This window comes from Melozone crissalis, unplaced genomic scaffold (genome assembly GCF_028551555.1).
Source record: "Melozone crissalis strain CALT ecotype California unplaced genomic scaffold, PUWL_Pcris_2 ptg000042l_1, whole genome shotgun sequence".
Taxonomy (NCBI): domain Eukaryota; kingdom Metazoa; phylum Chordata; class Aves; order Passeriformes; family Passerellidae; genus Melozone; species Melozone crissalis.
In genome coordinates, this window is record NW_026535820.1 from 6,097,667 (window position 1) to 6,341,459 (window position 243,793).

The window sequence follows — 243,793 nt, forward strand, 5'->3', positions numbered from 1 at the left end:
GCTGCACTGACTGACCTGGGAATGCCAGCATGGACAAGGATCTGTTAAAGCAGGTGCTGCAGAGATAAAATCCCCACAATAGTTTACAATGTTAAAAACATACTACTCTACAAGACCAGTGCCACAACATGGACAGCACTAAAATCCCTCACTCCAGAGAAGATGAAAGAGCCAAGAGGGGCCAACATCCTTTCTCTGCACAAACTCTGAAGCGGCCTACAAAGGACAGAAGCTGCAAACCCACGCAGTAAACAAGCCTGTAAACAAGTTGGAGAAAGAGAGGGAGAGATATTCCTGACAGCTTTTTTTGCTGCGCTACAGAAATAGTGGGCTATAGAAGTGTCATGCCCATTTTGCTCAAGGTAGTAAATGGCTGATGCTATTTTGGTCCTACGTGGTTGACTTAGTGTGGCTAAGCTTCCTTGTCTTTTATCACTGCCCCATCTTCAAATAGGATTCATACAGCTGGAAGTCAATTTTGTGTGAATTTTTTCCTAAAATGGTGTTTTTAGAAATTTCTATTTTGTAACTTCTGGCCAAAATATTTTTCCCCCCATCTTTCTTTCAGGCTGCTGTATTGCTCTTCCAGATAACTGAGTCAACTCAATGCTCCCCAGCTCAAGGTAAAGGCAAATGTCTGCCTGGACACAAGCACCAGGCAGTAACTCTTGCTGCTAAAGAACCCAAAACTTGTCAAGGGGAAAAATATTTATAAGCTCAAGTGAAGGGAGATGTTGTGGGGCGGTTGCTGTGGTGATTAGACTCACTGTGATGACCATTTCTTACATATCTTACAGCTGCTTCATCCAGTGCAGATATCCTGCAGCCAGGAATATAGTCTTAATGGAGAAGTCTCTGGGTCTGGAAAAGTAAAATATTGGACTAGAGAAGGGGTCATTTCTAGAGGACAGAAGAAGAGGGAAGAGGTAGACAATGTAGCTAAAAGAATATAATAGACATATAAACAAAAAATGATTGCAGGAGTTGACACAAAGGTAGACAATTTTAGAGAGGGCTGTTTCATTCAGAGATCTTGCTCTGCATCTCAGTTATAACCTTATCAAGCCATGCAACCTGTTGAGAACGTTTTGATTTGGCACAATCTTCACAATCCTCCAAATTCCTGCTACAGACTCTTCACTCTCCACTTTCCAGCCCAGTGGGAGCTCACTTTTGTTTTCATTAGGAAAGACAAAAGATCCTTCTGACAGTTTTCTGTCCCTTGAAACACTGATGTACTACTATCTATTTATTATCAGACCTGGGCAGATATGCATGGACTTTTCTAGGGCTCAGGTATTCTACTTTTTCTAGGGTTCAGGCATTGTAATTTTTCCATTCAGTTCCAACCAGAATGCATTATTTTGTTGATGATGTGCCACAGAAAAACCCTGTCCTGCCTTTTGGCAGTGATGACTACATAGTTAATGTATGTAGTCATGTTTTAGACTACAAAAAGCAGCCTATAAGAGTTTTGCTAATCCAACCTTTGAATTCTGCCTCTTCAGAAACTTACATGCCTACCTCGGCACTCTGGGGACTTTCACTGCACAAAGGTACAGTGGACCAAGAACACTTTTATTTAAAACAATTACTGAAAGCAGAATTGGAAGTTTAGAGTGTTTTGGTTTGGGGCTCCCTCCTTCCCTCTCACATCTACAATATATTCCTGGGCAATAAAAAGAACTATCCAGTGCTTCCCTTTGTTTCCAGTTCTCTTTGTTTGCCATGTCCATGCAATCACTGAAAATTTATAGGAACAGAGTAAGAGGCCCATAATCTTACAGCCTAAGGGGGCAAAACTGATGGAGGAGAAGACCTTCTTAATGCATTCTGCCCTGTGACCAATTTCATGTAGAATATGTGAACCATTTGGTATGACCCTCCCTTCTTCATAGACTCTGTCCTCTGTCATGATCGCTAGATTAGAAAGTAATACTTGCTGGCTTACTTTCCAGCTTTATTTATGGCATTCTAAGAATAAAAATTATGAAAGTATCTCTCCCATGATCCTGCTCTGGGGGTGCAGCTTCTGAGGTGGATAGGTTTGAGTCCCATTTAATAAAGAAGGGAATCGAATATTGGATACACATCTCATTTCCAACCTTTGCTAGATGAACCCTCTGAGAATAGCTTGATTATTGTGATGAAGGAGAACCAGCACCTGAGCAGGGGATAATACTTCTCTGTGGTGCTATTTTAGTTGGTTTCATTTGGGAATTCTCTGTCAGGAGCCAGAATGAAAAATGGAGCTCCATACAAATCAAATGGACACACGTTAACCCTACTCCTGGGTTAATGCCCCTTGTGCCAAATATTTGAATACAACTGCTATTTGTCAGACAATGTTAGATTGACACACACAGTCTGTATTTGTCTCATCAGAAGTAAATTCTAAGTTGTAATAAATGTGCAAACTCATAGCCATGGTAGATATTTTTTGTCTTCATCATGTGAGTGATCACATGATGTTATTTGTCTCAATAACCTAAGCATCATACTTAGGAGATGAACTACATTCATGTTATCTGTGAGCACCATGTCCTTGCTCCCTACTTTCCTACTCCCAATTTATTTGGAGAATAATAAACAGGCTTTTTAACACAGAGTGAATAATCTCTTCACTATTTATTCTCATTAAAAGTAGATGCTTTTTTCTTTCCATGAATATTTTTCAAATAACAATGCCTTCAGCTGGTTTGCTTATAATAGAGGCTGCAAACACTACTAAAAGAATTGGCAGATTTTATTCACAAGAGAGTTTTCTCTGGAAAGGAAGAAAACTGTTTGGTGATTCCTGTTTCTTGCTTACCCCCAGCAGTTATCACTGCATATAAAGAGGTTGGATGAGCCCTGAAGGAAGCTGGAATGTTTGTCCCTATAGGAGCATGTTAGAAACGCCAAGTTAGTGTGACTAATGAGTCAGACATTGGATGAGACAGAAAGCAAAGCCGGTGATCTAAGATGAATAGAAGCATTAGAGGGAAAACCAGAAATGCAAATCTCACTTTGTTAGGAACACAGACCTTGTGTCTGCTCCAGAGTTTTGTTTCATCAATTCTTATAGCTCATGGGCTCCTTCACTGCATAGAGCAACTGTAAATCCTACAAAAACTGGGAGAGGTAGAGCCTGTAGAAGCTGATGTTTGTATTTGACGTTGCTTGATGGAAGCTGCTAAGTGATACTGAAAATGCTGGCAGGAATCCCAGAGTTCGGAGGGAATTTCCATGTGCTGACTCAGACACAAATTTAAGCTTGCTGGAGTGCTACACCTGATCCTACTGAGGTTATGAAATCTGGAAGCAAGACTGAATTTGAAGTGAGCTACTGAAATTCTTAACAGCACCTGTAGAGGACAGAAAAAGGAAGAGTTTTGGATGCAAACACATAGTATATAGCTCCCTATCATATAAAGCACTCCCTGAGGAAAAATTAGAAAGACACTCACTGAACATGAAGTCAAGAAATATCATCTGGGAACAGGAGTAGCAAAATTCTTGTCCTCCCAAATTGACAAAACAGATTAACAGCTGTTTAATCAGCCACAGAGAATCAGCTGTGATCAAAATATGCTGGTGCTGGAAATATCTTAAATTCATAAGTGAGTCCTGGGTGCTTTAAGTCTTGCCATTTCCTGAACAGTCTTATTTAAATAGTGCTTTTAGCAAAACAAACTTCTCTACTTATATGCCAATATGGAAGTTAAATCTTTAAAAAAAAGCTAAAAAAACCTAAAAAAGCTGAAAAACCTTCTCATTGTCAGGAAAGAGCTGCTTGCTGGTCATACCTTTATTATGCAGTAATGCTTCAAAACATTTTAATGTCTCTGTTTATATGGGAAATATAATTTCCATTTTTCCAAAATCTTTGAAAACTTACCACCAATCACAAGATCAATTTTTCAGACTCTGGTTGGTACTGTTCATGTCTAGAGCTAATGAAACAATTCAGAAAAATTCACTTGATAAACTTCATCTGTCTGCTGTGGTTCATCAAATGCATCATGGCTTTCTCAAATTTCTTGTTGATTTGAAATTTTTGTGAAAAAGACCTTACACAGAGTTCTTAATGTTTCAATCATTTCTCAGCAATCTCTTGCGAACCCTCAGTGTTTCAGCATCAAGCTTATGATTGGATGTAAACCAGGAAGGTTGCTGAGACTGAAGACTGATTACAACATCCTCCCAGTCTAACCCTTGAAATTAAAAATTGGAAATGTTGTGGCTGTACAGGTTTTTTTTTCTTTCTTTCTTTTTTTTCTGCTTCAAATAAGCAGTTGATTCTGGACATGTCTGGATAAAAGGATATTGCTCTTATAGGAAAGATTTTCAGAAGGAAAATAAAGTTTTAATCTGTTGTCAGAATTCTCTTTGGACCCAGTGGCAGTGGGATTTTAAACACCATCAAGTACTTTCCAGAACCAATGAATTTACTTAGGAAGAGGAAAAATGATTTCACAAGTGGTAGCAGCTTTCAAAAAAATCTTTAGAAAGTGTTGTTGTGTGCCCTGCACACTGTAAAGGCAAAAATCTATTTTTATCTGAAATTGCACTTATTTTATACATAATAATAGCTAGTTTAAAAACAAAAGGAAACTGCATTGAAATATATAGCTTTTTGTCATTTATTTATTTCAACTTCTCTGCCCCTTAGCTTCAATGTCACTTGATTTTCATTGAGCTGGTTAAATTTTATTAGGTTTCTTTTAACATGGTGCTAAAATATTTGTGTTGACATAATTAGATCTTATGGTCATGGAATAACATTTATTCAGCTAAATATTCAGCATTTATTCAGTACATGTCCTTTCTCATTAACAAATGCTAACCTACAGCTCTTTTTCTGTAACAGAAAGCAGAGCTCATGAAATTTGCAGTCCATTTTCTGTGAATGAAATTCATCAAAAACATTAGATTTTTTTTGTTGTTGTTGGAAACTGTATGCTTTGAGGGGAAAGGAATTTTTCAATTTTGGGTGGTAGCTATAGATTTTTGCTTATAAGCAGTAATGTTTTTTGTTTTAGTTAAAATCCACAACAGAATTTCTTCCTAGAAATAGAGACACATTGCATTATTTTCACACAAGGCTGTGGCTATGTTCCAGCAGGTTCATACAACTTCTAGCAGTGACATCAGGCTTGTGTGCTAAACACAATATTCCAGGGGATAAATAGTCCTGTGTGGATGTGGCACTGGTGTGAGCCACGAGGATCTGCCCCATCATGAACAGAATGCAAAAAAAGCATTTCTGCAAAGTACTTTTAAAAATGACTCCTTGTGAAGGAGTTGCTTACTCATGAGTCACCTCCTCGTGTGGTGTAGGCGACCTACTGTAACAAGCTAACTTGTACCCAGACCCTTTTTTAGCTCTCTCACCTCCTTTCAATCTGTCTAACAGCTTTCAAGAGGCAGACGCGTCCCTGTGTGTGTCAGGAAAGGAAAGCAGCAGCTCATATGAGCTGAGTGGGTATTTGTCGATTTGGGGAGATGGAGGAGACAATACTTGTATGAATATAAGCACAGGAAGAATTCAGTCTCCAGAGGGCAACTTGTGTAAGTTCTGGTGTAGGTTTGTTCAGATTAACAGGGGTTGCTGGTTTTTGGCTCAGAGATTTATCTCTTTAAAGGTCTGTAAAAGGAAGAAAGAGAAACTGTGATATAGAATAAGCTTCTGGTTTAACAAAGTACAAATCGCAGGGTGAAAACTCACTTTGTTCCTCTAAGATGAACAAAACCCTAAAATTAATTGGAAAGGAAAAAACAATAGTAGAGGCAACATAGCTTAACTGAGTTGTGAGACTGTGGTAGGGTACATGTACAGAGTAATATTTCAGGCAGATTTGATCTCCCTCTTCTCTGAGCCAACTGCAAAACCCAAATCTCTGTATTGGCAGACACGTAGCTGTAGTCCTCACAACACTCATTCTAAACTAGTAAGTCTGGCAGAGAGAGAGAGTATATTAGCTCATTCTTAGTTCCAGCAGCTACCCAGAAGGCATTACAGCACACTTGAGATATATCTCATACAAACTGCTGCTGTGCCCACACTGCACAGAAGTGACTGCAGCGAGCTGTAGGGACAGCTCGGGCACCAGGAGCTGTGACAGCTCAGAGTGAGGTATTGTACCTTACATCCCAGGCAGACTATTGCTGAGTCAAAGCTGGTTTAGCTGTAACTCCTGTGGCTGAATCTATGAAAAGAGTCCAGTTTCTTCCAAAAATAATAATAAAAAAATCAGTATTCTCAGGGCAGCATGTGTTTCCAGTTTGTGAGCTCAACAAACAGTATTTTAGCCTCAGGTACCTCTGAACATTTCCTGGGTGTAGAATCTGTGTAATATAACTTCTTAAATGTGCCCTGCTTACAGTCTGCTAGTTCAGGAAAAACACTGTAGAGGTGGGATGAATTAGGAGAAAGTATAATATGGTCAGAGGAAAGAAATTGCCACTTTCTTGTCCCTGCATTAAGCTAAAGAAGCACAACTTAGAAGAAAATAAGCATTTTTAATTTTTTTTCTGGACTCCAGGTAGCATATTTGGAGCTATCAGCTGAATTCAGGGCAGAGCTCAGGACTACTGGCTGAGAAACAGGGCCACCAGTGCTTTGCTTACTCTTTGCAGAGATAGGAGCTGCAGGTGCTTGGGTGGGAGATGATTTCTGCTGGGAGCCTGCTGTGTGCCTGTGCAGCCAGCAAGGCCAACAACAGCATCCAGGGCTGGATGAAGAGCAATGTGGCCTGTACATCAAGGGATGTGATCATAGCCCATTTTGCACCACTGCCTAGAGGGCAGCTAGAGTCCTGTATCCATTTTCAGACCCTGGTACAAGAAAGACATGGATTGAGTGGGAAAAATTCAGTGGAAGCACACCAAGATGGTCAGGGGCTGGGGCACGTGCCCTACAGAGTGGAGGCTGAGGGACCTGGACTTGTTTGTCCTTGAGAAAGGAAAGCTCTGGGGGGCCTAAAGCAGGGCCTTCTAGGACCATGAGGAGGACTCAGTCCTTTGTCACTGCTTAGTTCTCCAAATGCATTTTCCTTCTCTTAAAAGTTTTTTTTTCCTTTATTTCTAAGCCCCATTTTATGTAGATAAAACTTCTTTTACTGAAATTCCTTGTAGCAGACTGATTCAAAAATACACACAAGGGCAGGAATTGGGGGCATACCAAACACCATCTGATCTCCAGCAACAGATTACAAACTCTCAGCCCATTGCAAACTTTTCAAGAAGCCTATTAGCTTATGTTTCTTACATTTCTGGGGGAACTGAAGTTTCACACTTCCAATGAACAAGAGAATGTGCACTGGTGTTCAGCAGATAAGCAGTAAAGACTTAGGGCAGAACTTCTTGGTTTGTGTTTCTGGACTCCTTTCATTTGCATAACTGTAAGACACTAAACAGGCAAATATGATATACATTCAATTGGGAATAAAGAAAGAAAATTCCTCCTGATATTAGTGTCTTCTTTGGTAAGGACATTTGATAGAATCAGCCTTATTAATTGCAATATTTATATACTTAAAATGTATCTAACTTCATTTATCATGACATGCTACTTTCATGCATAATATCCTCGTGTGTATTGTACAACATTAGCATAAACTGGGTGTCAAGGCTTTGAATATTCCATGTACAAGCTGTTTTGAGCATTCAATTGTGTTAAAACTGTGAATGATTAAAGAACAAAAAGAGTAGGTGAAGCAGTGAGTAGGGAACTGACTTAAGAAATGCTATGAGAAGTTGACTATAAAATTGTGCCTTATTTTAAAAAAGTATGAATCGTTAACCTCTCACAACATAAGACTGGAAGAAAACCCCCAGATGCTTCACCTGGCCATCCTTCTTTCCTTAAGTCTACTCTAACATTTTCTCTTGTACTGTCTAAAATATAGTGAAGTACTTCCCCAGCACAGTTCTGGTTACCTGCAGTTGGGTACAAATCGGATTTGTTCACACCACTTTTCCTTAGTATATATCAAAACTGTCTCTAGAACTTGAAATTAGTATTTTCAAAGTAAATTACAGGATTTAGGCATCTACAGCCCTTGGATTTTTTTTGAAATAACAGTATTTTTTGGGGGATTATTTTTTTTATTTTGAGAATTTTAGCCTGAAATCTTCAACTCCCACAATACAGCTATGGTCAAAAATAAGCTTTTTTTTGTTGCTGTTGTTGCATAACAGTGAGTCATCATTACATTCAATTTCTATGAAATGGACATGCATCATGAAATGAAGTTTTTCTTCAAGTTCTCAATTAAATCCACAGGTACAGCCATTTGTCCTTGGACAGAGTTGTTGGTTTAAATTCTTCTGCCTTCATGAATTTATTTAGACATTTCTCATTTATCATGAGTCATTCCCATGCCTCTAGGTAACTAGCTAAGTGTTGTTGAAATAAAATTACCACTTGAATTAATGTCTTGATGTAGTGTACTGGCATAACTGCAAGGCTACATAACACTGACTCTTTAGTCAGCTGGTCATCTGTTCTTTCTTGTACTTTGATTTGGATGCAATGAACTGAATTTTATAAGCAGGAAATTAAGTCCAAAGACTACTCATGGGCTGCTTGTAAGAAGAGCTTAGCATAGGAATGTCACCTGCCTAGGCTGCAACTTAATATTTTATAGCGTTGCTTGCATGTAATCATGTCAATAGCTTGAATATGTGGCCATAAGGTTGAAGTTGTAAAGTAGTGCTACTTCTGGATGATACCTTCAGTCCTTGTTTGAGTACTGCTGACAGAAAGCACTCAAAAAGGCAACAAAATAGATGGAAATCTCCCTAAATGAAAGGGACTACCTTAGAAAGAGTTAAAGAAATCAACATTAATTTACTTTTACTTTCAATCACTGATAAATTTAGCTATTACCAGCTGCTGAGTGAGTTTCCTAACTGCCTACCTTTATAGCTCACAGTTTATAGCAGCCCATGGGCTGTTTTAACCTGTGACAGCCTGATTTTCTTTGGCTTCTACTCAGCCCTCCCCACTGATTAGCTTAGGCAGACCTTCACTGGTCTTACAGACTTACAGACATACTGTTCTGAAAAGTTTAATTGTTCCCACTTGTAGAAGGCTAAGTTGTCTAATTTGGAGCTGTTAATCTAAAGATGTTGAAGATGTCGAGATGAATGAAACCTGGATGATTTAAATATTGTCGTATGTTTAGCTGTCATTACTCTTTGGCTGCAGGTTACCACTCTATGGCAAAGATACCTGAGTGCATCCTCTGAGCACTTCTCAGAGGGTCAGTTTGAAACCAGGTGGACTCCCCCATGTTTTAACTACATCCCTCAGTAGGTCAGTGCTTAAGAGATCTACATCTGTCCTACTTTGTCTACAGTCAGTCAGGGTTTGTCTTAGTCTAAAGGTCTTGTCATGAGATCTGAGATCTTGCATGGACAAACCAAGAGGTGGAGATAGCAAAGGAACTGTCACCTGGGTTCAGTACAGGAATTTTGCAAAGTCACCCTTACAGAAAACAAGGAGTAAGTAGGATAGGAAGACTCTTCCTGACAGTGGACTAAAAGTTTTTTGTTAGGGTATTTTAAATTAGACAGACTAAGTCAAACAGAGGCTTACCTCACATAAATATTCAAAATGAGAAACAAGACGTTGTGTTGTGCTGCCTTCAGACTGATGGAGCAGTAAGGTATTCAGTGAAGTAAGTCTCAGAGTACCAAACAAACAGGAAGGTACCTGAGAAGGCCACGGATCAGAGGTTTGATTCTTGCTGGAGAATCTGTCTTTCAAGCTGCTTATCTGCGCTAAAAATTGGTTTGAGCACTTCAAATTGCAAGTGCCCAATCTGCACAAAGTGGAAGTAATATGCTGACGAAGTTCTGTGCAGGTAGCAATCAACATTAGCCTGGATGAGCTACAATATTACTAAGATGTTTTAAGGAGGACCTGCCAGAGAAGCATTACAGTAATTAACCCTGATTGTCAGAACGTTGGGCAGGCCTGAGTCTCAGAAGTTGAAGCATTCAAGTAAATAAATAAATAAGTACTTGATGTGCATCACTGCTTAGGAATGACAAGTCTGAAACCAGCACCCTGAGTCCATAAAGATAATAGCTTGCTCACAGTTGATGTGAATGGATGACAAGAGGAACCTTTAGAGGTGATTTGCAAAGGCAAAAAAAAAAAAAAAAAGTGAGGGGAGGTTGTACCATTTTCACTTTTTATGTGACGACTGCAGAAGTCTGGAAAGCCTCTGCCCCTCCTCACATTTCACATCTTATGTGATCTGTTTTCCTGGATGATTCTACAACAGAGTAGAGGGAAAGTATAATTACGATGCCATATCATACCATGGAAATTATAGTGAGTTAGGAGAGAAAAGGACAATTTTTTTTTTTTTAATTAAAACCATTGAGCTCTTTGTGTTTTTTTAAATGCATAGTTTTGGGAGCAGCTATATAATTCCAAACTCCTTTCTTAGAGGTTTTACTTCTATCTCTATCAAGATTCAGTACTTCCAGTTCTACAAACAAATGCAGAAAAAAAATGCTAATCCATTTCTTTGTGTACTCCACAGATATCTCCCAGGAAATAAAATGAAACCTGATATTACCAGTATGTTTAGTCAAAAAAAAAAAAAAATAGAGTATAAAATAAGTGTGAAGCTGCCACTCTGTTTTGTCACACAGCAAAACAAGGAATGATGGTAAGTGACATAATGCCATTCTCTCTGCCATCTTTGAATCTGTAAATGCTGCAACATTAAAAGATGTGTGTTTAAGCTCTTAAATGAGATATCGTGTAAATAGCATCAATATCTGACACATTAGCATGCAGAAGTTGCTACAGCAGCCTATTTAGCATGAGTAAGTCAACAGGATTGAAAGAAACTTGGAGATAAAAAACATGTTCCAGGGGAAAAAAATGGTACACTGCAAAAAAATGCATAGGACTGGGTTTTTCTGGCAAATTGCATTCTCTTCTGTTATCTCACAAATCAAGATTGGTTTGGGAATGCCCTTTTGTGACTAAAGTTATTGCTCAGCAACAGCATTTATTGCCAGAGAGGGAGAAGGAATAATCAAAGCTGACCCAAACAGTGTAAGCAGATATTCCACATGGGGTAAAATTTTGAATGATTTATGATAAACAAAGCATTCATTAAATCTCTCTGAAAATAAGCATAGATAAGGCAACAGTCACAGATGGCCAAAAGATCAATCATAAAATAACCCACAGGAAGCTTAGTGCCAAACGTAATTGACATAATTATCAAATCAATTTCTAGTGATACAAACACTTCTGCATTCAGTCTGATTCCCTGTGCTGTAGATCATTTGTTATGTCATTCTGATCACTGTTGCTCACTATAAGCTTGTAGCAGTTTTGGGAAGCTCAGGTACTTTCTGGAGTTTAGTTTCCACATGATCAAAAGATGCCAGGTGGGGCCAGGTTACTATTACTGGTAAGTAAGCGCTTATAACATATTTACTTTTGAGATGTAGCATTATCCCCAGTTGTTGTTCATTTTTGTATAAAAGTAGAGAGCCTTGGGACACTGTGGGCCTTTATTCAAGATGTTCCCTCACAGTGATTACAAGGGAAGAAGTGCACAGACCTGGTTGTTGATGAGGGTTTCAGGCTAAGCCTTTATGTCATTAGTCAGAGCAATAGCAATGCCTTCCACAGTTCAAAGATTACTGCACAAAGTCATAATGGAGTCCACTTTTCAGAAAAAAAAATATTATTTCAGTATAACTAAAGCATTTTTCAAAATGTGAGAGATTTAAAAGTAAAAATGGGGTATATTGCCACATCTACCAGAGTAAAGGAGAGAGAAAGGAATTCTATGTGGAGATATACACACTAAGGAACTGAATCAGAGTTTAATGTTTCTCTCAGGCAGTAGATTGCCAGCTGTGAGTAGGAGCATATTTTGTTTGCTGGTATGATCAGTAGAAATCATATGTTAGTAATTTAGAGCTGCCTACCTGCCTATAAAGTGCTTATCTGTGTACTACCCAGAATTTTAAAGTTGTTTGGAAGCATAATAGTCAGAAAGTGTTTGAGGCATTGATGGATATTTATATCTGCTCAGCTAAGGAAAGGAGTCCACTGAGTACAAAACTACAATGTTATTTGTGTGCTTGTGCAATATAAGGAACATGCTCAGTGTCTTAATTGTGGTGCATCATTCAGAAATACTTTATCAATCTAAGAATCTGATATGCTTTGTAACTAGTGAACATTTCTTAGACTTCCACAGAAAAGAGAGTATCATTTGGAAATGCCTAAAGGAATAAAGCAAGAAGTATGTCAAAGGGGACTTTGGGGTTTTGTTTTTTCTTAAAATTCAGATCCCTTATTGGAGTAAAGAAATTATACAATGGATATGATGCATCCGGGCAAAGCAGCAACGCAGTAAATAATATATAACTCTGGTCTAGATCCAATTTTTGTGATTTCACATCTTATTTTAAGCACAGACTGTTCAATGATGAGTACTGACTTTTGCTGTACAAGATGAAATGCTGTAATTATTCAGTGTCTGGAAAATCTGAGCTGCTACTCTTTCCTGATTTCATCCATCCTCAGCCCTTCAGCCACTTTCCTGATTTCTTTTGAACACAAGTCAGTAGTTTCTTCCCACATCTCTCTATCTGCCTGTAAAGGCCTCCCTTTACAATCACCTGTTGCTGAGGGGATATCTCAGTTCACAGACTCCTCAGAACAGCTCCCTCAGAGCTACTGCACTCTTATTATGTCAGTATTGCTTCCTGACGTAGTAAATATGAAAACTACATTTCTAACAAGGAATTAGATTGTACAGTGTCCTTGCTAGGTTAGTGAATGAACTAACTCCCTCCTCTATAACTAGTAATAGATAGTAATAAAACCTTTTGCTGACATTTTAAAGAACAGTGCAGAATGCAGGTAAAACACTGCAGAATTGATTTTGCACTTATCAGACAAGAAGAAATGTAATTATATTGCATTTCCCCAAGGACTGCTTTCCTCTATCTAGCTCTTTATTTAAAACAAGACAAAACAAAACAAAACAAAACAAAAAACCATGTAAGAATTCAGTAGCCTTCTATGGATGGCAGAAGGCTTCTAAGCTATTGCAATTCCTGGGCTTTTTACAGAGAGGCCTGTGCTATGTACCACTGTGGTTCTCTCTATTTGTAGGCTATTATTTAAGCAAAATTCTGATTGGACCAAATTTTTCTGTGGAACTATGGGTTCTAAAGTGAGGCCCTTAGATCTCCTTTTACAGCCTGCTGCTCTGCAGAGCATTGTGTCACTCTGCTAAAACAAAATTAAGCAGATTTCTTCCTCTTTGGTTCTTGCCACTGATCTGGTAATTCCTTTCACTATTTTTTGGACCACATGCATACAGGAATGCACCTGTGGTTTATATTTTGGTAGAAGATGTTGTTTTATCTTACTCATTCTTTTAACTGCATTTTCTTCCTGGAATGAATGAGACCGTAGGGGATGAACCACTCACTGATACGACGTAATAGAAGAAAAAGAGAAAAATTTTTTGTTCCTATTGTTAAACGTAATTTCTCTTATTCCTCAATTTTGCCCATGTATATACTATCAGATAATGGTTAACAAGGCATCGTGATGCTCAGAAAAAGGTCTGTACCTGTGAAATGGTGTTGGACTAGAAAACCAGAAAATATTTTTTATCTAAATAAAGGTGAGGATAGCTAACCTCTTGGAAATATAGACCACTTCCAGGCTCTTCTTGGTGACGCCAATCAATAGGGCAGGAGGCAATGGACAGAAACTGATGCCCAGAAAGTTCCACCTGAGCATGAAGAACCTGGTGACTGGTGACTGAGCCTGGTGGGTAGGTTGCCCAGAGAAATTATGGAGTCTCCTTCACTGGACATATTCCAGAGCCATCTGGACGCAATCCTGTGCTATGTGCTCCAGGAAGACTCTGCTTGGAGAGGGACATTGAAACAGGTGACCCACTGTGGTTCTTTTAAACTTTACCCATTCTGTGATTCTAAAGCTGGTTGGAAAGATAACCATTGACCTAAGTGCATGCTTGCTCTAGCCTGAGGAACATCCAAATAAACTTTGATGCTATAAGATTTCAAATAATAAATTCAAATGCCAACCATGATTTAAAAGCTAAACTATTTCAACCTAGTTATCCCTTTTAGTACTACTCTGCAGTTTCTGCAGCATCACAGAGATGGTCCAATGAGTGGAATTAGAAAATAATAGATAATTTTAAAAGTCTTAAAAAAAAGCATTTAATTACTTTTCATTTCTCCTACTTGCACTTGATAAATGAACATATTAAACTGTGAAGACTCAGGAGCCTCCAAAAGCCTTTGAAGTGTATTAGAATTATCTAATAATTAACCTCAGGATTCACCAGCATGACTCATTGAGGTGAAGTGAAACAGTGCTTATGATGAAGGGAATTCCAGATCTGCCAGCCCTGAGGAACCAAGCCGGCTTCATTCTCCTACACTTTGTCATTGGGAGCTCTGAGCCCCCTGATCCTCCTCTTGTTGAGTTTCATTCTTGATGAGAGGCTCTTTTTCAGTGCAGCTTTTTATTAAACAGCTGCGTGCATCATTTTTAGAAGTCAATATTGAGAAATAACCTTTGGTTTACCTAATATATATGCAAAAATAAGATGTATTTTCTCTGGACTGGATTTTTCCCCATACCTGATATTAGAGAGCACTGTTCAGCCTGGGGTATCTATTAAGTGCTTTATATTGATGTGGTTACCTGAACTAAGAGTGAGCACTCTCTTTAAAGTGAGAAAGCCTATGGTCACAACTTCCCCTGTGTCTATTACAGCATGGCCACCAGTCTAACCTCTGCTCTGGAGAAGGATAGTACTTCAGCTCCTACAAGTACCATTGAAGACGTGATGGTTTTGTGTTAATAAATTGCTCCCCTTGCCTTTAAATGCAAGCATAACGATTCATAATAATGCAACTTCTTATTTGTACCAGGGTCAGAAGTGGTCACTGGTTTTATCTACTCAGATTAAGTAAGTACTTTCATCCTGAATTTGTAGTGTACTGGAAAGCGTCAATGCCAATTGGACTGAATGGTTAATGAGGACATCAGCAACTCCCTGAAAATGAGCACTCAAAACCAGGAATTGATTAAAGAGTGGACATTTAAAAACCTGGGCAGCAGTTTCTCTTGTCTGTGATGCTCTGAGTGCTTTTATAATGTGCTGTGGGGAGCCAAGGTAGCCTTAGGCCACCTTGGTTCCCCACAGGTAGTCACCAGCCAGGGTCACTGTATTATTTTCATTCACAGTAGGGTTCAGGAGGGAGGGTGTTGACTGAAATGTCTACAGATTTGAGCAGTGGCAATACTAAGAAAAAATTACACAAGGCAAGGCTTTAATCTGCTGTTTAAAGGCTACCTCTCAGTTAGCATACACTGTCTTAGAGCTGCATTTCCAGAGCCCCTTCCAGAGGAAATCAAAACATTCTCTAGAACAAGACTCAACAATACTATTTAGCTTCCTGTTTCACAGGTTTTACCTAAGTCTTTGGAGGGATTTCTAGGAAAAGATAGGGTGAGGAAGGACTGGTCTTGCTGAACCAAGAACTCACCAAGGAGGTAAAGCCTTTTGAGATGCCCTAACATTGCCTCGTACCTTGAAACACTAAGTAGTAATTTCTCAATGTTAACAAAGATTGTCTTCAACCTAAAGTCACAATGTTGTATCAGGAAAGGGGCAATATATGTAGCAATATATTATCATAGAATCACAGAATTTTTTGGGTTGGAAGAGACCCAAAAGCTTACATGGTTCCAACCCTCTGCCATGGGCAGAGACACTTTTTGCTAGACCAGATTAGTCAAAGACCCATCCAGACTGGCCATGTATGCTTCCAGGGATGGGAAATCCACAATTTCTCTGGGCAACCTGTTCCAGTGCCTGGATTGCTCACAGACATTTATGTGGCTTCCCCAGCAGACATCTGGGTGGTTAAAATGCCCCCTCAGGTTGAGAGCTTGCAAGCAGAATGCCTCCTGTATCTGCAGTAAGAAGGCTTTGTTGGCAACTCCCCCTGGTCAGGTGCCTGTAGCAGACCTCAGCAACAAGGTACATTTTGTTGCTTCTGCCTTTGATTTTTACCCTCAAGTTCCCAAACTGTTTGCAGCTGGTTTGTGCTCGTAACCTTTCTTCTCAGTCAAGGGTTCACCAACAGTGACCAGCATTTTCATTTGCAAAAAACTAATGAATTTCATTTTGCCTTGAACTGAGAGTCAAAGTGTTGCAAAATCTTCTGGAAGTACCTCTCAAGAAAGAGGAAGCATGCTCTCTCTCTGATAGACTACATGACATATATCTTCACTGTGCATTCACTCCTCGCAGGGCACTTCCAAGTCCAGATTTTCAACATCACTCACACAAAAAATTAATCCATGTGTTTTTCCAACACTTACAGGCCTAAAAGCATTTATGTCTTTTAAAAGCACTGCAGCATATCCAGTCTAAAGCTGGTATGTTTCTTCTGCTGAAGTGAAGCAGCAGATGTATTGAAAATATTACTTGTACTAGTGCAACCTGAGATACAACTGCCTGGGTGAAATTTCCTTCCATCTGTAGCAAGTCTGACTGAGTCATACTGAAACTGAAGTTATAATTTATTTATTGCTGTCAAAGGAGCTCCCTTTCCTTTTAGTACTTGAATGCAGTGAAAAGTCTCAGATGAACTGTAGTTAATAATAGTTTGTGGTCAACCTGGGGAGGCACTTCAAGCAGTCTAATTTGCTTTTGACCACGTTCTGTTCAATACTCTCACTGCTGATGTGGCCAGTGGAGCAGGGAGAGCACCTACATTAATTAAGAGGTTCAGCATTTGAAAGACTACATAGAACTTCAAAGCCAGGTTAGCATCTGCAGTTTGAAAGCAGAAAAACAGAGATTTGTAAAGGACAAGTGGAGCCTTGGAACTGGGGATGAGGATTTAAAATGGTCTGGTAGCAATTGGGTGGAAAAATAATTTCAAGTTTGCAATGTGCCACAATTGCACATGAGGCTGCTTCAAAAGAACAAATAGCATTCTGGGATGTTTTAAGAACACTGCTGGCTGTAAGACAGAGGAATGAAATTATTCTGCTCTACTTGCCACTGAAGAAGCCTCAGTTGAAGTACTGTATGCAATTTAGGGTGTTGCACTTAAAAACAGATATATACCAAGTGGAGGTAGAAGAAAGCAGCAGGAACAATCAGCCAAGGAGGCAAGGCTGAATGAAGTAGCCTTATTTCTTTGATAAAATGGAAAAGCAAGAAAGAAGGCTGGTAATGACCTCCAATCTTGTAAAAGTTTGGGTTTTTTTTGTAAAAAAGGAGGTGGTCCATCATCCCTTGAGTCCAAAGAGAGAGGCCCAGAAAAAATAAGGTTGCTTCTCAACATATTATATTTAAATTATATGTAATGGAGAACAATCTAGTCACAAGATTTATGAACATATTACAGCAAGATAACAAGATACAGGTCAGATTTCAATTAGTGAAGATTTTTTAAGAATAACTTAGGCTTAGGTGTGGGGGGTTAGGTGTAACTGAACCTTGTTCTTTGAAGGGCTATGAAGAAGCTGACCTCTAAATGTCCCTTCCAACACTGAAACTTCAAAAGGGTGAATTCCACCTTCCCAGTTCTATGTGCAGTGCTGTAAAATGGGGGTTCAAAGGTGGTGCAAGTAAAGACAGACATTTAACTTTAAATAAAATGATCTTTTGCCATGCATGCCTCAAACATGCTGGCTCTTTTCATGGCATCATAAAGATTGACAAGAAATTTGAACCAGCACAACAAATGCTGCAAGGTTAAGAGCTGGAAGAGATTTATAATCCATATCCCTAGAATCAGAGAGTCTGAATTCCTCCTGGTTGCCTTTTCTATCTAAAACAATAATTAAAAATATATCCTGATGCTGTGATGTTGCCTTTTACTGTTCTCAATAGGAAAAAAAAAATAACGTCAGTTGTTTGTGAGAGGATTGGGGCACGAATTGCACGAACTTTTCACATTTCACACTGTAATCTAAGACTTCTTCCCCTCACTCCTCCTCCCAACCCTCCCCCCTCCCCCCAAACAGTTCTTATGGAATTATTGAATTGGAAAACTTTGCCATGAGATTAAATCATATTATCATGCAAAAAACCCCCCAAAACCAAACAATCTAAGGTGGCCAAACCAGCCAGCTAAAATTTACAGCATGACTTTCTACAGCAGGGATCTGCCACAAGAAAATCTCCACATTTCATAGGCTACACAGCCATGTGACTACGAAAAGAAAAACTTGAAAATGTTTCCCTTCTTATTATTCAGCAGACAAACATGGAATCTCTGACTCAGCACAATAAAGCCTTTTTCCAATCAACACAAACTAATGATTAGGAAGGCTTGGAAAGAGTTATGTAGGATTATTCTGAAAATTGCTGTCTGAGGATGCCTTAATGGGGATATGACTGGTTTTGAATAAGTATGTATAAGTCGCTATCAATTTTCATCAAGGTGGCTCAGGCCTGTTTATCCTCTTGCTGTATGTGATGACACACATTTCAGCCTAGGTGAAAATGTCCTGTCCATCTCCTAGAAAAGCTTAATAATTTATTTGTAGCCCAGCTCATTCTAGACTTGTGCACAGTGCTCATTCTCTGCACTGCACAGCTGTCTCTTAAAGCAGCAGTAGAGCATGCCTCAAACAGCTTTGCCTGACACCCTCCTGTTTTTCATTATATTCTTGTGTTATGTTTCCAAAACAAAACAAAATGAAGAATCGATACTGAGGATGTTTGGCAGAGATATCACGACCTTGGTTATAGCTGGTACAATTCAGCAACCAATTCAAGCTGCAAAGGCAATTTCACCCCCCTACCACCAAGGTAAGGACACAGAGGAAAAAGTTGCTCATGGCATAACTGTCCTATAGGGTGTTAGGCCAAATTTATATAAGGTGCTGCTAAACTAGCAGCATCTCATTAGCTTTCTTCTCTTTTGCTGCTTGGAAACAGTCATTGCTGACTGACTGATAATGCATATAGTGCTGACTGGTAATGCATATAGCACAGGAAAATGTTTCCCTTTTTTCTCTGTTAAGGAGTTTATGGCTTTACTTTACATGACCAGGGTGATTCTGCCCTCCACCAAGAAATGGCTCATGTCACACCTGAAATCACAGTGGGCTGAATGAGGTGAAGCCATGTAGTAGTACTCCTCAGGCTTTTCTGTCCTCTTGCTTGCTTTTCTACCTGAGCAGGCAGTGCTGTACTCAGCTTCAGACTGTAATCATCAGCTCTGCATCCAGATTTTTGAGCTATTAGGGTGCAGCTGGTTTGTGACTCAGCAGTTCTGCTTGCAGTAGGTTTGCAGGATCAGTTCCACTGTAGCTGAAGCTGTCTTGTTTGTGCTATTTCCAGCAGCATCCAGCTGCTGTGCTGCCAGGGATGCCATCACATGCATGCTACACTGCTGTTAATCAGAAGCCTCCTGAAATCTGAATTACCTCTGTCTTCATCCCCACTGTTGCTTTTAAAGCATAGTATACATTATTGGGAAGTACCACTCTTCCTCCTGAAGAGAGCAGCTGCTGAGGACCCAGGAATCAGAAGCAGGTGAGCATATCTGAACTAGGCAGGATAGTTTGGGACTGCAAAACTCAGCTGCAGGGAGGCACGGACAGTCTCACGTCCAAACATCAAATGAAATTGCTAAATAAAGAAAAAAAATACAGACTGGCAGCTTTGATAACTATATGGGGATGAACAACTCCAACTATACAAGCAGAATGCCTTTTTCACATTGTTAAGTTCCCACTCTGAAATCTGTGAGTTTCTCATCCTCTGCCTCAGATTCTTTGCACCAAACTACTGTTCTGCAGATCATCTGGGCACTTTCCCATCCAAGGTCTCCCTTTCTATGGCACACTGGGATTTTTAAGGTTTTGTTCTTCTGTACCAAAGGACCTGACATTCTGTAATCTTTTAGGAAGAATGTAGTGGCTTGGTATGGCCAGGACCATGTGATTAAATGTAGACTGTAGGTTTTGTCTGTGCATTATGAGATTGGATTAAGTGGCAATTCCTAGACTCCATGAAGTTGCTTCTCAACCCACATTACCCCTCACTCTCCCTCTCAGTGTTTTGAAAAGTTAATAGTTATCAGAATCATACACTTTATGCCAATTTCTGGACTGATCAATGGTGTCTTCTACAATATTAGAGATCAAGCAATATGCATGTACCGTTTTACAACCATGGTAATAGGTTGTAAAATTCAGAGAATACAGATAACCCTTTTTTTCCCTATGAGTTTGACTGTTCTTTCAGATCCAGGCCCAGACTATGTTCCTTCTGTTAAGATAGAAAAGGCCAGGACATTTTTCTCTTTCCCTTAGTAGCCAGGCAAAAAAACCCCCAGAAAACCCTGTATATTTTCTTACACTCCAAAATAGCCTTAGATTGTCACATGGGAATCATCTCTGGCCTGTGCTACCTCCCAGCTGTGTCCAGCATTACTGGTGAGAGAACCTGGCCAAAAGAGCAGTGGGATCTGTCAGTGACTCGACCGTATGGACACACACATGGCCACATCATGTGTCTGTCTGCTTTATTAGGACAAATGTAGCCTGGGGGAGCCAGAGATGGCTGATCCTGAGATATGCAGATACCAGGAGGCCAGCAAGAGAGAGGAACCCACAGATCTTGAGGAAAGGGTGCAGGTCTATATGAAAATGTAGGCATGCATCAGTTACACAGTGGACGAGGAGTGGTAGCAATGGGCACACAGTGGCATGAGCATTAGCTTTGCTAAAAGCCAGAGGAGATACTGAGAGGGTCTTCAGCAACAATAGGTTCTGATTAGCATTTTGTAGAGCCAGTGCTGCTGTGCCCTCAGTGCTCTTTGTACGTATACCAGTCTTGGCAGCCAAGCAGAATATACTTTCTCATGCTCTAATTGAGCCCTCATTTTGCTGCACAGGCAGCAAAATGCTGGAATACCTACAGTGCAAGCAGGAGCTGCCTCATAAGAACATGTTGGCTCAAACTAGAGGTCCCTTTAGTCCATTTCACTGTCTCCTGTAACCCCCCATAGCAGATGCTCAGGGAGTAGCAAGGCATGCATCATATATCCCAAAGACAGCAGCTGAGCACATCTGGGACAAGAAAGACTTGAATAAAAAAGTATGTTCATCATTTTTAGAGCATGGGCTTCATCCATGTGCTCTGGCAAAGGAAAAGAATTTTCTGTTTATGTGCATCAAATCACTCCTGCTGTAAAAGCAAATGGCTCCTTCTGGCTTGTTGCAATGAAGAGAAGAAATGGTACCATCCAAAGCAAACTCTGCTATATAGACCCCCCCAGTTCTGCCTCTAAAAACCTGGCACAACACAGCTCCTCACAAGCCACTGAAACAAGAGAGAGGCCTTGGTTTTTGATTGTTTTGTGACAAGACCTATAAGAGTACTCAGGTCTTGTGGCACCTTCAAATCTGGGGATCACCCAGCCCACGTGAGGCTGGATGGAGAGCATCCTCCTCCAGTGTGCTTTACCTCCAGCACAGCCCAAATAAGAAGCACCCTGTTCACACAGACATCTCTTGCTCAATGTGTGGGTGTCACACATCTCCGTGTGGCCCTGGAAAACCTTGCAGATCTCGGCTCCTCTGCAACAACCCTGTGATACAGTCCTGCTACCACCTTATAGGCCCCAGTTTTCTCATTATTCTGAGGAGCTAATGGCAGATGTCCCATCAAAAATAGAAGAGTTACCTGGGGGTGGTCCATCTATTTTGAAATATTCTGGGGTGTTTTTTTTCAGAAATGAGGAGAAAGCAGAGCAGGCCAAAAAGGCTTACCTGAATATACAAGAGCTCCTGCTGCTACTGAGCTTCTGAGCCCACCCTTGAGAAGAACATTCAACTAACAGAGGAGAAAGTAGGACAGAAAGTGGATGAAGAAAAGAAGAAAGAAGGTGCCAATGGAATAAATCATTTTCCTAGGAACTAATGGCGACAGTGCATTTACACAGCTAAACATGATCTTTGAGTATCCCCCTGTAACATGTCAGCCACCCAAAAGAGCATCAGCAGTTTAACAGACAATTTACTCTTTGTCTCACTTTTCCTCTCTTTTTCATATAAGTGATCCTCAAGTTTGCCAATAATGTGGTAAAAGAGAGCCACATCCCAGAGCCACATCCTGCACAGAAGTAGCTCTTGCTCAAATATAAATGTGCAGAAAGTGTGCATTTCAAAAGTGTATCTATGTGTGCATTTCTGCTGTGGTTGCTCACTGGAATATTTGTGCTATAACAGCACAATTTTGAGCTTTATCTCAGCTTCAGAAAGTGAAATGCTGCAAGCCTTCAAAAGCACCATAGGTTTGAAAGTGCCTCTGCCCCTTCCAGACAGTTTCACTATCCCCCAACACAACACTTGCAAAATCACATAGTGGTAGGACAAAAAGGTATGGCTTCAAACTAAAAGACAGAAGTTCTAGTTTAGACATCAGGAAAAAATAATTTATTGTAAGGGTGGTGAGGCACTGGAACAAGTTGCCCAGATAAATTGTGAATGCTCCATGCCTTTAAGTTCTTAAGTTCATGTTAGATGGGGCTCTGATCAACCTGGTCTAATGAAAGTTGTCCTTGCCCATGGCTGGGAAGTGGGAACTAGATGAACTTTGAGGTCTTTTCCTACCCAGACCACTCTGCAATTCTATGAACATTCCTACAGCTCACATCATACACACAGCCAGTACTAATTCTCTTGCTATAACAAGACAGGCAAAACTAGCATTGAAGAAAACAGCAAAAACTGCAGAAGATAGCACTGGAGTCTGCCAGGTGCAGCCCTGTGGCTGTGAGGGTGGCCCAGTTTGTGCTGGAGGCTTGCAAGCCCCGAGTGTGTGCCACATCATTCTGCCCAGACTTAGAGCAGAGAGCCAGGAGCACTTGTTTGTCCTCATTGTTATTCAAAATGGGATAGTTTGATACAACCATGCTGCTGATGCTTTTTTGTCAGAAGGCTTATGTCTTGTGTATGCCCCACAGCTCCTGTTACACGTGTGACTTCCACCTCTGAGCACGGGCTGTGTTTGAGAAGGGACAGCCTTTTGTGCACCATTTCCTGCCATCCTGGCCCCTCAGCACAAAGTCATTATGCCTGCACTTTTTTCACTCCATCCCCTGGTGGGCTCAGACTTCTTCCTCTGAAAGAGGAAGGATTCCAGGACCAATGACAAGAAGGATGGGCACCTGCTCACCATCAGTGCTTGGCTGTGAGTGCCCCCTGCGCTGTCAGCATCATTCAGTGAGATTTGCCTCCCTGCAGCCAGCACCTCTGTGCTGTGCTGAGCCCTTAGCTCCAGGCATCTTTAGTCTTCCCAATCCCCTGTGCTCTTTATGCTCTCAGCTGTCTTGTCTTTCTCTTTTCTTTCCCTGCCTCTCCCCATTTCTTTTTCCTTTGGGACGTCTCTTGCCTCTCCCCTTCAGGCTTCCTGTCTCCCCTCCGAGCTGGCACTTCCGACAGCAGGAATTTCGAGATATGGTGCTGCTCATGCATTTTGTATTAGCTCTAGGGGCTCTCAAGCCTTCTGACATCACGGGGTCGCACAAACTAGCAAGCACTGGAGTCCAGGAAAGCACCTGGAAGTAAGAGAAAAGGAGGGGGGGAAATTAAATGCTTGGCAACAGAAATGCCACACTTTTGAAGTATTAACTAGCTGTTCATTCAGTCGCAAAGGGTTATTGCATTAAGAACTCACATTAGAATTAAGCAGGGGAGAAAAAACACTTGCTGGCTAAAGGCTGAGGATAAACCCAGCTTTTCTTTATCACTGCCTAGGGTAAAGAAAAACCTTAATTACAATACTTGTCTTTGAATAATATTTCAGTCATAACAGCACATTTCTCAGATTCTGCATGATAAGTGCATTAATATTTATTAATTTTCTATGACCTTTAGATAATTCCTAAGGGTCTTATTTTGCTAGCATTGATGTTTACTTGTTTTTTTTATGCTTCTTCTTTACAATGGTACAAAGCTTCATCACCATATATCAGCATCTTTCTTGTCTTTGGACACCTATTCGTGTGAAGAGGGAGGAAAAAAATGTGGTGCTGATTTTGTCCTCAAACCTAATATTTAGGAGTAGAGACCTCCTGTGCTCCTGTGCTAGACCCTGGTGGACCTCAGACTTAGTATAGAGACTTATAGAGTACAGAAATTTATTCCTGTAGAAACTGTTGCGACTGGGAAAGACTTGCAGTCACTCTTTTTTCTCTAGTTTTCTTTTCAGTCTCAAATGTTTGTTGTTCATTGGTGTGTAGCTCCTTTGTCAACTTGAATACACATCCAGCTTGCCCTACAAAGGAGGGCTGCTTTGGAGACTACAGGAGTGAGAATATGTCCTGTGATTTCACTATTTAAAAACATGTGCTTTGCACTTCTAACACCTTAGAAATGCTTTCTACACTCTAAAAACTTAAAATACTTAGAATTTGCCTTATTCACCCACTGACATTCAGACTGAAGGGGGTTTGGTGAATTTTCACTTAAAATATGACCAGGTGAACATCCTTTTTCAGTGTTCAGGCCATCCTCCTTTCAAAACATTTGTTTTCTATGAAAAAGTTAATATTTCAAATTATATAAAACCCTGTTGATTTCCAGTTATAAAAATAGGGTATTAAAGACTCAATATTCACTCACTGGCACTGGGCCAGAGGATTTTGCTGAACTCATTTACATGTTGCATTTTGAACAAAAATACTCTTGTAGGAAGAAGTATGAGCTAGATATGATCACCCTCTTCTGAACAGTTTACAGGCAAAGGAAAATCTGTAGCTCTTCATCTAATGTCTGAGTGCATACTCACGAAAAAAGGAGCACTCTAAATTTCTGGAAGTACATTTGAATGAGACTGTGTCTCTGCTTTTTGGTATGCCAAATACTGAACTCCTAATCATACTGTTCAGTCTTTGGGGATAAAAATGCAATTCTGAGAAGAGTGTAAATGCCCTTTATGCAAAGAAAAGTCTCTTATCTGCAGTAATTTGGTGAATGGGCTCTGTGATGATATCTGAAGTGCCGTGCTTCACCCACAGAAACTGTGCCTTCCACCTTTAGTTTTTTGGATCAGTAATTTCCAGAATTGGAGAGATAGCTAGGCAGAGAAAGGCTAGGGTGGGACATTTACTCGTATATCAGTGGATCACTGATATACAAGTCTCTTTTTCAACTAAACAATTTAGAAAAACAAAAGACACTATCTTTCTGGATGGTTGTATTTCTTTCATAAGCAACGTCAGTAGATAAGGGTGTATTTCTGTTCTCAGCTAAGGAGCATTTTATCATGCAAAGGCATCAAAACACTATCTAGTCATGCACTTGTCCCAGTGGAAAAAAAGATTTTCAAAAGCTGAAAGAGAAAATTGCAAAAGCCTTAGTATTGAAAAATCTTCTATTGACAGTACAGGACAATAGTGACATGTTAAAAATAAATGCTGGCTTTGGGTCTTTTGTAAATACAGAAGATGCAAATCTTAGAATCCAAATTAATTTCACCTACATTTACAAACCAAGAAGCCAGACTAGTTGTGAAGATTTCAATGAGGAGCATTCAAAGAGGCAAGAAGAAATGCCTTTTGCTTAATGCAGGCAGTAGTGTAAAGGCTAATTTGTACTTTGTACATGTCCTTGGATTTATGATCTGATTTTCAGCTATTCTTAATATTCACAGGAGCTGGAGAATTTTCTTTAGAAACTGGAGTGGTCACTATTCCCACATCTTAGGCACTATATCCATCAAACCCATTTCCAAGACAGCAGTCCCAAATCCCTCCCAGAGTTTGGAGCCCAGATGCCTCAGAGCACTGAAATGATGGATCTCTTCCTGGGAACAGACTACTGGAGCATAAACACTGTGAATGCCTCCCTAGCAGTGCACCAATCACTGATGCTGTATCTGGAAATGCATTTAATATATTTGGTTGTTTCAGAGCATCTTATTTTAAAGACAAGCACAAGACTGCTCTCCCCAGTGTGTGAGATAGAATATTCTGGCTGACACAACTAAACATGTTACGCCTATCATGGGTACAAATATCACAGTATTTGTCTCACTAGGAATAGCCATGCCCAGGATCCCAGGCAGGAGTACCCTGATGAGAACCTACCTCAGTGACCAGCCAAGTATGATAGAGCATTTGGGACAGAGCAGACATGTTTCACATGTAGTTCAGCATGCAGCACAACCTTCCTTTTAATCATACAGAAATCTAAATTCACAGCCACTGTGAACATTAAAGGGAGGTGAAAATCCATCATTAACCCATGCACCGGCTTTCTCCTGGCTATACTGAGGAAGGATAAACACAGCAACCTTGTCTAATATTTTATTTTAATTAGAGTAAAAGTAAACTGCAATAAGCACACAACACAGGGAATTAACAGAAAATTAAACAAGTTCTATGTGTAAACCTGTAAAAACACTCTGAGGCAATTTGAATTCTTCATCAGGCTGGGGACTGTACACATATTTCCTTCTTAATTTATTTTATTGAGTGCTCATGTTTCATTCCTTAGCAGGTCTGCCTGTATTGATTCGATCTCATGTTCAGTGAAGTGTGTGTGTGCAAATGTCTAATGGGAGCAAAGACCTGAAAGATAAAATGGTCTTTTTTTGGCCAGACCACACACCCTTGGAGATTTGCCTGGTCCAAAGAGGATGTTATTGCACAAACCGCACAACCTCTTTTTGAAGCCTAGAGGGGAACTCATGAAACAACATTTGTGCATTGCAGCTGAGAAAAGCTCTAATTTGTACTGCTTATCTCTGATCCATGCACAACAGATCTGAGAGGAGGATTTTGCCCTTAATTTGTTCCCTGGTGTCTACACATTTTGAGTGTGTTAGATCAATGAATGATGCTACGTTCCATATGTGCCACAACACGTAAGCCAAGCTAGGTACACTGAAGATGAAGAGGCAGCATCAACTTTGAACCTCCTGTTTGTAAAACAACTTTAAACGTTAGGCAGATGAGTTTGCAAAAAGAATTAATTAGCAATAAAGACCAAAGGCATATTCTGTGTGAATAAACAACATAGATTTAGATCTTAGTTAAAACTTGGTGAATGTCAACTAATAAGGAGGTCTGTAGAGTCTGTCAGGCTTTGCAAATCCTGCTTTTCTGAAAGGAAAAGTATTACTGCTCACAGGAGAAAATGCCTATATAAGGTTTGAATCTGTGTGGTGGAGTGAGACCTGCAGCTCAAAGATTGTGTCTTCAGCTTTCTATGAGAAAGATCTTTTTATAGCTGTTTTTTATTTAGCTAGGGTTTTCTCCTGGGAGGGCAGGAGGGCATTAGCTCAAGAGTTCACTTGATAGATTTCAGATCAGCAGCTAATCTGTCACTTCAAGAGGTGACAATGACAGGAGGGAAAGACTTCCTAATTTATTCATAAAATACTTTATCTGTCGATTCCATTTATTTAGTTCATTCTTCATAGGTAAAAGTATTGAAAAAAGGAAATTAATCCTGACCTTGGAGGTGAGAAGTGGAATGCTGATAACTCCAGCTCTGGGGGCATGAGTAGGCCAGGACTTTTCTCACCCAAGAGTGTAAAAAACATGATAGACTGATATTATCTCATACATTTTACCCCTTGAATTCTTATTGATACCACAATACCACAGAGGTTTACTGACTTATTAACAACAATACTGGAAGCTCATATTCAGTATAGCGATTCACAGCCTTGTTTGCAATTTTGGCATAGCACAAAAATGCCTGTGGTACATTTTTTCTGCCATTGTGCCCTCACTGCCAATGAAAAGATTACATCATGTCAGAAATGCCAGAATTTTCTGAAGGAATTCTTTATAAAGTGTAAGAATTCATATATATTTTTCAGTGAGCTGCAGCTTATTCTTAAGTTCATCACAGTCTGGAAAGAATTATTGTGTGATTTGCTGGGCAAAGAGTCTGAGCAGCAAGAATTCATTGGCCAAATCCCAATATAATTTTCTTCTTTGATAAGTGTTGGAAAAGCACTTAGAATTTAATTTCGCTAGGACTCCCATGTCCTTAAATCTTAGGTGATGCAGCACACTATTTATGGAGGTCACTATGATCCTGTGCAATTACACTTTGATTTCACAATGGTAATATGGTAGAGGTTTTTGTTGCTAGAAGTTAATCCTTCATAACAGAATAGAGTCTACTTATTTAGCCACTTTGAGTTACTATAATTTCTGTTTTAATTGAAGACTTTTTCATCACCAACCTCAGATGCAATCCTTACTAGACAAATATCACAGTATTTGTGCAAAATGAGGTATGAAGGTTCAAGAACTCTCTTTCAGCTAATGGAGCAAGTTTGACCAGGAGTTGAACACCTTATTTACTGATCTAAACTATTTTCTGATGTGGTATTTGGGCCACCCCGAGAAAAATTCAAGGTCAGGTGGATGGGTCTCTGAGGAACCTAGCTGAAGACGTCCCTGCTCACTGCAGGAGAAAGTGCAGGAGACATTCTTTAAAAGTCCCTTCTCAATGAAACTGTGTAATGCTACGAGTCTGTGCTTCACTTAATATGGTCTTTAGAGATATTCCCAGCCTTTCTCTGCCATATTTCATTCTTCAAAATTCAGATGATTTGCAATGATGCAGCATATATAGTTTGGATCATATGTAGGTTTTTTTACAGGTACTCCAAAACTTATTAAAGAGGAAATCTTCAAAAATGATCTTTAAAGAGGCTGTGAGGTATGCTTTTCAAAGGCATGTGATTTTTCCAGGTCTGAGTTTGTTTTTATGGGGTCTTTTAGGAGATCTGTAGGAAGTTCATCTTGACATGACAATGCTTTCTTGCCAGGTGTCACTTTACTTGAAAGCATGGATATGTTAATGTTTCTCAAAATATGAGAAAAAAATATGTAATGATATTTCTTTCCTTAATTTCAGTTTTGGAATGGCAAATCGGTTGTTAACTAAAATATATTAAAAAAAAGGACGTTATCTAGAGGCACGTATTTTTTATGAAAAACATAGGTTGTTTTTTTAAAAACAGCAAAAGAACATTGCACCAGCAAGCAGAGAGCTACTGTGAAAAGAAAGCATGTCACCATGTGAATTTCAGACAAATTCTTCAATTGTTGAGTTTTTTCTTTATAAAACATCTCTCCTTAGACATGCAAGAATGGAAAGCAACAGTATTTTATGTAGCTGGTACTGCTCAGCAGCATTGGGGACAAGAGTTTTCTGTGAAACTTTCACATTTTTGTTGTGTGGCCTTCGGTTTTCCTCTTTCAGGAGAGCTGAACAGAGAGAGCAGTGCGCAAGTTAGAGGCATCCCCGTACCCACCTGGACTGCAGCTGAAGTGCAGAGCAGGACCTTTGAGCTGAGATCTGTTCCCTGATCACACAGTTTAGACATGAAAAGAAAGTCTTATTCCCCTTCATAATTAGACCTCAGCCTCTTGATCCACGATGTTTTCTTCATCCACCATTTCTCAAATTGAGTTTTCCAACTGTTTCCTCAATCTAATATTTTTCCCTAATTATTTGGTGTGATATTTCTGAAATACCAGAAATTGCTAGATAGTCTCCAGCTCAAATATTTGTCAGGCCCAGGACTCCATACTATATAAAACACATGGGAGCAAATGCTGCCAATATGACTTATGTTCAGCAAGTTCAGCACACACTGACAACCAAGATAATACATTATGATGACATTTATATCAAGGTTAAAAAAAAAAAATCAGCTTTAAAGAGGATACAAAGAAATGTGTATTTAAATGTAAGTCATGACTTAGTTATTGATTTCTCCACTGGGTTATGCATGAATATGTCATTAGGAGATGTCAGACCAGAACATCAGTGAAAGTTTCATTCTTTGAACTAAGCTAATGGTCACATTGACAGTGAATATATAATGTGTGAATTCATATATATATATATATATAAATGCTGACTCTTCCATGCATGCATGTATGATTAGAGATCATATGTATGTAAATATGCTTGTAAGCACATTTTTAGATAATGGTACATATATACATGGAAAGCTAATGAAAGAGAAGCAAAGCAGCTGAAATGACTTCTACAACTCTATTCACAGGTCTACATGTGTCAGAAAGGGCCACCAGCACTGGCCTCATTGCAAAAGCTACTCCACAAGTGGCCTGAGCTCCAAGAGTCCTTGTGTCACTGGAAACCAGAATTTTGGAGGAACTTTCTGAGACATGCAGGAATCTAGTTTCTATTAATCTGTGAGATATTTGAGCAGGTAATGACCATTACTGTTAATGCAAATTATCCATGTAGGGTCCTGCTAGACTCTGTGGGGAGCCGTACCATAAAGGCAATGTATTTGCAGGTGTAATGATCACATATTAATTTAATTAAGTCATTAAATTAATAAAATGGGGCATCATAACTCTTCTGCATGGGAAAACTAATACTATCATCCTAAAATTGGGGCAAAACTCAGCAAACGTCTGGAGACAGAAAGGAAAAATACTAGGGATAGAGAGTGGACTTTTGCAGTACCAAAGTCACATTTGAGTCACTTTTTCAGGGCTTTTGTCCTCTGGGTTCTTCAAAACAAATGGTTGAGAGTTCTAGCTCTACCCCCTTTCTTCTACACCTCCTCTTTGCAAAGCATATTACAGTAGAGAGCTCCTTCATCTGAGCAATTGTCAGCTTCCCATCCATGTGGGACACCAGGCAGAGCTGTACAAACAGTTATGACTTATCTATTTTTAAGCCATTCAGCAGCACCACTGTGCATTGTACCTGGGTGAGATGGAGTTCATCTCCCCCCCAGCAGCCCTCACAGTGCTGTTCTTTGCATTGGTAGCTGGAAAGGTGCTGATAACACATCAGTGTTTTGGCTACTGCTGAGCAGCTGGCACAGCATCAGCACTGTTTGCTCACCCTTCTGCACCCCACCAGCAGCTCAGGGTTGGACAAGATCCTGGGTGGGGACACAACTGGGCCAAATTAGCCAAAGGGATGGACCATGCTAAATGACATCAATTCAAACAAAACAGCTAAAGGGAAAGGAGGAGCTGCCAGGAGTGCTGAAGCCCTGCCTCGGGAAGTGGCCATGCATCATTTGCTGGTGGAAAGTGGAGAATAAAATTATTCGTTTTTGTCTTTACTTGTGTGCGTGCAAACTTTAGCTTTTGCTTTAGTAAACTGCCCCATCTCAACTTTAAAAAATTTAATCTTATTTTTTCTCTGCTGGAAGGAGGAAGAGGGAAAGACAGAGTGGGTTGGGGGTACCTGCTGTCTAAACATGGTCAGCCCACCACACATAAATAGCACACAGATCTAGTAACAGCTCTCTCTAGACTGCTGCCAGACTTTGCCAGAGTGAAGGAAAAAATCATTGCCTGTGCTTTCTAGGACTTTTTCCTTGACATTCCTGTTCCTCTTGGGTGACTGGAGCTGTGTGATGGCCTGAGAAAAGAGGAGCACAGATCAGAAAATAAAAGCAAGAGATAATGGGTATAATTTGTAATTTCAGATTTACCAAAAGATGTAATGGAAAAGAAGTGTCAGTATCTGCTTTGTCCCCACCTACAGGTCTTTGGCCCTAAGGCAATTCAGAGAACAAAGTTTCTGGGAGTGGGGAGGACACTCAGATTACATGCAGAAGATAGGTGAGCCTCAGAATGTAGCATGGATCCAAAATCAGGGTGATTTCTAGTTATTGAGGAGCAACATTAGATGTCCCACTTTGCTTTCTAAAATTCTTTGTTCCTGCTTGCAAACAGAAACTTAATTTATAAAAAGACTGGTTAATCCAAATCACATTTGGAGTCATAGAATAATTTTATTCTTTTTTTTTTTTCTACTGTGTCATCTTAAGGTTGATTGCTTTATGCTGGCTGAAGAGTGTTGTTCTTGGACCATTTTAGAAATACACTACTAACCTTACCGTGCTGAAAAATGCAAAATACTCACCATAATATGGAAGTAGGCCTAAGAAACTGAATGATAAATTCTATAATGAGATATACAAGTGAGGCAGGTCATTTGGTTAAACACAGAAATGATGCATCATACTGGATTTTTGTTTTCTTTGTTTGGGAACTGCATGATTGTGCAAAAATAAACTTTATTTATTTTTAAATTAGATACAGAAAACCTCATTCAAGTCTACTTTCAAAATAAGAGTATTTTATCAGTTGTATTTATATTCATTGAATTCCAGGGTTACATTTCAGAAACAGTAGGGTACTCGCTTTGATGCTGAGATTAGAAAAATGTCCACTCTTATTTTTTCCAGCACTGAATTGAACATAAAATGCTTTCTGAAGATTCAGTTGGGCTTTTTCAGCCAAATTTACTTAAGCATGCCTGTTCATTGTGGAGCTGAGGAAATGAGGAGAGGATGAAGAGTGCTGAGGATTGTTTTCTTCTATGTCTGCAAAGCTTTTTTTATCATTTTCCTTTGAAGTCTCTGGAAGTTATCTGGTGTTTGTATTAAATTTTTATATGAAAAGAGAAACTGATTTGTCTTTCTAGGGACCATTTTAAACATCAGAGATTGTGAAGAGCAGGAATGAAATCCACCTGACTAAACAAAGCCTTGCACAATAAATGCAGACAGTGGAAGGGTTTGGTTTCAATCTGACTTCACTCTTGCAATAGTGCTATCTAAATTTACCTCCTAAATAAATGAACACTGCAGCTCCCACTCCAATGAGAGAAGTTTCTCTGTGCATGCCTCGAGGTTCCTTTTGACTTATAATGGTTGGATTTCAGAGCAGCACCCGTGGGGTAAAATAACAAAAAAAGTGCAGAAAATCCAGGTATAGCATCTTTCATGATGACTAGTTAGGAATAGAATGAATTTCACTACCTGTTAATGGGTTTTATGAAACTGCAGCAAGGTCTGCATCTGTTTCTCTGATTGATCCCGCAAGGGAACACAATGCTCAAATTAGTTTTGTTTTCAGTGAAAGTTATTCCTTCTCTTATTTCAGCCTTAACACAGGGCACACCAACAAGTTTATTTTAGACTCTCTTAGATTTGCTTGGCCCTAAAAAACAGGAGAAAAATAATTGAGTGAATGGGATTTAGTCTTTGTAACTCAAATGTCACAGAAAGTCATAAAAGTCATGACCTTCTGTGCTTGATTTCCTGATGATACATGACACATATGTCTGCCTAATTTAGTGCTCATTAAATGAATAATGTTAATGGTTAAGGAGTATGAAGCCTTAATTAGATTTTGCAAGCAGCTAACTACTGTAGCAAAAAGAGCTCTTTATTTGGTATTTATTGCAAACATATCAGAATGTCATCAATATAATCTCAGAAGACTACAGCCAGTAGAGAAGCTGCAACTTTTGTTAAAAACTTTTGTTGGGTTGCGTGTCATTTTTAAAAATTGATTTGATTTTGATGTTATTCACAGGTGGAGATTTATTTTTTATTGAGTCTTGAAAAGGAATAATTATGGGAGACTTTAGACCTAAAAGAACAAACTAAGAAGGACAGTCAGCAATTTATTTAGAAGCACTTCCAGCTTGAGCTTCTCTAGATCTTTTAAAGAGGTTGCATTAGTTTATGTATCTACTTCAGAGTTAGAGTTAGATGCAAGAAATACGCTTGCAATTCAGTCACAAATGACTGACCATAGATTTACCGCTACTCTTACCACCATAACAGAAGGTATTTCCAAATATTTGTTGCCCAATACTCAGAGTATTCAAATCACGGTCTGTGATTCCATAATATTGTCCAAATTTGTACCTGGAATGCATTGTTCATTACTCACAGTTCATTTGTTAGTCATAACTCATTATCTTTTGTTAAAGTTTCAGTCAGCTAATCAAGAAGCAGAAAATATACTGTAGGACCAACATCATCCCACAAATAATAATTAATCAAAATGAGCAGTTCCTGAAGAGCAGAGTGACTAAAAATCATTCAGCTAAACCAGTTATCAAAGACATAAAATGCTCATTTATTGACACCAATCAAGAGGGGTTTGTGAATGAGTCATGAACCAAGAGCCAATTTAATTTGGGTGTCCTAATAGCAGTAGTAAATTAGTGTTTTGACATAAAACACCATATCTAAGTGTCATAATTCCCTTTCTTTAAATATTACTTCTGCATGCCTTACCAGAATGAACTGGGCAATCTACAGTTAGCTGTAGAATTGCCAATGTCTTTTGTGGGATAAGGATTAGCACCTCTATGTGTTTTATTAAAACCACATTTTAGGTAATGCTTCCTTGACTTGTTTTATCTGTAAAAAACTGTAACTTCTTGTTTCCATAGCCTCATCTTGGGTTTCACTCACCATTTGGCATTTTCGTACACAGTTTTAGCAGAAACTCCATTTTGTTGATTGAATGATGACATTTCTAGGTGGAGAACATGACCCCCGATATCATTGTTCTAGTTACACATTTAAATTTACCATTTTTGTCTGAATTCAGATTAAGAAGAGTTTTTCCATCCTTTAACTATATTTCAGCACTCTATGCATCATCATTTTGGAAGACCAGAATTCCCTGCATTAAGGTAGTTCCATTATACAATGCATTAATATATTGAAGGGTTTATCTACTCCAAATCAGGCTTCAGTAAGTCATGGCCAAATTATATACTGCATCTGAAAAGAAAGTGGTTAAATTTAAAGATGTTCTGAAAAGACTGAGCAAAATATAAAGATACACAATTTACCTTGAAGCTCTCCAAGACCTTACCATCATCTCCGAATTATGTGATTTTTCGAGCCCCAATTTGAATTAGATGCAATTTGAGTAAATAAAAATGACAGTGGAAGATATGGTTTCAACCAGTTATATTTAATTATTTTAATGAGAAAGCTGATCATAATGCATTGTGTAGTTCCTTTTCTAGAACAGGTACATTGAGATGTTCTGAGATTCCTCTTCCAACTGATAAATCCAGACATGACATTTTGCATGAGCCAGGAGATCTAGTTAACTCAGAATTGTTGGAATAAGAAAACCCAAGAGCTTTTAGCATTACCTAAACAGATATTGACATTATTTACTGAGAAAGAGAAATCTTTTTTTTTTTTTGGTCACATCTGGAGATCTCTAGGTATGAGAGGCCATAAATGTCATCAAACTTATGGCCAGGGGAGGACAACACCTGCTGTTATTATTGCATGATATCTACTAATATCCTGGTAAAAAACCTTTTGCTTTATATGTGAATATACAGCATTATTGTTATACATTATGTGAACACCCAATGATTTATTAAATATGTTTTTCAGAAAAATACTGATATTTTAAGTTGTTTTTTGAGCATCAAAGAACAAACTAAAAGCAGAATTATTTTTTCAGCTATAAACGACATATATTGCTTGCTACGTTGCATTTACAATGTAATAAGTGTTTTTAAAGAAAAAACAAGGAGAGTAATACTAAGTGAAGTCTTGCAAATTATAAACAATTCACCTAAATATGAAGGGAAAAAAATATCCTTAGCATGGATATACACTTTTCAGACCCAGTGAGAATAGTTGGTCTAATGAACAACTCTTTTTCATAGGGCTGGAAAAGATGTTGGCTCTGCAGTGTAATTCTCGTCAATTTTCCCCCCTCTCTGAGCTATACTGCCATCATACAGAGCTATTTGTTGGAGAAATTGCCAATTTTTCCCATTAAAGGAAACTGCTTATCGTTCTAGCTTTCCTAATTTCATGTAGCAGATGATACTATGCATTTAAGAGAGCTCAGAGTGACCTTTCATGCATGATTTTGATGCTTTTTATTGAAAAATGCTTCATACACATACATCCTTTAAAGCAGAACAAATGTTCATATATATACAAGAAAAAACTCTTAGAAGCTACAACGTGTTGTTGATGTTTTTCATTCTTTAATTCATATGGCAATAGGTTTTGAAGATTATCTACAAATGTCCTACTTTTGATATTTTGCATGTCTTTTGTTTTGCTAAGTGTTTTCATCCATGTTTTCACATGAAAATAGTGTAACAAGACTGGAAAAAAGCCGTGAAATAGGATGAATTTTTTTAACATAATATTAACAGACTCTACTACTTAATTGTTTAACAATGGAGAGGTGAATACAAAGAAGAAGAGAGGAAATGATAGTACACAGTTTATGATGAGAAAATCCATGACCACTGGCTTGCAGAGGAAATAAGTACCTAATCATCATAGATGGGAACACTTACTCATTATATGCTAAAACATAAATTGTAAGGATGTATAAAAAACACTCTTTCAATTGTCTAGCCTCATATTTATGCTCCAAGCAAAATTTGAAATGCTATGACTTCATATGGCCTAACTATGCCTGAAGGGATAAACTCAGATGTTTAGAATAAGAATTTTCCCAATAAATACTGGTACAATCTGGTGAGTTCAGAGCTTTTTCTGGCTAACTCCAGATAAGTGAGAAACTCCTTTTAATCTAATGAAATTATATCATTTATGCACCATGTCACTGTCACAGAAGTCTACAAAGTACTATTAAATATAAATAGGTCTATCTTGTCCTTAGTGCCGTTCTTATGATATTTATTTCACTGTGCTTTCTACTCACAAGTGAAGAGATCTCAGCTACTGAAGAGATTCTTGTTGCTGTTGAAATGGGTTTGTTCTTTCTCTGTTTTATCTTGTATATTAGTGGCAATACTGGAGTTTCCTGAAGCATGGCTGTCTGTACACCCAGAGCAGCAGAAGGACACCATAGGTGATTGTCTTCTTTGCTACATAAACTGTAAATATTTGTTTATGCCAGCAATGCCACATGGTGAAAGCCAATGCCTTCAGTAGCTAGGCATGTTCCAAAAGGCCAAGGAAGGCTCCTGACCTTGACCCATTCTGCATTTTTCCATGTTTCCCTAAAATGAAAAGTAAGGAAAATCACTGCTTGCATGTGAGTTTTAAGGCTCTTAGCAAGAGGACCCATGCAAATGAACTGCAAAAGCATGCCTGGAGTATGACAGTCTCTTCTCCATACAAAACACGAACAGTTTCCATTCACAAGTGAAGAAGTCCCACGTTTTTGCAGTAAAGGAGGACTAGCTTGAGGTCTGCTGTCAGTTCTAAAGCACACACTGAAGATTTGTCACTGTGGGATCTAACTGTGATCTCTGCAGAGATTTGCAGAAACTCGCATTGGTGTGACTGTGCAGAAACCTCTGTGAATCTGAAGGAGTGTCAATAAAACAGAATGTAGCAAGGAATGTATTTTGGCATTAAGATTTCCAAACATTGGTAATAAGCAATAAGCCATCATTTATGGCTCAGATGTAGAGCCAGAATTTTTTCAATTTGAATGTAACTTGTGAGTTTATCCATTTGGAAATGACTTCCCTGCCAATATATACACACATATATATAAAGACTTTCAAATATATTGGCGTGCAAGCTTTGCATCTAGGATAGAACTGAGTTCACAAAAATGTGTCCAGAAGCATAGAAATCTATAACTCATATGGATATTGACAGCAGTAGCAAAATTGTGTTTTCTCAGTTTAGAAATTAGGACCAATACATAGAACTTTTGCAATTATGTTATAAAATATTGTTGATGGCATTAAAGAACAAAATAATGAGGAGTGTAGCTATGCTGATAGTGTTAACATCTACTCACAAGCTGGATTAATTAATTTATTTGAAAAAATTTCATGTTTCTTAGCACTGATCAGAATTTTTTTATTTTCTAGGAAAGCTCATTGATGTTGAGCATACTACGCAGACAGATTTTTCAGAATAACCAATGAGAGACCATTTCAAAATCTTCATTAATATGAGCAATTTAAATATCAGTGGGAACTGATTGCAGGAAATTCTGGCATCACTGTATAAGAGCCATCTGAGTATTTACTGTATTATCCAGGACAGCTTGAAACAGCAGTATATATAATTTCTCTTGTACATTGAGCTCATAGGATAGTTGCAGCTAAATGCAGGTAAACAAAGTTTATCTATTTCTGCTTTAGATCCTTTGGAGTTCACTTATCAACCACTATTAGGCCTGTGAAACTAAACCTGTGGATTTATCCACTTATGTGCTGTGCAAGTGTATCTCCCCAGTATGATGATGTTAAGGACTGTGGCTTTCACAATATGTGACATTTGCACATCTAACATGCTAGGTGGTATATGGATCATTAAAAGTCAAGGTCAAAAATGGAGTGTCGAAAACAAAGCAAAACAAAGCAAGGTATCTGTATCCACTCTCATTACCTGGGCATTGATATTTTTTTCCTGGTCCTTCACATAAGGAAATAGTTCATATATAGAGATGCGTATTTATAGTAATATAATCCCAAATCCCAGCTCTAATGAAAATCTCTGCAGGAATTTTACCCTTCTACTGACACTTTGAAAGTAAAATATGGATTTCTAACTGTATACAGAACTTTCTGACATGGTTGTCAATGATAGACCAGATCTCTTAATATACAGAGGTTTTAGAATGTAATTCAAATATATTTTCCATTTTGAAGTTGTGATGGCTAAGTACACCTGCTTACCTAAAAATTATCTGTTAGTTTGTAGTTTTCAATGGCTTAATCATCATTTTATTTTCTCAGTTTGTATTGCAGGCAGTTCACCCGCTCTTCATTTAAACTTGAATGTTTCCTGTTTACACATCAGAAAATACAGAAAGATGATAATATTTAGAAAACAAAGAAAAAATAAAAGCTGCGTTCAAACACATTATTTATATAATTATCCTATAATTAAAGTAATTACAGTTTGTGATGAGAAATAGTCTTTATTTTTTTGAAACATTTGCAGGTTTCTTGAAGGGTGTTTACTGATCATCACAGCAAAGTGACATGAAAAATACTTGGAGCTGTTTTCATTTCTGCAAAACATTTAAGCTGCATAAGACATGTTCTTCATGAAACAACTATATGTCTTTACAGTCCATTAATTGACAGGCCTGTATGAAAGGGAGTTAGACTGATATTCAAAGACATTTGTGAGCTTTTGTAAGCTTGACTACAGCCACAGCTACTCTGCATATGAATTTTTGAATGAGTGGATTTCTAACAAATAGTATCGCAAGAAGTAAAAAACGGTGTAAATGAAGGATTTCTTGCCTTATGGTATTTTTTTGAACTTCTAGATCCTATTTGCTTTTCTTTATAGCACCTGTAAAGCTGGAAGTTTACAAAGTGAAAGCTCTGTGTCCATGAAAATACCCGAACCTAGGACCAGCAGTTTTGAAAAAAACCCGCTCACCATTCAAAAATACTGATCTGAGACTCAGAACATGAGGCTGTTACTTAGGAAGCCAAGCCAAACAGTATTTCTGCCTTTCATTGGTAGAAACCTACCACAGGCATTAAAATGAGAGAAAACAGGGCCAGGGACCATCTCAGGGCACTTCCACCACTGGAGTGTGCCTGCTCTGCAGCAGTGGCACTCAGCTGGCAGCACATAGCCCCTTCCTCACAAAGCACGCCCTACACAGACATTTTGGGGGTGACTGGGGGTCCTACTGCTCTATGGATGAGCATGGGTTTCCCGATGGAGCTATTCTGGATTTTTAATCCTGGATTCATTTTTTTTCACCTCACAAGCTATGTTTCACTCTTCACAGAACTGCACAACAAAAATCATTATGGACAGATTAATCATAGAAGCAATTCACATACTTCAAAAAACACATACATGGGACATATTCAGTAAGAAATACTAGTCAGCTACTACATTTGCTTGATTACATTCATGTAAATATCAATATGTGCACAATCAATATCTGCCAGGACTGTGGAAAATTAGGAAAACTATAACTCTCATAGCATGACATTTTTTTCTTTATTGTACAACCAAAGGAAAGTGTATATTGACTAGATCTCCAGAGAAAAACATCTATTTATTATTTGAAATGAGCCATATCAAAGACAGAATGGATTTTTCTACAATTATAATAGACAAAGTGGAACTTGTTTGAGAATTTTTTTCTTTCTTCTTTAAACATGATCTTCAGCAAAATGCAATCTTTTATTCTTTTTCCTTTCCAGCCTCATAAGCAGGGACTAAACACAGTGAGCACATACAGGTGTTAAAATAAAGTTTATAAAAAACTTCATCCATCCAACAACCCACTCTCACCTGGATATAATCTGCCTTCACAAGTTCCTTCCTGCTATCATCACAATCATCATACTTTCCCTGCAGAATGGAGAATCTCCACTAAGCACAATTTTAGGGTGCACAAGAAAATATCTCTTTCTCAGAGGGACATCTTGAAGTTGTTAAAAGCAGCCAGTGGCTCCCTACCCATCAGTCTATAAGGCATAGATAAACTGTTTTTAAGTTGTGATGCCTGTCTTGTTAGATTTAATACCCCAGGATAAATTACTTGGAAGTTCATGTTTGCATGGGTAACCAGATCCACGTTGATTGAGTGTAGTTGTTTTTTTGCAAACTAACTAGGATCTCTGTAATTTTTGGGGCAGCTTTCTGAGTCTACCTTGGGAATAAATTAAATAAAATAAGAGATTTGGTTTGGCTGATTTTCTCAAAAAGTATTGAGAAAAGTTAAGAGACTTGAACGTACAGTGCTGAAAAGATCCTGGAGCTTAGCTAGGGCTGAATTCTTGAAGACTCAGTGTAGCTGCCCTACTAGTCAACTGCTCATAACACTTAGAAAAAAAAAATCCATTACCAAATAATTTTCAACTATTTCTCAATAGTTTAAATAATATAGCAATAGCTGGGGGAATTCATAGCAATAAAGATTTCAGGGATTTTTGTATTTGATACTTCTACATGTGAGAAGACTAATTTTGCTAAGCCTGTCTCTTCCTAAAAGTGTAGCCGCCTTGGGCAGTCATTTCAATTTATAACTAACCCTGCTCTTAAAATATTTCCCTAGAATTTAAAATATATCTTCTTGTCAAGACAAGCTTAACAAAAAAGTCCATAAAATAAGTCAAAATATTCTTCCAGCACTTCACAAGTACATTTTTACCACTCTACTGGCACTTAAAAATGCTTAAAAAAATATTTCTTATATTCTTAAGGGTCACAGATTATTTTTGGGGCAGAATATACATATACGTATACATATACATATACATATACATATATATATACATATACATATACATATACATATGTGTGTGTGTGTATATATATATATATATTCCATCTTTCTTATTCTTTTGAAGAGTTACTTTTATGATTAAAATTGTTAACCAGAGGAGCTGAGACTGGCAGTTGTGTCAGACTAGCAATTTACACCTTCAGCAGAGGATTTGGGTAAACTACACTGTTTTGACATGTCTTTTTCACTTTGCCTTTTTCATTTGACTTTATGTATGCTCTCCTTTGTTTTGATGCTCTGGAAGAGGTTTAAGATGTCCTTCCTTAAAATACTGATTTTTTCAAATTGTCACTAGAGGATACCAGAAAACACAGAAAGTCTGGTTACAGTCAAGGATCGCTCTTGCACTTTTCCTGTGTTCAGCACACAGCTGATGTTTATGTGCCCTTCAAAAAGAGAGGACCTACCTTTGGAGGGCAACTCTAAGTCAATAACAAGTCAAAGCCCTTTGAGAAATTGCTGCCTATAGACAGGACATAGCAGGTCTGGTGTCACAACAGGTACCAATACATAAAAAAGCACTGCCATTTGTTTTGCTCCAATTATCACTCAAATGGTAAAATATTTTGAATTTCAACTCTTTCTTAAACTAATCATACAGCACATTAATGTCTTAAGTGCACTTAGAATATGGTTAAAGAGAGAGCTTCTCTGAGGGACATTAAAACCTAGCTGATACCTCCAGAAAAGCTAAGCCCTTTGGACAGGCACAGAGAATTTTCAGACTAAAGAAGATTTAGGAAGCAGTTACAGCCAGAGTATCTGCAGGTTTGGGTCTTGTCCTGCTTAATAAAGTGGCAGTCACCTTCTGTTATAACAGTTCCTTATTAAGCTAATCTGCCATCTGCATAATAAAATCATCTGTCAACAATAATCGAGTCTGCTTTTTGTTCAGCTTGCAGTGGCATCTCCATGCTACTCCATGCTCCCAAGCTTCCCAGCTCACACTGCTGAGGTGTGTCCTAAATCACACCAGGCACTGCATGGCTCCCGAAAGCAGCCTGCATCATTGTAGAACAGCAGACGTCTCCAGTGAATGAGAATTATTCTCTCATACCAGTAAAAATCTTCTCAATAATTTATTACTACACACTGAAGACCAGAATATTATTAAGTTTAGAAAAGTAATTTTTAGGTCCCTCCAAAGTCTTTTGAATGGTACATGAAAGAAATCACGTTTTAAACAGTGGCTCAAATTATATCTCCTCTGGTATTATGCTGTGGAATTTGGGTGGCTGATTCATTTCTACTTTTCGCAGTCTAATAATTATTCAAAGACCTTGCTTCTTCAGAAAAGCACTCTTTTTAAACCATTATAGTCCTTTAACTCAAGTTCAGAGGAGTTACTTGTGATCACCATAAATTTGTGCCCAAAGAGGCAGGGTTCAGCCTGAAACTTTGAGGTATTGATATATCAAGGGGAGCTCTGACAAGATATACTGTAATTGCAGGATGTATAACCATGAAACAGCTTCTGCTTATTTGGCTGAGACCTCAGAACTGAACAGGACTGATCAGAAACCTTCTATAGTGTTTGAACCCATTTTCCCCAATTATTTTTTTTCTTCAGCTCAGCCTTTGTAAGAGTTTAAATAAACTTTTTTAAAATTGAGATTCATAAGAAAATATCTAATAATTTTTAGCTTCCCCAAAATATCTGCATTTTGTTTGGTTTTTTTTCTTTTAGGTAATCATCAGCAACATCTGCAATCATGTGTAATTCCAGAGTACCTAGTTGCCAGACAGATGTCTCAAAATTATTGAATATTTTCATTTATCATTGTAATTAGAGGCCTAATTTCAATGAATTACTCTAAGCTGCTTGCACCCTGTTTCCTCTTTTCTCATGTTTTCACCACCTCTTCAAACCTTGGATGAAACAGAAGTCACAAGAAGTTAAGGTACCAGCAAATAACCTTAAAGAATTGAGTGAAAATATAGCGAACATTTCATCTTACTTCATTACTTTCCTAAGAAGATACTCAGGAAGAATACAGAAATGAGCTAATGGTCTGAGGACCAGGAGATCTCAAGTGGTACTGACACTGATTTGCTAAATTATTTTGGGAATACTTTCTATGAGTCAGCACAATCATTTTGCTGATGGAGTGACCTAATGTTCACCAACTTGAAAAATGAAGGGTCGTGACAACCACTGTGATTTAACCAGAAAGTGTATTTCACTGCTGGAAACACTATGGTTGCAAGTTTTATCATGATATTATCATATACTTTCTTTGTACTGTTAAGGAATAGGTTTTACTTCACAGTTCCTAGAAAAAGTATTTTCTAAAGCATAAGCAAAACAGCTCTTAAGAAGGGTTATCGTTACAGTAAGTGTACATAGTGGACACGATTTTTTTTCAGATATCTAATCTGCAAAAAAAATCCCTATACTATTAAAACTAAAATAAATTAGAACAAACAAATTGTATTTTCCTCAAAAGAAGCAATTATGAATAAGCATAAATATGCAAATACTTTAAAGAAAGATGCTTTACTCTGAAAAAAAAAAATAGAAGAAATTCCTGAATGTGCAAACAAAACTGGTTTCAACTTTTAGATCTGGAACCTTGGTCAGGTTCAGGGAAATTTTCAGGTCTCACTTGAAAATTTAGGTCCTTCATTAGGAGTTATGAAGGGAGCCTGCCTACATATATTTCAAGGTATAACTGTCACTCATTAATTTTATGTATGTTCCCAATATGTCTTGGCTGTACATAACTTTAAAACAAACACATTGGATTTGTTTTTTCTCTAAAATATTAATTATCCAATGGCAACTATTTCATAGAATCAATAGAAGGGCCTGGGTTGGGAGAGACCTTAAAGATCATCTAGTTCCAACCCCCGCACCTTAGACACAGCTTCCACTAGACCAGCTTGCTCAGAGCCCCATCCAGGCTGGCCTTGTACACCCCCAGGGATGGGACATCCAGAACTTCTCTGCACAACCTGTTCCACTGCCTCAGCACCCTCGAAGTAAGAAATTTTTTTCTGATATCTAATCTGAACTTACTCTCATTCAGTTTAAACTCATTCCTCCTTGTCCTGTTATTAAATGTTTTTGCAAAGTCTCTCTGCATTTTTCTTGTAAACTCCCTTCAGGTACTGGAAAGCCTCAGTTAGGTCACCCTGAAAACTCCCAATAGGAGGGGTACTTCATCCCTCCAACCACCTTTGTAGGCTCCCCTGGTCTCATTCCAACCGGTTGATGTCCTTCCTGTGCTGGAAACTCAGTGTTCGGTTTCATCAAGGTCTTTCTGTGACGTGGTGTTTTTTTCAAGAAATAAGAGATTTGACATTCCTGTGGCAAAGGGAATGTCAAGAATTAGAAGAACAAGAAACAGAAAATGTTTAAGGATGACTCTGAAGACATAGATACTAATGATTAATTGCCTCAGCCAATTTTCTGTAGCATCTGCAGGAGTCACATAGACAGAATTTAATGCAGAATGAAAATACCTGTGGTAAGCAACCAGATTAGTAAAGTCCATCAGGTCTATCATGACAGGAAATATTTTAAGGGTTTGAAATGTTATCTGTTCCTTTTTACACATTCAGTCATGCTCCCCTATCCCACCTAGTTGAATAAGGCTACTTGTATTCTAGGAGGAAAGCATGTGTGTAAGCATATCCTGAGTTTCTTTACCCAGGGAAATTAGAAATTACTCAAGTTGATCTGTCAGTGTCCCACTTTCTTTGATGTTCATGGTGATGCATGGAGGAGTCTCATTTTCTTATGAGAGAGGAATAGAGGAGAGAACAGGAAAGGATTAGGAGACAGCGCTAGGTATCTGAAAGATCAATTCAGTAGTTATGAGTTTATCCCATCAAACATAGGTCATTGGCCGATTGAGAAGGGTCTGTATTTACAAAACGTCATCTCTGGACAAATACAGATATTGAAAATATCAAGGCTGGGTCTCTCAGTGTGGCAAACAGGAGGTGCAGAAAAATCCCATTAGCTACTAACTGGATTTGTACCCTTGTGTCTCATGCACTACTTTGAAAATTCACTCTCAGTCATCAGGAAGTAAGGTAATATTCCAGCATTCCAAATTGTGTCATTTGGATACAGACAAGAAGCCTAATTGGCTACCGTGCACAAAGAATCAGAAGCATAAAGAATTGCTTGTGGTTATATATTTTATTTAAAACCTGAGTTTTTCCACTGGACCTGTCTACATATGAGTCTTTAATTAAAACAAAACAAAACAAAACAAAACAAAACAAAACAAAACAAAAAAACATTACTGGATCTTTAGTTATTTATAACTCAGTTTTTCAGTTGGATGGAAATTGTTTCCAGTCTCAAAAAACACAAAGATATCTCAAGATGAAAGAATTTTAAAAAATTTTACTCATAAAATGGGAACAGTTCAGTTACACAAAAAACCCCAAACCAAACCAAATACATATATGCTGTGCAAACTGTTCAGTTACCCATCATGTTCCAAGTGTGTGTTATGTTTATGACAGTCCAGACAGGAATCTGTATTTTGAATCTGTACCATTAAATTCACATAATCAGATTTTTATTGTGATGGAAATTCTGTGGCTTTCTCTTAGAGGATTTTGGAATAGTTCTTATTTTCTATGTCACATCAAGAAATGAAGCTGGATACAGAGGGATGTGACAGGTGGAGACCATCATACTACACTCCATCCATGAATTCATACCAATGACTCAAGTCAAAATAATTCATGACAGAACTTCTACTAGCATAACCTTCTGCCACAAGATTTTTTAGTCAAGAAAAATGTAAGTGGGCAGCCAGGAGTACTAGCTTAATTCTTCATTAACTGTATGAAATGTGCTAAATATCTTGACTAAGAAACTTTGAAGGAAAATGATGTCCAGAAGATTCCTTAGAGCACTCTCTGTTTCCAGTGGCAAGCTCTTTTCCCCAGTAATAAAAAAAAGTCACATAGTTGGTAAATACTCAAGAGAGAAGTAGATTCTAATAATGAAAATATGTGTTTTAATTTTTAATCATAATCCTCCATATGATTGAATGTGAAGAGTTCATTGACATATACTTTAGTGAAATGAAATAATGTTTTATTGTAAATGTTATCATTTCAAATAAGATCGCTACATGCATGAAGAAGTGATGAGTAATACCTGAGGAAACCAAACCATATTTAAATGCAAGAAGGAATGTTTTTGTGTCAGGATGTTTAGCAAGGCTGTTCCGGGAGTCATTGCATACTCTGCCAAAATCGTTCATCATGCTGGAAGTCCTTCTGACAGCATTGCACTGCCTTTCCTCCTAAACAGCACCTGAAGCTGTGCTTAGCCTTTGGAAACTAGGCTGAAGCCAATATAAAAACCTCTAATGAACCCAGAAAAAAATTCTCCTGTGAAATACTGAAGTCCTGATATATTTATATTAGTGGGTTCTCCTTTTTAGAGCATAAATTTTTTCCCCTCAGAATTTTATCTCTGAAAATTAGTAGCCATATCCACAGATCAACTCTAATGCTGACGGGTTGTGTGTCTGGTTAACTAGCCACTCCTTTTATAAGGAGACTAGAAAAAAAAAAGAGGAAAAATCTAATAGCCTTCTCATGGTTTACATAAGAAAAGAGCAAGTTTTCCAGAAGTTAGCCTTTTTCCATGGTAGGTAGTTACATTTCAGAGTTCTTCACACTTAAATAAAACCTAAGTGTTACCTCCAGCCTCTCTATTTTTTTTAAAGCACCAACTGCATCAGCTTAGCTGATGTTTAGGTGTGCAACCTCATGAAGTCACTCCTAGTGAATTCACAGGAGCTGGGATTATGCTGCTTCTTGGGGATGTGGCTCTGGCTGCTAACTCAGATGGTGTATCTATCTTTCTAGTATTTGAATTCTTTCTGCCCAACAGGCATTTAAGGTCTCTAGGCAGTTCACAGGGGGACACAGAATATTAGAACAGAGCTCAAATGCCCCATAAGGCTAAGCCCAGAAGATACAATATCACATACATGTACAGACTGTGCAATGTGTGGTGCTCAAAGTCTGCCAGTTCAAATTTCTAAGCAAAAGGATATGTTTTCCCCTTATTCAGGGCTGTGGAGAAATACTTCATCTACCCTCCTGAAGGCAGGGAGATATCTGTTTTCAATCTAAAAAGTGACTTTTACAATTGCAATGCAAGATCAGGGGGGGAAGGGCTGATTTTAGCTCTTCTTTCGCAGCCCAGCCTTATGGTTCATGCCAAGTGAAGGGAAGAGAGTCAGGCTTGATCCTCCTCTTTTGCTGAAGAGTCATCGGCCAGCAGTGTTATCAGGCTAAAGAGAGCTACTGCTGGGGTAATGCTGAAGGGAGGAGAAATACTGCAGGGAAACACACTCCATCCTCTCTGCTCAGCCAAAGCTGCTCCACAGAAAATAAGGGTCACAGGGTCAGGAAACACAGGGCCTGGGAACAGGAGTCTAACCCAGGCTTCAAAGCCAGCTCCTATCTATTATGTACCACACGTGGTAAAAAATGCATTAGTAATCCTGAAAGCAGTTGTCAGACTCAAGTTTTCACCTGCTGGGTGCTCTTGCAACTATGATACCAAGTCATGCCCCATCTTTGCAGTGCATTTGAATATTCTTATCATCAGACTGAATATGGTTAGTCTTTTACATATCAAGGCCCTTTTACAGAGCCCTGGGTAGTGCAGACTTGGTTAAATGAGAACTGCCCTCAGCTGTTAGCCTTTCCAAAAAGTTTTGCAGACCACCTGAGGTATTTTAAGTGGGAATTATGTAGTCTGAATATTTCATATTACTAATTATCTCTCACAAATCCTTACTGTGTCCACAGATAGTTAGGTCTGTTGTAATTGCTCCACTGCAATTTACAGAAGGTGAGAGAGTGATTTCACCTTGTTTCAAAATCCTTTCCTATCACAAATTACTCTTTCATTCTGATAGCAATTTAGACCACTGATGGGTAAGTTTTGTTCCTTAACATTTTGAAATAACCCAGCCATTACAGGTCAGGAGCTTATGCTGAATATAACTATGCATGTATAATGATACAACTGGTGGGCTCAAATAACAAATATAATAAATATAGCAAGTAAAAAATATAACACAAAAATGTGTTTGTCATACCATAACAAAATATATGGAGTTGGAAGGGACCCACAAGGAATAGGTCTGCTTCATGTAGAGTACCACAGTTCCTTACCTTCCTTGTAGACACAGAATTGGTTCCCCTGATATGAAAACAGTTTTAGATTTTTGTTATAGAGACTTATCCAGCTTAAAAACATTTTTGCCTCTGGTTGGGATTAACAGAACATGGAATTCATAGTAAATGACCATGTTTCTACTGTCTCATCAGGGACTTCAATAATACAATAAAGAGATTTGGGCTGTTTTAAGGAGTATGCAGAGAACATGGCACTTGTATTTGGATTCTAATTTGTGAACTGCCTGGCAGTCTTCTTTTGCCATAATGTATTCATCACAAGATATATTGGTTATGCAATAAAGTATTTTTTAATTGCTAGCTTTAGAAATATTTAAGTACCCAATTATTTTCATCTAAAATACTATTATGAAAAATAAAGGAAAAGTTTAAAATGGATATGGCCATGGCTAGACAAGGATTATGAGTTCCACAGCAAGAGCCCTGAGCCTTTGATGAAGTGTATAAATAATTAGTAACACACTTTAAGACATCTTTTTCTTGGTTCATAATACCTGTGCTCATTTAATTCCAACTGAAAATATGCCTATTCATTCACAGATAGGTTGGTGACCAAGTCAGTGGGAAAAGTGATTTATGTTGAAGCACCTGAGGCCAGATACTTCCTGTACATACACAGAGCAGACACTCACTGAGAGGTTGGGCACCAACACAAATTTGTCCTGTCAAAAGATCATATGAGCGGACATGAGATAGACATGTATGTTGCAGAGTATGACCATAAATGATGGCCTGTGAGTATGTATAATAATTTAACATCTATTTTTTACCTGAATGACTTTTAGCAACCTGAACAAAAAATGAATAACAAGAAATAAAACACTAAAAATAGGCTGTCCCATTTTTGCTTTTTTTCCAAGTTACATGAATATCCAAATATCCTTTTTTGGTTCTTATTCCACTAACGTTGATGGGATGAACTTGGTCAGCACAAATGGATATGAACATCAAAATCAGTTAATATATATATTGAACTTCACTAAAATACACCTTGAAAACCTTTACAAAAGTATTTTCACATTTGAAGAAGCACTTTGACATCTAAAGATGCAAGCAGGGTGCCTAATGTAAATACAGTACCTAATGACTAAAGATAAATGTCTAAGTTCTATTAGGATCTCAAATAACGACCAAGTTCTGGTCTTAGTATATATATGTTTGTTGCAAAGAGGGACAAAGATCTCAGGAGCTATACCCAGACAACTGTTTACTCATCTCAAAGAGGACTTTGGAGAACTGCTCTGCACCAGTCCATTGATTTTCAGAATTCCCTAAAGTATTAAACAAATAACAAATAAATATGAAGACAAGGAAGATTGCTTGCTGACTCTGCTTCTTTTTCTAGTGATTTATAGACCACTTCTGCAAAGCTAGTCCCGTTAAAGTTCCTCAAATAACTAATACAAAATCAATTCCTCTTATCAGAGTATCCCCAGCTCAGTGTCACACACAGTTTTTTATACTATGTTATGTAAATCAGCATTGCTGTCAGCTCCATCTGTGACTGTTGCCTCTTAAGTGAGTTACTCCAGTTGAGATGAAGCAGCTCCACTAAGAGAAGTCTAAAAGATGTCATAGGATTGCTTCAATCTCAGCATCATTTTCTTTTATTGTAATAGTGTTTCTGCATCAACACATATAATTAAAGATCCTGTACCATGCATACCGTAAAACAGGATTACACTTTGGACATTCCCCATATTTCTCAGTTCATAATATACTACTAGTGTTCATATGCATGTCATTACAGGACTCTTTGTAATACTTTAGAATTTTTTTTAAAGTTGTAAATACACCAGAGCAGGGAGATAGAAGGGCTGACTTCTTGATAAAGGGCTATGGCAGAAATTTTTGAAGATAACTATAAAATTGACAGTCGTCAACTATGTAGTGGGGTTCTGCTTGTCAGTTGTGTTGTCACTTTTCCACAGCAAGGGGACAAAAATCCTTGACATGACTTTACTTTCCCTTTTAAATATATGTAAAGAGGAAAAGCACTGTACCATATTAATGCAGCTAGAATGGAAACACAGTGTTTTTCATAAGTGCCTGTTTATGCGAGAGCAACTGTGCTATTTGCTTTCCTTTTCTTTTGTTGTCCAAAACCTAGTAAAGACAACATAATGGGGTCTGAATAAAGAAATTTACAAAGTAAGCTGATTTTCAGGAAAAATATCCTCATATCTAGCAACAACTATAAACCTAAAAGTGCTATTTCATTATCTATTCCATGTTTCAAATTTCAGAATTTTTTATTATTCATTCATTCAAAAAAGAAAAAATATTATAAGTAGAGAGAGTTTTTATTATTTTTAATCCATTTTATTAATATTTTAATTTCATCCTGAAACAAAAAGAATTAAGAAAAAATATGGTAATTTTTTTTTACTCCCAAATCATGCATAATTGTTAATTTAATTTTGAAAAATAATACTCATAATTTTAATTTTTATGCTAGCATACAAATATAATTTTAAAAGTTTACTTTAAATTATAATTTAAATAGTTATTCATTATACATTTAGATTTATATGGTTATTTTAATAAAGGCTGTCAGCTGCCTTTAGTTTGCTTTGCTTTTACAGATAAGGAAGAGAAATAAGTGAAGTAAACTATATTAGGGCTTAAGTTTTAGGAGGTAACACCTCACCACTGGCTGATGCTCAGGGAAATACCCAAAGGGGTACATAGAATCACAGAATCACAGAATCATTAGGTTGGAAGAGACCTCCAAGAACACTGAGTCCAACCCATGACCTAAAACCTCAAGTAAACATGGCACCAAGTGTCACATCCAACCTTTTTTTAAACACATCTGGGGATGGTGACTCCACTATCTCCCCAGGCAGACCATTCCAGTACTTTATCGTTCTTTCCACAAAATACTTTTTCCTGGTATCCAACCTGTATTTTCCTTGGCCCAGCTTATGACTGTGTCCTGTGGTTCTGTCAGTGGTTGATTGGAGAAAGAGACCAACCCCCACCGGGCTACAGTCACCTTTCAGGAAGTTTCAGAGAGCAATAAGGTCACCGCTGAGTCTCCTTTTCTCCAGGCTAAACACCCCCAGCTCCCTCAGTGGTTCCTCACAGGGTTTGTGTTCCCAGCCCCTCACCAGCCTCGTTGCCTCCTCTGGATGTGCTCAAGCCTCTCAAACTCCTTCCCAAACTGAGGGGCCAGAGCTGGACACAGCACTCAAGGTGTGGCCTCACCAGTGCCCAGTACAGGGGCAGAATGACCTCCCTGCTCCTGCTGGCCACACTGTTCCTGATGCAGGCCAGGCTGCCCTTGGCCTTCTTGGCCCCCAGGGCACACTGCTGGCTCATGCTCAGTCAGCTCTTGACCAGCACCCCCAGGTCCCTTTCTGCCTGGGCACTGTCCAGCCACACCGTCCCCAGCCTATAATGCTGTAGGGGTTTTGTGGCCAAAATGCAGGACTTGTTAAACATCATGCTTGACCCTTGAAGACAGCGTGGTGTGTGATGCAATGTCATCTTTTTGTCTGGGGCTCAGAAACCCTTTGATGAAGCTATCAAAGCTTTTTGGATACTGATAAGGCTGGAATTGCTGGCTTTTGCCACTGCTCCATACAACCAGAGTGGTCCTGCTGGGTGTCTGTGACCAGGTGCCCTCAGCCTGCCTTGCTCAATGACCTTGCACACCTGAGCCCAGCTGCAGGGTAGCACACTGCCAGACACACTGCTGGTCACACAGAGTGACAGGGGTCAGTGCAGCCACCAGAGAGAGGTGACACTCCACTGATTCTGCACTTCCTGGATGTGTCCACGCGCCTCCTGAATTGTGACAGACAGGCTTGGCCTTTCCATTACATGTCATGTGCTGACCAAGCAACCCACACACTAAATGTGTTGGTCAAGCCAAGAGGAACAAAGGTCCATGTTCCCACATGACACACATAACATTCCAGCCTGAGAGGTGATGATCTTGGCTGCAGGGTCACTGTCCAGTGCCCACCAGACTCGGTAGATAAGCAGAATTCTGCACCTCCCTCACTGTCTGCCATTTGCTCTATGGGAGAAATGCAATTGTAACCTCTTGTTGGTGGCACATCTGCACACTACTGCTATACTTTTCTCTCTCATAAGGCATGTTGTGATATGGATTTACAGTTGAATTTCTGTTTGTTTTGATGCATTTTGTTTTCAGTTTTTTTATGGATTTCACTGGGCAGAAAAATATCACAACTGTTTAATTGATCTTCTTTTATGGAAGCTATATACTCTACATTTGTTTTAATTTGAACATACACATCAGTGCTTTCTATCTGAGATTGTTAGAGATTTTGGCTATACCTAATTAACAAGCTTTCAAGAGACCTCTGTATCAGTCCTAAATGCAGCCAGCCAAGCATTGTGAAATTTTTTTGTAGATGGGCCTCTGTGGCCCAAAGTTTACTGATAATTTGTGAGAAGTATCCGTGTAACCTATAATCTCTTTAATGTCTCCAAATTTCTCTGTGAATAATAAATCACTAGAATGCAGTCTGAGAAACCAAGTATAAATGTAAAATAGATACAGTGTGCAGAGAAGCTATGGATTCTAGGTGTGTTGGTCTGAAACTCCTACGTCACTGGATTTTACAGTGGATAAGGTATCTGCTTGAGGACCCGAGGCATACTTCATCTAGAGCAGGGGCAGTAAAGACCAACTTCAATGGTTCTTACCTCGTGGAATAGTCTGAGGACAAGACAATCAGTGCAAGATGGGAAACCAGTATGTCCTTGGGATAAGAGGCAGATTCAGAAAGAGACTGATGGGTGCTACTGTCCTTGAAAAGCCCCAAAGTCTGAGACATCTGGGAAAAGAAAAGCTACCAAAATGTACTCTATTTAAATATAAGATTTATTGAGAAAGAAGTTCACCTCAAGTTTGAAAAAGACATAATGGCCAGTAGAAAGGTCTTGGAAATACAGGAGGACACCATCCACTTATCAAAAGTATTCTAATATTATAAGTTATGGTCTATCAGCTTATGTTTGGAGTTTCTGAGCTTATCAGAAACACCTCAGTAGGTATTGGTCAGAGAAAGCTGCAGAGCCCAGAAAGCTCTCAAGAAAGAAGTGGGACACAAAACCACATGTAGAGAGTTGAGCTTTGTTTCTGATCATTGTTTCAAGGGACCTTCTGGCTGTGCAATGGTAGATTAAAGTGAAGCTGGCTTTTGGTTCCTCCAGTCTGTCACTCTGAGAAGTATACATCAAATGCCAACATCTAATTAAAAATCCTATTTTTATTTTTCTTGATCCAAGAAAATTTTCTGTTCTGAATTGTTTATTTAGTGTTGTTTTTTAACAATGAGTTTTAGGACATACTTTAGTCAAACAATACATTTTGTTCTTAACTAAAATAAGGATATATTTTTACACAGTCACCTGAAGACAACCCTTAATGCAGTCTAGTGCCCTGAACACAGTGTTATGTTGAACTCATAGAAGATGTGAATTTTAAAGGCAAGAATACTATGTATTCTCATTATTCATGAACCAAGAAGGTCAGACATAGATTTACCATATGTAGAAAACTTGAAGTATTTAAAGCTGTTGAGATTCAATAGATCCCAAGGGTAAAAAATAAAGGCACTACTGTTAAAGTATAGTGACTCTCAATTTCTTATATTTTTTTTAAATTATCATTTGTGGGAATGAATGCTATAGAACAAAAAATGTAAACTTTTCTAGCAGTTACCAAAAAGCCATTTATTGTTTGTATCGTTCCAGATATAACTGCATTTGGGTTAAAGAAATTTAGTTCTTTTGCATTGTGCATTCCTGCAGGGTTTTTTTTTTAAAGTATTTGAAGGGAAAAATCATCACAATGTGTTTTACCAGTTACGCACACTAAGACTATTTGCTATCTATGGAAAATTTTAAAAGGTAACTTCTGAAAGGCAAGTTATGGAAAAATTCCTTTTAAAACTTACCTTTAAAAAATGGTGACTTCATGGATTAAAAAAGATAAAGGAACACTTTTCCTTGAATCCTATTTTTATTTTGCATTTTGCCTTTATAATAAATAATATGCTCATTTATATTTCAAGTTAAAGCAGTAGTCCTACATAAGAAAAAGCATGCATTTCAGTTTGCAACTTAATGTAACACTTTAAACTGATTTTTTTTCTTTGATGATACATTTTTGTTGCATAAGGTAATGTAAAAGTGGCATAAAATTTCCCTTTATTTTTATTTAAAATATTTACAGCATTCCATAAATATATTAGCTACTATATAAGAGTTTAGTACTGAATGGATTGAATAGCTAGCTGGATACATAATTAATATCTCAAGGTCCCTTTTTAAGCTTGAGTATAGCAGCCAATGAGAAGTGACGTGGCTGCTTTGGGATGAGCAAAGCTTTCAAATGTTACCCTTCAACCCACACAGCAGTCTCCCTTTCTTCACAGAACTGTGTTCTCGTCCATGATTTTAAGGGCCTTTTTAAATGGTGTAAGCAGCAGGACCTTTGGTTGAGCAGCAGTGATTTTTTACAGTTAAATGTGTAATTCTCCAAACGGAAGGACAGATGCTTTGGAGACATCATTATTCTTCACCTATCTGTCAGAAACTACAGAGGATCTAGCTGGTTCAGTTGCAATCCTTTTATCTTCAGTCTGATTTCTACAATTTTTCAAATAGATCCACAATGCATTCATCACACCATGAGCAGGAATTTCAGCCTGAGCATCACCAGTTATATAAGTTCTGGTCTGAGTAAACTGATTTCCCCTGATTTCAGTCATGTGAAGCAGTGGGTGGAAAGGTCACCCTCATTAGTGGGGAGAGATGCTGCGGCCCTGGTGGCCAACTGGCTTTGCACCTTTTTAGTTATTGATCTGGGAGCAGGCAATGGCTGCAGGGCACAGCTCAGCTCTCTCTTCTTGAGGCTCTCCCAGGAAAGCTACCAAAGGTTTCCTTCTACATCCTGTAACTCTGCTATGGGCAATTAAGATTAGGCAAGTGAAATACCTAAAAATGAAAGATTCAGATTACTAATTCCTCCTGAAAAAAAGCTTTTTGGACAACAAATCCTGGGATAATTTTCTGGGCATATCGGAATCCCACCAGGTTAAAGTGACTCAACACTTAGTTTTCAGAAAGCAAAATCCCTCTGCATGCAAAGCCAAGGAAAATGTTTAATATCCATTATTTTCTTGTGTACTCTTTGTTCCTGACCTTGAATAGCTGATCCAGAGCCAATGTGGGATTTGGACCATAATGCCAAGAAAACTTCAGAGACAGTCAACACCATTTCTTCTAGAGGGGTCATTCTATTCCCTGAAGTCTTGCCAATGAAAATGATAGGGATAAATTAAAAAATGAAATTGAGGAACATCTTCAGCATCCAAAGAAAATTCAGTTCATGACAGAAGCAGGAGGTAAAGCATTAGCAATTGTTGAAACAGAAGTGCATACTAACAGTGTAGGGTTTTTTCTAAGATACCATAAGTTTCAGAAATGGGGATGAATTATTAAGCTGTTGAAAACATGACTGTTAGTGAGAGAAGGAGAGAGAGGGAGAGAGAAAGTAACTGATGCTACTGTTTGGGGAACATTTAGGAAATTAGTGAGTTAATGTTCTAGATCACCTGCTCAGACAGCCTGAATACTACATTCTAGTGTGGACACTCACATTCAACTTTTGCCTCTTAGGTTGGAGAAAGATGACTGATTTTTCCCCAAAGGAAGGAAAGGTATAAAGACAGCTGCTGGGGAAACTCTCCCCTTCCTGAGTGGGTTTCTCACAGGCTGCCTGAGCCCTAGTCCTGCTGACTGTCAGAGGTCACAGTACAACGCAGGGAGGAGAATCCAGCAGGAGAAAAGTGAAGACTCCCTCCAAAACAGCACATTGGTCTGTGCAACAAGCAGCCATGGGCAACCACCCTCCATGGCCAGTTTGGGGCAGGCAGGACTGCCTTGTTTTAAGGCAGGCTTGGAAAAAAATATCCTGCTCTCAATGCAGACTCTCAGGTTAGGCTCCTGCATGACAAAGCACAATGTTAAATGGTCTGTGTCCATTGTGACAGCAAGAACCACTTAAAGTAAAACAATATGGAAAGTGTCCCAAACTTCATAATATTCTGTTGGATTCAAATCTACTCTAATTTAGGTAAAAGAACCATGAGCAGGAATCTGGATACACACACAGAAGAAACAGCAGTGTGGAAACAAATTTATAACTCCTTGATCCCATGGGATGCTGGGCCATACTCACCATGTTGTAAAGTCAAATTGGCTTGCAACTTATCATGAGATGTATACAGGAACAAACTGAAAGCTAAACAGAAGGAAGTCATTGAAAACAGAGTCTTAAAATATTTTGGGGAGTCTCTGAAAGAAATTACTTGCATTTTTTCTAATATGAATACTTTAATGCTTTCTATTTTCTTAAGAATTCTTTATTATTTCCTTACCCTTTTCTTCTGTTACTTTTTCTTTCCTTTTCTTTTATTTTACCCATTGTTTATAATTGTAATAGGCCAGCTTGTGGAGGGTTAGCACAAAATGGATAAGTTAAATTTTTGTTTAAATCTTTCCTTTTATTTATTAGTGAACCAAACAGTGATTTGCATAGAAGCTTTCCAACATAGGTGCCTTGAGCTGATTAGCACTTTATTCTGCTTTCATAAAGCAGAAAGTCCACTTGTTGTTTTCCTGTCTGGGTTTCACAAACAAACAAACAAACAACAAAAAACCAATTTTTCTGTACAGAAACTTCAAGATATATAAAATTTTGTCCCAGTGAGAATTGATGATTGCTTTTAAAAGTATTTCTTAAAGGGGCTATTCTTTTTTAAGAGAAACCAGTGTCAGAGTTCTGTGAATGAAAGAATGAGCTCTCCAAAATGACTGATGGTGTTGTCTCACTTCTCCTAATTGATTGGTACTTTGTTCTGAAACCTTGGCCCACAGACCATCTGTGTCCTGCAGAGAACTTGCTAGTAGAGCCTTTAGAGAGGAGCTAGATACCATAATGATAGTTTCTCTGTATGATTACTGCTGTTAAATCATCCTAAAAGCAGTTAAATATTAATGAAACCTTTTACTAATCAGACTTCTAGGAAAGCAATTCTAAGTGGGACAATTCTTTTTGCTTCTGAAGATGTTCTCCTTTTTAATACACGCAAATAATAATTAATAACTTATTTATAAAGCCCTATTGGCATGGCTGAGGTGCTTGGGGTACTATACAACACCATCAAAACAGATTCAAAACAAAATGAGCAAAAGTTCACCCTCATTAGAGTCAAGCTAAACCCAAGAAAAATTGCATGCAAGAAAACAGGATCTGCTTCTCTAATCACACAATCTCAACATTTGTATTCTTGAAATGATGCTAGGGTTTGAAATACGTCACCATAAACCTCAAAGAAAGTAAAAATAAGGGTGAAGTCCCTTTTTTCTTCCATAAATTTTTGTTTCACATATCCTCCTATGGTATCCTCACATGTTATCCTCACTCACCTGTTTCAAACCTTATGCATAAAGCACAACCCGTAAGGTGTTCTGCATTGCCAAGGCTCTGCATGCTGCCCCCTAGAACCTTCCCCAGATAAACTGGCAGAATAAAAGGTGCCACAGGCGCTTTGCAGTAAATGTTTCAAAATGAGACCTGCTATGTACCGGGGGAAGTTATAAAGCAAGGATTTGGCCTTTGCCACCCTTGCAAATGAGAACTGTGGGGCAAAGTTCCCTACTTGTCAGCTCTGTGGGCAGGGGAAAATCATATTAGTATAAAGATCACTTTTACAGACAGCCACAAGAAGATGCATTTCAGTACCATCTGTCACAAACCTTGGAAAAAAGACCTATAAATTAACACATGGACACATACACATTTAATCATTCAAATGCACTTACAAAAGTATTTTTTAACTTCCATCTGATCCATAGTGCAGGGAAACATCAGCTAGTTTTTCTACCATATAACCAGGTACCATTTCCACAATGCAGATTTTCAGATATGTAGACTGGCTGTACAAAACAAATGAATTTGTTCTTCTCTCTTAGACACCTGCCAAACTGTCACTCTTTACACATAGGTTAAATAGGCTATGGGGGATAAATACAGGAGACAAAAACAAGAGAAAATATACAGTGAAAGTTAGGCTGTCATTAGCAGCAGCTCTTTCTGATAAAGCTCAGGTCTTAAACTATAGAAATGGGGAAAACAGATTAAAGCTGTTGCTTTGATGCCTTAATACAGTATCTATTTAATTTGAGATTACACAGTTCATAAGGAATAAATCCCCAAACAGGTCCTTCAACAGCCATCAAAAATATCACAGTGTAATTTGCAGAATTCACTCTCCGGAGGCTGATTTTAGAAATACATCAGTGCATAGATGATTTAAGAGAGCAAAAGCTGATTTTTGGGTTTGTATCTCAAGGTGCAACATTTGCTCTAGGCAATAAGTTTCAAGGAAGCTCAGCTGGAACTGAGGACAAGTATTAATGGTGGAAGTTCAAAGGCATGGGTGGGAGCAGCAAGGATGGATAGGCACAGGATTCTAATGTGCAGTGAGACTGATGAGGGATGCATGCTCCTGTCCATCTGTACCTTGAGAACATCTATCCTAATATATCACCTGACTAATTAAACAGTGTTTCATTCAGAGGAGTCCACATTAGACTGGACTTCAGTATGGAGGCCAGATCCAGTGTCCATTAAAATCTCATGAGAAAACGCCACAGAAGAGTTTTGTCTTTTACACTATTGTATCAGTGTTACACAGCACACATCACACTCAGTCCCAGCTTTATGCATGCCAGGACATAAAGACCTGTGGCAGGAGAATGCTGTTTTCCTCATCCACCTTTCTGAATTTCATTTTCTTTTCCAAGAAAAGTGATGCTGAGCATTTCACAGCATTGATATTAAAAAAAAAAAAAAAAAAAAAGGAGAGCCTTATAAAAATGAGCTTTTCAAATTTTTGTTTTGGCTGGCATTTTTGATGTAGAGTCTGACTTCTGATGCTTGGGAATTCTGTAGTTCTGAAAATATTTAATTGTATGAGAGAAAAATGCAAACTCTTGAATCATCTATTAGATTGTATAACTGCTTCTCAAAAGCAGTAGAAGCAAATATACAATAATCAGAATTCACATATAAGGAAGAAAACACTGGGTAGGAGAAATTATTCAACAACCAACTAAAACTTATGGTCAAATATTTCTTTCTCTTAAAGTCAACTCTTGTCATACTCTAGTCCATAGAATGTTCTCCATGGAAAACAAAAAGTAATAAAAAACCAGTTGTTTACTTTTTGGTTGTTTTTAACTTTTCAGAACCTTCTGCCTAAGTAAAACTTGTTTGTCATTAAAAGATGACAGCTTCAAAAATTGTCTTTGGATTAACACAAAACAAAGCAATTTTCTTTGTCCAATCATCTAACATGAGTTCAAATTTAGGAAGCCAAAGTCTGTGATTTGCATAGAGTATATTTAAACAAAGGTCTAGGGGATCCACATGTACTGTACAATCTTCAACTCCTTCTTGTGTGAAATGAGTTTATGCAACTCTGGTTCACTGAACAAGGCTATTCAGTTTTGTTAGTCCCTTGAATTAGTTTCTAGGTCAGCAAAGCACTAAGAACATTAGAACACCAAAACAAAGTAACAATGACAAAAAAGAATCTAGACAAACAAACTCCCCCGAAAACCTCTAGAGCCTAAAAGACTACATCCTTGTTGTGCAATTCTTCCTGCTCACACACTTCAAGTTAAAACACCTCCTTTGAAGAACAGAAATGGGATTGCTCAAAGTTAAATACATGAAAAACAGGAATCAAGGCTAATGACTGTTTTGCCCAGTGGAAAACTCTCCAAGTTGTATTATTTCAGCTCCTATAAATATCCTAATAGGATTTTCATGCTGCATTGGAAAATTCCACAGCAGCAACTCAGTCTGTTCTATATATAATTCATTCCCCTCTTTCTTTTATGCCTGGTCATTTTTTTATGTACAAACATGATACACAGTTTACCAAAACATTTGGTAATTGTCTGAGTGAATCAAACAGTTGTAAAACCTGCATCATGCAAAAGCTCAAGGCAACACTAAATTTTGCCCTGCTCATGATCATTTTTAATGCTGCCTGTATTTGTGTAAGTCACAGACAGCCAGCACCACATAGCAGACAAATGTAAAGTCATTTTCTCTTTTCACTGTGTTATTGAAATCAGTGAAGCATAAGGAAAAGCAAAATAAGAAAGCCCTTCCCATTTCCATAGCAGCATCAGACTACAGTTGTATGTTTATTTTTGAAAAATGAAATTAGTCTGTTCAGCTGCTTTGTTTATAAGTGCATTTCTTGTTTTTCCTAAGTTTAATACAATTTAGGAAAATCCAGAGAGATTATTTAGATGCCTTCCACTTGAAGCACCTTGGCCCTAACAAGGTATCATAAAAAAACAAAACCTGGAAGACAGTCTGGCTGTGGACTGCCTCAGCAGGGTCACCTTCATCCACCTACATCTTCATCTTCATCATACCCCCTATTTAACCAGCCACCCACCATCAATGAACAGACAACAGCAGACACAGGAGTACTTGTGAAAGTCCTGCCTCCCATTCAAAGTCAAATAATTTGCTTCCTGGTGGGACACAGACCTTTCAATTCTCTGAGGCCAGACTCCAAAGTAGACAGAAAGAATCTTAAAAAATAATTTCATTGGGCACAATGATACCTGTCTTTTGGAGCTTTTGACAGGGCTAAGGTATTTTCTAGGAAAGAAGAGTTTCAAAGTGTGCGGCTCCCACTGTAGGACAAATCCATCCTAGTCAATACTTGAGTACTGAATATCACAGTTACCTTGCAGTTTAAGTTTGCAAGTTGTTTCTCGCTGATACTGAACTGAAAGCTTTTACTGCTTCAAAAGGGTTGCCAGGCACCAGCCTGGATTTAGTTGCTTTCAGATATAATGTCTTTGTCTCCTAAGGCAGGGTCCTACATAAAGGATTTTTGAGATGTTGAGGTTCAAAACTATGGAGGACTCAAACAGATCACTGCTAAAAGTGAACCCATTTTACAAGGAGTCCTTACCTGTCCTACTTCCAACATGTAGAAAATTATAAAACTGGGATGTGTCCTTTAGCATCTCTGTGCCTTCGTTTCCCTGCAGAGGATGGCAGCCAAAATCTTCAGCCGCTGTGGTACAGCACAGATTGTGCAGCCTGTCCTTGCCAGACTTCAGGAACACTTCTCAAGGTGACTGCCCTCATTCATACATCTGGGGTTTTCACAATCAGGATCCTGGAAAGAAAGCCAACACATTACTGTCAGTGCAATAGATTAAAACGCTGATGCTGCAGAAAGAAATAAGGGTAGAAGGTTCTGGATTCACAGACTCATTCAAAAGCAATATAAAATAAGTAGGGAAAATGACTATGTGGTACTTAAGCACAGTGGTGCCCATACTGAGAAAAAAGAGCAACTGTTTCTTTCTGCTGATTTAGAGGGAGGCTGCCAAGGCACATCCAGTAAATAACTATTGTTCAGAGTCATCTGAACAAAGTTATCTAAAAGTTGAGTTTGATACACAGGAGAAACATTCAACTGACTGTTTGTTATATAATAAGAATTGACTGCAGAGGAACGGACTTCATACAGAAACGAGGGCTGTATTTTGAGTCAGGGAAAGCTTTTTATTCTGTGCATTGAAGCCCTAGGCTTTATTCTATTGGAATTTACTTTTCCAGATGGCTCAGAATGCTGCCTGTCCTTGCAGCCTGTTCAGGGGCCAGGTAATGGGCAGTGGTGCTGCAGAAACACAAAAGAACTTCAAAGTTTCCAGACAAACATGACTAAGAGGAGGACGAGAAACAGAGTCTACTCAAGAGCCAAGTCTGCAAGCAGCTAAAAATCAATCTGAAGGGGGATGCTGTGCCTGTGAAAGTGAGGAGGGAGCATGTGCAAAGCAGTTAAAACAGTTATGGGTTTTTGTTTTGTAGTTAACTTGGTGTTAAAAAACACACAGCATTATTTTTAGCTCTTAGAAAACCCCAGCAAAATGCTCCAGGCAGCTGCTATCTCTTCTGTCTTGAGTAAACATTTGGTTTTTGTCAGTTTGATGTTCAGTCATCAGAATGTGGAACTTTCCCTTTCCCTTTTAACTTTCCTTGTCCTTGTCCTTGTTCATGTTGTTTCACAACTTTCTGGAGCCTGAACTTTTTAAGAGGAGGGGATGCCCCAGAACCATTTCCCAATTCATAGGTGTCTGAGATGGTCAAATGTCTGATGCACCTGATTATCTGTCTGAAAGCCGAGTTTGATTTCTCACATAAGAAGAAAAAAAAAAAAAAAAGAGACAGGGAGAATATAGGGGAGGTCATGCATGGAGTTTTAATTTTGTTTGCCTCCTTCTCCCCACACAGATTTTCTCAGTCCTAATAGCAGCACCCATTAGGTTGCAGTAATTTCATTGTCCCTTGATGCCAAGGTGAAAAAAGAGGAAGTGTGGCTGATTTGTCTGTTGCTCACATTCATTCCCTGCTCCTTACTGGCCTATTCCAAATAATATAAAATGAGTCAGTCAATTTGGAGTAGAGCACAGATCACAAGATGTTGTTGAGGATGAGGTCACACATCCAGATTCTGGGAAATAGAGTCATCCAAGGTCCGTTCTGGATTGTTACTACAATCAAACACTGCCATGGGTTGACACTGAGGAAATTAAAGAAAGAATTTCCTTCATTGGAACTGATGAGGACTCCTTAAAAAACCTTGTAATTGTAACCTCTGCAAGTAATGGTGAGCAGAATGCAAGTGTTACTTCCTATGCCTTCCTGGGTGTCAGAAATGTGGACTGTATATTCTGATGGATTTCAGGATAATTGACATTTTAGCGTGTCACCATCTCAACAATTGAGGTACAGCTAGATTTTTCAGCCATTTATTTGCACTAAGGTTGAGTCCAGGACCTGCCACATTTCTGATACTTCTCACACCCGAGAGTTGGAAGCCTTGCTAACTCTCAGAGTGTCATATCCTGGGGGCATTCAGCATATGGCTCCAAGTAAAAATAAAATTACTTTTCTTTCTGGGGTCAGGGATGGGAGGAAGTACAGAGCACATGGTTGTGATCTGGGTGAAATTTGCAGTCTTTCCTCCATTTTTTGGTGTGCTAGAGCCAGCCAGCAGTATGTGTCTGGAACAACATGACCAGAAGGATTGCTGACCTCAGCAGCAAGGAGCAAGCTCATTAAGGCACACAAACCTCCTTTTTCTGGGATGGTACAATGTGCTGTTGACTCACATGGGCCACACAGTCTAATCCTAAATTATTACGAATGACCCAGATTCTGGCACTCTGCCTTCTGCTGATTAACATCTTACCCTGCAAGCAATTTAGTCTAGCTTAAGTGGGACTGCATCTCCAAATTAATTTTCAGTATAAGGATGAAAGCGTCATACCATTTAACTCTTAAGCATGGTTCCAACAGATCCAGATAGGAATTATAACATGCACCAGAAGGAATGAAAATACATTTGCTCTGGGTTCAGAGCAGTCTGGTAAAAAAAAGAAAAAAGAGAATGAATTCACAATCCTTGATTATATAAATAGCACCTGTTTTGACAAATTTTGTATGCTTATTTTCTGAATTAGCATGTTTCCAAAGTACCACATTTTTTCATAACATAAATGACAGCATTGACAAAAAAACCCCAAAACCACAGGCTGTTACTATATATATGTTTATAACCTATAAGCTTTGTCAGCAAGAAACTGTTGAATTCATCCAGTAATTCATCCATAACCTGTGCACACTTGCTTGGTCTTCAGCCATAGTGCAGCACACAAATATCTGCTTACTGGGTCTCAAAAGGCTGTGATCCAAAGCACGAGTTGAATATTCATATGTAGATAATGGGCCCAGTGCTGTGAGATCTTCATTAATGACCTAGACACTGACACAGATTGAACCTTCAGCAAGTTTTCAGACAATGTAAAACCAGGAGGAGTGGCTGATACCCCAGATGTCATACTGCCATCCAGAGGGACCTCAACTGCTGGAGAAATGAGATGATGAGAATTTCATGCTGTTCAGTGAGGGAAGTGCAAAGGAACAACCCCAACACCAGCACAGGCCGAGGCGCGACTCCACTGGAAAGCAGTTCAGCAGAGAAGGCCCGGGGGCCCTGTTGGACACCAGGCAGGACAGGAACAGCACTGTGCCCTTGCCACTAAGGTGGGAAGTATCCTGGGCTGCACTGGGCAGAGGAATGCCAGCTGGTGGAGGCATGTGGTTCTTCCTCTTTAGTCACTGCTGTCTGCTGTGCAAATGTGACACCGGAAATACTGGAGAATCATCCAGTGGACAAAACTTATGCACAAAACTTATTAAGGGGTTGCTGCATCTTACATACAATGAGAAAATAAGAGAACTGTGACTGGTCAGCCTGGAGAAGAGACAGTGCAGGGAGTCTTATCAGCATACATAAATATCTGATGGGAGGGAATGAGGAGTCAGAAAAATTCTTCTTATGAGTGCTCAGTGACAAGACAAAAAGCAATAAGCACAAAATGAAATACAAGGAAATCCCCCTGAAACATATGGAAAAACTATTTTACTGTGGGGATAGTCAGACACTGGCATGGATTACCCAGAGAGGATGTGGAGTCTCCATACTTGGAGATATCCAAAGTGGGCATAGACCTGAGCAACCCTCTGTAGTTGATCTTGCATGTGACAAGGGGTTCCACTAAAGAGTTTTCAGAGGTTCTTTCCAACCTCAACTCTTCTGTGATTTCACAATACTTTCCACACTACACCAGAAATATTGCAGCACTGGTTTGTATTTGCACTTCTGACGTGTCTGCAAATACCAGACACATTTTTTGCTCTTAGTGTTCAAACTAATTATTCACTAGTACTCTTTAGGATTTGGGTAGCTTTAACCATATTTAGGCATTAATGACCAAGAATCAAGATGCCACCTTCTGTGCAGGACAGCACTGAAAGACTCACACTTAGAAATGCCCCAGCAGGGTGGATTTAAACAAGCTCTTTCCCTAGTAAGACCATCACAGCCACTTACAAAATGAAGTGATTTAACTCATGGGTGTCTGGCCAGGATTTTCAAAGAGGCTTACAAATTAGACATCACACTTAGTCTGCAATTTTTAGCAAGACCTTAAGCAAAACCTGTAAGGCTCATAGGAAGCATGGTAAGCATTTTGATTGAACAGCCCTGAAAATGAACAGGGCTGAGAACCACACCTCTGTAATGTTGAAGCGTGAGGCACAGGAAAGATGGGGAACACAAGCCCATTTTTGGCACCTAGCTTGTTTTCCAAACATCTAAAAAACATTTGAAAATTGTCATGACCTACTTAGAAAAGTGAACAGGCTGGGAAAAACAAGTATAAGCAAAATATTTATAAAATTAGGACAAAACATACATAAGTAAAACTTGCAAAAATTCTTTGTAAAGCTCCTTACAACTCATTTAAAGTTTTGTTCATCCACCGAAGCCAAGACAAGAACATTACAGATTATTATTCTATTCAACCAAATCAGATGGGATTCATCCATTGCTACAATTCCAACTTCCCAAAGTATATTTGTCTCTTCTCTCTAATCCCTCTTTCTCTGACATTAATGCAAGAGTCATTGTAATGGGTAGGCTTGTTATGAACAACTCAATAGTAATAAAAAAATACAAAAATTGCTGTTCTTGTATTCCTCTTGTTGTTGAAGAATAAAATTATACTGTAAATTAAATTTGATTTTATGACATTTTGCATGCATATAGATCTTCATGTGAACTCAGGGGAGCATACTTTATTTGAGCTCTGTATTCCTTATACTTTTTAATTAATTTTTCTTTGTAATTCAGAATAAGTTTCTAATGGATTCATGGAACAATATGGGGTCACTTGGGGGTGATTTTAATACCTGCAATTCCCATGGTTATTAATCAAAGACTTTTTAGCCTTTTAGATAAATTATCTGCCTTCTGTTTAGAAGATTGAGATTAAGCATGTGAGAGAAATTGTCCCTACTGACACAAAGGAAAAAAAGTCATGAAAATACAAAATGCAACATTTTTGGTATCTCACAAAACTAGAGAATATGCTGCAGATTTTCAATTTTCTTACATCTAGCTTCATGAAAATTGCTATAAAAATAGCAATCAATCTGAAAAGAGGTGATTTTCATTTATTGCCTATATATCTCAGAAGCTGTCAGATCCAGTAAAACTTTTTTTACTTGAGGATTTACCATTTACAACTGACAGGTTTTTAAAAAAATGTTTAACTTTTTAAGCACCTAAGAAAAAAAGGTGTTCACTTGGCAAGTTTAGCTGAGTATCTAAATTTGCATACCCTTCAACAGTGGCTGTTACATTTTCATCCACTGAATGCTGAATCATACATACACAGTTTTTGTGCAATTAATTTGATTTCTCTTGACTTCATGTTGTCCAATAATTAGAAAAATCCTGGTTGATTTTCTATTGACTAAAGAAATAAAACAGTTTGTTTTCCATACTTTTTTACTTGATCTAGGCAGCATAACTGTAATGTCCTCAAGGGATACCAAACACAAAAGAGCATACATCTGAATTGATACATTTAATGTGTGTTTATACATGCAAAAATATATATATAGCCTAATATCCAATCTCACAGTTCTGCTCATCAGTTAACAATGGTTAATCTGATATCAAGAACTATCAAAACCAAAAGAATTTAAATCAGCTGTGGACTTGACTTCAACTTTCCACATACAAGTGTTGCCCTGTTCTTTTAAGTTCTTCTAAGCCTTCTGATGTTTACATTCTTGTAATGAAATTTCTCACCCACTTTTATCTAAATAATTATTATTTTACATTCTTTTCTAGAGAAGGAGAAATTTGATGGACTGTTGGTGTGTCCAGTGTCATTGGAGAAGTGGCAATTTCATCCTCCAATCCACTGTCACTTTTGAAAGTCTATAAAAGTTAGAGTCAGAAAATAAACTTCCCTTCTTTTTACCTTGGAGGTTCCAGCATGTGTGTTGTTTTATTTAATGTCCTATAGCAACATACAAGCATCATCAAGGTGTGTAAAAATCCAGTGCTTGTCTCTAGCTCAGTTCTGTCTCTCTGCCAAAATGAAATTAATCCCATTTCACAAAAGCATTTCAAGTATTTACAACAGCTCTGTTATCATAATGTCTAAGTATTTCACAAATTTTCTTCACCTGAAGAAGGACCTGATTTATCAGTTTGCTAACCTGAGACACAGCTGCCCCCAGAGGACAGTGGTTTTAGCTGTTCAGGTTATGTGGGGGATGTGAAGCAGTTTAGCTGCATCTGTGCATTGATCCAGCTGGGTGGAATCACCTGGACCCACAACACATCCATGTGACTCATCAGGTTCCATCACCTGCTCCCACTGTACTGCTTACAAACTCCAGCTGGCTCCTTCAGCCCATCCTGTGCAGCAAGATGTTTTATTCTATCCACTGCATGAAGTAAAGGGTGGGCTGGTTGTTTGAAGCCATGCAGAAGTTGGCCAGAGGACGTGGGCGCTGCTCATTTCATAAATCTGAGGTAGTTACTCATTCTGCATCCTGTCTCCTTTCTTAGCCACCCACCTCACATAACTGAGAAAGTAGCAAGGTAAGGGAAAGACAAAACAGAAAGTCAGCTAAAATTATCAGCAGGAAATAAAGAAACCTAAGAAGACTACGTGGGTAAAAAACAAAAAACAAATATGGGGCCAAAACAGACCTAAGAATAATTTTTCACTTTCATTGCTCAGTATCAATTTTCTGGGAAGAGAAAATACCTTGATGAAAGCCACATAGAGAAGTCAGAGAATAGACATGAGATGAGCAAAACAGCCCTTGAGGACAACTCTGCAGAGTGATGTACAATGTTCTCTATAGCAAGTATTCTTTCCTATGGAGACCATTGCACATCACTGCACAAGGCTGCATTTCATAAATTGGAAACCATCTTCAGAAAAATACATTTGTACACATCATAGGGTATACAATGTATGATTTGCTTCATCATTGTGATATTGTGAATGATACATGTCTTTTCTTCCTAGAAGAATACTTCAGAGATCTCAAAATTTATTCTGCCAACAAACTAGAAAGATTAGCATAAGTACAAGTTTTCTCCGTGTGGTGTAGAATATGTAGTGCACATTTTGTATGTTCATGGAAGGGAACAGTCAAAATACATATCATATATACACGTATTCATCTCTACATTAGAAATGGAAGAAGAGAAGACAGGCTTCAAGAATGAGCATATATCAGCAGATCTTATTATGGTACATGTGTTGCTTGTATTCAAAAACTGGGCTTAGCATTTTGCAGAGCCGTCTCATTCTGAAAGTGCAGCAATTCTTCATTTGCCATGATCCTTTCATGAACTTGTGGGTAACTTTATGACATTAAAGCTGGCAGGAGCATATTTGTTTAGTAATTAGAATACTAAAATGGTTATTAGGAATATCATCCCAAATTTTCTATAATTCGACTCAGCTTTTTTCAGGAGCACAAGTAGCCAAATGGCTCAACCTCAAATGTGGAAGAGAGGGAAGCAGAGTGAGTCAGACCAGATGGCTGTTGACCTTAAGGCAAGATAGGGACGGATGGGAAAAACTTCTCTCAGCTGTGCTTCTTCTAGGCACTGCTCCAGAAACTCACCTAGTCCTGGTAATGGAGAAAGTTTTACTTTTTAATATTGAAGAAGTTCAAGTTTAAAAATAATATATTTGTTTCTAATAATACAGGTACTTTTAAAATGTCCTTTAAGATACATAAATTGGATGACAATAGGAAAAAAAGCAATGTTATTTACCTTCTTGAATCACAGCATTCCAGGGTTTGAGTCCTATGAGAGCATCATCTCTTCTAAAATCATGCATTGCCAGCAATCATTACCATTCTTCTGAGCTGACCATTGGAGCAAAACTCCAAAGAAAAAGAACTTATGTTTAAGCTAAATGCATGTTTTTCTTTTGAAACCACTTGTAGTTTGAAGGTTCTCATTCTCTACTATGTGAAATGTGTTATGATAGGAAGTTGTCAAAAGCTCATACAAGACTCTGAAACAACCTGAAATTTTCATTATTATTTTCATTTTTCTTTGAGTGAATTAGGTGTCTACTGTATTTATCCTAGTTAAAAGATATCAGATTGCTAAATTTTGAAATTCTCTGTAAAATGTGAGTCACTCTATATCAAAATAAATGCAGTGTCTGATTCAAGGTTTGGGTCAAAGACTTTTGAAAACAGTGGAAGATGTTTAAGTCTGTGTATTCTAGTTTTGATCCACAAAGGCTAAATTTACAGCCTATGAGATAAAATTACATAAAGGAGTCACCTCTCTGTAACTGTATGTCTTGACCAACTCTAGTTCTTTGCTCTTCTAAAGATTTATCTGTGACCTAACAGATAAACAGAATGAAACATAATCAGAAAATCAGAGGTACGCTACAGAAATATAAAAGTAAACTCCTCCTCATTTATTTTCACACACACTGAGGAAAAAAAAAGACAGAAATTATTTCCATTTTCTTCTTGGAAATCCACTTGAAGCATTAATTAAGCATGTTAACTTGAATGTGGTGAGAAGGTCTGCAAAGTCGTCTTTACCATTTTGTAGTTTTCTGTGGTTTATCTTGCTTTTCAGGAGTTCTAATATTACCAAGATATTATTCCTGAGAGTGTAATTGTGTTGTGCAATAATGTATGTGCTGTATTCTTTTGAGTGGGTCAAATAACATTCATAGTGCATTTTTAAAGAATCAATGATGCCTAAGGAGTCTACAATATATGCTGCTGACTGGGAAATTATATTTGTATTTAATTATGCAATACTGCATGGAATTGAAAACATATTGCACAAAATGGCTTTGACTGACTGTTACATACCTTCTGCAGGTGTTATTAAACACCAGGCTAACATAGTTATCTCAGTCCTGTTTGGAAATGAAGGAGTTCAGCACTGAGGGTTATATATTTAGAGGTTGACAATTGTGTAGTTTGCTTTACTGGTCATGCAACACCTCTCATTCAGACAGACTATACAAGCTTGCAAAAAATCATATACACCCTGCAGAATTTGATATTTGGTAATGAAAGCCAGGTCTGTTAGCAGAGCTGAGAATGCCAGTGTTTTGTATTCCCCAAAATACACTTGATTTCATGGGAGCCCTACTGAGTGGCATCAAATGAGAATCAGGCTTTGTGTGCACTGTCCCACGGGAATGTCATGGGTTTGTTACATGAAACCCATAAATCACTTTGATGTTATCTGGACCTGTATTATCATAGGAACTCTACAGGCTGGTAAAATATGCTTCTGAATCATGTAGAATGCACTTATTGCTCCTGGGCATTGAGTCAGATATTGAGACTGCACCCCACTGTGCCCTGAAACACATATTTTGTGCAGCATGGGTGCATATGTGGCCAGAAGGAGGCCATTATCTGTACTTTGATTGCTCTTTCATTATATCTTTGCACAGATATACAGACAACTCTTCCTGTTTCTGTTTCAAAACACAAACAAAATCTATCGAGCGCTTTCCGTGTTTTCCCCCTTCAATATTTGAAGATTATATTGATTTGAGAAAATGAGCAAATAATGAGAAGTACTGCAGTCCAGGACAGGAAGATGGAGAACTTTTAAGTGCCAGGAGTAATAGATGGCAAATGCAATTTGTTGATGGTAAGAGCAAAATTGTGTTTTTAACAAACCGCAAAAGGAAAGAGTTATCTTCTAATCGGTAAGAAACAGAGGCATCCTGACACAATAGAGATTTATAAATTGCTGAAAAATAATATTTTTTTAGCCCTTAATTCAATGTTCAGGCACAATGATGAGTTCAACCAAGAGGTAGAGATGCATCCCCGGATAAACATGTTACAAATCAAAGCTAAAATCACAATTCCATAAGACAGTGCCAGATGCTGAGACTGTGGCATCATACCAGGCACAGTCTCCCAGGAAAGAGGGCGATGAATCTGAAGTCTGGGTATCCCACAATACCCACAAACACTGTAGAGCAAAATTAGACTGCAACAAGACAGAAAATAAAATTACCAGACAGAAGATTATAAACTAATTGCAGTAAGAAAGAATAAAATTAGGAATTCTTAATCACACCATTAGGTACCAAGAAGGTTGAAAACAAAAGCTTTAGTAAGAAAATTCCCATCAGAAATTATTTTTCTTTTAAAAACTCACTGAAGCGTGAAGCGCTCCTGAACTTGAGTGGCTACTTGATTTTCTAAACAAAGGAGACATAGGGAGCTATACGGCAAGAGAAAAGGGCAGGAGCAGAAAACAAAGGGATAGAAAGCAAGAAATAACTATAATAGTATTTTAACACCTAAAGGCAGCAGCAGAAACTGGGCAGAGATGAACCAGACAGTGAGCATATGCAGAGCAAGAGACAGACTTTTTAGCCAAGGGCATACACTTTGAATCCTGCTGCAAATCTCTAAACAAGTGACTTTACGCACAAAAGTGCATTGTGCTCTTATCAGGCTCAGAAGGTTCTGCTGAATGCTCACTGCTTTGATAACTTAGCAAAGAGAGTCAGATTAAAAAGTTACACAGAGCAGCAGATCTGCAGACGTGTCCATGCATCCAACTCTCAGTGTCTGGCTAGGAATACCTCAGCTATGTCTGGAGTCTGCCTGCTACTGAAAACATAATTTGCAGTGCTGATGCCTTATGGTGGGTCTCTAGTTCTGGTTTCTGGTTTTGGAAATTGTTGTTCCTGGCCTTACTTATAAGATGAGTGCAATATTTTTTCACAGAGATCCTCATGCATACTTAATAAAAATTACTGCCATAAAAAAATCCTATTTGACCCAATGTAAGAGATTAATACTATGTTTAAATCCAGTTTCAAACAACAGGAGAAAGATCTTAAATCTTAGGAAAACTCAGATGAAAATCTTTTGCTTATTTTTTTTTTTTCAGTAAAGAACAATTCAAAACCTGATGTAATTTTGGAAGCCAAATATTTCAAATTCTCAATTCCAGATTAAAAAAAAAACGTAGCTTAGAACTTGTCTGGACACAGGTCTAATTCAAAATCATGAAAGGCAATAGAAGACCTTCAAAGTGCTTTGTAAACAGGCAGGGCTGCTGCACTTTGGGTCCAGCAGTTTGGTTTTTCTCAATTTTTGCCTTTCTGGCCAATTAGCAATTGCACTGAAATCACTTACATATTTCCATTTTTTTCTTTTTGAACTCTGTGTTTTCCAACACATTCTGAATTAATGAATGAGAGTGCCAACTAATTTGTACTACAGAGAATAATTTTCTTAATATCTTAAAATATTTTTCGTCTTTTGGTTACACCTTTTATCTTTTTATCTTTTTTTTTTTAATGTTGCACTTAGCAGGATTGGGTTTTAGTGGAATCACACAAGATGTTAGTCAGATAACAGAACTGGTCTCCATGCTGTAAATAATTTCTTACTCTGAACTACAGTAATGATAATTATTCTTGTACTCTGACTTTTGCTGTACTCATTACCACTTACCTCCTCCTCCACTCAAGTATTTTTCAGTTTGTTAGACTTTCCTCCTTTAGGCACAATTGTCATTTATCAAAACTCTGTAGGACTTAAAAGTGCTACACAACAAACGGAAACTAATTTTACAGCTTCTGGAATAAGACTGATCTTATTAGCATGAACCTTTTGGTTTTTTGTGTTCTTTAACATAGAAAATCAAGGCTGCAAGGACTTGTCTTTCAGCGTGTATCCCAAACCATTAATTCAAATACTTCTATTCAGATAAAATGAATTAACTAAGTAGGTTTTATTAAAGTCATTACCAATTTCCTTCTGTGGATTTCATGTCTTGTTTACTCTGTTGCATAAAGAAAAATAATAGTGCTTTACTTTCCACAGAGTATAGAGATTTGATTTAGAAGTGGATTCCTGAGAAATATTTAATTTTTAGTAACTCTTCATTGCAACTATTAAAATGTCAAGTGTCAAAAATGTCCTATTCAATGTCAAAAAAATTGCTCCTTTGTATTTTCATTATATTCTGATTTTATTTTTGTTATGTATTTACAGAATCACAGAGTGGGTAAACTTTGGAAGGGACCACAGTGGGTCATCTGGTCCAATCTCCCTGCTCAGGCAGGGTCATTCCAGAGCACATGGCACAGGATTGCATCCAGATGGTTCTTAAATATCTGTAGAGAGGGAGACTCCACAACCTCTCTGGGCAATCTGTTATAGTGCAGTCAGCCACACAGTAAAGAAATTCTTCCTCATGTTTAGCTGGAACTTTCCATGCATTGTTTTCTGCCCCTTGCCTCTTGTCCTATTGCTTGGCACTACTGAAGAGAGCCTGGATACATCTTCTTGGCACTCTCCCTTGAGATATTTATACACATTCATGTGTATACACAGTTGTCCCTTCTCAGTTGTCTCTTCTTGAGGCTGAACAGGCCCAGCCCCCTCAGCCTTTTGTCATAAGAGAGATGCTCCTGTCCCTTGATCAGCTTTGCAGCTCTCTGCCAGACCTGCTCCAGGAGCTCCAGGTCTGTGCTGGAGAGCTCCACTGCAGAGCCCAGGGTTGCACACTGATGTGGCCTCACCAGGGCTGAGGAGAGGGACAAGATAATCATCAACCCACTGGCAATGCTCTTCCCAATGCACCGCAGGATACCATTGATTCTCTTGGCCACAGGGACACACTGCTGGCTCATGGACAGATGTTGCCCACCAGGACCCCCAGGTCCTTCCCTGCACAGCTGCTTTCCAGCAGGTCAATCCCCAGCCTGTGCTGGTGCTTGCAGTTGCTGCTCCCCAGGTGCAGGACACTGCACTTGCTTTTGTTGAATTTCAGATGGTACTTCTCTGTCCACCTCTCCAAACTATTATTCTTAAAATGCTTAATGTATCACTGTCTCACTAGCTTTCTTAATTAATTTTATTAATGTGGTTAATTAATTTGCTTTACATGAGAATTACTTGCTCACCTTTAAATTTTTACAGTGCCTACTCTTGGTTAACTCACAGTTAGAGTTACAGTATTGTGCATACAATTGCACATGGTGAAGAGAGTGGCAGGACAGGCAACCCCACGTGCCTGAATCCAGTAAGAGTCTATTTGAGCTAAGCAAGAGGTTAAGAGATGGGAATGACAGCAGAGCAGCTTTGCTTCTGCACACACTCAGGCTTGGCCCTCTCACATGTGGGATGTCTTCTCATTAGTGTCAATTACAAAGGGTAAAAATTTGTCTGTGTTAAAATGTATCATGAAAGTATGAGTGTATTTTACATGAGTTACTAAATAGCCTTTGCTGGTGAGAAATTTCAGTTATAACTTCCCTGAGACAAAGCATTCAGTATTTCATCCTAAGTGCTCAGGGCATGCAAAATGCCCCTGCCTTCTTCCCCCCAAAAAACCCACTTTACAGAGCAGTCTTTAAATTCTCTAATAGTGCTCTGAAAAGGGGATATAATTAGGAAAATATCTCTATTTCTCTGAAAAGAAAGAAGTCAAAAACAAAAGAGGATACACACAGCATCTACAATGGATTGTGTCCTTTGCCTGGTATCTCCTTATCTTTTTCTGAAGAGAATTCATGAGTGAAAGCTGCTTCTACTGGAAATTTCAGTAACAATGTCAGTTCATGGGATCCAACTTCAGCAGAATTTCCTTGTGGTGTTGCTGTAAATAGCTTGTGTTGATTGGGCTTGTTGTGTTTGAATTTTCTGTTGTCTGAGTTAATTACATGTTGCAAGCATAGGACAAAAAAAAGCATGTGAACTACTGAATTAGCTGGAGTTTTATTCTTCTTGAGCCACAAAGCCAGACTCTATTGTTCTTTTCATATGGAAGGATACTGCAGGGAATGCTTATTGCACACTAAACTGTGGCTCCAGCCTCACAGGGAAAAGGAGGAGAGATGCCTTGACACTTTCAAACATGGAACTTATATCTGTTGGATCATGGCAGAGGGCTTAAACTGCAGGTGTAAACTGCTATGTGCAAAGTGAGCCAGCAAATTGCAAAGCTTCTCAATTGGGAGACTGAAATATGTCCTGAAAGATAACTGGTTTTGTATAATTTTGTACTGAAAGATAACTGGTTTTTGTATAATTCATGTTATACAACAGCTTCCTTGTACGATAGTAATGTTTGGTAAAGGTACTGATTTGCTCACATATGAAAATAAGCACTGTTACCACGTAAGCACACAGGAATTTTTGCATTGACTTGGATGGTACAGGCTTATGATCTGTATGACTTGCTTCAACTTAAAGATGAAATTTCAGGCAATGGTGAAGATAAATTTATAAGCTCATATAGTCTTGTTTAAAAACTGATCCTAAGAATAAAAATACTGTTTCTAGCTAAGACCCACTGCAAACGAAAAGAAAAAAAAAAAGAAAAAAAGAAAAAAAGACTTACAAACGAGATATCAATAAGTTAAGCCATATTTATCCGTAGTGTAATATTTTTGTGGCTTCTGTCTTATCCTTTTATTTGTTTGTTTGTTTGTTGTTTTGTTTCAGCTACTCAGAAAAAGCTTATTCAAATGTGCTTCTGAGAAAAGTTTGTTTCTGAAACTTTGCTCATAACACCTACACCTTCATCTCTTTAGAAGCCCCTTATCGTCATGTTCCCCACAGTTCTGGGATGCAGCTTTTATAAGACCATGTCTCTGTGTTACCTCTAGAGCTGGGGCTTATAAACTGGGTATTGGCTCTACGCTCTCTCCTGAATGAATGCATCTCCCTGTTTGCTCAACATGTACGAGCCCACCACTCACAGGTCACACCATCTCTCTTGCTCTGTGTTACCATTTCATATAAAATATTCTGCACTTTGTGTGGAGTACACCTTTCTTCTTTAAAAGTAACCTTCTTTATTTAAAAATAAAAGTAGTGAAAACCTCTTTATTACAAACCTTCATAATTTTTCTTTACCTGTATAACTATTTGATACAAATTTATTGTACAGAACTCCAATATTTTAGGTTCTGTCTTCTGAATTACTTACTGCCTTACTGCATTTTTTTGGGGAAAGGTTTGGATTTTGGGTTGTTTTTTTTGGGGGGGGGGGTGGGGTTTGATTAGTGTGCTAATTAAGAATAACTTAAATTTGTTTGAAAAATAACATCTTTCTCTCACACAGATCTCCAGTGAAACTTAATGGTCACCTCCAAACAATTTAGTGAGTCTCTGTAATAGCTCTGGATTTATTTCCTTTTCTCTGAATTCTGCTTCAGATCCTGTTTTAATTTGTTCTGACCGTTTCTATTCCTAAGGGCATCCTAATTATTTCATCCATTTTTACATGCCAGAGATACGATCTCACAGCTTTCATCCTTAGTTTTATTCTTTCTGAAACAATCAGTTTGCTCACATTCAAGAATTTGTAACTTTTTCATAGCCAAAGAAGAAACTGTTTATGAATGTAGATGTTTCCTTTCTGGAATAATTCTTTTTTTCAACAAGGAATATTTTCCCTGCTCTATGTCCCTGGATGCAGTAGGAAAAAATAAAGAAGGTGCTTTTACTCTGCCAAATGTTTCCAAATTATTTTCCTGGTACTTCATCTCTTTGGTTTTCACTCTTATGTCTTTCTCTTTTCCTTATACCACCTCTGTGTTCTGAAACTTGGAATGCTAACACAAATTTAGCAAGAAAATTCAATTAGTATGGGGTGTATTTATTAGTGAATAAATGCAATTCAGCTATAAAGAAAGAAATAATTCTTTTGATTTCATCAGGAAAGGTGCCGGCATATATTGAAAACCATATTAAACATTAAAATTGAATTAAAATCTGATTTATACAGAATATATGTAAGGTGAAAGCATTTTGTTGGTGCTACAAATTCTTTTTGAACTATGTGTGGTTTTGGTTGTTTTTTGTTTCCTGCATGTAGTAATGAATAAAAATGAATCTACAAGCCAAACTTGATTTTGCAATTGCATGCATTACCTTTACATAAAATGGCCACATTTAAACTAACTTAACAATTTTAACTAAATATGTTGGCAAGTAGGATTCCAGCTTGATCATGGACTTGTATTGTTGTAGAAATAGATAATCAAAATGAAATCCAGCTCACATCCAAAGTAGGCTGTCTCTTTAGAAAAGAGAAATTAAATTATTAAAGTCTATTTGTGCAACAGTAGAAGGCTGATAAAAATTTCAATAATCATTGCTTTCTATTTAGCAAGAACACAATATTTCCATAAACTTAGTGTGAGCAAAAACCTCTATGTTAAATCCAGAATGAATAAACTCACTGAACTTAAAAGGTTCTGAAGTAAGAGTTATTTCAATTTAATAGCTTTATGCTGGTCTCTGAGTACTCAGGGACTTAGTACTTCGAAACAGAATTGGCATAACAATCAGTGAAGTGAATGATGTCATTTCCCAAAAGGCCAATTCAGGTTCTCCTTTTCCAGACAGATATTGTATGCTCAAACTTTGTTCTTTATTAAACAGAGATATGTAAACCTCAAGAAGATATTAATTTCAAACTTTCAAATAGAGTTAATACTTGAATTTCATACTTCTGAGGTTAAATCTTCTCTATCAGTCTGATCTGGTTGAGCAGAGAAGGTAAAAAGTACAATTAAAAAAACCCTATAATCTCCTGCCTATTCCAACATTTTTCCTTGGCTTTATTAATGTCTTCCTCACCCCTTTCATTTAAATTTCTCTTTTGTTCTGGTTATGACCATTTTAGTTTTCAGACATATTCCTGGACCCTGTAGCTGTTCTTTGGCTGAAGTGATTTGGAAAGGTAGCTTTGAAGAATTTACTTGGTAAATTTCATTATTTTCTCTTTCTCTGAAACACTGTTGACAAAGATGAGATTTAAGGTTTAACATTAGCTGATGACTCTTCTTAGCTGAGGAACAAGAACAGTAAAGATACTTCAGTTTGTGTTGTTCTGTATGTTGAATTAAATATTAAATATAGAGGTTTATAGTATATGTGTCCAAATCAAGAATTCAAAGCAGTATTTAACTGATTTAATTCTCTTTCAAAGGGTCTCAGAGCACACCAGCCAAGATCTACAGATAGATGCGAGGTTCAACAGTGTCTTTGCCTGATCTATATAAGATGCAAAATATGTGGTGAAATGAATAATTAAAAGGCTTCATCATTTCCATAATGCTTGTAATTGGTTTAATTTCTTTAATTTATTTGGTGCTAATTTGATTTCCTTTATCTTACTCTCCTTGGCCTGGATCAATTCCACTTCACATTAGTCTGTGCATCCTAAGATTTGCTCCCAAGAGCAGTAAGACGAATCATGCTTTGGAGGTAACTGCTTTTTCCTTTAGCTATTGAGGTAGTCAAGGCAAGTCACTAAACCTAGGTAAAACTCCATTTTTTTGTGTAAAAGGACCATTGCCCAGCTGTGTAATGCTATCATCTGCTGCTCAGGAAAACAAAAATTGTGTGCTGGGACCAGGTCTGTTCCTAAGCTAAGCATTCATTTCTAGGAAAATTCCTTACTAGGGTGAATGCATTTATGCATGAAAGTATCTGTACAATGTGTCCCCGGGACATGAGGTAGCCACTACAGAAGCACACCTTCCCTGCCAAAAAGTAAAGTCTTTACTGAAGTCTGGTGAGGTTTTCAGAAAGACAAGAGCCTTAGAATATTTTTCCATATTTTTCTTTGTATTTGATGAAACCACAGTGAGCGGGTCACACACAAATTCACACATGCCCACGCATCCACTCACACAGAAGGGGTGTCAGCTTTGGGGACGTTTGCACTGAATGTACAGGCTGCCAACCACTCCACTAAGCAAAATGTTCTGCAGCTGAAATTGCTTTGATTGTTTGAGCTGTGTGCATTCAAATACGGAAATACAAGAAGATGGCCATTGTTGATGCTTGCAACTATTACCTAGTGCTTAGAAACTTCATGTGGTCTTGAAATAACCAATAGTTGCAGGCCTTTTCTCTCTGTCTTTTTGCTAATTGTCACGTTGATGAATTGTTGACATGTGATTGTGAGGAAAGTGTCAGTGATTACACAACAGAAATGTGAAAATTGCAACAGTGAGCATGATAGGGCAATGCCAAGCTCTAGGAAGTCACCTTGATAGCCTTTTGTGGCACTCATTAACATTTCAATTGTCTTTTTCTTATGCATAGGTAGGACTGGCATATTGAACTAATACAAACAAAACACTTAATATAAAATTCTAGTCATTTATTACAAATGGAGAAACAGCTACTTGTGAGGTTGAGATCTGGATGGTTTTTAAAGAAAAAAGCTGGGAAGTAGAGGAAATTCAGAGGAATAATTCTATGCTGCACCTTGGCACTAGAGCAGGCTAGTGTTCAACTAGGCTGTCGCAGACATTTTTTCACAGAAATCCTTTCTTTGGGGTTGTGTATCTTCTGGGAAGCAAAAGGGCCCCAGAAGAAGAATGTAAACAATTGTTATCAGCTGCTGTGAATGCAATAGGATGCACCTGTGATTGGTTCATGTTCCCATGTTTATAATTAAGGGCCAATCACAGGAGCTAGCTGGGGACAGAGTCCCTGGACACAATTTTGTTATAGATTCTTTTCTTTCTATTCTTAGCTTAGCAGCTCTGCAACTTCTCTCTTTATTCTATTTAGTATAGTTATAATGTATTATATATCATATATCAATAAATCCAGCCTTCTGATCAAGAAACAAGATTCTCGTCCGTCTCTCTCACCCCCAGCGACCCACTCAGGTCGCTGTAATACTAGGCCATCTTAATTCTATATTGAGCCCAGTGTAAACTCCCTAACTGTGCTGATCCCCAGGTAAATGTAGATTTTGGAACATGGCAAACAGGGACGCACATGTGGAATTCTGACAGTGTGTGTTCAGGCTGCAGAGGGGTTTTTCCTCTAGCTCTGACCCCATGTAATCTCTGATCTAAAGGTAACTCTTCAGAGATAGGATGGTCCCTTCTCGCTGTTACTGGGAAAAGGCAGGTCTGAAGCCCTGGCTGAGTAGCAGCCTAACGTGAGGACAAAGGACCCAGCTCTGTAAGAATATCAGTGCTACCCATTTATGTCACCATGTTTATGGAATGACACAAGGAAATCCCACATGGCATTATCTGGTACCACCCTTGGAAGTGGATCACAAGGCAAAGACCAAACGGGAGGGTGAACATCTCACCTATTAACAATAAGCTGCCTGAAGGAGCTACAAATATACACAGTATATTGCAAAAGAGTCGGAAAGCAAACTATACTTTCCCAAGAAGCTTCCCTTTGAGCTAGTGAAATCTTTATGGAAAAATAAGAATAAGTTATGTACTACGCATGTTCTTTATAAAAGTTTTAGAATTTAGTATCTGTAAGAGGATGGTAAGGCAAACTCAATTAACTTTTAAACAGGAAAGAGATCTTTGCTCCCACATTTTAAAAACAAAAAGAAATCAAGAGATTTATTTCATTTTTATCTGAAAATTTTTTTTTTTTGCTCTGTATAACTATACAAATACAGCAAAGAGTAAAATCTTATTTTAAATCATATTTGAGTTTTATTTTTAATGGTGGTTCTCTTTATATTTTCATCTCAAGAAAAATTACTGAATAATAAACCTCCAGATCTCAGTCTAAAAATGCAACTGATCTATAGTTATTATACTGAAAGCACTGTAACTATTCTAAGTTTATTAAACCTATAGTAAATCAGTCCTAATAATAGTAAGGCTACAGTAATCATATTGAATAATAGCTGCAAGTTATTATCTCTATATTTTCTATACTATTATAATAATTATAGCTCAACTATATGGTTTTATTTAATTCAATGCCTAAATTTACCACGGCAATTTTATTCAAGTATCTGCCTATACATATTACCTAGAATACAATAAGTAAATCTTCTGGTGTGAACTAGGAAAGCTTCATATCTATTTTTTAAAACTCTCATTAAAAATATTGGTAATTAAATAATATAGTTTAAAATTAATAAATTTGAGGCTTTCATGAATGAAAATAATTGTCTTTCGTCATGGTACAAGAAATGTTTGCAACATGATAAAACTAGTTTTTGAGACTAAAAGAGAAAGTAAATTATATGTTTTAAAACATTTGATAGATTTATTTTCTTTAAAATTTTTTAAAGTGGCAGACAGGCAAAACAGTCTATTTTACTACACTGTCTTAGTAAAATAAAAGTTACAAACAGTGAAATTGGACAGAAAACTGATAGGTTCTGCATGTGTACATGTAAACAGGAGCTTGTACACTCATACAAAAATATTGAAATTCCTGTGCTTTAATGGGGATATAAGGGGGCAATTTCACTTATTTTGAGGGCTGGATGTGTCTCTGTGTCAGGCATTTCAGTGTCACACGTTCAGAGTCTCATGACTCTCTGTAAGGCCATTTGCTTTTCTCATATTTAGCTTCCATATTCTTACACTTCTTGCCAAAATCCCAGTAACACTATTTTTGTAAATTCCACACTTCCTTCTGTAATATTTCCTGCATGTCATCCATTACAGGTTATTACTCAGAGCATTTGAAACCGTAATGACCTGCTCTGTGCTCAGACAAAAACCTGTCTCCCAGTCTCTGGGTATCCCTTGAGATTTTCAAGCTGGTGATTTAGGAAATGGCAATTTCATTGGCGCCTTGCTACGTAGGATTCACAAGAATGTCCAGCCACAACCTGCTTCCTGCAGGCCTGGTGGTTAAGCTATCAGGTCAGCACAGGTCTTCCCTACCTGAGCTCAGAGAGTTAAACCTATAAAAGCAGGAAAGCTTTTAAAACTCCTGGGCTGGAATCAGACTATTAATGAGCTCTCCCTTCCTTCTGAGCTATCCCATCCTTGAAGAAGGATGGCATAAACCAGAAAATAAAGAAGGAAGAAGTGCACACCAATGACTAAGCATGGGCCATTCATAACCTATGGGATGAAGGCAAGAACCTTTCTTCAGGTAGGACACATCAGACTTAAGCCTATTTTACCTGAATGCTGTAGTTAGATCAGGAAGAATTGAGTATTTGTTAATGTCTTCTCTGTCTTCCATGTACAAAAATTACAGTGTCACTACATATCCAGCATCATAGCCTTTCTTATTGTGAAGAGGGAACTTATGCTATAATGAAAAGGAAAACAGTTTAGCATTGCCCAACACAAGAAAAGGAATTTTAAGGTTAGGCAGTTACTATATTATTTTTCAAGCTAAGACAAGCAGTGAGACAATATGGCCAGCCATATGCAATCATAATCCCAAGCACTTCCTGAACAACCTGAATCTGGTAGAAACTATAGTTCCTGAATTATCTCCAGTTTAGCAAAATGCAATAAAAATAAATTTCAGAACATCTCCTACAAAACTTTAAGGTGAAATCTATGTAAAAATAGCTTACATTAGAAAAATTTTTTTTTCTATAATTTTACAAGAAAGGAAATGCATAATTTCCTAGATATGAATTTTTTTTTTGGCTCTTAGATTTGTGGGTGTCTGGAGCTACTTGTCAACATAGAAAAATGCTAAATAAAATAATATTAACTGATAAATACAAGTAACAATGAAAATTGAAATATAATGTATTTGTATACAAATTTGCCTGTCATTCCAGTTCTATTCATTTAAATAATGAGTTAAATTTTTTTTTTACTCAGCAGTGAAAAACTAATATTTGTATTTATGAAATTATGAAAATTTTAGTCAGTAGCTATACATATGTGATAAACTAGTTAGAAATGCATGCTTATGCAAAGGTAATCAATGTCAGCAGAAAGAAGGGAAAGAAGAAGGAAAGAACAACAAGAAGTGGAGCTGTAGGGAGTTCTTGACTCACAAAGAAGCAAAATGAAAATATGGCTATGAACAGTCTGTGTGAGCCTGTGAGAAAGAGTTCACTCTGCCATGACAAAAGAAGTCACAGGGGACCATGATGCTTGCCAGCACAAAGAAATCTAGCAACAGGAAGGAGGTGAAAGTCAAGAACCAATGTGTACGAGGAGCCTAAAATAAATTTAATTCAGAAAGCGACAGAAAACTTCCCCCTAGAGGAGACCTTTGTTTTACGTTATCACAGAACAAGCAGAAACACAACTGAAGGGGTTATTGCTGTGTCTGCCAGCTGGAGGCCAGGCACTGGAGCAGACTTAATCATTAAACAGGATCCTCCACCCACTGGCAGGCTCTCATGGACCAATTTCTAAAAAAACCCCTCCTTTTGATTGTGCGTTCAACCACGGCTGCAGCTCTGCAAGATCAGCAAGCGCACAGGATAATATCATGATGAAGATGACTTATTTATTCTTTAGGCTTCAGTAGCAGGTGTAACCCTCCACCCAGACAAAAAGCCCTTTCTGCACAGCTCTCTAGAAGCACACAGGGTCTCTGGGAGGCCCTGAGGAGCACACAGCCTATAAAAAGTCATTAGCCATCAGCAGCATGGGCTAGCTCGTGGGACAGATAGAAAGGTACAGACATGAAAACAGAGATGCAGCTTTGCAAAACAAGTTTGTTAAAGAATGCTAATACGAGCAGCTGCTCTCAGCTGTGCTAAACATGTAGGACTTTCTTTCTTCCTGCGTGCCTCATTTCCCTCCCACATCTGCAGTGGCACATGTGATCAGGGTTTGACACCTGATACTCTTTGAACACTGGCAGAGCCTGTTGTTCTTCTAGGTGAGCCAAAAGCATCCAGCCCCTGCCCAAGCTAGTAGCATCAGCTTGCCTGAGCTCCTTATCAAAATGGCAATGTATGAGGAATGCTGGAGATTGCAACATATGTCCTTGAAGAGCCCAGTGGCAGGGAGTCTAGAGGCTCTATTCTGGCATTATCCTTCCAACAGAGTAAGAACAGGGCGTGAACAGTGTTCCTGCCTACCTGGTCTGCTGTGCCAAGGCACTCATACTCCGTTTTGAATTTGGGAGGGTCTTGGATAAGACAGTGAGCAGTCCAGTTTATAAAATACTTATAAAAATGTACAGCAGCCCTCTGAAAAATGGGTTGAACTGTGGAGGCCCATGAGCCTACTAATGCCTGTCCACACCATAGGCTTCAGGCATTCCCAGCAAGTTAGGGTGAGGAGCAAGGAATGATGGGAAGAGTTATGCAGATTAAGTTATTCCATATAAGGTTATGTTATGAATCCTGCTTTCTGATTGGTTAGTATTGTGTTCTATATGAGGCATGTTTTCTGTTTCTCTTTTTTTACTGGCTCCCTGCCCTCTATATAAGTTTGTGCTTGCCTCATTTCATGGCCTTTGCGAGTAGCTCCTTACAGTGTACAGGTTATGCTTTTGTTGTGCATTTATTGTTAGCGCACCTTTTGTTTCCCTTTATTAAACTTTGATTTTGGAGTACTCCAGTTTTATTTGTCTTATATCTATTTTATTTATTGCCACACTTCCGGCTGACCCAGTCCCAGGGTTGCGCTTGCCAGTGGATGTGGAACCCAACATTGAACTAAATGTGCAAGGCCTGAATTTACCTCTTATTTTACTGAACATGTTAAAAGAAGAGCAGCACTCATCCTGGCATGAAGAAAGCAAAGGAAATAGACTGGGATAACTGGAAATACCCCTGTAACTTCAACATTTCAGTTTCCAGAATATTTCCCCCAGCCAATGGCCATCCACGCAGGGTGCAAGAGGAAGGAAAAAACTGATTCTCCAGCTTCAAAGTGACAGAATGTCAGCAATAAATCATGTTCCTCTTTCGTAAAAAAAAAAAAAAAAAAAAAAAAGGAAAAAAAGGAAAAAAAAGAGAAACTAAAAAGATTTTGCAGTGCATGTTCTTATCACATTTTCTAGAAAGGTTTTGAAAATGTTTTATCGCATCAGTGTTAGCAGTCAAGTATTTTTACATGAGAATGTAACAATTGCTGTTCTGGGTTAGATGAAGGGTTTATCTAACCCAGGTATCTTGTGTTTAACAGTGGCCAATAGCAAATGCCTAGGGAGGAATATAAGAGCAAGACATGCAGTGATGCTCCCTGGGTATATGTTTTCAGCCACCAGATATCCACAGCTCAGGGACATTCCAACCCAGAGGTGTTATCTCTATGTTTAGTAGCCTTTGATAGATTTTCTTCCATGAATTTGTCTAATAGCTTTCTGAACCCCTGTCAGCTTCTGGCATTTTAGTGCCAGGAAAGCACTAAGGAAAGGGGGAAACCAGATGTGGAAACCATTTTGATAAAAGGCTCTACTTTTTGGCAGAGACAAGTACCTGAGGACTAACAGAGAGGCAGCCTTATGTTCAAAATAAGAGTTTTGAGCTTAATAGTGTGTGAGCTGCCCCAGAATCCTTGGTCACCACATGAGATTCCTGGGAACCCAAGTCTTCAGGACTGAATCAACAGATTAATCCCAGATTAATCAACAAATTAACCACTATTGTAACTGAGTCACAATCTAGATTACCAGTGAAAAAAATCCAAAAACACAGGAGGCCAAACTGATTCATTTTGAAAGTGGAGGGATTTTTTGAGAAACAGTTTCCCCTGAAATTTCATAGGGTATAGAGTGCATTTAAGATAAATATACATTTTTATGGGCATCAACTCTAATCCTAAAGTTATTATGTCTGATAACTGAGTATCTGGGTTCTTTATATACAGCAGCTGTATCACCAAAGATTTTCTCGCATTCTGAAATGAATATTTTTAAGCAAAGTACTCATTAGGGCAAAACTTGTCTTTCACAAAGGAACTACATCAAGCCAAATTCATCCTTCAAGTAAAACTTGAGCCTTCAAAAAAGAGAATTAGGAAACATTTAAATACAATTAAATACTTCTGTAGTTTCTGTGGCCTACACAGGAGTGCCCAGATGAGTCTCCTAATGCACAGGGCACGTTCTAACATGACCGTCAACACTCTGTCTCAAATAAAATGTACCTGTAGGTCTCTATAAATAGCTTTTACTTGGAGTGCTGGCATCTAAATATTTTTATAACCAATGCACGGCTACAAGCAGTTCTAAATGGCCCTGAAATGGCTAACACAGAATTGTAATTCCCTTTTTACTCATAAATCAAATAACCAAAAAAAAAAAAAAATCAACAACATTCTGTGGGAAGGTAAGAATACAATTCTTGCAATGCTGAGCAGCTGTATGTGAAGTCACTTGAAATTTGTTTGCTTTGGAAGAACAGAGTTAGAATTAGACCAGGAGGAACAGCAAACATATTTCTAAAATGTGAGTCAAGCAAAGAAAGAAATATGCCAGCAAGCCAAGGGGAGCACAGGAAACCCAAATATCCCCATATCATATCCAAAAAATAAATAATTCAGCTGAGCCCCACCATGTCATTTTCTCAGTGGATTTAGTGATCTCCCATGCAATAACATGCCATAGTACATTTTGATCTGCATCAAAATTAACAGTCAGCCACTTTATGAAATATTATCTTTGTTAGCTTTACCACTAACAAAAATACACTTTCAATTCTTCACATCCACATTCCACATCTATTAAAGCAATCTGGGAAATTAGTTTGAGATAAACTGTACAGCAATTTTATTCATAGCCTCCCTGTATCTCACACTGTTAATCTGCATCACAGCTCACTAAATAGTGCCTAATGTTTATTGCATTTAACTGAATGTATACGATTCTGAGGGTACACCAGGGACCGATTATCATAATTATACATGTTTCTATGGAAACCCACAAGTCTATCAGTTTTGATTCATTATATTGTTATACCTTCTAGCACTTTCTAATTATTAGGTGCCCATAAAAAAGTCTCAGTCTTGCTGTTACTATAGAAATGAGCTATAGACAGGCCTCAATTGTTAACCCTTACAGGACAGGAAGGGAAAGAAGGAAGAAACACAGCACTGGATAGAGGGTAGAGGTTTTAATAGGATAAAATATAAACTATTTTAATCTGCAATCTTAACTTTCTTTAATGCCTTCACGGAACTTTCTCATTTGTTTGAAGAAAAAATCCAGCTAGGAAAACAGAGAAAACTGTGGCAAACTTGACTGTTTGCCACACAGTCCTGTCTATGGGATGCTACAGCGGTGCTCTGCAAATGTCTCTCAGTGAGAATATTAGATTCTCTTGAAAGACTTAAGTGTTATTAACAGAATATGGAAAACACTGTACTGTTTGGTCATTAGAAATCTATTAAAAAAACCATTAAACTAAATGGGAATATTTGTAATCTTTTCAGTGGCCTCCAGTCTAGAACTGGCCTAACGTGCCACTGGCTGATTGAGTGGAGAGTTGGATTCAATGCTGGAATTACAACTGTGTTCAGTGGGAACTCACAGGAAGTCAAGATTTCCTCAGGTGACTTCCATAAAGGAAGAATAATCCAGGAGAAAATTAGTTATAATGAAAGTAATAAAACCACTCTATTTTGATATGGTTATTTTAGTCTAAGTTAATGCTTTTGCTTACTTTGGTGTATTATATACCCATTTCCCTCCTCATCCTGTATCTTCTATCACAGGCCCATGAAACCTAAAAGAGACTGCATGGTTTCACTGCTTCCCTAACCCTCCTTCTAGTACAGTTTTCAATTAGAACTGACTTTTAGTTTAGATCAGCAAAGCTCTCACAAAGTGGCAGCTCACCCTTCACACTGCATATCTATTTATTTTGGAAATCAACACACCATTCAATGACCCTGAGAACAGGCCTGATTTCTATGCTAATAGTATTCAAAAATATGTCAATGCCAATTGAAACAAGTAAGCTAGGATTAATTCATAAAGTCAATAAGAAAAGGGAAGGGAAACATTCACACTTTTGCTGCTTTAGCTGAATTTTACCTTGCAATCTTCTGTCTTCTCAGAGAAATGACTGCAACACAGCTCATATGAGATTTCAGCTAATAATTCAATTTTCCTGTCTGGAGCTGACTTTATGGGGTACAGCTAAAAAAAATCAGCAACAAAATAAAAACAAAGAAACCAGTAAAAAAATATCACTGCATTCATATCATTGTGCAATGGTCAGGGCATAGAACTTTTCAGCTCAAAGTTATGTACTTTTCATTCTGAATTCGGGAAAAAGCTGAGAATTTAAAATATATTCCCATGCTCTAAAAGACTCACATTGTGTAATTAGCTGTAATCTACATATTCAATTCTAAATCAGACTTCCTCAACTTCCAGTCAATTTGAGCTAAATCACATTACATACAACAATGAATGAGATGTACATTTGCATTTATATGTAAGAACTAGCATAAAAGAAAGTGAGCAGAGTGTCATTCTATATAAAGGTTTCAGATTTCTGCTATATTTTCAAGGACCCTTCTGTTCAACTCTTAGTTTTCTACTGCCATGAAGAAACCAGATTTTCTGCAAAACAAGCTAAGCAGCAAAAGAGAAAATTTAATCAGATAATTTTAAAAATCCACTAATTGGTATATTAATACGTAATTTATAAGGTTTAATATGTTCGGCTAGATTAAAATAAAAACCAGACAGCAGAGAATATGAATATTTACGCAATTTAGCATTTCCAAATAATATGACAATGCACAGGGCCAGATCCTCAGCTAAGTTCAATGGAGCTTTGCCAATTTACACAAGCTGGAGACCTTGCATAATACCTACCTTTCCAACTCGGTTGCTCATGGCTATGCTGTGTAATTGTCACACACTCCAGGTGACAGCAGCGTGAGAGTGTGTCCAGCAGTGTCCAGCAGTGTGCTGATGTGGGCAGTGAGCATGGCTCACAGCTTGAGCCACTCACACCCCCCAGCAGTCCCATATTTGTATGCTGGCTTGATCATTCCTTTCCCATCTGCTTTAAGGCGAATAACAACAGTCCTTCAAAGAAATGTACAGGACTTCAGGATCACTTCCATCTTGCAGGTGAAATCGGACCTCCCATGGTGCTCTTGGTGACATTGCCTTTGTGACAATGGGGCACCAGATTATGGTGCTGGACACACAAAGTCCCCCTGACCTTCATTTTCAGACATTTAGTACTGGAAATGAGTCTTTAAAATTAACTTGAATAAAGAAAGAAATCAATCAATCAATCAATCAATGAATTATCCAATTAATTACTAACTATCAGGCAATTCATTGTTTATAAAAACATCATTCAGCATTTATCATACATACAGTCTAGTGCTACAGGATTATATTTGTTACCCAATAGAAACCTTTTTTAGCATATCTCTAAATATTATTTCATAAGCTACTGAAAAAAGCCTGTACCAAGCTATTTTTTTTTCCATTCAAATATCAGACTCTTCTAAGAAATATAAAAGCTGGTCTCGCATTTACACAAATGAAGAATACCTAATAGCCAGTACATGTCTGGCACCAAAGGGACAATGCACATCATTGCTGCTAAAAGCAGCATTTTTGTGCCATCACAACTTAAAAGAAAATGTCTAGAATCCATGTAATAACTTCCTTTTCAGGAGAATTTCTAGATTTCAAAATATTTCCTACATAATTAAAGAGAAACACCTTAAAATTGGTACATATATGTGCAAGAACAAAGTAAAGGGAAATATCAAGGGTAGAAACAAATTGGATAGATTAGTCATAAATGTTAGATTATCACAGCCACTGAGAATTACACAGAATCTCTTGACAGCATATTTACTCTTTTTCAAAGGTGTTGAGTTTACAGACACAAAGTTTGAAGTTGTTTTTAGAAGTTAGCTGAGGCTAGCTAAAGCTACTTATCTGAAATTGCTTTAGCAAAGATTTTTTGCTCATGAATATGTATGGTGTTTTGTACAAAGTACTTTTCCAACTGCAGGAATATTAGTATGAGCATACTCCCATCACTTCAAGTCTTTAGCTTCAGTAGCTGGTTGAATTGGTTTTGTACTACAAACTCCTCAGAGCAGGAACCTTGTCTGCTGTGATGTCATGTCATAGAGACCATGGCATGACTTTCCCTCTCCTCCCTTATCAGCTATATTGAATAGAACTCTGAAGATGATACAGACCTATGAGGGGTTGTCTGGGTTGTTATTCAAAAATTGATTTGGAGAAGCCAATGTTCAAAGTACAAAGAATGTTTTTTTTCCCTTAGCTACGTGGATTCAGTCCAGCTATTATTTTACACCATTCATTATTTGAAAGGATTTCATAATTAAAGGAGGGAAAAGTTCAGCTAAAGAGAGAAGTCCTCTCCTACAAAAAGACATTCAGATAGGAAACTAATGTTCAAATTTCACCTTCTTTAAATCTTCTGCTGTGTTTGATTAAATCATTAGTAATTTTTATTTTTCTGTGGCCAGCTGCTGCCTTGACCTGCAGTTTTGGAACATGAAAATTTTCCGACTCTTGACCCTATAGCTTGGCTGAATACCTAACTGCAACTTTGATGTCTTTGTCAACAAATTCCTTCATTCTGCCAGGTTTTGGACAACTCTGAGTTCTACTTCAAATTTATATTATGGCAATACAAAGCAAAAGAAATTCAACAATTAACTACATGGACTGTGAGTGGGATTTTTAAACCTGTGATCACTGAGATTTTCCTAAACATATACATTATAAAAATACCAGTATTTATGGAAGCTTATATTAAGAGTTTTCATGGAAAGTAAATTAATTTTAATTAGAATTACCCAGTGTATTTGTTCTGGTGAAGTACAGCACTTGCACCAACATCAGTAGTGGGATAAAATTGTGAAAATCAATGAATTGCTGTAGTTTTATAATGAGACTCAGGGAAAAGGGAACAAAATTAAATTCCAAGTTTTCACTCTTATTAGAGTAACTAAATAAAGACAGGAGATTTACCCATGAGTCTTGCATCTTGCTGTAATTGGCAATTGACTCAAGTTGCACTGGCAAAGGCTGTAGTTCATTTTGTGCCAGATTTGTTTTTGTATGGGAAGGCTTCTGTGTGGGGTGATGTTTGCATGAGGCTAAAATCATCCTCCTTTTTGTGCAGTACATTAAAAAAAGATGGGTACCTCTGAACAAATTCTCCCAGTTCTGCTACAAGCAAGGAGCCACGGTCTGAGGATAGCCAAAGGGAAAGGAGGGTTCAGGATGCTCAAATGTCTCACCTTTCTATATGTGTATAGGAAGGTGAGGCAGTCTGCTTAAGTGAGATTAAACTCATGTGATGAACGAAATTTTCAGTTTTAGAGCTGTTGGACGTTATTGACCCACTGACAGTTGCCAGGCATAAAATGAGGGAGACATATTTGTCATACAACCCTTGCACTTCAGATTGGATTTCACCTCTGAGCCTTTAAAACTAAAAACATACAGTAACTTGCATAGTTAATAAGAATTATGATCATTCTCACCCTAAATTCATGTAAAACATCCAAATGAGATTCAAAACCCACCCATAAAGAAGAGACAACTACTATGAACCTAAGACTAAGGGACAGGCACTTGAGAGGCAGATAAATAGTGTTCACCAAAAATCCTTTTGGCTCTTCTTTTAAGAGGAAGATAGAAATTGCACTCTTTTGCAAGAAAACCAAAGACAGGAACTGCATACACATAGCAGAAGCCTTTGGCAGCTCTAATCTGTGCCCATATATTCATGCTGCCTCTCCAATACACATTTTCCTCTTTTGCAGTCATCACCTGCAGCTGCCCTGCTGCCTCTCTTCTTGCTCCCCCAATGCCTTTACCACATGAACATTTCCTTGTTTAAGTCTTTTTCCCTGGGCTCTTGGGACTCCCAAGGCTAACTGCTCCTTTCTAAGCCCTCTGTTGTCTGCCACATACCAAACTCCTTCTCCAGCAAGCCCTACAGATCCCTTTCTGCCTTTGTCTCTAGCTATAAGTCTACTTATCTCATTCTTCCAAGTCCCTCTCCCTCTCTCCCTCTCTCTCATGGCTTCCTTTCAGGCTGTTCTTTGCTTTAGGCCTCATTCTTGCACAGTGTGGTCTCTCTACCTAATCAGCCATGAGGCTCATTACATTCAGGAGCCCTTTGCTATCTGTTTGAGTTTTTATGAAGTCTCCTGTCACCATGGTATCTTGCTGTATTCTCACAACTGTGTCCACTTGCTGTTTTTTGTATATTAATACATACAAGCATATTATAATATTTGGTACAAACAAGGGAGAAGGTTTTGCTTGGGATGTTTGCTCTTCTAGACCCTTCCCAGTTTCTTTTGGTTGTACAGATAAAGCTTTGCCATTCATGCATGCATTTTGAATCTTCATTAATATCAGTTCTTCATTTCTATTCTCCTCATCATCAACATTCATCTGTCCTCAGCCAGGAGTTAAGAGAGCATTTTAGAATGAAAGGATTGTAAAACTATTATTATAGCAGCAGGCAGAATGGCAGCATAATTAATAAAAGTGCTCAAGCAAAATATTTAAAATAATTTTTGTTGGAAAATTCGGTCTTTGTTGTTTTGACAAAACACTCTACAGGAGTGCCACTTTACTTGGATTATTATTGCTTCTTAGGTGGATTCATTTCCTACCTACCCATCCCCTTGCCCTCCCCCATTTGATTCCTTCCTGTCTGCTCTGCAACCATGGCAACTCTTCACCCCTACTGGAAGTTGGACATTTGACCAGCAGTATTAGGTCTGCTCCACTGAGTCAGCAGTTAAAGTCAGGGAAAGGGGGAAGCTCACATCTGGACAGCCTTCCCTTCTGTGTGCATGTTCCTCTGCTTTACCAAATCCTGCCATTCCAGGAAGACCAAAAGGGAAAAGATCTTTCTCTCTTTTTTCCTTCCTTTCCTTCTCTTACTCCCTCCTCTGGACCCAGAGTATCTGGCGTGTGAAAATTCTTTAGGCTTCTTCAAAATTTAGTTGTGTATCAAGTGCCAGTCAAAAAAGAATTGCTTCTTTGGCTTGTGTCGTTTCTATGGGGAGAGAAAAGACAATCATTAGCTTAAAAAGGGTCATGTTTTTGAAAGCATCAAAACAACTTTTCACTAAAAAATCTTTAAATAATTTATATGCAATTAACTAAGTCTCACAACACTACCCCAGAACTGTACAGCTATTGTACAGATGGAGAAACTAAAGGAGATTAAGTGACTTATACATTGTTATGTAAATCTGTGACAGAGCCAGTCACAGAACCCAACAATTTTCTTTTTAGTCATGTGACATTGTATTTACATTTACAAATTTAGCATTCTTCTCCAGGAGTCCATTCATAAAGTTCAGTTTAAGGTTTTACTGCTCTTCTCATAGTAATGGTCTTCCTGTTCAGCATGGCACTTCAGCACATACTTATCTTCACGCATGAAAATTGGTCTGCTTAAGGGATTTTTGTTCTAGTTATTCTACTAAAACTTTTGGTTTAATGAAAATTGTCTATCTTAAAAAAAAAAAAAAAAAAAAAAGGACTTTTTTCCAAAATTTTGCATGGAACATTGATTTTAGTTGATTTACATTCTCAAAGTAGAAAGCAAGCACATCTTTCAGAACTTATAAGCAGATATATTGATTTTTTTTCTCAGCACAAGATAGGCCATCTACTTAACTCTATTTTTCTTACTTTGGCCTTATGAACCAATAAAGAACAAAGAGCTCCATTCTGTTCTGGTAGCCAAAGGCCAAGAGACAGTATTGTACAGCCTTACTGTGTATGAAGTGAAAGAAAAAGAAAATCACTTTAAATATGCCAAATGCTAAGTTAGTAACAACTGAGAGGATAGAACATCTTTCAGGTAAATTGTTCAGCACCCAGCAGAATTAGAAATAAACCAGCATATGATGTTGTGCTTATTTGACACATTGTACTATTTGAAGTTTATTTCCTAAGGTGCTTTGAATTTCATATTAAGTAAATTCTTGGATGTACAGTAAGGCAGCATGATACTTCTATGCATCCTTCTAAATATTTATTAAAAACGAATGCTCTTGTTCAGCTAATTAATTATCGATTATGTTTTCCACTTTACTCTCTTTAATTTGCCACTGTGTACACTAGTACAGTATTTGCTGTTTTCACTGTATCATGACTCTGGTGACTCATACTCAGTTTGTGACCCATTATGTCTCCCATGCTTTTTCTACATATCTGAAACCTAGTCTATTGCTTCCTATTTCCCATTCAGTTCATCATGTCTGAGAGCAGATTTATGTATTCCTGCTTACTGAAATGCATTCATTTCTTTCCAGCTGATTTCTTCAGATCAATTTAAGTTCTAATTCCATCTCTGGCATGCTTGCAGCCACTCCCACAGTAGTGTTCCCTGTAAATTTAATAAGCAAACTGCTATATTATGCATCTTCCAGATTAATAATGAAAATGTGGAGTAGTACCAAACTCGTAAGTAGTCAAAATAATTTTTGATCAGTTTTGCACATATATGGAATCAAAGAGTTTCATCTAGCTTCCTTATGAGATGCTTGAGACAGCATTTATTTAAGTCAAGAACAGTAATGTCTACTGTTTCTCTTATATCCAGTACACTGCCCAGGACTGTATCACAGCTAAACTTGACATGGTTCGTCTTTGAACCATGCTGACTGCACACCTTTTCATATACTTTGATGTGCCCATAAATAATTTGTTTCATTATCTGAGACCATCTCTCACAGAGAAGTGAAGCTGGGTATTGTCGTTTATTGACTCTCTTTTTACCTTGTTATCATAGTCTTTACATACGGCCTTCTCAATACTTCTGAACTATCCCTCTGAAAACACTTGTAAAGCATTGCTTCAGCTACATGTGTAGTAGGAAATTCATTGCACCCAGGCATTTGAAAATGTCTGTGTTATCTTAGTATGTTTCTAAATGGTTGTCTTAGCCTGAGATTTCATAACTTTCCTTGGTGTTAGTAGTACTAACTTCTTGTCTGGTCACAGAATTTATAATGTAGACATAAGCAGAAATTAACTATGTAAAATAGTTTTAGTTTTTCAATCTCTGTGAAGTAATGGTCTTCATTTCCCTTGTCTTGCTCCTGCTAAAACTGATTTCTTCTCACCTTTCATGTTTCTTGTGAAAAGTTTCTTTGTTTGTCCCTTGACACTTCTGAATTTGTCTCAATAACTTCTGCTATTTTTTCATATTCATCTACAGTCATTTGAACTACTTCATACTTTCTAAGTTCTTTATTTTAGATTTTTACTAAAGAGCTGATGATTTTACAAGATTGGTCTCTTAGTGTAGTTCCCACTCTTCCTCTGTACTGGAGTAATTAATACTATTTTTTTTACAGGAATTTATTTTCTTACAGATTTTTTCCTTTATCTGTATGCCTCATCTTTCTCTGCAACTATTAAGGGCTTCCTGTTTGAATTGCACTACTTTTATATTACAGGGTCATGTGTCTCCTTTCCTTAAAGATCTTGAACTCTTTCATTGCTTTGCCTCTGCCACTTTGCCTTCAGCCTCCACATTTGCAGTTAGTCCTCTCTGAATGATCAGAACCAAATCTAGAGCAGCCAATCCTCCAGAAAACTTTTTTTCCCCATAACTTTCATACAAAAAGATATGTAAAAGACACTTAGGAATTTTTGGACAACCAGAATATGGCTTGGCTTTTAAAAATGAGTATACATTTGAAGGCCACAAATTAACTCTCTCAGCTTCTCCTAAGGAAAATCCAGCTTTCCAGTCAGCTGCCACCACGGCATTGGTCCCTCAAGAGTCCTGCTACAACCTGGATTGTTGAGTTAATGAATTTTTAAGCATCTGCACTTGATGATGCAGACCGTAATGAAGATGAAATCAATATTGGCATGTCCATGGTCTACCACAGCCCCATGAAATTGGCAAGAAATGAAGATTGTATGAGGTTAGATGTAAATTAATGGGGTTTGTGCTGATAATATAGTAAATATGATACAGATTTTTGTACACAATTCAAGTAAAATAAAACAACCAATTTACAATCCAGAGGCTAGCTGTAGTTGTGGCATGCTTGGCATTCACTTTTACTCAGTGATCAACATTTCTGTGTGTAGAGGCAGTAAAATCAAGGCTTGGGTAGCTAAAAAGTAAACACCAGCAGGCTAATAAAGATCTCTGCCCCAGCCTTCTGTTCGGTACTGTTTGGTAGCATCTCAAATACCCTCAAAGTCATCTCTTTTGAGGCATTAAGTGCAGTTGATAATTTCATGGTGTCACATATCTGCATATTTACCTCAGTTTTTAAGTACCTGAGGTACTTTTCTTAAGGACTTTGCATAGCAACTTCATTTTTCATTAATAATTACATCTGCACAGTCCCATTTTCATTGCTTTTGCTTTCAAAATTAGGGACCCAAAGTGCCACTTACTGAATGAAACACCATTTTTCAGTGTTTTCTGTGACATACTGAATAGCAAATTTTATTTGTATCTGCTCTTCTAGAGGACAAAATAGGTGAGCACTGCAGTCATTCTCAAACTTTTTGTCCTAGTAGAGTAGACTTTTGGGTTTATTATAGGTTCAAGTGAAGACTAGTAATTTATTAGATTTACTTTTTGGAATTGAAAAAACAATTAAAATACTATAGTTCTGTAAGCCACTCTTTTATTCTTTCCAGCCTCACCAATAGCCCATTAGGACCTCAGTTTGGAAACCACATCTAAGATGGAAAGGGAAGATTTTCAAGGTAAGAGAAACACCTAGCTTCTGACTGAGCTACAGTTATCATGGAAAATCTCTCTTAAACTATATAATTCTATAGCTATCTTTCAATAGTGGGGAGGATTAACCCTGGGAAGAAGATCTTGCTGATGCCCCTATGAATAGTGGCAGTACATAAAGAATGGGATGTCAATGCAAGAAAATTAAAGAAAATACTGATTCTGCATTGTATGGAAATGCAGGGTACTATTCCAAGTTAAACTATAATTTATATTCCTCTCCAGAATGCCTAGCTCTTTTCCAGGGTCTGATTTCTGCTGTCTGTTAATTCTTGATAATTTTTTACCTTCTTGACAAGAAGTAGAATAGATATCAAACTCCTATGTATTATGCATCTCAGCATTTTTAAATTCAAATCCAGATAGTGTGTTCTGATTTTCCACTTTTGCTGTATAATTGGGTCATCAGGTTTTCCATTAAAATGCTTAACAGAACATTACAATTAAACTCCAAATCTATTAACTTTTGCCTGAGCATGTTTATAATGTTCTTCTTTAGTATCTTGGATGAAAACTTTTTTTTAAATAAAAGATTAATTAAAAGAATACGATACAGTATCTATAGTAATTCACTAAAATAATTTTTAAAAGCCACCAACACCATAAAATGAATTAAATTCATCCTGTTACATTTTGAGAAATATACATTAATCCAAAATGGCTATGTTTGCACCTTACTTTGAAATTGGCACCCATATATTATTGTCAGAGTATTCGAGTTTCTTCATCTAGTTTGGAGTTGACTGATCATTGCGATTAATCAGTGGTTTGCTAATTTAAATTTAAAAGCTGGTTAGAATGCCATTGCAGGGTTTAAATTATGACTAGCAGATATTTTTGTTGCGTTACAGAGATTATATGTTAGCTGCTGTTGAAAATGTAGGCTATTAAAGGCTATTATTCTTAGAAAGGAGGAATGCCTTATTAAACAGCTTTGAAATTCACTGACAAAGTCTGTTCTTTCCCACAAGAAAAGTGTGTGGACACCTCGGTAGGATTCTGCTCTGGCCCCCACTGAGTGCTCCAGAGCTGTCCTCAGAAAGGTGCTGGAAAAGGCAGAAGCAGGTGGCCAGGTGTACAATTATTTCAGCCTGGAATAGAGCATAATAATCAGCCCTCATAGGGACATCATTGAAGCTGAACTGATTTCGAGACCCTGAAACAACTTATGGAAAAACAAATTTCCATCAGTGTGGACTCCCATCTGAAAAAAACAGAGGGTTTACCAGGTGACAAAATTAAACAACAAATAATAGTAGATTACACACACCACTCAAAAAAACTTCAGAATAGAGTCAAAAACCATCCAGGTCAGAAAAGGCATGTAACCATTCTATGCATCTCTGATGACTTTAGAAAAACATGCAAGAGTTTAGCTGTTGTATTCTTACCTACAGAAGTATTGCATAAGCAGAGATGTGTGTACATGCAAACATGTATACACATATATATGTATACTATGTGCATCTGTGTCCAGGCACACGTGCACAAGTAGGTGAGGGAGAGAGGAGAGTTGTAACAGAAGAACACAGAAAGGCTCTTCACTTCGAGTTGTTTGTTCTTTGTAGAATAGCATAGAAATAAATGAGATGTCCGTAGTTTTAGCAAGATATAAAAATTGATTTTCAAATTTGTGGTAAAGAGCTGAGGCAATATTTTACAATCAGATTAAAAGACAGACACTTCATAGGCCCCAGAAGATTCCAAGGGAAGATGGACATTCACAGGCATTGCCTTAAAATGTAGATATAGAAACACCCCAGAAAAAGCTAGAAGCACCAAGCAGGACCTTTTTTGCCTGTAGGTTTTTCACATTAGGTATGCAATTATTGTTTTGTATTATATGCTGTCTGAAGTTCTACTAAAACTTTTGCTGAAAAACAAACCACTGTTTTTATGCTTAAAACCAGAATTACAAAATGTGATGTAAAAATTACTCATTTTATTTTACTTAAAGTAATAATTTTCCTCCCTATGTTAAGCCCCTGTGAATATTGTTCTATAGAGCTACAGTTTTGAAGAACTAAATAATGGGGGAAAAAACCACCTGGCATTAACTGACAGTAAATAAGCCTCACTTAGGAAAAAAATACTTTGGAAATTTAATCCCTGATGTTCTTGGTATCCCAGTTTCAAAGAGCATCTAGGAAGTACACAAAATGCATTGACCTTGAGAACAGGAAATAAAGGTGGGTGAATTTTAGGCAGTGGCATTGAATCCCTCTTGCTGTTGCAAGCCCAGCCATAATTGGAAAGCCATTCTGGCTCTTATAAACATTCAGTCAGAGAATTCTGATAAGCTTTCTTAATTTACTCAGATCAAACCGTTTTAAAAAACTGCAAACCTCAGGACAATGGTCTTGTGGAAATGCATGTTGCTCAGTGCAGCATTCTTGCCAACTTACATGCTAATTTACTTTTTCATTAACATGTGAACGAAGAAGATAAAATAAAAAAGATATGTCAAACCAGAGAGTTTGTTGAAGGAGACTGACTTTAATGACTCAAAGTTATCAGAACCAATGTCAGAACTATAGAGAGCAGTTCTAGTCGGAATCAGAGCCATAGTCATCAAAAGACATTTTCTGGACCTCAGAAACGGAAGCTATGCATCGAAAATAGAGCTCATCATACTTAAAATGTGATCCTTTTACAATATCTAATACCTGATGCTAAATCAAAATATAGACTTAATTTATCCTGTTAATGGATAACTTCATTTTACAGCAACATAATGCCATCACATAAACAAATGAACTACATTTTTAAAAATATAGTTTAAGAGGTTGTAGTAAATATCGATGGCTGTAAAGCTCTGAATCTTGTCAAACCCTGGTTTGCTCTTAAAGGATGACATGTCCAAGCACAACCAGCAGCAATAGAAAATAGAGGTGTGACAGCAGAGAGTGCTTCCATGAAATTCCTATGTTATTTGTGGTAAAAAAGTACCTTTACTTTCTCTTACTCCCCTCCACAATTTGTTACTTTATGGTAACACTCATGAGGAGAAGGTTGAAAATTCATTTCTGCATTCAGTGTTTGCAACTGTGCACTGCTGCGTCCACTCCACAAAACTACAATAGCATTTTCAAACCAAACTCTCCTTAGGCAGTAGCATTAACTATGTATTTTGTTTGCTGCCTTTTATCTTAGATTCCCACTCTTTCGTGCTCTGCAGCAGCCTGGGGAAGCACCGGTTCAGCCATCATCATTATTATGTACTTTTATTTATTAATCACATTCATGATGTGTTCGAGCTACATTCCAATCAAAATTGTGAACTTGTCCAGAAGATGCAGCAGTCATGTCATTTTGTATCAGCAGCTTCTCTTTTATTCCAATACCTCTCTGACCTTCAGCAATAGTGTCATGTGCTTCTATAATGGTTCTCATTGCCTCCTTTCTCAAGCACCACAGCTCCCTAGAGACTATCTGCATGGAAAGATAACTTTAGGAGCCTCTAGGGGTCTGCTTTCTGTTTGCTCCCACACTGGCTAAAAACCAGTAAAAATCCCATTTGTTCAAATCCATATTTTCTTTTCTTTCTTTTATTTTTATTTTTTTAATTTAAGAGCACAGAGCAACACAGCCCCTGCTTTAAGTTTCTCAGCAAAGCTACTGCCTAATTACTGCCTGCTGAGCAGTGCAGTTAAACACAATCAGTCAGAAAGCCTTAAAGATACAATATCCTTTTTCATGAACTGTCTGCTTGTCAATTTGAAGTCGCCCTCCTGCTTTAAATCAACCAACCACAGAGCTGTTGTGAACAGCAACTGATTTTCCATGCAGTGCTGCAAAACAAAATCACACCGTATCCTATTTTTAATGGCCACAGTTTTTCAACTGCATAACAAGAGGTAGCTGGCACTGCTGAGCTGAACCATATCAAAAATGGGTTCAAGTAGAAATAGCACAGAATCCTTGAAGAATACAAGTACAGACCCAATTACATGTGCATTGTGATGCTCAAAGCCAATTACAGGCAAATAACAGTGAAGCATTGATTCCACCTTCATGGCTGCATTGTAGACATTGGTTGTTTTTATTTTTTGTATCTACAGACATAAAGAAATTATTTTCAAGGCTCAAATCCTAAACATTATTTTATTAATACACTGTATATTTATGTACATTGGCTTTTAACAACACCAGCCTTTATCAAATTCACATCAGTGTGGGCAAAGTGCTATAACTTTGTATTTCTGTAGGTGTTTTTCTAATTGAACTACAGACATACAGATATTAGGAGCACATGCATGGACACAGCACATAAGCTTTTAAAGACTTGGTAGAATGGGCATTTTCTAACATGCTTGGGACATTGGATGTTTGCCAATCTGACCAGTTCTCATCCATGCAGTTAAGCAATAAACCTCTTGGTAACTAGAATTTTTTTTATTAACTTGGTAACAATTTTAAATATGGTCAGTGAGGAAAGTACAAAGTGTACCTAGATTGACAAACAACATGCCAAATCACATTTCCACTACAATTTTGACACTTAAGTCAATATCCTCAGTATTGATATTATTTTCAGCTACACTCTTGGTTTTTACTCCATTCTAGTGATATTGTATACCATAAAATGTCACAAGCATAAAAACAATTTTACACCTTTTAGCACTGGTCATCTTAAATGATCTGACTTAAAAACTTTTTTGTTTTTGTGAAGTATATTTTTGTAACCATTTACTCTCACAACACTGCCACAAGGCAGAGTAAAGAGATTGCCCCATATAATGGCAACATTTAGAGCATTATCTCCACATCTGTAGTAGTGAGTGGGCAGAGATAGGAGGAAATGGAAAGAGGAAATGTGGAACAGACATTCCACCATCAGACTGGATGGAATAAAATATGTACTGGTAGTTCCAGCATGAGCTACTGGAAGTCCTCTCTTGTACTTTACATTATTTGTCATAACTTCACAAAATCTGATTTTCTTTTAAGAAGAACCATGTCCTTCAATTTGTTAAATGTATAATGCCAGATTTAAAGATAGTAAGTATTTTCCTCTTTAAAATACTGGGGTTTTTATTCTCATATACTACAATCTCAAATTGATTTTTTTTCTCAGTCTCAACCTCAAAAAAAATTCTCAAAATACTCAGACTTGCCTACACATTAATATAATCTTTTTGCTGGATACTCCATTTGTTCAAAACTTATTATATATTTAATATAACAAGAAAGACTCACATAAAAATGTAAACCCCTCCATATTTCCAGTAATTTGTACTAGCAATAATGCATTGATTACAGATTACAGTTAAACTAGCATTAACAGGACATCTACTGATAGGAGATATAAAATCCCAGGAAATTAGGAGGAAGAGTTTCACAGAAAAAGCATACAATTTTGGTATACATTAAAATATGTACATTAATTAATTATCAAAACTAAACTTTAGAAGGACGTATATGCAATGAATCATTTAGCTTCCACAGAAGTTCTTGACTAAAGTACTTCTCATCTATCACTAAATCTAGCAAAAAGTAAGAACTTTGGATATTATTGCTGTATGATTGGTTGGAAAAGTTAATACCAATGTGCAAGCATGGAACTAATATTAAAATGTAGATACAGAAAACTACTATTTTAGAGGAAACACTAGGAAAACTAATGGGATTCCTTACACACTCACAGAAGCACACTTATAACAGCACTCTAATAAAGAGCAGCAGTAAAAAGATTTGTATAAAGGACTCATAATTATCTGATTTTGTGGTTCTGAAGTAAAATATCTTTGATTGAAATATCTATTACTTTTAGAAAACATTTCAAAGGACTGAAGGTGATATTAATATTGCACATTCTTCCGAGCAAGAATATATTAATATATTCCATATTTGTTTAAATTTTCCTCCCCTAAATTTTTAACTTTGCAGAAACTATAAAGGATGAAAGGAAAAAAACCCCAAGTAGCCGTCATGTATAAGTTTCCTAAAATTTTCCTAGGGTGGTTTTGGGCATTCACAGGCCTACAGTAAAGGAATGCAGCACAGCCAGAAGGCATTTCCCTACTACACTGAGCCAACAAAGGCATCAGGCAGAATAAAAGGATAAAATGCATTGACCAATCTGTCTCTCAGTATGCAGTTAGTCTATATCACAGATTCGTAGAATGGCTTGGTTCAGAAGGAATCTTTAAAAACCATTCAGTCCAACCCCCACACAATGAGCAGTGACATCTTTAACTAATTCTGGTTGCTCAGAAGCCCATCCAAACTGAGTTTGAATGTTTCCAGGGATGGGGCAATATGATTTCAGGTGGTGTATTTCAGAGACCAGGACAGTTATGGGAGAAGAGAATAGCTCAATAATTTGGACCATCCCTTGCTTTCTGTGTACGACACCACTTTGGAGATCCTCTACTTCTTTAGCTACTTTGGATAATCATGGGGTTCACACTCAAAGTTGGAAACAGTTCTCTATTCGTAAGTCTCAAGGGCCAATTTAACTTCCAGGAAGAACTCTCGAGATGGTCTTTCAGATTCCTTCAAACCACAGTTGTGGCAACTGTAATAAAGTCACTGTACTCCATTATCCATTTAGAAGTTATTTAAGGTTGCCAGTAGCCTACATAAGCATGACAGCTTGATAGAATAATCTTTAATTCTTTTAATTGCAAGTTGTGTTCGTAAAACAAAGCAATGGAAACATAGTCATTTCAGTAGATATGAAAACTCAAGATTTTGAATTATTTTACTGTCACTTGGGAAAAAAAAAAAACCAAGGAAAGGCTGGAACAAATGTAAAAAATTGCAAAATACCAGATTTTACACGGTTAAATAATTACCGGATTTAATTTTGAATTCACACTATACTCTTTATTAAGGATGAGGGATGCAATTCAGGGCAATGATACTCTCTTACATTTATTGAATTCTAGCTTAAAGCAAAAACTGAAAGTGTCTTTTTAAACCATGAGGGTATGCAGAGGAACCATGTGATAGAAAGGTTTCAGCAAGCACACAAAGTAATTTCTAATAAAATGTTAGTGAAAGAATATGATAAAAGAAATAGGAGCCACAGTGGTTCCCTAAAAACATACTTTAAAATTTAGAGAGAAAAGAAGATTAGCAAGCTCTTTCCTTGCCTAAAATTTACTCTTCAGTCATGCAAGACACTGAGCAATTTTTTTCTTATCTGTAAAAGCACTTAAGCTGGAGCTTAACCTGAAGCATGAGAAATACTACAGCAATCAATAACTGCTTAAGTGCTTGAAGGTAAGCAACTATTAATGTGAGTTCTTAAATAAAGCCATGGTTCTCATATTTTTTGAAAAATAAAATTTTTATGTTGTAACTGAAAAAGTCTTTCTAATGCACTGTCTTGCAGTTGTAAAACTAATGGCTCCAGATCAAAATAAATGAATACTTGTCTCTTGGTTGTCAGAGGGCTTTGCTGTCCCTTGGAAGTGCTGTCTGGTTGGCCTATGGACAGAGACTCTGAATCCTGTCATTAGGAAGATCTTGGATGAGTCCTGAGACCATGAAATATGCCTGTGAAATCATTAACCTTCAATCATGTAACGATACGTCTGTAATAAGAATGATGAGTCAGGTTTACTTTTGAAATTAGTAAAGACAATAAAAGTCTAATAGCCGAGTTCAAAGATTCAGAAGCATTATTTCTCCCTGATCTTAATTTACAGCATCTTCTAGAAATGAGATTTGAAAGGTAGCTGCTCATTTCCTCACTCATGCTATGAGCATCCTGGAGTGTGATTGTTGTTTACAACACATTTACTCATCTACATACCATGTAGGAAAAATTATGTAATATGGTGGTAATAATTAGCTTTGACTGCAGGCAAACTCCTGAATAAAAGGCTGTATTCATGGTATTAAATAAATGAGGGGAGCTGTGACCTTTTTTATAACTTTCTGGGAAAATTTTAGCCTTCACGAACAGTTATAGCTATTAAGGAAATATTTCTCATACAATCACTTTTTTCTTCTTATTGTGGGTGTTAGTGCTACTATTTAATTTCATACAGAGCAGCATATTGCTAAGCACATCAAAGAGGACAACACATATTCAGATGAGTATGATTAGTGCCATTATCTTAATGACCTGGCTACAAGATTCACAGATTTAAAATCAAAGGAATAATAAAAAAGTCAGCAATTGTGTGTTTGAGATTGGTTTAATATTTTTTTTCATTATTAAATGGGATTTTTGCTTGAAAACACTGAGAAATTAATTAATATATCTGCCAATAAATATTTTTTTTACTTTGAGATTATAAAATTAGAACTTCCTAAAATTAAGATTATTCTATTTTCTGCAGCTGGGCCATTCTTGCTAGGAATTACTTCATTTCATTTAAACTTAAAGGCTAAATATGATAATATTATGGGCTTCTTTTTTTAAACAAAAAGTTTACTTACATAGGTAAAAAAAATGTGACTTGCCATCCTGGGTCAGAATAATTTCCACCTGTTGTAGTATATGATTTGGAAACACTTAGTACTCCAGAGGGAATTTTAAAAATCCTGCAGCAGGCTCATGAAAATTATCTGCCTCATACCCTAAGTCTCTTCCTAATTAATAACAGAACCAAGACTGCTTTTATCTCAAACTGTAAGGTTTAACCCTCATTATATCACACGCCTATAGCTAATTAGGCTGACACTGGACTGGACTGCTCTACTTACAAAATTTGATTCCTTTCTTAATTTTTCTGAATTCTTGATCTTTATAATATCTAGTGGCAATGTGTTTCACAATATTCATATGGTGAAAAAAAATCTGTAACTTTAATTGTAACCTTATTGAATCTTCTCTTGTGTATTAGGAAATAGGCAATGAATTCACGTTGTACCTCCTCTACATGTTTGATATTTTAGTCACTGCTTTCATGTGTTGCAGGCTTACAAATCCATCTGTCAACATCTTTGCTACATGAGTGCCACAGGAAATTCTAGGTCTGAAACTGCAACATCTTCTTCTGTGGCATTAGTTGTTACGAATGGATATGAGAGCTTGAATATTTAGCGGTATACTCCTTGTACACATTCATTCTGGTTTTATAGTTTTAAGAACCCTTTGTAATTCATTTCCACAGATAGAGTCAAGAGTTTCTTACGCAAGGAAGCTTCCAATTGCTGTTGTTTTCAGTCCAAGAGACAAGAATACAGAAAAGCTATATAACAGAAGCAGAAAGAAAAATAAAACTACCAGAGCATTAAACTGTGGACTGCATTTATGCAGATAATCAAAACTGATATGGAAGTTCCAAGGCTGAAGATAACTCATACCCTGTTTCATGCACTACTTAGTGGTTCATATAAACAGGCCTCTTCAACTGCACTAATGTTGTTGGTTCAGAAACAACTAATAATATTGGCATCCTTTATCTTGGTCACAACCTGACAGATTAAGGTGAATATAAACCAGAAATATTCACACAGTGGCCAAAGGATGTTCACAGCGGTGGTGAATCCTTGGTCTGCTATTACTGACTTAAAGGCTGCTTTCTTTCTAGAGAACATCAGTTCCAGGGCAATAAACCCAGGCTTTCATGAGTCCAATATTCCTTAATGATTTTTTTAAAATAATGATTTGAAATTGAAAATAAAAACGGATTGTATTGAATTAATACCATAGCTACAACAGGCTATTTTCTGTGGGCAGGAGTATTAGGAAAAAAAATGAAATCTGAACCCTTTGGATCACTTCAGATGAGAATATATATAGGTAAATAAATGCATTAATAGACATGTGATTTCATACAAAAAAATTCCACTGTAGAAAACTGTTATATTTTCTCTAAACATTTCAACTCAAATAATGTTTTACGGATTTTGCATATGAACCAAAACTGGAAAACTCTTGTCAAAAGCTTTCTGGTCTTTTTACTGGCACTGCAATTGCAGTTCCAAGCCTAAAATTCAGAGTGGCTACATGGCACTGAATTTTTGATGTGCTGATTTCAGACTGGCCCTATTTTGAGAAGAACATCTTTTGTGCAACTTTTGAGATAAAACATATGCAGATAAGCCCTTTTGGAAGATGTATTCAGTGGTGGAGTGATCTGTCAACATTCCTTTTGTGGCTGGTTACGGTACTAATTTCTGCATTAAGACCAAATTCTTGTTTAAATTCAGTGTTTCAGGCAGCATTCATATACTGACTCACTGAATGTTAAATGAAAGGCTAATTTGAAAGCAAATGATAAATCTTCATAAATTCACTCTCATTCTGCATTCTCATCCTACATTTCCTACCAAATCCTTCCTGGGGTTTTATGGCTGTTTGTTTAAAAACATTTCGATACAGAATGTTGCAAATTTTTGTTGAATGGAGAAGGTCTTTAGGTCTTCATTCTTGGTGACAGTGGTAACCATCCCCTCCATGTATCACTAGGTGAGAATACAACTTTGGATTGAGAGTGTCAGGGAAAAATAAAATAATTAACTTTCAGTTTATATCCTAACACACATTGCCAGTTTATAATTCCAGTTATTTTGGTGAAGTAAAATCATCTTTCTTTTACTTCCTGAGGCTGAATATCCCCAAAACAACTGCTTAAACCCTTGTCTGAAGGATGATTTGCACAGCACCATTTATGAATCATCTTTATTATCTCTGCTTAATGGGTTTGAGGGTGCCTTGGATTCTCTTATATTGCTTTAAATCCCGTCCATTCTCTTTTTAGACTCAGCAGTGATAAACAGCTGGAGGCAATAATTGGATATTCAGTCCTTTCGTATGCCCTTCCTAACCTTCACATTCCATGGACAGTCTGCATGCACTGCAAATTGCAGCCAAGTGGATGCAGTCAAACTAACAGGCAGGAGACAGGTAACTACCCCAGCAGCACCCTGGCAAACAAGGGCTGCTCCTTCTCCCAGCAGAGAGAAGTCTCATGCAGTCTCTTTTATTTACTGTTCTTTGTTCCGTTAAAGGTCATTTCTTTTTACACATGATTTGTTATTCCCGTCTGCATGGAGTGTGTTTCCTTTGGAAATGACCTATTTCTAATCATAATAATGCATTCCACTTACATATTATTGTCCAATAACGGGATGCTTTGGGCTTTAACAGCACTGCTTCTTTCACTTCCTGTCCAACAACTATTGAGGCGTGCCGTTAGATTAAACTATAACAGATATTCCTCTTTAATATCGTGTTGTTTGACCAGCTTTAGATAAACTGCATGCATTACCTGATTGCTTATATATTCAAGGATAATCTCATGAAGTCTCTGCTGTCTCAGAGTGGAGTGCAGTATCTGCCAGGAAATATAAACCATGGAAATAATTGATTTGATAACATCCTGATTCCCAGACATTGTGATTTTAAATATTTAGATTTTCTTCTAAACAGCAACAATATTATTTGAACAGAATCCTGGGAATTTCAGCAACTGAAAAAGTGTCAGGAAAATTTGTCTTTAAAATTTTTACTGAAGAGGTGGAAAAGCATTATGGATCCAAAAAATTTCTCTAGTGAGAGGACGTGCTAGTCTGGTATCTAAAACACTAACTATTATATGAGCTAAGATAGAATATTGTGGTATTTTCATTTTCTTTTTCTTTCCTAAACCCCTTTTTTAAATTTAATATTTTCAAACAGGAGTAGAAATGAAGCCATTGCTCTTGGCAGAAAAAGGAGGAAAAGAGAAGTTATTTACAGGACTCTGAAGTGGTACTGAGAGATACTAAAGCTTCTCTGGTGTTTTTTCAGAATACGAGATTTAAACACATGAGAGTACCAAGATTGGTCACTTGGAATGAGCTGTCATTCTGTTTGTACCATCAGTTCAGAACAAGCATGTAAAAAACCCCACAGGTAAATATTTCCCCCTTTTCATCTATTTTTGAAGAGGAATCAACACATTATACAAGACTTTTATTTTTATCTTATTGAGCTAAATGTGTTATAAATTTCCAAAAGAAACAGTATTCAAATTACTAAGAAGTTTATTTGTTCATCATCTTATTGGCATATTTCTCACTAGATTTATTTCTTTCATTATCAAAATGCTTTTACCTACTGCAGACTCTTTTTATATCTAATTGTTTATGTACAAGCAGCTAAAAAACCCAAACAAACAAGCAAAAAAACAAAAATAATAGAGCTTTTGAGATGGAAAGATTTTAGGAAGATCCCACAGGAAGAACAGAACCATTAAGATATATTTTACAAAAGTATCATTTGGAATCTAACAAGGATACTTGAGAAAAAAAAATAGATGCAAAATGTTTTTAAATATTGAAGAACCTGGACTCTTCAAACTCATTTTAAGTGTTCTCTGTCCATTCTTCGAGTAATATTACAAACGGATTTTGTACCACTAATTTTAGACTACTCTGTTCTTCTGCCTCTTAAGGGTGAATACAGAGAGGACTTTAGTTTATAAAGTGTCAAGTATTTCCCTCTCCTTGAACATAAAATCCTCAAACAAGATCTTTGAGGCAAGCATAAAGCTCTCTATTCATACATCTTGTACAGCTTGTTGGCTCATGATGAAATATTTTCTGAAAATTTCCCATTTTAAATGCGCCTATGAAAACTTTTATGCTATGATGGCTCTCTTTAGAGTTGGGATATCCTCTGCATAACTAAATACATAGTTATGAGTCTTGGGCTTGCTATCTTCTCAATTCCCAACATCTAAAACCTTCACAATCTCAACTGTTACTTCCTTTTCATAAAAAATATAATCTACTCCATTCCCAGTTTTTGTGCATGTTCCCTTGTACATATTTCAAAGGCTGGTCTCTTTTGGTAACATATAGAATCACTGTTTTGCAAATTCTGCTTCCAGTTTTTATTTCCTTTACACGTTTGGATGAAGAGGCTCCATATGGCCTTATACTTCTCTTGTATGGCCCAGAAGAATGAGAATTGTTTATATTCTTGCTTCTTGATCTCCCCATAGTGAGGCTGTAGAAAGACCTGGACCTAGAGCCACACTCCATCTCTACACCCTAAATTTACACAAATGAAGAATGAGAACGGATTTGTCATTTTTATATTGAGCCTTTTTTCCTCTTCCATGTTGTCAAATCATTTGCTTCCATTTTGGGACCTGGAAAAAGACTTTCCTAGTTTGAGCTGCAATCAAAACCTGCTGCTTTCTGAATTTCTGAGGAACATATTATTATCTCAACACTTGCCTTTCTCCAAGTTGTCTCCTGGCTCTTAGACTATTCAGCATCCTTCTCTCTTTTACATTCATCTGCTTGTGAGGTGCAAAATCTGTAGTCAGAAGTTCCCACTTTCAATCTCTTTGCATTCCTCTCTCAACTATTATCCCCCCTATTTATAGAAGGTAAACTTTTTAGAATTTAAAAATCTATGCCTGAGGCCTATTTTGAAAATAAAAGTAAAGTTTAAAAAGTACTTATATTTCTCCAGAATGAGCTAACAAGATATTAATACAGAATCAGCAGTGGAACACCTGCTGCTTTTCAGAGGATATTTATCACATCACCAAAAGAAGAAGAAGAAGGAAATAAGTTCATTCCCAAAGGGAATTGATGCTTAGTGGTATTGGGAAGAAAAGAAAGTGTTTGAAAACATTAATGGTATTATTATTTTAATTTTTTTGAATTGAGGTTTCTGAACTCTAAAGACCTATTAATCTGGCTATGTGCCTTACAATGAGTTAAAAGTAAATCTCTAGAAGTTTCACACCAGAAGTTAGAAGTCTCCCAGTGCATGTTTCAGCGATAATTACAGCCCATGATATATTTATAGATTTTTATGGGACATTGGGATAGAAATCACGAGCAAGAAGGAAATGAAGGATGAAATAAATATTTTGCTATCAGTAAGACGTAATTACCTTGTATGAGGAAGGAAGACACATTGTCCCACATGATTTTCCTAAATATCAAGGAGCTCATAGAAACACTCTTCTTTCCTCTACACTTGTGATAAAATATTTTGCATTTCTAAAGTCAGAAACAGAGAAATGTATTTATAAAATTACTGAAGTGTGCAAAGGAAATTATTTTGGTCTCCGTAATTCTTGAGCATCATGACGAGAAATCAATAGAAAGTACAGATAATGCAAAACCAAACTAAAAATGCTGCCACTTCCTACAAATCTTGCTACAACTATTATTGTGCTTTGGCTTAGGCAATATACAGATAAGTTATCTGATTTTCCTCCAGAATGCATTGATTTCTCTTAAAGATGTCTTCTAAAAGATGCAGAAAACTTTCCAGCCAGTCATGCTTCAAAAACTCTTATTAAAATCTATGATTTCTATTGCACCGTTAGTTAGCCTTGTCTTCCAGAAAAGGAACAAATGCCAAAAAAGTCCACTTGCTTACTTACTTGAAGGGAAAAGGGGCTAAGGAGAAGTAAAAATACACTTGTCCCTAACCAAGGTGAAGAAAGCTAACAGCTAATTGGTCACAAATTGCTGGATGCATTTATTTACCTGATAATGGTCTTTATAATCTGTTTTGGCTCTAGAATAAAGAACAAAAAAAAATCCTGGGTAATTAGGATTTTTTGAGACAAAAGATTCATACATACTTCTTTCATTTTTTTGCTTTTTGTCTTGTTTCCATTCTCTTTGTCTGCTGACTTACCTTGTCTGGAAAAAGTCAGCAACTTCAAAAAAATGCCTAGGGAGAGCTGCACTTCTCAAGAAAGTGAAGTACCAGACCAGGATATATTATGATAAGAATCCTTTACCTTGTGCTTCCTAGACAGCAGAAATTGTAGGAAGCTAATTTTTACTCCTTTCCTCACAACCCTCAAGTTTTATTGATATTTCAATCTCTTAGAAATAAAAGCAGCATTCTAATTATTGTTCTACCTAACAGCTGAAAGAAAAGTTCCCATACCGGCTGTCAGTCGAGAGGGCATTTCTTTTGCTCTCTGAGGCAAGGAATCCTACTGATTCCACTGATAATGTAGGAAGGAATTTCACATGGAACAATTTGGAATATCCTTTTGTTTTGCAAGGAAAAACCACTCGATGATCTCAAAGGTCTTTTCCAACCTAGTTTATTCTGTGATTATTCTGTGAAAACTTTGCTACTTCTATCCCTCCTAAAAGTTTTTAAGCATACTACATGTAGGATTATATAGCTATTGCTCTGTGCAGGTACAAGACACAGTTCTACATGTTAGGTACCATTTGATACAAATGATGATGATGATGGCTTCATGCTCAGCCTTCATCACAGGTTTTAGCCAAATTGCTTCCAGTTATGTAAGTCCACTCAAAGTCAATGGGAAGGCTTCAAAAAATCAAGAAAGTCAGGAAACATACTTGTACTGCCAAAAAAATTTGTAAGACTGCAGAAATAAACCAGAAATAAACCAGACCTAACTCCTTTGTTGGCTTTTGGCACATTCATTAATTTAACAGGGCTTTGAAAGACATGCTTCTATTGCTGTTTAAACAACTAAATAGTTTTGAAACTTTTTCAGCTTCCTTATACAATCTAGGCTTCTCAACTGCTTGTCTGAGGCCCATAAGCTATTTTTAAAGCCTAATTCACTTAGAGTATTCTATATGTTAGCAGAATGATGCATATTACATTTGGAATTAATTCTGAGCTGGCAAAATAGTAAGAAAAAGTGTCTCATCAAAAAGATAATAATTGTAAGATCTTAAAGAAGAACATAAGGCTCCTTTGCAAGATTTTTAACTTCTGAACTAAAAATGCAGTTACACTTTTGTCCTATTTTTACCCTCAAATGACACTGAAAAATTTTTATTAATAAAAACTGAGAGACATAATATCACAGAGCTGTTATTTAAAAATTAACCATTTATTAAATAATAAGTTTCCTTTCAATGCTAGATATGTACATAATTAATTTATATAGGGATTTACCTGAAAAGAATAGTCTTTAAAGATAACTATTTTTTAATTGATGGTACTTTTAAAGGGATGCAGCATTTTAAATTAAATTACATTAAATGCTTTTGTGTTTACTCTGCATTAAACCCTATTTTATTTATTGTCATCTTCCCAGCATGGTCTCATCATGGTTGAAGAGGGCTGCTAATGCTATTTATATTATGCTGCACTGTCCTCTAATTGACCTTGTTTGTGCAACGGAATGGCTGCTTTTCTCAAGCTGCCAGCTCTTTATTGCTGCATTTTGACCATGCACTAGTGGCTCTTTGTGCTGCTTTTGAGTTCAAGAATCAATACTGCATTCCCCACAGCCAATAAAGGAAGCTGACAGCATGAATTAACTGAGTGTAGCCAGTTGCATGGAGGGCCATTGTCTTTAAGGAAAATCCGGACGATTACAAGCCTCCATTGCTTAGTGGAGATTTTAATGCAAAGCGCGAGGTTGCTGTAATTTAATTTTGGCCTGCTGCTCTGACACACTCCCCTTTTCTATTGCTTCATGGAGTCCAAGCTATTAATGGCTGCAGACCAAAACACATAGGGAGACAAAGGCAAATAGTCACAGTCACACAGTAACAGCAGTTTCTTCTGATTTAACAGCAATTTTTCATTTGCATTTAGTGGAATTGACAGAAACTCTTTTTTTTTCCTTCTCAGACTTTTCCCTGTTGAATTCATACATGTAAAATAAGCCAAATGGAAGCAAAACATTCAAACAACAGAACTACAATGTGGTGGCATGTCTTGAGCTGACACCTAAAGGAAGTTTGCACATGGGGCAAAACTGGAAATGTATGCAATGCCCAGGGCTCTCTGCCCTCTGGTCTTACTGAACCATCTAGTAAGGAATGCTACTTAGCCACAGCTGCTGCAAAGTGTTGCAAAGAAGTATGCACAAAAAAGGCATGGCAAGGAAATGTAAAGTTAACAGTAGGAGTTCTGCTGCTAAGAGCAGAAATGAAATCACTTTTTATTTTAAAAGGAGTAATGGCTTTTATTCAAGATGCTTTGATATTGAAAACTGTAGTTCCTTATGACAGATAGTATTGTTGATTCAAATGGATTCAAGCTCAGTTATTCAAAAGGACATGTGTTATGTACAAACCATTTAACTCAAGCTTTTAACTTGTTTTCTCTGTTGACAGTAGTATGAGAGATTGTCTGAGAGGTAATCTTTCTAAAGCAACGCCTGAAAAGTTTTACCCACTCACAACTTCTATAAAAAAAAAATCCAAAGCTCTTGATTTCTACTGCCTGTTTACTTGCCATATAAATGTCTCTGGAATTTACCTGAAATAAAAAGTTGAGGCCAAGCTTGATTTAAAGGATATTTCTTCTTGACCATGAGTCATGGAAAAAAACCACAAGGCTTTTATCTCTTCTGCCATTGGCCATCGTGGCCATCAAAGAGTTAATCACCTTTTTCCTCTACAGCCAGTGTACAGTAAGGAAGCATTTCAGGAGCATGAACCACCCTACCCCAAAGTAGCAGCTAGAGACAGCCGATGGACTATGATCAGGAGATATCTATTAGCTAAGTTAACTTTAAGGATTGCAAAACGCGGTGAGTTAAACCCCAGACTAGCTTTTTTTAAAAATTATGCAGTGTAATAAAGGGAGTGAAGAAAATAATAGTCAAGAGCTTGACAAGGTATTTCTTTATTCATACTAACACTGCTTCAAAGGTGTGTGAACAGAACTACACACTGATAATGGAGGAGTGCATAAGAGGTGTTAGGGCTTACAAAAGGCATATTTCCTGCCAAAATGCAAAACCCCAGGGGACTTCTTCCATCAGCAAAGCCAAGAGATGGGAATTTAAAACTACCTTGAAAAGAAGAAAGTTATTCTCTTCATCCTGGAGATGGGAGCCAAGAGTTGATCTTACATTTTAGGAGATACTCATGAATGCTCAGGGTAGTTTTCCCTGAACCCTCAATTTTAAGGGTCTTTTACTTACTACTCTTTAACTGTTCCATGACCTTCTCATCTTGCTGTCATGTGCCACAGCTCTTCCTCTCTGAAAACACACATAAATTTACCTTTCAAGAGATCCTTCTTGTTAGACCATATTTTGCACATACTCACAGAGCAAGGCATAAATAATAGTAAAATTTTTTCCTAATGTGGAAAACTCTGAACTCAAATTTTCCACATATAAACATCTTATATAACCTATAACAGAGATGAAAAACTATCCAAAAAACTCAAAACAACAACAAAAAAACCCACCCAAGGTAATAATAATGTGGAATGACCCACAAGTGATCATTATCCCTATGTACTGCAAAATGATGAAACTGAAAATCAATGGATCTATGAAAGAAAGGATCAATAGATACAAGGAATACTTCAGCACTGTAAGGGAAAGTACCAAGGGGACAATAAATATATTCTAGACAGACAAGCTGACTCATGGGGAGGAACTCAATTCTGTATGTAACATCAGCCTGACCCAGCTCCAGCCAGCAATAATTAAACTTATATGACTGACACCAGAAGGATCAGATGTGGACCCTAAATGAGTTTTTAAATACTTTGTTGCTCACTGAGGAGGCATGCTGAATTTCCAGCCAAGTTCAGCACTAAGGTACCCAGATATATATCCCCACAGACTAAAAACAAAGCTACTTGTATTTATTATTGGATGGCAGAACATGGCACCAGCTGTTGAAAAATATCATCAGTCACAAATTATCAAAAGCTACCCCTATTCACAGAAGATTATTTTCCCAGGCTAACTTATTAATAAACTTGAAAATATGTTTCAGACCTTGTAAAAATGTTGACAGCTAGGAAGTTTGGAATCATTAGCAAGACCCAGTTTTCAGGTAGAAACAAGGACAGAGCACACCTAGCTTAACTTTGAAAATAATATATTGTTAAGATTGCCAGAAAATGATATGGAACTGAGGTAAACTGAATTTGCATTCTTCAGTTCAAAAGAAGATTTGCCTTGATACTACTGTGGTGTATTTACATTACATACATATGTCCCTGGGAATAAATGTTTATTAAAATTTACTTCTCTCTTCTTTTTTGTTACTGTGTGCTTTTTCCCGCAGTCAGATTTTCAGTAGTGAAGATATTCCAAGTGCACTTTATGTATAAAAATACTGTTGAGATTTCAAAGGGAAAAACGAATATAGAATTTGGCAAAACAGCAATTTTATAAATGCCAGTAGTCATCACTAAATTCTGTACATTTAACAGGACAGTAATTTTTCTTTCTGCCACTAATGAGAATTGAATCAATGACTATGTTTGCATGCATCACAGAATATACAGTAACTCAAGCATTGTTCATTTTTAAACCACAAGCAAATTAAAACCTATGTTTTGCAGATGTGTTTATTTGTTATTTCTTGAAACCTTTGAAGTTAATTTTAGCTAATGAGGCTAAAAAGGTATTGCTCCTGCTATTGTTTTAACCTTTTTACCTCTCTCACAAATATTGATTTTGTTTAGTATGCTAAATACAGTACTAATAGGAAGAAACAGGTCCCACCACAGTTGCTGTGCCATTTTAGTGAGTACAAATAGTACTTACTAGAAAGGTGGAAAAGAGTATCGGTAAATATAATTACTACACAATCAAAAAATTTTTAAATTGCCAAGGATCCTTGTCTATCCCTCAAAGCAACATAATTTGTCTAATTTTTGAGAATCAGTGCAGCTCATTTTTGTGAAACCTGAAGGGAGTGTGGTGAACTTTTGGTATGCATGAAAGGGATCCTTCTCTCAATATGTATTATTATTGTTGTTGTTTTTTTTGTTGTGGATGATGATGTTGGAATCTTCTCCCAAGCAAAAGCTTTATCCCTATCAATCCATAGATAAAAGTGATTTCTTATTTAATGATTTCTCTGTCAAGGTAGATGAGAAGCACATGTTATGCATATCAAATGGGCTATTTTCTTAAAATAATTTACAGGCCGTATAAAAAGGTTACTCACTTCACTTGCTACCAAAATGGATATGCAAGGTAGCCATATGGTATGAGTAATACTTTCAGAACAGTTTTAGGAAGGGGAAAGAAGAATATCTTAACATATAAAAGCCACGGAGAACCTAGGAAGAGAGAATATGATCAACTCATTTAGAATTTGGAGAGCATATTAGGGTTAACACCTCTAATGATAACTGCCACTTGAGCTTTCATAATCAAATGCTTCAATTTGAGGTCTCATCTGAAAGGCAGATCACACAGAGAATAGTCTGAAACTCTTTAATTGCCTTGTATAACAATACACATTTTTAAGTAAGTGAATGCATTACAGCTTTGACTTTTGTTCTGATCATTTTGTGTTACAAATAGAAGCACACCCATCGTTCTTCTCATCGGTTAGAAATTTTAATGTTGGTGCATAGGATATTCACTCTGCATAATTCCTTTTACTCATAATAGGAAATGTCTGCTTATGCCTTTTACACTGAGAAGAGAACTGAAGCCATTGTCCTTGAAAAGACTGCCTTTGCTTTGGGTAAAAAAACTGTGTCAGTGTGAACTGGCATTTGCATCCTTTGCAAACTACAAAGCAAAATAACGAGTTTGAAAAAAATGTATCTCAATGACCAGTGTCCCCTTGTGACATTTTAGGTTAATAAAATGTCTTGCACACAGTTCTTATTTACACCTCGGTGAGTTGCCCCTGATGTGTTAATATCAGGAAAGTTGCTCCAGATTTACATCTGCAAAACTGAATTTGGCTCTAGGTGGGGACACATAGCTGGTGTTATGCATCAGAGGTTTTGGAGCATGTACAGAAGCAATGTGTAGAAGCAAATGAAGAGGTAGGTGGGCAAAGACTGTCCTTTTAAGACACTGGCAAGTCTAGCAAGTTGACACTAACAGAAAAGCTCCAATACTAGTGCTGTTTGTTGGCTTGTGCAGTGGAAAGCCAGCCACCTTTTTCTGGCTGTTTCCCATGTGCTAAATGAAGATACTGCCATCTACTTCTTGAGATGGTGTGAGACTTAATTAATAGTGTTCTAAAGCACCACACGAATCTTATTGCTGCTGGAATTTGTCCACTGCATACATTTGGTATTTTGAATCAGCTACAAGTATCCTGATATCCGTGTTTCCAAAGGAAATTAAAGGAAGGCATAAAATTAATAATATGTAATAAACATATTATTACAGAAAAGGGAGCAAGAAGTAACAGTTTGGGGAGTGCGTCACAGACTCCCATTGATTTATAGAGGTATCATGCGCCTTTCCATGGACTTAAAAATATCTTCTTCCTTGCACTGCTTGCATCCATCCAAATAATGATGGGAAGCATATGGCTTTACTCTTGAACACTGGCACAAATTTCAGTCATATGGGTTGTAAGTCACAGATGATATCCAGTTCTAGAAGAATGATGTCATCAGCAAACCAAGGATTCCTTTTGGAGGAGCAGAGGAGGGCGTGGGGGAGCATGGCCCTGGCTGGATCTTAGTGGGAGGAACTTTTCCAAAGGCAGTGCACAAGAAACTGTCTGAGGGAGCATGAGATATTCAAAGTATTGGGACCATCAAGGATGTTTGGGGGGACAGAAAATGTATAAGATCTTTTTATCTTGTAAGCCAGAAAAATAAAGGCCATAATCATCCCAATCCCAAAATAAAGGGATTTCTACCCCAAATAGTTCCATTCAGATCAGTCTACAACTTTGGAGAGATGGAAAGGTAGAAGTAAACTGGTGCCTGCACTTGGCCAACCAGCCTGGAGAGACACACGCTGCAAGACTCTATGGTTTTGCTTGTGCTAATCAAAGCACATAAACAATAATGGAATAATACATCAGAAACAATGTTACAAACCATTCAGGCTTATAAAATACAATATAACCTTCCCTTCTAAATGCTAATAAAAACTTAATTTCTTCAACAAATTTTTCTTTGTAAAAATGAAACCAACACTTCTATTAAAAGATTAGCTTTCCAGGCAGCAGATAAAATCTGTAATCCCAAAAGCTGATATTAACAATATGTAGTGGCTTTTTGCCTTGTCTGGTCTTCCAGAAATTATTTTTTGCATTTTAAAGAAGCCTATTGCACTTAATGATTTTGGTTTGCATTAGATCATGTGTTATTGATTTTAATTTTTTTCCTCATGACTTTGAGCCAAATTCTGTAATCTTGTCTTTTTTATTAAACACTTGTGGACATCCCTCTTGAGCTAAAACATCATGTGGTCATTTTGTTTCAGAGGTTTTTAATAATGCATTTTAAGCACAGAATATATTTGACTGGAGAATTCTTTTGTGCCACCATTTTGTTGTTGCCTTTTGAAGGCAGAAAAGACCCTATCAATATTTTATTGAATATAACGATCTCTGTGGTTTTTGTCTGTGAATATGCAAGGCAATGAACCAGAGTTGTCTGAGACAGACCAGTGTCAATGCTGTCAAAACCAATGTAGCACCTCCAAATACAGGCAGTGAAATGTACAGCAGAAAGCTCACTCAAACACTTTTTATTGAAGAGTGTGCAGTTTTCAGGCTCGCCTTAACCCCATGCTGCCTGCCAAGAGCACCTGGGAAAAAATAAAAGACATTTTCAAAAACAAAGCAGGTCTTTCTAAAAACGTTTTGAAATAAGTTTCCATGATCTGCCAAAGCTGCAGAACAATAGTAAAATCTACTGGATGGAAAGAGTCCAGTGAAATATACTGAATAAATATTTTTGTGTTGTTACTTGGGAAATAAAAAGTGAAATTTTCAAGTTTTTTAAGGCAAAGGTAGAAAAAAATCAAATTATGTTAAATATTGATTTAGAACCTTCATACTCCTCATTCAAATCCAAAAATGTGAATCTTCTTTTTTTTTAACCAGAGTGTAAGTTAGTAATTCAGGCTGTAATTCTGATTCTATGTGTTCACATTATTGCATTATATTCAACAACAAAGAACAGATAGGCTATTTACTGTGTGTATACAATGCATAACAATTCTCTGTCTTGAAAAGCTGATTATTTACAGCTTCAGTCCTTATTCATGTGCTTAATTTTACAGACTTGAAGAGCTGCACTGGTAAAAGAAATATCTACCTCCATCTTTGCCAGATAAAGGTTCAATTCTATGGATAATAACAAGGTGAGTGCTTAAGCGATAAAGGTAGGAGTTAAGAAAAGAGCAGGGATAAGAAAAGAGCAGGGCTCTAACAGGAAGGTATTGCAGCCACAGTAGGTGCATATCAAGTGTTTTATAAAATCCTAAACCCACCTAACACATGAGATGAAGTATCTTAAGAAATCAACACAAGCCTATTGCTGCACAGTCTGTGATTTTACATGTTGTACCTGAATATCTGATTGCACATCTGGATGAAAGAGAAGCAAGTGCAGTTTAAAAAGGAAATCATACACAAGGCAGGATTGAAATTATCTATGACAGAAGAAAAATATGTAACAGTGATGCAGAACTGTAATTCATGCAACATGACCTAATTATTTTAAAGGAAATGCTAGCAGCATTTTAAAAGCCTGTGGAAACACAATTGTTAAAATTTAATGCTGGTGTTTCCATGTATCAGAATTTATGGAAATTTGAGTGAAATTTTCACTTCTGTTTCATCCAGGTCAACTCTGAAACAAGACTGTGACCTCAGTAGGGTTATTCAACTTAATAAAAATTTTAAATAAAATAAATAAGTAATGCCAAGTCATAGCTCATTTGCAGGACATCAATCATACATTTGTAACGTGTGGATTAAATAAGTACAGGGAAGGAAAAATAAATCGAGGCCCAGCAGAATTCAACATCTTATATTTGTTCTATTCATTTCTTATATGAACACAGCACATTTTCTCAGTCTAACCCAGAAATGACCTGGCATTCATCCACAGGTGCAATACAATTCAATAAGAAGCATTTTTCAGGGTCCTTTTTAATCTAACAATAAATGAGTAGAAAATGTCCAGCGTATCACTTTTAGTGAGGTGTCCTCTCTGCAGAGATGTTCTTCATGGTTTGGCAAGATTCAACTCATCTGATACCAGCAAGAAACTGGTATGAAGAGCCAGCTCATCAGGCACTCTCTGACTTCTCACTGCATGCTCTGCACAGACCTGCAGGCCCTCCCTGCTCTAAGTAGGTGACCAATTTCACTGGCTGCAGTGAAAAAGGCAGCGCATTTGAGGTATCACTATCTCCCTTTCAGTTACCTGTAAACTCCTTTTTGTGACTGTAGGAGAAAATAAACTTGGTGGCTAAAGTTATTGCCAAGTTATGGGCAATGGCTCATGAATCAAGTCTTGCTTTCATAGAAATGACATCTACAGACACCTGGATCATTCTGAAGCTGCCTGGCCTGGCATAGCAGTGGGATTTGACACTGCCTTTCCACTAGAACTTGGATGAGCAGTGGGATTTGACACTGCCTTTCCACTTGAACTTGGATGATTCCTACCCAGCAAATAGAGCTAGGAAAAGAGGTTTTCAGGGAGGGAAGTATGCAAGGACATCACAATATGCAGTTTTCCTATTGACTTAATGTTTAGATGGAATAAGGTTTGGAGGAGAACTGCTTCGCATTTCAACTACTTCTGTGACATTTTGAGAGCTCTGTGTGGAACTGTTGACTGGATTTTATGCTCTCAGGTAGTTTGCATCCGTCATCTCTTATCTAGTAGCCATCTGAGATGATCATGTCTAGCACCACATGGTAAAAGGACACTGTGATGCCCATTGCCTCTGCTGATGACACACGAATGATCATGCTCTCCTCTCAACCTGAAGAGAGAATGCCCTTGCAGGATAGAAATGAATGTGACTCCTTGTGCCATGGCACCAAATAAAGTCAGTGACAAACCTTTGCTCTGCAAAGAGAGAGCAGTTAATTAGGTAGTAAACATCATTGTGACTTTCTCCTGACCCAGAATAATCCAAACACTTCAGCTGAAGCAGATCTCTTCCAAAAATTGCAACACTAATGATAGGAGCTAAATATTGACACATATATGTACAGCTTGTCCCTCTGCATACCCAACTGATGCCATTTTGGTTTTTGCCTTTTTTCCTTATATATTTTCTGCATTCTTTACACATATATTTGTAGCCTGTTGTATTAGTGGCTAGTTTCCCCAGTAATTTTCCATGCCCTTTCCCTAGGCAGAAAAACAAATCTATCTGTAGGGCCCCTACCCTGTCTTGGTTCTCCCTGGCTAACAAGGTTGATAACAACTTTTTGAGACACATTTTCATAAACAAAGTACAGATAGTACCAAGAGGGGGGTCCAGTAAAAGGGTGCAACCTGGGGGGAGAATTGCATCACCACTTGTCCTCCTAACTGGTGCTTTTTGTCAATTATGCTAATTTTCCTAACTTACAAAACTGTATTCACCCTTATGGGGGTGGGCTTTTGCGTACCCCCATGTTATTCTTTCATAACTGCCCCTGAAGCTCCAATAAAGATCCACTTTTATATTACCTCCTGTATTAATATTATGTGGAAAGTGTGTGTTGTTTCATTTCTAGGCTGAAAAAGGCATCACAACCCTTCTCTGGCACAAGAAACAGTGAATGTCATCCAAAGAGTAATGCCATGCAAGACAACACCACAAGGTTGTATCTACTCAGAGGTGGGAAACTGCTTTCAAAGCTTTTCCCTGCCCTCTCCCCCCCCCCCCAGCTTTAGTGGAAGACCTGAATTTGGCCAATAATGATAAATAAAATGGAAGAAATAAAAGGAACATGAAGACTCTTTGGCTTAGACCTCACAGGGGCATCCTTTGCTGAACTCACCTAGTAGCTGGCACTACTGCTGAAATGTACTGACTTGTCTACTTCCACTCAATATCTGTGACAACATCTTTCCATTATTCACCCTTAGGGCTGTATTTAACTAATGGAGAGAGTTTTAGTGCTCCTGACACTGAGAGACAGATACCCATGGCTATAGTCAGTCTTGGTGTAGCAACTGCCCATGAATTGTGGCTCCAGTGTATGGGTCAGTTAGCATCAGCTTACAGATTTCTGAGCTTTAATTTATTTATTGAGGCCAAATAACTTCAGTTGGAGCAGCAGATAGTCAACACTTCTCAAATCAGACAATTTTATTTAGAACCCTAGAGAAAGGAGTCAGTATCTGGGTTTTAGGCAGAGAAATTTTTGTCCATTGAGAATGAAACTGGTGGTGCAGTTTAGGCAGGCAGTTTGCTCTTGGCTCCACAGGCTTCTGTTAAACATACTTAGGTCTGACCTGTACCATGCCACAGTTGACTCAGTCTTTGGGCTTTCTTGACTTAACATTGCCAGATTAAAGCTAATTTCCACCAGCTGTGTGGTAAACATCTTTTGCAAAGGGAACCAGATTCAATCCATGCTGCACCAAGACAGTGCCTGCCATTTGCTGAATACAATGTGCCATGTTGACAGTGGCAGGGGTAGGCAGAACATCAATGGTATGGAAACCACAGGGTGTTGAATCAGCGTTCTTGTTGTTTTGCCAATGAATCAGCTTTTGAGAGGCAATATGTGGCCCATATTTCCCAAAGCATACTCTGTCTGGTGTTTGCAACTCTGGAAAAATTGTCAAGTTTAGCAATTTAGCCATGATTAACCCTGCAGGCAAATATATGCAAATCAGAACAATAAAATCATTTAGGTTGGAAAAGATGTTCAAGATGATCGAGTGCAACTGTTAACTTAATGCTGCCAAGTCCACCACTAAGCCATGTTCCTAAGTACCACATCTACAGGTCTTTTAATTACCTCCAGGGATGATGGCTTTGTCACTTCCCTGGGAAGCCTGCTTCAATTTATGGCAATTTTTCCAGTGAAGAAAATTTTCTCATATCCAACCTATCCCTCCCCTGGTGCAACCCTTTCCTCTTGTAGTTTCTTCCTATTCAGGAGAAGAGGCCCACCCCCACCTGGCCGCAACCTCTCTTCAGATAGCTGTAGTGAAGATAAGTTTTCCCTAAGCCTTCTTTTCTACAGGCTAAACAATTGTAGCTCCCTCAGCTGCTCCTTGTAAGATCTGTGATCCAGACCCCTCTCTAGATCCATTGCCCTTCTCTGGACATGCTCCATCACCCCAATGTCTTTCTGTCCAGTGAGGGGCCCAAAACTGAACACAGGATTTGAGGTGCAGCCTCAGCACTGTAGAGTACAGGGGGACAATCACTGCCTGGTCCTACTGGCCACACTATTCCTGATCCAAGTCAGGATGCCATGGGCCTTCTTGGTCCCCAAGGCACATGCTGACTCACTAGTCAGCCAGCACATCCAGGGGCTATTCCACTGGTAAATTTTCCAGCCACTCTTGTTCAAACTTCTTGTGACCCGCGTTCAGAGCCTGGAGCTTGTTGCCTTGCTGGATCTCATACAATTGGCCTTGGTCTGTCAATCCAGCCTGTCCAGATCCCTCTGCAGAGCCTTCCTGCTCTCCAGAAGATCCAGAACACTCCTACCAACCTGGTGTCATCTGCAAATTGATTTAGGGTGCACTCAATCTCATTGTCCTGATCACTGATAAAGATATTAAACAGAGCTGGGCCCAAGACTGAGCCCTGGGGAGCACTTCTCTGCCAACTCTATGCAACTCCATGTAATCACTCTCTGGGCCCAGCTATCCAGCCACTCTTTCTTTACCCAGTGAAATTTTCATCTTTCAAGCCATGACCAACCAGCTTCTCCAGCAGAGCTCTGGAAATCCATGTGAGGGGAAACCAAAATACAAAACACAAGCTCCAAACTGTAGGTTTCTTTCTCACGTCACTCCCAATGTTTTCCTGATTTTTATTTTTCCAATAAAACTGTATAGCACATAAGCCTCCATCTTCTTATTATTGCTGTTACAAAGTGAAAAAAAAACCCAACATAGATAAATCATTTTTGTATGTTTTAGTTGACCTAAAGATTCATTCATCCTTGTGGAAATTATTACATACACTTATGTGCACACACACCTCAACTAGTTTAAAAATCTTTCCAAATAAAATCTGGAGAGAAAGTACTTTCCTCTTTATACATTTAGAAACAGGCTCATTTTTCTTCCCAATTATAGCAACTACACAAAGAAGCAATAAGTCTCAGAAGATTTGTCACAAATTCTCCAAGTCCATGACACCAGTTTCAAAGAAAACCATTGGTTCCCTTCAAAGCAGTAGTCTGCAGCTGCCTGATAAAAGGCCACAACCCAGTACAAGGTAATCATTAGGCAGACATTATTATTATTTTCCTAATTAGCCAAAAATCATTGGATTTCCTGTGGCTTCTTCCTGCTGAGCAATCATTTGATCTTGCTTATGTTGACAAACATACAAGTCACCAATTGTGCCTCAATTATCATTTGACAAGGACAATGTTTTCTTCTTCTTGTGTGTAGAAGAGAAGACTAAGAACAAGAAAACAGCCAAGAAGATTCAGAGTATAACTGTCCTTTCTTTTCACTTCAGCTGATCTGGTGACAATCCCCACCAAATGAACAGGATGTGCAGAGAGCTATGAAGTCGCTGTTCAGATCCTGGGGGGGAGAGTTACTGCAAATTCTACTGCGAACCTCTCGTAAAATAGACTGAAAATATTTCTGCTACAACTGAAATGTAGAGAACTCTGTATTCCCAAAAAGAGACCCCACAGCATTCCCCCTGCAACACTGTCTAACTGTCAAAATGTGGCTAAATTTAACAGAGAGCGCTCAGGGCTGAAAAAAAAATATTTTGGGAAATGTAAAGAGTGAGATAAATTTGTACAATTCAAATCCCCAAATTTAGTTTGAAAGGCATTTCAAAACTCAGTTCCCTACATAGGGAGTGTTTTTTTAAACTAAGTGCAGGAAAATCTGGCATAAGGATGTGTATATGTGGAAGTTTATTTTTAGTTATTGCTAGTGATGGGTAAGAAATATTTTTGGTCGAGATATTTCTCTTTCAGTAAGCTGGTCCTTAGGCTGCTCAGATAATGTTAAAAAAACCCCACTAATGCAAAGTAGACTGTTATACCAGTTCCTGAATATAAAACCAAGCGCTGTATTTTTTCTAAGGGAGTTCCAGCATGTTTCTCAAAAATTCTTCTTGGTTGTTGCATACTGCAGCTCTTTTACTTGGCAGTTTAGCATATCACAGCATTTTTTTTTAAAAAATTCATTTTATGAATTAGTATTACCATCCCTCCAGGGAGGAAATAAATAATGGAATGCTGATATGGAGAGAAAATAATCACAGGAAGCATGTAGGAATAAGAAAAAGCATTTTAAAAGGTGTAAAATTGTTAATTTTCAGTATGGATAATTTAGAGGCAGACAGACAAGTATCTCACTCAGTTTCTATATATGACTTAAAATGGGTAAGGCGAGCTGCTGAATTTATGGTATTAACATCTGTGTCATCAAGAAATCTTCTATGTCAACCTTTAATGTCTTTATATTGAAGAGTTTTCATTACCTAAAAAAAATAAGTAAAAACAAGAGCAGGAAGGGATGTGTATGAAAAATAATGCATTGTACTACTTTTATGGAAAAGGACAAATATTTCATTATTAAGCCTTGTGCAAAAAAAAAACCAAAAACAACAGATTGAAGTGCATCTTCACTATTTGCTTAAACATGTATTTTTTTCTAGGGAGATAATAGTGATTGCCTTACTCTTTTATTTGTAGGCAGTTTAAATTGCCTCTCAAAAATACAGTTTATAGGTTGAATGATCTCAGATACTGTGTGAAATTACAGATGTGTTCTTTTTATTTAGGCTTACATATCCTGCAGCAACACCCTACCATCTCTTTGCAGCTTGCTGTACTGTAGCTAATAATTTAGAAACAGACATGTCAGTTTTAATTTTAAAGAGACTGTATTTTTTCCTCTGCTTTAATAAATCAATCTTGTACTGCAATGTTGGCACTCCTTTAAATAGGTCAGGAAAAAGTGTGTCCTTAATTCACCTCGTACAGCCTGATTGCTGATCACCAATAACTTGATTAGCTGCACCACAAGAAATTATTTTGTTCAATAGATGTAAACATGACCAACCACATCCAAAACATCAAAGTCAAGAGGATTCTTCCTTTTCCCTAAATTCCCTGGAGCCAGAGCAGCCTGTCGGGGGACTGTGCTCCCAGCTCAGGACACCCTGTCCCCTCTGCCTTCAGCAAATTATTTGTCACATGAAAGGATCTGGGGCTAAAATTTTTAAAGGAGCTATGACCACAATCTGACTTTAAGTACAAATACAGAAGTTGTTGCCAAACAGAATATTTAGGGCTCTGACTAAGCAGAATCTGGAGGAATCACAGAACCCAGCAAACAACCTGCACTGCCAGGACTTCCTCTTGGACTGTTTGAGATAGTGGGCACTATTAAAGAATTTGGCATTCACAAGGACATTCCTAATAGTGCTCAGACATTCAATTCAGCCATGTAAGGAATTTTTTTTCCCCCAAAATGCATTTAATTAAAGAATGTTTTAATAAAAAAAAATGAGGAAGGCTTGCTCTGTATCTTTGTTGTTTTCCTTTCTCAGGCAAAGTCTGGCTTGCAGAAATGATGACATTTAATATCCCCACTTCTCCACTAAGCATGTGTTATAAAGCAGAGCTCAATGAAACATGCAGACATGATATAGGAATATTTATAGGTGGACTGGCTTTGTTTACTCTATTCATCCTTCACATCTTCTGCCCATTTGCTTCTTGTACAGTGGGCTGCATTGACAAGCCTTGATAAAGCACTTAAGGCCTGTCCTGGTACAGATGCTCACAGAAACTTATTTTCAGCTCTGCATAGGGGAGTCTATATGTTCACTTAATTTTTAAATTTTCTTAGGCAGGCATTTGGTTTGGAATGGTTTCCTATGCTCACCCAAGGCAAACAAAAAGTATTGTGGGATGGAGCTGAACCAATAGTCAAGCAGTAAATGACAGACATTAAGTGCTCACCATGACATCAGAGAACAAAAAATCCATAATTGCTTCAGTTTAATAAAAATATGCAAAAAATTAGTTTAAGAAAACAATAGCTTGGTTATAAAGACTTTGCTATCTAATTTTTAGAATAAATTATTAATTTCAGATCATTATCCCAGAAGAGAGCAGAGATAGGGATTTTTGTTGTTAAAAGGAAAAGAAAGTCAAAGAAAATACCCTATAAATAAGTATAAAATAAAAATAACTTTTCTGACTTAAGCAAAACTAAAACCTTATGTGCTGTGCCTTACCACAAGATTATTCATTTTTTATTTTCTTCCTGGTAATGCCACAATTTCATTGTTACAAAGATAAAATTGTGACAAAATGGCTGTATCTAAGGTGTATGGTTCAGGAAAATGCACATCAATCTCCTTATGGTTTTGATTTTGCTGTGAAATTCCACATTTCTCACTTTTGTTTTTGTTTTAGAACCTTACTGAGTTTTTAAAGATTTCCTATCACTTCATGCATAGAAACTTTGACAGAGATAGTTCAGAATGTGAAGAACAGCAAGTTCCTAAAACAACAGAATTATGCATCTTAAATATGATTGAGTTTAAGAATGCCAGAAGGACATGAAAGCTCTGCTTCTCTCTTGCCTGACAAAGAATAAAATTGATAGCTTGGATGAATGCAGCATAGCCACAAAGGACAATCGGAGTAAATCTATAATGGGCTGAAATTTAGTGAGAGCAATAACAGGGTCACAGTGGTTTGAAGGAAATGAGAAAAAACTTGATTTTTTTTTTTTAACTATAATGATCTTTTTTTAAAAAAGATGCTTATGCTTGTATCACTTTCTCTGATATTACTGTAGCTGTTACACTGTCCTTCTTAATATTGCAATGACACATATTACAAGTATGTCATTGCAAACAAAAGAAAATTATTTTATATATTTATCCTCATTTTGAATAACAGTCTACATAGAAATAGAGGAATTAAAGGAATGGCAGATGGTCTTATCAAAGGACATGGTATTTACCATAGGTGGATTTTTATTCCCCACACACATTTTTTCCCCACCCACAATGAAGGCACAGGATATCTGGATGTCTCTGAGCTTGGAGTGCCACATTAGCTTTCTGAAGCAGGACAGAATTGTTGTCAGGGCCCTTGGCAGCCAGTCAACCCCCTGCAACAAGAGTTCAGTGTCAAAACTGCAGCTGTCAAAACTCCCAAAAATTTCTGCCCTGCACCCCAAGGCAGTTCTGTGGAGCCTAATTTCCCACACATATCCCTGACCTGTAACATGGTCATATACATGGGTACCTCAGTTTGTGAGCACCTTCCTCATCCTCAGGGCCCTGTCTGCACATTCCCAGGGCCATGTCTGATCCTGGTTATCCTCACTGGGCCTGATCCATACCCCAACCCACAGACCAACCACCCTGTCCCAGCCTCAGCCCATCCCCAGGGAGATGTTCAGGGCTGGGCTTCCCTGGTGCCTCCCAGTTTTCCTGCTCCTGACTGGAATGATATGGGATGGGCTTCCAGGGCCTTCCATGGCACCCCAGAGAGCCCCCACTGCTCCCCAGGGAGACCACAGTGCCCAGAGTGCCCCGGCTCACTTGCATTGCAGTAAATTTGGAGCATGTGATTCACATTGAGGGTTTCAAGGGAGGTGATTCTCCCTGTCTACTCTGCTTTGGTGACACCCCTGTGGAGAGCTGCATTCATCTCTGTACTCATTCCAACATAAGAGCGAAGTGGACATGTTGGAATGAGTCCAGAGGAAGGCTCCAAAGATGATTAGATGCCTGAAGCACCTCACCTATGAGGTATGGCTCAGGGAGTTGAGGTCTCAGCTTAGAAAAGAGAAGGGTCTTGAGTCCTTATAACAGTCCTCCAGTACCATAAGGGGCTACAAGAGACTTGGAGAGGGACTGTTTACAAGTTATGTAGTGATAGGAGAAGGGGCAATGACTTTAAACTGAAGGAGGATAGATTTGGGTTATGTATTAGGAAGAAATTTTTCCCTGAGAGGGTGGTGAGACATTGGGAGGGGTTTCCCAGAGAGGCTGAGTGTGTCCCACTCCTGTTAGTGTTCGAGGCCAGGTTGGATGGGGCCTTGGGAAACCTGGTTAGTGGAAAGTGTCCCTGCCCATGGCGGGGGTTTGGAGCTAGATAAACTTTAAGGTCCCTTCCAGCCCAAACTGCTCTATGATTCTATGAAATGTCAGCTGAAGACACAACCAGGGTGTTCATGTAATGGTAACCCAAACACTGCCAATGCTGTTGGCAGTGAGGCCTGCAAGTGCCTACAATACGAAATGTAGTTTTCACTGGGTTGGATATGAGACTTTCTATCTGCTCAGACAGACTAACTACCCTCTTTCCATTTTGAAGACAGACAACACAGACAAGGCCTTTTGGTGGACTGCCCCCCTTTCCCAGGCTCTTTTCCAGTACAGTGCCTTACTCTGCTGGCTCACTTCTGCCATCAAACTGTGCATGGCAGGGGCAGAACAGACCCTGAACCTGGGCAGCAAGGGCAGGCAGCCACCAGACTCCTTCCTTCCCCCTGAGCCACCCAAGCCAGGTCTGGGACCAAGCACGCACCAGTTCTGCACAACCGAGGCAGCAGAGCAGTGTGAGTCCCAATGAGTGTGTTGTGCTTGTGCAATCACACATTGGAAGAGCACCTGCAGTGAGACAGAGTATCAGAATACCAGTGCTCACTGCCTGCTTTTAGTCTCTTTTATAATAAGTCACTGTGCTCATACTGTGCAATGTATGTAGACAGGAAAAAAGTGGTTGTCAGGGACAACAGTTTAATACCTTGTAGAAAAATCACGAGTTGGACAAAATACAATCCATCTCTTTTCTGTTGTGTTTTCTCTGCTGATTTTTCACCAGAAGTCCAGGATTACTTTAACAGATAATGTGAGATACTGCCCATTACCCACCAGCTGGAAAGGACCAAAACATTCAGCAACTGGTACAAAAGTGTATTCAGACACAATATTCACAAATGTACATTTATTTATGTCTTGCATAGAAGACAATTATTATTTAAACAGCAGATAAGTCGCTGAAAATTTTATTTTCTTGTTTGTTTTGGTTGTCTCAAAGGGAAGCCATTGGTATGTGTGATCTTTAATCTGCACAGTTAAACTTTATCTACTTTGTAAGATGTTTGTGCTTCTGTGAAACAGCAGAGTGCCAGATGAACCTGCAGAGCGAGTGAGTTGCCATTACTTCCCCAGCTGGTCACTGCAGTCACTTCATAATGGACAAATGAATGGTCTTGAGGCCTATAGTTGAAATTATTATCATTGGGTTTTTTCTGACATTTCTGACATTTCTGACATTCTGACATCTTTAGCAATTCAAAATCAAAAGTTTGAAAATTATCCTGTATCTGTGTTAGCAATAGTATCCATCCAATTAAAACATTTGCTAGATTTCATAAGTAGCTGCAGCTGTCTCAGTTTTGATATGAAGTGACTGCACCAAAACTGGATCAGCTATAAACAGCAAAAACATGTCTTGCCAGTGTGAGGACAACGGTGGGTTCCTCATAAACTTGGATTTACCCTATAATGACCTGGGAGAAGACAAGATAATAGGAAAAATATAGCTTAGTTCAGTGGGATTGTATGCAGAAAGGTGAGCAAAGAGTCTATGGCAATTTGAATGGTGTCAGAAAAAAAAGAGCCGCAGATCTATGATATCTGGAAGATCAACAATGCCCTGAAGAAGCAATGGGCCAAATTGCTATCAAGTAAAAGGTCAGAATGAAGAAAATCACTGGAAGAAAAAAAGACAAAAACTCTTTGCTTCCATACTTGCAATTGGGTTGACTTTTAGACATTTTTTTTTAGTAGACAAAGGGGAATAGGAACAAATCATATAGATCTTTAACACAAAACAGTATACAAAATATATGGATAGTATGAAAAGGAAAGGAAGTCCATCTTGTTCTTGGTATTTTTCTAGTCATTCATCAATGTAAGTGAAGTGTCATCTGGGATCCAGGTAAGTTATGCCCTTGGCATTTTGTTTATATTTGTTCTTGTTTTGCCTTTGTCTGCGTGACTATACGGTCATGCGGTTTCATAAACTTTCTAAAATCTATCTTAAAACAATTTACTTTTGTTGCCTGGGGTATACTATTTGGAAGTCCACTAGAATATTTTTTTCCTTCCTAATCTAAATTTATTAATGATAAATGAGTGTTCAGCCTGATCTTTGAATCATACTTTTCAACCAGAAATTGGTTTTTTGGAAACACTGAGATAAGACTATAAATTAAGTTTGTTAAAGAGAAAATCTACACTGGAAAGCTCTGAGTCTGTTGCTAAAAGCAGACAGACATGCTTTCCAAATATACCAAGAGAATTGCACAACTGTTTTCAACAGAGAAGCTGTGGGATTTGAGTACATTTTTATGCTCTGAAAACTCTGAAAATGTTCTGCATCCCTCTAAGGATATACCTTCTCCCCACCACCTCTCTGAGGAATCTCGTATACATAGTGAAGGGGAAAGGTAAGGAAAAATCCACAAAAATTTTCACAAGGGATGCTTTGGGAAAGAGGCACAATTACCTGTCACCATCTCCTGGTTCTGTTTCTGAAAGAACTTCTATACTTTTTACACTTTCTATCTTTACTCTTTTACTTTCCTCATGTAAATAGGTCACAAGACTCTTGTGTCTGACTTTGGCAAAAGCCACAGAGGGAGGTCAAGCCATCTGAGCTCCAAGGTTTGGCTTGAAAGAAGTAATCTGGGTGTCTATTGGGCTGCTCTGTGCTTAAAATTGGTCCTGAGTTCAACTCCTAACGGATCAGAATGATGCATCCTAATCTTTCTTGTTGTCTCCAGGTTCTCAGTGGATTATTGCATATGACCACAAGACTACACGATAGCAAAGTTTCTAAGATCATGCCAAAAGCGCAGAAGGAGGCTGGCATCTGTTCAAGGTGATGAACGCAGAGGTCATGGCCAAACTGAGACCCCTTACTGCCAAGCTGGTTTGTGACCTACTAGTGCCATCCTACTTGGCCATCCTACTGGGAATTTCCAAAGAGCTGACTTGCAAACAGGTCTTTCCACAGGGTATTCACCTACACCACATGTCAACTCAGAGGCTGACCCAGCTCAAAGGACCTTCATTATGACACAGACCCAAATATCCTATGACAATTGCCCTAAAATAAAAAAACTGGGTCATTCCTGCAGTCATATTCATGTGAGTGACTGTTAGGCACTGAGATAAGTGTCGTCACAGGAATGGACTATTTTCACGAGCAAGTGTTTGAAACTCTCTCCTCAGGAGTGTGGGTGCATCACTTCAGCTTTTCTCTTCTCACAGGGCCTCTGTTTGGTGCAGCATTGTATACTTGAACAATAAAGGCCACCTTTCATGTGATCTATTCAGTTTTCCAACTGACTTTAAAGGAGGATCTTTGTCTAAAAACTGTAAGATATTTGAACTCTGTCAGGAATGTCCTCTGTGAGTTCAAATCACACTACCCTGCCCACTAGGCTCATTACAAAAAGCAAGATGAACCTACAGCTTTCTGAATGCACCTGAGAAGCCAAGATTGGACCACAATAAAGAAGGGCAGTGCAGTTCTCTTGATAGGCCCAGGTACAGCTCTGTTAACATCCTCAGGAGTTATTGTATCTGTAGATAGAAGGAACAATTTTCAAATGCAATCCCTGAAACTCAGGTGTCTGTATCTCTGCCAACTTTAAATACTACATTAAACATAGCTTTAGGTGTCATATGTCAAAATTTAGACACCCTAGTTTTAAAGATTAACTTATAAAGAAGGCAATACATATCGAAGAGAAGACAAAAATGCTCACTTAGAGTACTTTTAACTTCTTAGAAATACTTTTTAAATCATTATAAAAGGCCATGGAAATATTCTTCCTACTTGCATATGAATAAGACTATCTGGTAAGAATAACATTATCAGAATTTAAGGGGGTGATCTTTATTTTCTACTAATGCCAATTTAGTAAAGTGTCTTCTTGATTTACATAATATCAGGAATAGCACTTGCTGAACTATTCAAAATAGAGAACAGGATAACCAGAAAATGGCTTCAATTGCAATCATCACACAATAAAACAGTGTGCAGGCAATAGTTTAGGATTCCTCACAGTTTTGTGCATTATGTCACTCTCACCTAGACAAAAAACCTGAAAACTGCTTTCAAATCTGTGCAGTGGTACTTCACACTTTTTCTATGTGGTTGAAAATACCTCATAAAGTACTTAGCTAAATCACAGATAATTAGGCTCTGTTGTTTAATTCAGCACAACATAATGCTATTATATCACTTCAGCATAACTGGTCATCTGGTTTTGTGCAAGAGCAGAGTCACTACTTAAAAAATGCAAATGAGAAAGCAGCCTCATCATGTAGAGCCAATTCAGAGTATTTTGGTTATAATATGCAGAGTAGATGGAAAGGTTAAGAAGTGTGAGATTTTATCAGGGAACAAAGTCAATTCAAATAAATCAAATACATGTCCATCACTCCCTCTGTGGGTGTGTGTCTGGAGGGGAGGGTTGAAAGCTCCATTTTTGTTATTTCCATCTCATAAAAGGAAAGCACGAGCCAAGTACTGATCTCATCTGTATGCTCAAATCTTACTGACTCGCTCAAACTCTTCTGCAAAGTTTGCCAACAAAAAGCTGACATGCAAGACAAAACTTTGAGAAAATCAATGCCAAATAATTGCCCAAGCCATAAGAAAGAAAAAGCTTGCCAGTATGTTATGTTCTACCAACACTGTGGTGAGCTGTAAACCTAAAATCTCGGGGAACGAAACAGCTCTTATTGTGCATAGTAGGCTTTATATAACAGCAGGCAGCACAAATCATTTCTCTACTGCAGTTCAATAGCTAGTCATTCCTTCTCTTCTATATTCAATTCTGCACCAGAGCCATGACTTAAATGCTATGCTGCTGTCAGTTAGTTGGCTGTCCTTTCCTGGGCTGCCAAAGGAGATGCTTACAAATGAAGCTATTGCCCCAGTAATCAGGCATCTCCTGGTGGGACAGTATATGATAAATTTTTAAGGACATGGCTGCAGCACAAAACGTGCTGTATTTTACATCAGACATTGTCACACAAGGTTGTCCTTCTTTTTCTTCACTTTTAAGATTTAAGTATTGTTGGACAAATAAAAAGCATCAGAATTCTAGGAGACCCAAGGCATACCTTGCAATGTAACATTGCAGGATTATGGATAATATCAACTAAAAATTGCAAGGATACGGATAACTTAATTCAATTGAAGCAAGTCTAAAAGCCATACTGAGTATTGACAGAATTTGTTAATTAGACTGTACTTGCCCTAAAAACAGGGATTCCTTTTAATTCTGTTCCAGGGAAATTTTTTCATGCCTTATCCAAAGCTAAACATCTTCACATATTTAAGGACAAGCAAAAGGCTATTGCTTGACATGTTTGCATGCTTTAACTAGTTTTTCAGGTACAAACCTAACATATCAGGTAGTTGCAAGTTTCTCAAATAAAAGTGTTGAAAATCACAAGGGATAAAACTCATTTGAAAGTCCATATTTCTTTCAAAGAATATTGGTTCCAAACATGAAAGCAAGGCCCAGATACCCACTTTCTATCTCCATGGCAGCCACAGAATCTAGGTCTGGGTTCCACCAGTAACAACCTCTCCTCACAGTCTTAAAAGCAATTTTTCCATAAGCCACTTTAGAAAAAAATATTACTCACTGATTAAAAAAGATCTCTATTGTTAAGACCTTTCAAAATGAGAAATAAGAGATGATCAACTTATTAAAGTAAAATGGATCATGATGCAGAAACACAGAAGGTAGTCAGTGCCTTATATTCAGTCAGTGCTGGACAAAGCAAATAGTACCATGGATGACACCGTAAAAGTGCCACGGTATCAGCTCCTGCAAGTCAGTGGATATAACAAGGTTTGCAGGTGTTCGGTAGTGATATTTTGATTCCTTTCTTATTGCTTTGTAAAACTATATTAAAATACTTTTCCTAGTTATTTTTTTTTTCTTCAGTAATAAGTTTCCTCCCCTGCAGATAGACTGGTCACTTCTGGTGTTCTGATGTGAGATTTAACAGGAAGAGGGTAATGCCTAAAACTGAGTGCCGGTGGTCCAAACTGCACTGAAAGGCATAGAGGGAAAGAAAAAATTCTGTTGTGTAAGACAAGAGTTATAAGTACTCAATAGATGTATTTGAGATGCCAGCTCAAGCTTTCAGGACATTTAGTGCAAGACTCTTTGCTGGGAATAACCTAAAACTTACACTCATTAACATCCTGAAGTTCCTTGGGGCACGTATACAAGCATGATCGGATATGGAGAAGCAGAAAACTGAGACCTTGCAAATTGTTACTTGAAACCAAAATATTAGGAGTACCACCATGTTCTGTGACTCTAACCATGACAACATCTGGAAATTTTTAGAACTTCTAGTTCAATTTCTATTCAACTTTCAGGTTGACTTTATAGCTCAGTATTTTCTGACTAATGTTTTCTTGTAATCTTCTCGCCAACTCTATGGAAAGACACTTATTTCATTCTTGACTATTTTCCTACTGCTTTATGATGCTCAAAAATATACTGATAATACTCTCTGCCTTTTCTATTGCCACACTGTCTGCCTGACAAAAAATTTCTAAAAAATGTGTTCAGTTAAGATTTCAGAAGCAAAGATTTTCTCTGCACCAACAAGCAGAAAAATTATTTTGTGATTTTCCTCTACATATTTGCTGCTCTGATTAAATTGGTAGATGCATCTTTGAATTTTCATGAGACTATCCAAGAGCTTAATAATGCAGTTACATGTGGGTTACAAAAGCCAGACTATTCTTTCAATAGATATTGAAATAAGTTTCCTCAGTTCTTCTAGTTACTTCCCACACTTCTTAGCCATGTTCCCTACAAATATCATATCCTCAGACACAGCACAAGTTTATAGAGATCCTGACTTATTCATGTGAGTGGTCCAGGACAGCTGTGTTGAAAGACATACATCCATTTGGTTAAGCATGAAGTAAGAAAAGAAGGGAAGAAATTTTTAATAGACAACCTGTCTTTAATAATGAGTCTTCAGCATCAAATAGCAGCATATGAGCTCTCTTACTGACATTTTAGTTCAACATCTCAAATATGACAGACCAAAGACATAATTTATTAACAGTTGGCAGTCTGGCACTGACTGAGGTCCAACTTTTACTGCAGTGTGCTCTGATTTTTCTCTCTGTTCTTTCAGATTATTTTAACTTTCAGAAGAGCTTTGTCATTTGCTAGTAGACTAATTTCAGACTTACTCCTCATGGCATATTAATGCAATGAGGAGTAATTCTGAAAATTTAGAAAAATTAGAATATTTAAAAATATTTTTAAACATTACTGTAACAGGAAAAAAATAGGTATAAGAAATCTTAGGCAAAGTTAGAATCTTATGTCTTACCTTCCTTTATCTTACAAGGATTAGTGTTTTTGTTAGACTTCTTATTGTGTCCAGCTAGATTCAGTTTTGTACTTAAATTATTTTTAGGTAAGATTTCTCCCCAGATGTTTCAAGATCTTCAACCTCGAGACTGTGGCAACCTACAGGTATTTCAAAAATAATTGATAGTGGAATGCTACAATTCCTTTTTTCCCCTCCTGAGATTAAAGTTTAAGCAATATCTCACACAGAACAGTAGGATTGTAAAGTCAAATGAGGATATAAATGACAATCCTGAATTAGATAAGGACTGAGACTATTTATGAACTCACTGTCCTAGCCAAGCAGAAAAGATCAGGTAAACAATCTCTCATGGGGCTTCAGATCCTGGACAGGCTGCATTATGATATCTCAATATCTCTTCATACATACAGAAGGACCTAAATAACTTCAGAGCTTTAGATTCTCTTTAGACTAAGAAAACACATCTCCATTTTTGTGAGGAGTCAAAGGGGAAAATGTTAAAGTAAAGCTCAAACTATTCAACAAAAGGGAATACAGGAAAAAAAATGTATAACATTTCTTTCCTTCAGAGGCCACTTTTTTTTTTTTTTTTTTTTAATCATAGGGTATTGAAAATTTGGCTCCTAAATCCCGAAGCTGACTTGCCACAAATTTACTGGCCAAACAGTTCTCAGATATCCTAGCAATGCCGTGGGCTCTTATCTCTGAGCAGTAAAGAATAATAAAGGCAAGTGCAGATGAAATATACATGAGTGATAAATTCTGGATTTGCCACTCTGGCAGCATACTGCTTTTATGACTGAGATCCAGGTTACTTTAAGCCAGGCCATTTCAATTCAGATTGCAAAAGAAAAACTATGAAAAAGAATGTTAACCTATTTTTCTATACTGATAGAATTTTCCTATACTGATAGATGAAACAGCTTTGAATCAACAAGTTTAGGACACTTTGATTTGATTTCTTTTCATTTTACAGGGAGGGAGTAAAGAGCATCACCAGTGATTTGCAATGAGGTGAATCAATACAAAACAGTAGGCCAGGTCCATTAAATGCTTGAGGTTCAAATATCTATGTTTGAAATGTAAAAGAGCACCACAAGAGTGAATGATACAGTGAACATATCAATTAAAATGCTTTGTTTTTATCAAATGGTGGCAAGACATCAGTACCTTTCTCATTCTTTAACTATTTATATTTGATTTTAACCTTTTTTACTAGGTGTACCTTGCAATTGTTTTTTTTAATGAGAGATCTTAAGAAACATTCTTGAAAACATCTATCCGTAGTGAAAGAAACACAGAAAGCAAGCTTGTGAAGATCTCCTCACAATTCTATTAAGCAAGAATTTTTGTTTGGCTGAGGCAATATAATGCTTGAGAAAAATGAACTCAAACTTTTGTGTAATGGCCCAGCCTGCGCACTCTAAGACCAAGCTCTCTACTGGTGTGCAAAGAACCTAGGGGACACCTGGACTTGTAAGTCTTGGGCTGAAGCCCATTGGTCTTGATCATCAACTCTTTCATTCAGTTAAAATCTTCAGGTCATCAAAAATCTTCCTTAGGGACCTACTGCATAAAGTAAAGTATTGCTCCCTACAAGAGAAAGGTTGTTTTCTTTCTCTAATTCATTTCCCAATTCCAGAAGCCTTAACAATTTTCTTCTTTAATACAATATAGCTTCCTCATTTTTCAGCAAAAATATGATGTTCCCAAATATACTTGAATAGCAATTCACTGAAAATCACATCACTATGAATATATCAGCTTTAGAAAGCCATAACAGAGGGAGTTCCCAGTGTGGGGACAATATGTGTGAGTGTGAGTGATACGAGTAAAAAAGCTTCTGTTTTAGTACTCAACAAAAACCAGACATCAGGTCTATGAAGTCACACTCAGCCTAGTTCAGGCAATATCAAGAATGTGCATATGTCCAAGTCCCTGTGCTCAGCCATCCATTCATTTTTCCATATGTACACAGTGTACTTACATCAACAATGGGAGTACAGCCTCAGGAAGTAAGCCCTCCAAAAATTTGAATACATCACAAGACTGGAGTCAGAGCTGTCATCTGTGAGGCAAAAAGCAGATCTCTGTTGCTAGTGGAATACAAGCTATGCATTAGAAATTTGCACTGCAGATAAGGAATCTGTAGTAAAAATGGAAGGAGAAATGCTGTCTGCATTAGTTCTATATATAATTTATTTTAAAACATAAACATACTCTATACTTTCACTTGATAGAAGCTTTGAAACTAAGATTTAAATCTGATAACTACACAGTTGCAAACACATGTACTAGCAAATAGGGTTTTAAGTATTTTTACAATTATTGTCTTTTAATGACATAACATACATAAAAATGTTGAATTTTATATTTTTCTTGTTTCACACTAATATTGCAAAGGAAGCCTGGTTTGAATACAGTGGAAACATCTACTTCTTACACAACAGAGGAATTCAATGATATATATGTATGACTGTGTAAAGAAATATATACATATGTGTGTATATACACACAAAGATTTTGGAAATTCCTCTCATATGCAAAGATTTTTAAAGTATTTTTCTATGTTACATGGTCTCTTGAAAAGTCAATGTGTGCTTCTGCATTTTTACAGTATAAATGCACTGCCTTGAAGTACAGAGATTGTACAAGTAGCAGAGATATTGGGAGATGGAAAAGATGTCAACCATCCAGTGCATCTTCCAGATGATACAAGATTATTGCCTGCGTCATGTTTTTTATTGTTTGTCTAAGTCTAGCTAAGTATTCTTCCACCATATGCTGCAGATTATTACACTTGCTAATGGACATCACTCAACTTTTAACTGGACATCCAGAAGTTTCCTATTCTTTAAGTCATTCTCATCTCTCACTTTATTCTTTTGTGCTACTCAATCTCATCTTGTCTTCAGTAACAGAGAGGCTGTATCCTTCTTTGTTTTCTTTTCTTTCTATTTTTTTTCCTCATCCCTCCACCAGTTTCCCTTTATCTATGTCATCATTCATGGCTCTCTTCTATTCTCTTCCAAGTCTTTCACAGCCTGTGCCCTGGCCACCCTGTCATTTTTCATTCAATGAAAGTGGATACACTTTCTTCCAATCAACACACGGTGATGGTCTTCAGCACCAAATTAATGATTTTCTTCGAAGGTTTTCATGCTTCCTGTCTTCCTGGATTCTCCCTCTTTTTAGCTTACTTGGAATGTGCTTCACACAAACAGAAAATCCTCATAATTTCGCTCCTTTAAGCACTCTTTTATTGCCACACACAAAAGGTAGCAGGGAGAAGGGCTGTGCTGATTGATATAATTGCCTTTTGTGCCACTACTGTCTTTATTATCCTCTATCCCCATGCTCCTCTCTCTCACATCACTTTTTGACAACCTATGGCCCCTGTTGCCTCTTAGCCATTATGGATTTTGGAGCAAGGTAAAATTTTTTGGCATTTTCCTCACTGATTTCCTGGACAGCAATCAAGGCTGCTAGACACCATTTAAAAAAAAAATAAAAATACTAATTATTAATATTCATTGACCTCTTATATTTCAAAACTTATGAGTACAAGTCATGCTTACCGTGCACTACAAGCAAGGCAAAAACTCTCATCCCACTGATAGCAATAGGATATTTCTAATCATCTTAAATTACAATTTTCATACCTAATCTAATGAGGTAGAACCTTGTTAGTTATCTTCTTTTACTTTTGTTGCCCTTATATTCCTGTAGACCTTTTGAGGTGATTTGCCAATTCCTTGTGGTTCCACATTGGCTGCATTCAGTCATCTAACTTGAACATTCCCCCTACTTTAGCTAGAGGAAATCCAGAAAATTAAATATTAGAAATTTCTGTAGTTTGTAGCAACGCTTTTTCCTCCCAGCCTGAAAGGAAATCTAATGAGAGGCAATAATAGCAGCACCACTATTTCCCCTAGAGAATCTGGAAGTGACCAGTGTCAATTGTAAGTGAATATTTATTTATTAGGTCAGGGAAACTGTCATAAAAGAAACTCTAGCTGTTCTAGCAGTGTAGATGTTGCTTGGACTTTCGCAAGTACTACTACTCACATTCCATCACATCACTTGCCACTACCCAACTCTGAAGCTGATGGATCAAATAATTATCTTTCATTCAGATTAAATATAATTAAACTTATTACACAAACTAAGATATCTCAACAAGAGTGAGTCACTTTCCAATACCATTGCATATGCAGGGATTTTCATTTGGGAAGTATGCAGTGATATGGGAATCAGATTTGAGTAAAATTATGTGGTTATTTGGAATAGAAGGAAACTGAAGAGATGTAAAACCATTCAAAAAAAGTTTGTGTGAAATCAGCAAGAGATGTTACCCATGTCATAGCTTTGCATGAAAAGGCTTGAAAAAACCCCTGGGAGAGTGTTTTGTGGCAGAGTGCTGGGAAGAGCAAGTCTTGAATCATAGGGAAATTATCTCCAACTGTTGTTTCTCCCGTGTTTAAAAATCCAAAGCTTGACACACGGTAACATGTGGCATAGAGATAACATAAGTAGAATAACTGAGTTGGCATGAAGCTCCGTCTAGGCAATGTAACTCCCTTGGGATTAACAGGATCCCATTAAAAAATAACTTTTCTTCTTCCCTTTTTTGTTTTTCTTTTAATGAAAGACACTGCATATCTCACTCAGCATTGGCCAGCCCTTGAGGATGTTGTGAGTGACAACTCTATGTCATATTACATGGTTTACAGTGCCTAGCACAATGTGGCCTCAACCCTGAAGGAGGCTTCCAGATACTACCTAAGGACAAATAAATTATGACAAATACATGTAAATAAACAGTCATTTAACGGTAGTCGAGACACATTGTTATGCTTTCTCCAACTTAAAAACCTTCACTAAAAACTACTTTGAACCATTTTCAGGGTTTTTTTGTCTCTTTCCTTATAAGCAATATCAAAGAGACATGCCAGAGGACGCTGCTTAGGCTATCATGTCATATTTCCTATGATGCCGAGGGAATGCTTTCTTTTCTGGCCCTTCCACAGCTGGGGGCAGGGTGGCCTGCAGGGTTTAGCAGGAAGGGCGAAAAGCTCTTTGAATATTGCTTTTCTCTTTTTTTTAATTTTACACTGCATATTGCCTCATGCTCACTTGTCTAAGGATGCAATATGCAGAGCCACTATATCATAGTTTCAATATGACACATTGTGAACCTTCTGGCTTCCAGTCCAGGAGCCAAATGGCATTGTGTATTCCCTCCATTTGGCCTCATTTTCATCTTCCCCCTTTGCACCCAGGCTGACAAGAGGAACATATGAAGCTTTGTCTCGCTGCTGCATCTTGACCTTGACCTTAGAGCTTTAGAAAAGGGTACTTGCATGCGCAGGGCTGCTATTGTCTGCAGCCGGGTCCCACTTTCTTTTGACATTAAGCGAGTAAAAGGCCACGTGACAGAGTCCCTTCACAGCCCCAACATTTCTGTCCTGTTTCTCCTTTGCAAATGTTTTTGATGTTTTTGTATTTACTTTTTTTTTTTTCTCCTCAGGTCAGGCTTACAGCATCTTTTGCTTTTTTTTTTTTCTCTCTGTTGTTCCTATCCCCTTCTCCTTTTCCTACACACACACACACGCACGCGCACGCAGACACGCGTGCAGACACACACACACACAGAGGAAAATCTATATGTGTCAGACATTCAGCAAGGGAAAGACAAAGGCACTGAGTTAATTACCCATCATTTACTGCTGCTGAGAAGAACAGATGGTAGCAGGCGATATGTAAATGGCAAGGGGCAGTGAATTATTCGATTTTTTTAGATTAATCGTCGATGACAAAGGAAGTGATTACAAGCTGTGACATTTATATAAATGTATAAAGTACATAATGCTAGAAAAAAAAAGGGCTTAATATTATTATGAGGATGTCAGGCATGTGAACACCATTGTCATAATACAAAGCAACACATTTTGTGAGATCCAAGGATCTGCTTTTCTTTGATTTGCAAACTTTGGTAAGTCCTAGCCTCTGGAAATATATATTTCCCAAAATGAATCCACACCTGACAATCATGAAAAAAAGAGGTTCGGGTGCTTTTGCATATTTCCCACAATGCATAACTCTGCCTAGTCTCAACAGTAGAGCTTATGAGGGATGAAGCTGATGTCGAATCAGTGTGGATTGTAAAATAGAAAAAGGTGCTAATAAAACACATAGACAGGAAATGGAAAATAAAAGGAAAGGTGATGTTTAAGCTGACAGGCACTCTGTGAGGACAGGAGGGCAAACAGTAAGGTGGAAGTGAAGACAGAAGAGAGTACTGTTTGTTTACTGCGTGCCTGAAAAATAATCATTTTAGAGACTTTGAAGGTCAGAATGACATAATTTCCAGGCCAGGCCTTGCTGGTTTTACACAAACATCCAACTTGCTCATCCTCAAGGTAGTCTACTGTATTTTCTGCTGTATAAATAATTAATTGGTACATGAGGAAAACAGATGCTTTCTTTTGCAGATCATAGAAACCGCTTCATCATCAAAATGTCTTCAATCACCTAATTATTAAATCTATACGGTGCTAATAATACAGATGGGAGATGAAGCCAGTGAGCTGCAAATTTTTTCCCATTGAAGCATCCCAATTTACTGCATTCCTTGTTTCACATCTTGCAGTGAACTACTCTCTGGAACATCAGCAAGGCAAATAGAAGGGAGAGTTTGGTGGCAAGTTGATTTATCCCCCTCAGAAATACTTTCTAATCAAGCAAGGCAAAACATCACCAAAAATTACTGTGAAACACTCCACTGTTGTGCATGCTTTGTTGATTATAGAGGAGTGAGGGAGGACAGAATAACAGTATATTAGTCATCAGTACCTTTAAATCTAGCCATCCATTTAATATTAATATTTTCTCAGGAATAAAGTGCTGGCTGTACCAATATGCCCTGAAGAAAGAGAGGAATAAATTGCTGTAGCACTCCAGTATTTGCAGTGTGGTACTTTCAAAAGCCAGATACTCTAGCACCAATAGTTAAGCTATTGGTTTCTAAGCTGTTTTTCTTTTACTTCTTTTTAGATAATGTTACCTCCATGAGATGCAGTTACTGTACTAATGCAGTTTCCACTCTGTTCATTGGTGCATTTACAAGTTTGGTTAGTACATTTTACTTTCTCTAAGCAAACATAGCATGGACCCCAGAATAAAAACACATATGCAGTTATTGAAACAATTGAGCTGTATCCATTTCTCCTGACTGGAGACACTAAACTGAAAGCATCTCAAATCAGTTCACATTGCACATAACATGTTATCTACTCATTTCCTTGGCATGGGGGGATTATGAGTTAAAGATGTAACCTGGAGGTGGGGAAAGGCAGTCATTTCTCTCTTACAAGACTAGAAAGCAGAACAAGATTTTCCCTTCCTGAAAATTATAGAGAAGGAAAACATCCTTCGTATTGAGGAACAGTGAATGGGACATGACATTGTGAAAATATCTAGGTAAGCATCCACAGCAGTATTTCTTAACTCTCCCTAGATAAGATGAAATGGTTCCAGTGAGAAAATCATCACTCCCTGCTCCTCCCCCACCTCCATTTTTTTTTTTAACAAAGGATGGATGATTTATGACATAGGCATGAGCGTATACAGCTTTCTTGTACCTATAGATTCATATTTATGAGATTTTTTAAAAAACCTCATAGGTAGACCATACATTACTGCAGACTTTCCATTATTAATGTGTTAATGGATTCCAAAGGAAAAAAACAACATCAAGAGGGAAACATATGTTTTTATTGGGAGAAAATGGCTGAATATGAATCTGCACCACATCTAGACATCTATTTATACACATTCCTGCAACACAACAAATTCATGAAGGAGGAGAAAATAAAATATCCATGCATTTCTACAGCTTTCCACTGCTTTAGAGATATTTATTTATGAAAACCACAGGTAGTCATTATTTATAGTCCTGATCTTTTTGTTCTTTCATTTTTTTTACTAAAACAAAGATGAAATTGGAATTGATTTTTTGAGGGACATTTATACTGAAAGCAGGATCATTTTATATTTTCACAAGTTGAAGTCTGTATTCATTACTACAAAAAAATGTAAGACCAGCAAGCTAAACTATTTTCATTTGCGGCCCATATTTATTTTATAGGAAGCTTGTCACTGCACCATTGCATAAAAATGGAATTTAAACTATGCTTGACAATAAAATGAACTTCAGTGCACTGTTTTCATACACATTGAAATGTATACACCGGATATATATTTTTCTTATGTATGTATGTATGTAAACACACGTTTGTGTAGAGGGGGTTTTCTGCTTGGTTAGCTGTAGAGTTCGTGTTTAGGCAAGCACACCTAACAATCACAGTCTCCCATTAAAAAGATATGCATATATAATATTTATATGCAGATGTGTGTGCTTGCCATCATGCATCCACAAGCATGTTTGTTAGCACTGTTTCATTTCTTCATTCCAGTGCTGTCCACATTAAAATAACGGTGAATTTCGTCTGCTGTGCTTTGTGGAACATTTCCACTGCAATCTGTCTAACCTGTGAAAGCAAGATGTGCTGGGAGACCAGCATCATTCCAGTCACTGGGAAATGGGGAACAATAACTAAAAAGTGGAATGGGAAGGCCTATTGTGGCAGTGAAGAGGTGAGTCAGGGCATCAAGACCTTGTTTAGTGAGAGAGGTTAGGCACTACTTGATAGTAGTTAAACACCCCAAAAGACTCCAGGTTATTTTTTGCTTTATTTGTATGGCCTCCTATAGCTGAGCCAGTAATACGTTCAATCTTAACTGAGATATTATAAAAACCCTACCTAGCTAGGAAAGAAAATATTTTCCCTTAAGTCACTTTTGTATTTATTAACACAGATTTTCATTTTTTCACTAACATGCACATCTATCTTTGTGTTATGCTTAAAATATATGTTGTAAGGGCAAATATGACTAAAAAATATTTGGTAAAGAAGTTACAGTCATAAAATTTTATTTTTGGTAGGTTCTAAACATTTCAGGTCATTTAAAATTATCACACTGCTAATATAGCCTTATTCCTAAAATACCTCACAGCGCTCTGGACTGTGCCTTTCCAAAAGCAGATAAGCAAGTCCACCAGCATCAGAATCTCAAAACAGCAAAACAAACCAACAACAAAACAGATAGAGTAACACCTAAACGATGTCCCTTTAGGCATTTCTTTCAATGCACTTCAGCTGACTCCACTTTTATATAGGTTATAGGATTTACTATAGCAACCTCACCACTCTCTCCAAAAAGTCTGGCTCCCCCTTCTTCGTGACTTAAATCAAACCAATAGAGCCCTCTATTGGTAAAACCCCAAATAGCTACCGAAGTTCATTTGCAATAGGGAGCTATGCCATCATGTTGCAGCTGAAGTCAATGGCAGGTGTTTTTAGACTTAGACAGCATTAGCAAAGGGCCCTGAGAGAAAAGGTCTGTGTTATCCCCCAAGTATGAAATTTCATTTTTCTTATTGCAATTGACTTATGCAAGTGGTAATTTTGAAATTTGAGCACAACATCACCACATAAACCTGTAGCACACCTAAGAGCACTTTGTTCTCCTCAAAAACATTTCATTTTCTGGAAAGGATGCAAATACATTACACCTGGCCCTGATTCAATATTTCTGCTTTGATAAGTACAGGATTTTGACTTGACTCTCAAAAGGTTTTTGGGACATCATCTTCTGTACAGTTCTACAAATTAATTAAGGCCTTGGGTACATTATAATTAAGGGCCCTGAGGCCAAGTCACAGCAGCAACCTAAAGATGCATTACTTTTTTCATTAATGGATGAGAGAGTGTACCAGGAATGGAAGTTGTTTCTGCAAAGAAAAGCAAGGAGCTAAAATGAGGAAGTCTTTACAGAGGAGGACTGCTAGGGGGACTTCAGAGATATTTTTCTCAGTTCAAACAGTCAATATTGAAAACAAACATTGATAAGTCCTTTTGATTTGGCCGCTAATTTTGATCTCACAGTCCATATTTCACAGCTCAGTTCATGACAAAGCTGCTGCTTGTAGTCACATGGATCTAAGTACTTAAAGGCGCCGTTGGCTTCATGGATCTCTTCTTGGGGCAGGCTGGAGGGAGGAAGACATTTTGGAGGAAGATAGACTCTAATATATGTCTGGGTTTTGCTGAGGTAACTGTCCATATCTTGGCTTCAACATAGTGGGATTTCATGACCCCCTTACCTATTTATGTATTTACATAAAATTATTAAGATTAGCACTTTGGGATTATGAAGTAGTTGTGTTTACTGCTTAATTATTAAGGAATGGCACTGGCCTATCCAAAGTTGGAAACTATCATTTCTATTTTGTATTTTTATTTTTTCTATTGAAAACCAAAGCAAAAAAAGCTGATTTAGGCTTCCACCAAAGTGATCTGTGAAGCCACAATGTGGCTAAACCTGTCCTCCAGTTTTTGGAAATGGGAACTGGTAGGAGAACATATCACACCAAGGACTAACCCAGATATGCAGCTAAGACATGAGCATATCCAACATATAAGCTAAAAATCCTGCAGTGTTCCTGGGTCTCAAAGCTCAGATGTAGTCCAAGTTCAAGGTCATGAGGGAAGGCTTTAGCAGATGCAGCTCCTGAAAACAGAAAACGAAGTTTGGTGCTTCCAACGTTTTGGCAGCCCACATGGCCTCTGGCTCCTTCTGCCAGTCCCACATGGCCTAGTCATGCTCTCACTGAATCCAGAACCTTTCTGAAAGTCAGCATCAGTTTTTCCAGTTGTCTGTGAAGTTGATCTGATACACGGAGGTCTGTCCTATGCCTGCGTTAGGGCTGCACGGGTAATATTAAACCAGTGGCAAACTCATCCATCTTCATGCCCGTGTGAGTCATTCCTTCCTCCTTTTATGTCACTCATGCTCTACCCTTAAGGTCAAACCATGTTCTTTCACCTGTTTATGCCATGTCTGTTGCTTTTTTTCTCCTTTCTGCGGGCAAGAAGGAAAAAAAAGTATGAACAATTCTAAATGTACAAATTATGTACAAACATCTAATTGCTCAAATAGTGCAAAAGCTGTTTTGGTGTTTAAATTTTTTTATTTTACTTGTATGAATTCTATTGTGCAGCAAGAATTAAAATAAGCTCTGGATATTCATTATACTAAAATCTGCAGAAGTAATGCCTCCTTTCAAGTTAAGTTTGGGTTGATGCATTTCCAATGTCTTTTGATCACCTTTCTGTGTGACACAAAGATGAAGTGACTCTGGAAGTTCATGGCATCTACCAGAAAAGGTGACATTGTCAAAACAGGAGAAGTCCTTCCCTGGACGTTTTCTGCCCTTCTTCCCTAATAATTGATGAACACCATGTATAGACTGTTTAACAGGCATCTCTGTACAACTGTGTGACTCAGTGGGAATTATTAAATTCTATTTTGGAGAGACAAAGCCCTGCTTTACTTCTGTCTGAGTGCTCAGTTGTCTCTGTAAGAATTACACGAGAAAGTATGAGGGGGAAGGTAGAAAAGGAATAAGTCCTTGTGAACTGTAAGCCAACCTGCTATAACAAACCAATCTACTACTTTTCTTGCAAGACTCAGGTTTTGCAAGTGCTGCTTCAGTCTAAGCAAGTTCCTTTGCTTTTCCCTGGGCATGGGATCTCTTCTGCTCTGCTTGGCAGCACAGCAAAATGACCAAAAAGGGAAAGAGAGCAGGAGCTAAACTGATGTGTCTCATTGCATTTTTCCTCTTTGTCTTTGATGCTATATATTGATTTTCCTTTCTACATTTTCCAGACAAAATAATGGCCTTTAAAACATCTGAAGTCTTGGGGAAGTGATTTTTTTTTTTTTAATTCACAAACACCTATTATTTAACGAGGCAAAGAAGCCTAATTTTTCTATGAAGAAGTAATGGCTTTCTAAAAATTATGCCACTCCACGATTAAACGGAAGAAAATGCCACTGTGTTAAAAACAGCTTGCCTCACACCCCGAAGCTCTTGCTGCTATAAATAGAGGAGGCTGGCAGCCTCCAGCTCGCCATCTTCCCCTGCACTGACACGCAGTAGCGCCAGCGAGGGGTGTGACTGCTGCCTTCACCTGAGGAGAGACTACTCTGGTGTCTTGTCAGTGTCTGCTGAGAAAGGGCTCCCAATTGGCTGGTTTCTACCCTGTTAGGAAAATTACAGCTCTCCTTGTTAAATCTCTTCCCTTCTTTTTTGCCCAGAGCGGCACAGGTAACAGATTCGAATGGATACGGTATGGGTGTGACTGCTAAAGAAATGCAATATCAATGACATTAAAGGGAATGTAAACTCAAATCCAGTCTGTAAATTAATGTAAACAGTGCATGTAATCTCAGATTTGTAATGCACAAGGAAAATAATTCTAAAAAATAATTACAGGATACAACCTTACAGAGGAAGATATCAAAATTATTTCGAAGTTGTTTGACTGACAAACTTGTTTTAAAACTGTGAAAAAGAAAGGCAACATGAAGCACACATTGCAAGGTTGCACTTGTCCCAGAATAAAATGAAAGAAAGGCGTTGCCAGGTGTACCCCCTGCAACAAAGCATTGTGGAACAAATAAAGGTTAAATCAAGTCACCTGGGTGTGATGTGTGCTCAGAGCTCACCTCTCTGAGTGCAGGAAGGCTCATGTGCTTCAGCAGACATGACCCTGGCTCAGACATTGCCAGCAGGGTGCCAAGAACTGGAACAAGGACAGGGACTGGCTGGCAAGATGCATCACTAAGCAGCCCCAGATATGTGCAGAAATGTCCTGACAGGATAGCCTGCCCAGCCCTCCTTCTCAGCAAGTCCTCACCCCTTCCATCACTCCGTTCACTCCCAAGAGGTTGCAGTGCTGCTCTGTTGCCCTTCTCTTCCACACACAACCTGCTGTAATCGGCATGCTGGAAACCTTTTTTCTCCCAGACTGGGGTATAACCAGCTTCAGAAGGATTAGACACATCAGTATCAACAAAATCCAGGAAGAGTCAGAGCTTCAGTGAGCAATTTACTGAGAGGACAAGAAAATTCTCTTTATTACGTGCAGTGACAAAGCACCAGGCAGTGGCAGCAACTGAGCTGCAGATTTCTTATTTGTGGCACCACAGCAGCAATTCAGCTCAGCCCCTCTGCACCTCCCTACAGTGTTCCCTGTCAGGGTCATGCTGCAAAATATGGCAGCTTCCAAGAGAGGAGAGGGGCAGGCAGGAAACCACAGCTGAATTCCCCCCAGATCCCAGGCGGTTTATAATTGCCTGTTGGTAGGTAGGTTCTTCCACCGTGTGCCTGTTCCTTAAAGGTCAATGCATATAGTCCTTAAATTTCAGGGCACATTTGTGCTCTACTGCTTGATTTTTATTTCCCTTAGAAACTGGCACAGTTTCTACAGGGGAAGTAGAGCTGACTTCAGGCTCTAAGAGCAGTGTCTGCACCAGGAATTAGGACTATTTTTTCCCTTAGGACTGGTAATTTTTTTTTCCAGTCTCCCCAAACTTTGTGGACTTCTCTCATCAGCTTAGGTAAGAAGATACCAAGTTGGAAAATTTTCCCTGCTGCTTTTACTGGTTTAAATTGAAATCAACATTGTTTTAACATGTTCATGAGGTTAATACACTGCACTGAGAAGCTAAGGAGCAAAAAGAGGGGCAGCGACCAATTCACCTGCCAGCTTAATAGGCTGTTTGGATAAGGCTAAAAGCAAACTGTGGTTTTGACTGCAAGCAGCAATGTCCTCAGAGTCAGAGATGTTATCACATACTTGTGATCAATATATGTTGCAAAGCAATGTCTTTTTTTTTCCTGCTTTAGCCTTCAAAAGTGCATGTCTCCAAAACACTAAAATAAGTCACAATATTGATAATTACAGGTTCTAAATTATTTACCTATCATGGCTACAATATGAATGTCATGAAGCCTAAAATTCAAATTGTCAACAAGTAAAACATTCAGAAAAAGGATAAATAAAACATGATCACAACAGATAGGCCCGAACCAAAGCTTACAGCAAATACAAACTGAAGTTACCTTGAAGCTTGGGAAGTGTAGCAGTCTGTATTGCCTATTTAAACAAAACTATTCCATAGGATTTTATTGATCACAAAATATTTTGGCAAGTAGCTCTAAACACTCTCACCTTCTAATTGGCCAGGGAAACTATTCATATTTAACCATTAACCCACCCAGTGCTGAGAATTATTGCATTGATCAAAAGAAAATTGGCATTTAAATCAACATTTTAATTTTAAATAATCTTTTGTTCAGTGAACATGAGACAAAGAAAACCCAGCAGAGGCAGCTATGGTTCCTTGTATCATCATTGATAATCTAATTTTAAGCATCTCTCTCTTTACTTTATTTCCACAAACCTGTCCTTTTTTCCTGCTTCCAGCTCTTCCTCAGAAAATGCCACATATTCCAGCACTCTGCAGTTTTTCCACTTCTTCATGAGGAGCACAAACCATTTATCCCTATTAGCCATTTGTGCAGTTCCCATCAGCAAGGTTCAGACAGACTGAAAGCTCCCAGTCCCATTGCCAATTCACTAAGTTATCCTGTGCCAACTTCTTTCTGTCTCTAACTTTGCTATTCTCTTTGGAACAAGCCCTTAATTTTAATCTTTTTTTATTTTGGCCCCATGCAGGGCCAAATACAGAGGTAAGAAACAGTGAAAAAGTAGATCCACACAATATAAAGAATATCTATAAAGGTATAATGCTTCAAACTGCTTAGAATGTTTTTGGTACATAAATTGTGCTATTTTTCTTAAGACAATGTTGTGATAAAGTAAAGCTGTTACTACGTGACCACTTATATCCTGTTCTTATAAAATTCAATTGTCACTTGCAAAGTGATACTTATCCTCTTTTGTTTTATGCTGTCAAGGAGACTGAAGTAAAGGCTGCAGTGCTTTAAATTCCAGCTTTTAGTCTGGGAAAATACCAGCAAAAAGACAAATAGAGTTCAGTAAGACTGCAGATATGAGTGTCTGGAGCACCCAGGTGAGCTGTGCTGCTCCATCTGCACTCTGCTCTCCGTGCCAGGCTGCTTGGCAGAGGAGAGGAGCGGACAGGACCCTGCTGTCCAAGCGTTGCACAAGACATGAATCTTGTCAATTTTGGACTGAATTCCCTGCCAGTTATCAAGCAAGCAGCCAACAAACTGCAGCACAGCGCGCAGCAATGGGCACAGCAGCGTTTCTGTGCCTCACTGCCCTCCCCTGGATGGCGCCTGTTAAGGCATTTCCGTGGGCTCCAGGTGCTGCAGAGACCATCACCATCACCACCACCAATTCACAAGCTGAAACACATTACACCAGCTGAAACACAAGCCTATGTTTACATACAACATCTCTCAAAACAGCTTTGATGTGTGACTCAAAACGAAATCTCTTTCACTGGACAAGCTTATAGGAGCTATAACCTGGTTTCGCAAGGTTCGGGTTGTTTGGATTTCTGTTACTTTAAGGTGCTGAACTCTAGCATTGTCAATTGTTTTCTCAAGGGTTTGAAACACTTCCAAGAGATTTTATCACTGTATGCTTCACATTAGGCAGGACTGCAGTCATATTCAAAGCATATTGTGGTGGTTAACAGGAAAAAAAAACAAACTAAAATACATATTTCTTTGTTTCTAACAACTGTTTTTTCTGGATTAAATTCATATTTGGCATCCAGCAAAAACATGTTATTTGCTTTTCTCTTAAAATTATTCCTTTAAGTAACCTGATTCTCTAAATTGCCTCCCTTACTTTCCTCCTCTAATTTTCTTATATTTCTTCTTCAGTTTTGTTCTATTCTTCACCTTATCCACAGCAATTTCTTCCAGTCAAAGTATGAATCAATAACTAGAGCCTTTCAGAATGACACAGAAATGTATTTAAAGGGGGAAAAATATCTTAAAGATAAAATGTCTTACTGATATATTTACTGTCATTTACAGATTATATTCATTCTGTTTTATCAGCTTGCAATCAATGAACCACAGGCATGAAAGTTTGCACATAAGTTTATCTTAATGTGAAGAAAATCAGAGAATGGGACTGTAACACTTTTACAACCTCCAAAGAAGTCTGATTAGAACAGTCACAAACAATATGGATTCTCTGGGGTTCTCCATAAGGGGCTGAGAAAAGTTTGGATTTGCTCATGAAGCTGACCAGATTTTGCATCTCTCCTCTCAGATTAATTTAGCCAGGCTCTGACAACCTCCAGAGCTGCTATGGAAATAGTCAGGGATTAAGTGCACCAGACCACAGAAATCCTACAGCTGGGTCAGAAATGTGCTCCCTGGAAGCTCAGCAGCAGCAACAATTGTCACAATTATGCCTTGTCCTTATCCCTGGCTCCAAACAGGACATTGTGGCTTCTTCATCAAAGAAATAGTCTTCAGTGTCACCCTGATTTTTTAAGATTTTCTAAGCCATCTGATGTCTACATTCATGTAACGAACTTTGTCACACACTTTCTTTAACTAACTCATTGTTTTGCATTCTTTTATGGAGGAGGAGAAATTTGATGGACTGTTGGTTTATCCAGTGTCATTGGAGAAGTGGCACTGTCACCCTCCAATCCACTGTCACTTTTGGAAAACTATAAATATTGAAGTCAGAAAATAAACTTCCCTTTTTTTCTTCACCTTGAGAGCAGTGGTGTGCACTTGTGTTCTTTCGTGTCCTATAGTGACACTTCAAGGTCATTTATGAGGGTGACCTAGGGTTCCTGAGTGCATGCCCATGTTTGAGGAGTTTGTCAGGCTGTTGTTTGCAGGCTGAGCTCCTGGAATCACTGGTGGATGGCTGTGAGTGTTCAGTTAGCCCATCCCAGGTGTAAAGTGATGCGACTTAATTGAACTTTCAATTTAAAGTTAATTGAAAGGGGTTAATGCGAAACCATATTATCTCACAACTGGAATGGACCAAGAATGGAAAATTACTATAGCTCAGCAGATGGGCAACAGTTTAGTAAACCCTCTTAATTTCATTTTGTTCCCAAATATATCTGGCCTGACAAATATCATGACTTCACACAGCAGCTATCTTCCAACAGACCAAGAAAACCCCTGTGATGGAAAATTTTTAGTGGGGAAAGTTTGACCCAGTAAATGGTTTGACCCATTAATGATTTGCATACCTGAAGTTTGTTCCTACATGACTCCAGAATTGCACAACCATAGGAAAAAGAGTAAAATTTCAACTTCTGAAAGCAAAGCTTTCCCATGTTTCTCAAAATAGTAATTTAAAACAGTGCCAGAAACTGATAAGAAAAGCAGACCCAGACACCACTCCCAGCCCTGTTAAAAAAAAAAAAAATTAATTTGAGGCCGTGAGCACTTTTACTTTTTTTTTCTGGGAGAATGAGTGACATGATTCAATGAAGAAACGTGAGCATTTCTGGCAAAAATCCATTTGCTACCTTTTGGTTGGAGTCTGAAGCTATTTTATTATGATGCTGCAATGTGTGCAATCATTTAATTCCCGGGCTTTTAACCTGTACTCACACAGAACATCAAAGCAAGCCTAATGCCATTTGAAAGATCATAATCTAAACTAGAAGATTTAAAATGATGCCCAAGTCAACCTCATCTGCCAAGAAGATAGGGAGAAAGTGTGATTTAATCAGCTGGCAGATTTTTAAAATATTTGTTCAGCATCTTTTTTTCTCCTAATCAAATTTACCAGTAGCAGGGGAATTAAAATAAAAACTGTCTGTACAGACAGATATCTCGCTTATCCATATTCTCCAGAAAAAGGACACACATAGCAGAGATTTTGTGAAAACTCAAAAGAATATTAAGAGCATAAAAAACCCCAAACCCAACCAAATGCAGGTACTGAGTTACCAACATCACTGTTTGAGCCAAATGGTTTTGTTGGCACACAAGCCTTATCAGAGCTCCTCCCAGAGAAGAGGGCATCCTGACTTAGGGAGCAGTTCAGGGAAAGTCAGGCTTGTTTATGCTGCTTCTGTCTGCCTCTGAGAGAAGCTGTGGTGCACCATTAGGACCATCAGCAGGGGATGGGCTGTGTGCCTTCTTCCTACCAACAGCAGACAGATGTGTCTCTTTTGTTCAGTCACTTTCCTCAGTCTGTCATTTTTCCCAGGGACCATGACCATTTGCAGTAGCCTGACACGAAGGTCACACAAGGAAATAGAGCTGTGAATTTGAATTTTGTTTTTAATTGGGTCTCATTAGGAATGGCAGAGGCCTGCTGGTTTTTGCTTTTTTTTTTTTTTTTTTTTTTTTTTTTGTTTGTTTGTTTGTTTTTTTTTTTTGTCTATCAAGTTCTAGTGAGTGAAATCATCCCAAATACACAAAACTTGGATTTGATACTCAAAAACAGGCACTGGGAAAGCCTGTAGCTCTATGGTGCTGTTGGAAAAATCATGTGCAACCTGGGAAGCACTACTTCTTCTAATTCCTAGCTGCCCTGGGATTCTGGGATAAGCACAGGAGGGAAGAAACACAAAGACTTCTTACTATCATACAGTACACTCACTGTATGATAATGCAGAAAGGGGGCAAGATTGACAAGCTTGTTTTCAGACAGGAAGCAATGAAGGCTTCAAAGAGCCTAAAATATTTTTTAATTAATAAGGGATCAGTAGGAGACAATTAAATCATGGCCATTCCAAATAGAGAAGATTGCATTGCTCTTTTTCCTGTGCTGCTGTACAGTAGAGTCTTAAATTTGCCAGTTCCTTCAAAAAAAAAGTGCTCTGTGCCTTTACAAATTACTTTGCTGTTTTCAGCCATAATTAAATGACAGTTAAGAAGCAAACAAAACTTTTTATTTTTCAAAATGTAAGCTTTAGTTATCTGGGAAAAGTTTTCATCATCAGACTTTGTAAGGGTGCAGGGAGCTAACACTCCAGAAAATATTTTGTTCACTGCCCATAAATATGTAGTCTAGCTTATTGACACACAAATAATTTGATGCCTTTCTCATGTCATACTCAGAAGACAGGCAGTTTAGGAAAAAAATAATCTGTGTAGCTCCAGGTTATGTGGTCTGCTCCAGCATATCCTTGAAACAGTGAACTATAATATATTCTATGTGTCAAATCAATCCCCCCACCTTTCCCAGGCAGAGGGAAACCTTACCTGAATTCCTAAAAAGGAGAACTTCCCCTCCTGCTTCCTTCAAATAAACAAATTCAGCCAATTCATTTTAATTACTTTGGAGTGACCAGCTGTGCATCTCAATACTGAAGTCAGACCGTTCTGCATTGCTGGAGTTACATTTAGATTGCTGGAGTTACATTTAGATGCCACTCTAATTCTGTGCCAGAAGGGCTGGTAAAGACCCTGCTTCCTACCCCATCCTTCAGCCTGGGAGCTTAGAAGCTACCCTGCTTTCCTCTACACTTTATTTTTGCCACTCCTGCATCATTTCTGCCTTCTTATCATTCTCTCTCATTCTCTGGAGAAAGAAATGGTTTAGCAATCCAATTCTTACTAATACTTAATAGAAAAGAAAAACAACACTGTTTGCCTGGGCTTTTGTTGACATGCTGCTGTGCTCACCACTTCTCCTGGTCAGCTAAAAAATTTGTGTGTTGTCAGGTTGTGTTCTTACGTATAATTCAGGGAGCTTTTATTTTAAAACATGGGTCCCACGTGAGTGTTGTCTATTTCTCAGGATTTCGTAGTCATGAACTCCTCTGCATTAGCAAAGTGACTGTTGAGACAAAAAAATGCCAAGGTTAATCTGCAATGTGCATTAGAAAGGGGTTTATAAAAAAGAGGAGACTCTTAGATTCCATGCTCATTTTGCCTTGCTTTGCCTCAGAAGGTGCCATCTGATAAAATCAGCAGAGATGGCTGTTGACTTCATTACTTATCTGCTAATTTCAGAGATACTTGCTGAGGACGTCTCTGACTTTAATTGCCATCTTGATTTACATAATTTTGCTCCTTTACCACCTTTACATATACTAATTAGCAGGCTTGGCCTGCACTTTTGTATTTCACTGGTCTGCTTAGGAAGGTGGAGGTACTACATAGGAACAATTATTTTTTCTGGTACCCCATTCCCTTAGGGCACAGGGCATCACCATGTGTGTGGGCACGATAGAAAGCTGACTCACAGGCTGCAACCTTTCTAGTCCTCATTTGTTTTCCCTCAGGAAGCCCCAGTAGCTTCACATGATTTCTTGTCTTCTATTCTTAGGATCCTTTCTGTGAGGAAAACCATCAGCATCAAGAAGCAGTCTCCTGAATTACCTAATAACCACAACTGTCCCATTTCTTTGCTGTTTCAGTAAGAGAAAAGTGGTAGAGAGGAAAGGGAACTCTGCCAACTTCAGTAATATCCACAGTAAATGTCTCTTTAAAAAAGTACCAAAGTCTGCTGACTGCGGAATTTTTTTTTAAAGCCTGCTGTCAGGCTGGCAATGGAAAAAAGTCCTTTTCAGTCTCTCAGATGCACACTCACAGCCCCAAAGGATGAGATGACTAAGCTGTATGTGCTTTACCACTTTAGGCCTGCACTTTTGGATCTCATCTTTACCAGAATCATTTATGGACAGAAAATTAATCACTTTATTGCTAAAAAGAATTAGTATCAATGAGATTTGAAAATGATGACTGAGTGAATCGATTAAACCTCCTGGAAAGACCCCTGGACATTCCTGAAGTAGCTTTTCTACCTTGTTTTCTTTACACTTCTGAACTGATTAGCATTTTACATGTGAATTTTTAATATCTTTTGATTGGGAAACAGTGGATAATTTTTAATTTTTTTTTCAATTTTCTTTCTTGGACCAGAGCAGACTTGATTATTTGAACTCTGCAACAAGCTGGCCTGGCTGCTGAAATCTGCATTACTTTGATGGTAGTAACTAAAACTTGGTGGAGGGTTTTATTAATTGTAATACAAAATGACATAAAAAAACTGGTGCATTTTTCCACCATTATTTTTGTACTCTGCTTTTTGAATCTACTTAGGAAAATAAAAAAGCTCTTTGTGATAGGAATTATCTACATTATATGGTTTAGGAGTGAAGTAGTTAACCATGTTGATTTCTGCAGTGCTATATTTAAGTTTCAGAGTTAACATCCCTCTGAAACAAATAGAGCTGATTATTCTTTTTAGAACAAATTTTTCTTGTTCTGCAGACTGAGGTATTGTCTACATTAAGAACATTTGCACCATTATAACCACTCTAATTTTAGTCACATCAATCCCACTCCTTGATGTAGACGAATTATACGTAACCACATCAGATAAAGCATTATTTTATGGCTGTGCAGTCTGCTCATATTAGGCATTTTCAACAAAGAACAATCGAGTTCCATTACTGCAAGGTTCTCCAAATGGGGAAAGATGATATTAATCACTTTGCACTATCTTTATGCAAAAAAAGGGGGGGAAAAGGAAAAAAAAAAAAAAAGCTAAAATGTTTGCTGAAGAAAGGGAAGTAATAATTTAAAAACTAAAACCACATAAAACTCTGTACCTGTCTGGGGCAGCCCCGAGACAGCCCAAGACTCTGGAGAGAGTAAGTTCCTGCTGCAAAGGGCTCTATGTTTCATAGATATGAGTGCATGGCCAAAGGCTGATACCAACTTTCAGAACAGACTACTGATACAGCTAAAAATGCAAACCACTGCCTTCCACAGCACCAGCCTCATGCTAAAGAGGCTTATGTTCCCTTGAGAAGGAATAGATATTTTCTGTTTGCATACTACCTAAGACAGGAGGGTCAGCTACCACAATATAAATATTTAATCCTAATAACTAGGGAGGCAATATCAAGGGGATATGTTAACATGATGCCTCTCTAAAGCTTGCAGTGAATAAGCAACCACTCCTCTTTCAGAGGTAGAAGAATAGGAGTTGGATTTTAAAATACCGAATGAAAAGTTGACCAAAGCCTGAATTTCCATGCCCATTTATTCTGTAGCTGAAGAGCCCATATTTTTAGCATAAGGCATACCGTGCAGCAATTTTGACAGTGTAAGGAGTCAGACAATGAAAGAGGGGCTGGCAGCAACAGAAAAGGGGGTTTGCCTCTCTCTCCCTCCCCTTTCCTCCCTGGAACACAACATATTTTTATCAGGAACAAAAATAAATAAATCCTCATTTGTCTTGCTGTGCCAAATTAGTATTCCATCCATGAACTGTCCCATCAGGGAAAAATGCCTCCCTCACACACGTGTTCAGGATAGCACTGATGGATCTGAGGGCCTCTCCAAACACAGTGACCATCTGCTAGGCAAAACATAGGGGTCTGACAAGCAGGAGCCATTCAGCCCTGTTGTTGGGCCACATTATTACATATTTGACAAGGGTAATGAGAGGCTGTCATTAACCTTACATGACAGTCTCCACAATGACACACACTAAAGCAAGAACAAAGAGGAGAACTCAGTAAAAAGGCACCTACTTCTCATTTAACCCCGAAATTGTCAGACACCATTATTGCTAATGGAGGCTGGCGGTCCTGGGGTTAATTTCCATCCCTGTGCTCTGCTTGTTCTCTTTTTGAAATGTACTCCTCATATGGTTAAGGAAGCAGTTTTATCAAGGCTATTGGGAAGGCAATGCATTATTTATCATAACACACTGAGATGTAAGAACAGAGAGGGTCTCCTGGAGGAATGAACAAACAGACATATTTCATGAACCCTTCTGATGGTCTAAAAAAAATTTCTGAGCTCAGTCTCTGATATTTAAGGATATCATCGCCTGAGTGTGACCTTTCTCTCATCTGCATTTCCTGCCAGGTTTTTGTCAAGCTTGAAATCACAAGGCTGGTTTTCCTGGTGACCTTGTCACAGTCACCTGGCTTTATAATCACAGGGAAATCCCATCGAGAAAGTTAACCGGTCGCCCGACTTTTAGTTGAACAACAGATGTAGGGTGAGACAGCACTTGCAATTTCAGGAAATAAAAAGTCATCTGAATATAAGATTTCTGTCTCAGGTGTGATGAGATGAGTTACAGTCCTGCAGCAAGTTATGAAGATCTTGGAATAGAGCTGCTTACCACCCCAGCAAGATGAGGAATGCATCAATTTCCATGGTGACCTGCGGGCTTAACCTGGGACAGGGGTCTCTGGGAATGAATGCAAGCACTTGTTCAGATGCCTTGGCACATTAAGGACAAATGATAGAAGTGAAAGTGAAGATTATGCCTCACTGCAGGAGACTCAGAGCCGGTACAGCTGGGCGTTAGCTCACAGGAGTCACAAGGTTTGGGAACAGCTCGAGCCAATGAGAAAATAGGACATCAGGTGGTGGGTAGCTGCAGTATGAGGATGCTCAGAGCCATGGAGGGGGGAGGGGATGTCATCTCTGTGGAGAAGCTCTCTATAAATAGCATACAAAAAGCAAATCACTTTCTTTCCACACAAAGAAGCAAATGCAGCAGCACGAAGCTATCGTTCCAGAGGCGCTGGCTGGCTGGCTGAGAAAGAAGCTGTACGAACAAAAGATTGATATTTCTGTGGAAAAAGTGGAAGGTAAAAACTGTCATTAGAAGACAAACTATCCAAGAAGTGAGTCCAAGCAACACTGTATTTTATTACAAAAAGTAGAATATATGTTGTAGAAGCACATTTCAGATTATTGATTGCTTTTCCAAATGTATTGTGGTGTTCCTTTACAGAGCTGTATGCCACTGTCATGTGTTACCTTTTCTGCTCTCTCACTGGAGAATGTCCTTCTCCCAAGCCACCCACAGAGGAGTCTGATGCAAAATTAAATAAGTCTTGTTTCCATTGAATCACACCTCTTTTGTTATCTAGCTATCCAGAATTCGTTTTCCATTAACATCTGCATGATCAAACATTTGTTTTACAACCAGTCTCAAAGAGTTACTGAAAGGAACACAGAACACACATGAAACTGAGTTCTGCTTTGAAATTACAAAAATGGCAGTGAAGCTTTTATTTTTCCTTTACTCAGCCTGGTATACAGCTACAGCTACTGGCATTCAATAAGCAGTGGAAATACTCAGTCCCACTTGTCCCACCTTTTTATCACAGGATAAGTCTAACCAGCTAGTACTCCTCCCAAAGAGATCCTCTTTCTCAGCTAGCACAGGACTCCATTCATTCATTTCCCCAGTAAATGTGCATGTCAAACCACTAAGGATGACTGAAGCATTTCTGCTGCAGTACCATCAATATATGGATTGTACACTCTTCTCTGTCTTTCCTCCTCTCTCCCTCCCTGCCTCCAGCCCTTACCCATCTCCATCCACTCATTCTTGTTATTTTCTTAATCCATACTCTAAAAAGTTATTGGCTTTTTCTCAAGACATAGTAATATGGAAGTCTACCTTCATCATCTGATCTCTAATAATAATTGTAAAACAATATTGTTTAGAACCCATTGATGGGCAGCACATACAATGAGAATAAACACAAATTACCCCCGACTTGTTAGGCTAAAACTGGTGGAGATGCTCACTTCTTCTTCATTCTAACTCTGGTCATATGCTTGTGAACAATGGGAAATGGCAGCAGTTTGAAAGGCAGTAATTTCTTCCTAGTTTTTCTTAATATTTTATGTGCTAACCTTATGATAGGCAAAAATGATTTATGAATGTGGAGATATCATTGCTCCTAAGGAAATCTTCAAATGGAGTATGTGCATAATATTCTAGTGGCTTTTATTTCTGTAGAGAATTTGAGGAGTCTGTGTTATCAAGATCCCTCAGGACAACAAAGAAAGATTTGATATGTCTTTCCTTAAAGGGAATTTTAAAAGGATTCTTTAACTCTAATTAGTGAATCTACTTGGGAATTCTCTGAAATAGTATTTCATGCTCATAAATGAAAAATAAAGTATAATTTTCAAACAAAAAAAGTTGATTTCCTGTTTCAAGCACAAAACTGAGACTTTACTGAAGACCAGGTTTGATGGCTCCATATTAACATACAGTGCGTTCCCCCAACACATCCAGCCTTTAACCTTTTATGAAAAGGTCATCACATTTACCTATAAGAATTATTTCCTTATGAATACAATTATTTATGGGTGACTCTCCTTGTGAGGCTATATAAAACTATTACATTTTCATTTTATATGATAGCTGGCAATTAAATGTTCATACTATTAATTGCCAGATTTGCTCTTCATTTTCTTTTTCTGAAGCTGAGACTAGTTGCTATTTCACTCCAATATTTTGTCAGTTATCCCATTTTGTATAACTTTTCAATAGATATATATACTGGTTAGGATTCTTCCTGTGTTATGTTATTAAAGAAATAAAGATCATCATTATATAAATGGTAAAACTGTCCTGCTCTGCAGTCACTTAACATTTTCTAAAAGCTACAATCAGCTTGCTACAAAGCCAGGAAATGATCTGAGAATCATTGAATGGTTTGGGTTAGAAGGGATCTTAAAGATCATCTGGTTCCAACCCTCCTGCCATAGGCAGAGACTCCTCACACTAAACCAAGTTGCTCAATAAGGTCTAACACTGAGCTGTGACTGGAAAACAAATGAGGAATACTAATAGCATGTACCTCTGTTGTATTTTGCATCACATTCAAGAAGAGAAATTATTTTTATCACTTGTCCAAGTCACCTTTACATGCCCAGCCTTGAACCTGTAAATCTATTGTGTAGTTCACTGCATATGAAATAGATGTAAATGGAGGATTTACATTATAACCCTTTCTTGCAGTTTTCAAAGAAAGAAAAAAAGGCAAAAAGGAGGGGAAGGAAGAAACAATTATCAGCATGAACAGAAATGTCTGCTATCCCAGAAAAAAAGGCATTTTCAATTTTTGGAATATGGAACTATATAAAAGGGTTCATATTTTAATCAGGAGAGAGTTCATTCTACATCCCTGGCATATGCTGGCAAGTGGTGCCAGTATGATTTTCTGCCTTTAAATTAGCTGCAAACAGGATCACATGAGTCAGACTAAACTACGTTTAATCAGATGCCTGATGAATTATGAATGGGTCTACCAAGCAATTGGACCATTAAGCATTAGATGAGACATAACTGCCCCAGATGCTTCACCTAGGGTAAACTCAAGTATTTGTATTCCAACTTTCTAAAAGTGGAAAGGCTTAACAACCAAAATTTGTTGATAGCTCAAGAGGCTCCAGGATTGGAAATTTGCTTGCATTAAGACAGGAATTGCAGGGTTGCAATATGTAACAAAACAAAAAGGGCATATGTGAAGAAACACACTTTTTTATCTCCTCTGACAGAAATAACTTGACCACAATCTGAGTAACAGAGTTCCAATGAAATAAATGAAGAAGGTAGTGAGATAGAAGTTTTCTCTCTGAGGAAATGGCAGACAGCTTGGACTTAGACCGTATTTCCATATAAAATCATTAAAATTATAGTCCATTCTAAGCCAAGAATTCTAAGAAAAGACAATAAAACAGCACAAGGATCCTGCCAGGCACTATTAAAAGATTAGCAAAATAACTCTGTCACTAAAATCATGATTTTCACTTTCAAAAAAGTAGGCAGCATTGCAGATTTTCAAGGTCAGAAGTAAAATGACTGATTGACAGTGAAAAATCCTGCCCTTCACTGTGGTGAGCAATGACTGCAACAAGGCAAAAAATGGTCTCCCCATCCTGGTGTAGGGCATAATTTCATCAAAAGGTAGTGCAAGCAGTGCAGAGTTTAGGCTGTGTTCCTGTTATTCCTCTCATGGCACATGAAGGACTATTAGCTTTTTACAGCAAGTAGCTGTTGGCAGCCCTGCACATGACCTAAGTGCAGCAAGTGAGGAAAGTCAGCATGGCAGAACGGTTTGCTTATTATGGTCCTAATATATAAGATTCAGATGCAAATACAAAATAAGCAGATGCTGTAGGAGTGCCTGAATTCAAGGCAGTGAAGAGGGAAAAGTAGGTAGAGCCCCAGCAATTAGGTAGGTAGCAGCAATTGACTAGAGAGAAGCGGTGGCTTACAATTCAATAATTCTTTTTGCTAGTGTTGGATATTTGCCTTGGAAGATGAACTTACTGGAGGCTTCTTTTATGTCTCATATCAGTGCAACTGTCCTGGTTCCCTCAAGCTATGCTGAAAACCCTAGAGGAAGCGTCACATCCTCCCCTTCACTCTTCCTGTGTCTCATCACCTGAACCCTTGATAGCCCACAGGGATCTGTTTCCTTCCCACACAAAGGTCTACAACAGTACACTCCCTGTCCAAACACTTGCTGTGTTTGCAAGAGCCCTCCACAATTTCCCTCAGCCTAGTCACTTGTGTTCTCCTCCTCCTGATCCTCATGACAGCTCCCTCCAGCTGCACCTTTTCACCATGTGTCAAGGTGGAGGAAAGTTTTTGTGCCAGCAGCCTCTCAGACAGCAGGAGTTCCTGACAGCCCTTGGCTCACTGCTGTGCTGAGGTCAAGGGTAACAAATTGCTTCTCCTGAGGAGTTATGCCTCTAGCCCAGCGGCAGTCCACAAGGACACTGATGCTCCCTGCTCTTTCTCTTGGGAGGTCTGTGTGCTGCAGGAATACCTGCAGCAGTTCAAGCCTGCATGGAATTCCCCTGCTCTAGGAAGAAAATAAACCTAATCTACTGGGTTCTGAGGACATTTCAGGGAAGCATGCTTTCTGGTGTTGCCTGCTTCAGTCAAGCTTCTAGGACACTGAAGCTTTAGTTAAGCAAAACTGGTGATTTATCACAACTAAAGTATACAGGTAGAAACTGCTACAAAGAGAATCAAGAATCAGATAAAGGCCCAATGAAATGTTCTATGAATATCTACGTTGTACATACAGGAAACAACTTGTTCCAATCAGGGCTCAGAAGATGCCTGTAACCTGCTCTACCAGGGTGCCAGGGAATTAGATCACTTATTTTTGCCATGAGGTTTTTTCCTTTCTAAAAAAATCAAAATGCTACGAGGAATCATTCAGTTGACAATAAATGATGGGACTTCCAAAGGTGGGTAAGCATCATTTTCTGCTCATGCTCATGTTTCCAAAGCAGGTCACTCTCCTCTGCACATGGAGAACTCTGCAGTCCTTTAGGGAGTCACAGCTGTGCTGGGATGGATTTCTTTTGTCATGAAATTAAGGGAAACACAAGACACACCCAACCCTTTCTAGTAATCAAGACCAAATTATTGCCATGGTCAAAAAGGAAGACACCTCTCTCCAGCTTGTTTCAATAACCCACATTCAGTCTCTAACATATCCTTTCTCTGTCAGGCAGGCATCTTATTCCTGTCCTGGACACCTACTCATACTGTAGCTTTGTAAGTACTGGAACTTTATGGATGGTGTTTACACATCTCCCTGCTCTGGACCTTCTCCCAAGAGACTGCTAGGGCCCATCTAAGTAGTGACACATCATAGTCAAACAAATGTGTGACTTTTTTAGTGAAGTATTATTGATGTTCTCAGGAAGGCATAAATAGCTGTATTGTATTTCCTGTCCAGTCACAAAAAGCAAAATAACCCTGTACCATCTCAAAATAATCTGTGTGAGCTACTAAATCAATTCTCTTAAACCTAATGCCAATTTGCATGCTGAAATAAGGGTTGTCAGCAGTTCTGCTGCTTTGAATAGGAGAGCCAACATGCTACCCCTACTCTGCCCTATTACATAAAAGACTGTCACAATCACACAAATGAAGCCTGATCTCTTCCCCAAGAGCCATCTAATACTGCAAAACAAATTCTGGGACCACAAAGGATCTTCAGATCCAGTTTCCAGGAATTTCTTTTGTCTCGGGCTTCACAATTCAGTGCCCTTTCTTCCCTCTTCACCTTGCCAGAGAAATCATTCAGAGGATGATTGCTCAAACTATTACAAGAACAGAGGCACCACAACCAGAATTTGGGTGAGACTAAGTGCTGACACTAAATAATTTCTCTCCAGACAGGCTCTTCTCAGCTTCACCTTCCCTCATGAGACTTTGACTATTTTGGATCTGCCTCTGCGCATTCTCCACAGTCTTCACAGCCTCCACAAACCTGTGAGGCTCAGTCCCAGAAGAGTCAGAACTTTGGCATACTGCTCCCCACACTACCCTTCACAGGGCTCAATCAGCACCTGCTTTCAGAGTACAAATGTTGGTCCAAATGTTTTTGAGTCCACAGTTGGGTTCTATGTAGCACAGTTACCTCTGGGTTCTTTTAAGAAATGGTCCAAGAGGGTAACACATTTTGTTTGAAAAGCCACGGGGTTAGAAGTCTGACTTAGCACAGGCAGATTGCAGCTTTGTCACTCCAAGGGGGCAGGACTCAGTTCTCAGAAGGTTTCCTAAACTTTGTAGCAGTGAAAGGCAGGAAAGCATTTACCAAAATCATCTCATTTAAGCTCTGCCTCCATTCAGCAGCAAATGCAAAATGTACTGCACCATGCTTTGGCAAGACAAACCCCCTGAGCTTTACAGGTATAAATGACTTTGCTTCAAACTGGCTTGCTGATAGCAACTTTTACTCATGGGAAAAAACAATGGCAATATTTCTTTTTAACAAGTAAACAAATTTTTAGCACATACAGGAAGGTCTGGTACCTTCATTCTTCACCTCTTATTGTATGTTTGTATGTTCCTTTCTGCCAGTAAAGCACTGTGAAGAGAAGATGGTTGTAATCAGATCATTGGCTAAAACAACTGATCAATAGCAACTGCATATGCTGCAAAGAGCCTTTAATGGCTCTTAATCCCCATTAGGCTGATCTGGAGGAAGTTGAAGGGGAAACTGCATCACATTTCAACCATTTATAGCAGCATCCTGGTACTTGAGCAGCTTTCAGGGAATGGGAGCATTTGTTCAGAGGTGCTCTGGGACAGTCATCAATAGGTAGGAAACTATTGCATCATTATTATTCAGGAAATGCTTTGGGGACTCTCCAGGGAATTGACTCCAAGGGTTATAATTTTTTAACAGGAGCCTATGTTGGGTCAACCAGCAAAGAAGTACCATGTGAAGATTTTCTACCATTGGCAAAAAAACATATTTTGGGATGTATTTGACAAGAGGTACAAAATTAAAGAGGCTAGTTTTAGTTATCTAAGCCACCATATTGTCTTTAGGAACATCTTTCAAACCAACATTATTAGTCTTCCTGACATGCTACAATGCAGCCACATAATGACAGAAGTTTCAACATATTCTTGGTTTGCATCCTCACTAAACCAAATAAAAAGTCCACACCATGCTCTACAGTACACCCATAAGTGGTTTGAGAACATTTTCTTGTGTATCCCATGTCACTCCTCTGTGCTGAAACAAATCTACATGTATGCTTTCCAGCCTACACATTTTGTTTTACAAAGAGCAAAGACCAGATGAGGAATAAGGACCTAGAATGAGTACCACTCATTTCATAGCTACTAGGCATTATCACAGGGCTCAACAGGAATTTTTAATGAATTCAGTGTTTAGTTTACCTGGTGATGTATCTTCCCTTTAGTGACTTTGAGAAACATAAACCCTTTGAAAACCAAAGTTGTGAGCTGATTAACCTGAGCAGTGTGCTGTGGGCAACAGCCCTTGGGAATGATCAGGTTTGATTCCAACTGCACTCAATGTGGTAAGTGAGGAAAGCTAGACAAGCTTGTCAGGGCTGTGGCTGGGATATAAGGTTAAAGTAACTCTGCTCCCCAGGTCAGGGATCTGTGCATCTCTTTCCCCTGTGCACACTTGGTATGTATTGAAAGAAATTCAGTGAAGCCTGTTTCACTGACGAGATCTAGAGCTGTACAAATTACTGTCTCTCTTTACCAAGAGAATTTTTAGCTGCAAGTGGACTCTTGGGTACTTGGGACTCTGTGACTCTGGGGTAAGTCTAGTGTTAAATGACATCTTTTATAAAATGGCACCACTGCTGCAGTTGTGTTGAGTATTGCTTTAAAATGACAGCATTGAAACAGCAGCCAACTCTTGTGTTCTTAGAGGTCCTAATTTTTGCTCATCTTCAGTGTCTGGAAGTGTGCAGGAAACAAAGAGACAACTCTGCATCAGTGCAATTCTGCTGGCACTACTGCAGGAAAACACAGCTCATAGAGCTTACCTAAACTATCATCTAGCCTCAAGAGGCCCCAGCACATTCTTGTGAATTGATTTTGCAGCTGGAAGGATATTTCCCCTTTGCAACTCCAGCCACCTCAGAGATATCATCAGACAAGTATCAGCTTTGACAAGGACATATGCAATTCTTGTTTCTTTAACAATTCATAGAAAAGGGCCCAAAAGCAGAGAGAATAGGTGGTTCTGTTCTTAATTTTAGGCACAAAGATGTTAAGTCAGTCTGTAGTATCAAAGGATTAGTATGGTCTCTTAGTGAAATTTGGCTATCATATGTTTTTCAGAGCAATTACACATCCACTGCTCCAGAGCAGCACTTGGGAAGTCATTCAGTTATTCCTCTGCACTTTCCATTGAAGGCTCCTATCAAAGTCTTATGAAGTCAATGGAAAAGCTTTTCATTAGAGACTGGCTATAACATAGATGAGAGGCACCTCTTTGGTGAGAAGACTGGCTTACTTTGCCCTTCTTTGCCATCATCCTGCAAAATCAGAGGTTCAGAAACTGAGAATTTCAGTGTTCCTAATGCTTATACTGGCAGTTTTACCAAAAAGACTAAATATAGAATTTTGTTGAACTGAGCCCTCTTCCTGAGACTTCTTGTGTGTCATTTAAGCTTCTGATGGCTAAATAACAGCTGCAGTAATATGAAGAGATTACAGAAAAGCACCAGCCACTGGAAGCAAAGAGGTTATCCCATGGTGCTTTTGTGCAGCTTGTTTCATATCTGCCTCATGAAGTCCTCTGCCTTCATAAAATAATATATAATTAGCATTCAAGACACATATTTTCTACTAGCAAATGGGAATAAAGAATGGCAGAATTCTTTAAGCGTGCTGATTCTTTTTTTTAGTGGTTTTCTATTTTGAATGACATCTGCTTTGTGAGAGACTTAGGAATCTGGAAGGAGGTTTGCAGAGGAGAATAAAATCATCTTTCTGATCCTTCTGTATTCTATCAGCTTCAAAATAAATACTTGTACTTGCCCTCCTGCAAAAATCAGTACAATGCCAACTCACTTTTTGACAGTTTTATATAACACCCTGCTTTGTGGAAATATTTTCAAGTTTATTTTGGTGTTGTATTTCAATTAGTCTAATCAAAACATTTAAGCATTGTAATAAACATGACTGGATAAAACCACACATCTGTCAGAAAACACCAATGATCCACTATATTATCTGCAGTTTTACATACCAGGAGTTGAAGACCGCTAATAGAGTCATTCTCTAGAGAGTAAAAAAAAAATAAGAAACCACAATTTTTAGCTAGATTATGTATTTCCAATTGTTCAAGCTCTTCATATTAGGGATAAAAATACCCTCCTTATCTGTGTGGCAATCTGAAAGGGCTTTATTTGTTTAAATTACATCCTCTGCTGTAAGTGTGTATAGAAGAGGATGCTGGGGTCTGTTTTAGTATGAGGATGTATGAAGACACAATCTTTAATCTTCTAGCTCATCTTGAGCTCCTGAGGGTAAGATCTGCCTTTCAAATTTCAGCTCTGGGCTGCAGGGATGCCTGGTGGTAGGCACTGGTGAGCATCTGTGTGGCATCAGAGGTGAGGAAAGAGGTCTGCTGGATCTTAATGGAGTTTTCACAAAGTCCCAACATTACCTCAGTGGTATGACCAAAGCTGGTGATGCTTTGATGGAAGCACCAAGGGAAGTGCTAGGGACAGCAGTGGGCCACAAAGGCACCCTTGCTGCCCTGATCTGGTGTCCAGGGAGTTTGGACATTTACTGGGGGCTTGGATATGGGACACTGTGGAGGCTTATCTGGTTCTCATGCTAGAAGTCCCACTGTTCTTCTACATGGACACTACCTATGGCACTTCCAGATGAAGTCTGAATCATGCCAAGAGCGATTGCAGGGCTCTAGAATGAGGGTCAAGGATACAGACATTCTTTGGTGTCCCCTTGGACCTGCTAGAGAAGGAGAGCCCAGGGAACATTAGATGAATTCCACAACTCTGTGCATTAACAAATGTTTGCACAGCTTGGGTTGAAAATAGGGATTTGAATTCTATGACCTGGTATCTTCAAGAACTGGCATGAAAAGACAGGACATCTGATGAGGGAGGGAATCTTCACCAACAAGCTGGCCAATCTGGTAAGAGTTTTAAACTGGGAGAGATGAGGGTCATGATGACATTGTCCACTGGAAGAGGTGGACTGGTTTGATAATCAAAGAGTGCAGAGAGATGTGGAAAATTAATCATCAAAACAGGGCAGAAGGGAGTTCAGCCCAAGTACATACATACAGGGAAGGAAGTACCTACAGAACATGGAAGAAATTCTCTTAGCGTTTGGGGGGAAATCAGCATTATTGAGTGCCTCTCAGTGCCTGTGCACTAATACATGCAGGAAGCGGAGAAAACAGGAAGAGTAAGAGGTCTGTGTGCAGGTGTAGGATTTACAAGGTTGTACAGATCTCACTGGAGTAATAATGTGGTGAGACAGCTCACATGACTGGAACAAGGCAGTGCCTGAATGAAGGCTCTTTGGGAAGGATGGTGAAGAGTGGAGTTGTTCTGTACATGAGAGAGAGATAGGGATCCATGAAACTGACTTGGGATGGGTAAAGGAGCTGTATGGGCAACCTTGTCACAGCTATTTGTTACAGAAACACGATCAGTAAGTAACGTGTGAGTCTTCTTCAGAAAAGTGCTTCACATTTGCAGACCCTGGTACTCATGGGAGAATAACCACTCAGTGTCTTCCAGAGGGGTAATACAGCAGCAGTGGAAAGATAAGAGGCAACAGAAAATTTAAACATAGAAAGTAAACTTGGTTTTTGCTGTAAGAGTGATCAAAAAGTAGCACAGGTTGTCCAGGCAAGTTATCAAGTCTTCATCGTTGGAGTTATCCAAAACCCTTCTTTGCCAAATTCTAAGCAACCTGGTGTAGCTGACCCTGCTTTGAGCACGGGGCTGGATTTAAAAGTCCCCAGAGATGCTGCCCAACCTCATTATTAGTGTGACTCTCTGGGTCATTAGTGTGGGGGCCAGGGGGCAATTTTTGCCTTTTGGGAGGAAGTGTCATAGGGATGGAGCTTTATCTTAGTCACATCTAAACTGACAGATCCAGGAGCTTCTCTAGGATCCCATTTCTGTGTGCATATCCTGGCATTGGCTTGGGTTAGGGAATGCTCCTGCATCCTCCTCCTTGATTTCTGCTGGAAGGGAGCCACACTGCAGCGCAGACAGGGTTCTGTGAACCTTTGTGCAGTAATGATCTCATTTTCTTTCTAAATCAGGAAGGTTTTTAGGGTGTCTTACTTTTCTTACCCAGTCCAATATAATTTCCTTGAAATTCCCAGCTGGAGGGGTAGAAAGCAAAAATTCCTATGCAGTCCTATTTCATCCCACAGAGGAATTGACAAGGCTGAGAGTCTAAGATGAGTCCAACACAGACAGAAGAGCACCAGACTGAAGCACACACAGAAACCAGAAAGCTGACAAGCTGTTGCATTTTGTAGCAGATGCAGCTCTAACAGGGTATGTGGCTTCATTCCTAGATATAATGAGTTGCAAACACATACTGGGAATGCTGTTTTTGTTCAAAAATATCTCCTCAGTTAATATACAATATGTGCACTGGATGATTGTGTGCTTCTATTCCCATAAAGCAGTGAGAGATCACAGAGAGGAGCTGTCACACTTTACTGGTCTGATAGTGATTGTTTTGGCTGTTCATATTGTTGCTGTCTATTTCTCTTCTGAACAATGCACTTAAAAAGCTAATGCTCAGAAATCGAATTAAAGGATGTTTCTTCTACCATATGAAGTGCAGTTCCAGGCTGTTTAAAGGGATGGGTATATTCTGCCTGAAGTTCAAGTTGGTAGGATTTACTCACACTTTCTGTGCAGAAATCTGAAGGTTAAGTCCTGTATGCATCAAAATGCAGAGGAGTTGTTGTACAGATGTTGTACAGATGAGATCAGATCAGATATGTCTCTTCTGTGTACTTGAGCAAGGAAGCAGAAAGCAGTGACCACACATATTGGGAGCTCCAGAATGGATTAAATGTCATCAAGACGGCGTATAGAGAGAAAAACTCTTCCTTCAAGACAATACAAAGTCAAGCATGGGTAATCAGGTACCAAAGAGGTAAAGAGATAAGGCAAATTCACTAACTAAACATGAACATGATATCAGGGCAAATAAGCAGCACACTCAGGCACATACCCAAGCATGTATGTAATTCTGTCAACTTCATTTCACATCACTAAGATATGAATGACAAGCTTCACAAGCATCAAAGACAAGATGTTCAAAGTAGAGTTTCTGATCTGGAATACAACGAAATATGAAGGAAGAATTTCTACCAGAAACAATGTTGGTTGAGAAGGATGTCTGGGACTTTAAGTATGTACACACTGGATTCAAAATCAAAGAGATAACAAAATAGCAAAATAACAAACTAAGGAAAGTTATTCCCTTTCTTTCCTTCAGTTTGAGGGTCCAAGAAGTTCACATGCTAAGCAGCAATGCCCACTACATTATAAGCCTGTCCTCAGCTGCAACTTCCATCTCAATGAATAGGAAAATAATTTGAGGCAGTAGCAGTATAGGGAGACAAGCCTGTGATCGTAAACTTGTTTTCAATGTTGCCATTAGTGTTCAAATATTGAATTTTTTATTAGCTTTTGTGAGCTAGTAATGACAGAATTAGGCTTGCAGTGTTTGACATAGGTTGTCATTTTTCTGCTGCCACAACAAATTGCAGAATCATGTGCCTGTTGAAGGCGCTGAAAGGATCAAAGTGAGTGCGACTTCCTTGTCAGAAGCAACTCCTAAAATCAGATTCTTAAGGATATTCCTCCTACTGTGCCCTTTATTTCAACTATATTTTGCATTTAATACTGCCAGCTGGCCCATTTTGGAGCTTGCTATTGGACTCTGAATCAGATTAAATGGTCTATCTAGTATAAATAAGAAAGATGGAAGAGGAATAAACTAGGTAAACACTTAAATTCATGGTCTAGGGCTACTGATAGCTCAAAGAATGAACCCAACTCTGTTTTTCTACAAAAAGTTCCTGCTGATTCTGAGAGGGGAAAATGAATAAAGTGATTGCAGAGGATAAATTTTTTTTTTAAGTTGGAAAACAGTTATTAAGAAGATGAAAAAAACCAAAAACCCAACAACAAACCAAACCACTGCATTACTGGGAAGTTTGCATGACAAAGAGCTCAGTATTATGAAATGACTCAAACCATGTCTATAGATAACCTACAGCCTGCACAGGCACATATCCATTATCAGAGTACACTTGGATGTATGATTTTCTATGATAAACACAGTGTGTTCATCTGCAGTACTCCTGCCTTGTGCAATTTACTGGACAGATTATGGCCTGAGGATGTATCAGAGTGGAGTGGACAGTTAGGAGAAGGACTCCCATTCTGACTGGTTTCTAAGAACAGAATTTACTACATGAAACAGGATGAAAATTTCCAGAAGAGAAACTATCTTCCTGATTAAGTCCCTGGACTATTATCTTGATCTCTGATTTTTGTCTCTGTCTAAATCATAGTTTTCTGTGTGATACTGAACATAGCATTTGTGGAAACACTTTCTCTGTGATCGCTCTTGTTTCATTTTCTGAGTGCCCAGTCTGAAACAGCTGAAGTATTGAACTCATAATTGCAAAAGTTTGATATGAACTGTACCCTGAGCACATAAAAGGCAGCAAAATGCACAGAAAAAAACCAGGCTCTATTCTTGAAAAGTAGCCTCTAAAAATGAACTGATATAGGACAATTTTAGTTTTAGTGTCAATGGCTTTGTTGCCAATTTGTAAATCTGAGACACCATCCTATTATCTGGCTGAAGTGTTGTATCAGTAAATTCATTAATATCTACAAAGACACAGATATCAGAATCAGATTAAAGACTCTGAAAAAGGAATATATTTGTGCTCAGTGCAGCTTTTGGATATTAAGCATTAACTGACATATGGGACCACTCACAAAAGAATGAATAAATACTGTTGTGAATCATGTTTCTTTATTGTAGTGTATGAACACAGTTGGTAGATACAAGACTGTAGGATACTTTAACTGGGTATTTGCTGGCTGTGAAGCTTCACCAGTCTTTCCAGGTAAGATCTTTTGTGTTTTTCAGAGATATTTGTATACTTGTAAATTTCTGAAATTTCTACATGGACAGTTAAGAACCAGTGATATCAATCCCCACTACATGGACAAGGAATTGGTCTAGACCATGTGAATCTAGATAGAGGAAAAAGATCTAAATAATATGGAAAATTCTAAATTTTTTTGCAGTAAATAAAATTCACAGATTACCCAGATTCAGGGGACATTTAGAGAAGAATTTTTTTAAATTCTCAAATGTCAGCTACAGAAAACATGCACTGTTTTTTTAGGAGACCATGATATTCTTTTTTCATGGTGCCCTTATGAGGTCTTTAATATCTGAAGAAATGCTAGTCATGACACAAAGGTTTGAACCATTGTATAGTTCAGACAAAGTATTCCAAAGAAGAGAAGAGCTCCAACTAATATTATTCATCTGCTCTGCTCTATTTATTTCTCCCTGAAGTCAAGTCAGAGCTTATTTTCAAAGCCTTTGATAGACTACAACCAAATTTATTCTTAAAACAAGTCTCATTTTGGCTGCCCTTGGCCACTTTTGAATTTTCATCTGAGAAATGACACGTTCATATGCATGGGAACAGAGGCTCAGCAGATGCCTCAGCAGATACACATCTGAAGTTCATGTCCCTTCAGGAGGCAGGCAAAATGCTCTATTTTTTGTGAACTACCTAAACTTTGTGTATCTGCATGTCTGCTGCATCATTACCATTTTTGTTAAAAGCAAATATATTTGAAAGCCTGTAGCTGAAGTGTGCCATGACATAAAATGTGGACTTTGGGAATGGCAGGAAAATTACACAGCAACAAGCTGAATATCAGAGTGATGAGCACTGTTTCACTACATCAGGATGAAAAAAATCAGGCAAAAATGAGACAGGCTACCTCATCCCGCCTGAGAGCACTCAGAACAAATCTGCTTATGTTTGGCCCTCAGGTAATATGACAGTAGCTAGGGAAAGGCTTCTGAGCTATGATATAAATAAATAAACTGTGGACAAGATCTATTTTTCTCCAACTGAAAAATAACTCTCATCAAAAGGGCGACAAGTTTCTGTTTCAGAATTTCTTATAGTCTTTGCCATTAGACTAAAGCCCATATTTGATTAATAGAAAATAAATAAATAAAAAATAAATAAATATACATTCTTGATATGACTGTTGTTTTTCTCTCTTTTTTTCCTTTTTTGCACTCACTTATATATCTACACCTGATTATTTTCTTTACAGAGCTCTTCACTTGATGGTCTGTTTTCTCTGCTGAAGTTCAGGCACATGCAATACCTGTTTCATTAGTGTCACTTGGCTTTTCATTAGACAAAGAAAATGAGCCTCTAAAGCATTCAAGGAAGAGACCAATAAAGATATATTACTGTCACTTCACTCAATAAGAGCAGATGGGTCATAATAGTCAGGCTGATACCAGTACATTTGTAGAGTTATTCTTTCTTATCAGGCAGTTAATGAAATGAATTTCTATCATAGCATCTTTAAAATATAATACACTCACAACTGTCTTTAATGACCTATTTTGAGCCAAATATGTTATCTATCAAAATATTCATTAAAATTAGGTGCAGGCCTACAGGAAGAGACAGATTAAATCATTGAGGCATCTGGGCCTCTTATTCCTCTAATGTGACCTCATTATATCCTAATTTGTTATTGCAGAAATTTAATTTTCTGATGCCATGGAATTATTGAGGGTCTTCCCATTTCCAGCATTTTCACTCTACCTAATTGTGAACTTCAAGATCATTTGATATTTGATACTGTTTGTCTCCAAGATTGGATAGGAAACCGATAGCCTGCAAATGAGGAAGCACTTAATGAGGAAAACGTGATGATATCTATTGACTATATTCTAAAATAAGATAAAGAAATAACAGTTTCACTTGAGATGCCCTCAACTTCTCCCTGACACATTTATTAACTCTGTTCAGAGCAGATGCTTTGTTGCCTCAGTATCAAGGAAAGAGGCAACTTCAAGAGAACAACCAAGGCCACGGGCCTACAGGCCCTACAGCTGAGCAGTCACTAACCCCATGGGTAGGAAGGAGAAATTACCTGATCTGAAAGCCTGGAAGCTGGACCTTGAATATCACAAGACCAACATGACAAGCACTTCAGCTAAAAAATGCACTCATGTGACTTTGTCATGCACATTCAGGGTTCTTCACTGGGACAGCCTTCCCTGCCACTGAAGTTTACTGGAAAACCAAATTTCTTTCCTGAGACTCTAGTAATCTTCCCCAGATAAGGCATGACATTGGAAGACTTCAGATTTTCCAGAAATTCATGACAAAGTTCTATCACCTACCAGTTCTTTATGGCAGAAAATCTCATGTTAACAATGGGACGACTTTGCCCTGCAGAGAAGGTTCAGTAAATTTTGGATTCTGCGCAGCTGTTGCATGCAAGACAAAAAACCAAAACACCTGTTAACACCCACAGTTCTGTATTCAAAGCTGTCACAAAATGGGGTAGAATAATGAGAAGGACATACCCTCTGTGAGTGGTATTCCAGTGTTCCTATAATTTCCCACACCAATCACAAAATGCACTTTGAGGGCTTAACGATCAAAATTGATGCTTGATCACTCTGGGACAGCTTCTCCTGCTGCTCTGAAGTTTGAAAAGTCCTCGTGCAAGTCCAAGTCAAAGAAAAATTTCCCTTTCAGGTTTAGAACCAAAATAGCCTTCATTAAGCAATTAAAAAATTTTTTAAACTTCAAGTATAAGCAACTGAATTGAGTTCTCTACAAGTACAGCAATAAGAAGAATGCATTCAAATTGTATGCAGCTTTGTCATGTACTAATTTACATATATACTTGTGAAGGCTAAAATTAAAAATCCTAAAACAGTTCTAAATCAACAGAGAGTGGGTTAACATCAATATTCATGTGCAAAATTTGGCCAAGATATTTAGCTTCATTTTCTATGGTACATCAACTTTTAATTTTTAGTGAGTGAATGAAAATACCTTTGCAAGGATATTTCAAATTACAAAAGAATTTACAATACAGAGGTTATTACTTAACCTTAACACACCTCAAGAGGAATAATCATCAGGAATGCTCAGATTTTTTAAATTAAAACAAAAAAAAATCTTTCCTTTTTTAGTCTGCTAGTGGGTACAATAATTCTAGATGTAAAAAAAAAAAAATCAGAAACAAAACCAAAGAATATCTCTGCTAGTGGGTACAATAATTCTAGGTGTAAAAAAAAAAATCAGAAACAAAACCAAAGGATATCTCCCTGAGGTAGCATCTGAAGTGTGTTTAACTGAAACCACTTTTCTTAATTATCTTGTAGCTCAATAATCTAATAGTTATTAATTTCAGTAAAACCATAAATATAATTTAAAACACAAACTCCATTTTAATCAGTGAAAATGGCCATTTGTTGCGAAGGTTTTTTGAGTAATAACTTTGCATTCTTATTAGTAATGTGGAGTGATTGGAAAATCAAAACTATATTAATTATACCATATCCTTATTATATATTAATAGACTCGGAAACCAAACATTTTTTGTGCCTTGCAGACTGAGGTGTAATCCTTACACGAGGCTTTGCAGCAGCAGCCAATGTGGCACTTAGCTCTAATGCTCCTACTTTAGAGCATTGACTTGATGCCCCTGGGACCCATAAGCTCAAATCCAGCTGGGAATGCTGATATGCTGCACTGAGCCTCCAGAACAGTGTCTTGGGGTTTTTCACTTCTCACAGGGGGCCAAATAATGTCAATGGATGCAGTTTGTATTTTGAGACATCAGTATCTGAATGCAATATGTGTGTCACATGTCTACTCCAGGCAAGGCTAGAGAATTCTCGTGCTTTGATGGGAGAGAGGTCTGAGAAGACACAGCCCCTCAAGGTCAGCAATATGCAGCTCTTTAAACACAGGCATGCACAACCCTCACACCAAGCTGTGAGCTGAAGTAAGATATCCTCAGAGAACAGGAACAGGAATGCTGCTTCCTGCACTGCACACAAGGTATTTGCCCCACTGGAAAGCCTGGTTGCTTTGGCAGCTGGTGGGATCTGGTGTTTGGGTTGTTTTCTGGGTATAAGCTGAGAGCAGAATGACTGATCAATTGCATCTCCATGACAGTAGCCTTTGTAGAGCAACTGCTTAAGCCAGATGCCAGACTTGTGACATTATTTGGTCGTCGATGGTTTCTGTAACTTAACTTATTTTGCTGCTTTTTGATCAATTTGTTTTGTGGTCCAAATTGTTTATTTTGAAGACTGCTAAAGATGGCTGAAGCTGCCAGACAGATGAACTCCATTATTGTCCATATGAATCTTAACTACGCTGCTTTACACTGCCAAGGATTTCTGTATGCATCCCAGTCCCAGGAAGCTCCATGGAGAGAGACATTCCTCAAAAAGAATTTTAAGGGAAAACACTTGGACTAATATGGAGAAACAGAGAGAACCACTCCCATCTAGTTTGCCACACAAGACTCACACAAGAGAATGGGCGCCCATTGTGTCACTGGCTCTCCCTGCCACACCTTTTCCATGTGTGTGGATGGCTCCATATGCCTGGAGTCCCATGACCTTGTGAGATCTTAAAGGAAAGAGAGGTCAAGGATATGACCCAGTCCTTCTCCTAAGCCCAGGAGACTTCAGAAAAGGCAGTGTCATTGCTGGAGGATCTGTGAATTGCTCTGTGAGGCACAAGTCCCATTGGAAACTCCCTCCTACCATGACCTAGGGTGGCCTCACTTACAGGTGAGACCTAACAGTCCATGCTCAGGGAGAGGCTTCAGCTCACTCCATTACAAAGACCTACCCCAACAGCAAATCAGGGAGTGATGCCCCTGCAAAGAGAGCTAATTCCTCCCTCCAACAAAAGAAATGGCAGATCCTCATGCCTAGCGGCTGCTCTTCGTCTGTTTTTAGCTTTCCTAAGTTCATTTTCTTGACTGCACCATCCTCATAAGTGTTTGCAGCTCAAGCTGTGTCATCTGAATATGTCATTAGTCACTGAATAGCTGAGTGAGGAACAGTCAGCTGGGGAGGATTCAGAACTGTATAGTACTGATCTCTGCCCTCTGAGGATTATAAGCATTTTTCTAAGTGCCTCTAATTTTAATCTCCCAAGCTGTGGCTTGTACAAAAATATATTCAATGGCCTCCTCTCTATTATAATATCTTTATATTAAGGATTTTCTCTTTCACCTCAGGAAGTCAGCTTTGTAGCAGACCATCTCATTTAAAATCTAGTGTAACAAGAGTGGCATTTTTCTGTGTAAAACTGGAAGTACCACAGGTGATAGATTCAGCTTTTGCTTCTGTCTGGTTACAAGTGTTGGAGATGGAAAAAATAATTTTGAAACACATTGTGGAAAGTTCAGGTCTTTTCAGTTAGTGAAAGTAAGTAATTTACTTCTGTCTGTAAGTAATAATTATCTGTGTAGAAACCATAGTGATGGAGAAAGACAGCCCAGCAGGGTAAAAGGAGAAAAAGAAATCTTTGGATTTTCTGAAAGCATTCAAAAGGATCAGTTAGCAATCTGTCTATACCTCCTTCTTGGCACCGTCCACACAGGATAAGAACACAATAGGGAAATAAATAAAAAATTCAATAAAATAAAGCAGACACCTAACAAGTAGAGCATAGATGATTTTCTTGTGATTCAGGTAAGGCCAGCGGTTAAAACCAGGATCCAGCTGCAAGGAGCAGGAAATGGGTATGCAGACAGAGGCAATGTTGGGTTTAATACTGATCTCAAGAAAATCAGACTGTTTTGGGCTGGTTTGGGGGCTTTGTAACGATCAGACTTGGTGACAATATGAAAGCATCAGGGCAGATGTGAATGAGTCAGAGCAAAGTTCAGAGGTATGGCTGAACTTTTGTCCTTATTTGTTCATTTCCACACTTCCCACCCAGCACACCACAAAGTGAAGGAACCTTTTCATGGGCTTCCCTGTGGTTGCTGACCTACAGTTCTAGGTTGAGGAGGTTCAGTGACTCCCAGTGACCATGGGACTATTCTCATGTCCTGCGATAAGTCACCACTGTGCAATTCCAACCAGGTCCATGGATGGCTTTTGGGGAGCTTATTTTTAGTAGAGGGCAATCACATCCTTACATTTTTTTCCTCTTTTTCACCCTCTGCACTGGTTTGTTTATTCAGCAATATACTCCTTTCAGACAGGCAGGAATTGCAGTTTCAGAGGCTGGGAAGAGAGCAGAGACACCAGCCATGCGCAGCAGCTCATGGGAAGACCTCCAGAAACAGAGCAAGTAACAGCATTTCCTATATACTGCCTATCTGGTACTTTTCCCAGTGCTTTCTCACAAATGTATTAAATTTTTTTGTTGTTGTGTCATGAGCATTTTTTCTTCAATAAACACTCATTTTTTAATAAATCATTAAGCTGCATTTACCCATCCTTAGACTTAGAGCTTTCTGTCCAGTGCCTTACCCAAAACATCCTTCACACTGCCAGGGCTTCCTGCATGAATTGTTTCTGATCAGCAGTACAGCTTCATCTGCAGTCAGTGCCCTGAGCACTGTGCCTCCCCTATCAGCCGTTTCAGGCAGGAGCGAAAACACACCCTATCCGCCTATGATATCCTCTTTATTTCCTTGTTGCAGCCCTTTTCATTTCTCCCTGGCTGTTCTCTGACAGCTGCAGCCCAGGCTCCAATCTGCTGCAGGTGGCTCTTTTTGCCCTTCAGGCTTTCTTCACCATTGTGATGCATTAATGAAGTAGAGCTCCCTGTCAGACTTCATCAGCAGTCTTGTGAAGGCAGAATGAAATCACTTCTATTGACCCACTGGCATATTTATAGGCTCCTTCTTTTTTGCTGAGTATGGCAGTTATCACCTTTCCATCCCCATGTTGTGTTTATTCAGCAGAAAGCTAAATCACATCTGTGCACAAGTGGAACATTAATCAGTAAACGTAAGCCACTCATACAGGCTGCTGAACCTATCTAATTACCAGAGCTGGGACAGCTCACAACACCTTCCCCTCAGAGGGGTTTGCAAACCCATCAATCCACAGGCCTCAAACACAGCCCAGCCAGCTCAGGGACTTTTTCTGCTCTCCTCTTGCTAGACAGTCCCCAGAAAGCTGCATTTTAAAGTTTTCCTAGGCTTGTTCCTGGTACTTCTGTTGTCTCCTACAGAAACAACTAACCCACTTCTGGGCAATGTGTTTTGGTTTTATTTTTGGATTTGGGGGTTTTTAGTCTATCTCTGCTTTTCCCTCTCTTATTACCAAAATTGCTAATTACCAAAATCAAACACCCTCCATGTGATTGGCATTGGAGTTGTCATTTAGGTTCATACAATATTACAAGATGAAGCATAATACTACACCAATGTAGTAATATTTTCAGTAATTGTGCATGAACAGCAGAAGCCTCTATTAAGCTTTGTGTGAAAATAAGTTTTATGTTGTATGCCTGTGTATGATGGAGAAAAAAGGTGCTGTCACATGAAGTTTGTATCATTTTTTGATGAAACTCTGAATTTGGCTGCCTAAGATTTCTCTATGGATAGATATATGCTAGCTTCTAAAAAACTGCTGACACAGTCTTGCTCAATTCTGATGAAATTAGAAGCTCTCTGAGTTTCAGATAAACATTTTGTTTTCTGGTTTTTCTTATGGGCATTATCTGGAACAGATTAAATGGACTAAAAAGTGGTAAATCTACAAATCTTTAAAAATGGAAGCATCATCTTCTGGTGATATTTCCAGTCAGTAACCTCTTCTTTGTCCAGTGCTATATTCAACAGTCAAGAGGAAAATCTTGGCAGTAGTTATAAATAGGTATTTTATAAAAATCCATGGAGTAGTTAAAAAGAATAGATAAGTTTCAAAGAGAAAACTGGCTTATTTTAGCAATGTGCATTAAAAAAAACCACAACAATCTAAATCTAAGAATCAGGATTAAAGATGGTATTTATAAGAAAGAAAAGCAGTTAAGGAAAGAACTTTGGGGTCAGTACAACCAACACAGTGCTTCATTGCAATAGAGGAGGGAGCAAGGGAACATCAGTTAGAAAGTGAGAGTAGTTTATTCCACAGTGACATAATTAGCAAAACCCTCTAACTGGTAATGTCTTCTAAGTTTATCATATGTGAGAATGTGCATGTAAAAGGAGAGCTCCAAGAACTGTTTCATAGAAAATTTTGATCACTGTGAGAAACTGACATACACTCTTTAGCGTGTGTTACTCAGAAGAAATATGATCAGGTAATTACTCAAAGAGGACATAGGTTTCAGATCTAGTAAATTTATTTATCTAAGGAGATGAAAATACAGCAAGAGGTTGAGCTTGGTCACTTCTGCCAAATCAATGCAGTATTGAAATAATATCTAAGGTAATTTTAAAATGAAGAAAAACAACAATTGAGAAAAGTTACCTGAAGGTTTGTTTTTTTGGGTTTTTTTGCCATTTATTTAAACCAAGATAGCAAATCCTCCAAAAATAGATACCACATTTCAGCTAAAGAACTTGATAGAGAAATAATTTTGTATAATTTTAGGTTCGATGATTTTATATCCAAGTAGGTAGTAACTCAGATCCTTTGGGAGTGGCTGAACAGTGATCTGTCTTCATGTTCAGTAATGGGCCTCACTTGAACTTTTGGAAATTTTACCAATGGCAAAATGGATAATTAAAATTTTAGGGGGTTACTTATGTTATTAGAGGAAATTATTAGGCCTGGGAGGACATGGCTGAGAAATTCATATTTGCATCATTACAATACAGGTCAGTAGGGATCAGGTGCAAGAATCATGTAAATTGTACACAGTCAGAAATTCAAGAAACTCAAATGTAGGATACTGAAATAATTATTTAATGGATATGCAGTCTTCTTTAATTTACCTGACAGCAATTTTAAGGAAACCCATGGTTCTAATTGCAGAGCTAGAAACACAGAAAAAATCTGATCAACATCTTTATTATCTCTGTATTGAGATGAACTTTTGGCTCTTTTCATCTGAAGGAATGCATGAGCTCTACTTCTCATGAACTCTTTCTGATTAACGTGTTGCTTTAGCCATATATTCATAGTTTGTTGCTTTTTCAGGAAAGTATCATTGAAATAAAGCCAAAAAGTAGCAGATGATCATGTTCCATCTAAACCTCCTCTACAAATACCCATTGCTAGGGATTTAATATTGATAGATTTATATAAGATTTTCTCACCAATAATGTTTATTTAACATGTTTTATTTTGTTTATCCATAGGACAAAAGAGTGGTCTAGCCTTTGAATTACACTAGTTCAAGTGATTTTTCAAACTTCAGTTCCATAAAAAGCTTTAGATATTTCCTTATAAATGTAAGATAGAAATCCAAGATAAGCCTTTATTCATGGCATCTGAAATCTTTCAAATACAATAGCCTACTAAGTATGAATTAACAAGACTCTATTATTTTATTGTGAGGACTAAGATTATTCCAAGAAAAGCCATATGAAACCAGGAGATCTTCCTCTGGGATCTGAGTACTTAAAAGAAGCTCATTGTGTATGAGGAATTGATTATGCTGTGTTGAAACAAAATGAAAAAATCAAACAATACATATATTTTCTGTTGGGAAAAAAGAACAGCGGTTTGCAAGTCGCCTGTGATCTCAACATCCATGTCCTCTACATATAAGATACTTTGACTGCCTGCTCCCACTAGTGGGTCTATCAAGCAGTGGAACAGACAAACCTAAGATTGTTCATGTTCTCTTTCCTAGCAGATAATAGAGGGAAGACTGGGTCCGCATGAATGTGTATACATACAACTGTGGAATCAGAAACCCATGGAAACCTCTTTGCCATCATATTGCTACACAATACAGTCACCACAAAACCAGCAAAGATCTCTGCTTCATTATAAACTTTCCCAAGGGCAATGTCAATTAATTCAGCCTTCAAACAGTGAGGATGTCAGGGAGGCAGAGGAGGCTCCAAGTGAAGACAATTATTTCTAGGAATCTTCATTTCTCCATAGATCTAAGTGTCATAGAACCACAGAATCATTAAGGTTGGGAAAAAACCTCTGAGATTATAAAATCCAATTGTTAATCCAGAATCACCATGTTGACCACTAAACCATATTCCCAGATGCCACATCCACACATTTCTGAACACTCCCGCACATGGTGACAGTGATTCCACCACTTCCTTGTGCAGCCTGTTCCAATGCCTGACCCCACATTCAGTAAAGAATTTTTTCCTAATATCAAATCTAAACCTCCCCTGGCACAACTTGGGGCCATTTATTCTTGTCCTGCCGTTATTACCTGCAAGAAGAGACTGACCCCCACCTGGCAGCAAACTACTCCCAGAATGTTGTAGAAAGGGATAAGGCACCCTGTAAGATTCCTTTTTTTTTGCAGGCTAAACAACCCCAGCCCCCTCAGATGCTCCCCATGACACTTGTCCTCCAGACCTTTCACCAGCTCCATTTCCTTTCTCTGGACATTCTCCAGCTCCTCAACGTCTGTAGTGAGGGGCCCAAAACTGAAAACAGGATTTGAGGTGCAGGCTCACCTTGCTGAGTGCAGGTCTGAGTACAGTCCCAAGTATCCAGACATGCTACAGCTTTGGTATTGGAAGTAATCCTTCCAATGCACACTTTCAGAAGAAGACCACTGAAGAGTTGCTGAGGTCAGGCACTATTTCCTGGTCTCACAATTCCCAGCTACCAAGGGAAGGGTGAGTGTACATATGTACGTGCCCACGTGAGCTCAAGTACTTTTGCCACTTTCCAACATGCTCTGGAACCAATGAATTCAGCAGCTCCCCTCATCCCTACATGGTTCAAGAGAACTGGAGACTTGGAGGTTGTTTTCTTTGTCCTCATTTTATTGCTTTGTCTCTACTTTCTGTCTTTTAAAAGTATGTCAGGAAAAAAACCTTTAGTGAGAACTCGTAATTCTCAAGATCAGGTGTCTGGATTTATCCTGTCAATGCTCATTTCACCTTCAGCAAGACAAACATGCTGTTAGCAGTGTCCTGCAGAGGGCTTGCATGGCCTCAGCTTGGAAGACTTGGTATTCCTGTTGCCCCAGGGACTGCTCTGCCCAATACATCCTGGTTGCTGTTAAAAGATACAGCACCTTATTATAGCTCAGCATCTTTCCCAAACCCTTCCAAAGCCCATAGACTTTAACACTGCTGTCATAAATATACATACTTCCCATAACATCAGCTCTTCAAAGGGCAGCTTTTCCTCAATGCCAGGTTGACTGATCTACAGCCTTCCTACAAAGTCAGACTGTTGCTGAGGCAGTGAGGGTTAGTGCCATATGAGGTATTTTGACTACAAGGGAAAAAGGATGGGGGTAGAAGGCATGGGAAGAAGAAGAAGAGAGAAGAATAGCAAAATTTGACAAATGCTTTTCTCAGCATTATGTCAAACATGTTTACAGAACTGCACAATTAATTAAAAAAAAACCTGCGCTACAATCTCTAATTATTATTCCACACAGGGTGGAACACTTCTTCATTATCCCTTTTTGAATTGATTGTGTACATCAAACAGTCAAGATATAAATAAAATATGCCTGCATGCATAATACCCTCACATTAAAGCAGAAGGCAATTAACCTATGATTTTTCATTAATTAAATTAAAATAGCCCTCTGAAAATGTCTCAAATCAAAACAAGTTCCTTACAGAGTTCTTTTTTCTTGCTATGATGCATAGACCCTGCTTGCAAAATCATTGGTCTAATGAAATCACAATTTCATCAAAGACCACCAATTTTCTTCTGTGGCTTCATTGTTCAAAGTGCTAATCCCAAATACAATATTTGGTTTATTTTTCAGTCTTTAAAATACTTACTAATGCTTGTTCACTATTTAACATATTGTTTACATTTTATTTTTGTTAATTATATTGATGTGCTTTGCAGAATTACTGTACCAATTAATCTGATCAGAAATTTGGCAAATAAGAATTAGAGAGAGGGTTGTTTCTCTCCTATTAAATTTGTATAAATAATAAACTCAGTTAGTGTAAAGTTTTGTGAGTGCTTTATGGTTATCTCCTGTTAACTGAGTTTAGTTTATTTTGGTAAGAGCTTGGTAAATTTTAGTTTATTTTTTGGTAAGAGTCAGTCTGCTCTTTGCCCGATACACAAACATATTCCTTTTCAATCATTCTATTCAGACAGATTGAGTTGCACTAAAGACACCTTCAGATGTCTATTTGCTTTGTGGATTGTAAGAACACATGACTGAAAAACAAAGGGAAGACGTACTTCAGCCAAGAATACGCACTGTATGATAACAAAACGTCTATTGCAAAATTGCTGTTTCTAAGATATGTTCACTTCCATTCCCCAGAAATAATGATGCCTTAAGAGGCTACCTAGAATAGAGGCTAGACAGTGTTAACGGAATAAAGCAGGTATTTATTTTAAAGGCATTCAAAGGATTCACCTTGGGCAGTACAAGAGCCCGGCTGTGGCTCCACCCAGGTTAGATCACAGGTCAGAGTTTTCACACTTTTATAAGTTTTGTAAGTTTTCATCCATTTATATATTGGGGTTAATTGTCCAATTACAGCTTCAGGTTATGAAGTCCCATCCTCTCAGATTGCTCTCCTCAATTCACCATTGTTTACACTTTTGGGGCCTGAAGCAGCAACACTGTCCATGGTTCTCAGGCTGGAAAAGGATTGTTTTGTCTAAACTAAACTGTGAAGAGAACTTGCTAACACTTGATATGAAATTCAGAGTTATGTACTAATGCAGTACAGAATCTGGAAAATATGAAAGCTAAAACTTACAGGCATCAGTAAGGGAAAACTATGAAGGTCACAGATCTCAATGGAAAACCTGATTGAGTTTGGTTTTGTGAGGGATTTTTGGTGTTTCTTTGTGAAACCTGAGGATAGAGAATTTTAGATACCACCAGTTATTTATAAAGCTTTGATAATAAGGTGCCACAAAATAAACTACCTCTTTGTTGCCTTGTAAAACTAAATCTTCACACACTAGAAGTGTTGAATTATGTGTCTGTCTTCTGAGGGGGAAAAGAGGTTTTCAAGTACAGAATATATGAACAGTGGAGCTTCAGCAACAGTGTGTTTCCTTTAAGTCAGAAGTCACTTAGGGCTTCTTAAGAACTCTGTAAATTTTGAATTTACAAGATTTTTGCGGTTTAATAGGCATAAAAATGACTTGCTATATTAGCAACATTAAAAAACAGCCTTTGGAATGACAATTTCTTTGGTACAGATCATCCATGCCAAGGTAGTAGAAGCAGGAAAATGTCATGTTCCCTTTTTTATGTGTTGTTGAGAGCCTGGAGCCTACGAATGAGAAAAGAGACCAGGGAGCATCTACTACTGTAGGGAGGGAACACATTCCACATTCCAGCAAAATCCAGCACACATGTATTCACACCACACGTGTGGAAAGTTGTATACCAAATCACAAAAACATGAGGACAGATATTTTGGTACTTCTGCATTTTCAGGTATCACAAAGTGGAGTGTTTTGCCTGAGGGAAGGGAATCATCTTGGTTCTTATTCCTTTGTCCAGAAAATGGGAACTATATTGGCCTCATCCAAATGCTGTGAGAAGGCATGTACTAGATTCAAATGCTGAAAAAATGAGTTAGTCAAGACCAGCAGAGCAGGTCCTTCTGCTGAGTCACGAGTCCTCAGGTTAGACTTGATGTCAGACTCTTCTCAGTCCTTCACAGACCATGCAAGCCTCAAGATTTTCACTTTCTAGTAGGGAGAGTCACAAACAGCCTCAGAGCCTTCAGCACTGTTTTCTCTTCCTCCACTTCTTAGCTTTTGGAAGATAATACCCAGCCAGTGCCTTCCTTTACTGGTCTAATTCCATTTATACTTTGATAGCTCGACTGCTTATTCACTCATATATATTTTGTGCTCAGCATTCGTAGTGTGTCTCTAGAAGGAATTAAGACTAAATGACCAAGGTCCCTTAATCCTGATCAAAGTAGACAAATAAAAGGATGAAATATATCAGGCCTATCTTTCCTCACAACAGTACAGAAATTCTTTTCACTTTATGTGTTTCAAATTTGAGATTTCATAATTTCATGAGAAATAACATTCAGAAATTTCATAGGAAGAACTGAAATTTCAGCAAAAAATTTTCTTTTAAGATGTTCCAAAAGATTAGCAACCAAAGTTAACTCAAAATAACCCTGCTTCATGTGTATTTAGCTTTGAAGATAACTGCTTTTATTTCAGATCTGAGAAAGGGTTTATGGGCATAAAATCCTGTTTGTTTTTTCCAACTCTATGACTATATAAATATTAAATAACTATATAAATCTTAAATAATCTTAATAAATCTAAATAAATCTTAAATCTTAAATAAATAATCATCATAGTGATGGAGAAATTAAGGAAATTAGGGAAATTCCCAAAATTAGGGAATCCTTATTAAAAGGATTAAGAGTAAAATTGACATATGGTTTTCTATTTAAACCAATTTTCTTCTGTAGGCAAAAAAATGAATACAAACTCTCACCAAGTTACAGTAGAGGCCCAGTTGGAAAATTAACTATACTACCCTCATGTCTGAAAAAGCTAGCCTATTCCAAAGCTTGAATTCTTGCACCATTTTTTAAACTAGGTGTAAAAAAAAAACCTCAATGGTTTAAGAAACATAAGGTGTTAGAAGCTGGCCAGAAAACCCTATAATGTACTGCCTTCTTTTCATAGGAGGTATTTTGTCTCCTCCTACAAAAGTTCTACAAGACATTCATTCATCTTTCTCATGGAGTGCAGCTTTCAGCTCCTGAACTGTCTTTGTAATTTCATTCCTAACAAGTAAATTGAGTTATTTCCTTCATCCTAACGTTATCTGTTTGTGTTCTTCAGCAATATGAGCCCGCAGTGCCAGAGAGGAGCTATAGATCTGCTGCAAGCCTTTGGCTGATGCTTTTGTGCTTGGTAACTGACCACTCCTACAGAACAGTAAAAATGGTTACATACCTCCATTCCTCAGTCAAAAGGCACATAGTATTCACAGTAGATTACATTACGCATGCCACACTTTGTGGGGGAAGGAAAAAAGAGGAGATCACAGTGTATTTTTTTTCTCCAGCCAGATAGAGTCAACTTACAGCCTCAGCTTCATCTCTATACCTATGCTATAAATATGATTAGGTCTGGAAAATATCCCCTGTGAATCAAGGGCTGAGCTTATTGAACTTCTGAGGGATTTGAGAAGAAAATGGTTTTTGTGTCTATAAATTCTAGGAATTATTTTTTAACCTAGACAGGAAAGATTCAAGTGAGGACAGAATGGAAAGGCATATGCTGCCATTACAGATCATCCTTAAGGAGAAAAAAAGAAACAAAATCAAGTCCAACAGCAACTTTTAAGCAGGACATGGAATGGGTTAGCATTTTTCTTTCAGTTACCTGTAATTTGCATTTCACTTCCTGCAACACTTTCTTCCTCCCACCAGTTGTTTTCCTTCTCTTGATCTACTCTTTCCCTTAAAGAAGCCGACTTGAGAAATTCTATTTGATACAAGTTTGTGATATGTAAGTATCTTTTAGGAGTGAGGCAAAGGAGTTGAAGGCCAATGCCTAAGACACTATAAGTGTAAATGAAAGAGTGTGTCACTCTTGTTCAAAATGGAGAAAAAAAATGGAGACTATTGGCTTTATTCCAAGCATGTGAAGACTTTTGTGCTTTTCATTAAATAGTGGGGAAAAAACTATAAATTACCCAAAAACATAGGCAATTTTCCCACTCTTCTCCTCGTTGCTCCAACAATAAAGACCTTGTAAAAAGATATATATTAAAAAATGCATTGAGATCCAAATGTACACAGGGTAATTCTTTCTGGCTTCAAAATGTTCCCTCATCAGAGCCCCAGAGGGCTTGCATAAGCTCAGAAAGTGGAATTTGCAACAGCTGTGGTGTCATAGGCTATCACACAGATTCCAATGATTATCACCTAAAAAGACCAAAAAAAACCAAAACAATTCTTATCAAATTCAGAAGGGAGAAGGTGGGGAGACTGCCTGACATTTTGCCTTAAGAGAGCCAAGACAGCAGCTTTGCCCAGAGAAACTCCAGTGCATTGAGCAGCTGGGGCAGGACACAAATCACATGCAAGGGCACTACTGGTCTGAGATTTTCTTTTTTATGTCACAGCTTAGGATACTTCAAGATGAACTAAACATTTTTGCAAGTTTATGAATTGCAGATAGCTAACTGCACTGCATTTCCTAAATTATTTTATAGGCTGGAAAGAAACAAGGAATATAGCATAGACTGAGGACACTGATTACACAGCATTTCCTAGGCTAGGAGTCTAAAGATATGCCGTAAAACTCCTGCTGTTTTTCCAACACCAACAGGAGCCAAGAAAATAGCCACTTTAAACAGCTGCCAGCATTAATAATTTCTGTAAATGTGGTAGGGGAAAGCAACAACATAAGCACCAATACCTAAATATATTTTTCAGTTGTAAATGTATGTAAAAATTAAATGAAATTATCTGCCAGATGATCACAAAGGTACATCCAAGAGCTCCCCAGATCAAAAACTGACTACAGCATCTGAGAAAGCCATGCATAATTTCAGCTCAATGACAAATTGCTGCCAACTGGACAGTTATTCATGTAAAATTTCCATTTAGAAGCACTGGACTGGATTTACTATTAAAAACAAATAATGGATCACTGGCATTTCTTCATGATACCCTTATGTCATAAGAAGGCGGAGAAAAACCTGACAGATATGAAAGTGTTCTACTATGAATAGCCTGAACACAAGCTCTTGTCATCCTGCTACTTGTCAAGAGAGGAGAAAAGAAGTAAACACTAATTTAAGTTAGTCTAAACTGCCTAAATAAAGAAGTAAATAGATATGATTCCAACAAACTGTGCATTTATTAGCTCTGTCATCTGAAATCAATGCTTTATCTGCCTCTACAGTTTGAGAAAAGCAGAAGTATAGGTTTACAAATTACAAATTCAACTCATGTAATGAAACAGATATATTGTGTCTTTCTCACAAAGAGGGATCGTGATGGAATTCAAAGCTGTTAAATGAGCTCAATTCTTGTCTCACACTTTAAGGATAGACTTCTAGGCTTTGTTCAGAGCAGGTCTCTTAGAAGATCTGAGGCCTGACTTCCATAGGCTAGTTTCTAGCCCCTGCTAGAGTGCAGTCAGGTTATATTCTATATATTTACACTGAAATGGAGGGGGGTCTGAGCACCATATATATATCAGTTATGGCTTTATGCAGCAGTGCACCAGTGTTGAGAGTACATAAATGAAGAGCAAGAGGCACAGTGAGGTGCTGACAGTGGTGGAGTATCTCGCTGTGAAGAGCTCTGTGGCTTATCCTGAACAAACAAACTTTCCTGCAAATAATATGGGAACTAAACTGTTCTGGTCTCAGAAGCCACAGAATCACAGTGCTGAGTTGGAAGGGACCCTCAAGGATCATTGAGTCCGACTCCTGGCCCTGCAGCATCATCCCCAAGAGTCACACCATGTGCCCAAGAGTATTGTCCAAAACACCTTGAACTGAGTCAGGCTGCTGCTGTGACTTCCCTGGGAAGTGTGGTCAGCTTAAGCAGAATGGAAACATGCTAAATGGCACAGAGCTGAACCTGTACTCAGAGAGAAAGGAAATTATTCATCTCTCAAACTGCTGCTGTGACTTTAAGATCCAGAACTACAGTGGGCATCTCTAAAATCATTAGGTTACTCTGAGTGTGTAACATAATTTACAGTAAGTAGACTCTCTGGAGGTGAGTTATTTTGCACAGAGCTTCTGCAGAAGCACTGCCACTAGAGTTCTAGGGGAGCAGGCAGCAGACGGCACACAACCCCCTTTGGCTGCAGGAAGGGACAAAGAAGGGAGGAACAAACTGCTGGAGGGGAAGAGATGTGAAGCTGGGAAGCAAACAGACTTGAAACTCTCTCTGTTGTGACAGATCTGTGGTAGGACATTTCTAATTTTTGTCCCGAGCTAAGCATTGCTGCTCCCATCACCTCTAGAGGTTTCCAGGTCTTTGCTGTGCTGGTGCAGGATTAAGCACAACTGTAGCCTAACCTACCACCATGGCAGGTTTGGGTGGAGGAGAGACTCTCATTTTTAACAATCATGCTTGGTTTAACATCAGCTGTAGCTAAGGGGCAAGATCACAAGCCTCAGTACGGAGGAGCACACAGGCAGATTCAGGCCCCAGGGTATCATGCATGCTCTCTGACCCAAGCCAAAAACCCATCCATAACTCAGTAGCTGCAAGGGTTATTTCACTCTATAAGCAAGAAGGGGGGCAGCTTTTGTGAAAACACACCAGGCAGACAACAGCTCTCCCCCACTTCTTAGCTCTTAGCTTTTTTGTATTGTTCTTTAATTTGCCTTGCATGTAAATATAATAAATCACAATCCAAGGCTCTGAAAATGCAAATGCCTAAAGGCATTTAGAGTGTACAGTCATTTCTTGTGCCATGAAGCAGTGTAAGAGGGCTGTGCTCCCTATGGAGCCCTCTGGCACCCATGTGCTGATTCCTATAGACAGTCTGGGGGAATTTCAGGGCTTCCTCCCCCCAGTCCAGAGAGGTACAAACAGTAGCCTTGTGTTCACAGAATACCTTGTCCACTCTGTTTTCTGACAGAGGAGCACAGAGTCTTCCAAAAAAGAGAATTAAATTGTTCCCTCTGCAATGGAATGGTCCTTGGGCAGAAAAGATGTCTCAGGCTCTTTGTTATAGCACATTTCAGCTTGGGGTTGTTGTTGGGTGAGAATGAACATGTCAGTCTGTCTCCATTGCCCTGTGAAAATCAGCTTCTCAGCTGACTGTACTTGATATGTTTTCACCACAACAAAGCATTATGCTCCAGAATCACTGGGGTCTCCACTTTGATTCAGGGCTTTTTTATTCTTTAACTGAATGTTCAGAAAGCATACTACCTCTCTGCAAAGGTGGGTATGCATGAGGGTTCCTCCTGGACCTTGAGGTACTCTTCTTCAGGCATTCTTCTTTATCTTTGCAGCAGAATTTTAAAAGGACATAGGAAGGCCAAACTGGCAGCTGCAAGTACCAAAGGGAAAAGATTTTGCAGTAATTATCATGTAAAGGTCTGGAGAAGAGTACAGTTTGTGCCCATTTGTGATGGACAAGAAAAGATGTAGCTTGAAGATGTTCTGCAGCAGACACATTTACCATATGGTTAAAAGATGGACTAGAGGACTCTGTAGGCAGGCTCAGCCCAAAACCAAATGTACAAAATGGAAAGCACCTTGATATTTTCCACAGTGACAGGACTAGAAAGGGATGTACCTGTGTGAGTGTGAGCAGGAGCAATAACTTTGGGAAGGCACTTATAAAGCAAGGATAACTGAGACATGGAGAACACACAGATCTGTGATTCACTGACACAGACAGTTGTTGTAACAATGCTTATAGGAGGCAGATACAGAGTGAAATAAAGGCAATCTGAAACCAAAATAGGGAATCCTTATTAAAAGGGTTAAACAAAATGGAGAGAGAAGAGAAAAAAACCCCATCATTAAAAGACACTTAATATTTTGTAGGGGGATCAGAGTTTGTAAAGAGTATTCACAAAACTGGAGAACACTGAACAAACATTTTCTGGGATCAGTCAAATTGCTAAGTTTTGATTATTTTTGTGAGGGAAAAGATCATATTTTCTCCATGAGATGTTAACTCACATTACACAAATATAAGCTTGCTGACCAAGGTCTTTTTTTTCCTGATGAAACAGAATTTTCCAGAGAACAAAACACCATTTTCTTACTGGATCTTAATAATGCCTTCAGGATATTTCCCATGCTTATGCAGATTTTTCTACAGCAGCAACAACAAAATACAACATATAATTTCTGGTCTTGCTGTCTTATAAATAATAAGTGCAAATTATATACATATAATTCCAGACTACAGCAGTTGTTTAGGGCTTTAGGGAAGGAAAAAATATAAACCCAAACCCAAAAACTAGGCAAGAAAATCTGTCAAATGTCAATAACCATCACTTCAGATATAAGCCACCTAAGTTTAAAAATTTCTTTATCACCCTCTGAAAATGCCACAAGTTCCAGGTGAAACCAGGGGCTCCTGTTATGGGTAATGGATTGCACTGCAGCCCAAGTTTGGGCAGAGAAGTAATGACCAGTATTAAATAGCAAATCATAATGAAAAGTTTATTACTTTCACATTGCAAAATATCCCAGTATCTGAAAATAAAAATAGTTTAAATATAAGCAATAAATAAACCAACTTTATCCAGTGTTCAAAGTGCCAGGCTAATGAAATTAAAGGATTGTTCACTAACCTCTCAGAGTCCATTCAAAAATAAGGAGTTTGGCAGAATTAAATCCCTCAATGAAATATACACTTAAACATACTTCCTCATCCCTATTCCATTTAGTTCTTTATGAGAAGGTGTAATATGTAAAAAGCCTAGATTGCTCAGACTCAGTCAACAATAATTACTTTATTCTTGGCTATCATTCTTTAAAACTTATTCCTAATCTGGCATGTTCTCTTTATGAAATCCCTTATGGCCATCTGTTGAAATGAACTGAAGTATTTTCCAAGGATGTATATAATGCAGAAGAAACAGTCACAGTGTTGAGATCATAAAAATCTGTAAAAAAGAGAAAGGCACATGAACGTGTGCATTAACTGGTGTGACATTGGCTCTGATTCAGCCTGGAAAGGGACATTGAGAGGTGACAGGAGAGAATGGTACCAGGAAATCAGTAAGGTACACAGCCAGGGTTACAGCTCCTTCATGGCAGAGCTCCTGTATTACAAGGAGTGGAAAACAAAGTGTTGCTGCTTTTTCTTCTAATGCCCACTTTATACCAAGGACAAGCATCCATCAAAGCAGTCTGTAAATTATTCTTTACTTTTTCTATATCTCATTGCTCATTCTTCTCTCTGGAAAAGGAAACAACTCTGGGTTCACCTACTGTATGCATTTTTGGAAATATTTAAAGGTGTTTTATGGTATTTAAAGTTATTTTATGACTCATCATGTTGAATGTACAAAATGATTTTTTAGCTACAACTCTCCCTCCCACGTATTTTTGAACAAGCTGACTTACCTTTTAGATGCACTTAGCAAAAAACTTTATGCTTTCTGACAGATCCTCAACAAGACAGCAAATTCAGAATGAACCAGTGTAAGGCAGCCATACATTCTCATACTTGAAATTTATGCTCAACTAAGCAACTAACAGTGTTAAATTTCTTCCAAATAGTTGGACATATTTAGCTGCTTCTTTTGTTTGAAAATAATTCACTGAAAGATCCAAAGCTTTGCAGATTTACTTGTCAATAAACATTAATCTGCAAATGGTTCATGGAAGCATCGTGCAGCCAATGGGTGGCTCACAATCTGTTTATTGCTCCTATTGCCTGGTAGCTGTTATCACTGCAACTGCTTCCTCATACAATGACTCCTAAAGAGCTTCAAAAGGCCACAGAACAGTTTAATTCAAATATCCCTGCAAAGCCACATACCATGTTTGTTTCCTGCTAACACCCTTCTGAACACAGATCCACTCAGAAAACATTGATGGAGGCATCAAGTTGTTTTTGAAGCATTTGCCTAAGGCCAAAAATTTCATTAGTGACTAATTATTTTGGGTACTACATCTTCAGCGCTTCTCAGACATGCACCTGCAAGATATCTGTGTATAGAGTGGTGGAAATCCACAATAATTCTGGGTTAGACCCTCTGAGAATGTCTCCAGGTGAACGGCCAAAAATTCAGGTGTTTGACATCCTTAGGCATTTTTGAAAATTGTAGTTTACTGTGGGGTTTTCCTTGTTGTATGTTTTCTTGTTTTGGTTTGGTTTTTTTTCCCCTAACAGAACTTGAGTGCTCTTTCCACAGACATCTTTCTCTTGGTTTATAAGATTTCCATAACATACAATTTTGAGATATCACCTTTCAGTTGTAATGAAATTCAGATAACATGTATCTGATTTTTTTTTCCTTAGGGACAGAAAATTTATGGTGAAAAGAAAAAAGAAAAGAAGAGAAAGGGGACTGTGCATATTAAATGACAGGCAAACTCTCAAATTGCCATAGTTATAACATTTTTCAAGGTCATGTGTCAAATACAAATGAAATAATGAACTCTTGCTAGTCTGTGGTATCCCATGTCAGGCAACTTAGGCATCAGCATCAATACAATACCTATGATGAACTGCACTTCTGTGCCCTGCTGCTCTAACCTGGAAGTTTAAAAGGCAACAATTAAGTTTTCTAAAAAGGAGCAGGAAAAACAGGAAAAATGGGGCTAAGAGCTAGTAGTATTCTTAATTGTGGAATGCTTATTTAATACCAAAGCAAAAGAACTAAAAATGTGCAGACTGTAGGTAAAAGGCAAGGAACAGGGGTGTTAATGAAAAGGTTGGATAGGCTGCAGCTATGAGACTCATATCTGACCCATGAGACATTTCAAGAAAACAACAAGGTGGGAGTGTGGGGGGAAACATTAGAGGTGGGGGAGCTGCTATTTACAATCCTATGATAGAGTGTAATGCAAAAAAAAAAAAAAAGCATCAAAGCTATTTTTTACAAAAGACACAGGACTGCATGAAAAAAACTGCCCAACTTGGATGATTCATTTTATTCTAAACTATGTCACTCTAAATCATCAAGTTCCTTCCAGAAAGGCAACTTATAGTTACCTATACACTGCAAAGGGGGTGTACATTATAATCCAATTTAGGACATGTTATATTGTATTATTAGAGAACAATTTTCACTTTGTACAGCTCAGAATGTCTTAATGGGTTTAAAACACATGCTTCTTTTCCTTTTCTCCCCTCTCAGCCCTGCATGAAATGAAGCTATGGTAATATTTCTGTTCCATGTGCCTTCCTGGGAAGTATATGTTGCTGAAACTGAAATGGGTGACTCCAGAGTTGTATATGTTACAGCCATATTTTGAAACCAGTCATTTCAGGAAATGAATAAAATTTTCAGCCATTTCACAAAATGGCTGTTTCATTCAGTTACTCTGTGAAATAAGAGAAAGTTTCACACCTTTAATGAACTTTGGGAAACAAGTAGGGGTGCACCATGTGAAATATCTGATACCTTATGACAAAAATTAACTTAAAAAGACAACACATGAGTAATTTATTTACTTCTAAAGCCATACAGATGTCTATATTTATTCCTGAAATCTTCCAGTCTCACATGCCAGAACTGAACTTGTCTTCATAACTAACATGACTGTAACATCAGTATTTTCTCCATTTTGCTTTTCAGTGTTTTCCTCCCTCTGAAGACCATGCTTTACTGAGAGTCCTGCCTGCAAAGCCAGCTCTGCCCAGGCTCCTTCCTGCTGGCCAGAGCAGCTGACAAGGACAGAGGGCAGCACGTGGGCAGGATTGTGCAGGAAGTGGCTGGCAAGGTGCCTTAAAAGCGAAGGACCAGCTAACTCATGGGTGGATGGAGAGTTGGGTGGATCTGGATGAATCCATTCTGAGACAGCTTGAGCTATAGGAATTGGTCTAATCTTTAGTTTAACAGTGCTTCCCATTTGATTGGCTAGCACTGTATCAGGCATGGGGAACAGTGTGTCTGCTGGGGATGTGGGGTATCAGAAAGAGCACTGAATATAAATTACAGATTCTACTGACTGTGGAGGTGGGTGATGAGCCCTGATAGTAGAAAGAAAGGCAGAGTTATGCCCACATTTGGGATTGGTACAGAAACAAGCTGCATACAGTGTGAAGTTTATTTCAGATTGCTGGGTGCTGCTTTGAGAACTGGGCAAAGTGGGTCCACACAATCCAGTCCCATGAATATTGTCTGACATCCATGCCAAGACCGTTTGCTTATCATACCCTTTGAGAGATCCCTGGATTTGTGGATATTTTCCTTTTCCATACACCAAAACAAGTGTAGGCCATATAAGCTTCATTTCTTGGATGACTTCAGCAGCAATTTCAGTTCTCTCACCACTCTGCAACCCAACCAAGTAGGGTTACCAAGACCCAACCAAGAATTGCCAAGTAGGAGAAAAATACTGCAAAACTGAAAGGCTGTTTCTGGTTCCCAGTGAGGTAAAGACTCAGAGAACACAAAATCTAGGAAGGTGGTCTTGGTACACCATTACATCCTTAAAATTGCCTTGAGATTAAGCTTGCAGACCAATAAAGTCAGCCTGGCCTCTGATGAGTATTCATTGCTCTAATGGTCAGTTTTATAGCAAGGCCATTAGTCAAGCATTTTAACACCCAAAACAGAAAAATCTCAAGAGCTCAGTAGTCTGTCTTTTGGTGTTTGCATATTCAGATGATAAATGCTTTATAATAAGAACAGGTAACAACTCTTACTTATCATACATCTCTTCAACGTTCACACAGTATGTAGGAAATGCTTCCTTAGTCCAGTGGTTTTGATTAGCTGCTTCTTGTCACCAGCCATAGAATTTCACACCTATGAGCAGTGGAGGAAAATTCCATAACCAAAGAAGAGACAAATTACGATGAGAGGAGAAAGAAAAAGCAACGAAGAAAGAAAGGAGAGAGAAAAGGAGAGAGAAAGAAAAAAATCAACCTGTTTTTTCAAACTTACTTTACAAGCAAGTAGTGTTCAAGCCTTGAATTGAGTTTGGGATCTTGGCTTGCCCTTTTGATCTCAACCATAACTGTACTATGTTTTTCCTTTAGTATCAAGCACTTTGGACATTTCTCATACTTTTTGGAAAGTTCATTTCTGAACCTACCTTCAAAATCCAGAGTCATCCCCAGCAGCCAGTGCAGAAAAAAAGCAAAGGATCCTTATCCAATAACATTCCTTTTCACAATATGCCTGTTACTGGGTGAAGCAGTCAAACAGTCTGGCGGAATTTGCGGCACGTCAGTCACTTTGTAGAGCGCACGAAACTTTTAGTCATTTTACCAAATGAGTGACTGAAGGAGTCATTTGAAAAATGACTGAAAATTTCAGTCATTTCGGGAAATCACTGGTTTCATGATACTTCTAACATGCCGTGTGCAGAGGGGAAGGCTCAGGCTGGAAGTGGGAAGCAGATTGCGTTCTTCAAACCCCCTCTTGTGGCTGTGGAGAACAGCGCCACAAAATACCGCATTTTACTGTGATCTTTTGTTTAAAGACTGCAGTGATTGCTTAGGAAGGAAGGAGATGTGAGAGACCTTGTTTTATCCCGATGCTAATACTCTTCCTTGAAAATCTCTGTCAAGGGAGGTTCTTAGGGCTTTTTCCTCAATTCTTAAGAAATAGTACATTCAGTTTGAGCTGGGTACATCTGCGGCGATCCAGTACAAAGCAGTTACCAAAAAGGTTCCTTATGGATGAATCCAGTGGCTATTTCATGTGACTATTTAGTTTCAGTATAGCTGTATCTGTCTTATATGGAAGTAAAACCTTCCCTTTGTTTTCTGCAAAGTGTTTTAAAGCTTCACAGCCTTCAGGTAGAGCTGAAATGAAATTAATATGCCCAGAGAATACTTTCTTAGCAGATAGTTAGCAGTGAAAAAGCTTTCACAAATGCAGGTGAGCAGCTATTCAAATCCAAGCAACTTAGAACAAAAGCTGTCCTGAAGGACAAACTCCCTGCTTTTCTAAGTAGAAACCAAATAATTGATCTTCTTGTCTGAATGGGACTGAAACAAGGAGATGATGGGAAAGGAGGGCAGGGTAAGGAGAGAGGTGATTGTGGTTTACTCTGAACTCTAAAATTCTTGCTTAATTCCAAAATGTTTTAAAAAGAGTGATGCAAGTGATGGCAGAAATTTTTGACCAATACCATGCATCTGCAGTGCTGCCTTCACATTGGCTTTGGGATGTTGCATGTGGAGGATGTGTTTGCAGAAATAGTATCTTACCTTGACTCCCTGGCAAAAGGATAATGCCAGACAGGGAGTTAAAGCCATCAGATCCAATCCTTACTTGGTTTGCAGTCGCTCAGAAAAGATCAGCACAGGTGTCCTCTGCAGGACTTCAACACAAAAGCCTTTGGACACCGTCAAGGTCTGCGTTACCTCATTTTGCCAGAATTCCCCTCTTCCCAAATACCACATACTTCCCCTTTCTTCCACTATTGTTTCAGAAAATTCTTTTAAATACATTTTTGACCTAATTTAAGTAAACATAGTATTTTAGCATAACTACAGCTATTCATTTCTCTTTTTTTCTTTTGTTATTTATCTTGATTTTGTATTTACAGTGATATTGAGAGTCAGTGGACTCATAACTTCTGAAAATATAGTCTGAGAGAATCTGCTAGAAGTCTATTTTTTGTACATTGTAATCTGGTAGACTGAAAGACTACACAGATCAACTACAAAAGTACTTCATACCAAAACTTCGAGGAAGTGTGTTTGATCAAAGCAAAAGAAAATTATTAAATTGCATAATTTAATAAAGGTTTACATTAAAGTGAAACACCCTGAGCATATAATAGTTTAAAAATATAACATGGTAAAACATTACTTAATCAACAGAAAGGAGACAATTGGTTGTGCTCTCCTTGGATTTTTTTCCCATTATGTAGGCTGCCCAAAATAATGACCATTATTAAGTTCAATATACTTCATTTAATGTGTTAGGGAAACAGCACAGTGAGTTTCTGCTACACAGGTCTGTAAAAACTAAACTGAAATTCTTTTTTACATGAAAAATTAGAGACACTTTTTAGGGAAACATTTTAATATTTCATTTGGAAAATGCAACTATGAAGTCAGCTTGAAAACATCTTCCCTTAGCTAAAACTGTCATACTTCACAAAAACCACAGTATGAATACTGGCTACACATTCTTTTGACAATAGATACTTCAGCAGCATGGTTTTATCCATGTCTTTATATATTTAAAGAGCCCAAGGTTTGGTTACTGGTTCTGGCACAGTTTTTGCAAATGCATTAGGTCAAGGCGAGGACTTGTAACAGTGACTCTGAATCTGTTTGAACGTGTCTGAGTTTGAAACCAGTGAAATTCCACTGTGCTTCATTTCAGAATGTCCTGATGTGCCTCAGCTCCCTAAAAATATCTTTCTGGAAGCAAAAATTTATTAGCTCTTGTGAAGAACCCTTATGCTGTGACAACAGGGAACAGACAGGAGGACAAGGGCAAATCAGGACTGGCCCAAAGCTCCTCAGCAGGGTAAGACAAAATTCATTTTTTCCATTCTTCTACTTATGTCACACTCACAGGTAGTAGGAGCACAACTTCTCCATGTAGCACCCTTCCTAGACAATATGCTGGCCTAGGGAAAGATCAGCCTTCCCGGGAGGCAGCGGCCAGAGCCAGTTTGCCACCTCCCCAGACACTTGGGGATCAGCAGCTGCTGTCCTGGTCTGATCCCAGCCCCCTGCAGTCCCTGTTTTTCTCTATAGCTGCAGGTGGTTTTGTCACAGATGGTTGTGTGGCACCTTGAAACGTTGGCTTACACCTTGCCTTGCTTTGAGTGGTGGCATGTGTTTTGGGGCTTTACAATGATCAGGCACAAACTTTCATGGAACCTGCTATAAGCCTGACTAAGTCCTCACACAGCCTTAAGCTTTTCTATCCCAACAGTTTTAATTAAGCCAGCCAGTTCATACTACATGTTTATCACCATTAAACCCATTATTATTTGCTGAAGTGAATGTAGGCATGCAGAGAAGTCAGGTATTAGTCATTACTGCAAAAGCATACTCTATATACATCTACTTTATTGATTTCCAATATTTATTATTCCACTGTGACCAGCACCGATCTAGCTACACTAATGAAAATACTGGTATATTATTCTCAGTTCCTTAGCCAATATTTAAGACTTTTTCTATTTACCTAATACTGAAGAAAATCCCTATCTCCAATAAACTAATCCAAGTGAGAAGCTACTTTCAAAGACCACAAGATGTTGCCAATGCATGATGCAAAGAGCAATATGTTTTCAAATGTGACTTGCCTACTTTATTCACTTTTAAAATATATTTTCATTATTTTGCACCTGTGCTATGTATTTGGTTATTTTGCACTGTCAGTTTGCATAGTGGATGGTTTCATGGTTAGGCTGAGGAAGTTGGGGCTGTTCCACCTGGAGAAGAGAAGGTTGTTTGGAATCCTCATAACAGAGTTCCAGTATCTGAAGCGGGCCTACAGGGAAGCCTGAGAGGCAATCAGGAACTGTAGTGACAAGATCAGGCGGAATGGCTTCAAACTGAAGGAGAGTAAGTTTAGATTAGATGTTAGGAAGAAATTATTTACTGTGGGGGTGGTAAGGCACTCAAACACGTTGTCCGGAAAAATAGAGGATTCCCCAAACATGGCAGTGTTCAATGCCAGGTTGGAGGGGACTTTGAGCAACCTGGTCTACTGGGAGGTGTCCCTGCCTATGGCAAAGGGGGTTGGAATGGGACAAATTTTAAGGTCCCTTCCAACCTAGAGCATTTTGCGCTTCTGTTTTGCAGTTCAGTTGTGCTGAGACACGCCATTGTGATCACATTTTTGCAACAGAACATGACAGGTTGGAAATTCTTTCCTTTTACTTTTGCTCACTTCATCAATCAGTTTCTACTAAGTTAAATTAATTTCATTTCTCAAAGATGGATAAGAGGTGGACTTCTAAACCTCCTGACTTTTCAGCTCTGTGTTTCTGACATTAGTTTGCTAGGGAGGGGATCAGATCTCCCCCATGCTCTTGTTTTCAACCTCATTTATGTGGGGATTTGATTTCAGGAAGGCAGAATTTAAGAGAGCACTTCATTTAGGTTGGTCTCATAGACAACAATTTTTCCTGTGAATTCTACCATTGCCTTCCACACAAGTAGCATCTTGTGAAGATTGAATACATTTGAAGCTCCTCCTTCAATTCAGTGTCTTTCAAATGGTATCTGTGACTAGAAGAAGCCAAGCTGTGGGTTCAGGACCTGTAACAACTGTTCACTTGATTCAAGACTATAGCATTGGTAGTAACTAGATAGTACACAAGAAAAACTGCAATGTGGAACAGACTACAGGAAGTAAGAAAATGCAGCTTTGGCATGTTTAAATACAAATATGAATGTGAAAAAAAAAACGTTTTAAGCTAAGTTGTCAATTCAGTAGAAGATACAATACTTGGTTTTCTTAACCTTTCCATAGCAAGTGAGGACAGCCAGCTGAGAGATTTTTTATCAGAAAAGAATTTAGCGAGTCGAGATTTCCCAATTCTAGGTCTTCTAAAAAGCACATCAAACTGACATTATTTGTCTATCGCATCCATTCACCAAGTGAGAACAACTTGGCATTTTTTTTTCTAAAACAGCTTACAAAAGCATTCAGTCCAGTCATCATATCTATTGCTTCTCTTTTAAGTTTTCCTTCTGTCATTTCCACAGCTTTATGTTGTGACACTTAAAGACCCACACTTCCTCAGAAAATGATGCTTCAAGGTACAAAATGCTTCTTGAAGATCAGTTGTCTTTCAAGCTCTGATGTTACTCCCAGTTGTACCACCCTTCTGTCCTGCCTGCTGCACCTTCAGTGATAGACAACACAGAGAGAATTTGCAAAACATTAGGAAACTAATCACCAGGAACTGGATTTGTCTGACCATAAGGAAAATTCTGAAGAGCTATTTGCTTGGCAAGAAGAAAATAGAGAAGCTGAACAGTTAAAGATGTCTTAAAGAGATCTATTTTTTAAAACTTAATATGTTTAAAATTCACATTAAATTTTATGAGAATCACTTTGTTCTTACTATTGATAATTAAATAATCTAATGCTTTTGAGTGTGAAAACAGTAATGTCTCAAGTAACAAGTGACCTCTGCTGCAAAACAAAGTCTGGAGACTTTTCAATGTTCTCAGTCTTCTTTCCTGGCAAAGATCATGTATTACCAGATGGGGATCAATTAAAGAAACATGGAAAAGCTGACAATTGGCTTCTTGGCTAAATTTAAAATGTAAAAAGAAGTTGTTTCAGATGATGCCAAAATGGCCAAGTTTTACTTGGGAAGTAGAAAATCATTGAAAAAGGTGAAAAACTTTTCAATTTTTTTATTTCTCTCTGGGGTTTTTTGTCAAGAAAATTCTACAAGTTTATCACAAACTTACAAATAGTTTCATCTGACCTGCACTTACATTTACAGCAAAGAAATCACTCAAGCAAAAGACATTCATCACTTCTGGGAACAACACACACCTTTTTTTCTGAGCAGCTTTCCTGAACACTAGTAAGCCATTAACTGTATTTGCTGCCTCCTGCATTCAATTACCAAACACGACGTGTTTGCCAAACCAGATTTTTCACATGAAAGTATTCTACACACAGATATTTTTTTGCCAATTCTTGTCCTATTCTAGCAAATAGTTCAGTTTTTATCTGAACAAGGAGTGAGTTCCATGATGAAGGATAAGAAATGCTGTTCCTACATGCTAAATGTAAAAAGCTTGAAGGACTCAAGATCTGTAACCAAGTTATAGCACTCAGACTGATTCTCAAGAGGGCTGAAGTTCAATTTCTTTCCATATTTTTAATTTAAAAACAATACCCATATTGTATAATTGTACTCTTGGTTTTTTCAGAGCTACTGTTTCAACAGCAGAAGCTCTTCAGCAATGACAAATACTTTAAAAAACAATAGGACAGGTACTTTAATTAATTAATGCGCTGTTAGAAGCAGTTTTGGATGCAGAATCTATGGGGGAAGTTTATGAATATTTTGTCAGAATGGTTCTTCTGTTTTCCAACAATTCTGTAAATATTTTAATACTGTAGCAAAAATGATGCATCCCTGATGAAAAGTTAAGTGACAAGAGAAGGAAAAAAAGTGTTTTTAACCTTTCAACCAAAGTATTCCCACCCCAAAATAGGAGATGTAGCCCGGGGCCAGGCAACTTCAACCTTGTTAACTGAGCCGTGAGCATCCTCTTAGGAATGAGTAGAATTTATTGCAGGCTCACCAGAACCCTGTAATGGATTCAGCATCAGGCTTCAAATGCGAGGGCTGAACTTCATGGGCCAGCAAAAGGCATGGGCTGCAAAACAGGCAGGAACAAAAGCTCTGTGTGCAAATTCCTCCCCCTACCTTTAGAAACTGTTTTCTGCTGATTTTTTCTTTCTGCAAGAAAAACCGTCTCTTTCAGGATACATTGCCTTCCTAATTCTACTCAAATTAGAGAAATTATCCTGGGAGAGGGGAAGACATATGACAAGGTTGAAAATATAGCTGTGAAATAGCAGTAATGTGTTACTGGTTTTGCAGTATGGTTTGGTAGTGGTGGTTTTTTGTAAGTTTTTCATGTTGTTGTGGCTGCTGCTGATTTTTTTAATAAAAGCTTTCCATTCCCATTTCCTTTACTACCCTCTCCAAAAAGAAAGGGTTTAATTTTTCAGTCCCTTCTTTGCTGAAATCCATGGAGGCAGATTTCTGTGTACCTTTTTAAGACACCTTGAGCTTTCTGGAAGGAAACAGAATATTCTCTGTTAACCTATAGTGTGTTAAAAAGCCTTATGGTAGCTCTCCTGTTTTCATTTTCAATCTGCTCTTGCTGGAAGGGATAATCAGCTTAGTCTCTGTTGAGTAGGATAGGAGCTTGTGAGTTCCTACATTATTCCTTGTCCTGCAGGTTCCTGATGCTTTACCCTCTGAAATTTTGAAGGGTCCTGCTAAGAGGATTGCAAAACCCTTCCCCAAATCCCATTTTTCACCTGGTGTGACACAGCACTAAATCGTCCCATTTGAGTAAATCTGTTCTCTGAGACCATTCACGGAGTGCCCTGCTCTCAGTCTGGCACTGCCTGCACCACTTGCTTTACCTTCTTGCCCTAAACAACAGTAAGAAGCTACAGACAACCAGGCAGTTTTCTTCAGGAGGCAAGGTACTAAACATGAATGCTGTAAATATGGTTCTCCTAAATCCCTCCTCCTTTTTTTTATTCACACACACCCTTCCCCCATATTTAAAAGCATGTGGAGGCTGTCAGCCAGCTCTCTTTCAAGGTTATTTGGAAGGTCCTCACTTTCCCTGGTGTCAGCAACCAGACATGAATCACAGCATTCAGTGAAGGAAGGGCTGCCTGTTGGCTAAAGCATCCCAGAATACTCCTTTCAGACACCCAGAGCACTGCCACAACATCTAATATTAAATTCCAGTGATAAGCAAGAGGTGAAACTAAACAATGTGTGTGTCAAAATCAGTTGGATCTGTACAAAGGCAAAACCAGTGCACTTTGAGAAACCCTGAAACAGCAATACCAGGGGAAATCGATGTGTAAGCTGTCTGACCTCTTATTTTTTCCCCCATTCCTCCCTTACTGTCTTTCTCCTCCATCCCCAAAGGAAGTTAAAGATGTTTTTATAATGTGGATGATAGAGATGCCTTATCTACATAATGAAGCTGAAAACAGCCTGCTTGTGTTGAAGCTCCTCCTCTGCATGTTACATGCCAGCAGAGATTTGCTGCGAAACAGGAGAGCTGCAATGCAGCATTTTCCTCTGGAACTTTGCAGCTGTATCACAGTTCCAAGCACACCACAAAAAGACTTTTGTTTACAGTATTTAAATTCAATTTAAATGGCAGCTGTTAAAAGTAGGCAGATGAATCACTACACATCCACTAACATTTTAGTGCTCACCCACTCTAAAGCTTTTATTCTTAACTGAATTACTCCGTGTTCTTTTACAATTAATTTTCCTATTGTTTTATCATACTACCTGCCTAATAATTAGTGGTCCTTAATATTTGGCTATTAGCAGTCCTTAATACTCAGCAAAAAATAAGATGCCTGGGTAAAAAAATAGAGTAATAAAAGAGCTCAAAATACACAAAACCACTAGGTAGGGATAATAAGGGCAGTAGCCTCAGAAGGCAGAGAAACTTCAAGGGAAACTTGACATGGAAATCATCTCTTACTTTCCTCAAGCACAGCAGTGTCAGTTCCCAACAGCATTAACCATTCTGCTTCCCAAACTGTGCAATGTCACCAGAAGGTCAGTCAGGATGGCAGGATCTTACCTCCAGAAGTCAAAGCTACAAGCACTCAGTGACTCAGTGACTGCTGTTCCTCCTTCAAGCCCATATTGCCTTACCACCTAGCTTATCGAGGCAAGATGTTACAAGGTCATTTCCAATATGCATCCCAAGCCCCAAAGCACTGTTCCAATTTACTTGTGAATCTGAACTCCAAATATCCTAGAAAGAGTTAAAGTCTTGGTCCAAATTTTCCTCTCTTAGCCCCTACACAGAAACATTAGTTTAACCCACCAGTATTTCCTTTACAGGTTCAATATATGCTGCAGTTGCAAGTGAGAAAAATAACAGTGCTCTTAGACTAGCTCTCCATGGAAATAGTCACCAAACCAGTCAGCACAATTATCAGACTCTGGTGAAGAAAAATCCTGGATGAAAAATATATCAGTGACAATGATAAAATTCAGCTGATGGAAAAACTCGGACTGAGCTCTGAGGGAAAACTATTCCAATACTCTCTCGCTTTTGACATGATATGAAGATAATTCATATAGAAGAATTATATTTGCACAAGGTTAGTAATAAGAAATCTCAAATTGGATTTCTGCTTTTTTTTTTTTTAACCCAACTTCCTACATGCTGGATTTAACCACTGATTTCAATAAAGCTGGGATTTAACTCTCATTGACTGCAATGCAGCCATTTCTCCCTAAGCTTGAAAAATACTTAGCTTCCCACACATGTGCAAGCAAAGAGAACAAAAGAGCAGAAAGTACACCTCCACGTGTCTCCTATAACATCTCCTATCAATTGCATCTTATAGAGTGATGGCTGCAAGAGTGCTTTGCACCAAGCTTTCACTGTGTTTGAAGCTATAGCACACAACATTAAAGCACTTGCAAGCAGCTACGACTGTCACAAATTATAGAAGTATCTCTCCCCTTCATCTTTCTCCTGCTATTTCACTAGAGAAGGCAGGTTTATGATGGATCCTTATTTGAATGATCATGCTCTGATTTTCTGCATCTTCTGTTGCGATTGACTGGAGATCGATCAGTTGTTGATAAGTGCTGGGAATGTTAAAATACCTCAGGCCAGAAAGAGGGACAGATTTCTCTACTAGCTGTGTACATACAGCCCAAAATAGCAGACCTCTCTCTCTTGCAAAACTTACACCTTGCTGTATTGTAAATATCAAACAGCAATGAGTTATTTATTGCCCAGTCTCTCACTCTCGAACATGACAAATTCTAATGCTTTGCCTGAACTGACCTCTCATGGAACAAAATTAATCTCTCTGTTTCCACAAAGGCTGTACAGATGTCCAAAATATGGGATCTTCCTAGATATTTTATTCTTTTGCTGAGCAGAGTGCTGAACTGGATAATCCCTAAATCACTGACTGTTGAAAGGTTTTAGCAGGGGAAGGATCACTATTTATGTTCCTATACACTCCCCTAAGTATCTGCCCTCACTGACTGCTAGAGACAGAGTATTAGGCTAGAAAGACCTGTAGCACAACCTCTATCTTGTGATTATAATCAGTTTAAATTCACAGTACAGTTTTTGTACTAGAATTTGCATCTAATTTATGCTGCTCCATGCTGGGAAGAGAAGGTACTGGAAATCGCCCTCTTCCCTCACAGACCTTCCCACCCTCTGTCCCCACACTCTCACCACCTGCACTGGGTGACCCCAGACTGGGTGACCCCAGGACTGCTGCTGGGTGGTCACATGTGGACCCCTCTCCCAGAAGCAGTCCTGCCACAGTAAGCAAAGGCCATTTGTCTGCAAGGTGCAAAACCAAGTTTGCTGCAGCAACAGCAGCTTGGATCCTACAGTTTCTCACTGTGCTGTGGAGATGAGGTTCTTCTTACCCTACAGCATCAGAGCTCACATGAGCCCTAAAAACTTCCTTCAGCCCCTCAAACTACATCACAATTAGGGTCAGGGGAGACATCAAATTTGAGATGTATGGAAAACCACTGTGGACTTCAGTGCAACCACTTGGACCTAGCTGAACTAATACAGCCACTGCTCAAATGCCAAGCAACTTTGATTCTCACAAGACTGCTCCTTAATTGAAACTATTCAACAAATGTTTTCTGTAACTGTAATTCAGCCAATTGATTCTTTATAATCTTTGGCTGTGACTGCTGCATTCAGTACAAGGAGAATTCTCTTTCTGTACTCATTTGCATCTGAGCATCAGCCTTGCAAACAAGGGTATATTGTTTATCAGAACATTCACAAGAAAATGTTAGAGGAACAAATCAATACTTCCCAATTACCTGGAAAACATATCCTCAAAATCACCTGTGACTACTGATTTTATGCAAACAACTATTTAAACCCAACCTTGACCCTTGGCAACTACAGAGCTGTTCAGGGCATGTTAGCTGGGAAACCTTACCACACTGAGATAGCTATAATGTCAGCAATGAGCTATCCTTAATGAAAAATAAAAATTCCCATATGAAAAAAAATCCTTACTTTTCACTGCTTTGGAACTATTCAATAAGTACTGGCTCGGTACAAGGCTCAACACATGCATTAGTGAACTCTGACCTTACTGCATAGTACAGTCATAAGTGTTGGGCTTTTATTACAGAGGTCTCTCACAGTCAGTGCTGATAAAGTAGGATCCCAGTGGCAACAAACCATTAGGGAAACTTTCTTTTTCACCTGTCTAACAAACCTTGAACCTGCAAAGTACTCAGGCTAGTGAAGAGTGCCAGAAAAACAAGGACATATGCAATGAGAGTGCTGGACAATTTAATTACAACAGTCATAAGACCAAAAACAACCCCACAAACCAAACAATTATTTCATGCTCGAATTTCATTCCTCTTTATTCCTTTATGTTGTTGCAATTAAACTGCATATTACTATTTAATTTCCTTAAATGGGACAGTATTTCACAGAAAATGGATATCCTCCTGGATCTCTGAACTCCTCTCTGAGAGTGAGTAACTGTTATTAAAAGACTATTAAATAACCCTGTAGTAGTAATTAATCAGCCTCAGGTCTAAGCTGTAAACGGCAATAAAGGAAGATTCCACCACCATGGAATATTAGTCCCTACTTTAAAAATCTGCATTGCTGATTGGATTTAGGTTTTGGCTGGCTAGTCTGAGCAACATGAATTTGATCAAGAAGAGGAAGTATGGGGAATATAAGGGGAGAACAGCACACCCTGATCAAGCAAGAGGCAAATTAAAAATTCTTTATTCTATTTGCAGGAAGTTCTGCTAATGAAAACATATAAAATCAGAATTTAATCAAGTCAATATAAGCTAATATACAGGTATGAAGTCCAGCTGTATAACTTAAATTATTTTCATTAAGTGGTCAGCTATCTGGAAAAAGACTGATATTATCAGTAGAATTCTCTGAATGAGATAAGAGGGAGAGATGCCTTTTTTTCTAAAATGAAAATAAATAACAATAACTAAACTCAGGCAAATATCACATAATAGACAGACAACATAGATGGGACTGGGTGCTTTGACAGGGCAATGATACTCCTCTGACAACTTGAGTTTCTTTGTTTCCTTGTGAATTTCTAATGCTTAGTTAAACCAAAGAAGACACCACTTTAAAAGCCTTGTGACTGCCTTAAAATTGTATGTTTCATTAATCTGTGTTAAGGCACAGATGTGCCAGACCTTTCATTCTTCACTCAGAAGGAATAAGGGTATTCCATACTCAGGGCTGCTCCATCACTTAGCCAGGAACAGTCAGTTCTACAGTGCAGTGTAGGCCGAATAATAATAAAAATTCATGCTTCTAACCCTTCAACAGTCACAAATTTCAGGATGGAAAAATAACACACTTGAGATGCATTAAATGCTCATTAAAATTAATGAGAATGATGTGATTCTTACAAAAAGTGCAGCATTGTCTAGTGAAGGAACTGTTTAGTCTCACAAGTGAACTGAGAGTGTTAAGAAGTCTGGTGGTACCAGATAAAATCCACAACAAAGCCGTATAGAAAAATTCACATGGCCACCTGGAAAAAAAAATCACAGTTCTTTCAGCTCTATTTTATCAAAGATTTTGACACTGTTTTCACATATACTGTGGGTAGTTTTCACCCCATACCTTTTGATTTCTTTTTAATTTTGTGATTTGTTTTCCTCCTTTCGTGTAGTATAATCTCTCCTCTGTGTTTCATGATCTAATTTTACCTCTTTGCCCTTGAAAGTCTGTATTCATTCAGACAAAATAATGACCAGGAGTAACAAAAGTAGCATGCTACAGTTCTCGTGCTTGGATGGATGTAGATATTGATAACTTTGCTGCAATTTTGAATAGTATTTAACCCCTCCCACATCTAAAATCTCATAAAGAATTATCCCAATATATGGATTTTTAAAGGGAAAAATCTAAGATCAAAAATGGAGGTTCCAGGACTGTGGGAAGTATCTAGGAGGCAGAAAGGAGAGTTGAATAAATATTAATAATTTTGACTATAACAAGAGATTTTAGAAGTTGCCTGCATAATTATATTAACTCCTGGTTTGGCAAAAGTGAACATGTTAACAATTATCACAAAAGATGTAGAAGAACAATAATTAATATGGAAAATAAAATCTAGAAATAGAAAAGAAATACATTTCCTCTAGAAAGGATTAAAGGTGTTAGCACTGCAGTGACACAGCCTGTACCTGCCTTTTACCTAAGGCAGGTCTGCAGTAATTGCAAAATCTCAGGCCAGACTGCAGCCAGATTAATCCTCTCTCTCCTCTGAATCACTGGAGTGTCACTAGAGATTTGTATCCTAAAATGATGCCTTGGGACAGTCCCACCATATAGTTGGTGTCAAGTTACCTGAGAGCCCAGCAAGAAAGGACTGTCAATAATCCGATCCCTGGAAGAGTAGTAGTAGCCTTGAATTGATCAAGCACAAAAGAGCTCCAGTAGCAGCCATTCAAAACATGAGAAAGCCTGAGGAAAATGAACAGAAAAAAAACCAACAACAAAGAACAACAGCAGCAAGTGAGGTTTGCACAAAGCCAAATGGAAAATTACTAGATTCAGCAGTTGTTTTACTAGGATGTTAGATCTTTTATTAAATTTCAAAAACTGTATTATCATTCATGTCCTGATAACAGTACAACAAAAACAATATGAAAAAAATCCAAATGTGAATAAAATAATATTTTTTATTACAATCCATAGGGGAAGAAAGACTGATATACACTGCTTAGTTTCATTCCCACTGACATTTCAGTTCTCACTCTCTAGTATTGAGTTATCTTACCCAAATGCAAAAAGTCAGCTACTTTAAAATGCTAAAGTAGAATACTCTATCTGAATTCTGTGTAGGAAAACAGGTCACAGAATGCAGTCCCAGACTACTAAATCTGCTTAATGCAGATACATTCCTTTTCCACTTTGAATCAATACCATGATTTTCAGGAGCTATGGAATGTTCTGCTGCTAAATTAATGTCCTTGTATCAGTAATGCTGAGATCCTATTGTTTCAAGAGAGTCATGGAAGATATAAAAGATACGAATTTGTAGGGCCAAGGGCCAAACTGCCTATATGGATATAAAATACTAAATCACATTATATAAATAATGTAGAGAGATTCATACAACAAAAATTCTTAAAGAAAGCAAGAATCTAATTTCTGCAGTTTTATTACAGATATTCCTCTCTTCCAAGAAGAATGCAAATGACAGTGCCTTTTTAACTTGACAGCTTCCCTTAATTTTTTTATTTTTTTTGTTCTAGATTACAAGGATGAAGGAGAGGAAGAATTGTTTTATGCTTCATTTTGATTTTTTTAATATTTCCTACTTGATAAAACATTTTTCAGTGACGAGTTTGTAGCACTGGGAGTAAAATCTAACTTATCACAGGGGCATTATTTTTCCTTTTTCAGAATTACATGTGTTTAAAAATCAATGTTTTAAAATGCATGTTATTACCACACAGTAATAAAAAATTCTCCTGTTTATCATGGAGCCTGTATTCATAGGCTTATTTACAAAATTCACAGTCACACAGGGATGCAACATCCACCATAATTAACAGTTACATGGCCAAGAAATTATAACCATGGCTTCAGAATTGGGATTGACTGAAGTCAGCAGGGCAACACCTGAGCAGGAAATAGAAGAGGCTGCAGGGCAAGGAAGAGGTAAATGCTGGGAGTTCTCCTGCAGCCCTGAGATACTCACTTGTGTGAGGTTTGGATGTCCAACCCAGGGCTCCTGTAGCTCTTGCACTGGGTAGAAGAGGCTCTCCAATGAAAACATGCCTTGAGAAACCACCCCTGGATATGTGAGCAGAACCAGGTAATTCAGACTTTCTCTTGCCTGTTCCCATGTGGAGACCACCTTCATCTGTTGTTTTCATCATTTTGGCACCCATGTCTGTACAATGGCCAGCTGTCAATAAAAAGAGAGGAGTAAAAAAACAGGCTAGACCCATTAATAGTTTGGAAAGAGCCTCCAATAAGCCATGGAGAAACCTGTACATGTGCATTTTCTTTCAAACACATGCCTCATCACCTGCTTGACACGCAGCTATGGCAATCTTGATTTTAGTAATAAATGGATTATTGGGAAAAATCCCAACAGTTCCGCATATGCTTTTCTTTGAGATATCCAAATTCCCAACTTCAGTATAGAGCAATAGGATGCTCCTGAAGAAGTAGGTTATGATACTTCAGCTGCGTCAGCGCAGCACATGCAACACAGTGGGTCATGCAGCCATTATTCTTAAAAGGCTGTAAAGAATCCAACCACTTAGAGAAATTGACATAGCCTGGATCCTTTTCAAGCACTAAATATGAGGAGCCTATGATCTTGTGTTTTTTTCTGTCCTATTAAATAATGGACAAGGTCAGCTACATTGGACTAGGTTCAGTAAAGAAATTAATGTTTGCCTTTATGGTGCCAATAGAAAGAGAAATACAGAAAAATCACCTCCAGTTCTAGCATCTGATTATGACCACAAAAAACCAGGAAAGACTATAAACATATTTTAAGTGCCATTTCTATGGCACACAGACTATTTGTGACTTCATCAAGCCTTTAATATGCAGTGGTCACTCTGTTGATGAAATTGCCTACCTGGTGAGTACCACTATTCTATGAACAAGTCAGTAGTTCTATGTAAATTCAATCTTTGCCAATTATTTCTCAGTCACTGATTGAGAATGTATATCTTTTACCCTGTGGCCCATGTGAGGCAACTTACCCTCAGTGGAAGAGGCCCTAAACAGTTCACAGACAGGCATTAACCACACAGGAGCTGACCTACAGGGAGACCATACACGATGGGGCCTCACAGCATCTTGCTTTCTGATGGTTTAAAAACTGAGTATCAGAGAGAAAGTAGCTCTCTGCAGCAATTCTGGCCACATTTATAAATGAAGAAAAGGCAACCACCCTACAGGATGTGTATTCCTCTTCCTATTTTCTCCAAATTGCTTTCCATATAGAAGCTAAGCACAAGACCTGTGCCACAGTAGCTGATAAATGTGAAGGCAAGAAATGCACAGCTTAAATATTCTACAGGTACTGAGAAACAAGCAATAGTTTGATTTGTGAGCAATGCCCACAGGGATGCTTCTAGTGACCATTTCACTGCAGCACACCTGGCATTTTGCACAATCTGAAACTGTTCTCATCCCACTTCTCCTTTCCAGTCTCTGAGGGGATCAAATGCAGATTAGGATGGAAGAGAAAAAATGCACAAGCTGAACGTTTACTAAATGCATGCAAAAATGAAAGCAGAGCTTATTTAACATCAACAGTCTATAATTTGTGTCTTCTGAAAAAAAAAACTCTGTCTAGATTGGTGTCATGGTTTCAGTCCAGCCAGCAACCAAGCCCCACAAAGCCACTCCCTCACTCCCACAACCAGCAGGATCAGAGAACGAATTTGAAGTGTAAAAGCTGGAAAACTAATGGGCTGAGATAAAGACAGTTTAATAGGCAAAGCCAAAACTGCTCAAACAAGCAGACCAAAACAAGACATTATTTCCAGGCTTCCCATGGGCAGGCAGGTGTGCAGCCATCTCCAGGACAGCAAGACTCCATAACATTTAACAGTGACTTGGAAGGACAAATATCACCACTCCAAATGTCCCTCCTTCCCCCTTCTTCCTCGTCCCCCTCTGCCCCCCCTCTATATACTGATCATGGTGCCATGTGGTCTGGAATGTCCCTTTGGTCAGTTGGGGTGATTTGTCCCAGCTGTGTCTCCTCCCAACCCTCCCAGGCATCCCCAATCTCCTCACCAACAGGGCAGCAGAGAAAGCAGAAAAGGCCTTGGCTCTGCTCAGCAGTAACAAAAGCATCTCTATATTATCAGCCCTGTGCTCAGCACAAATCCAAAACACAGCCCCATACCAGCCACTGTGAAGAACAATTTATTCTATCCAGGCTGAACCCAGTACAACAGGAATGGACTGAAGGCAGGATACTGACTTTTAGTATGATCAGCCCTAAAAATAGCAATTGGCACTATCTTTCCCTGTTCTGAAGGGAAGATACTTCTATCTCAGGTGAGATACCTATTCTTACAGGCATCTAAAACCCCAAATTAGGAGCCCTCTGTCAGAAAAGCAGCAATGTAGAAGAGAAGGGAGAGCCTGGGCTGTGATATGACATGCAGCATGTAGATTCTCTTTAATTATCTTTCTACAAATTAATACCTCCGTCTCTCATAACTCCTTAACATAACTACATTCACTGGACTCTAATTTAAGGTGTGTGGCTGCTGTTCTGTATGACATTTCTTCCAGATAAGAGAAAGGGCTGTAGAAATTAGTTGCATCAGACTGTGGGGGAAAAAAAGTCTTATACTATTTCCTGCGAGTAGTGGTATTATTAATAAGAATAATAATGGTAATCATTATGGAAGATATGTGTACCTTTATTTATTTCACCTGAAATCTACTATGGTTTTCTCAAACCTGTCAACATAGCATTCAAAGAGCTCTTTCAATTACTGAATTATTTTCTATTAAATTAGAAGCAATGTACTTTTCAAAGAAATCATCTATTATTTATATATAAAAGGCAAAGAAACATCTAACCCACAATGTCTCTACAAATCTTACAGCTGAACTGTTAGGCTGTAAACACAGCCATATTAATGGGCTTATTCTGCAACAAAGCACTTAAAAGATAGCACAGCAACAACAATGATAGATGCTAAACGGTTTTAATAAAAACACAAATCCAAACCATTCATGAAAAAATGTTAGACATACAGGGAAATTCCCCTGCTTGTAAGCATCACCAAAATGTCTGGTGTGGAACTCAAGTATAATTCATTGCCTTTCTACCCCAGATTCCTAGTGTTCAGATGAAAAAGTCTGATATTTATTGATTCCTGCTAAAATATTCTACATATATAATAGGCAACAATCAATATTTGCCTCACAATGAGGGGACAGGAACTTCAGTCCTATTTTATAGCCAGAAAAATAAGTAGAAACCTGTAAATCTTATCAGCACCTAAGACCCAGTGTGAAAGGTTTTTGTCGCTGCTATTAGCCTAAGTTTAGGCCCATTCTAATATATCCTGCTCAATAAAAAGCCAAGGTTAAGGGCATTTATTGAAACTGTTAATTTTCATTAACAAGAAGAAACTGAGGCAATTCCTTGGAGTCTGACCAAGTAAGATGACTCCAAGACAGTTCCTGGAAAAACACTGGATATAGTAGTATATTGTGAGAGGGAAAGCCTGCCCCTAAAACTCTCATCTGTCTTTCCTTCTCTTCTTCTTTTAAGCAATAAATATAAAAGCTTGAAAAGGAAAGCCTGGAAAAGGCCTCCAGACTTCATCTGGTTCATCCCTTAGCCTGGCAGTCCTGTACTGCTTCAGACAGATAGCTTTCCAATATCTTACAGGCTTTTTACAAGAAGTTCTTACAGATTTTCAAGAAAGCTTCTGCCCGGGCTTTGCTATCCTTAGTAGTTTTCCTTGAGTCCTAATTGAAAAATCCCTTGTAGTAATTTAAAATCATTATTTTTTCCTTGATCTATACAGGAAGTTCCAATTGGAACTCTAACCCCGCTCTCAAGCAGCTTTACTACTACTACTGCTGCTACTAGTACTATTATTATTGTTGTTGTTGTTGACACAGTGACTGAAAAACTAACAACAGACTGTTCATCTTGCAAGACCACATCTAGCAAACAAGATTTATAAATCCCAGTGCATTTGCATTTTTTTGCAACAGCAGCTTGACTCATTCAATTTCCATCCACTACAACCTGTGGATCCTCTTCTATAGATGAGCTTGTTCTTCCCCTTGTATTCAGGCAGCTGATTATACATGCCTAAAAGTAGAATTTGCAGAAGTGAATTGTATCTTACTTTTTCTCTTAGCTCATTTCTTATTCTAATTCTCTCCTCCAAGGTCTTCCCACCTTGATGTCATCTACAGATTTAATAAACAAACTTTTCATTCCATTAGCCACGTAACAAATTAAAACATTCAGCAAGCTAAAACGCAAGACAGGAACAAAACAAGCCCCCAGAGCAATGCAAAACACAATGTTCTATCTTGAAAACAAACTACTGTCAGCACAATTTTTCAGTGTTTACACCTGCAATATAGTAGTTTTACCCAGAATGTGAATCTGCAGCTTAATTTTAAACATCATGCAAGTCAACATTAGAAGCTTGAATCCTGAAAGTTAGAATATCTATGGTTCTCTCTCTCTCCAGAATATCTGTCACTTTAATAGAAAGATATTAGACTGATTTGTGCACATTGTTTCCAACAACTCTTCATGATGATTCAACTGCATCTCATTAATATCTTGCAAATAGCTATATTATCATTTCTGTTTGTTTGCTTGCTTGTTTATTTTACCAGGAATTGAAATTACACTCGTTTCTTTCCCACAGGCTCCTTCTTCTTGCCTTCTGAAAACAGAAATTTTATTTGTCCTTTTCCAAACTTCTAAAACCCCAAGTACTATTCATGAGAATTCAAAGGTAACCTTTCACTTTTTGGGACTTGCTTCATCTTGCACTCTAAGGAGCTTTGGATAAATGTTAGATACTTTTGAATTGAATGAATCACTCTTCTGAATACTCTTTAACCTGTACTTTCTTGAAGTCTGCAAAATACTTCTGGTTTATCATTCTTTTTTGTTAACTGTAATAATAATCTGAGCAATGTCTTTTTTTTGGTGAGAACTAAAACAAAGAACTCCAGAGTTTCAGAATTCATCACATTTGATAGTTTTCTCTGTTTTGAACAGGGATAATTTTTTCCTTGACTGTCTTCTTACTAATAACATAATTTCCTGTTATTCTTTACAGTCTATGCAATATGCATCTTGATTTATTGACCTTGTCTTTTTGACTTTTTCCTTTTAGGTAAATTTTATTGTTTTATACTTATGTTTAGCAACTTGGTCTGTTTTCTGAATCTACACAAGTCCTTTTTCTGCTCAAGGTCATCAAAGTATTCAGGAGTTGGACATACTTGCTTTTTTTACTCTCTAGCCTCCCACTACTTTCAATTGTAGCCTCAGAGTAACTTCTTTAAAGGTCTGCTGTCTCTCCTGAGAAACATTTTGCTGAGACTTATTTTCTATGAAGTCTTATCAGTCAGTTTTCTGAGTTGACTGTTCTCCTTGCCTTACCCCCGGAAGTTGCTCCAGGTTGTTTGTACAGGCGTGCATCATAAATCACCAAGGAACAGAGACTTGAAATTTTGTCTTTGTTATAATGTGCTGCCAAGTGATAAATGTGGTACTTTTTTTTTTTTTTCTTTTTTAACATGTTTTCTGATTTTGGGTTTGGTGGGGGGTTTGGTGGGTCTTGGTTTGTTGTTGTTGGTTTTTTTTCAATTTTACTTTTTATGCTACTTAATAAAAAACAAACGAAAATGGTTATAAGCAGAGAAACAGTAGGATGGGGGATCATTTTGGTGGGCAGAAACAAGCACCCTCACTCTCTCTCTTTGTCTACCTTCAGGATATATTTTAGGAGGTCAAGGAACATATATCGAGAGGCATAGAAGCAAACTTTAAACATCTCAAGGCAACGATATCACATTAGCAGTCGCAGCTGGGAATGGACTCATGCAGTGAGACACATCCCCTCAGACAGCCCTGCGGCACGGGCAGCTCTCGGGCAGTCTGCAGCAGGCCCTTCCACAGCGCCATGCACGCAGCTGCACGGCAGAGCGAGCAAACACCTCCAGCCAGCGCCGGCTGTTGGTACGGGCACACAGAAATCCAGCCCAGGAATTCTGCAGCATTTCAAGGTCAGTCTCCGTGGCAAGGGCGAGAGATTTCCGCAGCAAACGCTCGTCAGTGCTGCGGCTGTGGTAGCGCGGTGCCATCTGCAGCCCCGCACCCCCCGAGTCCCCTGTCAGCTGCTGCCAGCCGGAGCAGCCAGGCCTTTCCGCAATCCCACGGTCACACACGCGCTGCCCGACTCATTTAACTCTTTCTCTGCGCTTTGCTACCGAAGTAGTGGCAAAACAACCTAAATGCGCGGAGCTCGAAATGCAGAAAGAGCTGAGCAGCGGAGGTGAGCTCTCCCTGAGGTGAACTCTCCCTCAGCAGCGGAGGTGGGCTCTCCCTAAGATGAGCTTTCCCTGGGCAGCGGAGGCGAGCTCTCCCTGAGGTGAGCTCTCCCTGAGCAGCCCGCACGGGGCTGAGCTCTGGCAGGATGGATGGGGAGCAGAGGGGAGCTGTGCCATACGCTCCCGGCACAGGGAGAGTCCCTACTGACGTGGGAGAGGCTGCTGGCTCCCAGGGCCTGCTGAAGCCAACAGCTGACACCAGTGCAAGAGTCGCTACCCAGACAAGCCCATGCTGCCAGGCTCCGGCTCCCGTGGCGTAGCACAACCAAGGGGAAGACAAGAATGCCAGCACAGCCAGGTTGTTCACGCTCTTTCCGATTTCTGGCATTTCAAAGGCATTTCGTTCTGCCCAAATCTCCTTGCTTGCATCTCTAAGCCCCCAAGCAGGCACAGGCTATCTCACCTTTATTCCTAGTGTGACACGCCATCCTGGAGCATGGAGCTGGGAAGTTTGCCCACTTCTTTGCAGACCCTGCAGAGCGCAAGAAGTAGCAGGTAGGTTTTGCATAGCTTTAGCCCAGAGCATATCCACTCCAGGCTCACAAAGGTGACAGCGATCCCGCAGCTTGCCACAAGCTGGTCGTATGAAAATTGGAGGTGCAGCTACAAGGCATTCAAAACCATAGCCAAGCTCAAGTTCCTCTTAAGATTTGGATGGATACAGAGAGGGATATAAAAGAGGGGTAGGAAGTTTGTCACATGGACAGATATAAGACAAAAAAATGGTTCACATCTGGCTTGAACCAGCAAAAGGCCCAAATTTTCCTATCATCAGTTTATTATCCAAAGACAGAGAGTCTGTCCAGCTAGCTGGCAGAAGTTCACTGCATCATTCACTGCTCACTGCAATTTCAATGCTTTTGCACTTTCATCAGCCTGGCAACATTCAAAAATCTCTGAACTGACCTCAACACAAGCATGGAAGTGCAGAAGTGTAAGCAAGGGGGAGTAGGAAGCCTTGTAGCTTCACAGTAAGTTCTTCTGTCTTCAAAGCCTTGCCTTAAAATTGGCTGGATCTTTAAATATGGGCAGATATTTCTAGTTTCACTGCACAGCCAGTTCATTCCAGCTCAGCCGCTAAATACATGAATTTTTACAGCATTATTCCACTCTCCAGCTCAGGCACCTTTGCCTTAAAAACCACTGGGTTTGTCACTGCTATACAGAAAGAAAACAAGGAAATTTTTCTTTTAATAAGAAGCCTTAAATATCACAAATTGGATGCCATTCAGGACAAAACTTAGAAAAAACTCAGCTCTACCATAAGACAAGATCTGAGCTAAATGAACATATTTTCATATATCCAAGACTTTCTTCAATTACTGAATATTTTTTTTTCTCTTTGAAACATGATGACAGTTCCTGAAATAGCATTTACTGGTAGTAAATTCTCCTAAATTATCATACCAGCTATTGCAACTGATCAATTTAATTTTGACTGATACGTTAAAGTGATTATGGAAGGACCAGGCTCCTGAATATAATTGAATTTCAATAGAACTGTGGCACTTAGTTCCTTTCAATATGTAGAAGATTCCAGACTTTAAGACTAATTATTAAAGCTGCTTTAAAAAAAATGCTACAAAAAAATTTCCAAACTACTTTGCTTTTCACTTCAGAAAGTGCTCTCAAATTTACATCATTTTCCACCACAAAAAAGATGACATTCTAAAAAGAAAATCATAAAAAGCCAGGGCAAGTTTTTATTGAATATGATTCATGAAACATTTGTTTAGCAGAACACATACAGGCCACCAATTTTCACATTTTTGATTAAAAATTCTCACCCAGTAATGAAAAATTAACAGATACCTGATCTAGATGAATTTAAAGGTAAGATTAAATATTTAATAATTATCATAACATACCGTTAGAGGGTTGTAGAAGTTTCAGAGCTTTCTTTTTCTATCACATGAACTGAGGTAGATTAATATGGGGTTTTTGGCACTTAAGAAAATTGAAAATAATTAATCTGTAATGGCATTGATGGAAAAAGTGTTCAAAATGTCAATAAAAGTGCTGCTTTAACAGTACTTCAAATAGTCTACTTACACAGCTTAAGAGACACATTATCTGCCAGACTACACACTTTTCCATTAAAATCTATGAAAATCTGCAGGTGTTTAATTACTTGCGCTCCCATTGTTCCTTGGCTGCAGCAGGAGTAGTTTGAACACTGTGTAAAAATTAATGTACAATTTAACATAACAGTTATGCAGATTAAAACTTTCCCTAGTTTCTGTTTTGTATGAAGAGTCTCAGACAAATAAACCATAAGTTGCTTTTCACCAGAAAGAGTTGTTTCATTATTTTTATTATTTTCGCTAATTTCAAAACATTTTGGACTTACAGAAAGAGTTAAGTATCACTATTATAATTATCAACATAAGACCATAAAATACCTGGGGAAATATTAGATGGAAAATTACATCTCCTGAGAACAGTCTAAATACATGCTCCTTTTTCCCAAAGCAGGAGACTGTTCAATAAATTCTTGTTCAGGAGTTCATTTAAGTTTTCACAGAATCAAAGCACAACTGAAGTTGGAAGGGATTTCTGGGGACATTTGGTCGCACTCCTGTGCTTGAGCAGGGCCACATTGCTCAGGCTTCTGTCCAGACAACTTCTGAATATTTCCATAAATGAAGAATCCACAGCCCTTCTTGTGTCAACCTATGTAAGGGCTTCATCACCCTCACAATGAAAATGTATTTCCTGATGTTCAGAGGGATCCTCCCACATTTCAGTTTGGGCCATTGCCTCTGGTCCTGGCACTGGGCAGCAGAAGAAGAGCCTGGCTCTGTCCTCTTTGCACCTTCACTTCAGATGGGATCCCCCTGAGCCTTCTCCAGGCTGAGCAGCCATCACTCTCTCAGCCTTTCCTCGTATGAGAAATCTCTTCACCATCCTTTGGGCCTTTGTTAGTTCTCTCTGGTATGTTCATGTGTCTCTTGTACTGGGGGAGCCCAGATGTGTCCTGGCCTTCCAGATCACCAGCACTGAGCAGAGGGCAGGATCATCTCCCCTCATCTGCTGGCATTGCTTGGCCTAACAGGATATCACTCTCTTTCTTTGCAGCCCAGGATATCACTCTCTTTCTTTGCAGCAAGGGTGCATTCCTGACTCACATGCAGCCTGGTGCCCACCAAGACCATGCCAAGCTGCTCTCTAGCTGGGTGGCCTCCAGCATGTACCAATGCATGAGGTTGTTCTTCCCAACATGCAGGAGTTTGTACTTCCCCTTGTTGAACTTCACAAGGCTCCTGTTGGCCCGTTTCTCCAGCCTGTCAAGGTCCCTCTGGATGTCATCATGATTCTGAAGCCTATCAGCCAGTTTGGTGCCATCAGCAAATTTGCTGAGGGTGCACTCAGCCCCACTATCCAGACAACAAAAGAAAATGTGCAATGTGACTGGACCCAGTATTGAAACCTGGGCATCACCTCTAGTCACTGGCCTCCAATGAGACACTGCACTGCTGATCACCCCCCTCTGGGCCAGACATTCAGCCAGTTTTCAATCCACCTCACCACCCAGGCCACGCATCATCCAGGCCATGCAGCAGCAGCTTCTCTATGAGACACCTTAATGGTGTCAAAGGTCACACTGAAGTCCAGGCCTCATCAGACTGGTTGCTTCATCACAGAAGTTTATCAATTCAATCAAGTCAGAAGTCAGGCATGCTGACTACTCCTGATGATTTTCTGATACTTAATGTGCCTGGAAATGGTTTCCAGGATTAGCAACTCCATCTCCTTCCAAGGGACCAAAGTGAGGTTTGGTCTGTAGCTCCCTGGATCTTCCTTCTTGGTCACCTTGCAGCACTTCTAAATCTTTTCTGTTAGAATTTCATCAATGTCAGAAGGACTCACAGTTTGATGTTTTTAGCCAAGAGCATCTAGTATCTTGGGTCTGAACAACGTACAAAGAAGGTCAAGAAATCTGGGATTTCTTTTGGCATTTTTCCAGGATCCAACCTGCTTTTTTGGCAGGCTTCTTATTTTTCTGTTTCATGCTTCATCTTTTCAAGGCAGGTCCACAAAAGGCAGCTAGTATTTAAATATGTAGTTCATGAATCCTGAATCAAATATACACATGTACTCAAGGACCATGAAGGGCATTCCCCTACATCTTCAATAGCTCTGCCCATTGCATGGTCTTTAGTACCATGCTTCACCCATGATCAGCAGTCCAGGACCCATTCTGGGACCAGGCATCTGCTTTCTTTCCATACAGAAAACACTTCTAATTTCTAACACATTGTAGGGTGAGAAAGCAGGAAAGAAAACAAGCCTTATTTTGTGAAACTGATCAGTGATGCTGAGTTGCATTAACTCTGCAGGTTTATGTGTTAAATTCAGAATATCACTCTCCAAGCCAACCGTCGAGACATCCTCCACCCTTGCCATAGAAGCTATCCTACACTACAAAAGAAGAAATAATTAGCAATGGAACAAAGGAAAGAGGGAGTGTGGATATGGATAACAACAGGGAGTAGTCTCCAGGATGCACCTGGACCACTTCAAGGATAGTAGTCTCAGGTCTCACTCATTGGCCCCTTCTAAAAATTTTTTTAATCTAGCCAAAGCAGTCCAGGATTTTGCAGTCTCTCTCTAGATTAGCACAAACTATCTATTTGCCTCTCAAGTGAACCGCATGGGATGCCTGTCTAAAGGGATAGAGCTCATTTCTATTAGCCCAGGTCCTTGATGCAATGCTGAAGAACCCTGTTCCATTTCACTTGCCCTGATGCTACACACTGGTTCCACAGCATCTTGCAACCCCAATCTCAAAGTTTCTTCTTTATATTCTTCCTGAACCTTTCAAGATGCAGTCATCCCACTGCATCTGCATTGCAGACAGACAGGCAGGTCCCTGGGCAATCTGTATTTTTTTGTAATCCTTTGTGAAAACAGCTCATTGCTTTCAAAGGTATCCTGGAATATATTTTACAGTATTGTTGCTTCTTTAGATAAAAGGGCACAATTAGACCTTTCACTTGGCAGATGTCTCTTATGTGGCAATTACTGTCTAGTGCTCAGGATGGCCATCAGAGGTAAACCATGCCCAAATCTGTTGCAAAAATGTGAGCTGGATGAGATCAACTGCTTTGTTATCCATGTAGGCTGTCTGATCAAAGTACTTTTTTCCCTGCATAGAGAGCACAACATGTCCTATCAATACCATTATAGTTAGTGATGCTAACTTTAGTTTTATGCAAGTTATTTATAGCTTTCCACATAACCATTAGGAACAGTAGAACTCCTACCTTCCTTGTTTCAAGGCAAATTTCAGCTTTTTCTATGCTCCAGTCTGAGCAAAGAAAATAACCTGGAAGCTGTGTGGTCCTGTTAGCAGGGGATTGCACCCCAATTAAGAAGCTCTAAAAGAAAGACTCCAAAAGGCAATCCAGACATTCCTCAGTTTAGATGACAAGGAGATTTTTATTAAACTCCTTGACCTAGAAGTATCACAGTCTTTGCTGTTCAGGGCTGAATGTCACTCTCAGTCCTGAAAAGTGCTAGTCCCAGGCTTCCCCACAATATGTCTGATAGCGCATGAATGCTGCATGAGGCAGTAGTATAAGTCTCACAAAGGGAATTTCCTCCCTCTTTATACCTGCTGCTGCTCACCACCAACCCTGACCAGCTGAGAAGGCATCATTTCATAGGAGATTTCCAGATTTTGCTGATTTTGCAGAAGCAAATTGCCTTATATAATTTCAATATTTTCACAAAGCTAAAAATACCAAAATAGGGAGTGGAAGGGAAGTGATGAGGTAATCATGTTGAGAACGCTAAATATATAGAATAGAACTAAGAGAGCAATACTTGTATTTAGTAGCTGGAAGAACCTGGAGCATGAGAAAGAAAGAGACAAAGACTTAAATTCAATTCTTTTCTTTTCCTATTATGCAGGACTGCAGCATCAACAACCAGCAATTGAGCGAAGAGATACATCATTAAACTTATTTATAGCATTAACTACTTTGCATTCATCCACACAAGTGAAACTGTAAAAAGAAGAAAAAATTATAAAGGCAGTGTGTGGTTCTTTCATTAGCTTGTCTGTAATGTTGGATTGGTCCATAAATTAATGTGTAAAAAAGGATGGGGGGAAAAAAAGAATTCAAAGCTTTGCCATTGTAATTATAGCTCTTTAAATATCAAAAGACACAAAGAAAGATTCCTTTTGAAAAGAGTACCGATTCTCTTGGCAAGCCACTATTAAATACTTGCATAAATCTACGGTCTGTATCCTGTAAGTTGAGGTGACATTGCTATCATGGCTTGCAGGTCTCTTCACATGACTATTGGTGCAGCTCAGTGTTATTTATATTTATATATTATCAGAACACTTTGATGAGATAAGATGCCTTCTTTCTGTCATGAGTGAAGGGCTGGTAAGTAGCAACTGAGAAATCTTGCAAGTAAAAGGGCCTTGATGAAAAGTCACCTAATTGATTTGGACTGTTCCAGATGCAAGCTCTGGAAGTCTCTTTGGTACAACTCAGACATTCAGATGCAGTTTCATCACAGATTTACCAGTAGCTCCTCCATAGTGTGCACCATATGCAAATACCATGTCACAGCAGCAAGAAATCTATCTTCATCCCTCTGTCTTCAAGTTCACACAATATCTGAGCCCAGGGAGCCCCCAAAACTAACAAAATATAGTAGTAAAACATCTCCTAATATGCAGAGCAGAGTGGATTGTTGGGCACTGCAATTTCTAAATTAAATGCCACAAAGCTCAGTTCTCACCCACAATTTATTCCCTCACAGGCAACCTTTCCTTACATTGTCCCAGCAAGTCTTTTGAAGGGTGCCACAGAGAAGGATCTCATTCTTGATACCTGCCAGGATAAATCAATGTCCTTTGGTCCTTTACAGATTGCAAGTTTCCTCAGGTCCAGTCCCATAACAGAGCAGTAGCTCTAGCTGTTTTTTAAAAGGGCCAAATCCCACACTGCATGGGGTCTAATAATGTACTGCTCCTGAAATAAATCAGAAACAGGCTTTTGATGAAGTTGAACCACTGCTCTCACAAGGTTGAGATCAATACTTTTCTGAGCAACTGCAGCCCCTGTGGGTTTTTCAAGGGGCTGGTTGTTTCCTCAGGCTGCCCAGAAGTTGGCCTGTTGATGCTCAACAGTCATAGATAGAGCCCACATGGAGTGCAGCATCAGTAAGCCTTGGTTATGGCACAGCTTCTCTTCTAAATTGACACTTTCAAACAAAATGCAAGACACAGCTCTTTAAATACACAAAGGAATGAGAGAGCTCTTTGGTGAAACACAGCAACTTTTCCCCAGATGCTAGAAACATAAGCCTGTGCCTGGAAATGGGCACTTGCAGGACTATTTTTATGAAGCCAGAGAACCTGGGTGCTCTCCTCTTTCCAGTCCTCAAGCACAGTCAGAGGCACTATCCTTTCTCACTTACAGGTATTAACTTTACTTTAAAGGATAATCCAGCTGAAAAGAAGCAGGGTGACTTTGTTGGTCCCCTAATGGGAATGAACTGGACTACAGGAGGGGAATATAGGAATGGACCATCTCAGATTTCATAAATGGGACATGTCAGAAATGTAGAGCCCAGAGGAGGTATGGGACACACCACACAGCTCCTTCCCATAGCTCCTACTGAGAAACTCGTTGAAACAGCTAATTTCTAAGTGCAATACATTGACAAAGCCAGCTACATGGTTTGGACAGTCTCTCTGCTGGTGGTGTCATATTTGAAGGAAACTGGATTTAAGAATCATCAGGAAGAAAAGCAGATGCTATCACAGATGCCCTAAACCATCCAAAATACGCAGTATTTTTTCCACAGACTTTCCACAGTTCAAGAGCAGACCCTCGAGGTACAGTGTGCTGCCTCCTAAGAGTGACTTGACACCATTTAGCACAACTTATATGCATTCTTCTTCATGAGCTAACAAGCCAATTAATTATGAAATGCAACAGGTTTTGGCCTAAAGCCAAATTGCAGTGGTGTCATTAGTCTTTGCTTTGTAGCAAAATCAAGAGTCCTGCCTGGATTACATTCTTTGAACTCTTCAGTTCAAGGATACTGTGCTGTAGAACTCTAAGTAGGTGCTGACACTTCCACACACATCCTAATAATGGGCACTATAATGGTAATAATCTTCCACATTTGTAAAGGATTTTTCATTTTTAAATGTTCAAAATCTCTTCGTAAAACATGTGACCTCAAACAAACACCTTTCCTGTGCATCTGCCCACCTGAAGATGAAGAAACAGTACCTATATTAGTACATAAAGTTCACCTGGAGGAGCTGATCCACCTGCAACAGTCCTACCCCATCTACAGCAGCTTGCCCCTGCTCTCAGTACTGCCCCTATTTCTGACTGCCTACACCTTGGATTTTATGCAGATTATCCCTATAGATTGATTGCTCACAAATGTAATTTCCAGGAACAGTATTCTTACAAAATAGATGAAGGATGTTTACCTGAAAAATATTTTGTTTCAATGAAGATGTGTTAAATTAGAATAATACACTAAAGATCACGTCTGCTGGGTCTACAGTTTACATTTTAAAACTATAGATGCACAGGAAAAAAAAATCAATAAGCTCTGAAGCAGGGACACAATTTCAAGAAAGATGGTGATCCCCTAAAGATTTTCCCCAATTAGGCTACACCTCTACCACAACACTTTAAGGTCTTCCTCTTGAGATATCTTTACTTTCCACCTCATTTCATCACCCAGCGCTGCCGTGCCACCCCCTGGAGTCGCTCTCTGAATTGCTGAGCAGGCTGGAGAAGCTGCCATGAGCCTCCCAACCCATCAGTGCAGCGTGCATGGCTCAGTGGTGCGAGCGAGAGAGCTGCAGCCAGCCGAGCAAACGCTCGGTTCAGAAACTGGGAGGGCTCCGTCTGAATCCCATTCAGCATTATTTATTATAAAGCCTCATATTTAAGCTAGCAGGATCAATGGCTCATCTCATCAGATTTCTGTATAATGTGAAACAATGAGAATTCACCCTGTGACTTCTGTGGTGCTGTTGCTGCTTCTGATAAAATATTATACAAACACATTAAGGAAACCAATAGAAAACACCTGAGATATCTATCTACGTTAAAGTTTTATTACTTCTGGGGTCTCAAAAGGCTTAGGAAACATCACTGAACATTGTTTCATACATACTCATGAAAGGGTAACGTAATAAAACCAGGTCAAACAACACTGAATATTAAATTTAATATAAAGTATGCAAAAGAATGAAATACAAGAGGTGTTGGAAGAATTATTAAAAAATAAGGAACTGTACTTGTGATTGGGGGGAGGGGGTTTGGTGAGGATTTTCTGGTGTAGTTTGATGGGGTTTTAACTGGCACACGAAATTATTTTACATCCATAGAAAGATGCAATTAATTTTTACTTTTTTTTCTGACTAAATTTGGAGCAGCTGAGAGGTTGGTTATTTCTATCTTTAAAAATGGACTTATAATGTTGCCATCTGTTGGCATATGACAGATATAGCATCCCACAATTCCAGACAGAGTCACAAAAATGCAGAAAATTAAAGGGACAGATGTGAGAAATACATGCTCTCATTTGGTTCCAGTGTTCACATCTGTTCCCCTCAAAGATTTTTCAATCACTTAAATCTGTCCACAGAAGCTAGTACCTTGAAATGTTATGGCATTTCTGGTAATCATAAAAATCATATTCTAGTAGAGTTTATTGCATTCCAAAACATCACTGGGTTCATAAAAATCTGGTTTCCATCAAGAGGACACAAAGTACATAGCAACATTACCTGTCTGCTTAAGTCCCCTCTCCTTCACAAACCCTAGCATATCTCACGCAGCTGTAACATCATGGCAAGAACAAAATTCCAACAGGTGTCTGCAGGTACTTTGCCCAACACCAAGAAAGGAAATTGGCAGCTCTTCTTGATGGTGCCTGCACGTTGCCCTGTCCCTGTGGGATCCTGGAGAGTGTGACCCCTGTGCTGATGATGTGAAGGCTCCTCTTGTCCATTAAATATTTGCATTCCATTGCAAGCACATCTGCCTTTATTTGCAATGTCACCCATTTCTTTTCACCATGCTTTTTACAGTCTGCTTGCTAATGCTTCCAACAACAACCAAGATTTTTCCCCCTGCCTGCTTCCCTGTCCCAGCTCCTCTAGTCACACAGCATCAGCCCCCTCCGGCTCCCTCACTGATTTGGAAAGTGTAAGACCTCACTGCTCCTCACAGACAGAGATGAAATAATCACAAAACCAGTCACAAAGGTTATTACTCTTCCCTCCACTGCCCCAATTTTCTACACCTGTTAGCCATTTTCCTTTGGATTTGAACTTTGAGTATCATTTCCATCCAAGAAGACAGAAAAAGTACAATCCCTACCTGCCTCCCCACCCCTATTCCCTTCATGGGAGTGGGGACTAAGCATGCTTGCATATTTGCGAGACACACATATTCTTCCATGGGAAAACATGTACCTCCTTTTTTATTAATGGATAGGTTTTAATGGAGAACAGAGAAATGATGCTCAAATTCTTATTTCGTTTTTGGGTATGGTGAGCCCATTTTCATCTTAAGTACAACACACCTCCTCTGTAATACACTACATAAATCCTCTCTCAAAATGGCAGCATCATCAAAAATTAAAAGGTATAGTACAATGCAAACAATATTGGAACTACATAAGCATGTTGATTATTCACATGAATAGTTTTTGGTATTTACAGAAAGCATTGACTGATGCAGCTTGCCGGCCCTGTGAGCACTATGTTAAATCATTAAAGTGCAAGCAGACTTTATTTGTATTGCAGTAATATTCTGCATCCCCATCCCAGAACCCCAGTGTGCTCAGCACTTACAAACAACCACTTCCTTAGAAATCACGACTTGTATTTGAGAATTAATTTTTTTCCTTTAAGAACTAATTTAATCTTTGACAACTCCTCATTTTTCTACCTATTTTCAATTATTTTGAAGCACAAAATGTCCTGCAGGCTACCAACTAGAAGAAAGAATTGCTCCACATGCCTCCTGGATGAAACACCAAAATAAGTAGAAAATCCTAATTATTGCATATTCCAGAAAGGTCAGTGACCTATATAAAATTCACAATACATAAGCAATTACATGTTTGGCTTTAGCTGATAAGTGATAGTTGAAATAGACTTTCTGGTCCCTCTTGCTCCTCAGGTAAATGAATAAGATTGTAATGAAAACATCTTTTCCTGAAAAAGATTCTGAATTTAAGACCAAAGCAATTTTTGTGTCAGCTGGTACTTAGCACTGCCTGTCTAAACATGATAAAAGTTTAAAAATAACAGAAGCAACCATAGATTCTTAAATTTCAGATGCCAGCAAGCAGTAGGACCAGTGATTCAATATTCTCTCAGTAGGCTGCCCTTTGCTTAGATCTTGTGGCCACATAGCAGGGCCATGATTTGTACTGCCATGAGAAGCCAACCCAGGGAATAAGGAAAATACAGAAAACTTAAATAAAATTAGGGTTTTCATTGCTAATATGGAGTCTCCCAGAAGCATTTTGTTTCATATTTAATTATACTAAAAAGCTAATTATATTTATATACTTACTACAATTCAGTCAGAAAACAGGTTCAGCCTAGGGTTTTTTTACAGAGAAATGCGTGCTTGATCTACAGTTAGCAGTTTCTCCTCTTTTTTCGTGTTTCTCTCCAGACCAAAAATTCTGTGCCAGACATCCCACTTCATTCAATTACTTACACAACTGTTTGACCCTCAAATTCCTTCTCAAATTAGTTGGGGGGTTTTGTTTTGGTTTTTATTTGTTTTGGTTTGGCTTTGGATTTTTGTTTTTGGTTTTTTTTGGTTGGCTTGTTGGTTGGTTGGGTTTTTTTAGTTTTGTTTTTTGTTTTTTCTAAGTTCTAGGACTATGAGAAACAGCTACAGAAGTTAATTTTCCTCACTCAAAATCCTAGCTGTGGTAGAGATCTGTATCACCTAAATTCAATCATCTGACCAAAAAGCCTGCACCAAAAGTCTAGAGACCAATAGTTCCAAACTTCTTAACACAACAAAACCGCAATAGCCTCTGGGAGTTGTTTTGATGTTATTATGACCCTGGTCACTACTGGAGACAATAACCCGCCTCTTTCCTCCATCCACTGGGAAGCCAGCTCCTGACCAGGTATAGTGAAGTTCAGCTGCTGACTTCAGGAGCTTTTGAGAAATGCCTGGTTCACTTATGAAATGTTACATAAAAGAGACTCACTATGATATCAAACTCCAGCTCTTCAGTAAAAAGAAGAGCAGAGGCAGCAGCCAAATTTGTGAGGCACCCTATTCTATCAGTCTTGCATCTCACCCACTGTCAGGGACATAAGCAAAAAACCAGTCAATATTCTGAATCTTGAAAAGGCTTGCGCACAAAAAAAAGGTAGTGGGATGCCTGGCGCAAAATGAAAACAATGCTGGCCTTGCACTGAATGCATTTGAATCATTTTTAATTAACATACAAAAATCAGTAAACTTGTAGAGTGCAGATTTAGAGAGCAGGGGGGGTTCAGTGTGAGACCAAAACACACACTTACCTCTGCCTCTGTGCATTGGGAGGGCATGACTCATCAGCAGAGCACACTGTGCCAGCACACAGCTCTCCAACCCTGACCGGAGCAGGAGGAGGCTCTGGAGTCAGAATTGCAGGTGGAAACAAGACCCACACCCACGCTCGCAAACAAGGGGTTAATAGCTCGTTCTGTCCCCCTCCAATCAAGCCACTGCTGATAAATGCAGAGCGACACTTCCTTAGAAATCAAAAGTTACCAAAACAAGTCGATTTCAAATCCCGCGCTGTGATGCAAACAGATTTTTTTTAAAGACAAATATACAAATCAGAAAATGTTCACCTGGCCGTTTGTAAGAGGAAAAAACGCTTGAATGCCCAATGCTCCTGTGTCACTAGGGAAGGGCCGTGTAAAAAGTGCTTCTGTTTATTTCATTAGCATCCATTTTCATCAATACCCAAGATGGTATCATTTCACACACTAGAAAGCAATTGCCAGAAACACGCTTTCAAAAATGTATCAATTGATCAGAAAGTGCTGATGAGATGAATCAACTTATGCAGACCAAGGAGAAATATGCTCATAATCCCCTCGCAGCTGGAAGAAACTGAGTGCGCAGCAGCCTGGATACAGCCGTAGCAAAGCCCTTGGGCTTTTTGCTGGTCATGCCTAACACTCCTACACCACTGCCACCTGCCGGCAAACAGCAAGGCACACCTTTCATTCTGAAAAAGATAAGTAAAACATCAGCAGTACTTCCAACCGTGAAGTGTTAAGGCTGGAAGCAAGGCATGTGCAGGATCCAGAGCTGCAGCAAGGCACCTGTGTTCACCTGGAGACACCACAAGCTTGGAAAGCACAGCGCTTCCATCAGCAGCATCAGCAGCACTGATTGATGTTGCTGCTCCCTTTTAGGAAGGATTTGCCTTTCCACAAGAAAAATCAAGTCCTAAATGTTCTTTCATTAAAGACAATGCAAAAGCTTCCATTGACTCTGGTGGGAACCTGCAAGTGACATTTACAAAGCACTGACCTGCTGGATAACACTTTCCCTTTTTTTTTGACAGTTAATCTATGCAATCAAAAGAAGAAACAAAAATAAAAGTGTAGTGCTAAGTCAGTACTCCACATCATTTTCGTCCTCTCACTAGTCAGTTTAGGTTTTCCATGAAATCCAGAGGAGCCTTTGGTGACAGGCCCAGCAATACGTGCACAGACCCCTCAACAAACCTTCGTTGCATCTCTTTGAGTGCCAAAGTTCCACACTGTTTACACAAAAAAATTGACAGTGTGAATGCTTTTTCATTTTCCCTGGCCAAAGGGTGGGCCAGCTGATCAATACAGATTGGAACACCAGCAGTGAGTTTTCCTGTGCATTTATTTGGGATTAACTGATGAGAAGGAAAAACATTCAGTTCTGAAAACTCGGGCATCAGCCCCAAAAGCAGAGCATCTTTCACAGGTCTAGAACTGGTTAAAATTTTTAAAAATTTTGGATTAAAAATTAAACTTTGTAGATAGAACAAAGTAATAATAATAGCAATAATAGCAAACAATTTACTGCCAATGCAGTGATGCTCTTTTAGGAAAGAATGTAGATTTTGTGATTTAATGAGTCTTCAGAATTTTTCAATAGAACAAGATTGCGCCTAAGGAAACAAGCAAAAAAACCAAACAAATCTTTGTTCTGTAATCATTAATCTGTAAACTATAACTCTGTAAGCTTTAATTTGTAAATTGACACATCTATATTATTTATGCTACAACAAGATCTAGGTTATGGAGCAGGCTCCTTTTAGCAGTAGGACAATATAGGAACCCACCAAGTTTCCAAGATAACAAAAGAAGAAATCACAAATGGAGGATCTCATCCATCAGTTGCCCAGGGAATCATCCTGGAAGCAATAGGAAGAAGATTCTCTGAGCAGCCTGTGTGATTCACACCACAGAATGCAGCAAGTTGCCCTCATTCCTTGCCATGGGCAGCAGGCACGGACTACTCCTTCAAAGCAGGCAGCAGTATAAAGCCAGCTGAACCTCACCTTGTGGTGGGGGTAGGACAAAGACTTGAGCTGCCTGCCTCTGGCCAGCATCACCCTTTCTGGTCACATCACCTAACCGTAAAAAGGCAGAAAAATAAAGATTTTGAAGGAGGGTACAGAGATAAGGTGGCACTATGAAAAGAGAGTGATGGTCTTTTTAAGAAAATTAAATTAAAAAATAGAAAGAGATCAGCACCTTAGGTTACTTCAGAGGAAGAAGTTGGTACAGTCACAGTGGAAGAAGTGGTGGGTAGGCTGGGAAGGAGCTGTGAAATGGAGTTTGTGTGCAATGTGCTAAAGAAGTGATAAAGTCTTAGCAATGGCCTAGGGGAAGAAAAAAATCTTGACAAAGTTGGAAACTGTCCTGCACATTGAAGTAAAGTAAGGCAGCAATTCCCATGCCAAAATAGATGTTATAACACACAACATAACAAATTAGAAAAAGTTATGTGTGCAATTGGATTGGAAATAAGAGGAAAAAATTGCAACAATTGGCTGTAACATGCAGGAGAGGCAAAGACAGTACCTAAAAATATAGTGTCCTTTATAGATCTGAAGGAAGTAAGAAAGCAGAGCTCCCTTGAAGATAAAAATGGATTGTGGAACAGTTGATATATAACAGAAAGGATAGTTTGTCTTCTTTTAATATATTACTCATATCTTTATATAGATAATGTGAATGAATAAAAGAAAAAATTTGTATTTATAAAAAGGCAAAGATTTAAAATATAGACCCTTTAGGGACTTCAATTAATGGTTGGCCATTCTTGAAGAGATATCCCACAGGTGGGTGACTGGGGAGGAGAAAGCAGTTTGACAACAGAGAGTGAGTTAACAAGTATAGAAATAACACCAGTCTCTGAAAAAATTTTAAAAAAGATATATAAAAGAAGGGACAGAGGAATAAAAGCTGAAACTACTCTGGATTTCCAAAGGGTATGTAGTCAAAGTCAGTATTATCCCTGCTAGGAACTAGAAAGAAATTATCAGGAGATCATGGGGGTTGCTTGCAGGGAGTACAAAGGAAAGAAGCAGGAAATGGAAACTAGAACAGAACTAGAAAATAAAATGACGCAGGTAGGATTTCCAGTGATTTTAGAGAAGTTAAAATGAAGAGGGAAGTAGAAAATCTAAGAGCTGAAATGAACACTGATAGATCTACAGTCAGAGAGTAAGCAAGGGAAACAGAGCATATAGCATGTAGAGTGGGTAGTTGATGCCAAAATGAAATCTGAGGTATTAATTCACATTCAAGTCAGAGGAAAGCATGGCTTTCTTTTTTTTGGCCTATGATCTAGGCAATCTCAAGAGATGAAGCCTTCTCTTTACCCAGGAGCCCAGCTTCCATTATAAAATATTAAAGCATGTGTGTTATAGAACATAACTAGATAAATGAAACATCATAGAGAAGTAAACAAGCAATATGGCATTGAGCAGAGATCTTGCAAATGAGGGGAGAAAAATATCAGCACTTTCTTTCAGTTTGGGTCTGGAATCTATCCTGAATTTGAATTAAGCATGAAGATCAAAAGTGAGTCTAGTTAATATTTAAAGATATGCTTTGGGGGAAAGTCTTGTTTTTCTGATTATTTGTGACTAACTTTTAATCTTTAAATTTTTTTTATTACACTTTCTGTTGAATAATATTTTAAGCAGTGTATCTTTTGAAGTTCCCCTAAGCTCCAATTTGAATGTGATAAATAACATGCCTTGGAACTCAGAAATTACCTTCCATGCTCAAAATATATAAACTTGAAAATGTTACATTATATTTTTTCCTCCTCTTTTGTGCAGTTTCTTTTTCTTCTTAAAACTTTGAGGGACTTTTTTGGGTGTAATGGAGACCACCGTCTCACTTGCTGCCCACACAGGCTCCCAAGCTCTATACCTAATAGAAAAACAAGACTCAAAAGTGTAAAAAACACTAAAAAGGCTTATCTAGATTAAATATATTATTCTTTAACCCTTTATCAGCATCAGAACAAGTGTGGATTATTGGTTGATTATTTATTTCTAACATCTTTCATTCAGAAGGATCAGCAGCTCACTCCCCAAACTGTGAGGTGCTGCCATTCTAGAAAGGAGCTTATCTAAGGCCTAAATCACTGAAGTAATAATGTCAAATCTAATGTAAAAACAGCATCTCATGACATGTCAACTCCTACTCTGTCCATTGAACCCTATAACCTGATATCTAACATGATACAATTTACTAGAGGAGATCTTCTATCCCACTTTTTGGAAATTATTGTTTTACTATACCAGTAAAAGGTCCCTACATCAACTATTCAGAAAGCAGCCATCCTAATTGCATATTAACCATATCCTTTTTCAAGCAAATAATATGAGATATCTCTCACAACAAGTATAACAGCAATAATTAATATGAAATGCATTATAAACTCCTCAGGAGTTACTAGTTTAGATCTCTTGTTTGTTGTTAATCAGAGGAAGAAAACAGATCTCTGAAGGTAGATAGTATCATATTGTGCTTGGCCAACTGAAAGCCATTTGACTGAGAACTTCATTCTTATACTTTGCTTTATATCTATAAATTATCCAGTAGAAAAAAAAATCTTTTTTTTTTTTTGAAGCCAAAATGAATCAAGTTAATACAAACTTGGTTACAAGCAAATATTTCTGTAATGAACTAACAGCAGACTCTGGGAGAGTGAATAGATCCAAACTTCATTCAACTGCCCCTGAAGCAACAATCAATCAGTCTCTCTTAATAGCACTAAAGTTGTAGGATATAAAAAATTACATGGCCTGAGTAATAACCTCTGAGAAATGTAGTTGCAGGCATAATAACCTTTGATATCACTGGCACAGGGGAGCTCTCAGCCTTCCTGAGGGGCAGCACAGGTCTCCAGTCACCAGAGGAACATTCTGTTTCAGGGCTGAAGATGTATTTCAGACACCTAACAGCCAGCCACAGCTCAATATCCACAACAAGTGACCACTGTTCACACACAGAGAGGTGTGTGCTTCCATGAGGGACCATTCTCTGGAGTGGGCTGGTACTTCTGTGTGTGACACCAAACAATACTGTCACAAGCACAGCCACAAGCTGGTTCACTCAGCTGTTTGTTTGGTTTGTTGTTTCTTTTTAAAGCCTTCCCAATGAGCAGTTAAGTTGTCACAGTTCATAGAGTGACTTCAACCTGATGATCTCATGAGTGCATATCTGCCCCCAGGAACAGAAGTGCCAAGAGGATGAGTTGTTTATCTCTGGTCCCCAGTGGCAGAGTACAGCTATGAAGGTCAGACATTACATTTGCCAGAAGTGACAGAGTTTCTGCATCTACTTCATCATTTCAGCACCCATAACTGAGAACTCTCCAGACATGTGAATGGCAATCAGGAGGGACAAGCGCATATGGGAAGCTGAAGGATGCTATAACATATAATACCTCCTTGTCATGTGTATTACTTCATGACAGCTGGAACTTCAGAAGGTCAACCCATCACTAAAACAAAAACAATCTTAAAGTAATTACAGTGGACAGACATGCAGGGCACCCCTGCTTTCATTTGATGCTGTGTCTTGGAATTAAGAATGTCATTATGGGATTGCAGAAAAGAAAGAATGATAGAAACAAAACTGAAGTGAGAGAGAGGTTAATATACTGCATACTGGAAACTGTTATATTAACCCAAATGTTTTTAAAAACAGCAATCCAACGTCCTTGGCCTTCTTTTCTCCTAATTTTTTTCTTCTTTTTTAACTTACATGCTTAAATTAATTGTAAGTTCCTATAACACCAGATTAATAGATATCTGCATTTTAAACTCAGGAGCTGTTTCAAATCAACTGTAAGGATCCATAAACAAAGAATGATGGTCATAATTTTTCTTGGAAGACACAAACATGGCCCACCTTCCAGAAATAAATGAAATAAATGGATAATTTGAATGAGTGAGTGGGAACAAGAGTGAAAAACAAACCATAAGGATTGTATGAAGGTTGTTTTAGTTTAAAACACTCTCTCATACCATATACATACAATATAAGATTAAAGGGAAAAAAAAAGTTTTTCTTTTGCAGACCTCATTTTATTAACATTAGAAAAATTTCAAAATAAAAACATTAATGAGATTAGGAATATCTGTAATGACTCATAAAACATCTCAATGACCTTCTGAAAAAATAAAATACACTTCTGAAATGATACTTTAATTCAGGCATTGTACATTGAAATAAAACATTTATAATCTCAATTGAAGACTTAGCTGGTATAACAGAATTTGAAATGTAATTACTATACATAATACACACTTTAAATTTTGATTCAAACAGTGTCTTAGGGTGCAGTTTAAAAAAATATTATTTTTTAAACCTAAAATCTAATGTCCCCACACTTTTGCGCATCCTTTTGAATGAACAACAGTGGAAAATCTGCTAAGGCAGATAAATTGTTGCTATTAGATTTCAGAAGGATCAGTCTTTAAAAGGACAGGAGCTTACTGTTCCTTCTTTGCTTTCCAATGCAAAATCTCATCAAGTTACAACTGTAGTAATTATTAAATTTAAAAAATGAAGGGAATACTCATTCTGCTTTACTCTAAATTTTGATAAGCCTAAATCACAAGCTATTGATTGTTAATTATTTTTTTTTTTTTAATTCAGAAGCAAGAACAAGTCCATATTCTGATGTTTCAATTTCAGAGGAAATACCCAAGTTCAGGGAAAATGTAAGACTGTGCTTTTATTTTTAAGTCAGTGCCATACTTACAGTAACCTAAGATTCTATAAATGCTGAGAATCTTGCTTTTAATTGTTTGTGTTTTCTTTACAGGGCTCTAACTATGTATAAGATTTCTTTCTGGAAACATAATTTTGTTGTTTAGACCAAGGACTAATAGACCCATCAAAATAAGAAACATTTCTATTATTCCTGTCTAAAGAAAGCAGTCATTTTTATGAGCACAGAAACATTGCTGGATCATACCAAACAACACATATCTCAGGTGATTGGAATCCTGTTGGCAAGTATGAATTTCTTCCCTTCTCGTGGCTCTTTTAGCTCAATTAGCATCAAAGAAGTTAAGCTCTCAAGGGAAGAGATAAGAAGTTGAATGCACCTCAGAAACTGGTATAAGCAGGACCAGATGCAGATGCAACACATCACAGCACCACAGAGGCACAGGTCACTCTAAGAGCAATCCAGGTGTAGGGACTCTCCAAGGCCAGAGACCAGAAAGCAGGGAAGGCTTAAGACTCCAAAACTCCTCTTTTCACACCACCTCTGTGCAGCAGCTCATGCCTCATCTTATCTACCCCGCAAAGGCTTCCCATGGACCTGGAAGTTGCAAGCAGCAGATGTGAATATACAATGCACTTCAAAGAGCTCACATTATGTATAAAACCTCTGGAAGCTTAGTTAACCATCTGATTTTCTGGAGGTGGCCACTACTCAGAAGTGATGGGTTTGGCAAATCTGTCCCTGCTCATGATGGGTTTAGTTCTGCAGATAGTAGAGAAGCAGCAGTGCTAGCATGAAAACAATATAAAGCTGCCTGGCTGCAGTTAGAGCATCTAGCATGTCCATGAACTCTCACTTCCACTTGGATTTAGTCTCTGGACTCTCATTTTTGTTAGTTGTATAAGAGTCTAGGTTTGCTAAATTGAGAACACAGCCTTTGGTTCCAAGTGCATTTTTGTCTTCAGCTAAATCTCTTTCCACAGATGCCTAACAATCTCCAGTTAAATCTATTATTATTAAAGTAAACTGCACTGAACTCTTACAGGTCTATGCAGAATTTTGTGCACGGAAAAAATGGCTATGAACCATCATTTAAAAGACATAGCAATTTCTACTCTTAATATCCAAAACTGAAAACTTTCAGCATCCTTTGATAAGACGACAAATCTGCTTGCTCCCTGCCCACATAGGCAAATGCTTAAAAAAAGAAGTGTGTTGAGGTCCAAGGTCCATTCCAATATCTGTGTTTGTCAGCAAGCATTCAGTGGCTTTAGAAAGTACACCAGAACAATTGTGAAGGCGAGATACTAAGCTAAGAATGAAATTAAAATATCTCCTCAAGTACATGAGGAGGATTCAAACATTGAATCAGCATTGCATCTTAGATGTTTTCACAAGAAAAAAGAAAAACAACAACAACAAACAAAACGATAACCAAGAAAACCTCAAAACAAACAAACAGAAACCTCCAAAACACAAAAACCCCACCACACCTGTGAACTGAAAAAAAATAGCTGTTTATAGAGGCTGATGTGCGTTCAGGATGTAACTACATGGGAATCATCATGAAGGGTAATGTGAAATTCCTGCTGCTGCTATTCAACATTAGGTAACAATGTTGAAAAAAGTATTGCATGATGGCAGAGTCCTGGTGCAAACTAAATGCAGCAGGCATGGCAAATACAGGCCACTAATGCAAGCACTATCACCTAGCTCTGGCTTAAAGCAGCTATGATGCCAGGAGTAAAACCTGAACTGACGTCAATCTGCTATAGGCAGCTCACTTCATCTTCCCCCCTCCACTTTCTCCTCCCACACCACAGTTTGTGCTGCACCCTTTGATTCAGGGACCACGTGCTGTGGTGTTTGTGCAGACACCATCTAGCACTGTGAGCTCTCATTTCTTTGTTGTGGTTTCCAGCAGGTAATGGGGAGAGTCAATAATAAGAATTTAAACTCATTTTTCTTCTTAGCCAATTGCCACAGCCTATCAGATAACAAGATTTCAGAAAATACAGAAAAACATTTTGTGCACACATAGCTTGCTTTCGGGAACTTCTGTTAACATTCTTGCAAAGCCCACACAGCTTCAGGCACAGTGCAAACATATGGGAGTATACAGACTGAAGTAAACACAAAACAGTAGAAAGAAATATCAGTAGATGTAAAAAATGAGGCCAGTAATACAGATTAAAAATAACACGGATTTATAGTACATATTTTAATAAATAACACTGCACATTCCAGTGGGGGCTTCATGCATTTGACACACTGAGGTTATTGCTTGCTGCACAGTTGTGTTCCCAGAATTTCCTTAGGAAGGTGCCCAGAACATTAATATAATCAAATATCTGGAAGTACCTCAATGCCACAAGTGGCACTAGAGTAAAATGGATTGACCTAGCATGGATTTACACACCCCCGCCCCCCTCCCCATTTTAATTCAATTAAATGTGAAGGAGAATAGTGCTCTATAGTTTGAAGTCCCTTTTTTCTTCCTTTAAAACAGAACCAAATAAACCAAATCTCAATGGCTCCCTCTGCTGTCATGTTTTAGAAGTTTCATTATATTTGTAAATCCCTCTTAAAAACAATTTTTTCCTTCCCCAGTCAGTGAACATCTGGTATTTTCACAACATCACACAGCGTGCCAGCTTTAAAGAGTCAAAAAAACCCTTCATCCAAAAGCAAATTTCTCAAAGTGCAATTCAATGCTTGCTTATCAAGGCTGGAATAAGTAGCATCCCTTCATGTTTGCATGGCAGCTACATGTAGCATCATGAAAAAACGTTAAAGATGGTTTATCATCTTTGTAATCAGCTTTGGGTTGATGTGTATTTAACTGCATAGGTGTGGATTTTGACTCTAACAAAGCCAGACCACTTTGCATGAAACAACTGTATCTTTAACAAAACAACTGTAACAAATACTTCAGAGCTGTGGGAACAGTCCCAGAGAGAGAACATGTTTCTGCTAAAACAGAAAATACTCCACAACAAATTAACTAAGCTGGAGAGCTGTGCTGCCTCTGGCAAGCATTCTAGATTGCTCTTTGCCAGGCCCCAGGGACAGATAATGGTCATTACCTGGCACAGGTGAGCAGCAAAGCAGCAATATCAGGCTGTCTTGTCACACAGCTGACAAAGATTTGTCTGCCTCTCAGCATCTTGGTAGGAAGTTTAGCAACAAATACTCCATCAGAGACCTAACTCCAAGCCACAGAAGTCAACAGGTCACTCAAAAGAAGCAAAAGCAGACCCCAGGATCTGCCCTCCCACAAATAAAGAACTCTGGAGGATATAATTTATTGTCAGTAATGTACAAAAAGGGAGGATAATAGAAATCTGCAGTGCTCGGTCAGAACACAGAGGTGTCAATGTAAGAGAAAAGCAAAACCCCTCAGTGCTTCCCTTTGCAGTCAGCGGAAGCACCTCCCAGGCACAGAGTGTGTGGGGGCAGGCAGCTGAGCAGGGATGTCCCCCCAGCAGCGCTCCCCTCTCCGGGGCTTCCTGGCAGAAGCACACACTGCTGAGTGACAGTCCCTCAGTGCCCCCTGAAAGCAGACTTGGTGCCTGAGGTTAATGGAATGACGGCAGAGAACATTTCCACACTAGCCACAGAATTTGTCTCCATTGCCTCCGTCTTCTTTGTGCTCCAAACCCGATGCCTCTCAGACCGGCAGCTATATTTATCCCTCGCACACAGGGATGTTCTCATGGTGCTAAATTAAGCAGCTTCTGTCACGCCCAGGACCAGCCATAACCCTTCCCTATTGGCTCTCCACATCAGAGTTCTGGGTGCATTTGTGGAGCCCTGTCTGAACCCAGCACAGATGTACACACCGAAATAGTCACCTCACTCATCTGGCGGTGAAAGCTGAGAGCGCTGGGTGTCCCACACCGTACACGTCCACTTCTCACACAGGATGCATTTAAACTGCTGAGAGACAACTTCTCCTTGAACTGCCAGGGTATCACTCACACCTACAGCCGAATTCTGCCTGAAGATTGTACCCGCTGTCATCTACCTCAATCCCCTTCCTCCAGGAAACATGCCCAAACCCATCACATTTCCAGTCTTCCCATATGCTTGCCAGTATAAAAACATCCTCTAGATTTCAACGGTTCTTTTCTTTTTTACTTTTTCCCAGCTCATTTTCACTGAGATGGTAGGCTAATTCACCTACAGGAGGGAAGTTTAGTTTATTTTTTGCAAAGACACAAAAACACTCTAATTTATTACTAACAACCTGGTAGCTTGAAATGGTTTTGCTCTCATTTTGCTAAACTAGGCTCACACCTTAAATTCTATACATCTAAATACAGATAATTCTTATAACATGCCAGATTTAACTTGGAGATATCCAATCCTAATCTGACAAAAGAAAATCGGAAAGGGTTTTTGAAATATTCCAAGTGAAATTTGCCCAAATAATATTAAGACAGCTCCACATTTCAAACCTCTCAAATGCCTTCAGCTTACAATGATGGTTCTTTGCTATAAAAGCCCATATCCATTGAATATCAGGCAGGTCTTATTCATCTAGATTGCAAGTATAAAGTACTTAATCAGCTTCTTAGAGGCAGATACTGCGTACCAGTATTAGGGAAAAAAAGCTTTGCAGAATGTCCAAAAAAACATTAAATAATGGCTCCTTGTATGGAATTTTGTGTTCTCAAAGACACAGTTATAAGAGTGATGTATGTATTACATTCCCTCCAGATTAAATCTTTTTACTCTCATGTTTGCAAGAAGTTGGATCTTTCTTTCTTTAAGCTGGGCCCAGCTGCTACAAGCTTTCTGGTTTACTGGCATTACTTGTAGTACTTCCCAGACTGAAGGCTTGGAAGGAGGAATTTTCATACAAGAATTGCTGATATTACAGAGGGGAAAAAATTTGGCACATTTAAACCTGT

General features: G+C 38.4%; 1 long non-coding RNA gene across 3 annotated transcripts; it reads right to left on the reverse strand.

Moving 5' to 3' along the window:
* Positions 1-61,367: 61,367 nt before the first annotated feature.
* On the reverse strand, positions 61,368-242,424 carry LOC128942446 (uncharacterized). Of its 3 annotated transcripts, none has more exons than XR_008483620.1 (4): positions 241,964-242,424; positions 213,197-213,406; positions 211,837-211,953; positions 61,368-61,571 (listed from the first exon to the last, which is right to left on the reverse strand). It is a non-coding gene; the product is annotated as an uncharacterized LOC128942446 (long non-coding RNA). The 3 variants fall into 3 exon arrangements; XR_008483621.1 differs by lacking the exon at positions 61,368-61,571 and adding an exon at positions 146,986-147,973; XR_008483622.1 differs by lacking the exon at positions 61,368-61,571 and adding an exon at positions 198,452-198,538.
* Positions 242,425-243,793: the final 1,369 nt, after the last annotated feature.